The sequence below is a fragment of the Equus przewalskii genome, chromosome 21 (genome assembly GCF_037783145.1).
Source record: "Equus przewalskii isolate Varuska chromosome 21, EquPr2, whole genome shotgun sequence".
In the NCBI taxonomy this organism is placed as follows: domain Eukaryota; kingdom Metazoa; phylum Chordata; class Mammalia; order Perissodactyla; family Equidae; genus Equus; species Equus przewalskii.
This window is the reverse complement of record NC_091851.1, coordinates 44,443,598-44,707,569: the sequence shown is the minus strand read 5'-3', so window position 1 is coordinate 44,707,569 and position 263,972 is coordinate 44,443,598. Positions and strand designations below refer to the sequence as shown.

Below are 263,972 nucleotides of genomic sequence, written 5' to 3'. Positions count from 1 at the left end.
TTGCTTGTTTTGTGCCATTCTGCTGAATGCTTTCAATAACAACAGCGGCAGCTATAATAAATAATAGCTACTCTACATTAAATGTTTACTGTATAACAAGCACTGTGCTGAATCCTTCACTAATAGAGGCAACAAATATTTAGAAATACAATAAGCAGAAAAGTTGACCTTGTTCCTACCCTCTCGCTAGAGCCTATTGGAGAGAAAGCCTTTGAATAAATAACCACACAAATTATGTGATTAAAAATTCCTGGGAACCCAGGTCTCCTTGGCCTCAAAAGTGAACACTCTACATCAGTACTGCCATTTAAGTTTTATTTCAGTATATAATGTTTACCACATAAAATATGTGTTCTTAATAGTCTCCTATATATATGTATATAGATGAAACAGACACAGCAAATAGTTAAAATGTTAACTCTGCATGGCAGACATATGGGTATTCTTTGTACTATTCCCACTTTTCTGTACACTTAAATTTTTCATGATAAAAAAGTTTTTAAAAAAATAATCTTTGTCTTTTAACTAGAGCATTTGGTCCATTTATACTTATTATATTTACTGATAAACACTGTATCTGGATTTATTTCTATCATATTATTTTGTGCTTTCTATTTGTCATGCTTGTTTTTTCTTTTTCCTCTCATTTATTGCTTCTTTAGGGCTGATTTTTTTTCTCATTCCATTTTTCTTCCTCTTATACACTCTATTTCTGTTGTTTAAGTAATTACCCTAGAAATTTGACATGGGTGCTTATCTTATGAAAGGCCAATTTCTTAAATATCTTTACCTTGCTCTCTTAAAATATAAGTACTTTCAGATACTTTAATCACTCATCCTCTAAATTATATGCCTTAATTGTGGTCTATTTTAATTTTAATCTTTCCCTTTTTCACCCCATGAGTCATTACTAACTTGCTTTATATAGTTGATGTTAGTTTAGACTCAACCACGCATTTACCAATTTCTTTGCTCATCTTTGCTTCTTGCATCTCAGAACTTAGAACTAGGATCACTTTCCTTGTGCCCAAAGTACATCCTTTAAATTCTATTTCAGTGAGGGTTTGTTGGGGCAAAGTCTCTCCGTTTTTGTTCATCTGAAAATGACTTTATTTTGCCCTTCTTCCTAAAAGATAATTTGGCTGGTTTTCTGGAGTGACAGTTACCATCCACTGGATTCCAGCTCCCGTTGTTACTGTTGAGGTTTCTGATGACAATCTCTTCTTCATTCCTTCCAAGAAAATCTGTTTTTCCCCCTGTTCTGAGGTTCTGAAGTTTTACTTACCACAATGTATGTTTTTATTTATTATCTTAGTCCATTTAAGCCGCAATAACAAAATACTATAGGCTAGGTGGCTTAAATAACAACAAACATTTATTTCTCACAGTTCTGGAGGCTGGGAAGATGCCGTGGCTGTCAAGAGCCCACTTCCTGGTTCATGGTCAGTGTTCTCTTGCTCTCTGGGGTCTCTGTTTTTTGGTTGTTGTTTGTTTGTTTTTTATTTTTTTGGAGGAAGATTAGCCCTGAGCTAACATGTGCCACCAATACTCCTCTTTTTGCTGAGGAAGATTGGCCCTGAACCAACATCCATGCACATCTTCCTCTACTTTATATGTGGGACGCCTGCCATAGCATGGCATGGTAAGTGGTGCATAGGTCTGCACTCAGGATCCAAACTGGGAAACCCAGGGTCGCCAAAGCAGAATGTGCAAACTTAACCACTGTGCCACCGGGCTGGCCCTGGGGTCCCTGTTATAAGGCAATAACCCTATTCCTGAGGGCCACACTCTCATGACCTAATCACCTCCCAGAAGGGGACACAAACATTCAGTATACAGCATTCATCATGCTTGAATCCTCGGGTGTTTCTGAATTTGTTGATTGGTATTTTTCATCATTTTGGAAAATCCTTAGACGACATTTTAAAAAAAAGTTTTTAATTATAGTACAATACACATAACATATAATTTACTATCTTAATCATTTTAACTGAACAATTCAATGATATTGAATACATTCACCATGTTGTGCAATCTTCACCCCCATCCGTCTCCAGAACTCTTCATCTTGTAAAACTGGAACTCTGCACAGTAAATAAGAACTACCCCCCCGCCCCGGCCCCCAGGAACCACCATGCCACTTTCCATCTCTATGAATCTACTGCTCTAGGGACCTCATATAAGTAGAATCATACAGTATTTGTCCTTTTGTATCTGGCTTATTTCACCTAGCATAATGTCTTCAAGGTTCTTCCACATTGGAGCATTGTGACGATACCTCTTTTAAATATAACCTGAGCCTCATTCTCTCTCTCTTTTATTCTGGAAGTCTGACTAGTAGTTTATTCAATCAATGTTTTTCAAACTGTACATTGTTTCCCAAAAGTGACTTATAAAATCAATTTAGTAGGTTGTTACCAGCATTGAAAAAGAAAGTGAATAGAAAATATCAGTGTGAATTGTATTATTTCCTGAAGCTTTTGTTTCGGTTGTATTTATTAACATACCTATACATATACCTATGTAGTGAGTCGCAAGTGCATTTAGTACTCTGGGCTGTGGTAAAGGAAGAAAGAAACAGAGAGAGAGAGAAGTCTGTAAACACTGAGACTCTCGCACACCATTCTCCATGTCTCTTTACCTCTCTGTCACAGCTTAATCTCTCATGTCACTAATTCTCCCTTAAGCTGCTGATAAACCTGTTCCAGGAGTTTTTCATTTGTTATTTTTTTTAAGTCCGTACATTCTATTTTGTTCTTTTACATACCTGAGTGGTCACGTTGGCAGGCTTCTAACATTGGTTTCAGGCCCCTCCTCCCCCCAGGAAATGGAGCCATACTGGGGTTTTAGTGTTGGTCTTCACTGTTGTCACTTTAGATGATCAGCGGTGGCAGTGACCAGGTCTGTTTGACGAGGTTGGAAGTCTGTGTTCTTGGGGCCATGCAGAACTTCCACACCTGCCACCATAGCCACTTTGTAAATAAACCCAAGGAGCAAACAATGACAAAGCCGGAAATAAAGGCTGACACCCACAGAATGTGACACCTTGTCCACTTGATTATTAGAGTCACTGTGCATGGATGCCCTTGGGTGTGCATTTACATGGGACACCAATGTCTTCACACTGTGCCATCCTGAGAGGCAGCCACATACCTCCTCCCCACACCTCCTTCTCACCAATCTGGTTCTGCCACGTCTGTTCCTGGCCACCCACTGCCCACCAGTCAGCATACATCTGTGTTTCTGGCCAGCTCTCAGCCGGACAAAGTAGACATCCAGTAAACTGCTTGAGATTCCGCAAGTCCGTGGAGCCCATTTATGTCGTAATTCTGCAACCTGCCCAATCAAATTTGGGGTATGATTTTCAGCAAGGTCAAAAACCTATAGCTATGAGAAATACAGGATTATTTTAGGGCTCCACAGAATCTCTCTGGTTTTCTGACTGTGACTTAAGCTGAGAGTTTAAAGAGCGTATCATTTTCTTTCCATAATAGCTGTGGTGAACTCAGACCCAGCTATCCTACGCCACAGTCCTGTTGTCACTACCACATAACTGTAGCAGCCACTTGGCTCTCCGAGGCCCTTGCTTCTGTGGGCACTATATCACAATCACATAGGTGAGAGTGTGATTAGCAGTGATGTCACTACATGTTACTTGTAGATTACTTGTAACCCATGGTATATGCTAAACTGGCTCTCTGGGGCAAAAAGAACTCTGATTTGTAGTTTTGGCAGATTTCTGTAGTGCAAACACTTCTTCCATGACTGATTTGTAAGCTACCTTTGGGATGTCACTGAACACAGAGTTGAAAATAGAAGTGCGCCATCGTTGCTGGCGAGCTGGCATGAGCCCACTCCAGTACATCCTGCTTGTATTCCGTATCCCATCGCACTGCAATCAGGCCCGAGGGGGTGGCCCCATCAGTCTCAGGATCCCTTCTTTGAGCGTCTGCTTCTCGGGACCACTCTTGGTACCAAGTATCCTAATTAGTCAAGATCCAGCCAGGAAAGCAGAAATGACACCCGTTATTTTGACAAAGATAATTTAGCATAAGGAAATGGTTAATCAGGTAATGGAGAACTGTCAAAGCCAAAAGAGGAGGACAGTGAGACATCCCAAGGGTAGTGACTGCACGAGGCGGCTACGTTCCTGCGTGAGGAGAGGAGCAGAGGGCAGGTCTAGGGTCATTTGACCCCAAGAGCTCAGAGGACGGGCCGACTTCTGAGGAGAGACAGCTAACTGACCAGTCCTGGAGTCTCGGAGGGGATGCAATGAGGCTGCTTCTGGGAATAAATACCCCAAAAAAGTCAGAGACTGGAACAACTACTGCTGCCAGGTGAAGGGTTGCTGCTGAGGTGACACTGACAGAAACACAACGCAGACAGGAAGTCCCTTCTTACCCTCCCACCTTCAGGTCTTCCTCAAGTGCCTCCACTGAAGGAGCCTGACAGGAAAGCCAAAACCCGAGGAGAGACGAGTGTACAGAGCCCCAGCCCCAGGATCTCAGAGCGGCGTGCAGAGGGTTGGTTTAGAGCTGAGAGAAAACAGCTTCATAACTCCCACACCCTCTTCTGTTTCTTTAAACATCATAGACACACTTATTTTTATATCCTGTTCAATATCTGAAGTGTGTGTAGTTTTGATTCCGTCGTTTCTGTCGGCTCAGGGTGTCCAGTTTCCCTGTGTGTTTTACGCTCTTTCACCTTATTGATGGGAATTCTTTGAGGCCTGGTGTTGCAATTCCCCATCACCACACAGCTGATCCCTCCAAAACAGAGTGGCTGCAAAGATCAACAATCGTTCTATTAGTACACTAACGTGCCACGTAACGTTTCAGTCAATGACAGATCGCATATACGACGGTGGTCCCGCAAGATTAACACACGGAACCTCAGTGTAGGAGCCTGCACCGTCCAGGTTTGTGGAAGTGCATGCCGTGATGTTCACACAAGGATGAAATCGCCTGACGACGCATTTCTCAGAATGCATCCCCGTTGTTAAGTGACTATGACTGTGCTCAGCTAGGCGGTTCTCACTCACGGTCTCTCGTGTGGCCTCCCAAAGACAATGGCTGCAGCTGCACAGGGAATCCAGGGCCAATTACTAAGTTAGAGGTCACAGTTCCTGAGATTACCCTCACTTCCGACACCAACTGTGAGTTTGGGGGGCTCCTCAAACCACCCTCAGGCATGATAATTCGACAGCAGGACTCAGAACCCACTGACGGCTGTTAGACTCATGGTTATGGTTTATTACAGCGAAGGATACAGATTCAAATCAGCCGAGGGAAGAAGTGCACAACGCAGAGGGTTCCAAATGTGGAGCTTCCCTCGTCCTCTCCCTGTGGAGTCGGGACAAGTTACTCTCTGGCGTCGATGTGTGACAATATACATGGAGCATCACCAACCTGGGAAGTCCACCTGAGCTTCTGTGTCCATAGTTTTTATTAGGGTTCCACTATGTAGGCGTGATTGATCCACTGATTGCCCATGTGGTTGATTTCAGTCTTCAGATTCCACGCTATCACGTGACTCAAGCCTCCACCCTAGGTCACACTGTGGGTCTTTGTGGTGTGGCCAGCCCCCTCCCTCAGACTAAATGCGTATTGCCAGCCCCTGCCCTAAATCACGTTGTGAAGACTATCCAGTATGACTCAAGGTCCTCAGGCAAACAAAGACACTCTTATCAGGCATGACATTCCAAGGGCCCAGAGATTATCCTGCAGAAGCGGGGCCAAGGCCGGACCTCTCTTTGGGCAAATCCGTATTCTCCACTCACCAGGCTGGAATCATCAAAAGGCTCAGGTGCTCACATGGCTGGCGCCTGGCTGGGAGGACCCAACCAGCCGGAACACAGGGGCTCCATGGCCACTTCTCTCTGACTTCACAGGTTTGTCCGCATGCTCCCTCCAGACGGAGGCTTCAGATGGCGGGACTTTCCATATGGTAGCTCAGGGCTCGAAAGCCAGTGTCCTGAGAGAGAGAGAGACAGACAGCCAGAGAGTGAGTGAGCCAGCTGGAAGCTGCATTGCCTCTTCAAAACTAGTCTCAGAAGTCACACAGGGCCGCTTGTCCACTACACTGTATCCTTTGAGGCGGTCAAGAGGCCCGTCCAGGTTCACAGGGAGGGGACAGAGACTCTACCTCCTGATCGGGGAGGGGTGAGGTCCTAGAGGGACACGTGGGATAGGAAATATTGTTGCAGCAGTTTGTGGAATAGACAATATGTGACACCTGAGCGGAAGGGGGCTCCTCCAGAAGGGCTGCCTTAGCTTCTGCCAGGTAGGGGTTGGGAGTGGGCACTAGCCAAGGGAGCTACCAACCTTTGGAGAGGCTGCCCTGTGTTCATGATTCTTGGGGGAAATGGCCTTTTCCCTTCACTTTGGAGCTGGGGGAAGTATTTTCATTTCAATGGACATTGAAGGATCCTGCTAGACTCCCCGCCTTGGGTGGGCCCTGACCTTTATCTTCCATCCTATGAAACCCAAAAGACTAGGAAAGTCCAAGCACCGTTCACAGACTTCAGCAGTTTCCCGGGACAAAACCCAGCTCCAGGACTCAGCTTACCTCGAAGGGTTTTATCCTCCCTTTCTTTTTTGTCATCAGAACATTCAATGCTCTTAGAACATTTTATCCAGCATGTGCCTTGCTTCGTTTGGAAGGGTTGCTCAGAATATCGAATCCTCTCTCCTCCCAGAAAGAGGAGTCTCCTGAACAGTTTTCAGATTCAAATATTTTTATTGCACCCAGGTCTCAGATCTTAGTTTCTAATATCATTCCCAATAAACGGGACCCGGACTCCATGGAAAAATGGCTGCTTCTAATGCGGGAGCAGGAAATATATGAGATGAACCTGGAGCATCTTATAGTTTCAGAAAGTAAGTACGTGCTCAAAAGACAAAACCAGACGGCATGTCGAAGGGGACCTAGGAGCCAATGAAAGAGCTCCCAATGGCCAAAGCTGGGACAATTTGAGCAACAACAACAAATAACGTAGTATTGGATTGTAACCCAGAGTAGAAAATAAATATCCTTGGGTCTTCCTGTCATAAATAAATGATTGAATAAACAAATAGAGCAGAAAAGACAGAGAATTCCTAATAATTTATGTTACTATTCCTCCTTCAAGGAGTGGAACATAACTTGCTACCCCTTGAGTGAGGGCTACGCTTAGTGACTTCCATCCAAAGATGACAGAATGGAAAGTAGGAAAATAGTAACTTTATAAGGAGAGACTGCTACCTGACAAAGGGTACCATCGCTCACTGTGAGACAAAAGCCAATTGTCAAGAGGCGAGATGGTGGCAGAGAAAGGGCGTTTTATTACAGCTTGCTAGCAAGAGGGAAGATGGCCGACTAATGTCCGAAAGAGCCATCTTAAGGGGGCAGAGAATCTTGATGCAGTTATATGGGCCAGTGGGTTATGGGGGAGGGGGTTAGGAATGTTGACCCTCTGGTGTGACAGACTGGGAGTTGCCACAGCAGGTCTTTCAGTTGTCATTGATGATGGCTGTGAGCATAGACTCTCCGTCTGGGGGTCATCACATTCCTAAGGAACTCAAAAGAACAAAGTTAAGGGCTGACCCAGTGGCACAGCAGTTAAGTGCACACGTCCTGCTTCAGCCACCCATGGTTCACCGGTTCGGATCCCAGGTGCAGACATGGCACTACTTGGCAAGCCACGCTGTGGTAGGCGTCCCACATATGGGGTGGGGGAAGATGGGCATGGATGTTGGCTCAGGGCCAGTCTTCCTCAGCAAAAAGAGGAGGATTGGCAGCAGTTAGCTCAGGGCTAATCTTCCTTAAAAAAAAAAAAAAAAAAAAGAACAAAGTTATCATCTTATTGCAGCTGGGAGGTACATACACAAGCAGGGGTCATAAAATCCACAGAGCAGGTGGATCTCCTGGAGGGTGCAAATCCAGCTGGGGCAGTTAGTCAGAGGTCATTCAAAGTTACAATATAAGGGCCAGCCCCATGGCATAGTTAAGTTCGGCATGCTCTGCTTCAGTGACCTGGGTTCACGGGTTCAGATCCCAGGCATGAACCTACACCACTCGTCAGTCATGCTGTGGTGGCGACCCACATACAAAATAGAGGAAGATTGGCAACAGATGTTAGCTCAGGGCAAATCCTCCTCATCAAAAAAAAAAGAAAAAAAGTTACAATATGGTTTCTTTTCTACAATATGGCTCCCCTTATGTCAACCTTGTGGTGAGCAGGTATCAAGACCTGGCAAACAGGTGATCAGCTAAGTGATCCTTGATGAGCCATGTCGAGAGCATGGCCTTAGCATGGCATGTGAGAAGGGCACTTTGCTTCTGTGATCTTCTCCCAAAAGCCCACAATCCCAGTCTAATCACAAGAAAAAACATCAGGGGCTGGCCCCATGGGTGAGTGGTTACATTTGCATGCTCCACTTCAGCGTCCCAGTGTTTCACCGGTTCAGATCCTGAGCGTGGACATGGCACCGCTCATCAAGTCATGCCGAGGCAGCATCCCATATGCCACAACCAGAAGGACCCACAACTAGAATATACAACCATATACTGGGGGAATTTGGGGAGAAGAAGGAAAAATTTGAAAAATTTTTAAAAATTCAAAAGAAAAGTAAAAACATCAGAAAAACCCAAACTGAAGGCCATCCTACAGAATGCCTGAGCAGTCCTCCTCGAACTGTCAAGGTCATCAGGGATGAGCAGAGTCTGAGAGACCGCCACAGCCCAGAGGAGCCGAAGGAGGCGTGACGGCTAGATGTCGTGTGTGTCCTGGGCGGGGTCCTGGAGCAGGAGAAGGGCATCAGGGGAAAACCAAGGCCATCTGGATAAAATATGGACTTTATGTAACAATAGCATGGTGATCACATGCTTAGTGGTTCACTGGTTGTGACGAACGTACCAACTAATGTCAGAAGTTAACAAAATGGGGAATAGTGTGCCGGGTACACGGAGACTATTCACGACGTTTCTGTAACTCCAAAACTGCTCTAAAATTAAAGGTTTATTAACAGTATTTTTATCAGATTTTTTTTCTCTTTTGTCCTATTTTATTGTGAAGTTTATTTAAAATAAAACGGATATCTCTGGACTTCAGCTCCTACAAGTTCAGGGAGTTCCTAAAACTACCTCCAAGTTCAACCATTCAGTAGAAGGACTCACAGAACTCACTGGAAGCTTTTATACTCATGGTTATGTTTATCACAGGGAAAAGATACAGATTAAAATCAGCCAAGGAAAGAAGAGCATAGGGTCGTGTCTGGGAAAGTACCCAACGCAGAATTTCTGTTGTCCTCCCCCAGTAGAGTCACGATGTGTTACTCAGCTGGCATCAGTGTGTGACAATATGTGCAGAGTGTTGCACACCAGCCAGGGAAGCTCACCCGTCTTTGGTGTCCAGAGTTCTTATTGTGGCTCAGTCACATACTGCCCACATGGCCGGCATTTAATCTTCAGCCCCTCCCATGTTGTTGTGTTTTTTTTTATAGTAGTCACTCATTTTCTGTAAGCCAAAACAATCAGAAGAATAGCTGATTTCTTTACTTTTGGTTTATTAGATTTTTATTTTTTATTATTCTTATTTATTTTTTTATTGTAGTAACATTGGATTATAACATTATGTAACTTTCAGGTATACTTCATAATATATTTCGAAATTCTGTGTAGATTACATCATGTTCACCACCCAAAGACTAATTACAGTCCGTCACCACATGCCTGCGCCTGATCAGGCCTTTCACCCTCCTCCGCTCCCCCCTTCCCCTCTCATAACCACCAATCCAATCTCTGTTTCCGTGTGTTTGTTGTTGTTGATTTATCTTCTAGTATGCGTGAGATCACACGGTATTTGACTTTCTCTGTCTGTCTTATTTCACTTAGCATAATGCCCTCAAGGTCCCTCCATGTTGTCACCAGATTCCATCATTTCTTCTGGCTGAGTAGTATTCCATTATGTATATATACCACCTCTTCTTTATCCATTCGTCCCTTGATGGGCACCTGGGTTGCTTCCAAGTCTTGGCTGTTGTGAATATGGCTGCAGTGAACATAGGGGTGCGTGTACCTTTATGCGTTAGTGTTTCCAAGCTCTTTCTAGTGGATTTTCAATCTTCTATGTTGGTGTTCTCTGCAGTGCGAACTGTGACTGTTGCTCCCTGGCCCCCCGGCCCTTTGACAACCAGAATGTGCACTGCGGGCCATGGAGAGGAAATGCAGTGTCATCGGTGTCATCATCCCACCCCCTTTCCTGCTTTGGAAATGCCACCCCCGGCTGTCCAAATCCCACATCATTCAGGGCCTCACTTGCTCACTCGCTCGCTGGTCCTCTCTTTCACTCATTCGCTCCTCCGAGCAGCATTTCCTCAGAATCTACCGCACGAGCATCCTGCAGCGGCTGCATTTAGTCTTGGCTACAAAGCACCCCACTGTCTAGGGAGGGGAGTTGAAAAAAAGCACTAAATTAATTACAATCTGTGATAAATACTAAAATAGATGAGAAGGAAGTTATGAAGAGACAATGAACTTTACTCTGGAGGCTGGGAGAAAATTTAAAAGCTCAGAGGATATTAGAGAATAGTCTTGGAAAAAAGCAAGAAAGATTTTGCCAGGGGCCCTGCCCTGTGGCTGAGTGGTTAAGTTCATGCTCTCTGCTTCAGCAGCCTGGGGTTTCATCAGTTTGGATCCCGGGTGTGGACCTAGCACCGCCCCTCAGGCTGTGCTGAGGTGGTGTCCCACATAGCAGAGCCAGAAGGACCTACAACCAGAATATACAACCATGTACTGGCGGGCTTCGGGGAGAAGAAGAAAAAGAAAAAAAAAAATATTGCCAGACAGAAAAGAGAAGGCGGGTTCTCCAAATGGAGGAATAGCATGTGCAAAGGCCCCGGGGTACAAGGCCTGCCAGGGCCTGCTTGAGGAAAGGCAAGGAGTAGCAATAGTTTCTCACATTTATTTAGCCCCTGCTCTGTGTCAGACAGTATATTAGTATACGTATTAGTTTCCTATGGTGCTGTAACAAATCACCACAAAACCGTGGCTTAAAACAACACAAATTTATTATGTTACAGTTCTGGAGGTCAGAAGTCTGAAATTGGGTCTTATGAGACTAAAATCCATCTGCATGCCGTCTGGAGGCCCCTTGCCTTTTCTAGCTTCTGGAGGTTGGCCACATTGCTTGACTCATGGCCCCTTCCTCCGTCTTCAAAGCCAGTGGCACAGCATCTTCGGTCTTCTCCCTCTTGGCCCTCTGCTTCCATCACATTGAGTGCGTACCTGTGGGCCAGATACTGCACTAACGGCTTTGCTTGTATAACTTATTTAATCCTCACAGTGTCAAGAGGGGTAATTTACCCCCACTTTACAGAGGAGGAGACTGAGCCACCGAGGAGTGTCGACAGCAAGAGCCAGAGGAGGAGGGATTTTCTGTCATGCTACACAGTCGGGTCTTTATCCACGGATGTCCTTGGCTATTCCAATATTTTCATACTGAGGAGTAACATGACCAAATGCATAGGTTTTTTTTGTTTTTGAGGAAGATTAGCCCTGAGTTAACTACTGCCAATCCTCCTCTTTTTGCTGAGGAAGACTGGGCCCTGGGCTAACATCCGTGCCCATCTTCCCCTACTTTATACGTGGGATGCCTACCACAGCATGGCTTTTGCCAAGAGGTGCCATGTCCGCACCCGGGATCCGAACTGGTGAACATTGCATTTATTTTTCACAGTGATCCTCCAGAAGCTGGAGGACAGACTGACATCAACAACCCCAGCCACCACGGACCAAGCGCTGTGTGCCAGGCACTGTTCTAACTCGTACGTTCTCACAACAGCAAGGCAATAACAGTATTTTCTCTGGTTGACAGACAAGTAAACCGAGGCACAGGGCGGTTTAGAAACTTGCCCAAGAGGAGTGAGAAACTGGAGATGGAGGACGAGGGCTTGGGTGAAACAGACCACAGGGGCGGGGGAGGGCTTATTTCTCAGAATGGGGGCCCCGGTGAGGGAGTGGGGCACGGCCCAGAGAATCCTGGTGGTCCTGCCACCAGCCCTGTGAACTCGCTGTTCCCTCTCCTGCAAGGCCATTCCCATGGCCGCCTCTACGTTGTCACCATCATTCTTCTTCTTGAACACCTGCTGTGCGTCAGGCACTCTGCCAGGTGGTTGGGACACATGAGATGTGGACACGGGTGCAAATAACCCGTGGGTAGGGAGTCCTCTGAAGAAAACATGGCAGGGCGTGGGGATGGAGCATGAAAAGGTGACCGTGGGCAGGGTGGGTGTGAGCTGGACGGGACACTGGTCCTAGGGGGCTGCTCCGAAGTCTTCCCAAGGCCAATCCCAGCCCCCCATCAGCCACCCTTTTCCTTCCTAGTACTTTTGCCAATGTGGAATTCCTTATTTGTTTATATATCTGCGTCTGTTTCTGCCCCAGGAAGCGAGCTCTGTGAGTGATGCATCTCTGATTTAACACCCTACCTCCAGCACCTAGCAAGGGCTTGAAGACAGCAATCGACAGAGGAGCGAGTGAAGAAATGAATGGATGGATGAAGGAATGGACGAAGATCCAGTCACCGGGCCTTCGAGTTTCAGGACTAGCTTGTACACAGGATTTCTTAAAACCCACGTAGACCCAGCAACTCAGAACCAGCCTGGATGGGGAGTGGGGAGATGAGAGTCAGAGCTGCCCGACAGCTTTGCAAACAGGGGTGCAGCCGTGGGGCCTAACCCTTGTCCAGAGATGGGGGCCCTTCCAATCTCAGGCATGAGGACTTGGGAGGGCCACCTGCTAAGGTGAGGGTCTCAGCCATCGAGGCGGATGTTGGGAGGTCTGGGGGCGGGGGAAGAAGACCAACGCCGGCACCCTTCCTCCCCCAGAAGCAAGCTCTCCCCGCCGCCAGAACCCCCTTGGTTCTTCCCTCCTGACTGTGAGTGACCAGGAATGCATCCTTGGTCCCCATCTCTGTGCCTGGCATGAAAAGGTGTTCAGTAAGTGTTTGATGAATGAAGAAAATAATGTAATTAACTATTTGGGGTAGAGGTGGGGGGATAGAGTCTTTTCAATCCTTAGGACTTGTTCCCAGCCACCCAGAAGGCCACATTTGCATACACATAATTGATATTCTAATTATAAATCATTTGTATTGATTTATTAAGCAGATCCCCAAAGGATCTCTAGAAGATAATTAGATTCCACGCTCCTTAGGGGTAAGGGAGGCATATTTACCTCACTGTCCCCCACGGCGGCGCGAGGCAGGAGCGCTACATGATAAATGTTTGATGAGGCCGGGAGCGAGCATGGTCATATGGGGGGGGGGCGAGTTTGTAGGGACCCCACAGATTACTCCCAGTGTGTTGGGGGCTGCGGGCACTGGGGACGCATCTATCTGTGTGTTTGCGTGTCCGTGTGTATGTGAAATCTGCGAACCTCTCTTTTCCCTGATCCCTACTGATGTTCCACTGTGTGGCCTTCATTCATGGAGGGGGACGTGGCTGAGCGCTGGGGACCGAGGTACAAAAGGTGCGTAGACCCCTCTTTCTCTGTCCAACCAGGAGACAGAGTTTTCAGTGGCCCCACCAGGGAGTGGCTGGGGGCTGGGAGTGTCAGACTTCTCCCTGTCATCTCTGTCCGCCTCTCCCTCAGTCACCCCAAATAAATGACAATTTACACACACACACACACACACACACACACAACAAGCAACTGGAGAGGGAAGGCATCATCAGAAAACTTTGCTGTTTTCATTGATCTGATTAAAAACTGTGCTTGCTCTGCAAGCGCAGCTTGAGACCCCCCACCTCCACTGTCTTTCTGACCCATCAGCCACCCCCGGGAACAGAAACTGTGCAGCAGCCGCCGGGTGTCAGCGTCGGAAGAGGAGGAGGAGTCCCCTGGATGCATGACCTTCAGAGCACCAAGCAGAGGCCAGAGCAGTGCTGGCCTGCTGGCCGGGGGCTGGGAGCAACGAGGGAGGTAGGACAGGGAGGGAGGGCGAGAGGGGGAGGGAGGTGTGAAGGGTGGAGGCATTTCAAACTCTGGTTTCTGCATTTCTGTTTTCCTAGCCCCACTCCCAGGAATGCTTAGGGCCACGGATTCTCAGGTGACTGTCACGACTTTGCATTTCTATCTGGGGGAAAACAAAAACAAGCAATACCAATATGGAAAGCAAGTGCAGTGCTCTTGTGAAATCCAAATCGTTGCAGCAAGCCCCAACCTTTCAGGGTGGGAGAGCACCATCCTCTCTGGTGCAGCAGGAACCTGTCGCCTGGGTCACCTCCTCGGGCAAGTCACTGAACTGTTGTCAATGCCCTCCAGCCAAAGCCCCCAGGGACACACCTCGAAGAGAACAAGTTGGGGTTCTTACTGCAGCAAGGAGGGGGAGGAGAAGCTTGCATGTACCCCTGGGGGGGGAGTGACTTGGGGGAGGGCTTAGGAAGTGGGTTTGCTCTGGGTTAGATGCTGCCAGGACCCAGGTGGTTCTATCGCTGGGTGGGGAGATGGGGGAGAGCAGACTAGAGACAGCCTGCCGCCATCACTGGCAAAGCAGAGGCCTAACCAGGGCTCAGATTAGCTGGGAGAGGGGATGTTTGGTCAATTTTAGGGGTTCGGACAATGTTCTTGTTTTGTCCGGGTTCAGGATGATTACAGAGGCGCCCTGTTTTCGTCTTGACCCTTCGTGGTCACACAGTGGCCTTGGGTGATGTTGGTGTCCTGAGGAATTGTTTCGATGCAACAGGACAGAAAACACCAAGACCGCGGAGTGTCAGGCGGGCTCCTGGCGGCGAGGCGCTGCTTTTCTCCTCCTAACTGTCCATGACTCAGTTTCCTCCTCTGTCAGGTGGGGAATAAGGAAGGCTTCTACCTCTTAGATTTGGGGAGGAGTCAATGCATGAATGCGAGTGAAGTTCCTAGTGCCGTGTGCCTAGCACATGGTAAACCCTCAATAAAATACCAGCTCTTGTCCTGAGGGCGGCATTTCCAAGAGCTCTGCGGGTCTCTTGTGTCACTTCTGAGGCTGGTGTGGTGTGCAGCTTGGAAGCTGTTATGTCCCTGGAGATTTTAGTTACGGCAGGGCGAGTTCGTTTCTTTGGGTCCTCTGTGAAGGAAATGACTTCGTCACGTGGGTCCATGCCCCTCAGCCCAAATACAACACATCCAGACCCAACAATGCCTTAAAAACTGGCTCTTCATCATCAGTTTGTAACTCGGTAAGATCCCCTCTCCCCCAATCTTCAAATGTTATTAGATAAAAGCAAATGATTTTTAATTTGTAGCTATTAGGAAAAAGGACATGTAGTAATTTACTAAATACCTTGTTATTTCCTCCTATGGCAAAGGCATCACAAAAGAACCATCTCCTCCTGCCTTTCTCTCTCAGAAGATGAATTCCCTGATGGGGTCCTCATTTATTGGTGTTGTGACAAAACAAGGTGGGTGATAGAGTCTTCAAACCCTGTCCTGATTTTTCAGTTACTTGTTTTTCTGTATCTGACACATAGGGCTTTGCAGGGGCAGGAGTGTGGAGGGTTTTTTGGTGAGGAAAGTTGGCCTGAGCTATCATCTGTGCCAATCTTCCTCTATTTTGTATGTGGGACGCCACCACAGCATGGCTTGATGGGCAGTACCAGCTTAGCACCCAGGATCTGAACCCGTGAGCCTTGGGCTGCCAAAGCGGAGCGCAGGAACTTAACCACACCACCGGGCCGGCCCTGGAGTGTTTTAACACTTGGCAATATGAGTAAGAAATGAAGATGGATCAGCCTCCGATAGCTGGTACCTGGGAGGGGAGGGGTGACATTTGTCTCCTTGAGGTGTCGAGTGCCATCGGCACTATTTACAGGCATCTGCCTCTCAGCTCTCCTTGCCCATTCCCATCTTCTCTTTGGTCCTCGCTCTAAGCCTCGGACTTCTATTGAAACCCCTCTGATCCTGTCGTTCTCCTGCAGCTGGGGCTGTAAGGGATCTATTGTCTTTTTCTTTTTACTTTGCAACACAAATCATTTATCTTTTCTTCGTTTTGTGTTAGTGTGTGTACTCACAGGCATGTGGGGATGTATTTTTTTTAAATTACAGCATTATGAAAAATAAAGGCAAACTTTTATATTTTTTAGGCTGTACTATAGAAACCATAAAGAAGTCCCTAATGGACCCAGGGTGAAAAAGGTAGGCACCAAACGTGTGTGTGGTTTTCCAAGGCAGTCGGACACTAGGGCTAATAGTGGAATTTGTATGTTTATTCTCGGTGCGATTAATGATATTGATTTATATTGGCTGACTGCTTGCCATCATTAGCATTCACAGTAGGCCCATAAAGTCTGCATCATTATCATTTAGCAAATAAAATCACACAGCGACTCACAGGAGGGAGCCGAAGTTGAAGCACAGTCACTGAGGCAGCAAAACCCTTCTTCTGGCTGGCTTGGAGCTCTCTCTGAAAAATAAGCCCAAGTCACTCATCTCAGAGAACATCCCAAGTAAATGCAATTTTATGCCACTTCTGGACACGCTCTCTTCCAGATTTCTGGATCACTTAAACCTGCATGTCGTTTCAATCCAGCCAGTACCAAGGAGCCTTCCCGGTGGTGAGATTCTTCTTCTTTCCCTCAAGGTGGCTGTGTTTTTCCTTGGGGGGAGGGAGTAATTTGATATACACAATAATCATGTCCGTATTCCGAACTCTAAGAGGCTTCAAAACTTGCCTTCCTGTCAGCACCCACAAGGTCATTAACAGACCATTTATAAAACTGCCACTTGGCCACCCATGTTCCCATCTCCTATTACATTCAGAAGGAGGTTTGTTTTAGGAGAGGTAATTTAAGAGCAAGGAGAGAAAACCCACAGGATCCTACTTCTCTAAAATGGGGTTATCACATTGGAAATACGAAACATAAAAATAAATGCAAGCCAAACATTCTTGGTGGGATATTTCATGATTTGATGGCCAAAATATTAACTGGCTGATTGAGACCACAAATCGCCTTGTTGGTAGAGAGCTGCACGTCACAGCAAATTGCCAACGAGGTGATCTGCGGTCTCAATCAGTCAGTCATTAATATTTGGGCCATCAACTCATAAAGTAAAAACTGCTTATTTAAAAAAAAATAATGCGTTCTCATTTATATACAAAGATATGACCTCATCCCATAGCTGAAGCGGCTGATTAAAACTCTGATGTTGATGATGATAACACTGGTGTGGATTCTGTGTTCTAACACAGTATCGACCTCACATTTACACTCACAACCCTCTCATTTTCTTCTTAAAAATGCCCTTTCTCTAATGGAGTGGAGCCTTGGTAGCTTTCCCATTATATTTTCCATATATTTTCTTTAACAGAGGCCTGAAGGTAACATTCTACACTGAGTATTCATAAAGAGAATTTGCATCCTCTTATTGTCCTGTTTCTCACCCCTTAGTGCTATCTGCGGTTATGTCAACTTTATGTAAATTTCTTAAAAGGTGATCTCTGCATTCTTACATTGTTCCCTGGAAGATGCTGAAAGGTTGCGCTGAAAATAAAAAATCTAAGAGACCAGAGGTCTGATTAAAATCATAATTAAGGGCCGGCCTTGTGGTGTAGTGGTTGGGTTCACATGCTCCACTCTGGTGGCCAGGGGTTTGTGGGTTTGGTTCCCAGGCGTGGACCTACACCACTCATCAGCCATGCTGTGGCGGTGTCCCACATACAAAATAGAGGAAGGTTGGCACAGATGTTAGCTCAGGGCCAACCTTCCTCACCAAAAAAATTTAAAAAATTTTTTAACAAAATGATTCATTTTGCCAAGGAGTTAGCTGCAAAGTCTTTCTCCTTTGCTTCTCTCTTACAAGCTCTAGCACTGGTCCCTCAGAAAGGGTATAAAGGGAAGTGATAATTTAATACTCCTGGTAGGTAAATTCTAGAAGGCTGATGATGCTTGACTTCTCCACCAACACCGACATTTTCACTGCAAAATCATGTTTTTGGGCCAGTATTATTGTAAGCCAAACAAGTGAAAATTTTAAAAGGCTTTGCATTTTATTTTATAATTTACCATCTTAATGGAAATCTAGTTCTTAAGTTCTAATGGAAAAAAAATCTGTAAGAACATTAAGGTTGCTTAGACACCTGGGTCCATGATTTAGTTCTTATATGCTCTAAGGCAAGCTGCTGGTTGCTTGGGGAAAAATAAAGCAGAGTTGTTTTGTGTCTGCATTTGAAACATCTGTTTGTTGCGGGTGTGTGCTAATTTGTTTCTTCCTTTTTGGCACAGAGTCATTCTCTTTTTCTTGGCATCTATAAATGAGATTGCCTTCCACAACTGTACCGTTTTGACAGGTTACACACCGATATTCTTCTTCTTAACATATATTTATTTATACTCCCTCCCTCTTCTCCTAAGATTTAGGGCAGCTTGAAAAGATAAATATCAAACATGAAAATAAAATAAATGTGTAAAGTTCTACAACTTGCTCCAAATTTGGCTCTAAGCCTTTTACTGACCCAATTGAAGGGGTGTGCCTGTTTTAAAAAGGAAAAATAAGACCAATGCAACATCAGTATTATCCATTCAGCCAGTTTTCATTAAGGATCTGAGGACAGGATTAGGGTGCAGGAGTTTCTGATTGTTTTTATAAGAAAAAATCCACACATACATGCAGTAAAAACATTTCAAAAGTATAGAAGTACATATAAAAGATAAAGAGAAGACAAGGTGACAGTTCTATCACCCAAGCGTCTCTTGTCAGAGATAACTACTGCTAACAGCTCGGAGAACATATTTCCAGACTTTAAAAGCACACACACATATGTGTGTGTGCATAATTTACTTTTAGCTTACTTATTTTTTGTTGGGGTCACATTGGTTTATAACACTATATGAATTTCTGGTGTACATCATCATATTTCGACTGCATCAGGTTCATCACCAAAAGTCTAGTTGCTATCATTTGTTTTATATAAACGGAGTCGTGCTCTGCATACATATTGAAGCATTACCTTCTTTTTTCATTTAACTATATACTGGCACAGCTTTCCGTGTTAATTTGTGTGTGACGGTTTGATTCCTTTCTGCTGCTTTCCCAGGGAGTTACAAACCAGACGTGATGACCGTTCCCATACAGGTTCTCTGGCACCATCCCCGGGGTGCCGTCTTTAGATGTGGGGCACGCAAAGGGTTCTCCCAAGGGCTGGGCGAGCTTCACTCTGACCAGAGGGGTTTAGGAAGTGTTCCTCTCCCCGCTCTCGCCAGGGGGCCAAAGACCAGCTCACTGCCGTCTGTATGCGCGTTAGTGTAGCTGAGCCTCTTCTATTCGTTAATTTACTATCTGTATTTTCTTTTTTGTGCATTCTCTTTTCACATCATGGCTCCTTTTATTTCCCTTTTGGAGGGTTGTTCTTTTTGCTTTGTAGACACTCCTAGTAGACTAGGGATAGGAGCCTATTCTGTTAGATATGTAGCAAACATTCCCCCCGTTTTGGGTTCACCTTTCAACTCCGTTTCTGGCGTTCTCTGGTCTATCTTATCATGGAGCCAGATGGAGGACCTGGGAGTTGAGCCTGGGTTTGTGGCTTTCCACTACACCTGGCATCGTCCTCCATCCACTACCACTACACACCTGCCAGAATGGCTAAAACAGAGAAGAATTCATCAAGTGTTGGCAAGGATGCTGAGCAACTGGAACTTTCATACACTGCAGATGCCACTTTGGAAAACTATCTATTGAAGTCAAGATAAACCAACCAACCTACAATACTCATATCTCCTATGACCCAGTAATTCCACTCCCAGTTATACGTCCCATAGAAATCTGTATATGGGCACCAAAGAACGTTCGTTGTGGTACAATCCTAACAGCAAAAATCTGGAGACAGTCCACTGCCTATCAACATAGAATGGATAAACCATAGGTAGTTTATTCACGGAATGAAATACTACCGAGCAGCGAGAACGAATGTGAACACTCTATGCCACTTAGAACGAAGGAAGCCAGACCTAGTTCCATAGGGTATGAATGTAGAGTTCAAAACCAGGCAAAACTAATCTGTGATCTTAGAAAACAAGCTGGTGATCGGAGGGAGGCACGAGGCGGGGCCTCTGGGATGTGGATGCTGTCCTGTTTTTTGATCTGAGGGGTGGTTACATGGATATGTCTCCTTTGTGAAAATTTATTGAGGTGCACACAAGATCTATGGCATTTTCTGTACATGTTGTACTTCAAAAAAACGCAACCCTCCCCTCAAAAATCAAACTAATGACAAGTAGTTATTTTAACTGAATCAGATAAGGATTAAAGGGGAGAGGAGGCTTTTAAAAACAAATTATACGTGAGTGCTTACTCTGTTAGTGCTGTGCTGAATGACAGTTAGGGATCTCAGCAAAATAGCCACACGTGGTGGGATCTCTTATTATCTTCCCAGGTAACGGAACTCAGAGAGGTTAAGGATTTTTCTAGGGCCACGCAGCCTAGAAAGGGGCTAAGGTAAGAATCAAACCCAGGTCTGTCCGTCTCAAGCCCTCTCTGCTCTCTCTGGTTCCCTCATTTGAACACCTCGGTCCTCCCTGCAACACCACAGTATGTAGACAACTGTGCTCCTACCTAAAAGGGGTGTCAAAGAGAAGATGAGCGGGAGGCTGTGCCTCTGCAGGCAGGGAGTGGCGTGGAGGGGCTCCAGGGTTAGAGTTAACACCAGAGTGGCACAGCTGACATTTTTGATGAAATTCCCCAAATAATGGAAGATGGTGGAAAGCTCTTCTTCCCTGAACCATGGTGTCTTGCTCAAGGAGAAATGGCGCTCCCTCTTAAACGCTCTCTGGAGCCTTTGCAGGCCTCCAGCACTGTTCGGCATCTTAACCATGGGAGGACGCGGGGAGGGAGGAGATGGGTAAGATGAAGCTGCAGCGAGCTGGGAGGCTGGCTCAACAGATACAAGTATCTTGCTACTCACCAGACACTATAGCTATCAAAGTTCTGGAACTTTAGTTTTCAAAAATCACTTTGAAATGACTTCAGAATATTTGGTTAAGAAAAACGTGTGATAAATACTATCACAAAGAGAAACCATTTGAAAAGCAAATACATCTATTTGTAAACATAGCATTTTATTAACAAAATGTTTACACCTTTCTTACAATACAACAAATTTTGTAGTGATTTAGCATATTATACTCTATAAAAGCTTATTATAGAATATTCAAGCCAAAACAATATAGTTTCAAACTATGCCAAACCAAGCCCCATCTGTGAACTACCACCAGCATAAGCATGAAAAGACAAATCTGACAACAAAAATCAAAGGAGCGAGCTTTTCTTCTGTCAGCATCCACAAACAATAGACATCACGTGGTCTCTGTGCGGACTTAGGTCCAGCCCAAGGTTAAGACTGCAAAAATAACGTCTTCAAACGCCCACATAAGCTCGGCAAATCATCGTTACAATATTTCATCACAGGTAATCAAGCGACGCATCGTGCAGAGAAGCCACGGCTATAAATTTGGGCTGTTTACAGTGCTACAAAGCGGCCTAAACTGTAAGCAACTGAGTTTTGTTTTTTTTCATAATATATGCTATTATAAAAAGGCACAAATATCTCACTCCTTGCATCAGGTCTGGAAAAGGCATGACATTTTTAGGAGAAATAAGAATTGCTGGTACGATAGCTCAGCTATTTTTTTAAAACGTCTAGGCTCATCTCCATAGCTGCTTCTCTTCCTGACTTTAGACTTGGGTTTTTACAGACTTTAGCAAATGCTCTATTCAAACTAAGCAAAGTTCTGACACTTCAATGATCTCACTACCAATGGTAAAAACCATCTTATCATGCAACTCAAGCATGTTGCCACCGGAAGCTGGTGCTGCCACTCCCTCCCTGGAAATACTGGAGTTCTCCACCTCAAATTAGCCCTTGTGTTTTCTGACAGTGCTGGTTGCGTCTCGCCTCACTTGTCGGACGTGGTGGGTAAACCTTACTGCGGCCATGTAAGGCAGCATGGGAAGGGATGTCACATGCAATAATGAGGTGGCTGGTGCCAAGCGTCTTAAAGAGAGAGCCCATCACAAAAGGAGAAGAATAAGAGAGATAAGGCAAGAAGTCTGCTTCGATCACAGAGAAGGCAAGATGTCAATTCTTAAGAAGGTCAGAGGCATGACTGACAATTACGTGAGTGACTCATAAAGTGAAATGATGGAAGGACTGAGCTGGATGAGTGTAAAAAAAAAAATCTTTTCCAGGGCAATAAAGCTGTGTCTACACAACACAACAAATGGTTTAAAAATAGAGCCACTGATCAGTTGTTCTGACTAGCCAGCTGCCCGCTTATTTTCCCTGCATTAAATCCACCGGTCACTCTGACATCATGTGGGTGATCCGTAGTAAGAAGCTTCATAAACTATGTAACAATCTCATGTGAGAAGTAAGCCGAGGCACACAAATTCGAGCCCTGCTTTCAAAATTTTTCAGGGAGTAAAAGTGATTATTCAAATATAAATTTAATTAAAAAATAAATAAAGGACAAATGATACTAGGATTAAGCCCCAAAGTGATGTCATACAGAGCTGTGTGCTGACCATGTTCCAAAGCGGCCTGGGCCTGCTGCCTGCCCCACTCCAGCTGGGTGGCCAGCGGCTCTGGACTCACCCTGGGGAAGAAGGTATGCTCGGTTTTTCTACAATGTGACAAAAGATGTTGTCAGTGCTCCCTGAACAATTTCAGTTCTGAGTAAAGATTATCCGCCCTACACGTGAAATGCAATTTTAAACATGATTTCCTCTGAAGTACCGCATTAAACAATTTGCTTCTGGAAACACTAAAAAGTTCTTGAATCAAGAAGTGGCATCCAGGGGCTGGCCTGGTGGCACAGCAGTTAAGTTCACGCGCTCTGCTTCAGCGGCCCAGGGTTTGCTGCTCCAGATCCCGGGCAGGGACCTAGCACCAGTTATGAAGCCACGCTGTGGCGGGCGTCCCACGTATGAAGTGGAGGAAGATGGGTGTGGGTGTGAGCTCAGGGCCAGTCTTCCTCAGCAAAAAGAGGAGGACTGGCAGCGGCTGTTAGCTCAGGACTGAGCTTCCTCAAAAAGAAAAAAGCGGCATCAAAACCAGCATATGTTGTTTCTGTTGCATGATTAAGGAGCAGATTAAGGTCCACAGTTTAAAACTGTCAATTAAAGAAGGCTCTTTCAAAAAATCATTACTATCGTAGGATTTCCCATTAATTGGCTGAATTCTTGGTACTTGAATTCCTGTTCATGGAAAGCTACCCAGAATTTTGTTTGTTTCAACTATGAAGCATTTTGATGAGGCACTGGGCACCATACGGATCTGAAAATGAACTGGCAATAAACTGAAAATTCTTTTGTTAAATTTGTTAAGACTCTATGGTTTTAATTCCAGGATCTACTGATGACATATACTAATCTTACTATCTAAAATGTTAATGTAATAAAAAAAAAAGATGGAAAGATTAAGATTTTTCTTTTTATTAAATTTCTGAATCCTTTTGTTTTGAAAGCAAAAATATCCTAGCGTATCTATAACTGACTATACTCTAAAAGGAAAGAACACAGATATTAGTTATTTCTGATGGTACAGACCATCAAATTAAAGTTGATCTATGCTGCTGGAAGTCCTTCTAGATTTGAAAAGTAAATCATTTTCCTATATGCTAAGAGAATCTTGGACAAACTGAGAAATATGGAGATTCGTGCTTCTATTTATTCACTTTCTCCACTATGTCTAATGAAACTTCATCACAACAGGTCCCCCCCACTTTCACTCTCTCAGCTTGAAAAAGTGGAGGCTCCCAAAAAATGTAATAGCCTTCTAATATTTTTTAGACTTTCATTTGCACATAAAACAGGACAAATGCCCCAGAATTCCAGTAATGTTTCTTGCAAATGAGATAATCAAATTGCCTGGATTTCTATTACTGGAAGTCAAGACAAGTAACTCTGCTGTCAAGAGAAATCGGTAGAGGTTGTTTCTTTCAGTCCTAAATTCCACCCCCACGTCCCTTTTCTAAAACAATACAGCATAATGTTTATCTCCTGGATAGACTTGTTGCTTGGACTATTTTTTATCATAGTACCACAGGAGTTAAAATAAATCTCCTAAACATTACCTTGAATCAGTTAAAAATTTTTGATGGACCAAGCTAATTGAAGGCAGGTGTAGAGTAACAGCTTGACCCCCGCAGTACACTCCATTTCTTCCTTTAAAAGTATTAACTGTTAAGAGGTAGACCACGTATACAGAAGTCATGCTGCTAGTCCCTTTAAAACAATTTTAGACAATGAAGATGTTTTAGAGGTTCACACTCCCCAGTTTATGACTGCCATTTAACTTTCATGACATAGCTGGGACGAACACTTACAGCCTGGTGAGTTTAGAGCAGAGAGCCAGCCTGAGTTCATGGGCTGTCATGTCCCCCCAAATGTTCTAAAGCAGGTTCCTAGTCTAGATCAGAGTTAAGGGACTTCCAATAATTTCTCCTAGAAGGAAAGGATTCTGTCATTACTTATACAGGTTCTTGCAAAAGCAACTGAGTATGTCCGGGGATCATCTGTCATATAACACACTGTGAACCTCTATCTTATACACTAAGGGCCCATGAATCACGTTCTCAGTATGTTCTGAAAAAAAGGAGTGAAAAAATGCTTTTAAGAATTTTTATAACCTCTTTTGCAACTCACTCTCAGAAGACAAAAGATGCACACAGCAATGCATAAAGGCCTTTTCAAGCTCTGAGGCTATGCCAATGAATGCAGTGTAATCTGAATCAAACCTGCGCATTTTAACACAATGCCACAGAAGTATGGATGTTCTGGTTTGACACCTCCAGGCCAGCCATGAAAGAGCTATCTAAAGCACAGTCATTACTCTCTCCCAGAGTTTAATACAGAGGTCTTCCAGACCTATTTTCCTTCTTGACAACAGAAAAGAGATAAGTACAAGACTTAAAGAGGAGTTCTGAAATTAAATATGGTTTTCTTTTCCTTTTTATATATTTAAAAACAATGAAAATTGATAACGTCAAGAAGGACACCAGCCCCCCTTACAGGAGGAAGTCAAGCCTGTCATATAAAAGGCTTGATCCTTTCAGACACGGGGAGGCATCCAGGAAGCTCGTGTGTCACAGGAGCCAGGCACTCCAAACAAAATGGTCAACAGGCAACAAGGCAGTGCGCTACTTCAGAGGAAGGAAATCTTTCAGCTGCTGGAGGTTTCACTGGAGCCAGGAGGCCTTGCAGTAGGTGCTTCTCCCTAATCACTTTTCGGAGAGTTTCAAATGAAGGACACTTAATCATACTCTTACTTTATGCTCTTTTAATCACCAAATGATAGTTAATTAGTTATCATAGAATCAGAAAAACTCTTGTGTGAAAGGAGAGTTCTAGAGACCAATGGTTACCAGGATTGGACACCTGCAAAGAGCTTATTTCAATTACTCTGAGAGGAATCAATATACACTTGCAGCTAATTAATGATTTTTCTTTTCAGTCTCACAAGTTTTTAAAATGGCCCTGTGTCATAAGGGAACCAAAAGAAGATTTTTATAGATGGGCTATATCTCAATTCCTTTGAAATATAGCCTTTATCTCACAGTAAAAAATGACAATAAAGAATGTATGAAATACATATTAGATCATTGCTTAGGTTAACAATCCAAAGTATGTTCAAAATAAAATGCTGTTTCTGACTTTAATATTCATCTTTGCATTTCAGAAGCAAAAAAATAAATGAAAACATTTTTTCCCCTCTTTTCATAGAGTATGGATTATGGATCTGAGATAGATAGCAATTTGCTGTTGGTGTTAAGCATTAAAAAGATACTACATGAGAAACAGTTCCACGTCAATTTCTGAGACAGACTGATGAAAATGAGGGGATAAGAGGCCCCAGACACGCGTGAAGAACAGCGGTGTTGCACAAGCCATACGTTATTCATTCTCTCAATAAAACATATGGCCATAACCAAACAGAATCATTCTCTACATATGGGAAGGAGTACGGGAAATCTGGACAAGAAACCAACAGCACAGGGCTAAATACAGTGAATGTCATGAGAGGATCAGAGGCATCCAGAAGCCTCACCAATGAGAGGAGGCACGGAAGCACTCGGCCTTTCCCCGTGCACCCAGACACCATGAAGTCATCAACACTGACTGACAGGTTTGCTGGAAAAATGTGAAGGTCACAGGTTTGTATCATCTTTTGGTGAAACGATACAGAAAAGGCCACACTTGCACTGCCTCTTCGGTAATGAGTCAAGGAACTTTTGTTTTTATTTTGTTGTCCTGGAGATAGAGGCCCAGCAGTGGGAATGTCAGGGACACACCAGGGCAGTGGCCAGACACCCCCATCCATCTGGACATATATGAAACAAAGTTAAACTGCCTTCAAGTGTAAAGAGCCCAGCCCTTGGAACCAGGAGTTTTCTCTTACAGCTTGCTAATTTCACGCTGGGAAGGAAGCAAGATGCTAGGTGTGTTGAGAAGTCTATATGTATTTTAAACAAAACAGCATTAGAATTTTCACGAACTACATTCCTTCTATACGATTTCAATAAGAGCATAAGCAATTTCAAATACTTAAGATGTACACCAGGGAAAAGGGAATCGTTTTTTACCTAATCTGAGCTATAATTTTCCCATTAAAATCTATCCCTATTAAGTGGGGGGCACAAAGAAATAACAATTATTTTTAAAAGTTTCGACTGTTCAGTTTAAGGATAGCTCTGCAAACACAATTTAGTTTGAAATTCAAGCTGTTTCATTTCCTATTTAATCTTGTAAATTTCCTTCCCTTACAATAGTCAGGTTGGAAGGGTGCCAAATTAGACTAGGAACAAATTTTCACCAACTTCACTTCAGCGCTTTATTTTTAGATTATATTAAAAACCTCATTAGGCTCCCTGAGGGAAAAGAGTGTTAACCACTAACAGAGGCAGGGGAAAATAAAGGAAACGGAAAGATAAGCTAAATTGTTAACAAGGAAAGCTCTCTTAAAACAGTTGGTCTGAGGTCGCTATAAAAGCTAAAAGAAACTTATTACCAAGACCAGGTAAATGACTTGAGCTTGGAGCTTAATCTCTTACCCCAAAGCTAGCAAGGGCTAGTCAGGCTTGTCAAAGTGCGTAATCTTTATCATGATTTCCAGATGGGATGTGGAGGGTGCGGGGAGGGAAGGCAGAAGATCTCTGCAGACTGTAAGCTGCGCGCTCTGCGCTTCCCACAGCGTGAATGTGCTCCAGAGGCTCCTGGGCATCGGCCGAAAGCGACTGGGCGGATGGGAGGCTGGGTGCAAGATTAAATGGAGTGTTGAACAAAACACAGAATTTATTAATGTATTTACATAATTTATAATCTTTAAGCAATGGTCTCATAAATATAGACTACAACTTTACATATTCTAAGCAACAGATAATTGTTTTCCCCACCAAAATAGCTGGGTTAAATAAAAAATTGACAGCATTTACACCACTTTCTCTCTTCTTCCTCTTTTTTAAACCATTGCTAGTCAGTTTAAACATACACAATTCAATGTATTCCAGGCAGCTTCTCTACCACCACCATCTTGATCATGAGAGCTTACCTAAAAAGGTGCCAATAATGTGTTTGGTGACTCATATATGACAGGGTCAGAATGCAAACCTAAGGTGAGCTATGCAATTGTTATTGTTGTTAACTTACTGTATGTATCCTGGGCTAATATCATCAATGAAAAATACTTTAGAGATGGCGGGATGGAATAATTTCCATCAGTCCTAGAAATAACCCACTTTAGCTTCAAACAATAATTGCCATCCCTCCACTTAGCATATCCCACCACACTGTCAGTGATACAACTCCCTATAACAGTGGGAGTGGGCAACTACGGAAATGATAATCTCCATAAGATCTTTTTTCCCCCTAAACTCACAAAAGTGCTAATTTTCCCTTTACAAATGTTACATAAAATCTTGATTACAAAACTACTCAACAACTTAATCCTACCATCCATACAATTATATGTTCCTTTTCGGCAAGGTCAAAAGCCAATGATGTAGTCCCTTTGTACACCAGAGATTCTTTACACAAGAGAGGTCCACAGACTGAACTATTATTGCTGCGCTCTCCAAAGAGGAAACAACCGGTCAAGTTCCGTGAATCCTTTCTGCATGAAGAAGGCCCAAGACCGGCTAGGCGACCCGTGGCGGCAGGGTCCCCGCCCTCCTGTTAACGTTCAGGACCACCTACGTCATCATCCAGTCTGAGGGGCTGAGGCTCAGTCAGCAGCAGCTCCGTCTGGGCTCTGAAGGCTGTCTTCGGAGTTTGAAGCCCTTCCCGCCAGATGGTGGGTTGGCATCAGTGGACGGAATTCTTCGACCTAAACAAAAAGGAGACAAGGGAAGGAAATGAGCTTTAACTTTCCAAATCTGCTCATTCTCAGACACAACAATTTTGCAGATGCAATGTGATGGGTTTCATTAAAATAAAAAAGTTTGACAAACTTTTAATTTTGGAATAATTTTAGATTTACAGAAATGCTGCAAAGGTAACACAGAGTTGCTGTATACTCCTCACCCTGTTTCCCCTAACGCTGGCATCCTGTCTTACACGGGACATTTGTCAAAATGAAGAATTCAACGTTGGCACATCACTATTAACTGAACTCCAGACTTTTTTCAGATGCCATCAGTTTTTCCACTAATGCTCTATTTCTGTTCCAGGGTCCAGACAAGGATATTAATGTGGAATTTAGTAAAAATTTTTTAATTAAAAAAATTACGTTAAAAATACCATTTTGTTTTGAGTAGGTAATATTTGTATATGGTAAAAAAAAAAATTCAATCAGAACATGCCTATCCTTCCGTCTTACGGCAGAGGCCACCTTCCAGAGGCAGACGTGCACAGACATGCACAGTATACATACACCTCTACCTGTCCCCTTTCTAGACCCAGACAGGAGCACACCGTGTGCACTGCTCCCCATCTTGCTGTGTTTTCACTTGATTGATCCTGGGGATTATTCCATCACAGCATTCTTTTTAATAGCTCTATGATACTGCATTGTATGGATGTACCGTAATTTACTTAAGAACTCCCCTGTTGATGGATATTTAGTTTGTTTCCAATATTTTGATGTTAATAACAACAGTGCAAAAACTATCTTTGTGAACCTAAGAGTGCATATGTAGGATAAATGAAGAGGAATGCAAGAGCTGGGTCACGCTATTTTACTCCTGGGTATTTATCTGACACATACACTGTATTTCCAGTGTCTGTCTAGCACAAATGCAGGAAGGACGTGCAATTTAAATTTTGACAGATGCTGCCAAATTGCTCTCTGAAGAGGTTATGCCGCTTTATTCTCCTACCAACAATGCATAAAAATGAACAGGTTTCACTTTACTGCTCCGTGAAGCATAATGTCAATTTCGAGAGAAATCTTAAATCACCCATCCACCTATGTAGCTGATAACTCAGGGGTTGCTTCTTGTACAAAGGCTTTCCTGACGCTCTCCTACTTCCTAACTCTCTCCAACACTTCAGACACTGAAGTCAATCAGGAGCGAGAAGCCTGTTATTACATATTTGTTTACGCAACTCTCTCCTCGAATTAGACCCTAAGCTCTTTGAGGGAAGAGATCTGTTTCTTCATCGTTACGTTTCTAGCATCCAGGTAGTGCAGTACCTGGCACCGAGGTATTTTGAAAACGTGGGATGAAATGACACACGCATCTTTTGGCATTAACGAGGCCTAGATGCAATCCACCAACTCTCAGGTCCGTCGTTACCCAGCCTGGAGACTCCAGCATGTTGAGCAGCCTGCACATCTGGGTGGGTATACCACTCATGGTGTCTATATGACTAGAAATGTCCCCCAGTATGTCCTAACTACTCTTCAAATGCCTGTGGATACTATTGTGAATAAATGGCAAATTTATTTAGAAGCTTTATTGAAGCTTCCTGTCATAAGACGTTTCTCAATAAACCCATAGTGGACATACAGCTGGTATTACAGAGCCGTCTCTGAAATATTTTTAGAAGAAAGCAGAGGAGAACAACTTCATGACCTGAGAACAGGCAATGATTTCTTAAACGGAAGCCAAGAAGTGCTAAACATAAAGGAGAATAAGGATAAACGCATTATATTAAGATTAAAAACTCCAGTTCATCAAAACAGTTGATTGAAAACTGAAGGTCAAGCCACAAAGCAGATGATCTTTCCAATACACATAATCAACAATGGACTCATATCCAAAATAAACTATAAACATTAAGTAAAAGGCAGGTAACCCAACAGGAAAATAGGCAAAACTTCACAAAAGAGGATATCCAGATATTATATAAATGCAAATAAATATCCGGAAAGGAGCTCAACTTCATTAGCTGTCATAACTGCTGGTCACTACCTACTCACCAGAAAGGGAGAGTGACTGGAATCCTCACACACCACTGGGGAACATCAATTGGTATAACCACTCTGAAGACTGTCTGGCAGAAACTCTTACTGAACACGTGCATACCCAGTGACTCAGCAATTCTTCTCCTGGGTGTAAATATACCCAACAAAAATGTGCACATAGTGGACGTGAAGGGGAATGTTCAGGGAGGTACTACTTGTGAAAGTTCTAAATTGGAAACAACTAGCCAAATGCTTATCAACAGAATGGGTAACTACACTGTAGACATTCTCCTCACTGACATATGCACCCATGCACATGCGCGCACACACTACAGCAATGAGAAGGAATCAGGCAGTGATATGCATGAATCTAACAAATGCAATGTGGAGGGAGAGAAGCAAGACACAAAAGAGTAAACAGCATGTTTTAAAAAATACAAAGTATAAAAACAGGCAAAACGGATCTGAAGAGTTAGCAGTCAAGGTGGTTCTCTTGAGGGGAGGGGAAGGAACTGGAGTGGCACCAGGAAGGCTTCTGGGGTCCTGCTGGGTCTTGATCTGAGTGCCCATTATAGGAGTACACTCAGTTGTGAAAACTGTTTGAGCTTTATACTTATGATATGAGCACTTTTCTGTATGCATGTTACACTTCAGTGAAAAGTTAGCATGCCAGGGACTCGGCTAATGCAATTTTATAACACCCAGTAAACAGTAAACTCAATTTAAAACTCTCTAAATTTTTCTAATCTTTGCAAACATTTATTTTTTATTTTTCACAGTTAAAATGAATATGTACATGCTAGTTTTTATATAAAAATTTTCATTGTTGGTATAGGTTACTACCTTCCTGTTTTCAACACTGCTAAAGAACATTTAAAAAAACAGTGATAATTTTAGCACACTCATGACACCACACACTCAGATATTTTAGCTTGAACTGTGAAAAATTCCGACTGGCCTTATGTTGCCTTTCAGTTGCATCCGAGTAACTGCTATTTACAATCTAGGAAGACAATAAATATTACAGCTTTTTAATGTTGAAATGAAGGGGCTGCACTAGAGGCTGCAAACCAGCAGTCCACGGGCCACAGCTGGAGCAGGTAGGCTTGGCAGACCTGCATAGTACTCTGAAAATATTTGAATTAGTGGCCAAATCTAAACCAGGGAACATGTTACATAAAATTCAAATCTCTGGTTCTTTGAACAAACTAAAAACATCAAAAAAATATAAGTAGGGCCGGCCCCGTGGCCAAGTTCGCTCGCTGCTCTTCGGTGGCCCAGGATTTCGCTGGTTTGGGTCCTGGGCATGGACATGGCACCGCTCATCAAGCCATGCTGAGGTGGCATCCCACATGCCACAACTAGAAGGACGCACAACTAAAAATACACAACTATGTACCGGGGGGCTTTGGGCAGAAAAAGGAAAAATAAAATCTTAAAAAAAAAAAAAAAAATATATATATATATATATGTAAATAAAAACAAAAATAACCCCAGCAACTGGGTAACGAGGAATCTACATTCCAGAATGGCCCCAACTGCTGGAGCTATGCCTGCACTTGCCAGCTGTCAAGGTCACCAGGGCTTCCTGCAGCCCCCCAAGTCCCAGCCCTCGCCCCAGGCCTGCTCTACTGGTGGGCTGTCCCGGCCTGGCCCTAGTGGGCATTGAAGTTCATGCCCCGTCCTCTGCATGATGGCCAAGCACCCTTCCAGCTTCAGTAATCTCAGATTTTACCCAAAGGATGGATCTTAATGAATAAGGTCGCTGTCCCCTGTCGGCTTCCTCCTGTTTTCCATCTGGTAGTCTGACATGTCCAGTTAACCTGAACCCCAGGTCTCTGCAAGACCTCCTCCATCAGATCTCAGCTCCAACATCACATCCTCAGAGAGGCCTTCCCCGACCACCTGCGGACATTCCTTCACTTCATCCTGTATTATTTTCTTCCGATCACTGCTTGTCATTTGAAAGGATCTTATTTATTTTTGTGACCACTGTCTGCCTCCCACAGTAGAATGTGTGCTCTAGGAGAACAGGGGCTGCACCTGTCTTGTTCACTGCTGTCTCCCCTGAGCGTTGAACAGTTCTCGATAAATATTTTGAGGAATTTGAATGAAACGAATAAACATAGATACAATCAGTAGAGGATCCCAAAGGTATGCAGCGCCTCTCTTCCATCTAGTGTCATCCTATCAACACTTCTGGAAGGGAAGGGGGAGGGGTGGGGAAAACAGGTCTTAACTTTTATTCCCCTAGTATTAATTTCTGAGGGTTTTCTTAAAGTGGAATTACACATGCATTCCATTTCCCTTTATTTATTTTGTTCATTTTCAATGACTTTGGAAGACTAATTGAAACACATTTAAAGAGACAAAGAGGGAGAGACGACAGCTTCCAGGTCCTCCAGGCCCTGCGCATTATTTACTCAGTAGTGACATTCTTTCTAGAAGGGCTACAGTCATCAGGCAGCAGCTCTCCAGCAATTATAACACGATATGAAAACTGGCTGTTGCTCTTACATTCTCAAATCTCATTCCACTGAGAACAATACCAGAGTAGACTACACTATGTAAGAAGGGAATTTTACCCAGCAAGATAATTCTGTTCTAAGTTGCTCTGCACACAGGAAACCAATAGGGCACAGAAATACTCACTAATTTCTATAAAGAGTTCATTTATGTTTATCGCGTTTTTTGCGCTGGTCTCTACAAAAATTGCATGGATGGAGTCAGCGTAGTCCTTAGCATCTCTTTCCATGACTTCCCTGGAAGGCAACAATTGCAAATCAGAAATTCTACCCATCAAGAGCTTAACGTCATCCCCACCTGGTACCCAGTAATTTACCAGATTTCAGATGACAGAGAATGTCACAAATGGCTGGCGAAAGAGCCCTGACACATGGTCCTCTGAATTACACCCCTTCTATGGTTAAACCAAACCAAACCAAACCAAACCGAACTCGGCACCAGTAGCAAGGCAGTTAACGGAATGATCAGAGAGTGGCAGGGGTTTCTTTCCCCCTAAAAACAAAGCCCTTGCTTTGGGAATCACGGAAGCAGGCCAGAGAAATTGCTAATAAATATTCTTTCCTTAAAATATGCTTTCCCCATCCAAGTATCCTATGTCATGGGAGCTGGGGGCTACACTAATCTCAGATAATGTCAAGTATGATGCAACCAATCTTTAAATAAATTACACACCTGGCTATAGACACAATCTAATTAGCTCTAAATGTCTGAACTCTTAATTTAGTTTGAAACTTCAGGACTCCAACCAAACAACAAAAAGGACTTTTTTAATGTCAGAGATAAAATAAAAGCAAGATTCTTATATTGGATATTGCAATGAGCACATCATGAACACTGTAATCTCCTGCTCTAATAACTTACCTGACATCGACAAGATCACACTTATTTCCTGCAATGGCAACTACAATATTAGGTGGGCCATGCTGTCCAAGCTCTTTCACCCAATTCTTTAATGTTGAAAATGTCTCCTGCAACACAAAAGAAGAAAGCAACTGGAGAGCTAAGTAACCAAAAGAAAGTTTTGAAGAGTCTAAAGAAAATGGTATGTAAGTCTTACTTCTTTTGTGATATCATAAACAATTATAGCTGCAGCCGACCCTCGATAGTACATTGGTGCTAAGGCACGAAACTGTAGAGAAGAGGGAAAAAGAAACAAAATTGGGAAAACAGGTTAAATATGTTCTTTACTAGACTTTTAAGCCCATTATTGCTGCACAAAAGGTAATCTTTCTCTTAAGCCAAAGAAGTTGACATGATGCTTTAAAGCAAATGAACCCGTAATTACCAAAGGCGAAAACTTTTAATGTAACACTGCAATGTCTCTCAGAAGATAGTTTAGAATACAGTTTTATAGGAATTAAATATGGTGCTGTAAACAATTGTTTCAGCTAGAAAGGCTTTTTAATTGAACTCAATGTTATAATTCCCAAATTCATTTGTTCAACAGTCCTTTAAACTTTGGCTTCCCAAACTATCAGGGAGATAAAAATACAGCTGTAAACAGTTCTCCAGAGAAGTGGCTGCATTTGAGTGCTGTAAAGATAACCCTGTGATCTAAATGCTGATCGTGCCACACAAATGAGCACACATTCACATTCACTACTTAGATGAGTTTGTAACTCACTTTTTTGATATCTCCTGCACGTGGCAATTCCCAAATGCAGTACAGATGTCATTTCATTTACATGAATTCAACTCTGTATGCATGGCTCCTTCCCACCCATCACCTCCCCCACCCTGAAATACAACCAGGAGGGAAAAGGAAAGGGAGAGGAATAACAATTTAAATAGCAAGGCTGATTTAGTGGGCCACTTCTCTGGACGAGCGTGAGATGGAGAACACGAAGCTCCTGCAATCAGCTTCGGTTCCTGGGCATATAGATGTGCCAGTGTGAGCATCTCGCTCACTGAACGTGAGGCCAATGTTCAAAGACAAGAATTTTACCTATACTTGCTCTTTGTCTTACATCTTGACTTTCAAACCGGACCCCTACAGATGATGTCATACTATGGTATGCTCATCCTGCTCTGTTCTGGTGGCTTACCCCCAAACACAGGCAGGAACTGTCATCAGAGGTGAGCATGTAATGCACAGTACAATTCACATACAGAATTATAGATGCTGCAACTTCTTATCCAATGAGCTTAGCCTTTGGCTTTCAAACTTTCACGTTAATTTGAGTTTTACAAAAGAAAGTGAAATTATGACTAAACTCCATGAGAGAAGACAGCATGCCTGTTTAGTATACATTTTATTTCTGGGGCCTAGCTCCTGGCACACTGCAGGTAAGCAAGAATTGGTGACTAAATGAAGAAGAATTGTTTAAATATGGGGTGATGCCAAACTAAATCCCAGACTCAAATGTCCCTAATATAAAGTTTTACTAGTCTGTGAGAAAGATCCCAGCCTTTGGGGTAAAAGCCTGATAACTTTCAATAAAATATGTTAAGTTTTAGAGAGAAAAAAAACAAAAATAGAGGTTGTAGCAAGAAAGCGCTACAGAAAAGGAAACAACATTATTTGGTGGAAAAGACGCTGGACTGACTTCCAAGGTGGAAGGAACGGGAGTACAGAGATGGCACAAAGGTGATGGCATCAGCTTTCCTGTTAGATGCATCACACTGGCAACATCCTTTACAAGGTTGCTGGGTTTTTGTTTTTGCATTCAAATTTGTAAGGTACAAATCATATAGAGAAATGCAAAGATCTTAAGTTTAATAAAAGACATTAAATTTTGATAAAATGACAAATGTGTATGTATACATCCACATAAACACCATCCCACCAAGATACAAAACATTTCTATCAACACAGAAAGTTCCTTAATGCCTCTCTTATCATGCCCCTTCTTTATCCTTGATAGTAACCCTTGTCTTCAAGTCTACTTTGATATTGACTGCTATTGATATAAACACAAGGGTTTTCTTTTGCTTATGATTTGCACAGAATATCCTTTTCCACTCTCTTACTTTCAAGTTATCTGTTTTTATATTTAAGGTAATCCTCCTATAACCAGAACATAGTTTGATCCTGATTTTTGATCCAATCTGATAACCTCTACGTTTTAAGTGGAATGCTCAGTTCCTTTACATTTAATGTACTCACTGATACATTTGGTCTTACTGATATTAGGACTACCATTTTGCTATTTGTTTTATATCTGTTCCATTAAAAAAAATTCCTCTGATCCTTCCTTTTCTCCCTTCTTTTGCATTAACTAAATGTTTTTTAGTATTCAATTTTAATATTTTAATTTGTTCATTGGCTTTTTAGCTAGACCTTCTTGTTTTACTTTTTAAGTAGTTGCTCGTTACCACAATATTCATTTTTTCCTCACAGTCTACTTAAGAGTTGAAAATGAACCACCTCATGCAAAATATCACAACCTGTATGATCTAATTCTTTTTATCCCACTGTCCTTTGTGTTATTGTTGTCAAATATTTTAAATATACATACGCTATAAACCACACAATCCAGTGTGGTAATTTTTGCATTAAATAGCCAGCAGTCTTTTAAATAAGCTAAGAGAAAAAAAAAAGATTTTTAGATCTTTATGTTCACCATTTTCTGTGGTTGTTATTTCCTCCTATGGATCTGAGTTACCATGTAGTGTCATTTCCCTTCAGCCTGAACAGCTCTCTGGGACTGCTGCTGCTGAGTCCTCTCAGCTTTTGTTTTTCTAAAAATGTCATTACTAAATCAGCAAATCCAAAAGTCCCATGCACCCCTATGTTCATTGCAGCATTATTTACAATAGCCCAGACGTGGAAGCAACCTAAGTGCCCATCAACTGCTGACTGGATAAAGAAGATATAGTATATATATACAATGGAATACTACTCAGCCATAAAAAAGGATGAAATCGTCCCATTCACAACAACATGGATGGACCCTGAAGGTATCATGTTAAGTGAAATAAGCCAGATAGAGAAAGATGAAATCTGTATGACTCCACTCATAGGTGGAAGTTAAACACAGAGACAAAGAGAACTGATTGGTGGTTACCAGGGGAAAGGGGGGTCGGGGAGGGCACAAAGGGTGAAGTGGTGCACCTACAACATGACTAACAATAACGTACAACTGGTATTTCACAAGGTTGTAAACTATCATAATCTTAAAAAAAGTTAATAAAAAAGGTCATTACTTTGTCTTCATATTTGAAAGCTAAGTTTGGCAGACTGGCATTGTGTTGCTTTCAGCACTTTAAAGACACTGCTCCACTGTCTCCTGGCCTGCACTGCCTCCGTGAGAAGTTACCGTCATTCACATTGTTGTTCCCTGTAGAAGATGTGTCTATCATCTCTGCTGCTTTCAAGATTTTTCTTGTCAACTCTGGTTTTCAGCAGTTTGACTATGACGTACCTAGATGTGGCTTTCTTTGTACTTAGAGGTTTGCTAAAATTCTTGGATTTGTGAGTTGGTATGTTTTACCAAATCTGGGAAATTTTCAGCCGTTATTTCTCAAAATATCTTTTTTTCTGTCCCCCTCCCACCCCCTTTCACAACTTCTGGGTCTCCAGTTACACACGTTAGATTGTTTGAATTTGTCCTTATGATACTGAGACTGTGTTCACATTTTCTCACTCCTTCTCTGTTCTTCTGATTGGTTAATTTGTTTTGTTGTCCATCTAGTGGATTTTTCATTTTAGGTATTACAGTTTTCAGTTTTAGTGTTTCCATTTGATTCTTAGTTTCCATTCTGTGCGAGATTCCTCATCCATAGTTAAGTAGATAAGACTACTTTTCCTTTAAATCTTTGAACATTTTTAAATTATCTGGTTTCTGTTACCTTCTCTGAAAAGTGTTGAAATATTCGCTAATCATGCCGAGACTGGCTTTATGTGTGATTAGGGTGCGTCTATCTGGGTCTGCCTTTAGTACTAGGACATGGTCTCCACTTCTAAGGCATGGCCCTTCTGAAGTTTCAAGGGAAGCCTGTATTGACCAACCCCCTTTAACGCGGCAGGACTGGACTCCACTCCAAACTCCCCGTCCTGTGATGAGCAGCAGCTGTCTCTGCTCCATCCAGTCACTCCTCCAGCTGCTGCTTTCTGTTGGGTTCCTTAGTGTCTCCCCTGTGCCTTCACAACTGGAGGGTCAAGCAAAGACCTGAGGAGAATTTATAGCAGATTTTAGGGCTTCCCTCCTTGTTGGATCCATCTTTTCTGGGATTTGCCTCCTCTTTTTCCAGCTGCTGTAGCAGCCCTAAACTCTGGCCCCAAAACTGCCAGCTAAAAAGACGGGCTTTCTGTTTGAGTCCTAGCTACGCTGTGCCGCATGGACTGGGGAGTGCCCTCTGAGGAAAAGCTGTAAAAGTGTGAGTCTCAGCCAATGTCGTTCTCTTTTCAATCCCTGACTACATGTAGTTGCTTGGCAGTGCCTTCAGATAGTTGGTTTTTAATGTTTTATCCAGAGTTTATAGATAATGGTCATCTGTGGGAGGGTTAGTCTGCTACATGCCACTCTGCCATGACTGAAACTGAAACACTTTCCACGTTGTTTTGGTGTAAAGAAAGAAGGTGGCAGCTTAAAAAGAGACTTAAAGGACATCAGCACGTCTCTGTTCCAAACTTGGCTCTAGATCAGGGGTTGGCAAACTTTTTCTGGAAAGGGCCAGGCAATAAATATTTTAGGCTTTGCAGGTCATGTGGTCTCTGTTGCAACTACTCAACTCTGTTACTGAAGAGTGAAAGTAGCCACAGACAATAGGTAAACAAACAAGCATGGTTGTTTTCTTTTTTTTTTTTTTTCCCCTGCTTTATTTCCCCAACCCCCCCGTACAGTTGTATATCTTAGTTGCAGGTCCTTCTAGTTGTGGGATGTGGGATGCCGCCTCAACGTGGCCTGATCAGCGGTGCCATGTCCGCGCCCAGGATCCGAACCCTGGGCCGCCGCTGCGGAGCACGCGAACTTAACCACTTGGCTATGGAGCCGGCCCCAGCATGGTTGTTTTCCAATAAAACTTTATTTACAAAAACTAGCAGCAGGCTGGATTTGGCCCAGAGACCACAGTGTGACCCTAGTTCTAGATGATACCAAGCTACCATGCTTTTTCCTGATTTTAAACACGAGAACAATTCCTTACATGACTACTGTGATGATAAATGAGTCTGTGCCTTCTTGGTGCTCTGACCTCTGGAAACAGTTATCAGGAGAAACGACATTAAAATTCAGAGATATATATCTTTAAGGACTGGATGCACTGTTTATTAGACTTTGGTTAAGAAGCTTTCTTTTATGTAATCACAGACAGATGGCAAGTATTTGAAATGCTGCTGCTATGTTTACGGTCTATTTATGATAATGTCTCTGTAGGCCTATTTGTGCATGGTGCTGGGTCTGTCTCCATGCTACTGTAGGAGTTTCTTGTTAGTGAAGGATGATTGGTGGGAAAAGGTCACAAAGTGAATTCATTTAATATAACAAACAGGGACAAAAAGGTCTGACAAGGGCTCTACTGTGAGAAATTAAATTTAAAATTATGAAAACAAGTTTCATTTTATTTGATATTAGAAAAAATTTAGGTTTATTACTGCAACCAGGAGCTAGTTTCCTTAATGAACACTGAATCAAAGTTGATTGATAACTTGACTGTGATTCTGATAAAGCTATATGCTAGCACCGTATGATGGCTATCTTGCATTTCATGTTTGACTCTCCTAGTCCTATCATAAAAATAAAATTTTTACAAAAATATTTAAGGACTCCACCAGTTTTCCCTAGGCCTCTCAACGCTTTGAAACACAAATCATCTTCTGAAGCACTAATATCATCATCCTGATCAGTATTTTTCTCTTCATTTAATTTAACAAGATCCCTACCATCAATTGCTTTGCATGACATTTGCAAAGTTCTCCAAAATCACTTTTGTTGATTTAATGAAATCACTTTGCAATTAATTACAACTGGACCATCAAAAAGACAATCCATCTGTCAAAACTATATACAGCAACAGAGGAGAGGGTCAAATGGGGAGGACGTCTGAACGGTAAGTTCATCAAAAAGGGTTTTCATCTTATGACTTTTGGTGCCATAAAGAAACTCATTACTACAGAGAACTGAATAATAAATATGCAAATACCAGAAATTTGAAATTTGAAGCATGCAATACTCACAAGGTAAAAGTAGGTAGGGGATATGTCCTTCCTTATTTGCACCAAAGCAGGGCTGGCAATCCATTGACATAAATCTGCTGGCATCAATACTGTGTGCCAGGGGCTGAGAGCACAGACATGAAGACAGTCCCTGCCCCCAAGGAGCTCACAGTCTAACAGAAGATAGACAAGTAAGGAAATAGGTGATGATACCATGCATAAGGGCAATCAAAGACTGCTCAGGACACAAAGAAATACCCCAAAGAGTTCATTCACTGATTGGTCCAACCAATATCTGAGCATCAACTCTTTGTCAGTCACTGTGCTGGGCACTGGGAATACAGCAGTGAACAAGATACTGTGGTCCTAGCTCTCAAAGTTTACAGTCTGCAGGGAGACACTGTCATTAAAGGTAAATAGACAGAAATGTAATTACAACTTGTAAAAAGGATCCTGAGGAAAATGAGTAAGGGGCAGTGATGGAGAAAGAACCAGGGCCCTGCTTAGGCACAGGGGGGTTGGGGAAAATTCTGAGGGTGTAACACTGAACCTGAGACCAAAAGGTTGGTAAAGAGCTAGCTGGCCACGTTCCCAGTGGAGGGAAGAGAGAGCTCCACTACAAGAAACGATGTGTGTGAAGGTCTCATGGACGAAGACCCTGGAGTGTTCGAGGAAGCGAATGGAGGCCCCTGGGCTGGGACTCAGAGGAAAGAGGGAGGCTAGACCAGGAGGGCACGGAGGAAAGGAGGTAGGGCAGGTCACGCAGGGCTTCTTAGGTCATTGTTGAGAGTTTGGCTACTATGAGAGGAGCAGCAGGAAGTTACTGAAGGGGATTAAGCAGGAAGATAATAGGGTCTGATCTGTGTTCAAAAAATCCCTCTGGGTCCTATGAGGAGAAGTGACATAAGGGTGGCAGGGCTGGGAAGAGTGACAGCAGGGAGACCAGTTAAAAGGCTAAAGGAATACTGGGGTGAAGTTAAAGGTGTCTGCGAGCAGAGTGCTGGTAGTGGAGATGGAGAGAAGTGAACATATTTGAGAGATATTTAGAGGACAAAGCTGTGTCAGGACATGCTGATGGAGCCAATCTGGAGGACTGAGGGGGAGAGAGGAATCAAAGATAACCTCCAGATTTGGGTCTGAGCAACGTGGGCATACGGCCATGTGGTTACTTATCTGAGAATAGCAGGAATCATTAGGAAAGACCCCCATGAGGTGACATTAGAGGTGAGTTTTCTAGGCTGAAGGTGGGAAGGAGGGTATTCTAAGCAGAGGGAACAACAGTATACAGGTGCAAGGGTATGGAATTGCATGGCACGTTGGAGAACTGTAGGCAGTGTGATACTAGAGGATAAATTGGTGGCAGGAGGTGAAAATGGAGAGTCCGGCTGAGGTTGGCATACTGTCATGGCCTTGAAGGCCTTGCTTAGGACAAACTGGCAGGCAGAACAAGCTCAAAGATGTGTCTGGCATGATCTTCACAGTGTTTCAAACAATGTGTGATTAGCTGCCAGAGGTTTAGCTTTTCTTCAAGACTGTGATCTGGCGACCTTGGATGTGAGTGAGTGCTCACCAGTTGATCCTCTCCTCACTGTCTCCTCCAACACTGGGTTCTACTGAGCAGTTCTCTGACCCCTGCCTGCCTGCCTCACGCACATTCCCTGTACCAGCCCCTGGCTGGCTGACTGTGCTTCAGGGAGGGGTGAGGCAGATTTGCATCTCAGCGCAACCAGTCCTGGTGCAGAATCAATGAAAAGTGGGGAAACAAGAGCCAGGCAAACCAGCTAATTGCAAAACTTAACAGAATCCTGCTATTATGGTAGCAGTAAGGGAGAAGCATAGACTCTTGTGTTATTCTTTTTTTATATTCTAGTAAAAAGAAGATGTTATACATCACTGTGTATACCAGGACAGGCTCTGATTCAAAGCATAATGGAATCTGTATTACAGCATGATTCTTTATGATGAGGGTTTTTCTGTATCATCAAACATATGGGAGGGGGTAACTGAAACATGGGATGCAGTGAAAGGGTACAAACATTACTAGCATGAAGAGCCACACGAGTTCCTGGGTAACAGGACAGATGCCAGGGCTGTGTCTACAGAGATATTCAGGAAGACTCTGTGGGAAGCAACACTACTCAAGGATGGAGAGTGCTGGTTAGCAAAGGTCTAGTTGCCCTAAATGCTCCATTCTGGATGCACAGCACCAACAAAACAGAAGTGGGGACGGGAGGCTGAGCAGACGGATCTCAGATGAGTAACTGGACACAGGGCATGATAGCCAGTGTTAAAAAAAACAGGAGAAATCCAACAGAGCAAACTTAAGACATTAAATCTGTACAAATGGACGGTGTCTACGTCTAGGACAACAGTAATGGCTTGCTTTGTTTTCCTCCATTTGTCTGTGATGATTCTTGTCAGATTTTATACCACACACAGTATCTACGCTGTCTTAGATAAGACCGTGATGACAGACTATTTCTCCTGATTACTTCTGGTATACTTTTAAGAGCTTAAGATAGCACTGTGTATCCATCAGATGTTCTGTTTTGATACTACTGGTTGAAAACAAAATTAAACAGCAGCTGAATAATGGGGTGGCTGCCAGAGGCACCTTGACAGGGAAATCAGACTTGGGGCCCAGAGTGAAAATGAAGCAGCAGGCAAGCATCTGTCTCCTCCTTGCCTTCCCACCTCTGTCCAATTTGGGTGGGCTTCACCAAATCCCATTCTGCACAGTGAAGCCTTGGCCCAGGCTCTACTTCTCCTTCAGGCTCTTCCTTAAGCAGATAACCACCTCGGACAATTTGATCCACAGGCATTTATTAAGTACCTATTGCACGGCACTGTGTTAGCTCATCCATTTCACTTAAATCTCAAACTTTATATGCTGTAAAGTTCCCTCTTTAGCTTTTAAAAGGTGGCTATAAAAGAGATGTGCTTAACTCTCCCTTTCTACCACTAATTCTTTTATATCTTTGCTAGAGGATGAAGCCCCAAATTACACACAATGCTCTGAGCAGGATTTTATCAGGCCTGTTAGTCAGCATTTACTTTAAGACACTAAAAAGTATAAAAATGCCCTCAGTGCCCATTATCACTTTCTCCATCAGTGGACTTTGTGGCTCTAATTGAAAAGAAAAAGGCTGGCCTACGCAAATGGAAATAAAAATGTCTCTAGCACAAAAAGAAGTGAGTAACGTGAAATGACATGGACATCAACAGTTTAGTCAGAGCTTTAATTTGGGCCTCAGAAAAACATGTAGTAAATGAAAGAGTGACTTACTCGTTCTTGTCCAGCTGTATCCCAGATTAGGAATTTATGTAGCTCATTTTGGTACTGGACAGTCTTGGTCATAAAAGATGCCCTATAAAGAGAGACCTACATGATCAGAATACAATTATTTAAAGCACACTGCCAGCCCCAGTAGGAAACATCACTTAGACTTAATGCTCAAACTCTCGCTCCACACCGCATCCTAACTGTGCTCCTCTCTGGAGTATGCATGGGATGCTCAGATACTGGCTGCATATTCTGTGTCAAAAGAAAGCATTAGGCACATCTGCTCAACACAAAGAGGTAAGAGTTCTTTGGCTTGTGACTGCCTAAACTCCCTATCAAAAAAACCAAGAGATAATTTGGTAACCCAGACATTAGCCTCCCTTGTAAACACGGAAGATGTTATTTAAAAAGATGGTGTCATGGAAGAATTTTCTCAAAAAAACTGTGTGTCCAGGAAATGAGTGCACTAGTAAAACATATTAGGCCCTTCGGATTTGTCCTCCCTCCACCCTCAAACTATAGAAATAGCCGATTAAGAACTAATGCAACATTAGAGTTAATAAAATTAAGATGCCAAACAAGGAGCCGGGGAAGCAATGCCCCCAATGACCAACTCTGTGTTTCAGTAACAAAAGAGCCCCTCAGCTGACGTGATGGGTCACATCAGACCTCAGGGTCTGGCTCAGCCCTTGATGGGGAGTGGAATGATGGTACGCAGGTCATATTGCTCACTGTGAGGGACCACTCTGTCCAGGGGCCTTTGAAGACAGGGGTTCCTATTGCTTTGAGGGTCTCATACTTCTTGGAGACTCTCTGAGGAGCCACTTGGCCCAGAACACATGCCTAGACACTCTAGGGGCTCCTGGACACAGGTTCGGAAGTTGTACCCCTGGGCTGGGCCCAACTCCAATACTACCTTCTACTCTCCATCTCACCCAGAGAGCTCCCTCCTGGGAAGTCCTTTGTCTCCAAGTCTCCTCAACGCATCCGAGTCTGGCTTGCAGAACCCAGATGTTTGAAATATTTTTGAGATTCAAGTAATAGATACATAATCTTCAAGAAAGTGCAAGTTGAAATCAATAGAATGACTTTCAGAAGAATCAATGAGCGTTAGATAAGTATCAGAATCCCTAGTTTAACAAAACTTAAACTCTGATACAATGAATTCCTGGTAATAATTATATAAATTCATGGTTTAGCAAGCAGCCTCCAAACAGTGACTGTAATGAGGATGAGAAAGTGAGTTAGGAAGCAAGATCACAGTTCTTGGATAGGTGCTATTTACTGGATGCTTATTTACTGAAAATTTACCCCTTGGTATCTTTAGTAAAGCGCTTTATGCATAGAAGGTGCTGGATAAATGGTTATTGTATCATGAACCTTTGGCGACTCACTATGATTAAATTAGGATGTGCAACATAATTTCTCAGGTAGAAAAGATCTAAGCTTTCAAAAACTCTTGTTTATTGTGAAGATTAAATGATATGATGTATGTGAAAGTGCTTTGTAAATCGTAAAGTACTATACCTATTTACAAGGCATTATTATTATTATTATTTAAAGGCAGCTCCAGGAAATGTTTTAGTTTAGACTTTGCAATTAGTCCTAAAAGCTTGCAACTCAACTCTCCATCAATTATGGCTGTGGTGTTACATTTAGGAGTGGCACCAGGCATCCAATATAGGCCTATTAAGAAAGCCAATGCATCCAACACATCCATTTTGGCTGCTCAAAGAACAAGAGAAGAAATATGCTTCAAGTAGACAAAAAACTGAGAAAGGTATACCCAACAATTAAAAGGAAATGTTTCATTATAGGATCAGAATAAAGTTCAACCTACCTGGCAACCATTTCCCTTTTAATGAAAGCAGAGATTTGTTATTCAGACAGGATAAAGAAAGGCAAAATGGCAGCTATAATGTAATGCAAGTATCTGAAAGGATTAAACTCAATTTCCCGTCTCTGACCCCAGACCATCCTGCCAGCTCTTCCCATCATCACTCTCAACACACTTCCTTCCTATCTATCTCTACACTGAAGTCTTGCTGTACCCAAAGCTCTCTACTTGGGTCTGTTGGCTTCTTGTCCTTTTATTGCCAGCATCACTTGCCCACACTGGTAGTTCTTTAGGAATCTTGTCTCAACCACCCACAAAAGCCCCAAGCAGCCTCTCTACCTGCTTCTTCTACTTAGCGATGGGGTGGCTGTCGTGCTGGAGGAAAGTCACAAAGCCACATGAACCAGTGTGGAGACTAACCTATTTCAGCTGGGTCCAGCTCTTAGGCTTTTCATCCCACATAGCAATTATTCTACATTCTTATGCCTCCTTTCCAGCTCCCTACCACTTCCTGCTACCTTCCTTTTTGGGGCAACAGCTTGTTTCAACCTTCTCAGAGAAAACAGAGGTTATAAGCCCCACATCCCCCAACATGCTCTGCAATCAATCCTCCCAATTTGAGAATAAACAAATTTCCATTCACACCGCCTGCGAGTTCCACTTTTCTGACTTTGGCCAAGTCAGAGATGTCTTTTCTTTGATTCACCCATCACTGCTGCCCTGGATCATGATCCCAAAACTTCCTGCCTGGGCCACTGCAGTCATCAAATTGGTCTCCTCCTCCCAGTCTCAAATCCCTCCAATTGCTCCTGTTTCCTCCTTCACACTGACTGTTCCTTTTCCTTGAATGGTTTTCCCCTGGCTCTCCCATGGCTAGATGCTCCTCATTCTTTAGGTATTAGCTCAACTGCCAAAGAGCACAGAAACCTGTGCGGTCCACCCAAACCAGGCAGCTTCTTCCCCAACTTCACCCTGCAAAACACATATCATCCCATTTTGTCTGCAGGGTGCCTACTACAATGTCTGATAAGCTTACTTATTTTTTAAAATGTACCTGTTCAATGTCTAGCTCACCTATGAGAAATGTAAGCTCCACGAAGGTAGAGACCTTGCTGTACCTCTTCCTCTAAGAGGGGTGTCTTCTTTATCTCCCTCCTCCTTGCTACTCTAGAATTCTGAGAAAACATTGACCGTGTTGCCATAGCTATTTCGGTTTCCATCACTCCAACAGTTCCAGGCTGTCTTGGCCAACCACTTCCAGAAGCATAAAGTGAGAAGTGCTTCTGAAGTGCAGGTGGAGTTGAGATTAGAGGTGACCCTAGCTCTTTAACCACAGCCAGGTGTGTAGCCTCTAGGGTGTGAGGGAAGTGGTTCAACTAGTGCAGGGCTTGCTTGCCCAGGGAAGTCCTTTCTGCCGCTCCTGCTCGCCACCAGCTCTAACCCTCTGCTAACCAACAGGCAACAGACAAAATCTGGAAGTTGCAGCTAAGAATTACTGTGTCCCTCCATCACTGAGACTTCTGGAATTCTGCTAGGGAAGAAGTCATGGCACTTTGTGGACTCTTTGCTGCTGGCTCATGCATTCAATCAGGAGCTCTTTCCCTCCTCCAAGTCCCAGCTGGTGTGGCTATGGTGAGACGGTCACACCTCCCTCACCTCTCCTCCCCTGAGCCCCACAATACCTCTATTGCAACAGGCATCTCTGGTGATTTTTGAGAGTCTGCAATCTTGGCTTATCACACCTTTAAGAGTCATTTCCTCCTCTTCAGCATTTGGATTCTAGTCTATGTAGTGGTAATACCTGGATTCAGGGCCAGACACAGTAGGGGGTGTCACCCACTGTCTCTCCCAAGTCATCTCTACGCAGCTCTGGGCTAGCCCTGGGGCAGAAGGCCTCCCGTATGACTCCTTTGAATAAATCCCTTCCCACAGCTTCTCATTTTTATCTGTTGAGGACAGCACTTTTCTAAATCTGACTGACTGTAGTTTAACTACACAATCTAGATACTACTTCGTCATTTCCCACTTAACATGAAGATGGGGCTTATTCCTACCCTACCTTCACAACAATCCCAAACAGCAAGTTCTCAATCAGAACATTACTATCTTCCATCGAACCCAAGTTGGTCTGCAACTGTTGTTTGTCCTTTGTTACTTGCATCTAGTTTTGTAGAACTGTCTGGGTCTTCATTTTATGTTTAATCTACACTTGAACCTCAATCCCTGGAAGAAATTCATAAATTGGACCCAAATCTTTGAGTGGGACTACTACAGACTTTCCCTCCCTCAGTCACTTGAACTCCAGATCACTCCTTTAACGTTCAAGTTAAATGATGCGGAGGTTATGATAACTTCAATATCTTGCGTTTTGAAAAACAAGCAACGGCTTCCTGCCATTCAAATGATACATTTTTATTTTCCAGCCTGCCATTTACTTGTCTGATAACCTTATTTTTCACTACTAAACCATCTCTCTTCACTCTGCCTAGGCAGGTCTTATTACCTCTTTAATCTAAAATCCCTACCAGTATTATTTCTTAAAGCTAGAATGTCTTTCATATACTTCTCCACGTCTCATGACATTCCAAAAATATGACTTTCATGCACACCAAACAGTCATGATCTTTGCTCAGAGTATCTGTTCCCAATGAAAACCCTTGCTGCAAGGTGTTTTAAAAATTTGTTTTCTTTAATTACAGTAGACTTTTTTTTTAAGGAAGATCAGACCTGAGCTAACATCTGCTGCCAATTCTCCTCTTTTCGCTGAGGAAGACTGGCCCTGAGCTAACATCTGTGCCCATCTTCCTCTACTTTATATGTGGGGCGCCTGCCACAGCATGGCTTGATGAGTGGTGCCATGTCCGCACCTGGGATCTGAACCGGAGAACCCTGGGCCGCCAAAGTGGAACGTGCGCACTTAACCGCTGCGCCACTGGGCCGGCCCTACAGTAGCCTTCTTTAGCTCTCTCAGAACACAGGTATGCCCTGCCATCACATTCCAGTACCTCTCTTGACTGCAAGCCCTTTTCTTGAAAAGATAAATGGGATTGCTGTCATCCCCATATGGGTATGTGGTGCCCTTTAAGGATGAAGAACTTAGCACATTTTAAAATTAATGAAGGATCATAACTTCTAAACAACTTTAAATTTCATGCAAACAATGCCTGGATCTCTAGGTTACATATGCTGATAGAAACACCATTAACTACACTAAGATTGAGACATAAAAAGACCACAGGTACATGAAATCTAGTAGTTCCTCTAATGGACTTAGGAAGAGGTCTTCAGGGGAGTTTAAGAGGGTACGAGGAACTTGACAGGTGTTTAGTGAGAATTAGCTGACCATAAGAGCACGTCTGTCTTGTGTTATGAGTGGCTTCAAAAAGCCAGAAGTTTCTGAGCATCCATAAACGCAGTTACTTAGGTGGGTTCCAGAGTCATGCATGCATGTAACCCTTCTTTTAAGTCTACCATCTCTTAGGCTAAGGAGATCTACGGGTTAATGCACTCCTCTGCCTAGTGCTTCCTTCTAAGCAGTCACTACACATTTCAATCACAGGGATGCACAACAGACGGTTCCCTCCACAGGTCCATGGTCACCTGAGGTAAATCCTTTGGTACTTTCTACATTTTTGTCATTCTAAAAACTTTTTTTTTTGATGAAGATCAGCCCTGAGCTAACTACTGCCAATACTCCTCTTTTTGCTGAGGAAGACTGGTCCTGAGCTAACATCTGTGCCCATCTTCCTCCACTTTCTATGTGGGATGCCTACCACAGCATGGCTTGCCACACAGTGCCACGTCCGCACCCAGGATCTGAACCGGCGGACCACGGGCCACCAAAGTGGAACGTGCGCACTTAACCGCTGTGCCACTGGGCCAGCCCCTCATTCTAAAAACTTTTGGGAAATTATTTAAAATCAGGAAAACATTAAACACAAAGATAACTAAATTTAATAACAGAGTTTAGCCTCTCCTTTCCTAAGTTTGTCAAGAATAATTCACATAATATTAAACCTTTCACATTATAAACAATAAAGTCAACAGTAACAATGAAGAAACTAGCTGCCTTCACTAAGTGTTCATTATTGTCAGGTACTCTTCTCATACTTCTACACTTGTGATCCCATTTAGTCCCTACTGTGAGCCTCTGGGTTGGGTTCGATTCTTCATCACCATTTTGAAGAGAAAACATGGAGGGGACAGAGCTGGTGAGTGGTGCCTGGGCCCCAGAGCCTGTCCCTGGAACCATAGCACCGCAGTGCTGTCTTGTACTGGGTGGTCTACTCCCTCAAACACACGGCCTCCTACTGTACCTGCTGTACAGTAGGAACACCAGGCAGGCAAGATGAGTACAACCCCATCCCTGCCCCCAGGAGGCTCACGCCGGAGGACCCATTAGGTGAACAGATAATTACAAGCAGATATTCAAGGAGACACTGAAGGATGGACAGAGTTGTGGGAGTAGAGAGATAAAGCCACATTTAAGTACCCAGAAAAGTGATGATGCCAGGCATGGGAGGCAGAATAATGCCCCTCTCCCAACAGGATGTCCACATCCCAACCCTAGAACTGTAAATATGTTACCTTCCATGGCAAAAGGGACCTTGCAGACGTGATTAGGTTAAGAATCTTGTGATGGAGTGAGGATCCTGGATTCTCCAGCTGGGCCCAATGTAATAACAACGGTCCTTATAAAAGAGACCAGAAGGAGTCAGAGCTAGGGAAGAAGGTGATGTGAAGATGGAAGTGGAGAGCAGCATTAGGTGCCCTGAAGATGGATGAAAGGCCATAAGCCAAGGCAGCTACTGGAAGCTGAAAAAGAAGGAAATGAATTCTCCTCTCAGAGCTTCTGGAAAGAATCAGCTCTGCCAACACCCTGACTTTCAGCCAGTGAAATGGATTTCATATTTCTGACTTATTACTATAAAATAATAAGTTTGCGTTCCTGTAAGCCACTAAGCTTGCTGTGATTTGTTACAGCAACAATAGGAAACTAGTACACTAGGGAGGACTTCAGATAAGAGGTGAAGTTTGAGTTAAACCCAGAAGTTAGGTAGGGAGTTTGCCCAGCAGATGGGGATAGGACCCAAGGGGGTGGTCACTTCCATAAAGACAAACAGCAGGAACAAAAGCCTAGAATTGTGAGAAGAATCTCAGTGGCTCTGCAGGGTTAGACTCAGTGCAGTGAGGTAGTGAGAGAGGCTAGGTAACCACAGTAAAGGCTCTGGGCAGGCGGGGGACAGACAGCTGGTGAAGGCCAGCCAGCCGCAGTACTCTCAACACCCATGAGCGCCTACTCGGTGTGAGGCCGTTTCCTGTAAGTCAGCATCTCCCCAAAGGTTACGGCTCCACCATCACCATTTCGGCCATATCTGTGTTCCAGTTGTATTACTTACTACTGAAAATCGTAAAAATATCACTCTCCTATTTTTTTTTAACTTAGTCTACTATTATTAAGCAATAATAATAATATTGGTAAAATTAAAAACCCACAGGCTTCATGGCCTAGTTTTATTTTTTCCTAACAGACCATAAAATACTTAACATAAATTTAAAACGTTCATCTGTGTACCCTCTAGCCATCTCACACATGGTGTTTTGGGAAAGACAGCTAAAAGAGAAGGGGAGCCACTGAGGTGGAAAGGAAGGGATGATGTTATCAGACCTGCTTTAGAGGTGAATTCTGGAAGCAGACAACAGACCTTTGGGGTCCCTCTGCCAGAGACCAGGCTCTTACTAACAGATGGATAAATTAGAGGGATCTTGATTTTTAAGGACCTTACAGGGTGGAAGTGGGAATGAAGATGTAGAGAAACCTGGAGAGAACTAAGGACTGCGAGAGCAGAGACAAGACGGAGGGACTGGACGAAAGGGGAGACAAGGAAGGGAGGCAAGCTACGAGGCCCGGAAACAATCCTGGAGAAAGGTGAGGTGACGTGAAAAAGCCACAAGGTATCAACTGGCGTGAGGGAGAAACAGGCCTGAGAAGTCTGAGGGAGCTTCTGTCAGCTCAGGCAACTATGTGTGTGATGAGCTGTTTTAGTCACTTCCAAATTGTAATTGCATTCATTAATTTTTTGAATAGGTAATACACACTCATATGCTTCATTATCCAAAATAGGTATGGACTAAAATGCCTCCCTTCTATCCCTTTTCCCTAGCCATTCAATTCCCCTCCCTGGGAAATGATCTTGCTTGTTTCTTAGGTTTCCTTTCAGATCTACCTTAGGTTTATACAAACATGCGTGCACAGTCCCCTGCACCCTCCTCTATTTCTGTTTAGCGCAGATAGTAGCAGACACTACGCATCTTTGATTTTCTCACTCTACACTACATCTACAAGACCATCCGATGTAAGCATATCAAGCTGGCTTTTCCCCTTTATCATATTATACTGAGCGCCTGCACTATAAATAATACAATCCGACCATGTACTAAACAACAACACTGCAGTTACTAACCTTGTACAATTATTAACATTGTCGTTTGGAACTTACATGAGTTTCTCTGAAGGGTAAAGTCTTAGAAGTAGAATTGCTGGGCGAGGGTGGGAGACAGTAGCATTCTGGTTACAGCTAGGCTACCCAGCTTTATTACTTTTGCCTCCAACTGTGTATCAGGGGGCAAGTCAATTAACCTCTCTTTGCCTCAGTTCTCTCATCTGAAAATCAGGAATACGTCAGGGGGCCGGCCCTGTGGCCGAGTGGTTAAGTTCGTGTGCTCTGCTTCCACGGCCCGGGGTTTTGCTCGTTTGGATCCCAGGCATGGATGTGGCACCACTCATCAAGCCATGCTGAGGCGGCATCCCACATGCCACAACTAGAAGGACCCACAACTAAAAATATACAACTATGTACCGGGGGGCTTTGGGGAGAAAAAGGAAAAATAAAATCTTAAAAAAAAAAAAAAAGGAGTAACTTCAGTACTGATAACACAAGGCTTCAAAAAATTATACATATTTTGTTAAAGTATAACTAACGTGCAATACAGAGTGTAGGTTTTCAATTCAGTTAAGTTTTGACATTTTCATATTCTCACATAACTACTGCCCAAAACAAGATAAAGAACATTTCCATAACCCCAGAAAGTTCCTTCATGCTCACTTCCAGTTAATTCTTGTACCTATCTACAGGCAAACCATTTTTGACTTCTACTTCACAGATTAGTTTTGATTGTCCTTGGATTTCATATAAATGGAATCATAAAATATACATTCTATTTTTATATGTCTAGCTTCTTTCATTTAACAATATTTTTGAAATTAATCTATATTATTTGGTAGTTAATTATTTCTTATTGGCGTATGGTATTCTACTGTATGAATATATCATACTTTGCCCTATGTTGAGGGATATCTGGGTGGTTTCAAGTTTTGGGCTATTATTAATAAGGTATTTCTGCAAAAGTCTTTCTATAAACATATATTTTAATTTCTCTTGGATAAAGACGTAAGGGTGGATTGCTAAGTCACAGAGTTAGGTGTTTAACTTAATATGAAAACAGAAAAGAGTCCTCCAAAGTAGTCACACCACAAAGTAGTCACACACACTATACTACCATCAGAAATGTGTAAAGTTCTAGTTGCTCCACCAACATTCCGGTTGTTATTCTTCAATTTTAGCCTTAAGAACAAGGCATGGATGTCCACTCTTACCACCTCTATTCGACATTGTACTCGAGGGTCTAGCCAATACAATATGGCAAAAAAAAAAAAAAAAAAAAAAGGGAATAGATTGTAAAAAGTTTTGCCATCACAGAGATCTTATTTACAGACACCATGATAGTGTATGTAGAAATGTACAAGGCCCTATGGAGTCTATAAAATGTATAAATGCTAGAAATAAGAGAACTGACATTCAATGTAGTTATATATATGCCAGTTTTAAGCTTCCTATTTTGGATTTGTTTGCTGTTTCTCTGCTCTTCCTTTTTGCCTTCTTTTGGATAAAACACATCTTTTTTTTGTATTCTATTTCTTTCTCTTGCATTGAATTCTTTAGCTATATCTCTTTGTGTGTGTCTATTTTTTCAATGGTTTCTCTAGAGATTACAATGCAAATCTTCACATTTCGGTCTCCCTCCATGTAATATGATGCTTTTTCATGAAAAACTAAGATCTATGATGGTCAGATTCCAGGCGTCCCCTCCCACCCACTGTGCTCCTGCTGCCTTAGATTTAACTTCTTAAGTTACAAACACAATAATACAAGTGTTAATTTTGTTTGAAAAGCCAATAGTCTTTTTATAATTTCTTTTAGTATTTCTTATGGTATGGGTGTGCTGCAGGCAAGTTCTCTTAGCTTTTGTCTGAGAAAGTCTTTATTTCACCTTCATCTTTGAAGAAAATTTTTGCTGGAAGTAGAATTCTTGCTTGGCAGGTTTTTTTCCTGTTTTACTCTGCTGCCATGTCATATCAATGATAGCTCAGCACTTGATTGTCTTCCGGCCTCCAGTGTTTCTGCTAAGTCAGTGATAATCCTTACCACTGTCCTCCTGTATGTAACATGTTTTTAATACTCCCTCTGATTGCTTTTAAGATCTGCTCTTTGCCTTCGGTTTTCAGCAGTCTGACTACAGCACATCTAGGCTATGGTTTGTTTTGTATTTATCCTGAATGGAGTCTGGAGATATTCTTGGATCTGTGTAGTAAACACTTCCATCCATTTTGGAAACTTCTTGCCCTTTATCTCTTGCATTATTTCTTTTGTTTCATTCTTTTTCTCCTTTCTTTCCGGGATGCCAATTATGTGTATGTGAGTGTGGTATAATAAGAAATACATATTTGGTCTTTGTCCCTAGGTCCTGAGACAGAGCTCCTAAATCTTTTGAAACTTCCTCACTGATTGGACTGTCCTTCGTTCTAATGAGGTGACTCTTGGCGGGCCCCTAGACAATTCCAGGATGGGCAGAGGGCTGTCACCAGAAAGACCAAATCTTGATTAGATGGTTGGAACTTTCAGCCCTATCCTCCAACCTCTAGGGAGGGGTAGGGGTTGGAGCTAATCACCAATGGCCAATGATTCAATTAATCATGCCTAGCAATCAAACCTCCGTAAAAATCCTCTAACAAGGGGGTTTGAAGAGCTGCTGGGTGGTGGCATATCCCACCTCCACAGACAGAAGCTCCTGTGCTTGGGACCCTTTCAGCCCTATGTACCTCTTTATCTGGCTGCTCATTTGGATCTTTTATAATAAACCAGGAAATGTAAGTAAAGTGTGTTCCTGAGTTCTGTGAGCTGTTCTAGGAAATCAGTGAACCTGAAAGGCGGGAGGTGGTGGGAACCCTCAACTTTGTAGCCATGTCAAACACAAGTGTCAGTACTGTGGGTAATCAATACTTGTGATCGGCATCTGAGGTGTCAGCAGTCTTGTGGAGTCTGATATAACTCCGAGGAGTTAAGTGTCAAAACTGAATTGAATTGAAGGACACCCAGTAGCTGTCCAGAGAGTTGGAGAATTGGTTGTCAGTGCAGAAAAACACATCTATTTGGTGGAAGAGGTGTTATGAGTAAAAAACAGTTCACAGTGAGACTGTCTGATAGAGTCCTACAGATCTCAGATAGCTTTTTTGTTGTTAACTCTTTTCTTCCCATTCTGTTTCACACGGACCCAATTTTAAATACAAATTTTATTAAATGAGCTTAACAGCTAACTGGCCACAGCAAAGGAAGGATCAGTAAACCTGATCAAGAGTTGGAGGAATTCACTTTGCTTTCCAGTTCCCGCCTGGATCCCTGCACCTTGGCTGCTGTTGCCCTCTGTCCAGCAAAGGTAGGAATGCCCTCTGAGAGGTTTCTCTGAGCTCAGCTGCCCCACTTCAAGTCACCAGGGTTGACAGCCCCAACGTTCCCAGCTACGGCAGATTCTCCCTGTCCCTGTTTCTGTAGGGAACGAGAGCAGCCATGGATCACTTCTCTGAGCAGCCTGTCACTTTCTGAAGTTTAGTTCACTTCGGTTTCTTTGTGAGCTCAGATGTCTAATGGGATTTTAAAACCTTATCTTGCTTGTTTTAGTCTTTTGGATGAGAATCTTGTGACTTTACATCTGAATTGGAAAGCACACAGGGTTGTTTTGAGGACTGAGTTATTACATTTAAAGTATATGATATGCATATCATTATTATCACTATTTATACTTCATAGTGGTTGTACCAATTCATACTCAGTGGTGGACTTATTGACAAGGTAGGATGAGAGGGTGGAAAGAGGAGTTCCGTGGCAGATACGTGGAGTCCCAGGTGTCTCCAGATACACAGCAGTCCTTTGGAGTCACTGGAGGAAGGCAGCCCTCAAGGCTGTGAGTATGAATGAAATCACTTGCAAAGACAGAGGGCTGAGGAAGAAATCCTCACTGCTTTAACATTTTAGGGGTGGACAGTGAGGCCAAGAAACAGAAAAAGAAGAGCTGTCCCAAGAGGTAGGAAGGAGGAGAATAAGAACTGTATCCCAGGTAACAAGAGGCTTTACAGAAGAAAAAGAATATCAAGATAATGCCAGATACTTCTAGAGAGGACAACTACAACAAAAAGCAACTTGTGGATTATATTTAACCATTCACAAGTTGATGTTAAACTCTTCAACAGTGGTTTCAGTAGAATAATGGGGCAGAAACTGGTAAGAAGAGCATGTAAAGTAAATGAGAGATTGGTAGATAGAAACAATAAATGCATACAATTATAAAAATCTTATAAAGAACAATTTTTTTTTTTGCTAAGGAAGATTTGCCCTGAGCTAACATCTGATGCCAATCCTTCCTCTTTTTTCACTTGAGGAAGATTAGCCCTGAGCAAATATCTAGGCCAATCTTCCTCTATTTTGTATGTAGGTCGCCACCTCAGCATGGCTGGTGAGTGGGGTAGGTCTACACCCAGAATCTGAACCCACGAACCTGGGCCACTGAAGCAGAGCACGCTGAACTTGAGCACTACGCCATGGGGCTGGCCCCTAAAGAATAAATTTTTATTGAGTAGGTACTATGGGCTAGGCACTGGGGACACATCTGTGATCATTTTAGATAAGGATCTTTCTCTCATAGAACTTATACTGGAGTGGTGGGACAGACAACAAATAATTAAACAGATAAATGATTACAGATTTTAACACTTACTATGAAGATAAAACATTGTGTAGTGATAGTGATTGGAGGGGTAATTTAAGATAAGATGGTAGGGAAAACTTCTCAGATAAACCCTAAAAAAGGTGATAAGACCCAAACATGCAAATATCTGGAAGGAAGAGAACATTTCAAAAAGAGGAAACAGTAAATGCCAAGGCCCTGAGGTGGGAGAGAACATTAGGTGTTTGGAAAGGGCTGTGTGGCTGCAATGTAATGAGAGAGAAAGTGATAAAAAAATCATGGTGAGGATTTTGGTTATTCTCAGGGCAAGAGGAAGCCATTAAAGATGTTTAAACAAAAGTAACACAATCCAAGTTATACCCTCAAAACAAGACTGTTTGGACAGTAATGGATGGAACGAGTTGACTTTAGGAACTAGAACAAATAAGACTTGCAGATGGATTGAAAGTGAAGTGTGAAGAAGGAGGAGGATCCAAGAATGTCTCCTGGATTTGAAGTCTGATGGGACGAACGGTGAGAGGGAGGAAGGCAGGCGCCACCTTCCTGAAGGGCTAACAAATGAGCCCAGATCCAATGTCAGAACAGTTTCAGTTAGAGCAGTCATCTGTCTAGGATGAATGGAAGGAACCAGAGTAGAGCAAGGCATTGGATATAGAGGAGAAGGGCTCAATTTAGGGAGCCAGGTCTGACTATGAACAGGAATTGACGAAATCTAGAGTGGAAGAAGAAACAGCCTTGGACAGGAGGAGTAAGACATCTTTCCCGTCGTCCCCTCAAAAATACATACAAGGGCTAACTCACATGAGGTCCTGGGGAAGAAGGCCTTAAGCGATTCAGGCTAGGGAGGGGCCCAGGAAAACGTTTGTAAAATTGCACAGAATGGAGAATAACAGAGCACTATACCCGGTAGAAGGCTGGCAAAAAAGAGGACAAAGTCATTCTGTTCAGGGAGAGTTTCCAGAAGGAGGAAACAATGTGACTTACATCTTACAAGATGGAATGGAAACTAACAGGTGTATTCTGCTATAAGTACGCTCAGGCAGCTGGAATAATATATGAAAAGACAAGATGATGTAAAACTGCAGAAAGGTTGCGGAACCAAAAGCCATTACCCAGGTCCAGAGTCCCAGGTCTGGGGTGAAGGCAGCAGGAGGCGGTAGCATGGACTGCTGGGGTGGATGCAGACCTAAGCTAAAAAAGATAATTTGATTTTGTCCCATGAATGATAAAGAATCAGAGTGGTAGTGGGGATTGGATTTGTGTGCCTAGAGGAAAAGATACACAGCAGGAGTTGGCACACTTTTTCTGTAAAGGGCCACATAGTAAATATCTTCAGTTTTATGTACCATGGACTCTGTCATCTTTGCTGCTGTAGCATGAAAGCAGCCATAGACAATATGTAAATGAACTGGCATGATTGGATTCAGCTCCCGGTTGTAGGTTTGCTGACCTTGATCTAGAGCCTCAAATTATTTATAGAAGTTAATAAACACTATGTGGAATGCAATTAAAACAGGTTATGCAAATAAGGAGACAAGTCAATGTAACGAACAATGAAGATAAAAGACAGACAATGAAGACAAACACAGGTGATCCAGAGAATGGATTGGTTATTCGACATCTTTATTTTTAACTTTTATTATGAAATTTTTCACTTACATACAAAAGTAGAATCCATTACCTAACTCCAATAATCATCCACTTTCCACTGTGTTTTTGTCATTAGAAGTGGACTTTAAAATAACTATGCCTCATAAGTTTAAGAAAATAAAAAGCGAAACTAACAATTTCAGCAGAGAAAAAGGAAACTAAAACAAAATCAATTAGATATTCTAGAACTTTAGAACAATAATAACTGACATCAAGTACTTAATGGTTAGGTTTAAAATCAGATTAGAATTAGTTTAAAAAAAAAAATGATTAAAGAACTGGCCAGGAAAAAATACCTAGACTGAAGCATGGAGGACAAAAATGATGGAAAATAGAGAAAAGAGTGTAAAAGACACACACAAAAAGAAAAAATTTGAAACTGCAAGCAACAGTAGTCTGAGAATGTGAAGAGAGAAAATGGGGCAAAAGTATTATCAAAGAAATAATGATTGAGAATTTTCCAACTTGAAAGACATCAAACCATAAGTTCAAGAAATACTCTGAAGCTGAGCAGGATAAATACAGTGAAAACTCACCTAGGCACATTAAAGCCAAGACTGCCGAGACCCAAAGACGAAAAGGAAATCTTGAAGGCACTCAGGGGAAAGATGATCTATTGCTATCAGGAGAGCAACAAGACTGACACCTGACTTCAACAAAAAGACATGAAGCCAGGGGCCAGCCCAGTGGTGCAGCGGTTAAGTGTGCACGTTCTGCTTCGGCGGCCCAGGGTTCGCTGGTTCGGATCTTGGGTGCGGACATGGCACCACTTGGCACACACCATGCTGTGGTAGGCGTCCCACATATAAAGTAGAGGAAGATGGGCACAGATGTTAGCTCACGGCCAGCCTTCCTTAGCAAAAAGAGGAGGATTGGCAGCAGGTGTTAGTTCAGGGCTAATCTTCCTCAAGAAAAAAAAAAAGAGAGATGAAGCCATAAGATAATGGGATACATATTTTTCAAAGATCTGAAAGACAATACCTGAAAACCAAGAATTCTATATCCAGTGAAAACAGACCTCAAAAATGATTACGACCTGACAAAACAGCTAAAACTAAAAACAGCTGTCACTGAAGATGTGGAGCAAATGGACCTTTCATGTACTGCTAGAGGGAATGAAAAGGAGTATACAACACTTTGGAAAACAGTTTCTTATAAAGTTAAATATGACTTTAAACCTATTATGGTAGCCAGCATCCAAGATGGCCCTAAGTCCACTTCCACAGTGAACAGGGCTGACCCACGTAACCAAGAAGATATTATGGAAACAACAGGTGAGGTCATAAGGACATTGTAGCTTCCATCTTGGGCTCTCATGGATTACTTATTATAAGGAAGACAGCTTCCATGTTGTAAGGACACTCAAGCAGCCCTGTGGAGAGGTCCAAATGGCAAGAACCAGAATCACCCAGCTAAGTTGCTCCTGAATTCCTGACCCACAAAACCTATGCGGGATAATACATGTTTACTGCTGTTTTAAGCTGCCAAGTTGTAGAGTAATCTGTTACATAATGATAGATAACAAATACGCCTATTAACCAGAAATTCCACTCTCAGGTGTATAATCAAGAGTAACAGGTGCATATGTCCATAAAAAGAACTGAATCAAATATTCATGGCAGCTTTTTCATAATAGCTCAAAACCAGACTCCATTTAAATGCCAACAAGAGGAGATCGAACATCCAACAAACTGTGGTATATTCACACAATGGAATACTACCCAGCAATACAAAGGAACAAATTACTGATGTACACAAAAGCATGGATGAATCTCTAAAACAGTATTGTGAGCAAAAGAAGGCAGCATAAATGAGTCCATATAATATGACTTCATTTATATGAAGTTTAAAAACGTATTGGGGCTGGCCCCATGGCTGAACAGTTGAGTTCGCGGGCTCTGCTTCAGTGGCCCAAGGTTTCGCCAGTTCGGATCCTGGGTGTGGACAGGGCACTGCTCATACGGCCATGCTGAGGCGGCGTCCCACATGCCAAAACTAGAAAGACCCACAACTAAAAATACACAACTACGTACCAGAAGGCTTTGGGGAGAAAAAAGGAAAAAAAAAAATCTTAACCCCCCCCCCCCCCCCCCAAAAAACACAGGTATCTATTCTATGGTGACAGAAGTCAGAATGGTGATTAGGTTGGTGAGGTAGCTAGTGGTGGATATACTAGGAAGGGAGCTTTCCAGGGTAATGGAAAAGTTCTGTATCTTGACAGTACTTAAACAAGTATAGGGTAAAAATTCATTGAACTTTACATTTTATTATATGTAAATAAAAGCTCAGTTAAAAAAAAAAGATGGAATTACAATATTTTCAGATAGACAACCCAGCACCAGAAGAGTATGCTAAAGGAAATACAAAACAGTGTTCTTCAGAGTGAAGTCAATAATTGCAGATGGAAGGTCAGAAATGCAGGCAGGAATGTAAAGCAATGGAAAGTGTAGAGGAAATTGATAGGATTGTTGACTGTACAAAAATAATAAATGTCCTATGAGGTCTAAGCTATAGAATTAAAATACACTATAAGAACATAAAGGCAGCAATCAGAGAGACGGGATTTGAGATCCTTGCACTACTGGAATGTGGTAAAAGTAATTTAGATTAGACTTGAATAAATCAAGGATGCATAAGGTAATTTCTAGAGTAAACACTTAAAGAATAATAATAAAAGAATGTATAACTACTACGATAACAAAGGGGAAAACAGCATTAAAAAGAAAACAAAACACAACAAAATTCAATCCAAAAGAACATAGAACAGACAGGGTAAACAAAAGGCAAAGTGTAAAATTGTAGGTTTAAACATAAATACATCAGTAATTATATTAAAAGTAAAATAATTAAATACTCAAAGTTGGGGAGTTCTGAGTTCAGTAATGATGGTGGTACCCCATACTGGAATAAGCCTCACAAACCTGTCAAGCAGAAAACCAGTGCTGCTGGCTGGAGGACGAGGTTCGGGGCTACCAGTGTGGCTGGAAATACAGACTGAATGTCCTGGAAAGGATGGAGCTGCAGAGGAGGAACCTCAGATCTCTACACAAGCTCCTCTCAAATTCCCAGCGGACTCCTAAACCTCACACGCATCAGGGAAGACTCCAAGGACAGCAAAAACTGGAAGGCTGGAAAAGCCGAGCAGAGAGTTTACCTGCTCCCAGCTGCAGGAAACAAAGAGTTGGGAGTTTGAATCCTGCCAAGTTACAGGGGCTCAGTGAACACCTTGAGTGAAAACCCAGATAGGTCACACCTTAGAAAGAGACAATATCCCAAGAATAAGGATTTGCCATAAAGCTAAAGGCAACACTCCAATTGAACCATTCTAACAAAGTGTAAAAGCAAGCTTCCACCAGTTCAAGGATTAGTCCATAATTTAACTTTCCGCTACAACAAAACTCAGCACTCCTCAGCAGAAGATAAGAGAACCTAAAATCTCTGCAACCTGTCTTCTTCTGTGTCCAGTATGCAATAAAAACTTACTAAATATGTAAAGAAATGTGACCCAAGGTCAGGAGAAAAAAGAGTAAATAGCAACAGATCCTGAGCTGATCCAGATGTTGGCAGTAGCAGAGAGGTACTTTAAAAGTAGCTACTATAAACATAATCAGGATTTAAAGAAAAAGTCATATTGAGCAAACAGACGGGGAATCTAAGTATATAAAATATAAAGAAGAATCAAATGAAAATTCTAGAATTAAGGACAGTATCTGAAGTGAAAAAGTATAGTAGATGTGCTTAACAGACAGCAGAAGTATCAGCTGAACTGAAAGACAGATAAATAGAAATGACGCGATCCTAAGAATGAGAGAAAAAGATGGCAGAAAACTCCAGCCCTCAGTCACCTGTGAGACAATATCTAATGGTTTAACCTACTGTATATTATGTACCTAGCATATTACAGTAAATTGCTAAAAACAAAAGATAAAGAGCAGATCTTAAAAGCAGCCAGATAATAAAAAGATACTTTACATACAGGGCAGCAATGTTAAGGATGATGACCAGCCACTAAGCAGAAACCATGGAGGCCAGAATACAACAGAATAACATATTTAAAATGATGAAAGAAAGAAAAAATCGGTACGTGACATCCCCAGGACTTTTTTACAATTGCAAGTTTGTACCTTTTGACCACCTTCACCCACCATTTCGCCCATGTCACGTACAGCATGGTGACTATAGTTAATAATACCCTATTGTATATTAGAAAGTTGCTAAGAGAGTAAATCTTAAAAGTCCTCGTCACAAGAAAAGAAATTTTTGTAACTATGTGTGGTGATAGATGTTAACTAAACTTACTGGTGGTAATCATTTTGCAATATGTACAAATATCAAATCATTATATTGTACAAAAAAGAAAAAGAAAAAAAAAATCAACCCAGAAATCTATATCTAGCAAAAATAGCCTTCAAAAGTGAGGATGAAATACAGACATTTCCAGATAAACAAAAATTGAAGGAATCTGTCACCAGGAACCTTGAATACATGAAAAGTTAAAAAACTTCTTCGGGGTGATGGGAAATGACATCAGATGAAAATTCAATTCTACAGGAAGAAATGAGAGCAATGGAAGGCAAAGGAAACCATCAACAAAACGAAAGACAACCTAACAATTGGGAGAAGATATCTGCAAACTATATATCAGATAAGGGGTTAATATCCAAAATATACAGAGAACTCATACATCTCAACAACAAAAAAAACCAACAACCCAATTAAAAAATGGGCAAAAGATATGAACAGAGATTTCTCCAAAAAACATATACAGATGGCCAACAGGCACATGAAAAGATGTTCAACATCATTAGTTATCAGGCAGATGCAAATCAAAACTACAATGAGACATCACCTCACTCCGGTCAGAAGGGCTATAATTAACAAAAGAGGAAACAAGTGTTGGAGAAGATGCGGAGAGAAGGGAGGCCTCACACACTCCTGGTGGGAGTGCAAACTGGTGCAGCCACTATGGAAAGCAGTATGGAGATTCCTCAGAAAATTAAGAATAGATCTACCGTATGACCCAGCTATTCCACTGCTGGGTATTTATCCGAAGAACTTGAAAACACAAACGCATAAAGATACATGCATGTCTATGTTCACTGCAGGATTATTCACAATAGACAAGACTTGGAAGCAACCTAGGTGCCCATCAAGGGACGAATGGATAAAGAAGATGTGGTATATATACATAATGGAATACTACTCAGCCATAAGAAATGATGAAATCCGGCCATCTGTGACAATATGGATGGACCTTGAAGGTATTATGCTAAGTGAAATAAGTCAGAGGGAGAAAGTCAAATACCACATGATCTCACTCATAAGCAGAAGATAAAAACAACGTCAAACAAACACATAGCAACAGAGACTGGACTGGTCGTTACCAGAGGGGAAAGGGAGAGGGACAAGGGCAAAAGGGGGGATTAGGTACACGTGTGGTGATGGATTATAATTAGTTTTTGGGTGTGAACATGATGCAATCTACACAGAATTCAAAATATATTACGATGAACATGTGAACTTATATAATGTTATAATCCAATGTTACTGCAATAAAAAATAAAAATTAAAAAAAATTCAATTCTAGAGGAAGAAATGAAGAGCATTGGAAATGTAAAATAAAATTATTTTTGCTTTTTTCCCCTCTTGCCCTGAATAATTACTTAATCTCAAAGTCACTATTAGCTGGGCCAAGCAGGTAGGTGTACGTGGTGGAGAGGGGGGTGGCCCACAGTCAGGCATCAAAGGCTCACCAAAGTAAGGAGTCCCCATATGGGGAAAGTCAGGGGAAGAGGGTGTCAACATTACAATGTTATAATGTTTGACATCAAACAACTAGCTGTCTTTTAATGACATTAGGGGAAAAACGGAAATGGTCTTTTAATGTCTTTCTTGACAGTAAAACAACCATCATTTAAAAAAAACTTGAAAGTCTCTAATTTAGAGAAAAGCTACAAGTACAGAATTTACTTATCCTGAACCATTTGAGAGTAAGCTGCCTCATTACCTCTGAAAGTTAGTGGACATTTCCTATTAGCAAGAATACTCTCCTATATAAGCAGAATAAGATCATTAAAATTGTTACATTAACATCAACACATTGCTACCACCTATTCCTCAGAACTCATCTGAGTTTTGCCACTTGCCTATATAATAATATCCTTCCTGGTAAAACATTCAGTTCAAAATCGCATGCTGTATTTAGTTGTCATGACTCCAGTCTCCTTCACTCTGGATCAGCTTCTCAGCCTTTCCTTGACTTTTAGACTTCTGCAGATTACAAAATAAGTTGTTTTGTAAAATGTTTCTCAATTCAAGTTTGTCTGATGTTTACTCATGATTAGATACAGCAAGGATGATTAAACTTTTGAAATTCAATTGATCTAACTGTAGTGGTTTAAAAATACGTCACTTTTTTGTTTTTTAATACCCTCCCCTTCAAGAGTTTGAGATGGGTTTAGTAACTCCCTAATGAACAGAAGCCATGGCAGGTGACTCCCACAAACAGGTCATAAAAGGTATTGCAGATTTCTCCTTGCTCTCTTGGATCACTTGCCCTGGGCAAAGTTAGCTGCCTTGTTGTGAGGACACTCAAGCAGTTCTATGGAGAGGCTCACATGGCAAACATCTGAGGAACTGAGGCCTCTAGCCAGCAGCCATGTGAGTGAGCCATCGTGGAAGCAGATCCGTCACCCCCAGCCAAGCATCCATATGACTACAGCCCCGACTGACATCCTGACTGCAATACCATAAGCGATCCTGAGCCAGAACCATATCAGCTAAGCTGCTCAGATTCCTGATCCACAGAAAATGTAAGATAATAAATGTTTGTTGTTTCAAGCAGCCAAGTACTGGGATAATTTGTTACTTGGCAATATATAACCAAGACAGTTATCCACCACATTAGCAGAAAAAAGGAGAAAAACCACATTATCATCTAACTAGATGCAGAACGGTATTAAGACAAAATTCAAGACCCAGTCTTGATTAAAATTCTCAGCAAACCAGAAATAGAAGAAAACTTCCTCATCTTAATAATGGGCAACCTACAACTAAGATCATACTTAATAGTACAATGTTTAATCTTTTTCCACTAAGACTGGGAAAACGCAAGGATGGATATTGGTCACCACTTTTATTCAGTATGGTACTGGAGGTCCTAGCCAGTGCAGTAAGGTATGGAAAAAACTAAAAGGAAAGGAAGAAGTCAAGTTGTTTTTATTCTCAGACAACATAATCGAGTATGTAAAAAATCCAAAAGAATCTACAGGACAGCTACTAGAATAAATTTAACAGGATTAAGGTATATAAGGTCAATACAGTCATGTGTTGCATAATGAAGTTTCGGTCAAGGATGGACAGCATATATGACGATGGTTCCATAACATTTGTACCATGTAGCCCAGGTGGGTAGTAGGCTATACCATCTAGATTTGTCTAAGTGCACTCTATGATGTTTGCACAATGACAAAATCGACTCACCAGATGCATTTCTCAGAATATATCCTGTCATTAAGCAACCATTACTGTATACAAAAAAATCAATGGTATTTCTATATGCAGGTAACAAACAATTGAAAATAAAATGAAAAAATACAATTCCATTTACAAGAGTTTATAAAACGTTAATATTTAGGGAAAAAAAATACTTTTAAGACTCCCACACTGAAAACGACATATCAATGCAGATAGAAATTAAAGGAGACTCAAGTGAATGGAGAGAGACACCTGGCTCACGGTCAGAAGACTCAATATAATAATTTTTCACTAAGATGCCAAGGCTATTCAACAGGGAAAAAAAGTCTTTCAACAAATGATGCTGGACAACTGGATAATCACATGGGAAAAGAATGAACTTTACCTCTACCTCACACAACACAGAAAAACTAACTGGAGATGGATCAAAGAACTAAACGTAAACCTAAAAGCAGGAAGAAAACATAGAAGAGCATCTCGGAAACCTTACAGCAGGCACAGTATTTACAGAGAAGCAAAAAAGCATGAACTGGAAAAGACAAAACTGGTAACGTGGACTTTATTAAATTAAAACTCCTTTTCAATGGAAGACTTCATTAAGAAAATGAAAAGGCAAGCCATGGAATAGAAGAAAATACTCACAATAAATATATCTGACAAAAGAGCTGTATTTGCAATATATAAAGAATTTCTACACATCTGTAAGAAATAAGACAAACATTCCAAATAAAAATGGGCAAAAAAGACTTGAATAATGACTTCATAAAAGATAATGAATGACAAATAAGTGATTGCAAAGATGCTTAACATTATTAGTCATCTGGGAAATGCAGATTAAAAGCACAATGAGATATCATTTTATATCCACTAGAATTACTAAAGTAAAAAAGACAAAGATTGGTGAGGATGCAGAGCAACTGGCCTTCTAGACACTGCCGGTGGGAGGGTAAAACGATACGATCACTTTGGACAATTGGTAACTTATTAAATTATACACGTACCTACTCCATGAACTAGAAATTCTACTCCTAGTTACTCACCCAAAGGAAATGAAAACCTATGTCCACAAAAAGAGTTGTAAAAGAATATTCACAGCATCTAATTCATAACAGGCAAAAACTGGAAATGACCTGAATGTCCATAACCAAAAGAACAAACGGATAAACAAATTGTGATCCATTCATAAAATATTACTCACCAATTGAAAAGAAAAAGGGACATGCAACACAATGCTTGAATCTCCAAAACACTGTTTTATGGAGGGAGAAGAAATCAGACACCACAGAGTATGTTCTGTGTTGTTTCATTTATGTGAAATTCAAGAATAGACACATTAACCCACAGCTCGGGGGAGTGTGGCTCACGGAAGGAACTTTCTGAGGTAACGGAAATCTCAGGATTAAACTTTATTAGGGTGGTGGTTATATGGAGTTTACTTTATCAAAATCAAATCAATCTTCTTACAAGAGACTCACCTTAAATATAAAGATACACAAAGGTTAAAAGCAAAAAGATGAGACAAAGATGCACCAAGCAAATATTGACCAAAGGAAATAATGTTGTTATACTGATAACAGGCAAATTAGACTTCAAGGCAAAATGCATTCCCAGAGCTAAAGAGTACATTTCAGAATGTCAGAAGGTTTGTATTATCAGTAAGAAATAAAATCCTAAATTTGTAGGTACTTAATGTAGCTGCAAAACAGATACAGCAAAACTGACAACAAAAAGGATAAACAGACAAATATACAACCATAGTGGGAGATTTTAACCCATTTCTCTCAGTAACTGATGGATTCAGGTGGACAAAAAACCATTAATAACAAGAGAGATGAACAATATGATTATTAAACTTGACCTAATTTCATTCATAGAACACGGCACCTAATAGTTGCAAAGTATACAGTCTTTCCAAACACATATGAAACGTTTACCCAAATCGACATATGCTGGGCCACAGCAAACTGTACTAGATTTTAAAGGATTTAAATCATACAAAATACGTTCTCTCATTTCAATACAATTATGCCAGTAATCATCAACAAAAAGTTAACTAGAAAATTTCTCTATAATTGGAAATTCAGAAACACATTTAAATGACACTTGGACCAAAGATGAAATCATAACAGAAAAGGGAAAATATTTTGAAATGAATGATAATGAAATTGTGATATATAAAAACTTGTTGGATCCAGCAAAAGCCACGGATAAGGTTTTAAATATAAGAAATACAACTGAAAAGAAGGACTGAAAATCAATGATATAATCATCTATCTCAAGAAGTTAGAAAAACAACGCCACATTGAACAGGACAGAAACAATAAAGAAAGGAGCAGAAGTTAATGAAATAGAAAGTACACAAACCATAGAGTTGATTGAAGGCAAAATTAATGTCAGAAATGTAAAAAGGATATCGATAAAGGATCTTAACCTTTTTATGCCAATAAATTGGGAAAAGTACTTGAAAGAGTCAAAATTCTTAAAAAACAAACCAGACAAATCCACAACCTATCAAAACCAATATGAGAAGAAATAAAAAAATCTTAAAATGGATAATCTTACAACTATAAAAGAAACTGACTCCTTAAACTCTTACACAAGGACAAATTGAAGCCCCGATGGCATCACTGATGAATTTTATTAATCGTTTAAGGAAGAAATAAAAGCAATTTTATACAAACTCTTCCAGAGTTTCCCAACTTGTTTTATAAGGGAAGCAAAACTTCGACACCAAACCCAACAAGTTCATTATAAAATGAAGTATTACATGATAATCTTACTTATAAACATACACAAAAATCCTAAAAAAAAATAGCAAACTAAAGCCAGTGATATATAAAAAGAATAGTATATTACGGTCTAAGTGGATTTATTCCATGAAAATTCAACAACGTAATTTACCACATTAACAGCATAAAAGAGAATAATTATGTGATCAACCCAACAGATGTAGGAAAAAATCTTTTGATGAATCCTACACTTATTCACGTAAAAAAAAAAAATTCCCAGCAAATAATGAAAAGAAGGACACTGTAAGGTGGTAAGGGGTACGTACAAAAACACTACAGCAAATACACGCAACGGTACGATAGTGAAAGCTTCCTGCTAAGATGTGAGTGAGATAACAATACCCAGTACCACCATATCTATTCAATAATTGTACTGGAGATCTACTCAATTCAATAAAACAAGAAATAAAAAGTTTAAGGATTAAAAATAAAGATATTTCAAAGCAATACCATTTAGCACATTAACAGTACAAAACTATATTAAAACATCAAACCTCTTGGAATAAATCTAATGAAAGATGTGTAAGTCCACTACACAGAGCAGTAGAAAAAAATATTGAGAGAAAATAAAGAAGGCTAATAAATGGAAGAATAGTCTATGTTCACCTATTAGAAGATTCAATATCTTAAATATGTCATTCCTTTCCAAACCAATCTATAAATTCAATGGAACGCCAATCGAAAACCCACTGGGAACTAGTGTGTTAGGGTGTATGAAAACAGACACGATGATTTTTTTTTTATTGAGTTATTGATAGGTTAAAATCTTGTGAAATTTCAGTTGTACATTAACGTTTGTCAGTCATGTTGTAGGTGCACCACTTCACCCTTTGTGCCCACCCCCCACCCCACCTTTCCCCTGGTATCCACTAAACTGTTCTTAGTCCATAATTTTAAATTCCTTATATGAGTGGAGTCATACACAGATTATCCTTCTCTCGCTGGCTTATTTCATTTAACATAATTCTCTCAAGGTCCATCCATGTTATTGCAAATGGAATGATTTTGTTCTGTTTTGCAGCTGAGTAGTATTCCATTGTATATATGTACCACATCTTCTTTTTCCATTCATCTGTTGATGGGCACTTAGGTTGCTTCCACGTCTTGGCTGTTGCAAACAGTGCTGCAATAAACATTGGGGTGCATAGGACTTTTGGGATTGCTGACTTCAAGCTCTTTGGATAGATACCCAGTAGTGGGATGGCTGGATTGTATGGTAGTTCTATTTTTAATTTTTTGAGGAATCTCCATACTGTTTTCCATAGTGGCTGCACCAGTTTGCATTCCCACCAGCCGTGTATGAGGGTTCCTTTTTCTCCGCAACTTCTCCAACATTTGTTGCTATTAGTTTTAGATATTTTTGTCATTCTAATGGGTATAAGGTGATATCTTAGTGTAGTTTTGATTTGCATTTCCCTGATGATCAGCAATGATGAGCATCTTTTCATGTGCCTATTGGCCATCCGTATATCTTCTTTGGGGAAATGTCTGTTCATGTCTCCAGCCCATTTTTTGATTGGGTTGTTTGATGTTTTGTTGTTGAGTTGCGAGAGTTGTTTATATATTATGGATATTAAGCCTGCAGACATGATGAGTTTTAAGAATAACATAGAGGACTCACATCACTGGACATTAAGACATACAAAGATACATAAATTAAGAAACTGTGATATTGGCACAATGACCCAGAAAAAAAGACTAATAATCTTTTTAAAAGATCACCGACTATGACAAAAAAAAAAAAAAGTGCAGTGTGGATTTTATAAGATGCGGAAGTGAAACATATGATAATAACAGCACAAAGAACTAGAGAGGGGAAACAAAAGTATACTCTTGTAAGGTTCTTATGCCATACGTGAAATTGTATATTATTTGAAAGCAGATTGATAAAGTATATTGTAAATCCTAGTGCAACCACTAAAATAATAAGACAAAGAGGTAGAGCTAACTAGCCAACAGTGGAGATAAAACAGAATCATCAACATGGGGCAAATAGAAAAATATAGCAAGATGGTGGATTTATGCCAAACCATATGGATAGTTACAAAAAATAAAAATGGTCTAAACTAGTACTGTACAACAGAGCTTTCTACAATGAGAACTGAAAGGCATCTAGCACGACTGAGGAACTGAATTTTAAATTTTAACTTAAATTCAAACAGTACACGTGGCTACTGGCAACTCTACTGGGCAGCACAGGTCTAAACACTCCAACTAAAAGGCAGAGACCGTCAGATGAGATACAGAAGCAGGACCAATAATGCTGTCTACAAGAAACCCACTTTAAATATATAGATATAAACAGGTTAAATGTAAATGGATGGCAAAAGACATGCGAACACTAATCAACAGAGGGTTTGAAGAGATTGCAGTGACACGAGACAAAGGAGAATTTAGAATCAGGACTGTTACCAGGGGGAAAGAGGGACACTTCATGATGGTGAAGGGGTCAAGTTATCATGAAAAGTAACAATGCTACATGTAGATACCACTCAAAAACAAGAGTTTCAAAATACATGAAAAAAAACTGATTAAACTAAAAAGAGAAATAAATAAATCCTCAATTAGGGTTGGATTTCAACTACTCCTTTCACTGCAAATGAGAGGGGAGAAAATCAGTAAGGATACAGAAGACATGGACAGTGCTATGAACCATGCCCACTTATGTAACGTTTATGGAACACTCCACACAACAGGAGCAGAGCACATTCTTTTCTAGTATACATGGAACACGCACGAAAACCATATTCTAGGCTATAAAACAAACGTCAAATGTAAAATGTTTGAAATAATAGTACGTTCTCTGATCACAATGGATTTAAACTAGAAATCAATAATAAAAAATTTCTGGAAAATCCTTGAATAATTGGCAGTTAGGAAACATACTTCTAAACAACCCAACAGGTCAAACAAGTCATAAGGGAAATAAGAAATACTCTGAACTAAGTGAAAATGAAAACACAACATATTAAAATCTGTGGGATTCACTTAAACCAGTACTTAGAAGGGAAGTTTATAGTTCTAAATGTTCATATAAGAAAAAAAGGCCTTAAAAATCAACGTTCTAAACTTCCACTTTAAAAAATTAAAAAAAGAACAAATTAAGCCAAAATAAGCACAGGAAGGAAAATGAAAATAAAAGTAAAAATCAATGAAATAGAAAATAGATAAATATTAACGAAATCAAAACCTGATTCTTTGAAGAAGACCATTAAGATTGATAAACTCATAGCTGGAAAGATCCTAAAGACATTAAAAAGACGATAGAAGGATATTATGAACAACTTTATGCCAATAAATTAAAAAACACAGATACAATGAACAAATTCCTTGAAAGACAAACTATACAGCTCACTCAGGAAGAAATGAATAGGCCTGTATCTATTAAGGAATTTGAAACTGCACTTAAGATTTTTCTGACAAAGAAAATTCCTTGTTCAGATGGCTTCACTTGTGAATTATACCAAAACTTTAAGGAAGAAATAATACCAATTCACATAAACTCTTCCCAAAAAGTAGAAGAGGAGAAAACACTTCTCAACTTATTTTATTAGGCCCTGATACTAAAACCAGAGAAAGGTATTACAGGAAACTTCAGATTAATATCCTCATGAACACAGAGGCAAAAATCCTTACCAAAATTTTAGTAAATCGAATTCAATGAAGTTTAAAAAAAAGCATAATCAAGTAAAATTTATCCTAGGAATGCAACATTGATTTAATATCTTAATATCAGTTGTTGTAATTCACTATTTTAAGATTAAAAAAGAAAAAGCACAATAACAGTTTTAAAGATATTAAAAAACCACGTGACATAATTCAACACAATTCTTGACAAAAAAAAAAAAAAATTTCTCACTGATTTAGGGATAGATGAGAACATTCTCAACCTGAGTGGGCACTGATAAAAATCCAAGAGCCTAGCCATCAAACTTAAATGGTAGAAAGACTGAATGACCACCCCCCCACCCCCCGCCAAGATCAGGAATAAGGTGAAGATGCCTGCTCTTACCACTTTTCAACAAAGTACTGGAGGTCCTAGCTCACACAATAAGGCAAGCAAAAGAAATAAAAGGCATACAGATTGGAAAGAAAGAAGTAAAACCGTCTATTACAGATGACATATTTGTGCAGCTGAGATAATCCCAGGAATCTATAAAAAAGGGTGCCTGACCTAACTGAATTTAGCAGTCACAAGATACAAGGTCAATATATAAAAATGAATTTTATGTGTATATATTAGTAACAAACAATTGAAAATTGAAATAAAGAAATTCCACTGACAAATCATCAAAAACCAAGAAATACTTTGGGGAAAACTTAACAAAATATGTGCAAAGCCCGCACAATGTCAACTAAAAAACTTTGTTGATAGAAGTCAAAGACCTAAATTAGTGGAGAAATACCATGTTTATGGATAAGAAGACGCAATATTGTTAAGATGTAAGTTCTACCCCAAATAAATCAATAGATTTGATATATTCTCAATTAAAATTTCAGCTCGTTCTTTCCAGGAACTCGACATTGTGATTCTAAAATTTACACAAATTGCAAAGAACCTAGAGGAGCCAAACATTTGAAAAATAAGAATACAGTGGGATGACTTATACTACCTGATTTCAAGAATTTCTATACATATAAAGCAATCAAGACTGTGTATCGTACAGGCACAAGGATAGACAAAATAGATCAATGGAACCCACACATATATATCAGTCTATTTCTGACAAAGGTACTAAGGTAATTTAAATAAATGCAGAATTTAACATTAATAAATGTTGCTAGAATGACTGGATAAAACAAATGGGGAAAAAAAGATCTTAGACTCTTACCCGATACAGTAAACAAAAACCAGTAGAAATAGATCATAAACCAAAAATTAAAACATAAAGCTATAAAAATTCTAGAAGAAAACAAAGGTGAAAATCTTTGTGACCTTGGATGTATAGGACACAGAAAGCACAAAACATAAAAATAATTGATAAATTGGACTTGATCAAAATTAAACATCTTTGATCTTCAAAAGATAATGTAAGAAAATGAAAAGCTATAGACTGGGAGAAATAAGACAAACAACTCAATTAAACATGGGTAAAAGATTTGAATAGACACAAATAAGCAAATGAAAAGATTCGCAACATCATTAGTCATTAGGGAAATACAAACTAAAACTAGTGAGATACCACTCTGCTCGCAGTAGAACAGCTAAAATTAAAAAGAGTGACAACACAAAGCACTGGGAAGGATGTGAAGCAATGGCAACTTTCCTATATTGCTGGAGGGAACGTAAAACGGTACAATCATTTTGGAAAATAGTTTGACAGTTTCTTATAAAATTAAGCATGTACTTAGCAGATGACTGAGCAACTGCACTTCTAGATATATACCCAAAAGAAGATACACGTTCACACAAAGATGTGCACATAAATGTTTACAGCAGCTTTATCTGTAATAGCAAAACTTGGAAAAAAAAAAAAAACCCTCAAATGTTCATTGACTGGTGAAGGAATAAACAAAGTGTGGGATATCCCATACAACGGAATACTACTCAGTAACAAAAATGCATGAACTACCAGAACATGCAATAATACAGATGAATCTCAAAAAACATTATTCAGACACACAAAAGTACATAAATAGCAGGTGCATTTACATGAAACTCTAGAAAAGACAAATATAATCTACAGTGACAGAAAGCTTGTCAGCGGTTGCCTGGAGCTGGTGGTAGAGGTGGAGCTGAAAATAGAATGGGGCAAAAAGGAACCAACTGGAGTGATGGAAGTGTTCTGTATCTTGATCGTGGTGGGGCTCTCATAGATGTATAAATTTGTCAGAATTTATCAAAACATTCACTAAAAATAAAATGCTTTATTGCATGTAAATTATACTTCAGTAAAGTCAATTAAAAACACAGACCAGTGGAATATAAGAGAAAATCCATAAGTCCTATAAATATGGATGCTTAATTTATGACAATGCCATCACTGTATGTGCTCAGTTCAGGGGAGTGGGTTATGGGTCTTAAAGAAAAAGAGAGAGACCAAGACTACTGGACTTGCCTGTTGGAATTAACACAAAAACAAGAACAAAAGCCAAAAAACCCCACAACTTAATCTCTGCTTAACATGTCATCTAGAAATCAATTCCAGGTAAATTTTAGATCTAAATCTGAAAATTTAAACAAAATTTCTGTAAGATAACAGAATATTTTTATGACTTTGGTGAACTAGTTTCTTAATCAGGACATAAAAAGTACTAACCATAAAGGAAAAGATTGATTTAATGGACTATATTAAAAGTAACAACTGTTCATGAAAAGATCCTGTCAAGAGAGTAAAAAGGTCAGTCACAGAGTGAAAGTACCTGCAACACTCAGAACCAACAAATGACCCGTATCCAGAATTCTTACATATCGCCTTCAAATCAATAAGAATATAACTGTCAGTCTAAGAGAAAAATGAACAAGATTCTTTTTTTTTTTTTGAGGAAGATTAGCCCTGAGCTAACATCTGCTGCCAATCCTCCTCTTCTTGCTGAGGAAGACTGGCCCTAAGCTAACATCCATGCTCGTCTTCCTCTACTTTATATGTGGGACACCTACCACAGCATGGCTTGCCAAGCAGTGCTACGTCCACACCTGGGATCTGAACTGGTGAACTCCGGGCCGCCGAAGTGGAACATACGCACGTAACAGCTTCGCCACTGGGCCAGCCCCAAACAAGATTCTTAAATAGGCACTTTACAAAAGCTGATAACCAAATGGCCAATAAACATATGAAAAAGTGTTCAACAGCTTTAGTCATCTAAATAAATAGAATTTAAAACCAGAATGAGGTACTACTGTACACCCTCCAAAGCTAAAATTAAAGATTGATAATACCAAATGTAGTAGAGGATACGAAGCAACTCGAACTCCCATACACTGCTGGTGGGACGTAATTTGGTACAATATTTTGTAAGATATCTACTAGAGTTGAAGATACATATTTCCTCTGACCCAGGAATTCCACTGCCAGCTATATACATATATATTACATCCCAAAGAAATTTCATAGATATGGGCACAAAAGACATGTACAAGAATGTTCATGGCATAATTACTTGTTATAGCACCAAACTAGAAACGACCACAATGTCTAACAGTAGAATGGATAAACTGTGGTATATTCATCCAACCAGATACTTACTATACAGTGATGAAAACCATTATTACACGAAACAACACGGATGAATCTCACAATGTTTGAACAAAAGAAGCAGAGACAAAAGAATATATACTGTCTAATTCCATTTATATAAAGTCAAAAACACCCAGTGTTAAAAGTTTACTAAAAAATTACAATTGCTAAGAAATAACAAATGCTTACCATATGCCAAGTACCATTCTAAGTAATTTTTATGTTTTAACTCTGTTTTCAAAATTTAAAATTAGATGTGACTAATAAGCCAAATGTGCAACTTTAGTCACGAAGAGGTTAAATAATTTGCTCAAGGTCACAGAGCAACTAAGTGCTAGAACTGAGATGTGAAGGCAGCCAGCCTGGCTTGAAAGCCTGCCTTCTATATACTATATTGACTCTCAATGATACAGCTTTAATGGAAAGATGGAGGGAGAGCAAACGTGCAGAGGGAGGTAGGAGGAGGATGGTTAAATTCTCATCTTTCAAAAAAACAGTCAGTAGATAATGCCTAAAATTGGAAGTGGGGGGAGGGAAGAGGAGAGGAAGGATCGAGTATTATCAGTCTATGCATGTTATGAAAAAGTCTGGAGAAAGATTAGAAAAAACAGCGAAATCTCATCATAATTGTGGCTGCCGCCAGGGAACGCGTGAGGGTGACCCAGGGGACTGTTGTACTTAACCGCAAGCCCTGTTGTTACAGAAAAACCACATACACATTATTTTGATAAAATAATTTTAAGACATTTTTAAAAGATCAATAGCTACCATGTTGAAGCCCAGTGTCCCTGGCACTTAGCCTAGCGTTTTAAATGCAGTATCTCATGGAAGTCTCCTAACAACATGGAGTTAGTATCATCATTACCCTTATTTTGCTGATGAGGAAACAGATTCAGGGTTAACTAGCTGGCAAAGGACAGAGTCCAAGTCTGGACCACCATGAGGGAAGATGAAGTTCTAGAAGTCAAGAACAGCAACAGAGATGGAGGGATATTTAGGAGGTGGCCTGGACAGGAGCTAGTGACTCACGCTGGCTTCAGGGAGGGGAGGGGGATGAGAAGGGGGATTTGGGAAGGATGCCAAGGTTGCTGGCTTGAGTAAGCGAGGACACGTTGGTCCTTGTCTCTACCACAGAGTCCATGGAAAGGGGAGCAGAGGCCCAAGCCTCCAGTGGGGAGTTGACACTCAGTCCGGAATACGTAGAGTCCCCGGTGTCTGTGGGCCACGTGTGGGCACCGGCACCAGGGTCAACAGAATCTACAGGTCTGGAGCTTAAGAGAGAATTTAGGGTTAGTGGTGTGGGACTTAGTCACACGCAATCAGTGATACTCAACCAGTTTCCCATCCCAGCACACCTGAGGAACACAATATGCTCCCACTGGTGACTGCAGCTCACTACAGTGGTGATTTTAAAGGGGGCCATGTCTTCCCCAGTGTATGTGTATTGCGGGGAGAAGGGTCAGAGGCACATATAAGTCTGAAAAGAGCCTCAGCTTTGAAAATTCCTGTTATAGATGCAACCTGAAGCCATGACATGAGTAAGGTCATCAGGCAAGAGCAGACAAAACGACATCGGAGGGGTCTTGCAGGAACTGTACATACAAAGGGAGGATTAAGGGATGAGGATCCAGAGGAAACTGAAGGAAAGTGCTCATGGAGATAAGAAGATAAGGGGAGTATGGTGCAGGGAAGGCAGGAAATTGAGGCAGTTCGCATCTGAGAGCCTCAAGTTCTTCCACCTGGGCCATTTCCTTTATTTACATCCTTGCCTGGTCCCTGCCAGCACCGGAGTGTGCAACTTTTAGAAGGGCTAACAGTGTACTTGAGTCTTTTTTTTTTTTTTAAAGATTGGCACCTGAGCTAACAACTGTTGCCAATCTTCTTTTTTTCCCCTTGCTTTTTCTTCCGAAATCCCCTCAGAACATAGTTGTATATCTTAGTTGTGGGTCCTTCTAGTTGTGGCATGTGGGACGATGCCTCAACGTGGCCTAACGAGCGGTGCCATGTCCATGCCCAGCACCCAAACCAGCGAAACCCTGCGCTGCTGAAGCAGAGTGCGTGAACTTAACCACTCGGCCATGGGGCCGGCCCCTCTACTTTAGTCTTGACAGATAAACAGGAACTTACCAAGGGGACAAGAAAGAGAAAGGGCCCCGCAGGGGGAACAGCATGTGCAAAGCACGCAGGTGTGGAAAGGGTGTTACTTGGTGTATGTGTGTAGTGGGGAGAAGTGAGCAAGGCCAGTATGGAGGAAGCAGATGAGACACAAGGCTGGGTCCAGACTGGGAAAGGTCTCCTCTGTCATGGTCTCGAGCAAGGTAATCAGACTTGTCTTTAAAGAAGCTCAGACAACAGCAATGAGAATTGGCTGAAAGTGGGAGAGGAGAAGGTAGGGCAGTCAGCTGTGAAACTCACACAACAGTCTAGGGAAGGCAGGATGAGGGCTTCGAGCTGTGGGATGGGGAGGAGGGCCCCGGCGGCAGTGACTGGGCAGAAGTGACATGAATGAGGAGTTCAAGGGAGTGGGACAGGAGGGTGGAGAGGGGTGTGATGACAAATGGCATGTGATCACATACTACTACCAACCAACACTCACGGCACACTTTCTGTGCGTGTCCTGTGTGTCATCATATTCTCCCAACAACCCCAGGAGGCAGGTGACCCCCAACAGAGAGGCTCAGTCAACTGCCTGGAAGTTCTCCCAGTTGGCAAATGGTGGAGGCCCTGTTAAGACCACGCAAGATGGTTCCTCAGGGCCCATGCTCTTCCCCCTCATATGACACATTTGGGCCATTAGGGAAGACCACAAATATGGGAGGAGTAAGGGATTTAGGATCAGAGGAGGGATATTAACCGAGTTCTGCAGGGGATGAGGTCTAAATCACGGGTTGGAAATATGGGCCTGGCCCTAAGGAGAAAGGCCAGAGAAGCTGACTTGGAGGTTCTGTCACATAGGTGAAACTTAGGTGCGGGAGGGGGTGAGAGCACCACTGGGAAACATACAGAGCAGGACACAGCTTGGGGAAGACCAACACGTACAAAATCAGTAGGAGAAGGAGAGAACACTGAGGGAGCACGATCACAGCCGGAGGAAGAGAACTAGGGAACACAGAGCTCATTCCAAGATGTCTGTGGTAAGTGACGTGGGAGCTGCTCCTGAGCTCCAATGCCCAGTTCCTGCTGCCTCACCAGCCTCCTGGGCACCCCTCCAACATGCTCTGTGCCCCCAGTGCACAGTTCCTGCTGTCCCCCAAGCTACTCACCGCCCTCAACACCACCAATCAGTTAGATTCCTCTCTTCAAAAACGTTTCTCCTTCAACTTTTTATTGACTTATAATCCACTCATCTTTCAATATTTAAATGCCAGGGCTTCCAAGTGCTTTAGAGTTTCACTGTTTCCCTTAGTAATGACTCATTCCCTTGGGCCTAGGTCAGGCCCCTGTTACATGCTTTCACAGCATTTCTCCTTCGTAGTACCGAAAATGGTCAAATAAATAATTTCCAGTACATTAGTTACAGAATGTCTCTCCTCCTCCTTGGAGGTAAGATCCCTGAGGGACGGTGTTTATCTGGATTAGGGGTTGGCAAACCTTCTCTGAAAAGGGCCAAAGACTAAATATTTTTGGTTTTACGGGCCACAGGGTCTTAGTCACAACTATTCAACTCTGTCATTGTAGCCTGAAAGCAGTGAAGACAATATGTAAACAAATAGGTGTGACTGCATTTCAATAAAGCTTTATTTACAAAAACAAGAGGTGGGCCAAAGGGCCATAGTTTGCTGACCCCTGGTCTAAATCACCAGCACCCAGTCTAGCATCGGGAATGTAGTGGGGACTCAATGAATGAATAAAGAAAAAAAAATGCCATCGGTTTTGGCAAATAGATGGTACCACCAGTACCCAGGGAAAGTGGTTTTAGTGGCATGGTGGGAGGGGAATTGTGATGATGTGGGTTGAGGAGGGAGCAGCAGTTAAGAAAGTAGTAACTTCTCTTTTGAGAGCTCCACAAGTTGTGTAGCAGGCTTGGGGAATGGTACTGTCTTAGTGGAGCAGATAGATTAGGACCACGTTTGCAGGCTATGATATGAAGGCAGGGCTGGGAAAGAAAGGGGAGAACTGGTGAAGAGGGGGGGCTCCAGAGCTCAGATGTGTAGGTAGTTGGTCATGAAGGAGGAAGACACCTGCTGAAGTTGAGGAAAAAGAAACGGGGCAAGGGGGAAGGCAGGCAGGCAAGAGCCTTGCATTCCTATTTCCTGTGGAATGTGAGCCAAGACCACCCGGTGAAGAGAGAGGGATTAACCCAGCAGCTGTCAGACTGGAAGAGGTGGCCACCAGTGGACGCCTGGACAGGGCTGCAGGCCCCGCCACGACCGCCGGAGCTACACCCTTTATTCTTCTCTCTCCTTATCTGATAGAGCACTTCTACCCAAGGTGGCTTTTGGGTATTTCAGAGCTGTGTTTTCAGCTCTGGCTGGGTGTGAAGTGTGTCACTCACTGAGTCACCAGCACCACTTGCTATCACTTCCTGCCACTTCACTTTCCCAAGCGGGTAGAGACAGGCAGGCCCCGAGGAGGATGAGCTCACGCTTTAAACATGTGGACATACCTAGTTCTTTCTTGAAGGATACTGAAAGGCATTTTAATTTCAGAAAGTTAGTGGTGGTTTCATCTCCATGCCTTCAAACGTGTATGTGTATACTGGAAAATATTTCTCTATTAGGCAGAGTAGAATTTTTCCTTAAGTCAAAGAAACTATTTGATTGGAGGTTTGCAATAAAAACAGCAAGCAGTTAGTAGTTCTACAAACCTAACATAGTATTGAAACCTATAAAACACAGCTTCTCAAAGAAAGCATTAATATTATGATATTTAAACACTGAAAAAAGTTTTCTTACAGAGCTGAAAACCTATAGCAAGCCAATTTCACTTATCCAATGAACTAGACACTGAAAACATCTTACATCTCAACATTAATTTATTAATTCATTATTACTACTAGTGCAGTAACGTGTGAGAAGGGTTTGGATCTCACCCTTCTACTTTTCAGGAAGAACTAAAACCATCTAAATACCTTTTAATTGACATGCCTGAATGAACAGTATCAAGACCTGTTTTTCTCCTGCCTTATTTTAAGGCATAACTGCTGTTGACATTTATAGATAGAAGGTTCTATGTATATTCTAATAAGTAAAGCTTTAATTCACACTTTCATTGTGAAGTTTTCACTCCTCACAAGTCAAAAGATAATTCTTCTAAAACACACCAATCCTTGCTGTATTCTTTCAGGTCTTTCCAGAGATGATGGAAACCATTGTCTCTGAATTCACTACAGTGTAAAACGGAGATGCCTACCCCTGCAACACATTTTTTACTTGGAAGGACTCTCAACACACCTACAGATGCATATTCAATAAGCTTAATCTCTTACCCTATTGTCGGGTTGATGTTGGGATCGAAACTGTCTTCCACAAAGCGCCATACGATGCTCGATTTACCTACACCTGTATCCTGAAAGAGAATGACAGGGGCGAATTAGCAAAAGCTTACCTGCTTGCAGACACGGAAAACTACTTCGTGCCATAAATTCAGGATTTTAGAAAAAAATCACTCTAGATACTAGGCAAATTTTAGAAGTTACGGGACATGAAGGTTTTCATAAAAATTCAGTGGGAGTAACTAGAAGAACTCAAAATGTATTGTGGGAGAGGGGTTTTTTGCAGTTTTTAAGAGATCTTAGGGCCTTTTGAAAGACCCAAGTTTCCACTTAGTGTGAAAAGTGACAAACTCACTTGCTTCTTCACATGTATAAGTAAACTATGAACTCTTCAATTACTTTTAGTAATCCCTGAGCAATCCCAGCCACCCCCCCCCCCCAGACTTGGGAAGGGGGAAGACTAGTTCTTGGAAGCCTTTTCAGTCTTTAAGGCAGCAACTCAGGCACGAGAGCATCAACTTCAGAAAGCCTGCACTAAATGGGAAAGCGGCCCTGACACGACAGGAAGCTGGAGGTTCAAACTAGTCTTTGGAGCTTCCCGATTTGCACGAGCCCCCGCCCCACGCCCGAAAGTAACTCTGCAGGAAGTGTCAGGGGTATCCCACAAGTTCAAAAACGCCAAGCAGACGGGAAGGGCGGCTACTGCTGCTTCTAAAACCTAAGACCTGTCACCGGTTTCACTTTGGGAGACTTGGCTAACTCCTAACTAGCACCTTGGGAGGAAACTAAGAGCGGCTCTTAACCCGATGCAATGGAGGGGCGGGGAGGCCTCTTCACCCTTTGAGGGGCGGGAAGAGTCCTTGGGCTCCAGGGAGGGGTACGGGGGAGGATGCCTCCTGCCAGCAGGACCTTCAGGAGGGTGCGGCAAGGTGGGCAGGACGGCCCGGGGATGGAGGGAGGTCGTCCCGCACGGAGGCTGGGGGAAGGGGTGGAGGGGACGTGGGCACGCCCGGGTCCCCGGCCCACCCGGTCCCCGCGGCCCTCCCCGCCGGCCCGCCGCCACTCACCCCCAACAGACACACTTTGAGTTCCCTCAGAGCCATGGCCCGGGAGCCAGGGGCGCGGGCCCGCCGCCGCCCTAAGTTGAGGAGGGAGAGGCCGGGCCCAGCACGAGCATCCCCCGGCGCCGCCGCCGCACGGCCCAGCCCCGGCCGCGGGGCGCGCAGAGACAGCGGCTGCCCGTTCGCCGGCCCTCGGCCCGGCCCGTCCGCCGCCAGCCGCGCGGGAGCCCCCTCAGCAGCCGGGACAGGGCTGCGGCCTCGCGGGCGCCGCCGCCGCCGCCATCTTGGGACGCCGGCCGGTCACCTGACCTCCCCGCCCACCTCGGCAGCCACCTTCGCCGCGAGGGCGGGGCCCGGCTGGCGCCGCGAGGCGCTCGGGGACGCGCGGGGGGCGGGGCCATTGGCCGAGGGCCCGCCCCCCGCTCGCCGGCCCCGCCTCCAGGCCCATCCCAAGATGGCGGGTGAGTGGGGCTGGGCTCCGAGGCTCCCCTTGCCCCCGCCGGGACCGCCCCTCGAGGCCGGGGGCCTCCCGCCGGCCCCTGAGCCCGCCCGAGGCGGGCCCCTCGTAACTCCTTGTATGTCTCTTGGTTTTCAGAGATCCCCCTGTACTTTGTGGACTTGCAGGATGACTTAGACGATTGTAAGTAACAGTTGGGGCGGCCCCGCCCCTCCCTGGGAGCCTCCCACAGAATTCCGGGTGCATGGCACGAGAGGGGGGAGCTTCACGCGGGGCGCTGCGTGTGGGGACCTGGAGAGCGGGACCCCAACTGCCTTATCCACTTGTGGCGGTCCCTCCTCGCGGGGCGGGGCGGCCGAGGACGGGAGGGGAAGACTTCTGCTGTGGGGAAACTTCTGACTTCCTGTCACTTTCCTCCTCCTGCCCGGGTGCGGTGGGCGAGTCCCAAGTCCCAGCGATGCCGGCGGGCGGGGCGCGGCCGCCTGGGAGGGCTTCCACCCGGGGTCTCCACTCCCCGCCCCCCCGCCCCCCCCCCCCCCCCCCCCGGCTTTGCAATGTGCTGGGGAATGTGGGAGGTCCGGCCCTCCTTGTGGCCGGCCAAAGTGTTGCACTGACTTCGCAGGTGTCCTGGCCTCATCCCAAGGAGCCCACTGGCGCCCGCGCTTCTCTGCGGGGTCTCCTTCACTTGTCGCTTCCTGCCCTCTCCTTTCCTTTGGAATCACTTGAAGGACTGATGGCCGGGGGAGGTGTCCCCCTGCAAATGCAAGTTCGCATTTGTGGTGAATGAAGCGTTTCCTTTCCATTCATTCAACAGTTTCTTGAGCACCTCCTTGTTCCGTGCCAGGTCACGTGCAGAACCCCGGACCTACAAAGATGAACCAGAAACAGGGGCAGCTCTGTCCAGGGGGACAGAGGGCTTGCAAATAGAAAATTACCAAACCCCGGATGCTTGCTGGTGAAGGAGGCCCGTTACAGATCATCCAAATAGCTAACATTAATCAGGGTTGGCTATGCTCTTCCCTTCCCATCTACAAGTTTGCTAATAACAAGAGTTGGTGTATTTTGAAAACTTACCATAGGTCAGACACAGTTTTAAACCCTTTACACGTGTTCTCTCTTTTAGAGGGAGCAAGCTTATTAAATTAGAATGACACTTGAAGGGGAAATAAAGCCGATGGTTAGGAGGACAGGTTCTGGAGTCAGATGGCCAGAGTGAACTTCTGTGCCACTCTTTGCTGGTTGTGTGATCCTGGCCACGTCACTGTACCACTCTGAGCCTCAGTGGCCTCATCTGTAAAAAGGGCGTAATAGTGGTCCACTGCAAAAGGCTTTTGTGGAGGTTAAGTGAACGAAAGGTTTAGCTTGAAGCCTTGTACGTAAGAAACACTTGGTAAATATTAGCTGCTGTTATTGTTGTTATTAATGTGATCATTATTCATGTTTATTTAACACTGTTGAGCCAGGAACAGTGGAGGCCCCTGGATTTACAGAGCTGAATGTTTCAGCCAGTGGACATCCTTGAATGGAAGGAATATAGCATTTCTATTGATAAACAACAGTGAGCTGCTAATTAATCTCTTGTTCATAGATTTAATATTTGGCCTGGCTGGAAAAGCTGATTTCTGGCTGTTTCAGTTATCTAACAAACCACCCCAAAACGTAGTGGCTTAAACCAACAGCATTATATTATTGCTAACCATTCTGTAGGTTAACTGGGTGGTGCAGAAGCTTCATGTGTTCTCAGTTGAACTCTGGGGAGGTGAGAAGGTCCAAAAGGCTTCCCTGACACGGCTGTGGGCCACGTGTGCCCGCATGGTTGGCCAGGGCCTCAGTTCTTCTCCAAGTGCCGTTTCCACTTGGCTAGGTTGGGCTGCTCAAAGCTTGGTGGCTGCAAGGCATTTGGACCCCTTTCCTGGGGGCTGGCTTCCTTCAGTCTTTTTTGTACATATGTACAAAAAGGAATGAAGAGATTATATAGGCAAAAATAATTATGGTTTTACTTTGGCCCTGTTTCAACACATATTGGGTGTTTGAGACTTGTAATAAAGGCCTTAAATACTCTTTAGCAGACTACTGAAGACTTGCCCCAGTAAGGAAGGAAACCGCCATTACGGCTCTGAACATACCCACACCTTGGGTAGGGCAACTCGGGGAGCCTCCTGGGGCTTCCTGTTTGAGCAGGGGTCAGGGCCACGGGTTGCCGGGCCTTACAACTTTACAATGTAATTATCTAATAGCCATAATAGGAGGGCCTGTCCCCGCCACAATTTATGCTGCCCTGGGTCTCATGACACCTTACTGTGGTGGCTTTTGGGAGGCGTTATCAGGCCATGATTGACAGCAAGAACCGTGAGGTCCTGTGACCCACTTCTGCCATTAGGCCTGTCAACTTGAGCAGATCACTCAGTCACTCTCTTCAATTTCGTCGTCTGGAAAATGTCGTAAGAATAGGAAATGCTTTGTAGGACTGATTTGAGCATTAGATGAGATAGTACACATGAAGCATTTTAGCCCGGCACCTGGCATAATGAGTATTATAGTCAATGATTTTATTATTAGTATTGTTTTAGTCATCAACATTATTACTAAGCTTTCCTATAAGATTTTCTCATTCAGGACCAGCCCCGTAGCCAAGTGGTTAAGTTAGCGTGCTCTGCTTCGGCGGCCCAGGGTTTCACTGGTTCGGATCCTGGGCGCGGACATGGCACCGCTCATCAGGCCATGCTGAGGTGGTGTCCCACACAGCACAACCAGAGGCACAGCTAGAATATACAACTATGTACTGGGGGGCTTTGGGGAAAAGAAGAAGAAGAAGAAAAAAAAAGACTGGCAACAGTTGTTAGCTCAGGTGCCAATCTAAAAAAAAAAAAAGATTTTCTCATTCATTTTTTCATTAAGAGCTGCTACTCTGTGAGTTAGGTGGGATTATTCCTATTTTACAAATGATAAAACTGAGAATCAGAGGTTAAATAACTTATCCAGTGTGCACAGCTCAGAAATGATAGAACCGGCGGTCAAACTCTGCTCCTTCTGATTCTCGTTCTTTTGATTCCACCACACAGGTTGACTTCACAAATATTCTTAGCCTGATCATAGGAGCCTGGATGTGGGTTTGGGTGGTTCTTTGTTGTCTTCCTTGGGCATTTGTGATTAAATGATGTGAATGTGATAACTGTTCCATTTAGGCTATAAGTCACTTTGGGCAGGGACACAAGTCATCTTTTTTATAACCCAATGTCCTGCATGATGTAGATGTTCAATTAATTTTGTTACTAGTAACGATAATGGATTGTGAGGCTTGTCTGATTTACTTTGTGATTCTTCATTAAATTTGGCTAACTTCAAAAAGAAGCCACAATGAACGGATACCTTGTTTTTTTAAATCATTCAGAGTCTTTGGGCCGTCACAGCACAGAAAAGATTTAATTTTAGAGAATTAGCTTGCTGCAGCGATCTAAATTCCTTCTCTTGAGGGCAGAAAGTGTGTGGGATGGGCTGGCATCTTGGTCCTGGTGGTGGATTGTATGGAGAAAGTGGAGCTGTGTGAGTCGGTGCCTAAGGGGCTTAAAGGCCTGTGAATGTCTGGGTTTGCATATAGCATGTGGAGGCTAAAGGGGTGTTACTCTCAGTAAGGTTTGCTTGGCCAATTAGAATTTAAGTGTATGCTAGTGGTGGGTAAAAAAAAAGGGAGAGGAATCTATTGCAGATATAAAGAGACCTAAGAGACCTATCAGCAAAATACGATATGTGGTGAACAAACCAGCTATGAAAAGACATTATTGAGACAGTTGGGGAAAATTGAACTTGGACTGGATATTAGATTATATTAAGAATTACTATCAATTTTGTCAGACAGGGTAGTGCACTCAGTTTTTTTCAAAGAAGGGCCTTATCTGACTGAAACAAACAAGCATTTTTGGGTGAAGTGATTTGACGTGTAAGGTCTGCCTTCAAATACTGCGACAAACAATAAACAAACAAAAAGTTGGGAATAAGGATAAATGGGAAGAAGATGGCAGACTATGGATACTTGTTGAAGCTAGTTGCTGGGGACCTGGGGGTTTATGATACCATTCTTTCTATTTTTGCATATGTTGGGAAATTTCCATAATAAAAAGTTTAAAAAAATGAGATGAAAGTTTCATCTGTGATCAAACGGCTACACAAAGAGTTAAAAAACTGGATTTCAGTTTTGAAGTCGGCCGCAAAGTTATTGTAAGACGCGTTTAGCTTCAAAAGACAGACTCGTAGAATGTTAGTTTTTGGGGAACAGAGTATTTCTGTCGAATATTTAGTTTTTAAGAGCTATCTATGAAAGAAGTTGGGAGAGGGCATACTTTATTGATGAGAAAAGCTAGATGCCAACAAATGATATCTGGACCTCTGTTGAAAATAGAAGTAGCTAAGTGAGAGGAATATAGGTAGACTCTTCGAGTATTAATGCTGGCAGCAGCAGTGTATGTTCAAGCTTGAATAAAAGACATCCTCCAGAGCAAAAAGCATTCCATTTCACCTGCCCATTTTGCTCTAGGTTTGTAAAAATGTTATGCTCAAGACCACAACCAAGCTGTGTGCCCCTAAAGCAGAGAAAGTATATTAATTTGAGCCCAACACCAAACCATTGAACTTTTTCTCTGAACTGTAATATAAACTTGAATCAACGATTGTCAATTTTTTAAAAAAATAAAAACCTACCTGTTAAGTGAAATAGTTTCAACAGGTAGAGAAACTTGAGTACACTAACACTTGGGAAATAGAACAAAATCCAGGCATCAGACTATTCTCTAAATCAGAGGTGGACAAATTTTTTCTGTAAAGGATCAGACAGTAAATATTTTAGGCTTTGCGGGCCTGACGGTCTGCGGCAAGCACTCAAGTCTGCTGTTGTAGCCTGGAAGCAGCCTCAGACAGACATAAATGAATGGGCATGGCTGTTTCCTAATAAAACTTTGTTTACAAACACAGGCAGTGGGCTGGATTTGGCCCATGGGCTGTAGTTTGCCAACCCCTGTTCTAAATCAAACCTGATTTCATTCTGTTAGAACCTGTAAGTCTGTCAATTAGCAGAGCCGACCCGCTGGACTGTCTTTCCCACTAAGGTCAATTGGAAGAGCTGAGCTTTTTGTTAGCACAACCTCTGCTTGACAAGTTGCTCCAACTTTGAGTCTTATTTTTCCTGTTGGTGTGTTGAGGGTAAAAACATGTACGTGTTTCCTCCCAGCAGGATGAGCGTGGCAAGGAAGGAGAGCCAGAGCCGTGGGAGCAGAGTCAACTCTGCTCCCCTCTGACAGCCATAATGCATTTTACTTTTGCTGCTTTGTATTTTCCATTTCCTGTGAGACAAACAGATGAGCATCAGAGAGTCCCTGAAATTGTCTCTGTTTAGAAAGAGAGTTTTAGATGGCTTTCTACATCACAAATTAATATCTTTTAAATAGAAATTTTGCAACAAAACCTGGCTAGTGAAAGAGAAAGTGTTTTTGACCTTCAAAACAGCACTTAGTCTTAACCCTGATGGGAAAAAAAAAGAGTTGAGGGCAAGTGGTTGCTTTTCATGTTCGGAAAGTCATTTATCCATGCAGGAAGTGTTTCTCCAGCTCCTCCATGGTGCCAGCCTGTCGGGGGCACTGGGGATAGAGGGATGAATAAGCCTTGGGCTGCTTCCACCTAGAGAGGAGGTGCATGCCTAGAGATGGTGCAGAACGCAGCCTGTCTAGGCCTAGGGCAGAAGAGTGAATCCAGAGCTGGGCATTCAGAATGCCGAGTGACTGTCTGCCAGGGCTGGGAGGGCCTCCCCTCCTAGCCACCTGAGTTGGGTCAGGTCAAGGAAGGTGATGGGCATTCTAGGCAGAAGGACCTGTGTGTGCAAAGGTAGAGTGGTGGGGGGAAGGTCGGAAACTTGGGAAAAAGGGGTGTGTGGGAGGGGAGGAGTCGACCAAGACTGGGGAGGTAGGGTTGGGAGCCATCAGTGAAGAATCTTCCTTGACAGCCACAGGGTTTAGACTTAACACGAGAGGCAGTAGGGAATCTTTGGATATTTTGCTGGGATGTATGTCTTAGGAAGGCAACCCAGGCAGTAGTATAAAAACTAGCATTTATTTAGGACTAATAATGTGCCAATCTCTGTTGTGAGTGCTTCTAGTATTTTAACTTAACTATAAAAACTCTATGAGGCAGATATTTTAAACTCCATTTTATTGCCAAGCAAGGCTCATAAGGGGCATAGAAAGGCTAAGTAACTTGCCCAAAACAACACAGCTGGTGAGTGGCAGGGGTGGGATTCAAACCAGGGAGTCTGGCTGCAGAATTTATACTCTCACTATACTTTGGAGGACTTGGCATTCATTCATTCATGTATGTGACTAATATTTATTAAGGACCTGTTAAGTCCCAGGCATTGCACTAGACCTTATGGACACAGAGGTGAATCAAAGAAACCTGATTTCTGCTCTCATGGAGCTCTCAGTCCTGCGACTGAGACAGTGATTAAAAGCCAACATAAATGAGTGAGAGTGGTTCAGGTGTGGCAGGTGCGCTGCAGGATGATGACAGGTGAGTAGGATCAGAAGTGCCAGGGCAGGGCTGTTGCTTGGATGGAGGTACCACTTTACTTCAAGTGGCCAGACAAGGCTTCTCTGGAGCTCTGAGGAGTGCTCTCAAGTTAAGATTGGATAACATTCTCATGAAAAGCCAGAGAAAGCATCCCGGGCATAGTGAATAGCAAGGACAAAGGTGCCGAGGCAGGATGAGCTCATCATTGTCAAGGATTTGTGCGTCTGGAATGCAACGAGTGATGGACACAGGAGGGAGAGAAGTAGGTGGGGCCATATCATGCGTGGCCTTAAATCCATCACAGGATAAGGAGTTTGCCTTTCGTTCAAGGAAGCATGGGGAACCACTGGAGAATTTTAACCAGGGGAGTGACTAGTGCTGAGTTACGTTTTAAAGAAAGGACAGACTATGGAAAAACAAGCCAGAGATGGGAAAAACCAGTGTGTTCCAGGGATCCAGGCAAGGGCAGTGGGATCTCAGTGAAGGAGGTGGGCGTGAGAGCAAGTAATGGGTTGATGGATATTTCAGATAGTGAGGGAAGAGTCAATGCACAGACAGGTCCTGTGGGCAGCACCTCTGCTCCGGGCCACTCAGGCTGGGCTAGGCGCCCCTCCTTCGTGTTCCCTGAACCCTGTATCACCGTGTGGCAGCATTTAACACAGGCACGACTGGATGTTTGTTCTTGTCCATCAGACTGGGTCTTACCCATCTTTGGATCACTATGGTCTAGTGTAGCAAATGGCACGTAACAGACAAGCAGAAGTGTGTACTGAATGAGTGAATCAGGCAGTACACGAGGAGCATGCTTTGGGGGAAGGGGTGGGGGGCGGAGTTCATGTTTTCTATCTGAGACAGTTATTTTTGAGGCACTTAGAGGAGATCCTGGTGGCACAATCTAAGAGGCCACTGAAGAGCACCTTTGTAGGGTTCTGGAGCAGAGTTAGGACCGGAGATTAGATCTGAGAGTCATTAGTGGTGGATGGTAGCTGGAGCTGGGGGAGTGGATGAGAGCAGCAGGAGGGGAGTGTTGGAGGAAAAGAAGGTAAAGAATGGGAGCTCTGGGTAGCAGAAGGTTCTAGTAGTGAGTGCTAGAGAACAAACGTCACGGTAAGAAAACAGGGGACACTTGAAGCCAAGGTTTTGTTTGGGGTGATCATTCATGCCACTTGCCATGGAGGAGTTAGATAAAATGAGAACTGAAGACAGGCCATGGGCTTTGATAGTTAGGAGGTCTTTAGTGACCTCAGTGAGAACTTTTCCGATGCAGCCAAGGAGCATGAGCCAGACCAGAATTAGTTGGGAAGGCATTGGGAGTTGAGGCAGTGTCACCTGTAGTCTAGTAGCTCAGTGGTCATTTATTGAGTGACCATTGTATTCCAGGCACTGGCTGGCCATTGGGCACTTTGGGGAATGGTCAGTGCTCTTAGGAGCTTATAACCTAGCAGGGGAAAACACTCTTTCAAGAAGATGCAGCTAGAGGAGTTGGAGGGGTGGAGATCAGTTGCTTTTCTTCTTAAATAGAAGAACCTAGAACACATTCGCATTATTTGTGTCTACTCTGAAAACCTTAAAAAAAAAAGGAAAGCATTTTAATGGCCCCACAATTCCATTCCTGGTTGTATGCCCAACAAAACGTGAAAATATGTTCTCAAAAAGACATGGTCATAGTAGCACTATTTTTAATAGTTGAGAACTGGAACTCACCCAAATGTCCATCATGGGTGCAATGGATTATAAATTATGGTTATGTTTACACAGTGTAAAACTATGCAGCTGTAAGATGAATGATCTAGAACTCTACCCAATAATATGGATGAACTTCACAAACATAATGATGAGTGAAAGAAGCCAGACACAATAGGATACTTACTGCAGAATTCTATTTCTACAGAGTGAAAAAACAAGCGGAGCTAATCTAAGCCATTAGAAGGCAGGAGAGTGGTCACCTGTGGTAGGGTAGTAAGTGGAAGGGAACGTGAGGGGCTTTCGGAGATGCTGGTAAAATTCTCTTTCTCAAGCCAAGTGCTGGTTACATAAGCGTGTTCAGTTTGTGAAAATCCGTCAAGTGAAACACTTATTATTTGTACACTTTTGTGTATCAGTATTATACTTCAATTTTAAGAAAGTATTGATTTTTAAAATCAAAGCATGGGGAGAGCATAACCATGGACTGAGGGAAGGAGCCCATGAAAAAGGCAGAGATGGCAGATAGCAGAAAGAGAGAGAGAGGGTAGGACTGTGGGGCTGGACTGTCTCAGACAGGACTGGAACTCAGTGCATCTGTGGACGAGTTTGCTTCTTTCCAGAAAGAGGAAGGCGACCTTCCTAGCAGTTTGGCCAAGGTGGTCAGTAGAGAAGAGACTTTATGTTTGTCAACATTGCTTGATTGTTTCAAATATTTTGAACAGCAGGAAAATAGAGACCCATATGCACCTGCACTCACCCCAAAGGTTATTGGTTTTCTTTTGCCACCTTTTTTTCTTTTCAGATCTGCCTCAAGTCTGACTAGAGAAGTTGCTGCATGTTTAAGTACTGTTGTACCATTTATTAATACTGTGTAGACGCTAGCACCCCGACCTCCTCCAACTCTGTCCCCGGCCGGGTGAGTTGGCAGGAAAATTGAGATGTGTAAGATCAAAATGGAGCACACGAACTGCTTTGAGCTGCGGAGTTCTTTCCTATCAGGTAACCCGAGTAAATGTTTCCTGCTGACTGTCGGTGTAAAAGTCAGAGTCATAAATAATGACAGGTTTTGGAAGCTGTGATTAAAGCCACAAATCAAAGAGGAATTCCCATGTATGCATGGTGTAGAAAGGACGGCTGCTCATGAATTAAGTTGGTCTTTTCAGCCAGCCCATTGCGTAGTGCTAGTAATAACCATCGGTAGCCCTCAAAGATTTGCAGTATAAAACATTATGCATCGGACGGATTGCTCATACAAGAGCTAATAAATCAGCTTGGGTCTTATTAGAGAATGGCATTTATATAGAGAAAGTTTGCCTGTGCAACTTGGTGTTGAAATTTAGTTAAGTCAACAAGGATCTGTGGTGTACGGGGGTCAGTTTCCCCCCAGAAGCCAGTGAAGAATCAAGAGTGTTCTTCATCTTTCAAATCGGTCAGGTTTGTGTAGTCTAGCTATTAGAAATAGTCTCAATTTAGGAATCTGCATTAGTACTTATAAGCCTGTTAGCAAGAAGAATGAAACCACTTACGTAACATGTTAATGGATGGTTTACTCTAGTGCCCTCCTAAATCATTTAAGGCCTTACAGAGACTTAGTTATTGTTCATTGAAGAGTGGCTAATGAGAAGCTCTAGAAAATTACCAATTATATAAGTTAGACATTAATGCATTCTTCTGTTTTTTTAAAAGTACAAATTTTCCAAATAAAGCTAAGCTTTTTCTTGGCCACCGTCAACCAATCTTCCAACATTTTGAGACGGACATAGACTGGGCCACATCTATCATGTTCTCCCCACCACTGTCCCCTAGTGCAGTGTCAGAGGCAGAATATTGGATTGTATGTATAATTGGGCTGGCCCAGCGTGGCATAGCTCACATAGAGTTATAGTGACAGGATGACATGTTGAATGGAGAATCATAAATATTGGGAATGCCTGGAGAACGGATTCTTAATGAAAATGCTTGCCAGGAGAGACGTGCTATAACATTCTGTCTCCGTCTCTACCTCTGTTTATGTCTGGGCCAATAAAGGCATCTCATTGGGTATGTTTTATTGCATTTATTTTTTCTCACCTTTCCACTTAAAACCAGTTCTGGCGTGGCGGCTCAGTCAGGGCTTGGTGGCTTCATGTGAAATCTCTGGCTTCCCTGAACCACCGAAAGGCAGAGACGCTCCATGTGCTTTCCTCAGCTGTGCTCTTCCCTTCATCTGGAATGTTCTTTTTCCCTTTCCCAGATCCTCTCTCTCTTCCCATATGGAGAATTCCTACTTGATCTTCAAGGCTCAACTCAGATACCGCGTCTGTTCTAGGAAAGCATCTCCCGTCTCCTTCGTCCTCTTCCAGGCAGGGCTGGTTTCCTCCCTGGTTTGTTTCTAACAGCATCCTACAGCTCTTGCCTCTGGAGTATTGTGAGCTGTTAGTGTATGACGATCTCTGTTCCCTTGGGAGCTTTTGGAGTGCGGGGACCACGTCGTTCTCGTCTCTGAATCACCAGTACACTGTCGAATTTGAATTATGGTTTACTGTTTTCACCTGCAGCTCACCACAGTGGGAAGAGTGTGTTTGAGGTGGGTTTGCTATTAACATGTTTCTGTGTTTGTTCTGGATCTTTTGATCCTTTTCTTGATGCAACCTGACCTGTAAAATTTCTTTTCTTTCTCTCTTTTTATTAGATTATATCTACTGTACTTTGAACCTGTAAAGCACATTCACCTAATGTTATACTTAAAACATTAATTCGTACTCAGCCTATTTTAAGACAGATTGGTGTCTTGTGAAAAGAATTGACGCAGAGGCCAGTGCTCCAGGGTGTCTTGTGTGTTCTCGCTAGAGCTCCCTCATCCAGTTTATTTTATGCCCCAGCCGTTTTAAATGATGAGTATACTGACGGCGTTCATTATGTTTGGTAGATGACCCTTGAGCAACTAGTTAGCATAGAGGAGGGTCAGTCTTTTTTCCCCAGAGTTTTAGTTTCCAGGAATATTTTTCTGGCGGGACTTTTAATCAGGAAGAGTTTTGTTTGTTTTTTTTACTTAGTCACCTAGCATCAGGGTCAAAGGATAACAGATTTTGTTATTCTTTGCAAATGGATCAGGACCTCATTGAAGAGGAGCCAATTTCGTCTTTGGATGTGTGAGCTCAAGGCTCCTGCTTGAGAACCACCCTGGTTTTGGTTGGACAGTGGAGGTGAGCCTTCTGTCCCTTAGCTAGTTAGCTGGGTTTTTTAACTTGGATTGTCCTCCTGGAGAGCAGGTAGCAGCCACATCCACTGACTCTGATGCAACAGAGCCACAAGGATGTTGTCCGTACGGTTCAGGGAAATGCGGTGGCATATGGGTGTGCAGCACGGGGACAAGGTGCTGGACATCCGGGATGATGGGAGAGGCTACGCACCCCTGCGAGTCAGACTAGCGGTTCTCCAGGCCCTTCCTACGCTGTCTTTGTTAGCTTTAAATGATTCATCATTTTGGTAAAGGGTCAGTGATGTCTTGTGTAAACTTGCAGTGAACCTGATATGGGCAGAAACTTAGAAGGCAGCTGCTGCTCACAAGTTCATAGCATAGATGGCAGATGAAGTCAGTCATGGTCAATATTGTTTTTTTTTAATTTAGAAAAAAATTTTGGTCAATATTTTTTTTTAATTTTAAAAAAATTAAAAAAAAAATATTTTGAGCCAAGAAGGTTTGAAAGTATTATTAGAAACTATTTTCTGATGAAGGCTTTGCTTTTCTGCATTATGTTAAGCTTTCATGAATGGAGTAACTTTTTTTCACATGTAAGAAAATACAATGAAAAAATGTGGACAAGGAATTATATGCTACTTCATATTTCATTTCTCACTTGAATGCTTAATGTTCCTGATGTTTCCGGGTGACCTGGACTTGTTGGGCCTCAGGATAATCGACTGCTTGTGGTATCACCATGTAGACCTCAACTTCTTTTGCCTATGAACAGTTGCCAGACAACGTGCCCTGTTAGCAGTGGCTAGAAATGTAAATTCTAGAAAACTCTTTTGAGAACAGGAGTCATTTTATGTGCTACTGCCACTGTCAGGAGGCACAGCAAGCTAGCCTGGCAGATCTTTACCATTCATTCAACAACTTTGATTGAGTGCCTGCTGTGTGCCAGGCATATTACTGAGTCAAAGGTTTTTGCCCTGAGGGTGGGGGTGAGGGTGGGGGAGCAGACCAGCTGATACCCAGTGAACTGACGAAGTAAATGTTTTGTGTGTTAAAAGATGATAATTCTCTGGAAAAACAGAAAAGTAGATCAGGGTAAGGTGGGCTGTACGTGGGAGGTTTGCAATTTCAAAATAACCTGCTCAGGGAGGACCTCACTGAAAGGGTGAAGGAGCAGAGGTTTTTTTTTTTTTTTTTTTTTTTAAGATTTTATTTTTTCCTTTTTCTCCCCAAAGCCCCCCGGTACATAGTTGTGTATTCTTCGTTGTGGGTTCTTCTAGTTGTGGCATGTGGGACGCTGCCTCAGCGTGGTCTGATGAGCAGTGCCATGTCCGCGCCCAGGATTCGAACTAACGAAACACTGGGCCGCCTGCAGCGGAGCGCGCGAACTTAACCACTCGGCCACGGGGCCAGCCCCTAGGAGCAGAGGTTTTAAAGAGGAAAAGGATGTTATCAGAGAGGACATCTTGGGGAGGAGAGTTCTAGCAGAGGCAATTGCCGAGCAGTGCAGTGGCCCCTCGCCAAGGAGGTATTGGAGTGTGTGGGAAACAGCAAGGAGCTGTGTGGCTGGAGGAGAGGACAGTGAAGGGGAGAAGGAATAGTGGGAGATGAGGTGCCAGATAGTCCCTACTGACCCCAAATCCCTCACTTTATGGGACCATCCACTCACCAGGGGCTGCTCAGGTAACAGTACCTGGTATGTCTTTCTCTTTCTTTTTCTTCTTCTCCCCAAAGCCCCCCAGTACATAGTTGTATATTCTAGTTGTGGGTCCTTCTAGTTCTGCTATGTGGGACGCCACCTCAGCATGGCTTGATGAGCGGTGCCCTGTCCATGCCCAGGATCTGGACTGGCGAAACCCTGGGCTGCCGAAGCAGAGCGCGCGCACTTAACTACTCGGCCACAGGGCCGGCCCCTATGTCTTTCTGTTTCACAGTGGTTCTCATCTGGGGACATGTAGCAATGTTTGGAGATGTTTTTGCTTGTCGTAGCTTGAGGAGAGGGTGCTCCTGGCATCTAGTGAGTTGAGGCCGGGAGTGCTGCTGAACGTCCTATAATAATGCACTGCCTCCACAACAGAGGGTGAACGCATTAATAGTGCTGAGGGTGAGAAATCCTGCTCTCTTGTTATATAGTTCATCAGCTGTTGATTGATTTAGTTTGTCTTTGAAGACTTAATAAAAAAAACACATTAAAACATCATGGGAAGAGGTTATTAATCACAGTACCTGGTCAGAGTGCCTTCACAATTGACACTGAAGACAATGCTGGCTGGTCTCGCTGACTTTGTGGGAAGGGGGTCCAGATCTTGCTTGCATGTACATGTTAGTAAACTGGTGCTTCTGCGGAGTTGCTCAGGAAATCTGATACATCATTTACAGATAAAAAGTCAGAATCTCACTGATACTCGTTAATTTGGACTCAGGTAGTATTTTCTAATTGTGACTGGCTGGGGTGTTGATCCGCACAAGGGATAATGTTCATCCCTCCCTCTCTCTCTCTCTCTCTCTCTGAAAGATTTTCAGTACTTGGAATAGTAGGCAGTATTATTTGCATATGAATGTGATGTTATTAGTGGGAATATTTTCCTTGGATTACACCAATCCAGTATTTTTCAGACGTCAGTCATTTGTGTACTGCTTTTCCTGTTTTTGGCTTTATCTATATACCACCTGTATTTTCTTTATATCAAATAAGTTCTTTTATTTAAACACGTTTTGGAAAACTGGTACTAGTTGCTCAACATGAAACTTCACCAAAATATCATAAGACAAAAATAGAATAACATTATTAAATTCTAGATAGACACAGTTGCCTGCAAAAGATTCTGAGCTTGAGACCTGGCTGTTTTAAAAAGGAAGGTGAACTGGTTTTAGACAAGTGTCCGAGACATGCTAGGACCCAAAGGGAACTTTCTTTGGTTTAATCAGGGAATTGAGAAGTGGGTAACTTTCCCACTGTGTGATTTAGTGATGTTTCACGTACCTTCCACGTATCGCACTTGGGGATATGCTGTCCCAAGCTGTCGTACTCTGAGACTGGGTGACTGGCTGTGCATCTGCAGCCTGGCCGGCTAGGGTCAGAGCTGCAATCTGAGAGTGCGGGACCAAGCCGTGATGCAAAGGAGGCTGGCTGTCTTCGGCTCTTAGTGCAGAGCCAGAGCTCTCCCAGAGAGGCAACCGTTAGATGACCTGGTTCTTTGTGCTGTGGAGGACGAGAACTAATTCCATTCTTAAAATAATACTGAACAAAACCCCCTATGATTCAGATTTCTTACTGTTTCAGATGAACTTTACACGTCTTTCCTCTCTGCCCCTCCTTAAGTACTTAATATGAATTACCAAAATTTAATTCTACTATACTCATTATTAGGATGATTTAGTATTTTTTATTAACTCGTGCACTTTATATTGAATGTGAGGTTTCATTTATTTTATTTTAGCAGTTATATGATTTTTTTTCCTGAGGAAGATTCGTCTGAGCTAACATCCATTGCCAATCTTCCTCTTTTTGTCTGTGAGCCACCAACACAGCATGGCCACTGACAGACAAATGGTGTAGGTCCACACCCGGGAACCCAACCTGGGCTGCCGAAACAGAGCGTGCCAAACTTACCCACTAGGCCACTGGGGCTGGCCCTGTGTGATAATTTTTGACCTACTTTCTCTCTTCTGAAGGTAAGATCTCTCATTTTTGTGAACAGAAGTGAATTATTGTCTTGGTTACTTTCTAGCTCATCTTGTGGGTGTAGCTCCAGGTGGCTTTAGGCCAATTGCTACACCTCACATTTGTTTTTGTGGAAACTGGGTTTTCTCAGCTTCCTCTGGGGCTGCTAGACTCTCATGGATTGAATCCTGGCAAGCAAAGTCTGAGGAGACTGATTTCTGCAGGAACCAATATTTGTTAAATGTGTGCCACGTGTTATATGACAGGGTCCCAGGGTGTAAAGGGCCTACAAGTCCAGCTGTGGAGACAGAAACAGTCTACTTAGAGTTATTAATGCACCATTTTATGTAAAATGTTGAAAGCTGACAACTGTATAATTCCACTTATTACCTTCCTACTTTATGTTATAGTTTTGATTATATAGTATATCTGCATATGATATGAAGTTATAATTTTTGCTTTGTATTGCTTTAAGCATCGTATGTATTTTGAAGAAATTAAGAGGAAAAATAGTTTTTTAAAAAACTTACCCCCAAATTTACCATTTCCAATGTTCTTGATTCCTTTTGAAGATAGTTTCCAAATGGTATCATTCTTCTTCAGCCTGCACAACTTCTTTTAGCATTTCTTGTAGTCTATGTTGGCTGACTGTGTTTAAAAGGGTATGTTAAAAAATGAATGATTTTTCTTTGCTTTCTTTCTTTCTTTCTTTCTTTTTGTTTTTTGGTGAGGAAGATTGGCCCCGAGTTAACATCTGTTGCCAGTCTTCCTCTTTTTGCTTGAAGGAAGATTGTTGTTGAGCTAACATCTGTGCTCTTCCTCTATTTTTTTGTGTGTAGGACACTGCCACAGTGTGGCTTGATGAACAGCATGTAGGTCTGCACCTGGGATCCGAACCCGTGAATCCTGGGCTGCTGAAGGGGAGCGCACGACCCTAAACACTGCACCACCGGGCTTGCCCTGAATGGTCTTTTTTTTTTTCTCTAATTTGACATTGTCTTTATTTCATCTTCATTCTTGAAGGATATTTCTCTGGATTTCAAGTACTGGATTAACAGTTTTTTCTTTCAGTTCTTCAAAGATGTGATTCCATGGTCTTCTGCCTCCACTCTTTCTGATGAGGAATCAGAGATAATTTGCATCCTTATTCCTTGTATGTAATGTTTATTTTTCTTTGCTACTTTCAACATTATCATCTAGCTAAAATAGAGAATCTTTTTACTCATTATAGGCATATTTTTCTTTATATCCATAAACATTTTATAATAGTTGCTGTAAAATCCTTGTCTGTAATTCCAACATTTGGATCCTTTCAGGGTCAATCTGGATTTTTCTCTATTTTAGCTAGTTTTCATGTTTCTTTGTTTATTGAGTAGTTTTGGATTATAACCTGGATGTTGTGAATATTATGAGATGTAAAATCTCTGGATTCTGTTATATGCCTCTAAAGAGTGTTGACTTTTTTGTTGTGTTTTGTTTTATTTTAGTAGGCACTTAAATTGACTGATGTCAAACTGTTACGTCTGTGTCTCCTGTAGTGGATAGTAGCCCAAATCTTAGTTCAGTTCTCTTAACCTTAGCTATGCTCTGGAGTTGCCACAAAATGCATGGTTTAGGGGTCAAGCCAGCGTTTGGGCTGAGTTTCCTGCAGAGGCTTCCCCTCTCTGATGTTTTCCTTTCTGGGAATCCCCCCACCCCAACCTACACACACTTTCTAGTGGCTGTGGCTGCCTTGAACTCTACAGAGAGAAATACAAACAATATCAGTAATATAATGTGCTCACTAATTTGATAGTAATAGCAGCTGATACTTTCAAAATGCTTGTGTGTGTCAGATGCTGTATAACTATATCTGTCTGTCTGTCTTTCTATCTATCCAGTGTCATTTAATCTACACTACCACAGTCATCTAAGGTATGCATCCATTTTAGGGTGAGGAAACTGAGAATCAAAGAGGTGCGATATGTATCCAGAGTTACATACCTTAGAAGAGACAGAGTTGGATTTCAGAATCAGATACTTTGACTCAAGGCCTCACACGCTTATCAATTATATGTTATGCCTCTAACATCTTTTAAGTGAGAGATCTGGCATTTAGTCTTTAATTTTTCTGTTTTCTTTGCCGTTGATATTCTGCAGTGCATCTAAATATGGATTTGTTATTAATCATTCTGTTCAGGATTTGTACTTCTTGAAATTGAATAGTCATCTTTTTTTTCCATTCTGGAAAATTGTTAGTCATTATCTCTTTAAATATTGCCTCTGCCTATTTTCCATAATCGCTCCTTCTGAAATTCCTATTGGACTTATCTTAGCATTCCATTCTTCATGTGCCTTAATTGCTGTCGTGTATTTTTCAACTCTTTATTTCTCTGTGCAGTGTTCTGGGTCATTAGTCAGATCAATCTTCCAGCTCACTAACTCTCTCTTGAGCTGTATCTAAACTGCTATTTAAGTCAGCTACTGAATTCTTAATTAAATGGTCTCTATTTTTCATTTCTACTTGGTTCTTTTTCAAGTGTGACTATTCTTCTCACTCTCTTCTTTTGTCATTATGATATCTATTTTTTTAATTGTTCTCATTCTATGCATAATTATTTCATAGTCTGTTTCATATTTTTCTAATATTTCTAATCTTGGTGTGCAAATTCTCATTTGTTGTGTCTGCTACTCTTCCTCTTGATGGTTCGTAACCATGTATAGTTTGAAATTTTTATTGCCTGTTTACCTTCAGTAGGAGTACTTTACGAAGTTGCATGCTTTTTGGATTGTGAAAGTCTGTTTAGAACAGCTTCTTGTTTGCTTCCGCTGGGATGCCTGGGATTGGAAGAAACCTGGACAGTGATGCTCTCAGCAGTTCAGTGTGGGGCTCTACACTTTGCAGGTGGTGTAAATCTGGGCTCTACTCGTAGGTCATGTAGCCTTTGGCTTTGCTTCTTGAGTGTGACTACCCCTCCCCCCACTCCCATCCTAACCGTAGTCCACTTTCCACAACTGTGTTATATTGGGGTCGTGGTTTCAAATTCACTACCCATATCTTTTATCCCCATGTGGGTATCAGAAATCTAGTATCTTAGACCTATATCCGGGTCTTCAATGTTGACCGTAGGGGATGACCTTCTGCTAACTGCTCTCACTTTGACTTCTGTCTTCCTTTCTGGCATTGGGGATGTCCTTCCTGCCTTCCTATATTTTTAAATATTTTATCTAGATTTCTGTGGGGTTTTTTTTTTTTGATGGGAGAGAGTTCCTTTCTTGTCAACTCCACCGTAAGTTGTCGGAAAGAAATCCCAGTAACTGGGGTTTGGATGTAGTTGTCAAAAGCCCATGCTCCTCTGATAATCTACACTGAGTTCAGGTAATAAAATCAGGATGAAAAGGGGACTGATGTTAAAATAGAAATCAGAATCTCAGTTTATTTGTTATAACGAGATGAGTATTTACCTAGAAGGCTAAGCTGTCAAGGTCAGTAGCTTCCCACTGGATAAAGTCTAGGGTAAGAACTTGACAGTGCTTTTTCAGAACCGTTCAGGGGCAAATAGGACCATACTAACAAATATAAATAGCCTGGCAGTTTTAAGATATATTATTATATATGTTATATAATATTATTATATTATATAAATAATATATTCCTGCATACCTTTAAAATGAATTGGGGTTTACTTGAAGACCGCGCGACTTCCCATGGACTCGTAAGTACTCTACGTTCTCTAGATCTGAATCGGAATTCTCAAAGACATTGTTAAGATGACAAAGTCACTTCATAAATATGGAATTCGAGTAAAGGAAGTTAGATACTCTTAAGAGTTGTTTTTTTGTTTTTGTTTGGTTTTTTAGACTGGCACCTGAGCTAACAACTGTTGCCAATATTTTTGTTTTCTTTTTCTTTTTCTGCTTTTTCTCCCCACATCCCCCCAGTACACAGTTGTATATTTTAGTTGTGGGTCCTTCTAGTTGTGGCATGTGGGATGCTGCCTCAGCGTGGCCTGATGAGCGGCACCACGTCTGTGCCCAGGATGCGAACCAGCGAAACCCTGGGCCACTGAAACAGAGCATGCAAACTTAACCACTTGGCCACGGAGCCGGCCCCTTAGGAGTTGTTTTCATCACAGCAGTGCCGGCAACTTGCCAAGTAGATCCATTCTTGCTTTCATAAAACCAGCTTAGGAAGATAGAGGAATGGACAGTCTTCTACTCATCTTCCTTCTTTCTTTCCTCCCCTCCTCCCTCCCTTCTTTCCTTCGTTCCTTCCTCCCTCCTTCCCTTCCTTCCTCCCTTCCTTCCTCCGTTCGTTCCTCCCTTCCTCCCTTTCTTCCTTCCTCCCTTCCTCCCTTTCTTCCTTCCTCCCTTCCTCGCTTCCTTCCTTTCTCCCTTCCTTCCTTCCTCCCTTCCTCCTTTCTCCCTTCCACTCTTCCTTCCTTCCTTCCTCCCTTCCTCCCTTCCTTCTTCCCTGCCTCCTTTCCTTCCTCCCTTCCTCCCTTCCTCCCTTCCTCTCTTCCTCCCTTCCTCCCTTCCTCCCTCCCTCCCTCCCTTCCTCCCTTCCTTCCTTCCTCCCTTTCTTCCTTCCTTCCTTCCTCCCTTCCTTCCTCCCTTCCTTCCTTCCTTCCTTCCTCCCTTCCTTCCTTCCTCCCTTTCTTCCTTCCTTCCTCCCTTCCTTCTTTCCTCCCTTCCTCCCTTCCTTCCTTGCTTTCTCCCTTCTTCCCCTCTTCCCTTTCTTCTCTCTTCCTTTCCTTCCTTTCTCCCTTCTTCCTGTCTTCCTTTTTTTAAGTCACCTTTACTGAAGTACAATTTACATTTAATAATATTCACTGAAGTTTAATTTCTTTTTTTGGAAGTTTAATTTCTTAAAATGAATCATAACAAGTACATAGTGTTGAGTGACCACAATTGCACAATCGCAGTCAGGACAGAAAACATTTCCAGCACCCCAAAAGTCATGTCATGTGCATTGGCCATCACACCTTTCCCCACCCCTGATCCCAGGCAACTGCTGGTCTGCTATATATTACTATATTTTTGTCTTTTCTAGAATTTCATATTGGCAGAATTATGCAGTATGAAATCATTTGTGTCTAGCCTCTTTCATTTGGTGTAATGCTTTTGAGATGCATCTATGTTATTGCATATTAGTAGTTTATTCCTTTTTATTTTATTTATTTATTTATTTATTTGAGGAAGATTAACCCTGAGCTAACATCCGCTGCGAATCCTCCTCTTTTTGCTGAGGAAGATTGACCCTGAGCTAACATCTGTGCCCATCTTCCTCTACGTCATATGTGGGATGCCTGCCACAGCATGGCTTGATAAGTGGTGCATAGGTCCACACCCAGAATCCAAACCGGTGAACCGCAGGCTGCGCGAACTTAACTGCTGTACCACCGGGCCAGCCCTGATTCCTTTTTATTTTTGAGAAGTAGTCTATTGTATGGAAATACAACAATTTGTTTATGCACTTAGCAGTTGATAGATACTTTGGTTATTTCCAGTTTTTGGCTATTATGCATACAGGTGCTGTGAAAACACAAATACGAGTCTTAGTGTAAACATATGTTTTCGTTTCTCTTGAGCAAATACCTAGGATTGGTGGGTCAGATGGTAAATGTGTTTTTATTTTTTTTAAGTAACTCCCAAACCATTTTAGTAGCAGTACCATTTTGCATTTCCACCAGCAATGTGTGAGAGATCTAGTTGCCCCATATCCTTGCCAACATAACATAGTCAGTTTTAAAAAAAAATTTAGCCTGCCTAGTGGGCGGTAGTGTTATCTCATTGTGGTTTTAATTGACATTTCCCTGGTTACTAATGATTACTAATGATATTGAATACTTTTCTTCTGCTTAGCTGTGATTTGTATCTCTTCTTTGGTGATGTGTCTATTCAAAGTATTTTCCCTATTTTAAAAATCAAGCTCTAAGAATTCTTTACATATTCTGGATATAATATATATGTTTTATGAATATTAGATAAAATAAAAAATAGTCTATTAATGGGCTTGGCCAGTGGCATAGTGGTTAAGTTTGCGCATTCTGCTTCAGTGGCCCAGGGTTTGCTGATAGGGATCCTGGGCATGGACTTAGGCACCACTTATCAAGCCATGCTGTGGCAGGCCCCACATAGAAAGTAGAGGAAGATGGGCACAGATGTTAGCTCAGGGCCAGTCTTCCTCAGCAAAATGAGGAGGATTGGCAGCGGATGTTAGTTCTGGGCTAATCTTCCTCAAAGAAAAAAAAAAGTCTATTTTTTAGAGCAGTTTTAAGTTCACGGCAAAATTGAGCAGAAGGTACAGAAATTTCCCATATACCCATTGCTTCGACACATGTGTAGCCTCCCCCGTTATCAACGTCCCCCAGTATAGTTCTATTTAAAAAATGCTTTAAAAAGTTTCTCTCATTATAGGATTTGGACATATTCTGTTAAATTTATCCCCAAGAATGTCATATTTTTTATGCTGTCATCAATGTTATTTTTATAGTTTCAATATCTAATTGTGTATTGCTAGTATACAACTTCTTTCTTTTTCGTGAGGAAGATAGGCCCTGAGCTAACATCTGTGCCAATCTTCCTCTATTTTGTATGTGACAAGTGGTGTGTAGGTCCATGCCTGAGATCTGAACCTGCCAACCCTGGGCCACCGAAGCAGAGCACATGAACTTAGCCACTATGCTACCGGGCCGGCACCTACAACGTCTTTTTGTATATTTACTTACATCCTGCAATCTTGCAAAACTCACCTGTGAGTGCTGGTGTCTTCTTTGTAATTTCATTCGGGTCTTCTGCACGGACAATCGTGTTTGTGGATAAAGACACTTTCGCTTTCCTGTCTAAGCCGTGTGTCTTTTACTTTGCTCTCTTGCCGTACTGCTGCTTTGCTTCTGGATGCACTGTAAATCGATAATGCGTTGTCCTTATTTCTGCTTTAGTAGTAGGTATTTTTTAAAGAGATATTGTAAAATGAGAAAGAAATGCTTGTTTATATTTGCCCACATATTTGCCATTCCTGACCCTCTTCTTTTGAGTAGCTTCAGATTTCCATCTGGTATTGCTTTCCTTCTGTTTGAGAAGCTTCCTTTAACATTTCTCATAGTTCGTGTTTACGGGCAATGCATCCTTTCAGCTTTTGTTTGTTTGAAAAAGTCTGTATTTCTCCTTAAATTTTGAAAGATATTTCTCTGAGTAACAAATTCTTGGTTAATGTTTCTTTTCTTCCTTTCAGTGCTCTAAAGATATCGTTCCATCTTCTTCATTGAATGGTTTTTGACATGAAGTCTACTGCTGGACTTTCTTTGTTTTTTAATGTAATGTTTCTTTTTTTCCTCTGACTGCTTTCCTTATACTGATTTTGAGTGATTGATTGTGATGCCCCTTAGTGTGATATTTCATTATGTATATTCTGCTTGGGGTTTGTAGAGTTTCTTGAATCTGGCGGCTTATAATTTTATCAAATTAAAAAAATTTTCAGGGGCCAGCCCTGTGGCTGAGTGGTTAAGTTCACGTGCTCCACTTTGGTGGCCCAGGGTTTCATCGGTTCGAATCCTGGGCGAGGACATGGCACCGCTCATCAGGCCATGCTGAGGTGGCATCCCACATGCCACAACTAGAGGGATGCACAACTGAAAAAATATACAAATATGTACCGGGGGGCTTTGGGGAGAAAAAGGAAAAAAAGTAAAATCTTTAAAAAAAATTTTTTTTTCAGCCGTTATTTTTCTAAAATTTTCTGTTTTCTTCATCTCTTCTTCTTTTTCTTTCTTTCTTTTTTTTTTTTTGTGAGAAAGATTGGCCCTGAACTAACATCTGTTGCCATTCTTCCTCTTTTTGCTTAAGGAAGATTGTCACTGAGCTAACATCTGTGCCAGTCTTCTCTGTTATGTGGAATTCTGTTATGTGTATTCACAGTGTGGCCTGCTAGGTCCACGCCCAGGATCCAAACCTGCGAACCCTGGGCCACCAAAGTGGAGTGCGTGAACTTAACTACTGTGCTACTGGGCCAGCCCCAACTCCATCTCTACTTTGCTTCTGGGACTCCAATTACACATATGTTATGGTGCGTAATATTGTCTGCAGGTAACTGATGCTTTGTTCTTTTATTTTTTCCGCTTTTTTCTCTCTGTGCTTCCTTTTGGATAGTTTCTATTATTATATCTTCGAGTTCTCTGATTTTTTTTCAATTGTCTAATCTGTTAATTTCTTTCAGTTTATCTTTTGATTCATTTATTGTGTTTTTCATCTCTTGAATTTACATTTGGGTCTTTTTTTATATTTCTAGTTCTCTCACCATCATTGTTTTCCTGGAATATATGGAGCATTCTTCTAATTGCTGTTTAAAGATCATTTTCTCTTAATTCCATCACCTCTGGCATTTTGGGAACTTCTTATGTTTAATCATTTTACCTGGTTATGCTCATACTATTTGCTTCCCTTCATTCTTGATAATATTTGGGTGCCAGACATTAAGAATTTTGGGTTGTCAGTTGTTAGATTTTACTGTATAAATCGTATAAATCCAGCAGTGTTGGATTTTGTTAGGACGTCCTTCGATTGGGCTGGACTCCGTTGCGGCTGGATTTCAAGCCCTGCTTGGGCGGGGCTGGGAAGGTTTTCGTTGAGACTGATTTAACCCTCCTACTAAGGCAGCGCCTGCATTGCGGTCTCTCTCCGCTGCTGGTGGGAACAGGCAGCTCCTCACTGCGTGTGAGCCGGAATGATCTCTGCCAGCTCCTCCCAGCCTCTGCAGATTTCTCGCACGTGTGCAAACTCAGCTGCAGCTTCCAGGGGGATCTTCTGACCTTTGTGGCTCCCTCTCCTGCAAAGTCGCCCCTTTGGCCTCCTCACGCTTCCTTTTCTGGGGCTGGAAGCCCTCCGGGTGGTCAGCAGCCGCCATCTCAGGGTTCTCCTTGTCTGTGTCCCTTCTCTGAGGGATCCTAGTCCTGTGCGGCCTATTGTCTAGTCCCTGAAAACTGCTGTTTCATTATTTTTTTCTGGTGTTCTAGTTGTGTAAACCATGAGGGTCTTTTATCTTCTTGGCGGGAAGTAGAAGTCTCTTTCAGCTTCCTTCACTTGCCTCGGAGACCATGGCCTTTCCCTTTGCCTTCGCTGTTCCTTCGGCCTTTGTCTTAGTTGATTTTTCTGTGCATCCCTTGAAAGAACACTGGGCTGGAATGGAGAACGTTTGGGTTGTAAGAAACCCAGGTCTGCCACTGGCTTTGGGGGCACGTCTGTTTACTATTTATCTATAAAATGAGGGAGTTTATCAAGGCATGTTCTAAGGTTCTTTCTTGCTTCTTTATGATTCTGTATTATAACATCCATTTTTTCCAATATTTGTTTGCATTCATTTAAGTATATTTTGGTGGTATTGTTCCTTCATTTCACTACTTTTTATTGAGCATCTGCTACTTACCAGGTGCTGTCCTGGGTGCTGCAGTTATAGCCCTTTCGTGGAGCTGGCAGAGCGGCTGAGAGACAGACACGAGCAGTCTCAAAACCCGCTGCCAGCACCTTTGTGGGGAGTGTTAGGGCAGGAGAGCCACAGCTCCAGGAGAGGCCGTAACCAGAGACTGGCCTTCTCCCAAGGGTCAGGGGAGGGCTCTTTGGACACTGAGAACCAAGCTGGGACAGGGGCAGGGGTAGGGGTTTAAGAAGTGGGAGTGTCCCAGGCCGTGGGAACAGCATGTGCAAAACCATTGAGACGAGGACTTGGGCTCATTTGAAGAACTAAGGGACCTCTGTGCCTGACGCCCAGATTGGGGGTGGGAAGGGATTCTTTGAAAATTAAATTTAGGTTTCCTCTCGGGCACTGTAGCATAGTGCCAGTCTAGAGTCTGACTGTTGGAATTCACATTCTGACTCTGCCATTCACTAGCTGTGTGACCTTTGGTAACTTTCTTAACCTGTCTAAGCTTCAGTTCCCTTAACAGAAACAGGGGAATGATATGGTTGTTGCCAGGATTTGAGGAGCTGCGCTGTACAGAGCGCTCTGAGCAGGGTTCCCGGCTTGTAGGAAGTAACCGATAAGGATTAGTGATTATCCAATGTTTTCTGGCTATGGCTTTTATTTCCTTGTATGTAGTTAGTGTTGTTTTAAATAGTTAGTGTAGTGGAGTCATTAATATTCTCCAATAACAATTATGCTTTTGTGGAACTAATTGCTAAGTTCCTTAGTTCTCTGATAAGCAGAGTATTTTGAAGAGTGCCTGCGTATTTTCAATTACTTTAAAACTGCAGTTCTTAACCTGTGAAGTACACGGAAGGGTCTCAGAGGATCTTTTGAAACCCCTGATCCTGTATGAAAAGTTTTGAGCGTGTATGTCTGTGGACATCAACAGGTTCCAAAGCTATCTGTGACCCCACAAGTTTAGAAACCACTGCTTTAGACAGTGTCAAAAGTCCACTCCAGACTGGGTCCATGGCGCTCTAAACATCTGTGGGGTGGAGGCTGCAGGTTCCCCCTGGGCCCTGAAATGCACTGAGAATGGCTTCTACAAAGGGCCTGTGTTTGGGGCCTTGGCTGTGACCCAACGTGGACCCATTCATCCCTGGCAGGGATCCTGCAGAGAAATGACATATTTGATTGTGTCACATATTTTTCCTACAAATGTATAATTCTTTATTAAAATTCTGAGTAACTGTTAGACAGTGTAAATTTTTAATAAGCTCTAATTACTAGCTTAAAAGAATTAGTTGAGAAAAAATGTGGTTAGAGCTTCAAAGAAAAGTAAGCACTTAGACACAAACTTGTCATGTCTTATTTAAAGTTCTAATCAATTAGTGCCTAAATTAACCTGACTGTCTGCCAGGTAGGAACCCTCTGCTTTTTTGCACCAGTGCTTCTCGCCCAGCTATTTCAGTGCAAGGGATAGTAGGGAGGCATTTGCAGCCCTGAAGTGTAGGTGCGTAAAGGATGGTGGCCAGGGTCAAGCTTGGCCAGACCACAAGGGCCCAAGTCCTGCAGGTCCTGACAAGCATGAACTCATTTGTTCGAACATCCTCACAGGGTAGGGTGGTTTTATACCCACCCTACATGTGAGAACATGGAAGTGTAGACAGGTTAAGTCACTTACTCTGGTCACACAGCTAGTAAGTAGTAACTGGGGGATTCATCCCATTCCAGGGATATTTGGCTCCAGGACCCATGAGTTCAGTCACCGCAATACTTTAGAGGGAGGGGGCTGCCTGCCCTCAGTTTGGGATGCAGAGAAGAGCAGACTTAAGGAGGAAGAGTTACTTTGACAGCGGACTCACTTTTGGCCAGTGTGAGTTGGAGGAACCTGTTGGACATCCATGTGGAGGGGTCGGTTGGGTGTTGCCAGGCCAGGGCTGTGGGTTGATAGGAATTGATGTCATAGAGTGGATAAAGCTGTAGATGAGTACATTTAGGACAAGACAAGATATGGGGAGGACTTTCTGTCAGATTCTCGCTTATAGGGTGAAACTTACGTGTTTTTCTTTTGACCATTTTAAACCTGTTTGCGTAAAGCTCCATGGCCATTTTTCATAAGGATGAGCTTCTTTGATCCCTTGTTTCTGAGTTCCCTGATAGGGGAGGGCTTCCTATACATGGTGGTTAAGGTGGCTTATGCATCAGAAGCACCAAAAAAAGGGCATTTAGCTTTTCTTTATGACTCTGGTCTTATCACTCTTGTCTTGGATTGTAAACCAATAGATGAATTGTCAAATTTGCAATAGTCAGAGGCTTCAGTTCGAAAGGGCTGGGAAAGAAGAAAACATGCTATAAGACCATGTCTTTGCCCAAGTGTGACTTGTCACAGTTGATGGACACTTATGAGTGTGGTTCTTCCCCTCTTCCCCTTTAGATGGATTTGAAGACTACGGTCCACATTGTGACAGCATGAGGGTAACAGCCTTCTTGGACATTCCAGGCCAGGATAACCTGCCTCCACTCACTCTCCTGGAAAAGTATGCTTTCAGTGATAACATCTTCAACCGGTAAGCTCAACCAGCCCTTTGCACATTTATAGCCCTCTGTTCTGTCTGGTTTAAGCTGACACTGGCGGCCACTTCTCTGTGACAGCTTTGAGGGGACCCATGGATGGGGTGGAATGTGGGCTATCTCCAGGATGCTGGGATTCTGTCTGAATGGCACCATTTTGTTAGGCTTTTCCATTATTCTTGTTACTGCTTTATGGACCACCTGGTGGCCAGGAAGGAAATGGTGATGAAATTTAATGGTGTTGAATTAGGATCAGGGTGAACTGGGTTTCTTTCATATATACGGTACTCAGAAAAGTAAAATGCGTCATGTAATTGAGAAGCATCCGTTGGAGCATTGCTCGCCTGTTTTGCTTTTTGCCTGCACCATGCTTTGGGCCTTTTGGGCCGCTTGTCCTGCCATGTTCTGTCACTCCTTATGGTGCTGGCAGGATTCTACCCCAGGTTCACACTATGCCTCTTACTTTCAGCAGATGACCTTGACTATTGTTTCATGAAGAAAGCAGAAACTAAGGCATCTCTTTCGATTTATGATCCACCTAAACCTGAATCTGAAAGCATTCTTCGGTCCTGTCTCAGAGGGGGAGATGTCTCTCTTCTTGTCTCCCTTCCTCCGTCAGACATGCACTCTGTCTTCTGTATCTTCCTTCTCGCCCCTTAGACACACCCTTTCCTGCCTCTTAGAAACCCTCACCTGTCTCTCATTCTGAACAGTCCTCTGGACTTCTCTACCTGCGGCCTTCCCTGGTATCTTCCCGTAAGTACATTGTTCTTCTGTGAAGACTAGATGATACTCACTGAGTCTCTTTCCTTACTTTCCATTTACTCCTACTTAAAAAAAATTATATTCTGTGCTTTTGCATCTGTTCAATCATAGAAGGATTCACAGCAATTGCTACTGAGTGAGGCCAGTTATTATCCCAATTTTACAGATGGGGAAATGACAGTATTCGGAGCAGTCTTATGATGAGCGGTTCTTAATTTAAATGTAGCTCACGAGTTAGCAACTTTTTCTTTTATGATTAGTCCTTTTCATGTCATGTATAAGAAACGTTTGCCTCCCCCAAGGCTGCCAAGCTATTTTCTTATATTGTCTTCTTGAAGTTTTATTGTTTTACCTTTCATGTTTGGATCTATGATGCATCTGGAATTGCTTTTTTTGTTTGTGTGTGACGTGAGGTAGAAGTCAGGTTTCATTTCCGTCCATATGATACCCAACTGACCCAGTGCCATTGATTGAAAATACTCTTTTTTACCTGTGCTCTGCATTGCCACCTTCGTCTTAAATCGAGTGTCCATTTCTGAACTTTGTAGTCTGCTCCACTGGTCTGTTTATCTGTCGTTGCACCAAGACCGCGCTATCTTCATTGCTGCGGCGTTGTCATCCCAGTCTTGGTATCAGGTAGGATAAGTGCTCCCACTCTGCTCTTCAAGATTGTCCTGGCCGTTCTTGGCCCTTTGCGTTTCCAAATGCGTTTGAGCGCCAGTTCGTCAATTTGTAGAAAAAAAAACCTGCTGGGATTTTCATAAGAATTGCATTGTATCTGTAAGTCAATTTGTAAAGAATTAACATCTTTACAATATTTGGTTTTCTAATCCTTCCATTTTTTAAGATTTTCTTAAATTTTCTGTGTGTGTCTATATACTAAGTTCACTCATTAATTTTAATAACTTTCCTGTGGATTTGTTGGGTTTTCTACATACTACGATGATGTTGTCTGTGAAAAATGATAGCTTTATTTCTTCCTTTCCTATCTTGTTGTATATTTTTAGTAGCTACCTAAACATTTTGCCACATGTATCATTCTGTCGTTTTATGTTTTTCCGCGGAACCACCCGAGAATAAGTTGTAGACGTCATGTTGCTTTTCCTAAACGCGGTAGTCGCTCCTTCTCCACAGTGTGGCTTTGCATGGGTTCAGGCATCCACTGGAGGTCTTGGAACGTATCTCCCAAGGATAAGGGGTGCATTTTTCTAAGAAGGATGTTCACCATTCACTTATGTAATCAAGTACAGTTATCAAAATCAGGGGATTTAACGTTGATATAGTGCTGTTGTCTAAGATATAGAGTTTAATCAAATTTTTGCCAGTTATCCTAATAGTGTCTTTTTTATTGGTGTTTTTGTTTGTTTTTTGGGTCTAGAATCCAATCCAGCATCATATATTGCGTTTAATTTTGGTGTTTCTTTAGTCTCCTTTAATCCCTAACAGTTCTCAGCCTTTCTTTGCCTCTCATGATATTGTTGACATTTTTGAAGAGTACAGATCATTTACTTTAGAGAATAAACTTACCAACGGTTTTTAAAAATCATCAGTGAGGTCTGAATTTTATATAATGCTTCTTTTACATCTATCGAGATTATCAATGGTTTCTCTACTTAAATTTCTCTTTTTTTCACTTTTCTTTAAAACTTCTTTTATTGTGAAATATAACACATACAGATAATTGAATAAAACATGCATGTAAAGTCTAAGGAATTTTTATGAAGCACATGCCCATGTAGCCATTGCTCAAGTCATCCCAGAAGTCTGTCCTCCCCACCATTCCTCATCACCACTTCCTCCCTACCAAGACGTACCCACCAGCCTGATTTTTATGTTAATCACATCTTTGATTTTCTTTCTAGTTTTAACATCTCAGTATCTACCTCCAAATAATGTGATTTATTTTCGTTGTTTCTGAACTTGAAATATATGAAGTCATATAGGGTGTGTTGCTATGTGGTTTTGCATACAGTTTTGAGTTTGTTCCTTTTCTAACAGTATTCTGTTGTTTGAATATACTGACATTTATCTATTTGCTGTTAGAGTAGTCAGGTGCTCTGGGTATTGTGAACAATTTTGCCGTGAACGATGTTGTGTATGTACCTTGGTCTGCGTTTCCGTAGGGCGTCTATCTGGGGAGGATTGCTGTGTGACGGGGTGTGCTGTCCTCTGCTTTTGTGACCACTGCCAGTTTTCCAGAGCAGTTGCATCCGTTTGCACTCTGTCTTTGCCCTGCTTTTTATTTCCCAGTTGGTCTTGTCAGATTTTAAAGTTTTAGCCAATCTGCTACTGTGGTAGTAGTGCTATTGCATTGTGATCTTAATTTACATCTTCCTTATTTATGAGTTTGAACACCTTTTCGTGTGTTTGTTGAACATCCGTATTTCTTTTTTGTGAAGTGCCTGTTTAAGTCTTTCGTTGGAGGGTAGGGGAAAGAGAGATTAACTGTTTTTTTCTTACTGATTTCTAGAAATTCTTTGTATATTCTTGATTTCAAACCTTTGTCAATTAAGTATGGTAAATTCTTTCATACTGTGGCTTGTGTTTTAGCGTTCCTTTTGGTGTTCTTTTGGTGACCAGAGCTATTTTCATGTGGTTAAATTCATCAACATTTTCCTTTATTCTTAGTGCATTTTGAAGTTTCTTTAAAGTGTCTTCCTTTACCCCAAGATCATAAACGTGTTCTTTTGTATTATTTTAATATTATTTAAATATATTTAATATTTAAATTTATTAAAAATTTAAAATATATTAAATATAATAAATCTAATATAAATTAAATATAATAAATATAAATTAAATAATTTAAGTATTTATCAAATACTTATATTAAATATGTTTAAAGTATATTATTTAAAATATATATTTAGTTTTTTTGTCTTTTACATTTAGATCTGTAATCTATCTAAAATTAGTTTTTATTCATTGTGTGAAAGGAAGGGTCCAGCTTCATTTTCCAAATTGCCATAATAGTACTTATCAAAAATGCATTGTTTCCTCAGTGCTGTGGGGTGCCACCTTTGTTATAATCCAGTATCTGTTTATGATAGTCTTTATCTGGACTGTCTCCCTCTCAGCCAATACCACACTGTCTTAATTGCTATAGATTTGTAGTAAGCCTTTTTTTTTTGGCAGGGTGAGGAAGGTTTACCTTGAGCTAACACTTGTGCCAATCTTCCTCCATTTTCTAGTATGTGGGCTGGCAGCACAGCATGGCTGCTAACAGGGCAGTATAGGTCCGCGCCTGGGAACTGAACCCTGGCTGCCAAAGCAGAACGCACTGAACTTAACCACTAGGCCACTGGGGCTGGCCCTGTAGTAAGTCTTGATATTTGATCAAGTAAGACTTCTTATCTTGTTTTTCTTCTTTGATGTGACTTGTTATTCTTGGTCCTTTGCATTTCCATGTAAATTTCAAAATCAGCTCATCAGATTCTAATAAAGCAAAACACCTATTAAGATTTAGATTGGGTTAATCTATAGGTCAATTTGGAGAAAATTGTCCTCTTAACAATATTTAGAGTTCCAATCCATAAACGTGGTGTATGTATCTTTCCATTTATTTAGGTTTTCTTTAATGTCCCAATAAAATGTGATCATTCTCTCTGTAGAAGTTTTGTGCTTTTTGGCTGGTATATGTTAAAGGAAATCTAAGACATCATATCATTTTATCCAGTTAAAGACTTAAATCTAACTAGAGTATCATTATCACGCTCAACAAAATTAACAATAATGCATGCCTTCTGGTCTACCAGACTATGTCCCCTTTTCCCTGACTTCCCATCTACCAGTCTATGACCACCTTTCCCTTTCTCCGGTTTACCAGTCTATGGCCACTTTTCTCTGACTTCCAGTCTACCACTCTATGTTCACTTTTCCATGACGTTCAAAATGCCTTTTTATGGTTGATTTGTTTGAATCATGATCCAAATAAGGTCCCACATTTCATTAGGTAGATGTGTCTTTTTTGTTTACAGCTTTTTTCCTTTTGATCTTAAATCTCTTTTAATCTCTAGTTGAAGCTCCCTCTCATATTCCGTGTACATCATTTATTTGTTGAATGGGTCATTAGTCTTGTAGAATTTTCCACATTTGGATTTGTTGGTCGTTATTCTCATGGTGTAATTTAACACGTTCCTTTGTTCTCTGTAATTTCTGTAAACTGAAAGTTACACTTGGAGACTTGATTAGATTCTGCTTCAATTTTATTTTTAAACAATACTTCATATGTTGTTTTGTGTAATTCTTATTACAGAACATCAGGAAACAATATCTGGTGTCCTACTTTTAGAGATGTTAATATTGAGCTGTGAGCGCAGGTGTTCGATTCTTTCATTATAAAATTCCTCACCAGCATTTCTTCTAATGATTTTAATAGTCACAAATAATCACTGCTTAGATCTGTTATTTCATTATGTGTTTGAAAATGGTAATTTTCTTTTTATTGTCTGTGAAATCTGTAGTATGGCCCCATTTTCCATCCTGTTATTGGTTATTGTTGCCTTTTCTTTTTTTTCTTAGATAATTCTTTACAGAGAATTATACATTTTATTAGCTATTGCAAGGAAGCAAATTTTGGCTTTGATATTCTCTATTGTATATTTATTTTCTAGTTCAATAATTTTTGCTCTATTTGGTATTATTTTCTTCCTTGGAGTTTTTTGGTGGGGGGGAATTTAATTGCTGTTCTGTTTCTTACTTCTTGAGAGAGTTGCTCAACTCTTTATTTTTTTGGTCTTTCTTTTATAACATTTGCGTTTTACATTGTAAGATTACTATTAAGTACTATATTAAGTACTTTTAATTTTATTTAAGTACTTTTACTTTTAAGTATATTTAAGTACTTGAGTATTATGTTAGCTGCATCTTCAAGTTCTGGTATGTAATATTTTCATTACTTTTCAGTGTAAAGTATTTTTAATGTCCATAATGATTTCTCCTTTGACCAATGAGTTATTTAGAAGTGTGTTGTTTAATTTCCAAATATTTGAGGATTTTCCGGGTATCTTTCTGTTATCTGATTCTTAGTTTAAGTCTTTCTTGGTCAGAGAATGTACTTTGTATTATTTTTCTTTTTTTAAATTTGCCGAGATTTGTTTTATGGCTCAGAATGTGTTCTAACTTAGTTAATGTTCCATGTGTACTTGAAAAGAATGTGCATCCCAGTATTTTTGGGTAAAGTAGCTTATAAATGTCAATCAGGACAAGTTGATCGAAAACGTTGTTCAGGACTTCTGTTTGTTTTTTTTTTTTTTTTTGAGGAAGATTAGCCCTGAGTTAACACCTGTCCCCAATCCTCCTCTTTTTGCTGAGGAAGACTGGCCCTGAGCTAACATCTGTGCCCATCTTCCTCTACTTTACACGTGGGACGCCTACCACAGCATGGTGTGCCAAGCAGTGCCATGTCCGCACCCAGGATCTGAACCAGTGAACCCCGGGCCGCTGAAGCAGAATGTGCAAACTTAACCACTGCGCCACTGGGCCAGACCCATGGACTTCTATATTCTTATTTGTTTTCTGTCTATTTGTTCTGTCAATTACTGAGAGAGGAATGTTAGAATCTGCCACTCTAATTATAGATTTATCTATTTTTCTTTTAGTTCTAACAGTTTTTATTTTGTGTATTTTGAAGCTCTGTTCTTGAGTGCGTACACATTTAGTATTGTTCTCTTCTCTTGAATAAATCTGTCTCTTCAGGTCTGACCCCATGGCCGAGTGGGTAAGTTCGCTGGCTCTGCTTCGGCAGCCCAGGGTTTCACCAGTTTGGATCCTGGGCACGGACATGGCTCAGCTCATCAGGCCACGTTGAGGCAACGTCCCACGTGCCACAAGTAGAAGGACCCACAACTAAGAAAATACACAGCTATGTACCAGGGGGCTTTGGGGAGAAAAAGGAAAAATAAAATCTTTAAAAAAAAAAATCTGTCTCTTTATCACTGTGTAATGTCCCTCTTTATTGCTAAGTAATATTCCTTTTCCTGAAGCTTACTGTCTGATATTAATATATGCACTCCAGCTTTCTTTCGATTAGTGTTTGTGTAGTATATTTCTGTCCATACTTTTATTTTTCACCTATGTATGTCTTAGATTTAAAGTGTGATTATCGTAGAAGGCCATAGTTGCTTTTTTATCTAGTTTAACAGTCTTTGCCTTTTAATATGAATGTTTAGATCATTAAATTTGATGTTATTGTTGATATGGTTTGGTTTAAATCTACCATCTTGCTATTTGTTTTCTGTTTATCTCAACTCTTCTTGCTACTTTTCTCTTTTCAAGAAAAGTTAAATTTTTTTTTGTAATTCCAATCATCTCCACAGGGTGAGACTCTTAGAGCAGTGCTTCCGCTCCCCTCCCCTGTCTATTGTGCTCTTTTCCTACATTTCACATCTACACACCTCATAAACCCTGCAATACCTTGTTGCTAGATTGCTTTAGATAGTCAACTATCTTTTAAATAAAAGAAAGAAAGAAAATAACAATATTTTTTATGTTTGCACGTAAATTTTTTTTAACTGTTTTATGCTTTTCCTTTCTTTTTGTAAAATGCCCATTTCCATCACGTATCCTTTTGTCTCAAGAACTTCCTTCAACAATTCTTGTTAGGGGGCCGGCCCTGTGGCCAAGTGGTTAAATTCGCGTGCTCCACTTTGGCGGCCCGAGGTTTCGCTGGTTTGGATCCTGGGCACTGCTCGTCAGGCCACGTTGAGGTGGCCTCCCACATGCCACAACTAGAAGGACCCACAAGTAGAATGTACAACTATGTACTGGGGGGATTTGGGGAGAAAAAGCAGAAAAAAAAAAAAGATTGGCAACAGTTGTTATCTCAGGTGCCAATCTTTAAAAACAAAAAACAAAAAATCCAATTCTTGTTAGTACAAGACTGCTGTCAATGAGTTCTCACAGATTTTGTTTGTCTGAAAAGAGTCTTTATTTCACAATCATTTTTTTTCTTTAATTAATAGACTTTATTTTTGTGAGCAATTTTAGGTTTACAGAATCATTGAGCAGAAAGTACAGAATTCCCGTATTCCTTAACTGTCCAAGCATATCTGACTCTTCCAGACCTGTAGCATATTAATCCTGCTTATTTTAAAGTCCTTTCTGATTGTTCCGACATCTGGGTCCAATGTCTTCACCTCTCCTCGTCTCTGCCTGGCCCCTGCTCATCTTCCCTGCTTACTCCTCCGTGTTCTTCTTCTCTGTCTTAAGAATGCCATCGCTGTTTGTCATCATGGATTTCTTGCCTACTTTTCTTGCTTCAACTGTGAGATCCTTCAGGACAGGGCCTGCAGCTTGCTCATCTTCAAGCTTCGTGCCCTGAGTCTAGAGCTAGTTGGGCTAAACTCATGATTGTAACTACACGAGTCGGTGAGGGAAAGAAGAGACAAAGGCAGGAAGGGTTAATTCCACAGTTATATTTTCAGGGAAGATTGCCATGTAAAATTGAGCCATACTCTTTCTTTATATTTTAAAAAATTCACAAAAATAATACCTGCTCTTTGAGTCATTTAGCAATTTCAGGAATTAAATAGTGAGAATTTCTCTCTCCACCACTACAATCTTAGGTCATGACTGTGAACAGTTCAGAGTATATCCTTCCAGACTTTTCCCTAAATGCGTATGTTATATACCAGTGTGTTTATGTGTACATGTGGTGCACATATTTTCATAAACATAATTTGGTGAGAAAGGGGCTCATACTATATGTAAAATTCTTTACCTTGTTTTTTCATTTAATGTATCGTGGGCACCTTTCCAACTCAGTGCATTATCTACAGGTACCTTTAAAAATGGTTGTATGGTATGCCCGTGCATAGATACATCATAATTTATTCAAGCTTCCCTCTTTTGATAGACATTTTGATTGCAATTCTTTGCCTATCAATGGCTGGCACGTAGAGGGCTTACTGTGTGCCAGGTACCGTGCTATGAGCTTCCCGTGCGTGAGCTCGTTTAATCTTCACAACACTCTTCTCAGGCATGCAGGCTTTTTCTCTCTTCTTTCATTTCATTAGTAGAGCTGATGGTGAGAAGTATTGAGGGTGGTGCTTCTGGACTCTGCTCTCACTGTGGCCTCTTCGGTCATCCCACCGTAAAGCAGCCAGGTTTGCCAAAGCATCAGTTCATTTGGATCTTCAGCGCTCTCCTGCTCTGTATTCACTGTGGTGGGCTTGTCCCTGCTTCAGGGCCCTCTCTTACGCTGTCCTTCACTTTCCTTAAGAGGGCAGCCCCCTTGTGACCACTTGAGGCTGGATGCAGATCTGTCTCTTTGTTCTATGGCCCTAGAAGCAGATTGGGGATCTTAGTTGCTTGATTTCCCTGGGGAGGCTGACATGAATGTGGTCCAGTGAAATGTAATCAGGGACTTTATAGTGTCTGTTTCGACTTCCCTAAGCCTTCTGGCTGCCAGATCTCGACCTTTCATCCCAGGAATAGTGTAAGTCTCTCCAAGGACAGGCTTGAGTTGACGGATTCCTTCCTGTAGGATGCTGAGCCAAAAGACTACCTCTTTAAACTCTGCATTTCTAGTCTTCTTGGCCTGAAAATCAAGGTGGGTTTTGACTTCAGCTGATTCTCCTGATGTGTGGCCAAAAGTGGTACGTGTTGTTCCTGGATTATCAGGTACTCAGAGCAGCAGGCAGAGGCAGGCAGGGGTTCCTTTCTGCTGGTTCAAAGAACCTTTCGGAAGTGCTTGCCGCTCTTCTCCCACGCCCAGGCCTCCAGGCCACATAGGCCACTGCTCCTCACACTGACTTTGCCCCTCATCACTGTCTTTGTTTAACACAGCTTTAGTGAGGCGTGTTTGTCATGCAATAAAATTCACCCACTTAAAGCGTCCAGTGAGACGAGTCTGGGTGAATGTACACAGCCATGCAGCCATCACCATTACCAAGTTGAACGTTCCCATCACCCCCTCATTTCCCTGTTGGCCGCTTTGCAGTCTGTGCTTCCCTCCCTCACGCTGCTGGCCCAGGCAGCCACCAGTTTGTGATGCTAAAGTTCTGCTCTTTTGGAAAATTTCATGTAAGTGAAATCATGCGGTTTGTGGTCTTTTCTGTCTGGCTTCTTTGACTTAGCAAACTGCATTTGAAATTTATCCCTGTTGTTACCAGTAGTTTCTTCCTTTTTGTTGCTGAGTAATATTTCATTGTATAGATATTCTGTGTTTTGTGTATGCATTCCCCAGTTGACAGACGTGGGCATTTTTCCATTTTATGGCTATTATGAGTAAGGCTACTATGAACATTTGTGTGGAAGCCTTTGTGTGAACATAGTTTAGAAGCCCTTGTGTGGATATATGTTTTCATTTAATTTGGTTAAATATCTAAGAGGGAATTGCTGGGGTCGAATGATAAGTGTATATTTAACTTTGTGAGAGACTGCCAAATTGTTTTCCAAATCACCTGTGCTATTTTGCTTTCCTACCGATAACGTCTGTGGGTTCCTGTTGCTCCGTGTCTTTGCCAGCACTAGGTATTGTTATTATAATTTTAGTTTTTCTGGTGGGTTTAGCATTACTTCATTCTGGCTTTTTTGTTTTTTTGGTCTTTGTGTTTTGTCTTGTCTTTAAACTTTATTTTGAAATAATCTTAGATTTACGGAAGAGTTTTAAAGATAGTAGAGTTCCCTTCCACCTTTTGCCCAGTGTCCTCTAAGGTGGTAGTTCTCCAATGGAGGTGATTTCCCCCAGTGGACATTTGGCAATGTCTGGAGACGTTTTTGGTTGTCACATCATGGAGGGGTAGGAGCCGGGGGGACGTTACTGACACGCAGTGGGTAGAGGCTATTCGAGATTGAAATGGCCATCAGTGCCTCTTTGAGCCTTTTCCTTCTGCATTTATTGGTCACTTAATTCTCTCCCACTGTCATGAGACCTCTCTTCCAAATCTATCTAGGCCTGAAGAATCAGTCAGAAAAGGTGAAAAAACTTTTCCCTGTCCCAAGTGGACAGTTTCGACTTCCAGGGACCACCAGACTGGAGGATATGGGCCCTCTTCCTGTAGGATGTTGACACATCGGAATGACCATCTTTGGATGTTCCTTGCCAGTCTCTCCTCCCTCTGGACAGAAGTTGTTGACTTTCCTTTGATCATTGGTTGTGTTACCTGCTCTTAGCATGACGCCAGGAATCAGTGCACTGGCAGGCAGTGGTGCCCTGTAACCGTGTGGGTCATTTCTGTCTCCACAGTCAGATTATTGCCAGAGGGCTGCTTGATATCTTCCGGGACTTCAGTAACAATGAAGACGACTTCTTAACAGTAATGGAGATTGTGGTCAGATTGTCAGAAGATGCAGGTTTGTACAAGGATTGTATGCTTTTATTTTTTACTTCTGCATTTCCAAGAAGTTGTGTATCAACAATGGTAGCTGATTAGAAAAAACTTGTTTATTAATCAGTAAATTTTAAGCACTATACAACCATGAATGGATTTTGTCATGAAGAATGGGCATCTTATTTGGCATCGAATATCCTTATTTTTAGAAATTAGAGTGACTAATGGCTATGAATGCTATTTGCCTTGGGAATTAGGCCTCTTGTATTTCATGAGTTTTGCCAGACTATTGGTTGCTAAGAAATACCAAATCAAAAGAGGTCCTTTGGATTAGAACAATCCCAGTCATTAGTTTCCCTCACCTATGATCTTTGTAGGCTAGTCTTGATTTTTCTTTCTCTTTCTACCTCTCCATGACTGCTATCCTGGAAGAAAAGCAGACTGCCCTATGGTGGACTCTAAGATATTGTCGCTCCCTATCCACTCCCCCCACACGGTGAAGATGAGTAAGATGAGTGAGCAGTGGGGTTGCCAGTACTGACAGCTGCTCTCCACACCCCCAACTCTGCACTTATAATGACTAGTGAACAGCTTCAGAAAGTTTTGGGAATCTTAGGTTTGCTTTAGATTTTGATCATTTTAACTGAAAATAGAAAAATAAGCCTTCTGTATAGCTCCCATATTAGTTTAAAATATTCATATGAATATGACGCAACGCTTTTAAAGAGCCCCAAGTGGATGTTTTGAATCCTTAAATGGATTCTCTTGGTAAATGAGTCACCATTTACCGTGCTGAAGCAATTATATATTTGTGTTAAATTTAATGTGGTATATTGGAGCTCGAGCTGCTCTTTTGTTTAATGCTTTGCCTTAGAAATAATTGGGATGCGTGGATTGTGGGGGAGTGCATTTATGAAAGAATTATTTATAATGTATACATTCTGGCTGGAATTTAAATAAGCACAACCCACAGGTCTGGCGTATATGCCATTAGTTGTAATGGCTTTTGGATGCTGGCCCAGCATGCAGACTTCTTGCTCCCTCCTCGATTTATATATGGCTTGTTATAATAGAGTTGTCATTCTCTCTTCTTTTTATGTTTTTATATTGCGTTATGGCTTATTAGCTTTTTAAGCCTGTCTGTAGCATAAATACTCTAAATGGGAAATGATTTTTAAACTGCATTTGTCTAATTTCCTTGATGAAGTATTTTAGTAAGAAAGGCAGAAACTATCAGTATATACTATATAAGATGCTTGGCTTATTCTTATATAATTCTCTTTTTTTATTTTTTATTGCTGCAGAGCCCACAGTGCGGACTGAGCTGATGGAACAGATTCCTCCTATTGCCATTTTTTTACAAGAAAACAGATCAAATTTTCCACTGATGTTCTCTGAATATCTCATACCTATTGTAGTGAGGTACCTCACAGATCCAAACAATCAGGTATGGAAAAGTGCAACCTTGCGATCTCTGGAGCAAGTTCTCTTCAGTCTTATTTCAGCTGATATTCACCATTCAGAAAGCAGCATCCTAGAGTTAAGTGATTCAAGAACAAAAGGTCTATTTGTGCCAGTCCCTCTAGTCATGTGGCAAGATAGACAGCACTCATTCTTATTATCATGGGATATTTCTTTTTTTTTTTTAAGCTTTTGTTATGGAAAATTTCAAACACACGTAACAGTGGAGAGAATATTAAAATGAATGCCCACGTACTCTTCACCCAGCTTCAACTATCATTAACATTTGACCATTTTTTTCTCCTTTATCTTACCCAGATAAATCCAGCCCAGATAAAAGCATTTCCCAGACACCATATCATTTCAACTGTAAATCCTTTAATGTCGCTCTATAAGAAATATAGACGCTTGAAAAAAAAGTAACGATAACACCATTATCACAGGTATAAAAATTATCAATAGTTCCTTAATATCGTCTAGTATCTAGTCATTGTTTAAATTTTCTCATAAATCTGTTTTTTTGCAGATAGTCTGTTTATATCAGAATATACACAAGGTCCACGCATTGCGTTTGGTTGATGTGTCTTTTAAGTCTCATGTAATTTATAACAGTTCCCCCTTCCCTGTAATTTAGGTCATTAGTCCTATCGGATTTCCCACATTTGGGATCTGGCTGATTACATCCTCTGTGTGTTGTTTGAGGTGTTTCTCTATTCCCAGTATTTCCTGCAATTGGTGTTTAAGTCTAGAGGCTCGGGCAGACTCAGATTTTTGTATAGTGTAGTGAGAATACTTTTTAGGTGCTGCTATGTTTTCCTGCTGCATCAAATCAGGGAGCACAAAGGCAGTGTCATCACTGAATTCAGGTTTTGTCAGCCTTATCTGTTCATTGCAGAGTTCCCCATCAACCTATGGGCAGCCATTGGCCATCGTTGCCTAGATCCAGGATTTCATTAGAGGATGTAAAAATATGATCCTCTAATTCCATCATTCCTCCTTAATTTAATAGCTGGACTTCTCCTATAAAGAACTTCCCCCTCAGCTATTTGGTAACCCTGGAAAACCTGTTTGCCTAGGGAAGATAGGATAAAAGCTTTATTTTTTCCCTTTATTTTCCAATTTCTAGAATAATTGGTTGGTGTCCTAATAATCTACAAAGGTTACCAATTAGGTTTTTAAAATTTCTTTGAGTATGATTATGAACTCCTGGATTTTAACAAGTTAGGTAGGTTTTAATCCATTGTAGTCATCATTCTTTTTGATGATCAAATTGTCCTACCTTTGACCAGTGGAGACCCTTCAAGTTGTCTCCTGAATCTTCTTGATCTAACCCAGTAGACTCTGACACCTCACCTCTGCCTGGAATCAGCTATTTCTCCAAGGAACCCTGGTTCCTTTACAAGGGAAATGATAATAAGAAACCAGAATCTGAGGCCTGGGGTGCTCGTTGCTACAGGATTGGTCATTGCCTCTAGTGGCAGAGCAATTTATTTTCTTAAAAAAGTAAAAATACTTCATGAGTGTATATTGATATTTCCAACTCAAATTTAGGATTATAGGGCTTTTTACTTGTTTGATTTTATATTTGTATCTTTTTTTTTAACACAGTACAAATCTTGCTTCTTAAGGGCATTAATGTATGTATATGTGTGTATCCAAAATAAAAATACCAGTAATATTACTAACAATATGATAGGATTACTGAATATAGTTTAAGATTTCTTTGTGTTTCTTTTGTTTTTAGGCTATCTCCCACTAGAGATGTACCGTCCTATTATTATTACTGTGTTCTAAAGTCACTTGCATTAACCCTTCTCTCTGTGGTTAAGCTGCCAAGTTGATACACAGGCTCATTTGTTCCATTTATTTTTTATATTTAGGAATTGCTTCAGTTTTTACATTTTTATTTAATTTAAATGGAATTATTCAAAATGTTTTTTACATGATTCCAAAGTCAAAACTATAAAACAAAGTACATTCAGAGAAGTCTGACTTCCTTCCCTATCCCCCCAACCTATTCTCTCCTTCCCCTATAGCTAACCATTTTTATTAGGTTTTAGTTTATTCTTACCTCTAAAAAATACACACAGGCAAATAACTGTAAGAGGATAGGCATATATCCATGTATTCTGCACTGCCTTGTCCCTTTCTCAGGTGCAAGATGACACACCGTACCTGAGGCTCTGCCCCCTGCCTTGCCCACTGGCTAGGCTGCCCTGGAGATCAGTCCATAGCAGTCTAGGGAAAGCTTCCTCATTCCTTTTCCTGGCAGTGTAGTACTCCACTGGGGAGAAGTATCAGAGTTTACTGATAGACATTTCTGACAGACAAAGGAGTTATTTCTACTGTTTTGTCACTTAAAAATTTTTGCAACAAGTAGCCTTGCATCATTTTTATCTGTGTCAATTTATTTTGGGGATGGATTTCCACAAAGGCTAGAAGTATTTGTAATTTTTAGTTATATGCCAAGTTTTCATTATTGTTATTTTCAAGAAATTCTACTGTTTTGCCTTGTATTTCTCCTTTGATCCAAGCATTTTTAAAAGAGCACTCACTTTTAATCGTTAAACAGTGTGATAAAATTAAATGTAATTTTCAAATAAGGAAAGAAGTTATCCTGTTTCTACTTTGCTAACATCAGTATTTTTATTATTTTTGCATTTTCTTCTCCAGGTGCTTACATTTTTTTCCACATGGGTCTAATCATAATGTGATGTAATTTTTTCTGTTCATTCATTTATTCAGTTTCTGAGTGCCCATTATGAGCCAAGCACAGTGCATCTTGCTGGGGATAAAGAGATGAGAAGGACAGATTTTCTGCCCCAGAGAGCTCATCTACATGTCGTAGACATTGTACATCTTCTTAATCTTCATAGTTTCAATTTTTTTGAATGCTGAGGTTTCTTTCGGTGTTTTGTACTATGGATGCAGTGAGCATCATAAAGCATGCGGTTATATTCTTCTATAGGCTTTTCTTTTCCCTTTGGATACATTCTTGAAAATGAAGTTATACTGGGTCAGGGGAGTTGACATTTCCCTGACCTTTGTCATATATCATTGCCATATATTCGATTCCAGAAGGGTAGAGGCAAGAACTGTGGTTTTGACCCCAGGCTCTAGCCTGCTGCCTGACACTCAGCCTGTGTTTGCTCAAGAGTTGTGTCAATGGCCAAGAGCAGGACTTCCCTGCTGTCAGCCCGTGCTGCAGATGCACTTCAACAGCCATCCCCGCTGCTCCCCGCTCCTGCTGTCACTCCTCCTCCCCTGGGGTCTCCAGAACTGTCTTAGCTCTGAAATCCCAAAGATAACCTTCCCCTCTGTCACCACAACTTGCCATCCTTCCTTCTGTCCCACCACCCTGAGCCTTCCTGCCCTGGAGGACTCTGGTTCCCTGCCTCCCATTGTCCTCCTGCCTTTACTTCCTGTTCTCCCTCAGCTGCTGCCTTTATCATCCCACCATTTCAGGCCCGTCCCCACCCTGCATTTTTTATCCTTTTGACAGTGCTTCCACCACACTGGCTCTACCTGCCCATCCCCAGCCCACGGGCTCCTCCATCCCAGGTTGCTGAGCTTGGTGCGGGGAGTCCCATCATGCATTGATTGGTGCCGTTGCAAATTTATGGATTCCAATCACAGCAGGACTTGCAGCGCTGCTTGGCAATCCTTTTACTCGTCCCTCGTCAGCTGCTTTTCACATTATCCTTGGCAGCTCTTTGAGACCTTTGCCACTTTGATCAAGCCTCTTCACCTCACCCTGTCTCGCACCAAGCAGGTGACCTTGCCTTTTACTTCACAGAGAAAATGGAGGCCTTCAGTCTTCATCCGCTCTTCCAATGAATGGAACCACCATCTCCTTTGTTCAGTTCCCCGGAGCCACAACCTGGGAACCATCAAAATCCTTCCTTCTTTCACCTCCTGCATCCAGTTAGACCACGCCATGTCTCTTTTGTTTCTATAATAAAAACGTAACCCCTTGAGTACACCCCCTTCGCCAATCCTGTCGTCTTTAAACACAGAAATATGATGAAGTCATATCTTACTGAACGTTCTTTGGACTCTTTAATGCCATGAGACAAATCCCAGACTCCTGGTTGGGCTACCTGTCCCCATCCCGCCATTGACACTACAGGCATCAGCCCAGTTCCTGTCATTCTGCTGATGCTGACCTCCTTGCTCCTTCTGAATGCCCCTTCTCTCTTAGTCCTGTCAGTCTCTACCTCACTTTAACAGATGCCAACCCTTCCAGATATCCACACTCTTGGGTGCTGGGAGTGCCTGAAGGTCCCCAGTGAGTTAGGATTCTTAATTCGATAAAGATGCAGATTTTTTTGCATGTAGGAATGGGTATTCCAGGTCCTACTCAGCATCTGCATCTCAGGACAGCTTGTCTTTCTCTATTCGTCATCAGGTACTTTTCATGGCCATTGAACATGCAGTGACTTGTGAGGTATGCAATTCACAAAATCGGGCATGGTATCAATATTATTACTGTGACTACTACTACTGCTAACAGCTGCCATTTCTTGAGCTCACTGTGTGACATGCCATGCTCCAGGATTGGCATGGATTATTTTATTTACTCTCGACCACCTTGTGAAGGATGGGTATGCTTGTTAATTCATCCTTGTTTCAGAGGTGAGGAACCCGAGGTGCAGAGAAGTATAGGCATGTGTGTTGGGAGCTGCTGAGCTGGAGAAGGAGCGCAGGGTGTCAGGTCCCATTTCATGAGGTTCATCTGTTGTATGCTTTGGGATTGCCCAGGCTCTACTGGATATTGTACCCAATAGTTTCTCTCCTATTCTGGGCTCTGAGCCCCTGACTGTAGGAACTAGATCTTATTTTATTTATCTTTGTGACCTAGCACATGGTCTGGTACCTGGTATATTTTTAGTAAAGATTTGTAGAACTAAATTGGCTGTAAACTCTCCATTTGGTAATGTAGCCACATTTCTTCAGTGGTCCTAAGCTACTTGCCTTCTGTCTCAAGGGAATGGATGTCTCACTGCCTTAAGTCTGAGGTCTTCATTTCCTTCTTTGGTCCTGTCTCCTTACGTTTTTGCTTATTTTTCCAGTGTCTCTCATTGGCTTTTCTCTTTCAATTACAATCATGCCTAAGTCTCCTCTTTCTGTTCCCTGGCCTTGACCCTGAGTTCCCCACCACTCCTTTCCCTGAGGCCAAGCTTCTTGCAGGAGGAGAGGACTCTGTGCAGCCTCAGCCCCTACATGGGCTCCCTTTCAGGTGTAAGCCCCTGGTGCCCTGCAGCCGATGCCCCCCACAGCCAGGTGACGGTATCTGGCCCCGGACTTAACTAATCTCAGTGTGAAATCCAATGTTTTTGTTTTTTCAAAGATAATTTCAGTTTTTAAACTATCCTGAGATATTTTAATCACACAAGAGGTTTGTGTAGTAAAGACCCGTGTATCTACTGCTTATATTCAGCAAATGTTTGCGTGGTGCAGTTTTGCTTCGAGCTTTTTTGTTTTTATTTCTGGGTTATGCGTATGGTTGAAACTGCTCTGTGCCCCTTCTCGCCACCCTCTTCTCCCTTCGTCCCCTTCGTCAGAAACTGCCATCCTGCACTTGGTGTGTCGCTGCCCATCCAGGGTTTATAGTCACACCACTTACGTGAGTGGCCCTGAAGAAGAGAGTGTCTTGTTTTGGGTACTTTAAAGCCTTAGAGAAATGGTGTCAGACTGTACTCTCCATTCTGCCGCTTGCTTTTATTCCTCCGTTTTTAAGATCTGTCCACATTGATGCAGAGAGCTCTTGGTCACTCATTTTAACTGTTTATGGTATTGCATTTATATTTTTCCCACAATTTATTTATCTATCCGGTGTCTTCTCTTCTTTTTACTCCTTTGCTTGATCCATTTGCACCATGTCACTGTTAACTACTTTTAGCTTTTCGAAGAAACCCTTCTTGGATGCCCACTAGGGTAATGTTGCCTTACCCTGGCAATAGAGATGAAAAGGTGACCAGGACATGTTCTCTGTTTCTCCTGGAGCTCATCATCAGGCAGATCTGGACTGGGATTGTCTGAACCTTCCTTCCCTTGGCTTCTAATAATACGACCTCAGTAACAATAACAGTCAGCATTTACTTGGGGCTTACTGTGCCCCTGACAGTGTTCTAAGACCTTTACGTAGATTAGGTCGTTTCATCCCTGCAGCCACCCTGTGAGATGGGTCCTCCTAGTGTCCACTTTACAGATGAAGAAATGGAGGCTCAGAGAGGCTAAGTCCCTTGTCCAAAGTGGCCCAGCTAGTAATTGCAGAATGCCGATGAGGGCGCAGTGTTCCAACCACTGCAGTCTCACGTGTTGCGTGCTTACGTGTCCTCTCAGCCGCTTCCCTTCCTTCATGCCTGCGTCTTCCCTGGTCTCTGTCACTAGCCCTGGTCCTTGCCTGCCCTTCAGGGTGTTTTCTGGTCTTTTTCTCATGGTGCCAGGATCCCCTCAATGGTCTCATCTGCTTCCATGGGCCTAGGGGCATCCACGTGCATGGGAACACCAGACTACTGGCCTTCACCTGGGTCTCTGGAGTCTGTGAGTTGCTGACCTCTATCTTCGCAGCCCAGGAGTGGCTCTCCCTGGAGATCTACCGTGTCGCATGGAGCTCAGACTCTCCAGCGCCTGCACCTCTCCCTACCCTCACTCTTGGTTCTCCTTCCATTTTCTCCATCTGGTTAATGGTGGCCTGAGGCCAAGACCCCAGAGTCAACTTTGATTTTCTATAATCGTCTTCAGTGACACACTCAACTCTCTTCCGCAGTGTCTTTCAAACCTGCCCCTCTGCTTTCTTTCTTTTTTTTTTTTTTTTGTGGGGAAGATTAGCCCTGAGCTAATATCTGCTGCCAATCCTCCTCTTTTTGCTGAGGAAGACTGGCCCTGAGCTAACATCCATGCCCATCTTCCTCTGCTGTATATGTGGGATGCCTGTCACAGCATGGCTTGCCACGTAGTGCCATGTCCACAGCCGGGATCTGAACTGGTGAACCCTGGGCTGCCAAAGTGGAACGTGTGAACTTAACCTCTACGCCACCGGCCCCCTGCCCCTCTGCTTCCTGTCCTCTACCCCCCAAATCCATGCTTGGGTCAAAGCTGGAAGCTTCTCTGCCTGGGAGCCCCTCACCTGCTCTCTCAGCTTTCAGAACCATTTGAGGTTTCTAAACTGTCACCCTCAGTGAATCCATGTCTGATCTTGTCACTCTGCTTTGCAACCCTGGGGGCTCCCCAGTGCACCGGAGGTCTTGGTGGTGCACTGAAAACCTTTCCTACTCCGACCTCGGCTGGCCCTCCAGCCTCCCGCCCCACCACTCCGCCATGCTGCCGTCCGTTCTTCTCACACGTCTCCAGGCTTCACCTCTCTGTATCTCTGAGCATGCTGGTGTATGAGCATCGCTTGGTGTATTAGTGTCCTGGGGCTGCCATAACAAAGTACCACTCACTGGGTGGCTTAAAATGACAGAAATTTATTCTCTCACAGTTCTGGAGGCCAGAAGTTGAAAATCAAGGGGTTGTCTGGATTGCGCTCACTCTGGAGTCCCCAGGCTAGAATCCCTTCCTGGCCTCTTTCAGCTACTGGTGGCTCCCGGCTTCCTTGGCTTGTGGCTGCATCACTCCAGTTTCTGCCTCTTTCTTCACATGACCTCCTCCTCTTCTGTCTTCTCCTCTTGCCGTTCTCTTATGAGGACACTTGTGATTGTATTTAGGGCCCACCCTGATAATCCTGAATGCTTCCAAGATCCTTAACTTAATCACGTCTGCAAAGACTGTTTTTCCAGAGAAGGCCACATGCTGAGATTCCAAGGATTTGACATGGACCTAACTTTTGGGGGCCACCCTTCTGCCACTCTTGGCAGGTTTCTGACTGCCTTCGACATCTGGCTCCACGTCTGCTCAAGGCTTCCCCTCCCTGCTTGGAGCGTCCCCCCCAGCGCTGCTGCCTTCTGGCATTCTCGGCCATCCTGGGATTGGGTCAGGTAGTGAGGTGGCTGGTGGGTCTGGCTCTTCTGGTCTGTGCTCCTCTCGTGTTCTCTGCTCCTGGCATGTGTCAGACACTCAGTGAGTGACAGCTCAGAGTTGTTGGGGGCTTTTGCTGCTTGTAGTTGGGCAGCAAGTCCTGTCCCCTGTGCCAGGGCAGCGCCTTTTCTCTCTTCGCCCCCTCCACTGGGATTGTTGGAATAGCTCCTTTGCTGACTTTTCTGCCCTCAGTCTTTCATCACCTCCAGTTTGCTTGGAACACTACTACTGGAATAATCTTTCTAAAATACTGTTTTCATCCTGTTAGCTGTTCGGAATCTTTAATGTGGGGTTGCCTTCGTGGCTTCAGTCTCCCGGGCTAGCCGTCTTTGATCACCTGCTATCCGCTAATCATCTGCGACTCTATCTACACACTTCTGGGTCCCATTGCGATTTTCTTGCCTTACCGTGATGAGCTGCATATTTCATTACTTGCTCTATAAATTGGAATTTCCTGTGCTTTCATTTCCCCAAAGATGGTCTCTCTCCAGCTTCTGAGGATCCCTCTGAGCTCTAGTGCTTGCTCACCCCATGCAGACTGCGAAGAACAAACAGGTCCTCAACCTTCCTCTTCTGTGGACTCAGGAGTCTTTGTTTTCTGTGTCCCACCTTGTGGGGATTCTTCTCTGGGCCCCTGCCCTGCTGCCTTCTATTGCAGCATCCATAATTCATGCCCGGGTGTGGTGTGCTGGGGTTTTACAAAGCAGCTGGAGGATGGCACTGTGTTTTCCAATCCCTGTGCCTGTGGAGGGAAGATGCGCTCTGTGTTGTCCATATGTGGCCAGGTCCTGAGGGTGCACGGAAGGACAAAGGACAAATTAGGTATGGGACCCACCCTCAAGGTTCACTCTTGGCAGTGGGGAAGACAGATGGCAATGTGTAATCATACAGAAAAAAAAAGATGTGTGTGTGTGTATGTGTAGAAACCTGGAATGGGAGTTGTGCAGGAAGAGTGCAGGGCACTGTTAGCATGCAGCTGGGGGACCTGATCTGACTGGGCTCAGGGCAAAGGGATGCTTGGCCTGAGAGCAGAGGAATGGTAAGAGTCAGTCAGGCAGAGGAAGCGGCATGTTCTAAGGCCTCAGGAAGGAAGTGCGACCAGAGGGCCCGAGACCTGTGTGGTTCACGTGCGCCGCAGGGCTGGGGAGGCAGGGCCAGCTTAGCGCTCTGCTGGAGGAGTTTGCTCTTGATCCTGACAGCACCTTGCTTCTGTATTTCACCTTTTGCCGTTTTTCCTCTTCTAGGTTAGAAAATCAAGTCAGGAAGTGCTCTTGATTCTTTTGGAACAAGATCTCATTTTCCAGCATGATATTGAAAACAAAGTGTGTCCAATCCTGCTGGCGCTCTCTGCCCCGGACAGTGATGATGAATATAAAGCAGAGGCTGTGAACGTGAGTCTTTCCGGCAATGACAGCCGCGCACCTTGGGGGACTGCCCCATAGCTTGGCGTGTGAGTGACTTGAAGTATCACATGCGCTCGATGTTGGCCAGCACTGTTCCCATAAGCAAGGTGGCTGGTGACTTGACCTCGGTCAGAGAAAGTTCATGGTTCAGATCTGAGCGTGTTTGGAAGTGATTCTCCTTATGTCCCCAATTGTCTCATGAAGGCAGAGCTTGGGAAATTGGAGTGATTCGGGTAGAGTTGTGGCAGCTGGGTTAGACTTCTGCTGGGCAAGATGCTGAGATTTATAGGTAAATCCTTGAACCTACTTGAATCATGGACCTTGTTTCCCAAAGTAAGGAACCCAGGCTGGTATGGAAGATGATTTTAGGTGGTGCTTGGACAATTAAAAAAAATTTAGTAGACACGTGTGTCTATTTTATAGATTAGGACGAGTCTAAAGCAGGTATGTCGGCAAATATGAAAGCATCACTCTGACGAACGTAGACATGGGCAAAATGTTTACAGCAGTGTGGGAAATACTGTGTGGAGGTATTTGTTCTCATGTCAGTTAAGGTATACAATTAAAGGAATAGTATAAAACCTAAATTTCTTCTACTTTTAATAGTCAATTTTGCAACGTCCTTGGGTTTGTAAGGTTCTGTCCTTGTTGTGCAATGATCGTACAATCAAGGACTTTCTACTTGCTTCTGGGACCCTTGTTCACAAACTGGCAGTTGATGAGCCAGTGCTGGCTTTCACGTGTCGCCCTTAGACCAGGACTCCCCAGCTTGTCCTAAGGCCTTCTCTGTGGCTCAGGGGGAGGCTGCCCAGGGCCCCCTTGTTTGCTGGTGCGGCTGCCGCCTCCACCTACCTGTGCAGGTGATGCTGCGCAGCACAGCCCTTTCCATTTGTGTCCAGAAGTAGGAGTCCAGGAGTATTCTACCATTTCAGGATAAATCGTGCATAAAGATTTAAAAAATCATAAGCCTTAATTATGAGTACAGTAAGATATAGAAGATAGTTGTTTTCTTGGTTGGAAAAAAATGATGGTAGAGAAAGGAATTTTCTTTTTCAAAGTGCAGAAACATACACCACAGAGCTAAAAGATTGTATTACAGCATCAGAACATTTGGCAATTATTCTTCATTTATGTAAAAGCTTTCTTCAACTATGAGTTAAAGGTCTGGCTTTTTAAACTAATTTAATTTTTGCATATTCCATATGTTTATAAGATGAATCAGGCTGAAGAATAATTGATTATTAAAATTCAAATTCTCCAGGGTTCTTTTATAAATTTCAAATTTCTCTGTAAGAAATTAAATTTATTTTGCAAAATGAACCTGGATAATATCATTTAGCTGGGGTATTTGGCAGCTGAGCAGTGAACTTTGCCAACTAGATCTTTTTTTTGTTTGAAAGTTGGGCAGGCGAGTTTCCAAGGTTACAGCTGACAACCAAATATCTTATCACTAAAGACTGATAATCCTATGACAAATAATGCTCAAGTCATTTTTGCATGATTTTTATTTTGTTTCCTTTCCAACCACTCCATTCTTGTCAGCAATATTCTTCTTCTTCTCCTTTTTTTTTGGTGAAAATATTTGGAAAATATAACAAGCCTTCAAAAAGCTCTCTCCACAAATCACTTGCAGAACAAATTAGTTCACATCGATTGTGTTTTTCATTCAAAGTGAGTTGCTGATGTAATTACTTGAGTGTATAAGCTTTCAAATGTGGCTGCAGAGAAGCAAAGTGGTCTTGAACCCTCCCCAGGCCAAGGCACACCTGTGTGTCGGGGTATTTCTGGAGGAGCTCCCCTTCTCTGCCTGTGGACCCCTGATGGAAGCAGGATTGGGAGCCTTGTCTGGCCCGTGCGTGGTTTGGTCAGATTCAGAAGATGCTCTGTCTTCTTTCCTTGGAGCCTGCAGGCCAAGGGGTCTTGGAAGGGACTCACTCCTTGGGCATCCAGAGTTGCAGAGCACAGAGGGTGCTGTTTTCTTTTTAGCTAGGAAATGACAATATGGGTAGAGAGTGGATTTCATTCTTCAAGGAAAAGACGGCCACATTTGTGATTTGCTGAGCTCCCCAAGGAGGGCAGGGTCTCATTTAGCTGGTCTGTGAGTGACACACCAAACACTGCAGGCATCGACGTGTACTTGTGAGGAGGTCGTAGGTGAGAAAAGAAGCAAATTGTGCTGCTCCAATGCCCTTGTGTTTTGGGGCTGTCTTTGCAGCCATATGGTGTGAATATTGCTACATCTGTATGTACATAAACACACACACTCTCAGAACAGTGCCGTTTTGTTTTGAAGGAATTGCTTCTCTCTCTGAGGAAACTGCCCGCCTCCATAGACAAAATGTGCATCTATTCATTAGACTTTTCATTCTCACTGGAAGTTACAATCATTTGATTCTGATGCTAGCAAGCCCGGCGCATACATGATTAGGAAAATCAAAGATAGCCAACTAGATATGTCCTGGGCATTTTAAAATTGAGTTATGCAGTACCAATTACATGTTGGTTTCCTCCATCCTGGTTTCTCACATACATATGCATTTTGTTTTGTGAAGTCTTTCTAGATATGCCAGGCAACAGGAGTGTCTTCTTCCTTCCTGCGTCAGAAGGCTTAGTTCATATCTGTCTCTATCATTTAGCGATTGAATTGTGAACTTGGTTTGTTTGTTTATTTCTCCTTCAAAATGGTGAGCTTCTTAAACACAGCTGTCATTCTGCTACGGCACCCAGCACAGTGCCAGGCCCAGAGTCAGTACTGAATAAATGCTGGTTGTTGAATGAATGGATCGGTAAAAACTGGAAGTGCTGTATCCTGTAATTATATCTAGACAGCATAAACAGGCCACTGGAGACCAATTATAATTCCTCTTGCTTGCAGGAAGGCCATTAGCATTCTGAGATTATAACTAATTGTCAGAAGCCTATTTTTCTCTCCCAACACGTTTTCACATTAAGGCTTCCTCATTTTTTGTCGTCATTCCTCTTTTTAAGCTCATTTTTATTTGTGCATTTATTTAAAAAGAATGTTGTGGTTATGTGCTATAAAGAATAGTGGGCTCCAAGCAACTAAGTGAAGATCGTCATTCCATACAAGTGGTTCCCAGGGCCACAGGAATATCATTTCTTGTCACTTGGTGTGCTGACTTTTAATGAATCTGAATTTGTCTTATATGGCTGGTAATAAGGTCATGTGGGTGTGGCAGATGGACAGGGGTGGATGGAGATACCGGGCACTAATCTTTAGTTGCCTGTTGCCCTGGATACGGAGGCCTTGTGTCCTCATTTATTGTGGCTGTCACAGTACACAGCTCTGCCCAGCATCAGATCAGAAATATGTGTCCTCTAAGTTTGGAAGACTTTTCCTCATTCGTGTTGTGGGGATCATTTCCCCTTCCCCTACTCTGGTTGGTTTTCTTTGCCCTCTTGTCAGCTGTGTGCAGATTCCAAATGCAATGGAGGGTGCACTGCTAACCCTGGACCTTTTTCTGCTGTAAAAGGGCAGTGCTGAGTAGTGGGAAGAGCAGCCTGCAGAGACAGGAAAGCCCTCCCTCCCTCCCTTCTTTCCCTCCTTTTCTTTTTCCTTTTTGGGGGGGAGTGGGAGAGTTCTTTAAAAATTTGGGGGAGGTGATTTTTAATTTGTTTTTAATTTCAAACTTGTAGAAAAGTTGCAGGAATGAACTGATACCTGTATCCAGATTCTCCAGTAGCTTATATTTAGCTCCATGTGTTTTATCATATTTTCCCTCTTTCTACACACGTGTGCACGTGCGCACAGACACACACACACACACAGATATATACATACACATATGTATATATATTTTTCTGAGCCATTTGAGAGTAAATTGGAGACATTGTGCCCCTTTACTCCTATATACTTCAGTGTTTATTTCGTAAAAACAAGGAATTCTCTTTTAAACAACCTTAGTACATTGGTCAAAATCAGGAAATGTAACTGATACAGTGCTAATATCTTATCTGAAGTTCCTGTTCAGATGTTGTCATTTGTCCAGGATCACACATTGCACTGAATCATCATCTCTCTCTGCCTCCTTTAGTCTGGAACAGGCCTTGAATCTTTCCTCGAATTTTGCGACGTTACCACGTTGAAAGAGGAGAGGGCAGTTCTTTGTGTTAGTCTGATGTTCTCTCATGATTAGATCAGGCTCTGCGTTTTCGGCAGGATATCACAGAAGTAATGTATTCTTATGTTTCACAGTAGGAGGCCCAAGGCTTCAGCTTCTCCTGATCTTGGTGCTATTAACTCATGACTTAGTAGATAGGGTCGGTGTCTGCTGAGTTTCTGGGTACTGCTTTTCCCCTCAGGAAGTATTAAGGGGAGTTACTTTGAAACTATGTAAGGATGCTTTTTGTTGAATTTTCACCCACTCGTATTGGTGTCCATTGATGATTCTAGTTGACATTCTACTGTGAAGAGTGTTCTCTTCATTATTTGCTAACATTTGGTTGGTAATTTTCACATCTGTATTCAAGAAGACTATTGTAGGCAGTTTTTTTTTTCCCTATTATGTTTTTGTCAGGTTTTAGAATCTGGGTTATTCTGGCCTCAAAAAATGAGTTGGGAAGTACTCTCTGCTATTTTCTGAAAGATTTTGTTTAAGACTGTTGTTATTTTTCCCTTAAACATTTGTTAGAATTCACCAGTAAGACCGCTGGTCCTAGAGTTTTCTTTGTGAGATGGTTTTTGATAACCGATTCAATTCAGATATGGGGCTACTCAGATTTGTTATTTCATCTGTGTCATTGAATAAGTTGTGTATTTTAGGGAATTTATTAATTTCATCTAAGTTGTTAAATGTATTAGGATAAGTTTGTTTAAATATTATTTTTTTTTGGTGAGGAAGAGTATCCCCGAGCTAGCATCTGCTGCCAACCCTCTTCTTTTTACTTGGGGAAGATTGACTCTGAGCTAACATCTGTGCCAGTCTTCCTTTATTTTGTATGTGGGACACCACCACAGTGTGGCTTGATGAACAGTGTGTCAGTCCATGCCTGGGATCCAAACCCATGAACCCGGGGCTGCTCATGTGGAGTGCATCAACTTAACCACTTTGCCACCAGGCCGGCCCCAACAATATTGTTTTATCCGTTTAATTCCTGTGAGATCTGTAGTGTTATCCCCTGTCATTTATGATATTGGTAACTTGTGTTTTCTCTTTTTGGTCTTTCTTAATCAGTCTTGCTATCTTTTTAGTCTCTTGTCAGTTTTATTAATATTTCCAAAGAACCAATTTTTGGCTTTGTCAGTTTCTTTATTGCTTGTTTTCTTTTTCATCAATTGCTACGCTTTATTATTCCCTTAATTCTTCAACTTGCTTGTATTTTTCTGGCTTCTAAAGGAGGAAACAATATTTTTAAGGCTACTTTCTTTTCCATTTTGAGCATTTAAAGCCACACATTTAATGTATATATCTTTCTGATGTATTGACCCTTTTATTAAGAAATGACTTTGTCTCTGATAGTAATATGTGGTTGATAGTCTACTGTGATGTTACTGTTACCACTCCAGCATTCCTGTCCTTTTTGTTTGTCATAGTAGATTTGTTTATATCCTTTCACTGTCAACCTCATGTCTTTACATTTAAAGTGTTCTTGCTTTCATTAGCATAGAGTTGGGTTTTGCTTTTATATCCAGTCTGACAGTTTCTGCCTTTTAATTGGAATGTTAGTCCATTTATGTTTAATGTAATTATTGATTATATTTGGATTTAATGCTGCTATTTTGTTACTTTTTTTCCATTTGTCTCATCTGTTTTTGTTCCTCTGTTAGTTCTTTCCTGCCTTCCTTTGGGCTAATTGCTTTTTAATTTTTCTATCGAGGATTTTCAGAAAATATAGCACCTTGCAACAGTGTAGTTCCACGCTCTCCCTCTCCTCCTTTGTGCTTGTTGTGTTGTGTTTTTGTATGTGCTGTGACATAACACATTACATTATGAACCTGGAAATATGCTGTTATAATTTTTGATTTAAACAATGATATCTTTTGAAGAAACCAAGAGAAGAGAAAAAAGTATATAGCCTTTTATACCCACATTTTTGCCCTTTTTGGTGCTCTTCCTTCTTTTCCTGGATCTGAGTTTCCATCTAGTATCATTTTCCTTCAGCCTAAAAAACTTCCTTCAGTACTTTTTTTTAATTTGGTTGGCTGATAATGAAATCTCTGTTTTGATCTGAAAATGTGTTTATTTTGCCTTCATTTTTGAATGATGGTTTTGCTGACTGTAGCACTGTGGCTTGACGGGTTTCTTTTTGTTTTTCTTGCAGCCCTTTAAGGGTTTCACCCTGTTGTCTTCTGGAGAAGTCAGCTGTCTTGCAGATGTACTCCTGTGTATAAAGTATCCTTTTTCTCTGGCTGCTGTCGAGGCTCTCCTCTTTGTCTTTGCACAATGAATGCTTATCCCACTTTGTGTTCATTGAAGTCCTTGGATTTGTGTGTTGCTGCCCTTCACCTAATTTGGGAAATTTTTGGCTATTGTTCTTTCAAGTGCTTTTTTCTGTGCCATTCTCTCTTTCTCCTTTCAGTCTGGTACTTAGATTACACAAAGTTAAACACTTAATATTGTCCTGCAGATCTTTGAGGGTTTTTTAAAGTAATTTTTCTCTCTGATGTTCAGATTTGATCATTTTTATTGATCTATCTTTAAGTTCAGTGACTTTTTGTCACCTCCAGTTTGCTGTTAAGCCTGTCCATTAAACTTTTTATTTCAGTTATTATGCTTTTCATCTCTATAATATTTTGGCCTTTTTAATTTTCTGCATCTCTGTGATATAGAGATTTCCTATATGTCCTTCTTTATGCATAAATTTTCCTTCTAATCCTTGAATAGATGTATAACAGCTCCTTTAAAGTCCTTGTCTGGTGGTTATGACATTCAGATCATTTTGGTGTTGATTTCCATTGACTGCTTTTTTTCTTTATTGTGGGTCACATTTTCCTGTCAACACATAGGTAGTTATTTTTAATTGAACACCAGACATTGTAAATAATACACTGCCAGTGTTTTGCTTCTCTAAAGTGATTTTTTTGTGTGTAGCAGGCAGTTATCTTGTCTGATCTCCAACTCCCAGCTGTCTCCTTTGTGGTGAGCAGCAGCTAACATCTCTGCTCAGGTGGTTTAGTTTCTGGCTGCTGCTTTTCTGCTGGATCTCCTGAGATCTCCCCCACCCATGTGTAGTTTAGCAGTCAGCCAAATATCTCAGCAAATTGTATACACAGATTTTGGACTTTACTTGCAAATCTCTCCACTTGCTGTTCATCTTCTAAGGATAGCCTCCTCTCCAGTTTCTGCCTTTTGGTTGCTCTCCAGTGCTCTCAAATGGTTGTTTTTTTAAAGATCCTGTAATTGTTATCTGTAAGAGAGTAAGTCTAATGAAGCTGCTGCTTTATTACCAGAAGTCTTGGTTCTTTTCTATAGTTTCCATTTTTTTGATGAGATCTCCTATCTGTTCATTTGTTATGACCCTATTTTCCTTTTAGTCCTTGAGCATATTTGTAATACCTGTGTTAAAGTCCTTTTAAAGTCTGCTGATTCTAACGTCTGGATCTTCTGTGGATTTATTTCTCCTGACTGATATTTTTCTTGAATATGGGTAACGTTTTCCTATTTCTTCTCATGTCTATGAATTTTTAAATTATTTATTGTATCTTCTTGGTGAAACATTGTAGAAACTCTGGATCCTGTTATTTTCCTCTGAAGACTGTTGACTTTGTTTTAGCCACCAGTTCAGATTCTTTTTCCCCTGCAGTAGTCAATAGCTGAAACCACTCAGTTTTTTCCCTTCAAGCTATTACTTTTCTCTGTGAATCTTACCATTTCCCCCATGCATGTATGGTTCCAAGATCAGCCAAGGATTAGAGTAGGGTTTAATCACAGATTTGGGGGCTCTGCCTTCTTTAGCTCCCTCCTTCCTTCTTAGGATTTCTGCCCTCACTTTCCAACTGCTCTTGCAAGCTCAGTCTCTCTTCTCTGACTTCTCAAGCTAGTAAAACTGTAGCTTTTCCGTGAGGTCCAGCTACCCTGCCTAGCCATGCAGAATGTGGGAGTGCCCCTGGGCAAAAAGCAGCAGCAGTGTACCCACTGAGGTTCCCTTCTCTCGAGGATCTGCTCTCCTTTCATTTCCACCAGCTTTGGTCGCTCTCCAGTGCCTACAAGTCATTTTTTATACCTTGTCCATCTATTACTGTATGTCCCTTTGCACCACCACTTGGTTTTGGTCGCATTACTTAACCTCTTTGAGCATTAGTTTCTTCTTCTGGAAAAATGAGGACAAATAATACCCATGCCCATAGGGTTTGGGGAAGGTAAAATGAGTTAATATGCATAAATTGTTCATTTATGTGTTGGGCACATAGTGGGGACCTGGCACATGGCAACTCTTGAGCTACAGACAAACCCTTATCTGAGTAAAACCTGAGAAATATTTGGCCTTCTATTGATGAGATAACTTGACAAAACTCAGAATAAGGTGTTCTCTATTTTTACTTCTTGGGAATGTTGGCAATATTTTGAATATTAGCTTTTGGAATCCAGTTAGCGATAGGTGCGATACATGCTTTGGTATTTCAAGTGACTCTAATTTTCTGGTTATTTGTAGATAATCTGCAGACTGGCTTCAGTGCTGAGCAAGAGCACAGTTGAACGCCTGCTGCTTCCTCGATTCTGTGAATTGTGTGGTGATGGGAAACTCTTTCAAGTTCGGAAGGTGGGAACATATAGTTTCAAAACGTGAAAAGTTAAAAAAGTGAAAAAACTCAAAATTGGTTCCTTTAAAGTTTCTGGACTTCCTCAGTAGACACAGTCTGGAAGAAAAATGAGGCCGGCATAATCTGTGTAAGGAAAACACCAGCAGAGTGTTGCCAGCTTTCCTGCAATTAGGGCGTGTGTGGGGACCTGGAGGTGAGGTTCTGTGCAAGTGAACCTGGTGCGCTCAGGCGCTGGAGGAGGAGCTACAGCCCTGCTGGCTGGTTGTTAGATGCTGTTGCTCAGCCGTGCAGGTCTTTCATTATCTGGGGTGATTTGCTCCAGAACCCTCTTATCTTTGCTATAACTTCCAGCTTCAACCCCGCCTTCCCCCTTCCCTTTTAGTTGCTTATCACTTGGTTGTCAAATTCTTCCTTTTGAAGGCCATTATCACCCCTTCCTGAACAGCCCCCTCTTCCTCCTGTAACTGGCCGTCTTCCTTTTCGTCTCTCCTTATGACGCATTGGCGAGAAGATAGGTCTCATTTGCCATGCAGAGAATATTAAGGGTCTCTTTTGCTCTATTGCTAACAAATGCATTATGTATTGAGATCAATTAGGAGCCAGAAAGACCTAGAGTTTGGTAGTCTATTGTAAATCTTCTGTTTCCAGTGCATCAGAGGCACCTGGGTGGTGCCGTGTGGGCGCAGGGCTCGGTGAGTGCTTGTTAGCTGCCTGACTAGAGGAGTAATTGCTCTCGAAGTTCCTGCTTGTTAGTTTCGCAATTCGTTAAGACAAAAAGAAAGCTGAGAATAATGGGTATGCCTTTTGCCTTTTTAAGGTATGTGCTGCAAATTTTGGTGATATTTGTCACGCCGTTGGACAAGAAGCCACTGAGAAATTTTTGGTATGTGTAGTTTTGCCAATTGTAATCGCTGATGTACTTCTTAGGGCGCTTTTAAAATCAGTTCTAAAGTTTTGTATTTATGAGTCTGTTACTTTGGAATGGCAGCTCAGTTTTGCATTCATCAATTTCAAAGTTCTTGACTTCTGAAGCTAATGTTTCTCCTAAGCTTTAGGCACTGGTCTGTGGGACGGAGCAGAAGCAGCCCCAGTGCTCTTTCCTCTGGACGTCTGCTGTTGCTTCCTCACTGGTCACTTCCTCCAGTCTCTTCTCACTGTCTAGGCCACTTTCTCCCTTCTTGACTTATTGGCCTTTCAGGCACCTTCACAAGTACCTCCCTGCCTCGCCACTTCCAGTCTCCTTCCTCAGACCACACACGGCCTGGCCTGGGCGGGTCTCCCCTTGGCTGTGCATCTGAATCATGGGTAGGAGGGAGGGCCCGAGGGTCTGTATTTTTGATGAATTCCCTTGAGATTCTGAGGCACAGCTAGGTGGCCAGGTGACTTTTCAGCTCCCTTGAGGCTTTCTGCTCCTTCACCTCTTCACGCCTCTGCTCATTGCTGCCCCTCTCCTTCCAGGCTCCTGACTACCTGGTGGACCCTGCTGACACTTCACACCCAGCTTGCATGTGCATAGGCCTCTGTCCAGGTCTTTCCTTGTCTAGACTCACCTCCCCACTGTGTCAGAAAGAATTAATTTCTCCCTTCTCAGCATTCCCACATCATTTGTTCAGAGTGCTTGTTTGTCCTTCCCACACCTCATTATAGTTTTGCTGACAGGGGACCTTTACCCTATCGTGTTCATCCTTGTTTCTCCAGTGCCTGCCCCAGACCTGGCACATAGAGAACTATGCTGAATACGCACTTGCCACTTTTATCTGACAGGATATGCTAGCTGTATGGTTGGAAGTATAGTCTTTGAACTGATTTTGAAATTGAAGTTCAAAAGCTTGTTTAATTTTATTTAAAGTATAAGCCATGTCAACAGAGTTCGAACCAAAAAGTATTTTTAGTGGGCTGTCGCTTTGAATATACAGGGAGCGACACCATCCGCGTAACGTGTCTGCATGAGGAACAGCTGAGACCAGCATGTTAACCTTTCTGTAGGCGGGTATTTTCCTTGATCATATACTCCCATTCGTGGAGCTTTTCGGCTGATTATTTTACATTAGGATATTACAAACAAAGCATTATCTTTAAAGGATAAATTTTAAAAGAGGATGTAATCATGACCTTCATACAGATATAAAATGAACTTGTGTCAAAGATTTTATAGTTCTCTCATGTATTAATGAGGGAACCAGTAAGATGTGACAGCTGGTTTAACGGAGAGCTCACAGTACGACACGCTTGTGGTCTGCCCGAGGCCTGCTGAAGGGAGCCTGCAGGTGAATTCACAGCAGCTCCGTGTCCAGGCTCATAGTCGTGTGCCGCTGGACACAGTGTGCATTTCTGTGCACAGGCATTACTTACTTTACTATTAGTTTTTAACAGTTCGACTCCTATCGCTAAAATAGCCTAGTCAGAGGCCCTGTAGGTCCACAGCCTCATCAGCGTTTTCTTACTCTTGAGAGGAAGGAAAGGGGAGCGAGTATTTTGGGGCATCTGCTGAGCGGCAGTCGCCTTCCCGACACCATGAAGCACATGGTTATCCACACTGTGTTGGTGATTTTAATCTTGTCTAAAAAGAATAAAAGAAAATACTTTAAATTTAAAAAGTTACCTTTTTGGTATCTGTGATACCTGGGTGGGTGAGCTAATTGGGATATCCACTAAGTTTCAAAGTGATTCACAGTTTTTCTTCACAATTCACATTACGAATATCAGTCATTCTGCCTTTTGGGGGGTTTTCTCTATTATCTTGTTAAATTTAACCAAGTCGCTTACTAGCATTAAGAGTTAAAAGAAATGTTTCTTTATTCTACTTATCATAATTTCTGTTTGTTTCAAATGGTTGCTTTTATACTAGTTTATGTTTCCCTTTTCTTTCTCATCAATTTATGGATATGCCTTAACTACGTCATAAAACAGGTGCTGCCCTCCCTCGGGGAAACCACATTTGAGTAACATTTGTGTTTGCTTTGGTAGATCCCCAAGTTTTTTGAGCTCTGTTCAGATAATGTTTGGGGCATGCGGAAAGCCTGTGCCGAGTGCTTCATGGCAGTGTCCTACAGCACATCTCCCGAGCTCCGCAGAACCAAGCTCTCGCCTCTCTTCATCAGACTCATCAGTGACCCCTGTCGGTGGGTAAGTGCGGGCAGCTCGCAGCGCTGGCCTGCAGCCGCAGCAAGCTTTCTGGCCTTGTCTTGGCTTCTGGACTTGTGACTGTGTATTTTGTCTTTTCAGAAACTGGTCAGCATATTTAGACCCACTGGGGATTAGGGCACCTAAAATCTCAAAAGCTGCTTTGGTGCAAATTAAGAAAGTAGGGGGCCTGCCCTGTGGCCGAGTGGTTAAGTTCATGTGCTCTACTTCGGTGGCCCAGGGTTTTGTCAGTCCGGATCCTGGGCGCAGACCTAGCACTGCTCATCAAGCCATGTTGAGGTGGCGTCCCACAGAGCAAAGCCAGAAGAACCTACAACTAGAGTATACAGCTATGTACTGGGGGGCTTTGGGGAGAAGAAGAAGAAGAAGAAGAAAAGAAGATTGGCAACAGATGTTAGCTCAGGGCCAATCTTTAAAAAAAAGAAAATGGCACACACCTTAACATTTGTAGTGACTATCACAGAAATGAGAGTTGAGAATGGAAAAACTGTAAGTGTGAATTGTTCCCTTTTCTGTTACTCTCATAAACGTGCCTGTAATGATTAACAGGGTCTGTTCAGATGCTTTATAAAGTCTGGAATTATTTGATGTGGAATTAATATTCTGGAAGAATAAAAACTACATGATGATGCTAAATTTTTCCTCATTTTCTGTTGAAAAATCGTTTCTTTGGAATTTAGGGAATGCCTTAGAAAGCAATAAATCTGCTTAGACATAATTTGGTGAACAGTGAATTGTCTGTGATGAGCCGTCTGTTCAGCCTGGGATCAGCCCTGGCTGAGGTCACACTCACTGGGCTGTTCTCTCTGGTTTCAGGTGCGCCAGGCTGCCTTCCAGTCCCTGGGCCCCTTCATTTCTACTTTTGCAAACCCCTCCAGAGCCGGCCTTTATATTCGAGAAGACGGCACCCTGAGCATCCGACCGCTGGCTCAGGGTTTGGACTCCACTTTCACCTCGGGGTCGTCCAGTGCAGACAGTGGCGGTAGCACTTCCTCAGCCTGGTGAGCTCCGACCAGGACAATTACCAGGATCCCTGCGTCACCTCAAGCGTCCACCTGAAATTCTAGCAATTATCTTGTCTACAGTTTAGTAACAGTGACCTTCTGGGCAAGATGGAATATTAGAGCTTTAATTATGTAAAGAAGGAAAAAGTAATTGCAATAGTGATGTTGAAACATGACTACTAGGTTATAAATAATGAAGCTACTGTGTCTCCTAAATTTAGATAAAATATTCATTGAGAGTAGAGATTAAATAAGCCTATAAAGAAAATTTTCTCTTACTTTTTGATTAATGAAATTCTTTGGATAATTTACAGGGAAAATGTGAAGTCTCCCAAATGTAGTTTTGTGCCATAGGATATTACACGCACATTAAAGGTGATATTCCTGACCCACCATTAGTAGGCTGTTTTTCTAGTAAATTCTAGTGATTGATCTTGGATTTTTTTCATATCTTTCCTCTGAGGATGATGGGTTCATACTAACTAGACCATCCGAGGTAGTTTATAAGCGTCTGCCCATTGTTAGTATTATACAGGAGCGTGAGAGTGGGTAATTTACATAAATCCTTTCGAAGATTGGTGCGTCCTCCTCTCCATCCTTCTCCATTCAAATTCATTGAGTTCCTGCTATATGTCAGGCCTGTGTGCAGCATCTTCCTTATCAAGACTTTCCAAGTGGTTTTCAAATAGCTGGCACTTAGCGACTTCGACACCTTTTATTTTCTGATGCCTGCCCCCTGGTGGAGGTACTAACCAGCAGTAAGTGCAGGAAATCTTGCTCCTGAAGGTGTGTCAGCAGAAGCCAGGGTCAGTTCACCACTTGAATGGAGGGATTGGTTGAACTTTTGTTTGGCATTTTCAATGCACATAATGCTCCCAGTGGGGTAAAGGGGCTGACTGGACCTCTTATTCTCTTGTGAAGTTGTCGTCTTCTGGCACTGGGAGACACAGGAGGTCAGGTGGCCAGGTAGAGAGGAAGACTGGCTTGCGAAGGTGTGGATCTCATGTTTTCCTCTTACTTCCAGTCTGTTATCACGCAGTGCTAAAAGTTTGCTTTCCTCAATTTAACCTAGTTCCACAAAGCCGGTGCAGCCACAGCCGGATCTGCCCGTGGAAGGCACATCAGCAGAGACTAGCAATCTCTCACATGCCAACAGCTTTTCTAATGGCCTGATGGAAAACCCAATGGAAGACTCTGTCTTGGCTGGAGCTGAGTTGACCAGGCTTTCCCCAGAGGCCAGTGCCTTCTCGAAGCTCCCTGTTATTAACGACCTCCCCATCCACAGCCACGCTGGGCTGAGTTCCTGGGCCTGCCCAAAGAGTCCTGAGGATGTATTCAATAATTTCCTTTATTGGCGAACTCCTCTTCCTGACATCAGCAAGGACTTAGAGCTGCTTCTGAGTGAGGCTGGGCCACAGGAAGAAGGCTGCAGCGGACCTGAGACTGTGCATAACAGTTGTGTGGCCAGGAACGAGATTCAAAAAGTCCTTGATAGTTTGCAGGAGCATATGATGAATGATCCAGATGTTCAAGGTAAATGCTGTCCACTGAAATTTAAGAGAAAACGGGCTATTTCTGGGCTGTGTGTCGCACGGGCCTGTGTATTGCTGCATATGTGCCTGTGCTTATCTTTGTTTACTGTGTGCACACACTGAGAAGGGAGACTCGTTCAGTCTCCCCACAGCTAGAACATCAGGGATCTCTCTATGGAGGTTCCTGCAAGGGTTTGACTCCTTGTTTTGCTATCGTGCAAGCCTGAAGTCAGTGCCAATATCAAAGCAGATCGTTCTCGGGCACATCTGTAGCGGTGGCAATTTTATGAGCTCCTTGGACACTGTACATCATGTCCCGTGTTATATGCCCTCTCTAGTTATGAACAGCTAAGGATGGTGCTCCTTTTGGAGCCTATTAGCTCAATCCTTAGCTAAACTTTAAGGTTTTTGTCTTTGTATGGCAAGGAAAAGTACAACTTCTTCTTTGGGGTATTTTTCATTTTATGACTAGTGCTCCCACTGAGTGTCTGATCTGGGAGCCGGGCCTTGCAATCCATATCCATTATCACGCCTCTTCTTTTTCTAAACAGTGCTATATTTGTATTCTTCCTTGAGTTGGGGAAATTGGAAAAAACAACACTTGCTGCTGTTGCCGGGCAAAGATTAGTGAAGGTTTCAGGAAAGGAAATATGAAAATCCAGTTAGCCCTGTGATTATTCTTTGTCTTTAAATTTATAAAGGAAATTAAGTCCATGTTTGCTGAAGGAATGAGCACATGTAACATCTCGCTTCTAATAGCTATAGACAAAGGTCTGCTTTTGGAAAACACGTTTCTAAAGCTGCATTGATCTCAAGGCTGGGACCAGGGCTGTGTGCTGGGGCAGCAACGACCGGCACCTGAGGCCCTGGTGCTCTGATGGCAAGGGTGATATAAACAACCACCTGCTGAAGGGTGTGGCAAGGGCTGGGACAGGAGTGGGCATGCTGTGATGTGGAAGCACAGGGCAGGAAGCCGGTCATTCCTGGGGACAGAGGAAATGTCTGGGAGAAGACCTTGCAGAACAGGTGATATTTGACATGAGCTTTAAAGGGTGGCTGGGAGTCCACCATCTGGAGAAGTGAAGGGATGGGTTTCAGAGGGTTCTTTCAGTTCCCTGAAATCATTGTTTGTAAAACCTTGCATGTATGTGCATACTTAATTTCTTTGTAAGAAAGGACCCGCAGCTTTCATCAGAGCTCAGAGGGATCCGTGCTCCCAAAAGATTCAGAAATAAACGACCCATTGGGTATTTTGAACTGACTGGCTGGAAATGTCACTTGGGCCATTGGGATGGGCCTGGTGTGCTGCACTGAGGAGGTGAGACCTTGCCTTGGGCAGAGTGGGGAGCCAGCTATAAGCTCTAAACATTTTAATGAATCTTGGAGTCTATTGAGTTTAACTAGTAGAAAACAGGATGGAAGAAGTGTGTGTGTGTGTGTGTGTGTGTGTAGGTTGGGGATGTGGAAATAGCAGTTTTTTTTTACAGAAAGGTATGTGAAATATGTCATCATTCTTTTAGGAGGGTCTCAGACAGTCATGCTCTGGACTGAACAAATGAGTAGCCCTTGGGGCTTGGTAAGCGAGATCTTTACTCATCTGCTTCTACGTAGATGGATTGGTATCTGTGCACGCGTGCGTGCGTGTGTGTGGTAAAGAAGGCAGCCATCATACTTTATAAATAGGGGAGCAGGACCTCCCTCACCAAGTTGGTGGACCTCCCAGACATCAGCATTCAGTAACATTGTGTTGTCTTCCTGTGAAAGATGACGGAGTCAAACTCTGATTTCCCTAATTGAGGCTTTTTGAGTTCGGATTTGATGCTCTGTGCACGGCTGGCGTTTAGTTGGAATAGTTCAAGTTAATGGCCATAAATCTCCCCAGCTCACTGAGAGCTGGTTCTGGGCCTCTGGAGCACAGCTGCCGCAGGGACGGGTGTGTGAAAGGTGGGCACTGGGCAGCGCACCCACACGTAGACGGTCTTGTTGGGCACACTCCTCTGAAGTAATCCCTGCCAACCAAATAAAGTGATTAAAATTCTTGAAACTTGTCTTCCTGCAGCTCAAGTTCAGGTATTATCAGCTGCACTGAGAGCCGCACAGCTTGACTCTGTGAATGAGCCTGAGCGCAAGCCGACGGAAGGTCTAAATGGAGTGTCCCTTTCTGATCCCAGCCCTGCCTCTGACAATCAGATGGCTCTGTCAGCTTCATCATCGCAGAATGAGCTCTCCGTGGCCAGGATATTACAAAGCACAGTAAGTATTAGCCCTCTCTCTCAGCCACTGAGGATGTGACAGAAATCACAAAGCTGCATTTTCTTTTATTAATATATCCTGGCAGAGATGATAAATGGCAAATTTAATTTTATTCTTAAGGTCATGTTTTGGATAACTAGACAACCAATCAATCAGGTGATTGATAACCCTGATTCTCCTCCATAAAAACAAGGGTGGGGAAACCAAGGACCTCCCCTCTGCTCCAGAGACACAGGAGCTGCTTCTTTAACCGTGTGATGAAATGCTCTGCGCCACTGCTAGCCATCGTATACATCTTTTCATGATGGCGGAAGGTGAATTCCTGCAGCTCCCGGAATTGAAAGTTGGCAGAGGCCTCAGAGACTGCTCGTCACGTCAGCCCTCGTCCCTTAGGTGCTCTTTTAGCACGTGGTTGCTCAGGTGGTGGTGCCGGCATGCTGTTCCTCACAGGAGAGACTTTGAAAAGCCAGCAGCCCACCAGCTTTTCTCCTGTAGTCTGGAACCAGCCCCCGTGAGACTGGGGCTCTGCCTCGGGGGTGAGGCGGAATCCTGTGGGTTGTTTCTTACTTTGAGTCTCTCCAGAAGCTTTCTAGCTTGCTGTGGCTGGAGGCTCTGATGCCTTCCTCATTCCTACTAAACTTGCACTTGGACCGCTTGGGCTGGGGCCCTCCCCAGGCAGGGGTGAGACTGGAGAATTGAAGTTCGGGACAGGTCCGTGGTCATGAAGTCATGGGCGTGTTGGCACCTTCTCATTTTCATGCACCACGATGGATAATCTCTGTAAACTTGTGGTTTCCAGGGTCAGAATGCCAATTGTTTCTTCATTCACATATTTTACACTTTGATTTTAGCAATTAAACTAACTTATCACCTCCCTTACCCCCAGGCCTGCTCCAATAAAACAAAACAAGAGACAGAACTAAAAAGCCTGAATACAAAATGTTTAAGAGTTTGTGAAGGTTACCTCTTATTAGTAAGAAATGAGGTGATATCCTATTTTGTTGGTTTGTTTAGAAAACTAGGCAAGAAAATTTGTGTTGTTACCCTTGTTAACTGGAGTGCGAAAATCACTTGTGTTCACTAGAAAGGTGTGGCCACATTTTCCTTGGTGGGAGATGTGATATTATTCGAGCTTCTTTGTCATAAACAGAAGTGAAAAGAAAAAAAAAAGAACAGATTCCTCCGAGTTGGCTCTTTTAAGTGAAGGATGTTAAAGAGCTTGTGTGGCAGGCCTCTGGCTGACGGTAGGATACTGCAGCTCTCGAATCTGCAGCCTGACTCTTGATTCCAGTGGGGTCAGTCAGGCTGCTTCCAGTTGCAAATGAAGGAAAAAGACAAAAAAGGATCAAAAGCTTAAACAGTGAAGACTGTTCTCTCAAACAAGACGGCAGGAGGTGGAGCTGAGGCCGGGGGCTGGTCACCCAGCTCCTTCTGTGCCTCCACTCTCTCACCGTAGTGTGCCAGTGCAGTCCTGAAATGGGGGCCAGTTTCTTCCCACTTGTCTGTCTTGACTGCCAGGTGGTTTCTGGGGCCGTGACCTCACGATACCTTGTGGGTTGCCTTGACTTGTGGTGGTTTAGTTAAACCTTAACTTGGATCCTGGAGTCAGTGCTGTACGTAACAGTTGCACTGAAGACTTTGGAATAAAATTAATTCCTGAAAGAAGAATAATGATTTATTACTTATTAATATATGTGAATTTGTTAAGTTGGAGAAATTGAGGTCTTAGGTTATCATACCAAAATATGTCTGTTTTATCATGTCCTCTGTTAAACTAAGCACTACATTTCAGTGAAAACCTCGGGAACTGAAGGTTCTGGTAGCGTGCCTCAGAGCAAACGAAGTGTCTATTGGTGTATTAATGACTTTCCTGGATCATATATTGAGCTGATTTGTCAGAATCCATTAAGCTGGGAGACAGTGTGACATTTCAAGTGCACGTGGGGAATCCTTGTTGTGGGTAAAGGAGAAGGTCGGGTCCATCTCAGTGAGTGCGAATCAGTGATCAGAGACTGATGTGTCACAGTGAATGTTGTTGCTCATTTTAATTGTTCCCCTAACAGAAAGGTTCATCAGCAAACATTAGAAGTGTTTGTACCTCTGAAAATCGACAGCGGTTTTCTGAGTAAAGACTCCTTTATCAGCCACGTCTTTTCACTCAGATTCAGTGGGCCTTCCTCTCCTTCTCCACCCTCTGTCTGACGCCCAGCGCTGCTACAATCTCCAGTTCCCAAGAAATGCTGGAAGTGCTTGCTTCCCCATTTCTGATGAACCTCCCCCTGCCTTCTGGAGTGTTCTATGCCTTAACCATGTGGATATTACTTAAGGGCATTGGTTAACCCCACTGGGGACTCTGGGGCTTCAAGAATGGTAAATGCAGACTCAGGTTGTTGGTACTCACCAACGTTCGCCTGTCTTTTCTAAGTGCCTCAAGCAGTCTTAAAATGTGTAAAATCTATTTGCCTTGGCAATTAAAAGGACTGACCTATACAATATCTTAGATGACTATGCAAATGTATTTTTTATCATCTGGGGAGAGAGCCTCCACTTCAAGGGGCACTCTGCTCTCGGTTTGCATCAGGCATTTCTAGCATTGAAGGAGGAGTCTTTGAAGGGGGAACGGTGGGACAGCTTCCTCCTTTTGGGTAAGTTGGTAACATGTCTGATCAACCCTGCAGGAGCCAGGCGAACCCTCTGAGGGAACCCGTGACCGTTCGGAGCCTGGACAGAGGCATGAGCCCACCCCACTGGAGAAGAATAAATCTAAATTCCAGGTTTGTTCCTTGAAAAGAAAAGCAACTCAAAACTTTACCTTTTCTGGCAGTTACATTTAAGAATGGCCACGAGAACCAGATACTTTTCTTCCGTTAATAAGAATGACGTGTCTTAGTTCATGGTCTTTGTTGGTAATCTTTCCTTTCTAACCTAAAAAAAGTAACTTCTAAGGTAGTGTTTAAAGTCTTCTGAACAGTCTAGAATAGGATTTTAATAAAGCAAGTCAAATATGAGAAAAAATTGACATCTATATACATTAATATTTAGTGTCTGTTTATACAAGTCATTTAGCTTTTTTTTGTCTGAAAAGTTTTTGACATCTTCTTTTTGAACCATGTTTTGCTTTGTTCTGTCTTGTGGATTTGCTTCTTGTGCTATGTCAGTTCTCTTAAATGTTTTTAATTGTTGTGTCCCATTGCCCTTACAGGGACAAAGGTAAGGGGATGGAGTCTTATCCATCAGCTGGAAAAAGGAGTAATGATCCCAGTGTAGGGCCTGGGCCCGAGGTGTTGGGGGCAGTTAGAAGAGAAGAGAAGAGAGTTCCTCCTCTCCAGCCGTGTGCACCAGCCTGACCAAGCCCTGATGTGTAGGCTGCTCTCTACCGTAGCAAATGTTGGGGCCTTTAGAAAAGACGAGCGAGGGCATTGCCTCCACTTCAGTGCAAGTTGAAACTGACTCCTTGCAGAAGAAGCAGCTCGCCAATCCAGAGCCGTTGCCTTTAGGAAGGCCTCCTCTTCCTCTCAAATCTCTGCTTTGCTGTTTTCACCTCCTAATTCCAAATTCCTTGTTTCTGATGAGTATTCTGCAATCGTGCAAGCATGATGGTTTCCTTTCTCTCCCATTTCCCAGGATATAATCCCTCAGCCCCTGCTAGATCAGTACGTGTCGATGACCGACCCAGCTCGAGCACAGACTGTTGACACTGACATAGCCAAGCACTGTGCCTACAGTCTCCCGGGAGTGGCGCTCACCCTGGGCAGGCAAAATTGGCACTGCCTGAAAGATACGTATGAAACACTGGCTTCCGACGTGCAGGTAAAGCACCCTTTTCAGAGGCACGCACGGATATAGCATGGGTCGTCTAGGAGGGGAGGGGAGGCTGCAGCAAGGCTCACTGACCTGTATTTTATGTGGCTGCAAGGCATATTTACTGGTCTCTGAAGAAATAAAGCTTTAAGTGGCCAGCACCTGGCAGTATCAGTTTTGCTCTAGAAATGCCACTTGCGCTGTTGATAACATTGAATTATGCCTGTGTTTTGTGCTGTGTGTGTCTGCTGTGCACCAGTGGAAGGTACGTCGCACCCTGGCCTTCTCTATTCATGAGCTGGCTGTGATTCTTGGGGATCAATTAACGGCCGCTGACTTGGTGCCCATCTTCAATGGCTTTTTAAAGGACCTGGATGAAGTACGAATAGGAGTTCTTAAACACCTGTATGATTTTCTAAAGGTAGGAAGAACAATTAAAAAGAAAAAACAAACCTCCCCTCTTCAAAGCAATTTTTTTAAATCCTGAATATGTAAAGTATCACTGGAAAAAAATGCAGGTGTCTAGGGTTCCTTATTGAAACATGCCGTCCAAAATCTTAAAGTGAATGTTCTTTCAGTGATGGGTAAATATTTTTATATCTTTCCTCCTAATCTTCCTGTCCCTTTGAGTTCTGATTCTATGGAGGATGGTAGATGTATAGCCTCGCCCGCTCTGTGAGCAAGAAGGAGCCCTGGCCCCCGGGCAGTGCATGCTGTGCCCAGGGTCACCCAGGGGAAGAGCCAGCTGAGGTCCCATCTCAGTTCTGCATGAAGGGCTTTTTCTGCAAGATGTTGCTGCTTCTCTTCTTGCCTTTTTTCTTTTTTCCCTAAAGGAATGATGGGTATAAAAACAGGAATTTAAAAATGACCTAGAGAAACTAATTGCTCACATCCACACGACCAAGAGCTGCCCTTGGTGGACTTTGGTGCCTGATGACCATTTGCGAGTCTTGTCTCGTGGTACAGGCGCACACAAGCAGTGCCGACCCCCTGGAAGCAGCAGTGGCTTTATCTTCTGAACACACACATATGCGGGGTTTTTAGGCAGGAAATTATGAGAGAAGAAAGAGCTAGGGGGCATTTGGAAATACACAGGCCCATGCACTAACCGGGAGGAAAGGTGGGAAGCATTTGGGGGTACATTTGACGTCTGTAGCAGCAGCCTTGACTCAGAGCCGCGCTGGGGGATGGAACAGGGGCCTTAGGGAATGCAGTTCTCGCCCATGACAAATGTGTAATCTGAAGTAAGTAACAGTATATTTGAGGTCATTTGGAGGGATTATATATTTTTATTTATATATACATTTTTAAAAAATAGTTGCTTCATGAAGACAAGAGGAGAGAATATCTTTATCAGCTTCAAGAATTTATAGTGACCGATAACAGCAGAAACTGGAGGTTTCGATATGAACTAGCAGAGTAAGTAAAATCTGTTTGGGGGTATGAGGAGGCAAATTAGATGGAATAATTCTTAATTTTCCTACCTTATAATTGATTTCTAAACAAGCAGTAATAATAGTGTTCTTCTGGATAAAGAGATTATGCTTTTATTAAGGGATAAACTGAATCCCAAGGCTCTGAGTTTCAAATACCACAGTCTCCCGGGAGACATCCATTTTCAGAGAAGACAGGACTAGAGTCACTTTGGAATTAGAAGTGTTCTGCTGTTCTATAAGGCAATTTATTCGAACCAAATAAAAGATGAATCACCGCTCTTCAATATTTTCCTATTAATCGGAGCAGTTTTTGCCGAAGCTTTCTTGAACATTCTGAGCATAGCCCTCTCTGGAGGGCACAGCGTGGTTTATGCACTTCAGCTTCTAAAGAAAATTATGCTACAGTGCGAGATATGAAAAGGTCTAACCCAGATGAGACGATGATTCAATAGAAACGTCCCCCCAGGTGGCTCGTGTCTGTACATCATTTTGTGTGTGAAGGAGCATTTGATTCCATCTTGTGCCGGGGAAGGGAGGTGACAGGTTTTAGTGATTCCAAAGAGGGCAAGCGTCACCTTAAATAGTCCTGCCGAGGCGCACGGTGTGCTCTCCGCAGTGCCGAGCGGATGTTTGTGGTGGTGGTGGTTTGCGTTTTAGTTTTCACCTTGTCAAGATTTATTTCCGTATCTTTAGTTTTCATTTTTCTTCCCCTCAACTAGAAATCTCTCAGATAATTGTCTTCCCTGTGGAAATCCATCAAGCTTTTGCAGCTATTCGGGATATGATTTGGCCGATGCCAGGGGCAAACTAAAAGATTTTCTCTTTGCTGTGATCTTTAATCATTATGCTTAATTTGAGAGATTGAGGCTTTAGTCATTATGCCATGTTCCCAGCGAATATCCTGAGAACAGAAAAACAGACCCACGTTTTCCATGAAAGCATCGCGCCCTCTAGCGGCAGTGTGCAGGAACTCGGCGAGGTGGACTGGCTTCCCGGCGGGGATGGGGCCGGGGGGATGGGGCGGGGACGGAATGGGGAGGGGGGTGGGGCGGGGACGGAATGGGGAGGGGGCCGGAGACCAGAACAGGGAGGGGGATGGGGCGGGGACAGGTCGGGCCGGGCGGCGGAGGATAGGGGGACGGAGCTGGGGCCAGGCGGGCTGGCATCGCCCGACAGCGTTATCTCCGAGTGCTGGCTATCTTCCATCTCTGCTGTGGTTATTGAAGCCAAAGCCCCTGATATGAATTCTGTGCTCCTGTGCCCATGATATTGGTATCATTTTTCTGAAAACAGTGCATTTTGATATGAAAGTATTCACCGGCACTTCTGGCTCCTGGTTCTAACTTCCTTCCAATCTCTTTTTCATTTCCTTTCGTTGCCAGTGTGGAAATAATGCCATTTATTTTCATCCCCTTCTCCCCATCCCCATTTAGAAAATAGTGAAAGCTTTGGTGGTCGGTTTTGCCAACGGCCACCTTATGAATTTTCCCCCTGGAGTGAGGAGCTGATGCTCTGGTTCTCCCCACGCGGAGCTCGCTGGCTGGTGAGAGGCTCGTGCCCTGCGCGTGAGCCGCCGGCAGAAGCCGAAAGTTTCCCGTGCAGCTTCAGGAGCGCCGCGGGGGCCGTGAAGCCGCGGGGGCAGTGAAGCCTCATTTGAGTCTGCCCTTGATCTCTCGATCTTTGGGAACTTCAGTGTTCTGGCTATTTTTGTGTTATCTGATTTTTAAAGTTTTATGTGCTTTCGAACTGATAACCTAAAATTGAAATAGATAATCCTTATTCATAAATATCTCAGCCTCTGTTTTACAAAGTTTAATTTATTCCCTTTTTGTTTGATTTGTTTGTGTGTATGAGATGAAGAATGGAGGATTTTTTTTCACTTTTCTTTGCGTGGCCGTTTCACCCAGCTTTCTGCTTTTGGCATTTCACTGACGAAAGCTTTGCTGCATTGCGTTGATATCCCAGGCTGGCTGTTTATATCTGTAAGATGAAAGTAAAGAGAAACTAATAAGATGGTTTTTGCCCCCAAAAAACAATTTCTTTTTTTTAAATTTCAGACAGCTGATACTGATTTTGGAACTCTATAATCCCAACGACGTTCATGATTATTTAATGCATATTGCCTTAAAGTTGTGTGCAGATAAAGTCTCTGAAGTTCGCTGGATCTCCTTCAAACTAGTAAGGAATCAGGGCGTTCTCTGTGATTTTTGGAAATAGGAATATTTATGTTTCTTCCATTTTTAACTCCTTCATTTTTTCTGGGCTTAATTTGTCAGTTTACCTATGAAACCAGCTTTTAAGTTAGGAACTGTATTATAATTTTATCAATATGTAAAATAGCTTTTTTGTTAATCAGTATGCTTCAGTGATAGAAATTGTGGGTAAATCATTTTATATATGAAACCCTGTAAACAGTGGCTTAGGGTTTCTTTTAAGCACAGATTGGGTTTACTCTACAGCATGGTTTCGTAGAGAGGTAGTTCGTGAGCACAAACTGGCAGAGAGAAGCTGATCGTGTTTCGTGTGGGCTTACACCAGCTGAATGCAGAGGAAAAAAGTTCATTTGAAAATATTGATTTACTAAGGGACTCTGCTGGTGTTAAAATGTTATTAAAATGACATGTTCTGAAAGGGAGTGATTTAGTTACTCTGTGAGGGGACTCTTCTAACATTTGGAATCTGAAGATTAGTCATGTATTTCTCTGATGCCAGACCCTTTTCAATTTCGTTACGCAGGGTTTTGTGTGTGCGTGTGTTGCCGCAAACTTAAACATCTTTTCTCCTCTGTGTTCTAATGATTACTGTAAGAAAAATTACTTTCTCCTCTGCTTATAAATTCATTTTAAAAGTGGAAGGGTGCACAAAAATGTCTAGTTTCCGTGTAGAGCAATATTGGGAATTCAAACAGATGCACCATTTTAAATGTGCTCTTCTGATGTTTTTCACAGGTTGTGGCAATTCTGCAGAAGTTCTATTCAAACAGAGAAAACGTCTTGGGGTTAAATTTCATCCAGGAACTCGTCGTAAGATTCCGGCACTGTTCTAAGTGGGTCGGAAGGCAAGCTTTCGCTTTCATTTGTCAGGTTAGCACCGCCTGGGGGGTCTGCCCTCTGTTGGTCGGGTGCACCAGCCTGGAATGCCAGCCCGTGACTTGGGGATCAGTCGACTGGACCCCTCATCTCACAGGAGATTGTGACAACTCAGTCAGGCAAAGTGACTCGCCCACAGTTACCCGACCCGTACACATGTTCGTTCTAGGGATACTGATTGAGTGCCTGCTGTGTGCCAGGCCGACTCTAGATGCTGGGGACAGAGAGTGGACACGCTTCTGCTCTCCCAGCACCTTCCACCTGGCGAGGCGAGGGCCAGGCCCAGAGCCCTGCTCCTGTCCCGTCCAGCCCAGGGCTGTGCTCCTCACTACCCCTCCCCTTAGCCAGCTGCCTTGGAGAGAAGGGGGACTGAAGAGCAGAGCAGGAGGTTAGGGCGGAGACTGCTCCCCTCTTTCAGGGCAAGTTCACGTCAGCCTGCCCAGCTCCTCATGTTGCCCTCTCTACCTCGCGTCATGGAGATGAGGGTGCAGTTGATGTTTGGCCGGGGGTAGGCATGATGGCTGCCATTTCTCGAATGCCTCTGTGTGCCAGGCATCTCATCACCCATCTAATCCTCAATAATAAGATCTGCCGTGCATTGAGCATGGTACACCTGTATACTTTTAGATCAGTTTTTTTAGATGAAGCAATTGAAGCCCAGAGAGGTTAAGTAACTTGTTCAAGATCACACAGGAAATGTAAAACCATGATTTTTTTCTGTTAAAGTGTTATTTCAAAAGTTTTAACTTTTCCTCCTGCACATTTTCAAGCACATACAAAGGTAGAGGGACTAGTATAATGAATCTCCATGAACCCATCACTCAGCTTTCTCAGTAGTACAGTAAAGGTGTGGCTGGATTCCACTTGACCCCAGGCCCCAAACCCTTTTCTCTCCCTCATAACCACCCCCACTGAAGGACTCACCAGGGCCCTCTGTTGGGCTGGAGAGGCACCACAGGGGTACTCTGGCCATCCACTTTGAGAAGTGCAGTGGGTGGCAGAGAAAGTGCCAAATTCACAAACTACGGGCCTGCCACCTTGTAAGGAAGAAGTCAATGCTCGGACCATTTTGTGGAGAAAGGATAAATGAGATAGTCTTGCTTTTATTTTTTAATTCTTTATCTGAGGGCTAGAAAATCCATGATGAAACAAAAGGAAGAGCCTCCAACTAATTTTACTCAAGAAAAATCAGTTTTCCTTTTTGCTTTCACTAATTGTTAAAGATTTAGGAGACTCACAATAACACAAACAAAAGGGAAGGTGCTCAGCCAAGAGTCCTGCCTAAGGGTCACAGGGATTATCATTCCAGCGCAGCTCGAGGGAGAGATGAGACGCTGGAAGGCAGGGGGCGACGTGAGTCCACACCGCTGCTGTGAAGCCAGTCTGCTGCTCCCTCGGGCGGCGGGCAGAGTGCTCCCCCGTGCTGCGGCTCGCCTTCCGCGAGTGGGGCAGCAGTCGGCCGCCTCCTGATGGTCCTGAGGCTGAGCCACCAGCGCACTGCCTGCACCTGGGCGCTACCAGCTGCTGTTGGTGCCTTGTAGTGGGAAGGTCGACAGGCTTTAGGGTCCTCACCCCTGGCTTGGAATCTGCGCCCTGCCGCTGCTTGTTGGTCATGAGGCCAGTGGGTGTCCCCGCCCCACTGGACAGAGTCCTTATTTCTGATTCGCATGGGCGGCTGGGAGAGTGTCATGCGAGTGCGCGTGGGGCTCGGGGAGCAGAGAGGCAGTGTGCGATGCAGGTGGTTAGCACTGCGGCAGTGTTACCAGGTGACCACAGGCGGCTGGCGCGACACCGGACTCCAGGAGCTGGCCCTCCCTTCCATGCGCGGTCCCTGCCCTCAGAGCTGAGTTCTGGTGAGGGTTCTTAACCCTTCCTGGTGGTGCCACGTTTGACTCTCTGCAGAAGTGGCCTGCCATGCTTCTCCGCTGTGCAGATGAGGAAACGGCAGCTGAGAAAGGTGATGCCACTTACCCAAGGCCATGGAGCTAGTGAGGGACCGAGTGAGGGTTTGAACCCAGACCTGGCTGACTCAAAAGCCTTTGCTTTCTCCACCAAATAGCATACTCCTTGTAACCAGTGCTTGGTGAGCAATTAGAAAACGTTAATTGTGTTTCTAACCAAATTTAGCAGTTGAGATTTTAAAATTCAGACACACACACACCGCCCCCTCAGACCAACAGATCCCGAAATTACTTCTTTGGAACTACTGAAGTGTCCATTTTCAGAAGAAGCATGCTGATCGCTCCCTGTTGAAAACACCACTTCTTCGGCTGTGCCTTTCCTCCTCCAGGGGGTGGTGAGTGAGGGGTGCGTCCCCGTGGAGCAGTTTGTGGAACACTTGCTCCCCAGCCTGTTGAGCCTCGCCTCGGATCCTGTTCCAAACGTCAGGGTGCTGCTGGCCAAAGCGCTGAGGCAGACACTGCTGGAGAAGGGTGAGAGGACCGTCTTCTGACCTGACCCACTGTAACCCTCACCGGGCAGCACCGGGCTTTCTCTTTAGGAAATCGTGGCAAAGCGTATGATAGCTTACTTCAGATTTATCACACAAATCGATACTTTCAAACATATTTATAAAATGACTAAGGAAATAAGGGTCGTTCTGTTTTTACATTTAATAAATGTATGCTAAAATGGAAACTATTACATAATCTTCTAGAAATGAGGGAAACTTTTGTAAATTTTGAGTTATGACATAGAGATTATGAAAGTTAGCAAATTTAAGCCTTAACTACATTTAGGTTTTAATGGTATTATTTTGTAATCAGTAAGAAAAATTTATAGCCCAACCTAGTCAGTTATTTTACACCTGAATGGGGCTCAATGCAAGATCGTATCCCTGAGCGGCTCGTGTCTACACTACACACCCGGCCCTGCCTATGCCTATCTTGCCACTTCCCTCCCATCCCCCGGCCCCCCCCCCCCCCCGCCCCACCAGCAACCTGCTCCCCCTCCTGTGTTCCACACATTGCCAATTCTTTTGTATGGGAGGGAAGAAAAGATAATATTAAAAGTTCTTTAGTTATAATTTTTAAAATATGCATACCTATTCTTGGGAGTCCATCTTTAAAATTTAGAAGTACTCTTTGATTAAAGCAATTTTATCATTTTCAAGGGCTTACATACATGCTTATTCTGTGACAAATGATTTATTGTCCTGAGATGTGGTTGGAAAAAACCAAAAGCTAGCGTATGTTTTAGAACACAGTTCATGGCACATGTGATTCAAACTCATGTTTTCTCTCTTTAGCGTATTTTAGAAATGCTGGAAACCCTCATCTTGAAGTTGTTGAAGAGACTGTCTTAGCTTTGCAGTCAGACCGGGACCAAGATGTTTCCTTTTTTGCCACCCTGGAACCACAGCGGCGGAATCTTATGGACATCACTGTGCTGGAAAAGCAGCACTGAGCACTCTGCAAGCACTTACGGCCTGGCCGGTTCATGCTTGGCACACACTGCTTACTGTGCCTGGAAGGGGAACTGACTGAGTGACGCCTGCCGTGGGAGGAAGGAGTTCTGGAACTTTATACCAAGCGCTTGAACGCCCCCTTCCCACCTGCGGTGACAGGACTGCACCTGGGATGGGCTCTGGTTATGACCCCCTACCTACCTGATCAGGAAGTCTGCGAAAAGGTGGAAGAACCAGGTGGCTCACTGGTTGGGGGGCCTCCATAGCGAAAGACGGCCTGCGAGCTGTTTGTCTCTCTGTTACAGGCTGTCATTTAAAGCCACCTCCCCCAGAAATAAAGTCGTTTATAGCAGCTTTCACTCTTTAATAGACTTGCATATTTGGCTTCCCTTATGCTTTCTGATAAAATATAGTTTATGGTCTTATATTTTATTTTTAACTGAAATACTGTACATATATAAATAACTCTTGACAGGAAGGAAATATATTAATGTAATATTAGCCTCCTATCAGTGAACAGGACAAATACATCATTTAAATTTATGCCCCACTTTTGAGTTGCTGCAAATATAGCCCAATTTGTTTACTTTTGAAAAATGTGATAAAGAAGTCTACTACTGAATGATTTATAGCAAGCTTTCTAATATTATACTTTTGTTACAAACTGTACTTGGAACTTTTCCTAGGGCACTCATCCCTCCCCTGGTTGCTCCAATTGTATCCATAAAGATGTGGCCTTTGATAGAGGCAGACAGCAGGGAGCGTCTGCATTCTTATGCGGATATGTTACTATGCGGTTAAGAACTCGAGAGGAGCACTGGTCATTGAAATGCTTGCATATTGGCTTTATACCTAAAGCTTTAGAATCTCAACAAACAATTAGAAACCATAGTTTTGATCAGTCCATATACTTGCCCGAAAATACCAGTGATTTGGGGGGTTAAATTATGATACTCTTCAACTTAAGTGCAGAGAATTTAGATTTCATGCTTTTAAAATTTAGACTAAGAGAAAGAAATTCTAGGATTTAAACAGGTTTTTCATTAATTAATAATTCAAGGTTCCAGAAACATTTGCTTAGATTCTGCGTACATGTATACACATGTTATTCTCGTTTCTGTTTTTATCTCCTCAAAGGCAAAGGGAAGGAAGGAGCAGCCCATCTGGGGCCCAAGAGCCAGCTGCAGAGGGCGCGCCGCTCCTTCCATTCTCCCCTTGGATCTTTGCCTCATCTGTCTTTTCTATCTTTCTTCCTTTTTTTAGAAAACTAAATTTCTGGAGCTATATATTGAATTTCCTGGTATATAGGATGTTCTCCCCCTCCTTCAAATTCCACTGAGCTGATTCTTTAAAAAGAAAGGAAGGAATCTATACGTGCCAAAGAAAATAAGGCACACGTGGGAGAATTTCACATTGTAACCCAGGGTCTCCTTTTGGCAACTCTGGCAAAGAGTGAGTTAATAGGTTGGAAGCTACTTATTAAGAAAAACCCAACCCCTCTTGTGTCCCAGACCTGCCTGAAGTGCGAAGACGGAGATAGTGTTTTGCTTCAGGGTCAAAGAATTTTTAATTTTTTTATTGCTTAGAGATTGAGATTGTCCTGTTATTCACATCTGTTCATCCCACAGCAAGGAGAATTATTCACCTGCAATCTTGTATTCTGTGCAGAGCTTAATTTTCCATTAGGAAGAAAAGATCAGCTTCAGTTGGTGGTGTGATGTGTGGAATCTGCATGCTGAACCACACGTGCTCGTGGAGATTGTAGAGACTCTGTGGGAAATAGAATCTAACCTTTAAAATTTCAGTTTATGTGTTAAAAATTTTCTATAATTTCATACGAATGCCTTTCCAATGCAAAGATTTTTTATGACTGTAATTTCTCTGCAAGAAGTATGTTTAAAGCTCACATTTTATGCTTTTCTTTGTGACAACGGTGATTTTTTGAGGTTGCTCTGGTCCCTTGCCACCCTCTCCTACGCCCCCTCCCTTCAGCTCTGTGTAGTTGTCGCTGTGGGTGGTGGTGTTGAGAGTTTGTGACTTGACACGTCGGCTTCCTATTTTACTTGACCCCTGAGCCTCCCCTCCTGGGAATTAATGGAAAAGCGCAAGATGGTGTCTCACATAGAGCTCCTCAAAAGGTATCTTAACACGGAAACTTCTCAGTCTCTGCCAAGTGGACATTTCCCCCTTGTGAAGTGTTTTTTATCAGCATCTTTCTTTCTCCAAGAATTAGCATTTTCAGAAAAGCTTTGCAGGGGTCCACGGAGCCTCTGTCTCCCACTGCCGCAGTGGCCAACTCTGGGGTTTCTGCCCCATCAAGTCAGGCCCAGATCTGCTGAAAGGAGTCGTATTTCGGCAATGTTGGTTTTTTCGTTCATGCGAGAAATACGATTTTTAAGCGTGACTGACTAAAGACTGCACTGTAGGCCTCTCGAGACGATGCACGCGGTGATGATATAGAGCGTTATTCACGCATCACTCCTCCAGGTGGTTGGCCCCGGATTATTCGAAGATTGTATTTAAACGGATGTGGAGAAGAGGTCGCAATTTCCCAGCAGCGGCCAGAAGCCGCCCCGTTTCGTTTTCCGGGCTCCGGGAATTGGCATTGAGAGCAGCTTAGCGCTGCGAGGAGCTGGGGACGTGGCCGCAGCTGGGCCTGCGGGGGCGCGCGGCCCCTCGGCGACGCCTCTGGATCGGTCTCAATAAACCTCTCGATCGTTTTAGGAAGCGCCTGTGCCCTTTGCCCTCATTTAAGACCGTCCCCCAGGGGGGCTGCGCCTCCCGTAGCCGCGCGGCCCGTCGGCCCCAGCGGGGGCTCGGCCGTCGCCGGGGGCGCGGGGCGGGGGCGGTGGTGACGCGCGGCCGGCGCGGGGCCGGGAGGATGCGGCGGGCGGCGGCGGACGCGGCGGGCGGCGGCGGAGCGCGGGCGGCGGGGTCGGCGGGGGGCGCCCCTCGCCGCGACCCCGCTGCAGGCCGGCGAGGCAGGCGGGCGGCGAGCTCGGCGGGCCCGCAGCCCCTCCCCGCGCAGCCCTCGGGCCGCCCCCGCGGCGGGAGCCGTGGCGGGGACCCGCAGGCCGTGAGCCTGGCGCTCGACTTGACCCCAGACGTCTTCACCATGAGGGTGCTGCTGGAGGAGACCGGGGAGGTGTTCCGAGTGACCAACTGCCGCAGCGACATGACCGTGCGGGAGCTCAAAGAGGAGCTGGACCTGATGGTCGGCATCCCTTTCAACCTCCAGCGGCTCCAGTACCTGGACCAAGGTGGCCCCTGCCCGATCCCTTCCCTCGACTCGTGTCCTCTCTCGACCCTGGGCACCCAGTCTCCTTCTGAGCCTGCAGTCCCCAAAGGGAAGCCTACCTACATGAGGACCCCCAGATGTCAAAACAAACCCCAACCCCCTGGAAACCCCAGACGGAAAAGCAAAACCTGGCCAGCTAGGGACTTCCCAAGCCCAGACAAACGGGATTCACATTAGACCTCAAATCTCAAGGCAAACCCTGTCCACAGGAAGACCCTAACCCTCAAACAAACTCTGCCTGTGTCAGGGCTACAATCCCAAAGCAAGGTGTCTGCTCAGACCTGAGCAAATCCTGTCCACGTCAGGACCTCAAACCCCAAAGCAGACACTGTCACAGCAGGAGCAGGACCCCTCGGGCCCAGACCCTCAAGCTCCCAAGTCCCAAAGCCAACAGTGTCCACACAGGACCACAAGCCTGAGGCAAAGCCTATCTATCTTCAGCGGGACCCCGCAACCCGGGGCAAACTTGCTCGCATCTAGACCCCAAACTCCAACACACTTCCCAGTGCTGGACTTGTGGACACCAGAACCCCCAATCCTCCAGCCAACCGTGTCCACATAAGGATGCCAAAGCCCCAAACAAACTCAGCCCACCTCAGGACCCCAAAATCCAGAACAAACCTGCCCAAGACTGAACCCCAAGTCTCTAAGGTAACCATGACTACCTCTGAACCCTGAATCCTCCAGCAGCTATGTCCACGCAGGGGCGCTAAAGCCTGAAACGAACTCTGCCCACCCAGGACCCTATATCTCTATACAAACCATGCCCACAATTGAACCTCAAATAAAGTCCCAAGCCACCACTGCCCACGACAGAAACCTGAATCCCAGAGCAGACTCTGCCCAGATCATGAGCCTGAATCCCAGAACAGACGCGCCCCATTCTGAGCCCCCAGTCTCTAACCACTTGTGCATCTGAACCCCAATCCATCAGCCATTTCTGTCTATGTAAGGATGCCAGAGCCCAAAGTGAACTCTTCCCACATCTGGACCCCAAAATTCAAAGCCCACATCTGAAAGCCAGTTGCCAAGTTCACCATGATTATACCAGAACCCCAGTCCCAAGCAAAGTGTCCTCAGAAGGGCTCCAAAGCATGAGACAAACTCTGTCCACAATAGGACCCCAAAACTCAAGTCCAATCTACCCATATCTGAACCCCAATCTCCATGGCAACCATGTCTACATCAGCTCTCCAAGGTTTAAGGCAACCATGTCTGTGAAAGGAAGCCAAAGTTTAAAACAAGCCTTGCCTACATGAGGATCCCAAAATTCAAAGCAAACTCTGCTTGTATTTGAAACCCAGATCCTTTAGCCAACCTAATACACCCCAGAACCCCAAATTCTGGACCAAACCCTGCCTATGTCAGGACCCCAAATCTCAGGACAGAGCCTGTCGCCATTAAGACCCCCAAATCCCAGGGCAGACCTGTCCGATTCCTTACTCCCTGTTGCCACGCTACCCAGAACTATGTCAGAACCCCAAATCCCAAAACAAGTCCTGCCCATGCAAGGACTCCACATCCTAGAACAGACCCTTTCCATACCAGGACCCCCAAATGGAAAGCAAACCTTGCCTTCATCAGAACCCCACTTCCAGAGCGAACTCTGCCCTCGGCAGGACCTCACATCCCAAAGCAAACGCTGTCCACATTTGAACCCCGAATACTGGCACTAACCCAGTCTGTATCAGAACCCAGAATCTCAAGCTGTGTCCTTGTCCACGTCAGGAGCTCAAAGTGAGCCCAGCTGGAATTAGAACCCAGCACTGAAAGCTCCCTGTGGCTAAATCAGGACCTGAAGTCCCCCTCCCCAGACAAAGCCGACATGGGAGGCACCGGGGGAGGGCGAGGACCCCAGAGCCCAGTCTCTGCTTCCATCAGTCTCCTTCCCCCAGCCTGAGGACCTGCTGTCCCTGTCCCGCTTCCTGCAATAGTTAGGATACGAGAACAGGATCAAAGACCCCGGCTCCATCATCTCCCCACCTGGGTGAAATCAGTGCAAAAACACTTTAAGAAAAGGAAGATAGGAGAACTCTCTGGGCTGCTGCACAGAGAACGTGAAGAGCGATCTTGCAGAGACCATGCAGTCGTACTTCAGGGGCCGGGCACGATGGAGGCAGAGCGAGCGCGGAGAGCAGCCTGTCTCCACCCGCTCTGCTCTCCCAGGCGCTGCCCTTCCGGGGCTCAGTTTCCTGATCTGGAAAGCAGAGCCTTTGAGCTCTAGAATGCTCAATGCCATTCCCCCTATAGGCAGAAATGGCTCGGGAAACTCAAAATGTCTATGGAGGGCCAAAATACCGTCCTTTGCTCTCTTGCAAATAGGTTAAGCATGTTTCATGACGTATTTATTTTGCTATGAAAGTATCTGGAAGATGCTTTGGGGCATTTTTGAGGCTTTATTTGGAAAGAAATGTATCTCGAACTCAGTCTGTTTTAACGTGCTAAAAACGAGGAGAGCTATTGAGGGACTTAGTAAGGGCTCCAGGACAAGTAATTCAGAAATTACGTATCCTGAGCTACCAATGTCTGGCACACAAAAACCTTCTGCTAATTTATTTTTGCTGATGAGCTATGCTCAGCAATAAATTCAAGAAAGCTAAGAGGGAATGAAAGAGATGGAGTGACTGAACACTGATGTCACAATCCCATCGCTCAGCGGCACTTAGAGACTGTGGAAGCTTGACCTCGCCTGTGTTTGCACTCCTTACTGTTGGCAGCTCACGAGAAAGAGAAGGTGCTCCTAGGTTGTTAGAAGACGTTGGGGCTTCTGCCTATAAATAATCCGCTGACGTTTCCTTCTCCACCTCAAAGGTTGCCCGGGAGGATCAAATGAGATAATGTGTGTGAAAACCTTGAGAGACGCAGATCCAAGAGGGCTGAGCGAATTCATGGATGAGGGGCGCCCTTACACGTCTGTTGTCGACTCTAATAATTTATTTCGCTGGTGATAATTAGTATTTGTCTGAGCCGAAGGCAGTTGCTGCCTGCCTGTGCAAAGAGAATGGGCTCTGGGTTCTGGGTGGGCTGTTCAGCACGTGTGAATCGCGCTCCGTCTGTCTCAGGGAGACGCAGCTTTACTCAATTTTTTCAAAGTTGTTAGGAAGTCGAGTTGTTTTACTTAGACTAATTACTGATTATCCTCTGTGTGAGAGCCACAAATAAGACCCTAATTAACAGATTTGCTAGTCTCTCTTCCTTGTTTACACCATCCAGAGTTTCTGGTAAGCAAAGGGTGTCAACAGAGCTGAGAGTGACAGGCGCGTGGCGCCGGAGGGAAGGCAGGTCTGGTGGGAGTCTCGGCTTTGCCACTTACCTGCCTGGCGAGCCCCGCTCTGCTCGTCAGCAATTGGAGACAACAAACCTAGCTTGTCATGAGGATTAAAGAATGTAGGTGCTTAGTACAGGCACTTAGGAATCACTTGATCATGAAACCGAGAAACTCACGAATTCCACTCAGAATAAATGATAATCCAACTGAGGCAGAGTGGAGACTTTACATCCGGGGCACTGCTTGTGGAGAAGGCAGGTCATTCTGTTACTCTTAAGCAAGATGGTAGGTGGCCATGTAAGAAAATGTGTGTGTCTTCAAAAAGGTAAGCTAAATACAACTCCACTTTTTTAAGATGTTCTAGAATCCTCTTCTAATTCTCATGGTCTTCCCCAAAGAGTCTGAATTCACGAGGTGTGAGTAGATCCACCCCCTACTCTTTCATACGAGCAAAGGGCTGTTGTGGGTGCTGACAAGGACAAAGGAGTTCTGACATCCCAAATCCAAATTATGGCGAATGTCAGCATTATGATTCTTAGGCTACTGTAGGTTCCCAACTAGGGCAATATGGTCCCCCAGGGGCATCTGGGAACATGTGGAGACATTTTTGATGGTCACAAGGAGGTGAGTGTGCTACTGGCATCTGGTGGGTAGAGACCAGGGATGCTGCTAAACACCCTGCAGTGCACAGGGCCGAGACAGCCCCCACAACAGAGAGTGCTCCAGTCCAAAATGGCACTAGGGCCGAGACTGGGAAACGCTGCCATAGACTGTAATTTGAAAGATCCAACAGATTTTTATCGTTGTTAGCTCTTTAGCCAACCAATGACAATGTTAACCAGCATTAGTATTTGAGTTGAACGTCTACGACTTGCATAACTACGTTGTGCTGTGTCTGTGAGATATAGTTACTTCAAGTTTAAGCAATTCTATTTGCAGAGTTTGCCTCATAAAATGATTTTACTGACTCATGTGGTTTTTTTTTTTGCAATAGGACAAGTTATAATTACAAAATTTTATAAATTATTGCCTTTTTTGTTTGTTTGTTTGGCTTCTATTTGAGCTGAGCCAAATTAACTTTCTAAAAAGCATTAACGACCACAAACAGACTCACCCAGAGTCACCAAATGAGATTAGTGCTCAAGGTTCTAACATTATCTTTGTGGTACCCAAGGTCAGGGAATCTCTTAACTTAACCAATGGATGGTTTATCTTTAATATCCAATTTTTTTCTTTAAAGAAAAAATTGTTCCCCGTAGGAGTTTTGATGGATGACGCGACGCTGAAGTTCCATGATGTGGTTCCTGGTGGAATTATTTCATTATGTGTCTGGCATTATGATGGATGGACCGAGCTGGTCATGGCGGCTGTGGAAGGGGATCCCAGTAAGGTGTTTTCATGCTTCTTTAAATGGATATTACATTTCATGAAGCAACTGTAAATTGTGTGTGCGTGGGGAAAATCACTTTGTCTCGAATGTGGATATTTGAGTAAAAGTTTCAGAATAGGGAAGAAAGGTGACAAGGACTGGTGTCATAATGCTCCAGTATCGGTGCGGTGTTTCCATTCGGGTCTGTGATTTCACTGGGCTCACTTATCTGTTATTTATAACTCAATCGCCCCCCTCGGAAGGAACCCGGGCAGTGTATTTTCTATTCACGTATACATTTGGTAAAGTTGAAAACCTGATTTAACAGTGAGGGAAGAACTCCAGATGACTTGGAAACGCTCGGCCCAGAGCATTTGATGGCACAAAACTGCTAATGGGGGTCTGTCCCCACCCCGAGGAGGGAGAGATCATGCCCTGCTCAGATACGCAGCAGGTGCCTACTGTTCTCTGGGCCCTGTGCTTCGCTCTCAGCTGGGCTCTGGGGTGGGCGGTGGGGGAAGGAGGAGGAAATCAGGATGTGTACCCCACAGGGAAGATGAATCACTCAGACACAGGGGGCAAGTGTGTGTTCTTTCTAGAAAACAAATTTGGATGAAAAGCTATGAGCTTGTGGAGAAGAGGAGACGGTTTACTTTCAGCTGGGAAAGGAGTCTGGGAAGGCCAGGTGCAGGAGGGGTGTGGGATCAGGCCTGGGAAGGGGGCGTGGGCTCTGGGGAGGTAGGACCAGGACTGTAGGAACTGCCCTGCTTGCTGGGAGCGTGTGAACACCTTAGAAGGAAGGGCGGGGCCCTTCGCAGCTGTTTGCGCACCCCTCCAGCTCCTTCCCTGCGTTTCTCCCCCCAGCCTTCCCTTCCCCCACTCTGCCACCAACGATTGGGTCTGTGCCTGGGTTTTCTGGCTCTTCCTCTGGACGTGGGGTCATTCCCTCCTGTGTTGAGTCAGCGTTGCCATCACCCCTATCTCCCCGACACCCCACACCGAATGCCCAGCATGTGGACAGAGCGCCTCCTGTTGGAGCCCGTAGTCTTCCTCCCTTCCTCGTCCTCAGCACCTCAGTTCACCACGAGATGATTGTATGATGGGGCCATTATTCATCCACAAGTTCAGAGTATTCCAAAAGGGAACAGAGACAATGGGCCCGCAAATAGACCGGAAGACCAGAATTCATCAAGTGTCCAGAGAAATCTGCTCCCCTCCGGGGAAGCCATTTCATGTTGGCTGGTGTCTTCCTTAATGGCCTCAACCGCCTCTCTCTGGACACCCAGAAAAGCTATTGTCTCTCTCTAAAACATCGGCAGGAAGAATTTCCTGCCTCCCGAGCCTGCCTGGTGGTAAATTCGTATTTCCTGGATATGTATAGAGACTTAAACAATGTCCTCCCCTGGGCGTTTTCCAACTTCTTGGTAAGGTTTGCCCCTCTCTGTCCCCATCACAAGCCCTCACTTGGCATTTGAGCAAACCTAAGCCCTAAGTGTCCAGTCACCCCCCCCGCCCCAGGCGGGTGCATCTGCTTCTGAAATAACTCAGACCCACGGCGCGTAACTCTGTTATCTTGCCCAGCTCTCTTGCCTTGGCCTTGCTGAAGATTCTTTCTACCAAACTGCAAATTCACGGCGTTTCAACGACAAGCAGTGGAAGAAATGGACATCTCAGAGGGCGTTCGTGGCCTTGTATATTACCTCACACAGAGGTCACTTGGATGCTGTGCAGTACCTTCTAGAACACGGTAATTCTGATAGACAGCTGAGTATGTTCGAGAGTTGGGGTCCCTGGCAGAGAGGGCGGACAGGTGGTTTGTGCTCTGGTCCTTTCAGCAATGGTTTTCCGGACCCAAGCCTTGTCAACTACCCATCATGGGCCCCGTCAGGCCACTCCATCCCTGTCTGAGGTGTCCTAGGATGCGCTAATCAGAGGCTGTGTGCCCTCTCTTGGCCAGTCTCCCGATTCTTTTTCTTGTGGGGAGATGGAACTTTGAGGACACCAAGGCGCAGGAGCAGCCAGAAAAGGGCTTCCTGGCATGCTATGTCCACCCAGACACGCTGCTGTGCCCTTTCTGCCCCCCTGAAGTTGGGTTTCTGCAGTGGTCCGAGGCGTCTGGCCCCAGCCGGCCTTGTGCTCTTGGCGGTCTGCAGGCTGGCCCGCCTCCTTTCCCCAAGACTGAGTCATTTCCCGCACAGGAGACGCTCCCCCAAACCATCTTTCATCTCTCCTGCAGCAAAGGGCAGGTGGCTCCCCCTCTCTGTTGACAGAAAGAGAGGCTGTCGCCTGCGTTGTCTGCGAATAAAGGGGCTTTGCATGCGATTCCATGGGCGTGCACTTGATCTTCCCTGGACGCAGGATATTTTTGGGAAAAGAGGCCCACTGATTGAGGTATAGATCATTCAAGAACAATAGACAATGGTTGCAGACAGCCCGGGCCACCGGCTTCCTTGGGAAAAGGAAGACCGTGTGACGTGGTATTTGATCAATGGTTTGAGGCTCGGAAGGGGGCCTCATCCGAGGGTCTCCCGTATCAACCTGTCTCCGAATTAGACCCTTTTCTTTCCTGCCCGCGGCCTGACCCCAGCCTCTCTCTGCTCAGGCTTTGCTTTGTCCCGGCTTCCACCGACTGAGGTGGGAAACACCGCAAATGTTGGGGTAGCTTGTGGGCCGCGTGTTGGGGACGGGGGAGGTCCCTCGCCTGTGGCCTCCTCCTGCCTCCACTACTTTCTGCACTTTGCCTGTTGCAAGATGAAATACAGGCTTTCACAGCCAGCAGTCCTTTAAGCTCATAAAAAGTCATTTTCACTCTGATGGAACTGTGATGTATTTGAAAGCACCAGTTAAAAAATTACAGCCAGCTTTGCAAACTTTTCTGTCCTCTACAGACAGCCGCTGTGGAGAGGCGCCGTGGCTGAGGCTGGGCGTTATGAGAACCTATTTAAAACTTTACCTCACCGACCAGCCATAGCTCATAAAAGCTGGCAACCGAAATGTCAGCTGCTTGTAATTGAATTGCCTTGTTTTCTGTGTCATGATATTTGTTACCCAGAATTTGATTCAATTCAACAAGTCCATATTGGACACCTGTCATTAGCCCATCCATCTGCGGGAGGCAGTGAGGAATTCAATCGAAGCGAAATCTGTCCATGAGTCAGGCCGCCCGTCGTCTGTCATTTCCCGAGTGTCTGTCTTCCCCAGGCATCGCACTACGTGCTGGGGATGAAAACAAGAGCGATCAAAACAAGCATGTTTTCTGCCCTCATGGTGTTTATGAAGGGAAGTCAGCAAATTATTACAAATAATTAATTCCACGGTCAGTCGTGCATAGCATGTTCTGAAGACGCAGAATGTCTGCTAAGCATATACGGGGGGGGGGGAGAGGGGGAAGTTGTGGGGAGAGGGTGCTGAGGAAGGTTTTCCTGAGAAAGTGGATGAAACCTAAAGAAGGATTGAGTTAGCCCAGAAAAAATAAAGGCTGAGAGTGTTGTTAGGCAAAGGAACAGCATGTGCAACGGGCCTGGGGCAGGCTGAGGGAGCAGGGCATATTTAAGGGATAAAGATGGAAGCCTGGTCTGACTGGAGCATGGCAGGAGGGGAGACAGAGCATTGGGGGGTAATGTTGGAGTGATAAGGGGGGAGGTGGGGTGAGATAAGGCAGTAAAGACCTAGAACACCAACCCAAGGGCAATGGATGTCAGCAAGGGGATTTGAGCTGGAAAATGATATGGGCATTTGGGAAAGGTCACTGGCCGCCATGAGAGGAGAAGACTGGACGGCAGGCAGTGCTGGATGCTGGGGGAATGTGCCACTGCCCCCTCCCTCACCCTTGGGGCTGTGGTGGGGAGCAGTCATTAGCTCTCCCAAGTGTTCCTTCCACAGCCTCAGCCCCTCTCGTGCATCTCTCCTTGAACGTGTTTCTGAAGGTGCGGCTCATTGCCGGGAGGGTGGTCCTCCCTCAGCCAACTCTCTTATTTTACAGGAGCCAACTGTCTCAGCAAATCCCCCGTAGGCAGGACACCCCTACACGTGGCTGCAGCCATGGGCCGGTCTGACTGTATTGACGTCCTGCTCAACTATGGGGCCCACATCAACGACAAAGATGCCAAGGGGGAGACCCCCATGACCATCGCCCGCCGCCTGAACCGTGTGCACAGCGAGCGACGGATGTTCCTCTGCTACTGGAAGACAAAGTCAGGGACCACGGACACGATGGACATGATCATGAACAAGGTTTTCCCGAGAGTCAAGGCTGGATTTGGCTCCAAGAAGAACAAAACTTAGCTACCCCGGGAAAGTTTGCACGTCAAAGCAGACGTGGGTAACTTTACAGAGTGCCAGTCCACGGTGGCCCTCGGTGAGCGGGAAGGCAGGAAAACATGGCAATTAATCTGAGTCCAATACTGAATTATCTGTCCTGTTTGCAAATGATTTGGTGAAGGTGTTGATGGAAGTCGGTGAGTTTGTGTTCATTTCGTGATCCATTACGGACCTAACAGGCTGGGATGCCAGCCTTTAATTTTAAGCTATTTGTACATTGTATCCAATAATGCTGCTTGGGGTGATGAACCAATTACCTTCTCTCCCGTCTGGAGACTGTCTAATGCATCGGCGTAATAGGAGTAATAGCAGTAATGAGAACAGTGCTGCTGTTATCGTACAAAACAAGTGCTGGAAAGGTTGGGAGGTCGTGTGCCGTGTGGGCTGTGAATTCGGTTTGTAAATCTCATGGAAGTAAATGCTCCCACGGCTAGTAATGTTCCAGAAGTTTTCCTGAGCCACCTTTGGGAGGGTCTTCTGCTTGAGTCGGCCTGGGGGGGGTGGGGGAAGAAGTGAAGCAGGTGAGGAGCAAGGGAGAGCTTGAGTTGCCAAACACATTCTCCAAAGGGGGCCCTATGACTCGTGTCGCAAGGTGAGTGGGCACTGGATTTGGAGGCGACAGTGTAGAACATGATGATGAGCCCGTAGAGGACAGAATCAGAGCTGGCGCCGGCCCTGCCTTGGCTGCATCTCCAAGGGTCTGAGCAGCCTTCTCCCACCAGCTGCTGCCTCCTTTCCTCCTACAACCGAGGTAGCTCCGTCATCCTCTCGAAGGGGCAGTATCTGTGCTTAATTCTAGGCTCTCTACCTCACAAAAGCTATAGACCTCCAGGAGCCTGGCCTGCCATGTGGGTGAGTGAGCTGGGAGAGACGAGAGGGAAAGGTGAGGACTGGGGCAAAGTGACATGCACACCCCTGTCTGAAGAGGGCGCCACAACTCAGGTCTAGCAGAAATGTGAACCAAAGGCTGCTAGATCTTTCCAGAACTTTCCAGAGTTGGAAATCTGGCTTTTTGATATGATAAGTCAGGATTTTTAAGTGTTGGCTTGAATTTTTTTGAGATGGTGATATGGTACTAAAGGAGTAGAAGATTTGAGACGCACCTATGGGGCTTCCTACCATTGTCAAACTCTTCTCTCATGTCACCGAGGAATGTGGTAGAAACAACATGAGACTCACAGGAACACTCCATGGCCCTGAAGCCACAGGATGGGAACAGCCATGGGTCTTGCTGGGTGACGTGTAGCATCCGCCCTCCCAACCCACAGCCACGTATGCCTCTCTAAAGCCATGTCCTGGCACAACTTCCAGAATCGGTCTGTGTGGCGACAGTCTCTCGATCTTTGATGTCCTGAAACTTGTGATGGAAAATGGCACCGTATCCTGGTTGCCCTTCTTTCCGACTTACATCCCAATAGCTGGATTCGGCTTTTAAATTAATTGGCTGCATTTCCTGCTGTCATAGCAAGTAAGATCTGTGTTGATGGTGTGGCTTTACACTCAGTAGACGTGGCTGTACCCAGCTTGGCAATCTGTTTGACAGATAATAGGAAAAAGATACAGCTCAGCATCAACCATGTCAAAACCGAGATCTCGTTTTTGGCAGACGTTCTCCACAGTCAACAGGCAGATGCGAAATAAGCCCGTCCGATGGGTCAGTTCATTCAGCTAATGAGGCGTGTTGCGGGGGACGTGGGCACCCTTTTAACTGTAGGCGTGACTTTGCTGAAAGTCACGAGTTCCTGGGGGCTTTGCTCTGTGTCTTTGTCATTAGGAAAGCTGTCCATCTGACACTTGTCGCCAAACTTTGGCGGCAAGCCCTCTGTCTTCACGTGCACCCAATTCATCAAACACGTGGTCAGAAAGCCCCTGCCCTCCATGGCGACATTTTGCTCAGCCCATGGCAGGGTCCTCTGATCACTCCTGTGGGTCCTGGGGGCTCTTCATCTGGGACAACCTTAACATCCTATCTGTTGTATTCGAACAAGCCCGCATCACCTATTCGATAAAATCTGGCCATAGCCGTGGAAGGGTTGATTTGAAATTGGTCACAATTATGGAACATTTTGTAGCTATTTCATTAAACGTTTATTTTGAAGGTTTTTTTCCCAGTCATGCTTTGGAGCCAACAGAAGAAAGTTCTTTTTGACGGGTCGATCTCAAACCTTTTTGGAGGACCCTGAAATCCTTTTAGGACCAAGGCACTGAGGATGGTCTTTGGTGGTGAACCCGCTGTGGTCTGTGGTCACCCACGTGGGCCTCACCTCTCCGTGGAGAGGGATGGGCTTCCTCTTGGAAAAGGACTGTGGCAGTCTTCTGGGCATAGTATCCAGCTCCCTTCTTATCTCGTATATCCCGTGAGGCTGGACTCGGTCACCAGAGCGGGAGAGCTGCGGGGCGGTGTAGAGAAGCAGGGTTTGGGGTCAGTATAGACCCCAGATGGCATCTTGCTGACTCTGCCCTGTGGCCTTGGACGAGGTCCCTACTGCTTGAGCCAAGAGTCTTCTGTAGAGGAGGATGGAGGGTGGTCCTGGTGCCTGGTCCCTAAGATTGTTGGGAGAGCCTGGGAGATGGGAAGCGCTCAATGTATGTCACTCTTACCATGTGAGAGCTGGGCTGGAAAATCTTGCTGAAGTCATGGGCTAAGTTATTGATGTTTGAGAGAGAGGGAAGGTCGGAGACCCACTTGGTGCTTTTCTTGGGCTCTCTTAGGTTCTAATCGCCAGAAAACTCATGACCTAACCCTTTGAGCTCAGTGCCCCCATGAAAATGCCATTGAGTGTCCTTGAATTTCTCGGTGGCCAGATGAAGGATTCCTCAGCATCTCCTGCCATCAGGGACATTGCTCACCAGTGCACCTTATGTCAGCCTGAAAAACAGGCCCTTGGAGCTGGGGACCCCTTCTGGAGAGATGGACAGCTCACTACAAGCAGATGATGGCAGCTGTGTCAGCCACCAGTTTGCTATTCGCTCTGGCTGCAGGATGCTCAGAGCCAAGGTTAGCGCCTACCTGGAGCGAGTACCCGACCCCCTCCCCTTGCCTTTTCTCTTCTCCTGAATGAGTTATAATGAGTCACTCTGTTTTGTTACATATGTTTAATTTTAAGTTGCCTCAAATCCTTTCTGGAAGTCAGTGCAGTATAAATTAGAAAGAGGTAATACAAATTGTGGGGTTCAGAGGGCGACTTGAACATCTTGCCAGGACTGGCTCTGCTGACCCAGCCTCCTGGCCATCCAGCCTCCGGTCCCCTGTCCTGCCCACACAGTCTCAGGGGCAGCTAAACAAAGATGCGAGCTTCATTCTACATCCAGCCTATTGGCCTGGTCTCCAGCATCCTCTGGAACCTGCATGTGGGCATCTTGCTGCCCCTCTGGACCTCTGGCCACCCCCTGGGTCTCACAGGTCCACCCGGGTCTTCGGTACCGTGCCTTCTCTTTGCAAAGACTAAGAGGTTTCAGCTTCGAGCCTGGGCTCTTGCCACCTCCGTCCATCTTAGACCTGATCTCCCTCACCTGAAGCATGTCCACCAACCAGAGTTTCCCAGAGAGGTGGAAGGGCATCTCACTGGTGGCACCTCAGGGGGCTTTAGGTGGCCCCTCACCTTGCATTAAGTGACCCTGAAAATACGGTGAGAAAATCATTCCCTTCTTAAATTTCTCCTGATCCTTTTCAGTCCAACAGGGAGAAAGTCTGCGTTGGATGCTATGTCTGACTCCTCCCCGACCCTCGTTAATCTCCCTTTTAAAAACACCCTAATGGGGCGGCTTCTGCAGGCAACAGTACTATGCTAGGATTTCACATTGCCTTGTTTTCAGTATATTTATGGGCTGGGATTCTATTCCTGTCTCCACTCCTAACTAGGTGTGACCTTGGGGCAAGTTGTCATCTCCCAAGGACCTCAGCTCCTTTGCCCCCGTCATCTTCCATCCTAACCTGGTGATGTTGGTGAAACGAGATGACCAATGTGAGTTGTGTGCCCAGGACCAGGAGCCCTGTCAGTGTGGCCCTCTGGTGCCGGGGGAAGGGCCTGGGAGTGAGGTGTAGCCGAGCCGGTTTAGAATTTTCCTCTGCCACCGGCTGTGTGGCGTTGAGCCAAGCAATTGCATCTCTCGGAGCCTCAGTTTCTTTGTCTGTAACATTCGGGTAATAAAACCTGTTCCTGTCATCACTGGAGGGATTAAATGCCTGGCACAGAACAGACACTTGAAAAATAGTAGCCATTATTATTATTATTCCTACTCCACTTAATTTGCTTAAAATGTTTACTCATCGGGAATCAATACACTCCCCGTTTCCAGATAGCCTCATAAATTTCAGCAAACCTCGTACAATAGGAGTCTCCATCCAGAACTCATAATTCCCGAAGTGGGCGATAAATAATTCCCCTGAAACTTGCTGATTTTGGTATTAAATACAGGGCTTCCTCAACAACTCCCAGAAAAGTCGTTCTGAACCTGAAACTCCAGGGCCAGTTCTGCGGGAGAGGAAAAAAACTCTGTGAGGAGAGAGGAAAATTCCAGTCGCTCGGCTCTGCCTCCGCAGTGCCGCACTGACTACGCAAGCATCCAGCAGAGGGCACAGAAACCCATTAACATTTAGAAAAACGCCGGTGTTTGTGCTCATCGGAAATGTCAGAGATGCTGCAGTCTGCGTCACACCGAACACTCGAGATCGGGGCTCAGTGACAGGGGCTCGCAGACAGACTTCTCTGCCTGAACTCCTGAAATTGTCTGCAAAATGTGCGTGTCTGCTCACACACGTTTTCTCAGGAGAACATTCTTAGCTCTTATTAGATCCTGAGGGGGTCTGTGGACCCCCTGCCCAAAGGTTCCCAAACCTGGACACACAAGGAGACCAGCCACACGAGTTATCACCAGTCATCAAAGCAAAGCACACATGTTGGCACCTGCTACCCATTTGGCTGGTGTGCACTGTCAATGTGCACTTTGGAAAATGATAAATACTGATAACACCTGGCTCTGTGGGGTGGTGTGTGTGTTTGTGTGGACATGGGTACCTGGGCTGTGGCTCTCTCTCACACTGCAGCAAGGAGCTCGCAGATTCCTATAGCCTGGTAATACTAGGATCCGACAATATGTATGTGTTCAAAATGCCCAGCTACTCCACTTTTTTTTTTTTTTGAGAAAGATTAGCCCTGAGCTAACATCTGTGCCCATCTTCCTCTACTTTATACGTGGGAAGCCTGCCACAGCATGGCTTAATAAGCGGTGTGTATGTAGGTCAGCACTTGGGGTCCGAACCGGCTAACCCTGGGCTGCTGAAGTAAAGCACGTGAACTTAACTGCTGCGCCACCAGGCTGGCCCCCCCCCCCTTATGCCAATCTATCCTACAGAGATGAAACCCCAGCCCAGAATGAGACATGCGCGAATGTTCATGACAGCCGTTTATGGCGGCAGGTGCCTGGAAACTCCGCATGTGCACCACTGGGGGTGATGGTGGAACACTTCACAGCTGGAAAAAAACGACTTGATTTGTATGTGCAGGCCAAGGGACGGCCACCAGGAGTGTCTGCGACGTGTCATTAAGTGAAAAACACCAAGTTACCTAGACAATGTGGATGAGCTCAGTGAGATGCAATTTTAAAAAGGAGGCACATCCAGTAAATGTGCATATAAGTTTATTTGAGCAAAAAGAATCATGTCAAAGATCTTCAGACTCAGCAGGGCCTGCTTCAGGGCGGTCAGGTTGCTGACATCTCTCAACGGTCACACCCAGCGTGTCTTGTCTTCTTTTTTTTTCTTGTAGTAAAATACACATGAAATTCACCATTAATAACATTTAGTGCACTCGCAATGTTGTGCAACCGTCACCACTACCTAGTTCCAGAACATTTCCATCATCCTAGAAAGAAACTCTGGACCCATTAACACTCCCACCCAGCGCCCGCATTCCCCCAGCCCTGGCCAGCCACAGTGGGCTTTCTGTGTCTACAGATTTGCCCATTCTGGATATTTCGTATGAATCGATCACACAATATGTGGCCTTTTGTATTTGGTTTCTTAGCATAAGGTTTTCAGGGTTCATCCACGTTGTAGCGTGTGTCAGTACCGCATTCCTTTTCATGGCCGAATAATATTCCACCATTTATCCTTCCTCAGCTGAAGGACATTTGGGTTGTTTCCACCTCTGTCTATGGTGAATAATGCTGCTGTGGACACGGTGTATAAGGATTTGTTCAAGGACCTGTTTTCAGTTCTTTTGGTTATATGCCTAGGAGGGGAATTGCTGGGTCATAAGGTAATTCTAGGTTTAACAGCATGTCTTACATTTGTAATTAAAATATATATATATATATATATATATATATAAACAGAAAAGAAGGAAAGAGAACGCCCACTGGACTCTCCAGAGTTTGAGAATTATAACCATCCTTTATTGAGCATTTATCCCGGGCCAGACAGTTTGCAACATCTCAGGTAGTCCTTTCATTGATCCTGGGAGTCAGAGGTTTTCAGCCTTCAGCAGGCATCGGTCCCGGGGGGCGGGGTCCTCGGTAAGTCACAGATTGCTGGGCTTCACCTCTTAGAGCTCTTGGATTCAGGAGGTTTGGGGCAGAGTCCGAGATTCGGCATTTCTAACGAATTCCAGGGGATGCTAGTGCTGAGCGGCACTGAGCAAGTTCTAGTTCATGCCTATTTTTCAAGGAAGCTGTGGCTCAGGGAAGGTCAGCAACTTGCCCAGGGTCACAGAGCACGTAAGTGGAAGAGCGAGGACGCCTGACTCTGAGCCATGGTTTTAACGAGCATCTGAGACTATTAAGCTTGCTGGAGCGCAGACCGTGCCCCTTCTCCAGGAGCGAATCAGCCTGCCTGGGAGGACTTCCTGGCAGCGTGGGCTCGGTCAGGTCTTGAAGAACCCCTTTCCCGGCGTATAAAACGCAGAAAGTGCCCTCCTTCTCAGCGCAGCGTGGAGGTGCTCACCCGGGGCCTGGCCGGACGGGTCGCAGGGCTGGGCACCAGCGCGCAGTGCAGAAGGCCGGCGGCAGGAGCAGGTGAGCAACCCCACCGACACCTCCTCCTCCGCTCGCGTCAGCCCCAGCGCCGCCAGGACGGGCCCAGGGGTCCTGGGCTTTTCCTCCCGCTCAGTCTCGGGTTCGAGAGCCGGCTCCCCGGGCCTCCCAGGGGCGGGCCGGCGGCTCCCGCCAGGTGGCGCTGCCGTGCGGGCCGACTCGGGTGCGGGCGCGGCGGCCGCCAGGGGGCGCAGCGAGACCGCGCATCCCGCGCTCGGGGCTCCGGCTCGAGCGCATCCCGCGCCCCCGGCCGGCACGTGGATGCCGTGCCTTCTCGCTTTTCTCCTCGTCCTTGGGAGCGTCAGACCCCAAGGATTTCCCACTCGATTCTTTTATGCTGTTTCGATCTTCGTATGGTATATAGACTATTTAAAAAAAAAAAAACTCCTAACTTTACGTGCGTAGTATTTTCATATAAACTTGATAGGGTAAGAATTTAGAAAGAAATCCGGTCCTCCAATTCAAAACTTCTTCCTCCAGGGGCTCACGAGTTTTGGTTTTAGAGTCCAGGATAAGAGTTAGCCAGCTTTAGAGATAAATGGCTGTTTTTAAACTCCCTAAAGGGAGGAGAAGTCTAGCACCTTCCTTCCAATTCTAAGGAGCATTTTAACTGATGTTTCTCTCCCCCAGGAGGGGCTGCACCACGGGATGCAAGAGCTGTGCTAATTTAGGTATTTTGAAGCTCGGGGTCCTCAACGTTATCTTTCCCAAGCAAGCGAAGTGTAAGCCCCAGCAGGCAGGGAAGGACTGAGATTTAAAATGAGCACACATCAGAATTACTATTTTTACCAATTTACACCTTCATTCATGATTTATCTCCACCTTTCAGTGACCTGCAGGCAGTTTCATACCTGGTTCATCTCACATGTGCTTTAGGAATTATATTTAAATATTGAAAGAATGGATCAGATCTGGTTTTGCCAGTGCTGTAAAAGTATCTCATTTGCTTCTTGTAAGGACCCTGCGGGGTGTCATTATTCCTGCCCCGAGGCCTGGGGAGGCAAAGCCACCTCCTGTGAAGAGAAGTGAATCGGTACCTGCAGCTTGGCGCACTGGACTCGGGAAGACGCACCAGTGAGGGCAGGCGTCCACGCGCTACCCGCCGTGCGTGCAACACAGTGATGAGCGCTCACGTGCTGGAAAGCTCCCCTAGGATCTGGGCTGCCCTAACTGGGGGCCCTGGAGGATGCTGTCACTGCTGCCCCACTCTTGCCCTGCACGCCCACCCTGTCGGATTCCCCTCCCTGCCTTGGGCAGTCTCCAGATCCTTTGGCCATTTACTGCTACTAACCAACAATCTTAAAAAATCCAGGCTGGTCCAAATGGAAATGGCAGTCACTCTTCCGTTGCAGCCCCTTTCCCCAGGCAGGGCTGACCCCGGCTCGCAGGTGGCCGTGGGGCTGTGGCACCTTTGCCCTCTGTCCCCGCTCCTCTCCACTTGCCCAGCTGTTTCTGGTGTCTCTGGGGTGGGCCCCGGACACAGGGGGACATGGCGGGGATGCATGTGGCTCTCTCCTGGCTGCCAAAGGCCCTCGGCTGGGGGGCACCGGCACTTAGGGGGCCTTTGTTCTCTCCTCTTGGGACCACTTGGGTCCATGTGGTCCTCTTCCCTGGTGATTCCCTGCTGGTCCCCGAGACCTGCCCTCCTCCCTCGACTGCTCACCCCTTGGCCTTGCACGGGCAGGCAGTGTTCTTGGGCAGGGTGGCCAGACCACACCTGCCTCCTTACCTGCCTTCTGTGTGCCCACTGGCCCCTGGGAAAGCCGTCCTTGTCCTTGTCCGGCGGGATTCTTGAAGTTTGGGCTGCTCCCAAGGACCTGCCCTGGAAACAGTCCCTGGGGCGGGAGGTTGGGCTTCTTTCGGGCACCCTCAGTCCCTGTGAAGGGGTCTCGATGCTCTTCTCTTGGCTTCGGTGGGGGGTGGGGGGGGGTGAGGAAATGCCCAGGCTTCCCTCGGGATCACAGCTCCTTCCAAGGAAATCTTCACTTTTTATACTGAGTTTCTAACCTTCTAGAAAACGGTGGCTGCTATTTTTGGGGGGAGCGTGGGTCTCAGAAGTGGCTTTGACTCTGTCTTAGCAAGTAGGGTGTTACCTGAGCTGTAAGGGCCTCTCTCTGGAAGACGGCGGAACCTGGGGAGGTTCAGAACCTTCCAGAAACCATTGACATGAGAGCATAGTTACCAACGAGGGCAAGAGGAGTAAGAGACAGACAGAAAGGCTGCTGGGGGCCGGGGCGGGCAGTGCCTCCGGGCTTCCGCGGTAGCCAGCGTCTTGATTTTTTGTGGCTGCAACAATTCTGCAAATGTGATGGCTCTCACATTCCTGGAGACCAGAAGTCTGAAATCAAGGCCTCCACAGGGCTACACTCCTTCCGAAGGCTCAGGGTGCCAAGGGAGGCTGTTGTCTTAAAGACGGGAGGAGCTGGCTGGGTGGAGTAGTGGTTAAGTTCAAGCACTCTGCTTTGGCAGCTCAGGATCTGCAGGTTTGGATCCCGGGCGTGGACCTACACACTGTTCATCAAGCCATGCTGTGGTGGCGTCCCACATACAAAATAGAGGAAGATGGGCACAGATGTTAGCTCAGGGCCAATCTTCCTCACCAAAAAAAAAAAAAAAAAAAAAGGAAAAAAGGGAAAAAAGATAGGTGTAAGTAGCGCCAGTTTATGTGTAAATGGGAAGGATCTGGCAGAGCAGAAGAAATTATGCAGTAGGGAGATGGGCCAGCTCTATGGAAAGGCCTTTGGAGGGAAGGGAGGGTCCTCTGAGAGGCCCATCGATGCAGGGGCTGCCTTGATGGGTGTGTTCACGGCCCTCTTCCATAGGTTAAAGGATCCACGGGTCCTGTTCCCTTCCACTTCCCAGGCCCAAATCCCCAACTCTGGTGAAACATTTCCTACATTGAAACTTTTAAAAACTTTTATTATGGCGAAGTTTAAGCAGGTAGAAACAGTAGCGTAGAACCAGCAGAACCGGGCGTTGCTGACTTTTGCTTTACTTGCTTCCTCTGTAGAGAGTAACGACACTTCCCCCCTAAATGCTGTGGTCTGCATCTTCTCGGGATGAGGGCATTCTCCTGCTAAATGCGGTGCCGTCATCACACCCCAACAAATGAACAATAATTCCCAGATAGCATCTGTGTTATTTTCCTATGGCCACTGTCACAAACGGCCATAGATTTAGTGACTTGGAACAACACAGATTTATTACCTTACAGTTCGGGAGGTCAGAAGCCTGAAACGGGTCTCAGAGGCTAAAATCACGGTGTCAGCAGGGCTGGTTCCTGCTGGAGGCTCTGGGGAGAATGTATTTCCTTGTCTTTTTCCGGCTGCTGGAGGCACTGCATTCCTTGGCTCACGGCTGCCTTTCCTGACCCTCAAAGCCAGGAAGGTCACGTCTCTCTGACCTGCTTCTGTTGACACATCTCCTCCTTCTCTCGGCCTCTCCTGCTGCCCTCTCAGCAGGACCCTTGTGGGTAGGCTGAACCAGGACAATCTCCCACCTCAGGGCCCCTCTCCACACCTGCAAAGTCACTTCTGCATGGACGGGAACGTACTCACGGGTCCTGGGGATGAGGGTGCGGACGGCTTTGGGGGCCATTTCCAGCCGAGCAGAGCGTCTAAGAGGCAATCTGAATTCCAGTCCCCCAGTTGTCCCCAGATATCTGTTAGAGCAGCTGTTTCACGTTGGGTTCCTTCATTGAGTCGTTGCATTTTGTCGTTGTGTCTCGAGTCTCTTCGAACCTCCAGCAGTGACCACCCTGCCCACTACTTCCACGGCGCTGACCTACAGAGGCCAGCCCAGGCGTCCCGTGGAAGACCTGCTGTACTGTTTTCCCAAATCAGCTGCACCATTTCACCTTCCTGCCAGCAGCGTCTGAAGGTTCCGATTCTCCTCTCTGCGTCCTTTTTACTGGAGCCAGCCTGGGGGCTGCGAGGTCGCTCTCATTGTGGTTTTCACTCCATCCCCCGGTCCCCAAGTTGAAGCTCCCCGACTGAGTCAGTCGTTTCCTGGGGGCTGTAAAGCGGTGCTTGTCCAATTCTGTCATTCCTTCGACATTTCATTAGCTTGCATTCTGCTGTAAAAAAAGAGCTTTCCTCCATCCTCTGAAGCTATTTGGTTTTCCTGAAAGACAGTTCTAACTGAAGGGGCAGGGAAATGCTTACTGCTTGGTCTTCATGGATGCTGGATATTTGTATGTTCAACGTGTTCCAACCAATTACAGTTGGTATTATTATTGTTCTTGATGTTCAGATCATCTCAAATTTGGCCACTGGGTGTGACACAGTTCGTAAAAAATAGGGTTATTAAGGTGTCATTTACATAATCCTAAATTAAAACTGTTCTAAGCGTACAATTCAATGATTTTTAGTAAATTTACAGACTTGTACAATCATGACCACAATCCAATTCAAGAACATGGGATTCACATTTTAAAAAGGTGATTTTGTGCTTTTTCAGTCAACTTTAATTCCAAGGTAGAGAACGTACCAGAAGCCCCCGGTGAGGTGGCGTTTACCCTTCAGCCAGCCCTCGGGCCTGTCGACAAACCGCTGTGATTCTGCCACTGCATTCTAGGTCTTTCCTTAGCATCTTCTAGAACCCTGCTACTCAAAGTGTAGTCGCTGGACTGGCAGCCTCTGGCTTCCCCTGGGGGTTTATTAGAAATGTGAATCTCTGTGCCCACTGCAGACCTGCTGGTCAGAAAGCCGCTCTAAGAAGATCCCAGGGGATTGGCCTGTGCATCAAACTGCGGGAGGTCATTGCCTTCACACAAATGCAGCGTGGCTCTAGGGAACCCCAGCACGGGGCTCGGAGGATGTCTGGTCCGAGTGCTCCGGCTGGCTGAGACAGAGGAGGAACTTTATTTTTGAGTTCTGTTCTGGGGCATGAGTGGCCTGCCGGGGCACCAGGGCTCAGCAGCTGGCCTCCACTGAGACATGTGGTCTTGCCTGACCCTCAGACTCTGGTCCAGGCAGATGACTGCTAATCCTTCTTCGTGATGTCTGCAGGGTCCTGCCTGGTCCTACTGTCTCTTGGCCACTTTGCTTCTATTCTCAGGGACAGTGGGCTCATTGAGTGGCTCCCCCACCATTTGGAGCAACTTGGGGGCCCAGGAAGCTGCAAGACCCCAGCTGCTACCCCCATGACGTCCCGGGGCTACCTCTACCGGGGCCCCAGTGCCCGTCTGCTACTCCTTCTCGCCACAGCAGCTCTGGAGGCTGACACACCTCCTCTCTGCCTAGATCCTCTGGGCAGCCATATCCTTGGGGGGTCTTGTCCCCTTATGAGGGGCTCTTCCTGGAAAGAGGGCCCTCTCCCCCCCATCTACTCCTTAGGGGAGAAACTCACCCTTCTCAGGGATGGACAAGGTGGGAGGGCAAGTTTTCTGGGAAGCTTTCCTCTTCATCAGAGCTGCTTCCAGCTCTGCTCTCCTTGAGTTCTCTTCCCTTCTGTAAGGACAAGACTTTTGAAACCCAAACGCCAAGAACTGACTCTGGTTTTCTTTTGCTTCCTGGAGCATCCTTCCTTCTCGGAGGCAGTGGCACCAAATGCTTGGTTCCCACACTAGGGGAAGGGTCATGAGGGAAAAAGAAGAAGGGAAAATATTACTTTGATGCACATTTAATTTTGACTCAGAGCCTCATCCTTTTGGGCTGGTGGTAAGTTGAGCTTTGGTTAGTCTTATGGACTCTGCCTCTCTGGGGAGTGGGACTGTAGTCATTGATCAGATTCTAGTGGTCCCAGGACACTTGATCCTCATGTGGCTTGATGGCACAAGATGTCTGTGCTTATTTTGGGGTCGCCAGAGTCTTTGGCAAGGCCAAGAACCCTAGTATCTGGAGTTCCTCCCCCAAGGCAATGATTGACTGGGGTAGAGTAACAGCTGCCCCCTTCCTAAATTTGCCCCAGTCCCTACCACTTTCTATCGCCTCTTCTACCCAGCCCTCCCACCCATTAACACTGCTCAGGCCCCTGAAGGCATTTAATACTGGATGAATTAGTTCAGACTTTTAAAAAGTTTTCTCCCTACCTAAAGCCATTTCCAAGACAGCTTAAAGAGAGGGGGAAGTGAAAAACACAGAGACGCCAAATAATTTAATATTATACTAACTACTGCTGTCATGACCTGCTGGTGATTTATTTTGAGAAAGGCTATAGATTGAGCAGGGCCCCTGCCGGCCCTGCTCCAGGAAGTTTAGAATTAGAACGAGAGGATGTGATTCTATTGAACATTTGCCAGAGCAAGTTCAAGAGGGAAGAACTTGACCTCTTCTGTTCGGTTTCAGACCCCATGACCCTCCTTTTGGACGGAAAAAATCTTTCTGGCATCTTTTTCTATTTCTATTTTTTTAAGCAAAAGTTTGCTAAATCCTTGGGAACAAGAAACCCCAACATCCTGTTTTTATATGTTCAGAGTGAAAGATAAGGATTAATTTAGACCCTGATCCTAGTGCAATAAGACACAATTCATAGAGTGCACGCACGTCTTCCCTTCCTAGAGCCTGTTTCTGCCAGATTAACGCAAAGCTTTCGTAGTTTGTGAAACTTTTCTTTCCCAGGGGGTCCTGAGGTCAGGGCCAGCCCAGGGCAGCCCAGGGGCAAGGACCGCAGGCCCCTTTGGAGAGGGAGAGGGTGCCTGGGGCATCCAGAGGGCCTGGCAGACCTCGGCTTGGTCATTCTGATGCTGAGGCTGGTTTGCCCTGCAGGGAGGCAGAGCCATCAATTTGGGGGGTGGGAGGCCCCGCGGTGCAGGAGTGAATCTCAAGCCACCGGAGGAGCATCTGTATGCATAAATCAGATGCCTCTGTGGGCGAAATCCCAGCCAGTATTGATTGAATTGAGCCCTGGTAGTAAATTGGGCAGATAAATCAGCTGGGAATTAAAGCAGGCATAGGGTGCACTGTTATAGAAAACATTTAAGTTTAATGCATGGACCAGGAGCGGAGCATAATTTCACAACGGCGCCAGTTTGCTGATGATGTGAAATAGCGAGGTGGCAGCCCCTCGAGGAGCCACCCAGATGCATTCTGCATGGCCCGGCAGTGCGGATGGGCTGACGAGCAGCCTGTGCAGTTCATTGCTGAGCTGCGCTGGGTGATGACGTTGCGGCCTGAAACTCACCAGCTCCTCTGGCCAAAAATCGTGCGGAATACTGATCAGCTGGTGCCAGGCCCTGGATGCGCCCCTCACCCTCCACTGCTGCCGCAGCTCCGTCCTGCCCGTCTCAGAGTGGAGCCCCATTCACTCTCCTCTCTCACCCCTACGTCCAGCCCCCCCTCCAAGGCCTGGGGTGAATCTTCCCACCCCTCCCACCACTGAGTCTCACCCAGCTCTGCAGTGTCCCTCTCCTGTCTCTCTGCTGCCTCCAGTATGATCTTTCAAAACAAAGTTGTGGTGACATCTCTCCTCTGTTTCAAACTTTCAATGGCTCCCCATTGCTCTTCAGATAAAGGCAAAACTCCTGACTGAAGGCTTCAGGGCTCCCCGGGCCCCACTGACTTCTTGTGGCTCTCATTCTGGGCCACGTTCCTTTCCTCTGGGTTTCAGGCATGAGGACTTCTTTTATTTCCTTCCTACATTAGGCCCTTTGCACATGCTGTTCCCTCTGCTTGGGATGCCTTTCCTGCCTCTCCTTGTCTGGCTAACCCCACTCACCCTCCCATTCTGCAGCATCCTCGTTGCTTTCCCCGGCTGCTCCTCACAGTGACCTGGCGCATTCCTTGGTGCGCACCCTACTCCTCCGTATCAAAGTTGTAAGGAATTTGTGGTGTCGTCATTGTTCTGCGTCTGCTTCATTCGTTGAGGGGAGCTTGTGAGCGAAGGGCAAAGTCTCACTAGTTCAGTGCTGTCTTCAGGGCTGGTGTCTGAAAGCAGAACCTCAAACACATGATGGTAAATGAAGGGAGCCGGCACGAAAGGCCACAGATGGTAGGATTCCGTTGGTATGAAGTGACCAGCATAGGAAAATCCACAGAGACGGGGGAGAGATCAGTGTCGCTTAGGCCTGGAGGAATGGAAAGTGACCTCTAAGGGGCATGGGGTTTCTTTTTGGGGTGATGGGAATGCTCTAAAATGAGATTGTGGTGATCATGCATAATTCTGTAAAAATTCTAAAAACCATTGAATTGTATACTTTAAATGGCTGATCTGTTTATGGTATATGCATTATATCTCAATAAAACTGTATTTTTTAAGGCATTCAGCAGATATTTAACAAATGAAAGGTTGTGGAGTTCAAGAGAAAGGGAAATTCTCCTCTGCAGAAAAGCAGTCAAAATGATCTGACTAAATATGCCAGTGTGCCCGTGGGTGGAATAAGTGACACAGAAGAGGTCCCTGGCTGGCTGTGTCCTCAAAGATCTGCTGGCCCAAGGGGGGAGAGAAAAAGCTGGCTGGGCAGAGCCGGCTGGGGGATGGGATGGGCGCAGTGGGGTGGGCAGCTCGTGGGTGGGACGAGGAGGGCGAAGTTGGTGAGTTCAGTCTGGACATGCTGAGTTTCAGGCCAGGGGGACATTTGGGTGGCAGCCCCCAGGTTGGGGCTGGACATCTGGGTCTGGGCCTCTGGGGCACATGGGTGTAGGTTGCACGGGGAACGCTGGAGAGCGAGAAAGACGAGGGCCCAGGAGGGAATGGAGGAAGCTCTTTGCAGAGCTGCTGGGGGGACCTGGTCCCTGGAGAGCTGACAGCCTGCTCTTCCGTTCTCCTTGCCCCGCTGTCTTGGCCACCCCGAGCTCCTGGACCCTCGGGGTCAGAGCTGGTGCAGGGGTGGGACAGAGCAGGGCCAAGGCCTTTTCCGGTGGCTGGGGGCTTTGTGCACCCCGTACAAGGGTTAGATTTGCTCTGCTGGATGAGTACTCTCTGCCCTGGAGGGCATCGAATGCTGCTCCTGCACGGGCCACGCTCAAGGCATTTTTGGTGTCCCCCCCTCCCAACCTGACGCCTTTCTAGGTCCCACTTTTTCTTCTGCAAATAGGAATCATGAATGCTGCTGATGGAACCTGCGCTTGCCACCTCTCACCAACCTGTGGGTATAAATGGGGTCACACTGATAGTCAAGATGTCACCAGATTAGCCCTTGTCACCTGGGGCCCCAGGAAATCCCCTGTCCCTCTCCACTCCAGGGATTTCTGGGGCACTGGTCGATCTGTTGGCTGTCACTGCCCTCTGCTGGTGTCTCTGGGCACTGCCACAGCGGCCACCATCTCTAGGCTGCAGGCGAGGGGAAAACAGGACCCGACCCCCCTATAAACCTGTCGGGGTCCCCCTGCCGTGCTGACAGGGCCCAGCATCTCACAGAGTCTGGAGGGAGGCCTCCACTTCTGATGCGAGTCTGTGGCGAGCCTGTCCTCCTCCTCTCTGATTCGGATGGGACGTTCCTTTCTCAGGATTAATCACAGGGACTTCTAGCTGTCGTGCGCCGCTCCTCGCTCTGTGCCAGGCGCTGTGCTAAACCTGCACGTCCAGGACCCCATGCAGCACTCGAGACGCCCTCTTAGGGTGGCTTCCTCTTCTCTTTCCACAGGAAGACCCCGGACGGCACAGGGGGACCTTTAAGCCACAACAGGGAGTGTGCAGGAGCCTGCAGGCCGGGCAGGCTCCGCGTGCCCGGGAGGTGCTCCGTGGCCTCGGCGAGGACAGTGGGATCCCTGCAGCCGTGTTCGGGCTCGTGCCCTGGCTTCTGCGGTGGGGAAAGTGTGTGTCTGCACAGGAGGCAGCAGAGGGTCTTCTCAAGACACAAGAGGGACCATGTTCCTTTTCCTCCAGGGCAGCATCCGTGCAGACTTCAGAACTCGAAAAAGAAAATCCTACAAAACAAAAGCCGGGACTTTAGGAGCCGCTGTCAAATCTCCTGGGTCATTTCTGGGGGACGAGGCCCCTGAGCTCCCGGTCGAGGGTGGGCCCTTCCCCACATGCCCCCGAGGGCCCTGATTCTCCTTGGTGGCACTAATTGCCCCGTTAGTGGACAGCTCTCTGGGCCACCCTTTGTCTAACCGCTCTGCCTCCGCTCACCTCTTCTCCCCGTGGGTCGGGGACTGTGTCTTTCTTGTCTGAGTGAGGGAGTGAACGAATGAATGACGGAAATTCTCCGTGTTACTCAGGACATTTCTGGGTGTAACTGACAGAAAATCAACTCAAACTGGCTTTAGCCCAAATCGGCCATGTTGGCTCAGAAGCAGAAAGGTTCAGGGTTACCACCGGGTTTCGGGGCTCCAAGGAGTCAGATGATGTCACTAGGTTGCTCTCCTCGCACGTCTTCACTAATCTCTGCTTTTCCCAGCATGCTTGTGTCACTCTCTTTTCTTGCACTTGGGTCCCTCCATGTATCAGGGGACAATGGTGGCAGGAAGCGCCAGCTTATGTGGTCTTCAAAGTTTAGGAAAGAGAAGCTCTCTCTCCTAGCGTCCAGCCGGTCTCAGGAAAGGCCCTGATCAGTCACATGCCCCGTGGAATGGAGTCTTCTAATTGGCCAGCCTGGTTCATGGCCCACCCGGTACATGTGCTGGGGATGGGGTACCAGGACTGTCACATGATTGTGCCTACACGGGACCACTGGAGAGTGGGAAGTGGTTTCCTGAAGGAGAGATTGTGGAGCAGAAAGAATATATTTTTTCTATTCATTAAATTCTTTTGTAATTAAAAAAGGCAACATCTCTTTATTTTCCTGGATTGACCTAGTTTGGAAGTCCAACTTGGTTGTGTGGCTTTTTCTCTAACTTTGAGAATTTTCACAACTCCTGTGATAGATGGAACTTAAACCAAAACAAAATTAAAGTAAAAAAGTAGAATTTGACAGTAATTTTCTGGCTGCTGCATTTTAGCTGTTAGCTGTCCATCCCCTAAATGAGTACAGAACGTTGAGTCAAAATACGGCCCCCAAATGGGCTCTCTCTGCCATTACGGTCTGAAAATCAGGTTCCTGGGACACATTACCCCAAATATCACTGAGGGCAGGAAATGGACAAGATCCACTCCTCTGCGGGCCGGGCAGTGGAAATGTGTGGCTGGTCATTAAAAGCCCGAGTCCAGCATATTTTTTTTCCATTAACACGACTGAAATTGTGCTGAAAGCCAAGCTGTCATCTCTGGGAGGCGGGGGCGGGGGGGGGGGGTGGCAGGTGGGAGTCTGGGGTGACGTGTGAGTTTAGCACCTAAAGTGGGAAGTTTCTGAGAGTCGGATGGGCCTTGGCCTGGCTGCCTGTGGCCACCTGTGATTCCAACTGGAGGGTCTTGGCCGACTCCTCTGGCCTCGACGATGCCCATGGCCCTTTCAACGTCCCTGTCATCCGTGGATCTCTGGGGTCCTGGAAACTTCCTTCTCTCCGTGTTTGTCTAGGGTGGTCTGAAAGGATGGTCTCAGGTTGAATGCGCCTCCTCTGTGTCCTGACTCCTCTCCCTCCAAGCTCGGTGACTCTCCTCCCAACGGAGAAAGAGACACCAGGATTTCACTTACTACAAATACCATACACGCCCGAATATATGGGCACCCGACACAGGAGGAGCTTCTCCCCACTTTCCAATAAGATTTAAAAGCGAGAAGACCATATCCACAGAGATGTAGATGAAATCGTCAAATGCCTACTGATAATGCTTATGTAACTAGTAGCACGCATGTATTTAAAATCACATAACACACAAGGAATTCCTCTGGAAACACGGCAAAGTCCCTCTTTCACATTCACGAATCAGTTCTGTGTCAACTCTTTGCTTGGGTACGTCCTCCTGCGTCCTTGTCATCACCAGGCCTTTTGAGGGTCCAGCATTTTGCAGAGCTCAGCATCTCCACTCCCACCTGAGTTGCAGGAGACTGGGCTCTTTTCGAGTGCCCTCCATGAGGCTGCCACTCGGCGTTTTGCTGTAAGGCCCGTTTGCATGGTGTTGGGACGGTTTTCTCCTCCTGTCCTGCAGGTGTAAGCCGGTGACGCTCACGGTGCAAGCACTAACTGTGTTGCATTTGAAAGGGATCTTAACAGGCTCGTTATGTTAGTTTTCTATTGCCATGTAACAAATTAGCACAAAATGAGCCGCTTAAAACAAGCGCATTTGTTATCTCAGAGTCCGTAGGTCAGAGGTCTGGGCTCAGCCTCGCTGGCTTCTCTTCTCAGATCTCACAAGGCTGAGAAGGTGTCTGCTGGGCTGTGATCTCACCTGGATCCGCCTCCAAGCTCCCTCAGCTTGTTGACAGAAGCGTCTCCTCGTGGCTGTGGGATTCAGGACAGCTTGCTTCTACGAGGTGAGCAGGAGAGGGAAGGAAAGAGGAGAGAGACAGACAGACAGACTCTCACCTCAAAGCCTTTTTTTAAAGGCTCACTGGATTGGGCCCACAAAGGATAGTCTCCCTTTTGAGTAACTTAAAGCCAACTGATTAGGGACCTTAATTACGCCTGCAGTGGGTTTCTTTCTTTTCTCTTGTTGATAACATCAGGATAAGCCTCCCAAAGTGGCATTTATTGAGACCTCCCCTTTCCCTTTCCTAAAATATGTCTTTTTTTTCCTTTGCTGAGGAAGATTAGCTCTGAGCTAACATCTGTGCCAATCTTCCTCCACTTTATATGTGGGTTGCTGCCACAGCGTGGTCGATAAGTGGTGTAGGTCCGTATAGGGATCCAAACCCGAGAACCTGGGCTGCCGAAGCAGAGTGCACCGAGCTTAACGACTACACCACGGGCCGGCTGCAATATGTCTTTCTAAAACACAACTTTGTTGTTAAAAATAAAATATTTGCAAGGCCACCTGATGATATGAGAAATGTAGTAAAGGGCTCCAGTTCCCAGCAGTTCCCTGTTTGCTGAGCGACTCAGGCTTGGTAGGGGATCCTCCTCAAAGCAAGGGAGGGTGGCTCAGGGAGCACAGGAAGGTGGGCTTGTCTGCAAAATGGGAGACTGACTTCTCCTCCCAGCTGGACGCTTACTCAGCCCTGGTCCCTCGTGGAGGCGAGAGTGCTGGTGAGAAAGGCCCTGGTGCCATCAGCGCCCTCACCCCTCCAAGCTCCACATTCCTGAGAGCACGGGGGACAGAGCCTGCTCGTCCTGCAGGCCGCAGAGCTGGGTCACGGAAAGTCACCAAAACTGGGGGTTTCACTCACAAGATCCCTGCAGGGTGGGGCCCAGAGGCGTCTGTTAGGGTGATACGGCAAGACGCCTCCAGCTGGAGTCAGACAAAGGATGCGGAGCTGACCACCAGGGGAGAGGGCTGCTCCTGCTTCCCCTCCTGGCCCAGCACCAGACAGGTGAGCGCGTGCAAGAGAGAGGGAGCTGGACCCGGCATCCACTACCCGCAGCCCCCAGCCAGGTTGGGAGCAGAGCTCCAGACGGCACATCCATTCACTGACTCCACAAATTCTTGAGTGCTTACCATGTGTGGGGCACTGTTTAAATAAGACAGCCGTTAGAACCGAATGGAACAAAGTTTTATTTCTTAATTTATGGTTTAATCAATTTAATTTAATTTAAGTAATTGCTATACTTAGAGCCAAATATTTCCACAAAGGTTGTTAGGGGAAAAAACCCACAGTTTCCATCGTTCTTGCCTGACCAGGGAGATCCCTTCCATTGCTTTTACCTGTTGGTCTCGGGAATTTTCGTGTTTGCACCTAATCACAGGCTTGGTTTGATCCTCTGAGTCCTGCAGTTTTAGGAATGACCGATGGATTTCCTGCTATGCAAGAGCGTTTCCCCCTTTCTATCCACCCCCCAACAAGCTCGCTTCTCATCCCACTTCCCCTCGCATTATAGATCAATAATCAGTGTTTCCAGTATTATTACTTTGTTTCCAATATTATTTACTTTTATGGTATATGTTATAATAACTACCATTTTTCTTGGCTTAGTTTTTTTTTATGTACTGACTAATTCAACTCCAGCTTTTCACCACTTGCCCAAATCTCCTCTCTATCCAAATATATCCATTATTCAACAGATTTTGTCTTCATGAAGAAGTTCCGGGACTTTCGGAACCGGCTGCCTTCTGTGTCTGCCGCCCGGTCGTCCTCCTGGCATCTCCCTTCGCCTCCCTCCTGGGATCTGCCCCGCCTCAGAGAGGGGCTCGATGGCAGGACTCCCCTCAGAGGAGGCGAGCGAGGGAGGCAGCGGGTCTCGAGGCTGGGCCTACTGGTCACCGTCCTCTGCCTCCTCCATCAGACACTCCAGAGCCCCCTTTGGCTGGCACGTCTGCGGGTCTAGGCGGCTCGCCAGGTGGGATGACCGGCCGTCATCCTGGAGGGGTCTGAGATCCTGGGATCATGTCCTCGTCAGGGCCGGCTGCTGTCCTTGCCCAGTGACAGCGACAGCTGGGCTGCTCCGTGGACCCTGAGCACCAGACATGTCCCTCCGGCCAGCACGCATGGACCGGCACCCACCTCCTTTATGAGGGGGGTCATGACCTCTGTGCTGGTGGGGGACGCGGTCAGGACATCTGCTCATGCAGGCTGTGTGTGCCCTCTGGCCTTGCACGGGCCCCATTCTGGGGGCGCCTCTTGTCTCCCACAACGGGAGTGGCTGCACCCACCTGACGTTACAGCTCGGTGGTCTGGCTGCGGGGCCGGCATGAGGGTGAAGCCATCGGGATCCTCCAACAAGGCCTGGAGCCGAGATGAGCCGTCCCAGCTGAGCCCTGCCCAGAGGCCTGACTCAGTTTTAAGGTGGCTTGTCACACAGCACTAAACACCTGGGAATCTCTTGCTTCAAGGGGCACAGGGGTTGGGGGGCAAGTGGGGGATTCTTGTGCCAAACCAAGTAAGTCAGAAAAGTCCAGACTGTGACCAGGGCAATGACAGAAACAATGGGGCAATGTGACAGAGTGGCAGGAGTGGGGGCGGCAGTGGAAGCTACTTAGCTACGCTGGTCGGGGGGCAGGGGCTTCCTGGAGGAAGGGACATTAACTCTCCCAACAGAGGCTAACATTCACGGAGAGCTTACCGTGTGCCTGGCCTGACCCCACTGAATCCTCCCTCAGGACAACCTGGGAGGAAGGGGTTGATGTTATCCCTGCTTTACAGATGGGGAAACCTGGCTCAGAGAACTGGAGCGACTTGCCCCGGCTCACACAGCAGCTGAGGGCAGAGCGGGAATATGAACCCAGGAGGTCCAGCTTACTCACAGTCTGGGGAGCGGACTGGACGGGCTTAGAGAGGGCAGCAGATGAGAAGACCAGGACCATGGACACCAGGCTGAGGGGACCTGGGCAGAGCTGCCTTCTAGGTTGCTCAGAGGGCCCATCATGAAAGCCCCAGAAAGTCAGGGAGAGGAGGTGCCTCTGGCCTGCATTGGGGGGGACAGACACCTAGAGAGAGGGTTTGTTTTACCCACATGCCTGGCCCTGTGGGCCCTTAGGAGGCGCAAGGGGTCTCCTGGAGCTCATGGCGAGAGAAGGAGCTGTTGGTGCTGCTAGAAGGTGTGTCCAGGTGCATAGGTGAGCAAGACCAGGTGTACAGGTGAGCAAGACCGGCCTGATCCCCAACACCCAGGTCCTCAGCCCTGAGATCTCTCCCAGTGATGGGCGGATGGATCAGTCCCTCATCAGTCAGCTAGCCGATCGATTTCCGATCAGTTCAATAAGCAAATTTGCTTTGGACATTCACTGGCTGGGAGCCAGGGGCACAACAGTGAGCAAAGCTGGGGGAGGGCCTTGTGAGGGGCCCCATAGGTAAGTGCATAATCGCCAGCTGCAGTGAGGGCGTTCTGAGAGCAGGAGATGGGCACCTGCCAGAGGGGGTCAGGGAAAGCCTCCCCGAGGGGCTGAGCTGAGCTGGAGTTTGGGGATGGGGGTGGGGACGGACGGGGAAGATGCCCCAATGCCTCAGAGCAGCAGAGACAGCTTGGACCTTCCTGGGTGTCTCAAGGTGGTCCACGCTCTCTCCGAGCTTCAGTTTCCCCACTGAGGAGATGGGCTAAAGGCTCTTGAAGATGGCAGAGTGTGCTGCTGGCCTTTTAGAATCTCGTCATGACTGCCCTGAACTCAGAACGGTGTACTGGCCCAGAGGACGGCAGTCATTCCGTTGAAAATGCTTGTACCAGGTCTTGGCTCAGGAGCATGCGGCCCGTTTTGTGAGCTGTAATTCTCCAGGGTGCTTGTCTCTGTCAGGGCTCAACCAGAGAACAAACCGGCTGGAGGTAAATGTCAGGGGAAGGAAGTGGCTTAGGCGACGGTGGGGCTGGCTCAGGAGGTCCAGAACCCATGGGACAGACATTGGGAAGGGCTGGAACTCTTGCCACTGGCCGAGGCTGCTGCCCACAGGCTGAATTTCTTCTTCATTGAGGAGCCTGAGCCCTACTCGTGAGGCCTCTCAGCTGGCTGGACCAGGCCCACCCAGACCGTCCGGGACAGTCTCCCTTATGGAAAGTCGCCTGATTAGGGACTGTAATCACATCTACAAAGCACCTTACTGCAGCACCTAAGGCACTATTTGATGAATAATTGGGGACTGGGGCCCAGCCAAGCTGACACATCAAACTGTCTACCTTTTGCAGCCTTCCTTTGAAAATATACCCTCAAAACCCGGGAAATTGGAGGTGGTGGGAAAAAAATATAAATACATGTATCTTTACATATGTATGTGTATGTATAGAGACACACATATTAATCTGATATGTGAGTACGTGTAGATATATGTCTGTGTATGTGTAACATATAGGTATCAAGTCTCTGCTGAGCCAGAGCGCCCGTCGACTCTTCTCTTTGGAAATCAGCTCTGCAGAAATGATTGGGAGATAATTTGTATGCTCCCCTAAGTGACAAGAGTTTTCCCATGTAATTAGCAATAATGATAAATAAAAGTAAAACGTGGGTTTATATATGGCCAATTATACCTAATAAAGCTGTAATTCCATCTGAGGGATCATAAACCACTGAGCGTGTACGGGGAGTCCCATGAGGTTGGCTCCTGTCACCAGAAACCACAGGAAATGACAGCTGACCTGATGGAAAGGGGACCCATCTCTTGTCTGAATGACGTGGTGGTGCAGGGGCAGGGGCGGCCTCAGCAAGCGGGACGTGGTTCTTTCTGCCTACGGGCTGCACGCTCACACTGTTTCAGACCATCGCCAGGTTCTGAACTGTGCCTGTGAAAACGATTAGGGCTGTCACTAGACTTTTACAAAGATGCTGGCTCAAGGCTGACTGCTTCACCCGCATTCTTAGCTCATTTAGCCCTCCCAACAACCTGTGTGGTAGAAAGTGTGATCCTCTCTATGGAGCAGAGGAAGAAACCGAAGGTCAGAAAGGTTAAGTAATTTACCCCAGTGGCACAGATGGTAGGAAGCCATGTTGGGACTCAACCAGGTCTGCCTGCAGAGCCCATGGAGGGAGCCACAGGGCAGCAGGAGGCAGGTGGTGGGGGGAGGGCCACAGCAGCGTGGGGGACTAGGGTGGGACAAGCTGGGTACTCCCCTCCGTGCAAAATTTAAGGGGAGGCCAGAAACACTCAGTAATCAAGACAAATGATACTTTAATGCATCTTTAAAAAATCAAGATTAATGCAAAATATCCATGATGAGCAAAATATCAAAGCTTTAAAGACAGACAAATAAGTAACAGGGCTGTGTCGAGCCATATTAGAGCCTGAGGCAAAGAGAAAAAAAATCAGTAATATGGATGCTAATCTTCATTTAAAATTTTGTTCATCACGGATATGTTTGCAGTGATTTTGAATTTTTAAAATATTATTCATCTTTAACACTTTTTCAAGCGTCCCTTAAATTTTGCACCCCATTTCACCCCACTCCCGGCCTTCGGGGAAGAGCTCCCAGCGGCCAGTTAACATGAAAGGAATGGGTGTTGGCATTTCCAGGGGCCACCGGCGGGTCAGTTCTGACCCGGGCGCCACCCCCGCCTCTCCGGGCCTGGTCCTTTCTGGTTTGGGGCGGTCCTTTGCCAGGAGACCCTCCATCAGCGCTCCCCAGCCCGTCAGCCCTGCGGCTCTTCTTTAAGGCGCGCGGTGGTCCTTGCCAGGCCCCGGCGCTGGGCAGGAGGGGGGCTTCACCCACGCGATGCGGGAGCACTGAGAGACCCCGGCTCCGCGCCGCCCCCTGCGCTCCCGGCCGGGCGCGGACGTCCCCGTGGGCCGCGCCTCTGCGCCTGCAGCTCCGCGTCTGCCCAGCAGGGGGCGGTGTGGGCACGCGCGTTCCCAGCCTGCGACCTGGGGGCGTTTTTTCCTCCCACTCTTGCGGCTTTTCCTTCTTCTTGCCAGCAGCCCTGACCAAGCGACAGGTGACAAGGCTGCTCTTTAACCCCTTGCTGACAGCTCCTGCTCCCGGGGAAGGGAGGAGGAGAGGGAGGAGCCTCTGAGTTCTGTTTTGGTGAGCAGCAATTTTTCCTTGGATTTGAACTGAAAAAAGCTCACACCTTCACACATACAAAATATGTACGATTGTTGCGTGTGTGCCGACCCTTTACCCGCCTTCCCGCACTGACGGTGCGCAGCAGCCCTAAGAGGCGGTCGCTACTGTAAGCCCCACCTTGTAGAGGACTCACCCGGCTGGGGAGGGGCGGGGGCGGGGGTGGGGAGGGGGGCGAGTGACGGGGACCTGATTCTGTGCGGTTTCCACCGGCCTCTGACGGTTTGCACTGCTGAGAACTGTCACCAGGAGCAGGGTCTGCAGGTGACACGCCCCCCCCCCCCCCCCCCCCCGCCCCGGTTTCTTGCAGTGAGAGACAAGGGAATCCCGCCGTTTGTGACAAGGATGGGCGAGCTCCTCGAGGGCCGGGAGCGTGGGCCGTCTGTGCCGCCGCCTCCAAGCGCCGATCGAGCCCTGGACAGCGTGTCCTGGCCAGTTGTTCTCTGCACTCGCCGTTCCAGTCCAGGCCCCGGGGCCCGGGAGCTGATGCCTCCCCAGAGCAGCCCCCAGCCAGCGACGGTGCGAGTGGGGGACAAACGCCCACTCCCTGCCCTGCAGGGGAGATGGCCCGAGGGTGTGTGGCCCTTCACCCCTGGTTCCCAGCGGGGCTTGAGCCTCAGGGCCCAGGTGGTGGCCGGCCTGGCAACACCTCCTCTGTCCCGGCATCACCCCCGCCACACAACGCTTATGGATGCTGTTTACTGAGCACTTCCTGTGTGCCAGGCCCTGCGTAAAGGGCTTCGAGGGGCTTGCTGTCCTGGAGCCTTAGAGTGGCCCCAGATTATGGATGAGGAAGGGAGCCAAGGTCACAGGGCTGCTGGGACCCAGACCCGGGTCTGATGGCCTTAGCTAGTCGAGTGAATGGGAGAGTGAAGCAATGGGAGGGGACGGTCTCCAGGCCTGAGGGGGGGAGCAAACGACCGGCCTGGATTCCTGCTGGCACAGGCCCTTTGGAGGGCTCTGGGGAATGTGATGGCGTGGGTGATGGGCGCCTTTGGGGGAAGTGGGGGTGGGGAATGGGGACATCACAGGCTCCTGGACTCACACCTGGAGAGGGGGGACCCCGCCCCGCTCTGGGCCCACTCTTGGGGCGGGATCTTAGGTTCATCTTTCTGCATTTTCTGTTTTACTCTTTTCTACCATAGACAAGTGTGCATTACTTTTCATAATTTGAAAATAAAATCATAAAAAATCAAGACTTTCAGATAAACGTACATTTAGACATGAATTAACTATAAAATGTAGCAAAGCGAGCTCTCAGCGGGCTGCCTGGTCACGGTGGTTTCTGGGATGAAGACAAGCAGCTGGCCGGGTGGCTGAACCTGGTTGATAGAGTCTGTGCACCGACCCTCCGGAGGGCAGGGCGCGCTGCCCCCTCGGAGGAGTCCTGCCTCGGAGACACAATATTACTAAAACTTATGTCGTGACAACATGTGCCTCTTAATCTCCAAAGTAATCCTGTGAGGTAAGTATTACTGTTTTCATTATTCCCATTTTTCAGGAAAATTGGGGCCCAGAGAGATTAAGTAAATTGCTGAAGGTCACACAGCACAAAAGGGGTGGAGAGGATTCTAGTCTCAGAATTTGTCCCAAGGGCCACCTCTTGACCCGTAGGGGATGCCGGCCTTCCTGTCTCCCTGACACCCCCTCCACTGGGACGCCAGCAAGGTCTGTGTAAAAAGCAGACCTTTCTAGAGCTGGTGGAGCTCCACTTTAGACAAATCGGAACATTCGAGGTCCACAGAGAGAGTGTAGTGTCCTCCAAAGAATGAGGTCAGGGTCGGCAGACCTGGGTGTGTGAGGCCCTGCGTCCACTCCTGCCTCTGAAACCTCAGAGGGGGAAACTGAGGCACAGAGATGCTAAGACCCTGCCCAGAGCCAGCCATCAAGGAGGCAGCCGTCCTGCATTCACTGGGCGTGGACTTTGTGCGCACCGCTGGTCCCACAGATGGGCGCACCGGGGCCCGGGGGTGCACAGTGGGAGGTGCAGAGTGGGAGCCGGCGTGGGTGGGGGCAGTGAGGAGGCGCAAGCCCCTGCCTCTCTGGCCTCCCCTGTAGGGTCCCCACCCACCACCGGCCAGCTCCTTTCTGCTCATCCCGCCTGGACCTCCCCTCCCTGGCCCCCGCCCCAGTCCCTCTGTCCTGGCCAAATTCTCAGCTTAACAGTGACTTCTCAGGGGTCCTTCCCAGACCCCCCCACTGTAGATTGGGGCCCCCTTTCACCTCTCCCAGCGCCCTCTGCCCCGGAGCGCTGGTCACGGTTTGCCTTCTCCCTCTGGTCTGTGGCTGTCGGACTGAGGTCTTCGGGAGACCGTCAGCTCCGAGGGGCGGGACCCTCAGCCTCACCCAGCACACGGCCGGCACGTGGCAGGTGCACAGCCCAGTGCGGGACGAGTGAAGAGAGAGGAGCAAAGGCATGAAGGGATGCAGGCATGCTCCAGCCGAGACGCTGCAGGGCGGCTGGAAGGGGGCACGGGGTTGTCAGCTGTGGCGGCTGCGGTTCTTTTTTCTCACTGAAGAGGAACGTGTGATGATCGTGGAAGGAATGCTTGGCTGTCACTCCCCAGCGAAGCGGCTGATCTCTTGTATTTTGACTGTCCCATCCCACATCTGGGAGAAGAACTTTCCTCCCTCTAGGGGGTGGGGGCCATGACACCTTGTCTGCCCTGGTGATCCTGGGTGCTCTCCGTCCCTCTGAAGCAAGCAGGGGATCCAGCCTCCCAGCCCTGGGCCGGCACTTTGCACCGGTGGCCGATGTTGAGGCTGCAGACTGCCTGAGAGAGCAGCTCAGGCGCAGAGGGAGGAAGCACCAGGGCTGAGATGGGGAGGGGTCCGCATCGCTGCGCTTTCTCCAGTGGTCTCCTTCTGGCTCCTCCAGGTGCAGGAAAAGAGCCGTGTAGGCAAGCCTGTGGTGTCTGACCCCAAGCAGCAGGGGAGGGTTCTGGGCTCTCAGTGTCCCCCACAGGTGAGGACAGAGGTGTGAGCATCTCCCGCTGCCCTCTCCCGAGGCGGGAAGGAGGGGATGACAGAAGTCCAGAGGGTGATGGTCTTGGCAGGTGGGGCCCTGGCTGGTGCCGTCCTACCTCTGCTGGGCTCCGTGAGACAGACATGGGGGAGGAGGGGGAGGTGGAGAAGGACAATGGACAGCAGGGCCTGCTGGGCGGGCGACAGTGACGGCTGGGTTTTCTGTGGGTGTCTGGCTGCTGACCTTTCAGAGGAATGGGTTCAGAAGTGACTGCTAGTTGTCAAGGCCCAGTTCAGAGATGTCTTCAGCACTAAATGTCAGGCCCCCACTGTGGCCGGGAGGCGGGAAGTGCGTCCTGAAGGATGCAGGCTGGCTGAGCCCGATAGACACCTGAGCCCTCGGGATACACGCATACGACCTCCTGGGGTGTTAGGTGTTAATTTGTGACTTGTTCTTGTGTTTTAGCTTTCTCCCCTTCCCAGAAGATAGCAGGACTTTATGTTCCGGTCCTTCTTCAGGCTTTGGTAGCAGGGAGTAGAGAGCAGAGTTTGCTGAAGGACGACCCAGGCTTGGAGGGAGCGTGGCTGAGGTGGTAGGCGCTGGCCAGAAGGTAGGATCTCTGCCCGTGTGGATTGGACCCTGGATGCTGAGGCCTCCTCGTCTCCAAAAGACCTCTCTGCCCCATCTCTTGGCCACTGCCCTCAAAGGACCCCGAGGGTCTGTATATCGGGCCAGGGGCCAGGGCCAAATCGTCAGGGTTGGAAGCACCCCATCCCGTTTGCTGGCGTGTCCCTCTATCCTCTCTGTGCCTCAGTGTCCTCGTCTGAAGACTGGGGACAGGCAGAAGACCCTGTAATCTGCAGCGGGATGATTTCAACACACAGAGCAGTTGATCCATGCCTTGAACAGCCGGTGCTCACACAGTACCCAGGAAGCACTCAATAAATGCTTGCTGTTCATGTAAGTTGTGACTGACCAGTGTGGACTGTGGGTCTGGTGGCCCCCCGAGAGTGTGGCTCTGGGCCAGCCCTGGGGCCTTTGAGGAGCAGTGGGGCGGATGGCTGGTCCCGCCACCGCGTGGGATGGGGGCCTGAGGCACTTCTTGGGGGTTTGAGAGGCGAGTGGAATGTGAGTGTCTAAGGTCAGCGAGATTCAGGCTCACTGTCCCGTCTCATGGGAGGCTGGCCGGGCCAGGGTGGGGGGTCGCCAAGGTAAACCTCCCACAGAGGGAGCCCAGCCTGCATGTCACCTCGGCACCCTTTGAGGTGAGCTAGGTGACCCATGTTTTGTAGGTGAGGAAGCTGACACTCAGGGCCACCATGGGGAGCCGCCCCATGCTCATGACCAATGAGCCGCAGATCAGGGACCGGAACCTGGTCTGTTTCCTGAGCTTGAGGACCCTCGACATCGGACTCAGCTGCCCTTAAGGGGCACTGACTTCCCAGGGGTCCCGGGCTCTGGTCTCCAGCGATGGGACTGGCTCTGCCCAGTGTCCAGCTCCTGCGGCTTCTGGCCTCTGAGCTCAGTGGCTGAGCCCTTGGTGGGGACGTGTCCCCTGCCTCCTCTCTCCCTAGAAGCTGCTCCGTGTCCTCAGGAGCTGGAGGATGGTTTTGCCACCTGGTGCCCGCGAGGCGGTGCCCAGGTGCTGGGAAGGGCGGGTGGGGCCTGGCGCTCATACTGGGTCGGGTGCTTACTCTGCCTCTCCCGGGAGGCCTTACTCTTTTCTCCTGGGGCAGAGACCTGGGGAAACCTGCAGGTACCAAGCCTCGCTCTGGTTCTCAACATCCTCCCGCAGGGCAGAATCCCTGGGACAGTGGCTTTCCCTGGGGAAGCCTGGCTGTTCCAGGGTCATCTCTTGGAGAGGGGACCTGGTCGCCATCATGGTGATGTGTCCTGAGTGCTGACCGCCCTGTGCTGAGCCTGTTCCTGGCCTTGCTCACAAAGTTACTACACTGCCTTTAGCAAGGGTGCTGTACTGGTGGCCCGCTGGTGCTGGTGGCCAGCAGGGGGATGTGGCTTTACAGGCGTCCAGGTGGGAGGCTGCGGGCTTTGAACCAGAGACCTGGGTGGCGGCTGACTATTGAGCTCTGCTGGCCATCAGCTGCCACTCTTGCAGCCCTGGGGAACCACAGGTGACTTGTGAGGACTTCCTCTGTGCAGGTTGGGAACCAAGCCCTGTTGAGTCCGTTCTGTACCCAGGTGGGTGCTCTGGGTGCTGTCCCCTCATAGCCCCTGCCCCACTGAGTCCTCATGCCTCCAGCAGGCTGGAGCGCTCACCTCGGCTGGACTTCTGCTTTCCCCGGACTGAGGACCTCGAGGAACCTCAGGAGCTTGCTTAGCCTCAAGCTGGCCCAGGGCAGTGAGGGAGTGAACACCCCTGGGCCTCCCTCGGTGGGGTGGGGCTGGTCGTCAGGTGCCCAGCATCCTGGTCCTCCTGGCTCCAGTCTCAGGTGGGCTCCTGCAGTTCCTTAGTGGGTCCCCAGAGGGAATCAGTGCAGGTGCCCCTCCTCTCAACACACCCTCCTCTGTCCCCTCTCCCTGATCCTTTCCTCAAGGGCACTTCCCTGGACCCCCTGCTCCCAAGGGCTCAGTGACGGCTCTGCTTCTGTGGGCCCTGGGTTAAACAGGTTCCTGAGGTGCCCTTCTCGGGGGCAAGGCCTGCAGTGCTCAGGCAGGCACGTGCCTCCTTGACCATGGCCCGGGGACAGCTCCGAGCTTTTCCAGAATTGTCAACGTGAAGACAGGTTTTGAGCCAACATGTGCACACTGTATCGCTGACCCCCACCACAGCCTCAGGCTGGGTACCACCGACCCTTCATCTCACACGTGGGGCATGTCCATGTCACCCCAAATGGTGGACAGAATAAGTGACCAAACTGGGACGCTCTGTCTGGGACAAGTGCTCAGCTGGACAATGAGGGTCAACTGGGACCATCCTTGGTGCGGGGTGGCTGGAGGGACGGGGCCCCCAGGCAGCACTCGATGTGTGTGCCTGCTGTGTGTGTAAATACGGGCAGGGGTCACTCTCTCCCAGCACTCCCGGAAGGTGACAGATGACACACTGATGACTCAGGAGGCAGCTCACCCCTGGGCCTCACTCACTTGGCCAAGGGGGGCTGAGCCAGGATTTGAACCCGTGCAACCTGGTTCCACGGCTGGTTGCCCATTGCACACCACGGCTGCTTCTGGGGAGCTGTTCCTTTCCTGGGAGTGCAGCCTCTCCCCTCCCACTGGAAGTTCGAAGAAAGAAAGAAAAGAAAGAAAACAACCAGATGCCCCCCCCTCCCCCAACCTCCCTCCGCTCCCGCTTCCTCTGTCTCCCTCTCTCTCTCCTCCTGTTCTTTCTATGTCTCCCTCCCTCTTTTTGTCTCTTGCTCTCTCCCTGCCCTCTTTTGCTGTCTCTGTTTCTCCCTCTCTTGGTCTCTCCCTGCCTCTCCTCCCCTTTCCCCAACCCCGGGGCGGGTGCTGGAGGTGGGGGCTGCACATGTGCTTTGTGCCCACTCTGGGGACTCGACCTCTCTGGATTAAGGGGAAGGGACACGGGTAATCAGTTTATGGAATCCCAGGCCTGCTGTTTGCCGCAGATGCTGACAAGCTCCTTGAAAACAGGGCCCTCTCAGCGGATGCTACAGGACCCGTTCCAAGGGCCGGGTGCGCTGGGCCTGGCTGGGCTTGGCTGGGGTGTTCTGGAAGGCCATTCTGGGCATGGTCTCTGACCTTTTGCAGCCTTTCTTGGGCTCCCTCCTTGGTGTCTGTGAGCTCATGGAGAGGAGGAGGGCAGAGGCAGCTTCTCCAAGGACTCATTAGCAGACCGGCGCCCTCCTCGGATTCTTTCCGGAAACTTAGAGGCGTGTTTACCCTCACAATTCTGTGACTTTTTCCTGCTTCTGAGCCTGAGCACAGTTTTGGTCTGGGTCACATTCCCGTCCTCTGATCTGCTTCCCATGCTCTCCATGTCCACAGGGCACCTGTGGCTTTGGCCCTCTGCTCCCTGTGCTGGGCTGGGCCGAGGTGACGGAACTGCATGCACGCCCTGCACGCCCTGCTTTAGATCCTGTCCCCAGAGGGGTCCTGAGCCGGAGGAGGCTATTTCTGTTTGCACAAAAAAGAAGCTGCAGAAAAAAGTAAGCATTTGGGACCCACCTCCTGTGCGTCCTTAAATGGAGCCTGAACAACATCCAGGGGGTGGGATTTTGGACCCACAAACCCACCCACCGGGCGGCTTGCAGCCTGAAGCCAAGGCCTAGCCCGGCATTGCAGAGGTCAGCAGGAAATGACACGTGTCCGATGGGTTTATGCATTTATTATTTATTTTTAAACTTTTCTATTTTTTTCCCTAAAGATTGGCACTTGAGCTAACATCTGTTGCCAATCTTTTTTTGCTTCTTCTTCTCCCCAAAGCCCCCCAGCACATAGCTGTATATTCTAGTTGTGAATTCCTCTGGTTCTGCTATGTGGGACGCCACCTCAGCATGGCCTGACAAGCGGTGCCATGTACCCGCCCAGGATCCGAACTAGCGAAACCCTGGACTGCCGAAGCAGAGCGCACAAACTTAACCACTCGGCCACAGGGCCGGCCCCTAAACTTTTCTAAAACTGAAGTCTACGTAATACAGAAAGTGCACACATCCTAAGTGTTCCTCTCGAAGCATTTTCACACACTGATGTCACCGCGTCACCATCATCCAGGTTAAGACCCAGCACATGGCCAGCTGCCCCCAGGTCCCCCCCGTCTCTCAGCACCATGGGTTTTGTTGGTTTTGCGCTTTGTGTAAATGGAATCCTACAGCATGTTCTCTTTTGTGTCTGGCTTCCTTGGCCTGGCATTCCATGGGTTTATTTTTATCTCTCATCCCACCAGAGCAGCTTTCCTGAGGCGGGGAAAGATTCCAAGAAGCAGGTCCATCGGGCGATGGTGGCCCAGAGAAGTGATGACCACGTGGCCACCGTGGGTGACCGGGAGCCACTGTGGCACACTGCTGGCTTGAGGGCTTGTGGCTCTCCGTCGTGTGTCATTTGACCTCTCCAGTGGGCAATGTGTATTTTAATAAATTCATCAAAAGTTGGAAAACTATATAAAAGAATGATTTCATGCACAGCACTCAGAATCAACAACTTAAAGAACTTCCAGTCATTTTTTTTATTGAGGTGAAATTCACATTTCATAGAAAAAACCCATTTTAAAGTGTACAGTTCAGTGTTGCTTTTTAGTACATTCACCATGTTGTACAACGATCACCTTTATCTAGTTACGAAACATTTCCATCACCCCAAAAGGAAGCCCTGGACCCATGAGCGGTCACTCCCCATACCCCTCCCTCCCTCCAGCCCCCGGTAACCACTAATCCACCTTCTGTCTCTACAGAATGATCTATTCTGGATATTTCCTATAAAGGGGACCATATAAAAGGTAACCTTCTGTGTCCGGCTTCTTTCACGTAGCCTAGTGTTTTCGAGGTTCGTCCATGTTGTAGCATGTGTCAGGACTTCATTCCTTTTTATGGCTTCTAGTCATTTTTGCTCCAAGTCTTTTTTTTTTTTTTTTTAATGAAACATTACTGATAAGGTGCAAGAGTCCTCTCCTCCCTAGGGGCACTTCTGAACCCGGGTCCCTAACCCTCGTCCTGAAATTTGTCCTTCACAGTGTTTTGTAAAACTGGGAGTTGATTGACAACCCGGGACCTGTAGTTGCAGCTTCTTTTGGCCAATCAGAAGGCGCAGTTTCCCTGGGCCCCGCCCCGCGGCAGCCATTGGCTTCAGCGGCAGGGCACCACCCAGGTGGGCGTGAGCTCTGCGGTGGGTCGGCCGCGCCCGCACCTGCCCGGCTTCCCTCTCCCGCTGCTTCCTTCCCAGCCTCTGAGTCTGTCTGTACCCCTGAAAGATGCGCAGTCCAGGGGTTCCCAGACCCCTGCGTGGCAGGTCTCTGACCAGGTTTCCTCTCTGCAGATAAACAAAGAAAATGGGGGTCTGATTTAAGGATGGGCTTCTATTCTGAGAGACTCTCTTCTCTACTTTCTCAGTGTTGAGTTGTTCTTTTATGAGATAATTGTGATAGTAAATGGTGTAGTCCAGGGGTAGGCAGACCTTTTACGTGAAGGGCCAGCGAGTAGTTTCCGCTTTGCAGGACGTACGGTCTCTGTTGCTCTGCTCTGCCCTGTAGCAGGAAAGCAGCAATTTCAACATGCAAATGAATGACGGTGGCTGTGCCAATAAAACTTTATTGACAAGAATAAAATATACAACCTCATTTAATAAATGGTGGTAGTGGTTGTATATTTTAAATATCCTTTACTTGCAAAAATAAAAATTTAGCAGTTGTAGAAGTTGCTAGTCCTTGTGGCAGATACTTAATGTGAATGAAAATTTCTTGCCCCCTTGAAGTTGGGCGTGGTTGGATGACTTGCTTTGGGCAAGGAGATGTGAACAGAAGTGACACGTGTCACCTTCAGACGGAAGCATTTCCAGGCCATTGTGCACGGACAACAACAACATCGTCGTGGACCACGCCATCTACCACCACCATTGCGTCCACCAAAGGTGTGCATCACGGTGTCACATGCCTGTTCTTCCACGGAGATGATGGTGATGGCAGATGGTGAAGTAGAGAGTTTCATTGACCCATTTGCGAAGGATGGTTGGGGTCGAGGGTGGGGTGGAGGAGAAGCCGTGTCACCCAGCTGCAGTGATGCTGTGGTCATTGACTGATGTGTGAACACAGGGGAGGGGCAGAGGTTTATTTGGGTGGGGAAGCGACTGCTGGAATCAGTTTAATTCTGACATGTCAAGCTTGAGATGCCTTTTTAGACATCCAAATGGAGATGCCAGAAAAGGGGTTGGAAATATGGGTTCATTTTAGAAATCGTAAACTGGGGCTGCTGGCATATTTGGTTTAACTTGCATAGTATTTAACAGTAATGTAAACATAAAAAATTTAAAAATATTTTAAAAACACTAAAAAATTGGGGGTATTTTGCATTTATAAAATTCAAGTTGTTCAGCCTCCTTCTGAGTAATTGGAAGATCTGGCCCCTCTGGGCCCCCAATTCCCCAGGGCGGTGGTCTGCCGGAGCTGAGGGGCCACTGGCCCTTACAGTGGGACACAACTCTGCGGTTTGCATGTAGAGTCTCTGTCACTCCCTACAGGATCCTTGGTCCCGAATTTGCCTATCAGTTGCCATTAATTGTTTTGCTCAGGATGCTGCTGTCCAAGTAGCAGAGAGGAAGCCTAACTCTTTCTCCACATCCACGTCTCAGTCAAATCTGGGAGAGAAAAGATGCTGCAAGAGAGTCGTGTTTCAAAGAAATTAGGATGGCCGACGCTTTTTCTTACCCTCGGAGCATTTTCTTGCTATGTCAGCCCGCAGATCAATTTGAGCTGCCACCTGGTGAGGCAGCCTATACACCTGCAATTGGGATGGGCCCTGGCACCGTCTTGATAGCTTCCTTGGCTTTCGTTGGTCCAAGTGTTTGAATATGTCCTATATTTCAGTATAATTATTTTATAAAAATGAGTGGGAAATAGGAAATTGCTGGAACCAGGATGAGCAGTGAAAGACTTCCACGTTAATGCCATTGCAACCAAGATGGGTGTTGTATCAGTTACAGTTCTCCAGTGAAACAGAACCAATTATTTATTTATTGTGAGGAACTGGCTCACATGATTATGGAGGCTGAGAAGTGTCACAATCTGCCGTCCGCAAGCTGAAGACCCAGGAGAGCTGGTGATGTAATTCCAGCCCGAGTCGGGAGGCCTGAGAACCAGGGGAGATGATGCTGTAAATCCTGGTCCAAGCGTGGGCAACACGAGATGAAACGTGCCAGCTCAAGCAGCCAGGAAGCAGGAAGAAAAAGGGGCGAGTTCCTCCTTCCTCCACTTCCTGTTTTCTTTGCCCTCAGTGGATTGGATGATGCTCATCCACACGGGGGAGGACCATCTGCTTTCCTGAGTCCCCCCATTCAAACGCTCATCTCATCCAGAAAGACCATCACAGACACGCCCAGGAACAGTGTCTAATCTGGGCACCCTGGTGGCCTGGTCAAGTTGACGTATAAAATTTGCCATCACAAGTGTCATTAGACAACATGGTACATCCCTGGCCCAAGACGGTGCTCACAGGAGCTAAATTTGATGGTTTTCTGTTCAGTCTTGAAAAAAAAAAAAAAAAACCCACACTAAAAAGCAGGTTCGAATCTGAACCATGGCACCAAGCAGCACATCTAAAGACAGAGGATGGTTAGGGACCTTGTAAAAACGCTTTCACTTTCTGAGAAGAGAAACTTCCTGGTGGAAAGTGGCTGCTGGGATTTTGAACACTGAACTTTCACACATGTTTTTAGGAGAGTCTCACATTTGAAAATCAGAGGTGCCTGTAATTTTATTATAGATTATATCGGACTATGAATGTCTCAAGGGCTGTGCAGCTCTGATTCCGTCACCAGCAGTGTCTTCCTTCTTTCAAAATACTAAGCACCTATTTTGTGCTGGGTCTTGTTCTATACACTGTGTGTATAATGGTGAGAAAAGCCAGATGTGACTCCTGTCTTGCCAGGAGCACCAGGCTATTAGGGGAGTAAGATATTAGTAGGAATATTCCACGAGTACCTGTAGACTTGCTGGGAGTGGTGTGTATCGCCTGACGGCACGGCGGGTGGGGCAGGGTGGGGCCTGCTGCTCTCAGGCAGGGCTACCAGCTAAAGGCTGAAGATGAGTCGGAGTTTAATGGTGAGAAGGGGAAGGGAGCATTGTTGGGTCTGGGATTTGATTCGACTTTTCTCGTAAGCTAAGAAGTTAGCGTGTTACTGATCCATGGATGCTGGGAGAAGACACGAGACTCCTGGATCAGAGACGAGGGACTTCATTACTCCTCGCACAGTAAGCGCATGAACGTCAGCATGCGGGTCCCCCAGGGGAGACGTGGTGGGTTTGAGTGACAGTCAAGGAACACTGAGCCTGGGGACCAGCCGTTTGACAGCAACAGTAAGTGGGCTTGCAGACCTGTATTTCAGTCCAATTGTCCCTCAGCGTTGCTGGCTACAACACAGCCCTGAGAAAGGGCCTGTGTAAAGAGCACCAGGGACTTGCATTCTTGGCACATCCGGTGTATTAGCTTTTAGCTTTTTATCACTGCTTAGTAAGCCGTCACAATTTAGGGATTTGAACGAACACCATTAAAAGAACACCACAGCTCTGTAGGTCAGAAATCCTGATGGGCTGCTGTTTTCTGCTTAGGGTCTCAGAAGGCCAAGATCAAGGTGTCAGCCAGCCTGAGCTCTTACCCGGAGGCTCTGCGGGGAGAGTTCTCTCCTAGGCTGATTCAAGTCTTTGGCAGAATACAGTTCTGGAAGACTGGGGTCCACATTTTCTTTCTGGTTGTTGGCCAGGAAGCATTTTCAGCTTCTGGAGGCTGCTCTTCCTTCTCCTCTTTTAAGGGTTCCTGTGATTCTGATGGGCCCACCTGGACAAACCAGATAATCTTCCATCTGAAGATCAAAGACGCCGTGGAACATAATGTAATCGCAGGTTCTGGGGCCAAGGGTGGGAATCCTGGGAGCAGGGAGGGGATTTCCAGAATCCTCACACAGGTGTGCTCTGGGCAGAGCAAACAGCTGGCACGTGGCGGGCTCTCAGCAAGCCTGTGGGACATTCCAAAGGTGGTTTGTGGCATCTCTGAAGTTGCCCAGAGCGGAGTTCGAGAGCTGCCTTTCCTGCTGCAGGGCCTGAGGCAGCTCACCTCCCCTGCCTAGCTGCCCTTCTCCGCTGTCGCAGGGCTCAGGGCAAGACTGGGTTTGCAGGGCCGCTCTGAAGACAACATGGACTGAGCACGATGTCTGCTAAGTGGCCAGCCGGTCGACCTGCAGAGACAGGATGGACCTCACCCAAAACTGAGTCCGAGGCAGAGACTGATGGTGCCACACACCAAGAGGGCAGGAACGAACTTATTTACTTACATGGCGAGGATTCCTGGAGAGAGGGGGCAGGCTTCCCCAGCTGGTCGCAAAATGGCTTGAGAATGCTGGGAAAGGTGACTGGTTGGGGTTTTGATGGTAGTCCGGGGAGTGAGGTGGAGGTGAGGGTTCCCACGCATGGTTTGAACTTCCCATTGGTGCCAAAGGAGCGGGCACCAAGGCTTTCTTCCCAGCGTGCCCGGATGTGGGCAGAAGGGGAGGAGTGTCAGCAGTCAGACATCACAAAGTGGGGTCAGACTATTACACTGGCAGCAGAGGCCCAATAAAGGCAATGAGCATTAGCCATTGTTTTAGCCCCTTCCCCGCCCCACTGTGGCTGTCCAGCCTCCCTTTTCCCATAAGCGGCATCAGCCCGGCTCAACCCCCTTCTGCAGGCCGGCCTGCGCCCCGCCCTCTGCCTCTGGGACTGACTCTGCTCCATGGCGCTGTGCCCGCCACACGCATGAGTGGCCTTCACCCAGTGCACCCGGATCAGCGTTCCGTGTGCACCCTCGTGGGAATGTTATAGTCACACATCGAGAAGCAAGAGAGAGGTGCCCGCACAGTAAACCACTCAGACATACCCACGCACAGACACACAGGCAGCAGCGGCTCCCCCTTGTGCGTAATTTCTCCGGGGGAGCAGCGGCTCTCTCCCGGCTCATCCAGGAGTCATGGTTTGCTTCTTATCTAATCGGAATCACCACCCAGTCAGGCAGAACGCCGCTTATTAACCCCACAGCCATCCCCTGAAACTAAAGCCGGTTGGGCCACCTCCCAGCCGCGCTGTTACACACAGCAAGTGTGAATGCCACAGGTATTCTGGGCTCCACTGCAAAGTCTGAATGAATGGCCCAAGAAAGATACTAAGGTTTATTTTTTCATGGGAGTATGAGGGGAGTTTAATTTGTTTGTGGATATTTGAAGGAGTACCCAGCTTTCTTTGGGCCCTAGCCACAGCCAGCTCTTAAACACAGTAGGTGCTGAATAAATTCCTTACACTTAATGGAAAAGCCTGAGGACAGCCTACCTTTATGGAGGCAGAATCATTTTCATTGACAACAATGAGAGAGAAAAAAGTAGCACCAGCCACCCGGCTCAATCCCTTGGCCAGGCCAGACTCTTAACAGATACTTTGTTGCCAGCGTCTCGTTTTGTCTTCCCCCTGCTTCTGGAGAATCTGTTTCTTGACTGCCAGGGATGGAGCTAATGTTTTTTCTGGTGTCTGTCCTCCATCAAACCCTTTGCATCCTAATCCCCATTAACCGTCTTACCACCCCTGTGAGACTGAGTTTTGTGTCCTCATCTCTCAGCTGAAGAAGCAGGTGTCTGAGAGGCCCAGCCCCTGCCCAAGGCCACAGCATCTGAAAGGGCAGCACCCGAACTGCACCGCAGGCCAGCCTGGTCCCGAGCCGGCTCCTCCCTCCGCCCTGCCCCGGCTGCCTCACCATTCCCCTGACTCAACGAAGGGTCTAGCCAGCCCTTGGTGGACAGCCAAGGACAGTTTTTAAATGGCAATTTGGGGTTAAAGAGATTGTGAATTATTTTTCTGGCTTTGTCCCCCAAACTTAAACTAACAAGTGTCACCTGGAATGGTGATCCAGCTTTTGCAATTTTAAGGAAGAGTGTTGCGTGAAGACTGTTTCAGGGTATTTCCCAGGAAAAGGGCTCTGCTCCTTTTGGTGAAGTCAGTGCGGCTCGGGGGAATGTCCCCGAATTCTGGAACTTTTCAGAACATGTGGGGAATTCTCTGAGCTCTCCTGAAAATGATGGTGATCAGGTGGGTTTGCGATTTAGAAATAGCCTGGATTTGTTATCTGTTGCTGCGTAATAAATTACCCCAGAACTCAGTGGCTTAAAACACCATTTGTGATCTCACAGCTCCTGTGGGCCACGAATCCAGGGCCAGCTTGCCGGGTCCTTGGGGCCAGCGTCTCTCACAGGCCGTGGCCACCTCAAGGCTCCACTGGGAAGGACTGGCTTCCTGGCTGGTTCAGAGATTGCTGACGGGATTCAGTTCCTTGTGGCTGTTGGATTAAGACCTCACTCAGGCCCTCAGGAGCTGTTGGACGTGGTTTCCCTGAGTTCCTCGTCATGGGGGCATCGCCACAGAGCATCCCATGATGCGGCAGTGGGCTCCATCAGAGAGTGAGCAGGAGAGGGAGAGAGAGCGAGAGTGACAGCAGGAGAAGGGGAGAGCAGGAGGAGAGGAGAAAGCGTGAGATGGACGTCACAGTCTCGTAACCTAATCTGGGAAGTGGCCTCCTGTCACTCTTGCCACATTCTCTTCATCAGAAGAGAGTCACCAAGTCCTGCCCACACTCCAGGGGACAAGACTACACAAGGCCATGACTCCCATGGAGCAGGAGTCACGGAGGTCGTTTCAGAGGCGCCAGCCACAAAGGACAGCGAATTGGAGCTGTCTGGGAATTACTACAAAATGTGAGCTCCCGAAAACTTCACTTTCAGCTCAGGTTCTGTGGTGGCCAGTTGTTCCCTTTGTTTTTACCACGTGGAGTCCCTTCCCTACTTTGGGTGACCAGCTCCAGACTTCTTCCTGAGAAACACCTTCTTCTTCCCCCTCCACTGTGTGTTCTGAGCGTGTCCTCTGGGTGGGGCCCACTCCATCTCAGGGGTGGAGCCCAGGCCTAAGCCAATCAGTGCACTTCCTTTCTTAGGCCACACTGATTGGTTCAGGGATGGGACTGTTACCCAGTCAGAGTCAATGAGGCACAGCAACACTTTTGCTGGGAATCCTGGGGAATACTCTCTTCTTCCTGCTCTACTTGATACTGAGAACGGGGTGGTCAGGAGCTACTGCAGCCTTTTTGTGACTGTGAGGAGTGAGCCCATCTGAGAATGAAGTTATGGTGGATATTATGGTGACCCTCTCTACTGCCTTTTCACTGCTCCCCTACTGAGTAGGCATGGTGTGGTGTGGGCAGGGGTTGGCCTGGCTGGCCTGAGGAAGAAAATCCAGTGACTGGTTCAGGAATGGGGACACGATCCATTTCTGGCCAATGGGACTCCAAAGAGGTTTTCCAGAGAAGGGAGGGAAGCTGCTTCCTCTTTCTGCTGCCAGAGGTAAACAAGAAAGTGTGGGGGCCCTGACTGTGGATGGCATCTATCCTACAGCCATGAGGGGAACTAGCCTCAGGTGGAAGCTGACACGGGGAGTGGTAGAGCCAAGAGAGGGAAGAAAAAACACCTAGATCTTTGATGACATTGTTATGTTACTAGATTAACCCTGGTGCTCAGCCTACTTTGGGTCTCCTCTTTGTGATCTAAGAAAGTGTGTTACCGTTTTAACCATGTAGAGGGATGTTACTTATACTTGAAAGCAGCCAGATAGACCAACCTGAGGAAATTGGAGCCTATGGATCCTGGGTCCTGGTGATAGTGTTTGAATCCCTGATCAAGCTGTACCTGAAGCCAGGCCTGTCCTTGAACTTCCTGGTTACAAGAGTCCATATGTTCCTTTTGTACTTTGGCTAGCTGGGGTTGGGTTTCCTGAGAGTCCTGATACAAGTTCAAAACTAAAGGCAGATCCAAAAGAATCAGCCCTTTGATATTTTCTGTGGTGACAACATGCTATGCCCAAAATCTCTTATCCATTCCAAACTCTAAAACGCTCCAAAATCCAGAAATATTCTTGTTAGTTTGACACCAAAGCTCATTTGGGGGCAAAACTTGAACCAAATTGAGGAGAGGCTCCTAAGAGTCTTAGTTCCACTTAGTGTGAATGCGCATAAGTTTTGCTACAAAAATATTAATGGATTTAATTTTGTGGGGCTGCCCAGACCTTGCCAGAGGGTTGGGCAATATACATTGTGTGCACCATCTAAAATCGACAAGCTCTGCACTCCCAGACACATCTGGTTCCAGGCTTTGGACACTCAAAGTCCAGCGTCCCCTGGGTGTGTTTGTACATGTAAGGGCAAGACTAGTGTTTTCCAATAGTTTTATTTCACTCAACCCTGTCGTTTTCTTGTAACTCAAGCATAAGAGTTTCTAATTCGTCTTGGGCTGCGGCGTGCTTGTGGCAGAATCCTTTGCGAGTCCCCGACCCAATTACATTTTGCATCATTTCAGGGGCGGCTCGTTTAGACCGAGCCCGTCTGGAGGGTCATTGCTGTGATGTGTTTCGGCATCGTGTACACAGGTTCCCCAGCCTCGTCTCGACCTTGGAAATGTTGTGGTATTTTACAGTGTGTGGTGACATTTACGAGCCCATTTGGACATCCGCAAAGAGGGTGATTTCCATGGATTAAATGTCAAGTTTGAAGCCGTGCAGGGTAATTGAATCCTCCAGCATTGTCCACTTCGGTTCTCATCGGAGGCCATTGACTGGACGTTCGGGCTCTGTTATGAGCCCACAAGTGCGGCCCCAGCTGCTTAGGTCAGACCAAGGCCAGGAGGACGGGTGGGAGTGGGGAGGACCACAGCAGTGTAATTTGATACCTGCAGAAATGTTGGCTCCTTTTAATTTTTTAAAATAAAACACATGTGGTTAGTTGGTGAATAAATTATCAGAGGCAGGAAAAAACCCACCGAGGTTTCTGAGAGTTTGGTTCGTTTATAAAACCTAACCATCCTGTGTATGGACAGGAGCGAAAGGGTAAAAGGGAATCCGTACTGTAATGTTTAAAGGAGAAGCATTTTTAAGCGGCGCTCAACGTCTGCACAGAAGCTGGGAGTAGCTTCCCTGAAACTCAGGGGCAGCAGAAGCGTCAGTTTCCGAGAGATGTGAACACGTTTGTGTTCCCACGGCCCAAAGGATGTGTGTCTTCAGACTTTGATCTGAGTCTCTCTCTTTTTTTAAGGAAATCTTAAGACTTATAGTCACCACACTGTACATTACATGCCCAGAACTTATTTATCTTATAACTGGACATTTGCACCTTTTGACCCCTTTCCCCATTTCCTCCACCCCACCCCCGGCTCTGACAACCACCCATCTGTTCTGCTTCTGTGAGTTGGATGATTTTAGATTCCACATATAAGTGAGATCATACAGTATTTATCTTTCTCTCTCTGGCTTATTTCATTTAGCGTAATGCCCTCAAGGTCCACCCAGTTGTCAAAAATGGCAGGATTTCTTTCTTTTTTATGGCTGAGTAACATTTCTTTGTCCATTCGTCCATTGATGAACACTTAGGTTGCTTCTGTATCTTGGATGTTGTAAATAGTGCTACAATGAACATGCGAGAGCAGATGTCTCTTTGGGTCGGAGATTTTGTTTCCTTCGGCTGTGTATGCAGGAGTGGATTTGCTGGATCATATGGTGGTTCTACTTTTTATTTTTTGAGGGCCCCCCGTTACTGTTTTCCATAGTGGCTGCACCAATTTACATTCCTGCACAAAGGTTGATCTGAGTCTCCTGAGCTTCTCTTCTCCCAGGGGACTGCAGTCGAGCAGATCTAACGTGGGGACGGCCGTGCTCTTTTCCTCCACCAGTACCTAGTGGACGGGAGCGGCAGGACAGCCTCAAAACATTTACACCGCGGACTTCCGGTCTTTCTGACCGTTCAGCTGTTCACCTCCAGCCTGGTCATTTCCGTTGGCGGTATCTGCTGACCAGTCTCCCTAAAGTCAGCCTGCTGGTCAGCGTTACTCAGAAGAGTCAAACTGGACATGCTGAGTTCCTGTCCAGGCTTGAGGTCAAGACAGGTCAAGGGAGCCGATCTTTTTCGCTAGACTTTGTCGTTGCCAGACTGCTGAGGGCACGCAGATGATGGAAGACGGCCCTTGGATTCACTGTAGGATCAGGAATTAGAACAAAAAGCAACACCTGACATCGGAAGAGGCCCCAGACCACATGCGTGGCCATCAGACGAAAATGCGGTCCTGGTGGGCTTAGACTAAGCCTGAGGCACACAATCGCTCTTCCTGGCCGCTCTGCTCAACCGTGGTGGCGGCATCTGATCGCAATAAGGGACATGGGTTTCTTTGAGGGCAGATGCCTCGCCTGCAGCGAAGACCGAGATGCCAAAACATTAGGACTTAAAAGAGGCGGGCTTGGCCAGCATCCAGTTGTTTAGTCTACATCAGGCCAAACGTCTGGGTGGTTGGAAACATCTTTGGAGTTGAATGGGCCACATGACCTGTTCTCATGTTGACACAGCGCGGGTCAGGACCAATGAAAGACACGTGCTCAGGGGAGGCTGTTTTCTGAGTGGGGAGGAGAGGAGGCGGCAAATGTCTTCCATACCGTCCTAGTCTCCCGGCCGCTGTACCGAAGGACGGCAAACCAGGCAGCTGAAAGCAACAGAGGTTCACTCCCTCAGCGTCCCGGGGTCTGGAAGCGCCAAGTCAAGGTGTCAGCAGGCCAGGCTCCCCCTGCGGCCTGCAGGCAGGGTCCCTCCTCGCCGGCCTCTCCCTGGCTCCTGCTGGTTTGCTGGCAGTCCTTGGCATTCCTGGGCTTGTAGACACATCACTCTGATTCCTGCCTCCGTGTCACGCGGCCTTCTCCCCGTGTGTCAGCATCTTCACGTGGCCGTCTCCTCCCTGTGTCTCCCTCTCCTCATGTTGGATTAAGGGCCCACCCTACTCCAGCAGGACCTCATCTTAATTTAACGAATTACACCCGCAGTGACCTATTACTAAATCAGGTCACATTCATAGGTACTGGAGGTTAGGACCCCAACCTATCTTTTTTGGGGGACACAGTTTAACCCATAATACCTTGCTCCTCTTTTTTCTCAGAACCTAGAGAGCTGTGATAATTTTCCTTTAAATTTGTGGTAGGTGGGATGTCAGCCATGATGACTGTGGGATTTCTTGGTGGCGTGGCCCACGTGGCCCACGTGGCAGGCGATGAGTGTGGGCACCAAGCTCACAGGGAAAGACAAGGCTTCTTAAAGGGCTATTTCTCTTGTGTCCTGGCTCTTTCAGGCTGGGAAGCCTGTGAGAACCTGTGTTTCCCACTCTGGTTTGGACAGGGGACAGGGAACCAATGAGGTGGCTGAGAGGAGGTTTTGCTACATGGCTCTGTTCTCAGTGCCTGAGTAGCTGGCTCTGAGGGTGTCCGCAGCCAGCCCTATGGAGCAAGAAGACTGGCCACTGAAACCACGTGACTTTCAAGAGAACGGCGTCCCTGAACACGAGGAGGTCTTCTGCCAGGGGCTTCTAGGATTTAGAGACTTTGAGCCCAGAACTTGAAGGGGCTGGCCCAGATTCACTAGGAATTCTGTGCCCCCAGGATTTGCTGCCCCCAAAGTCATGGAGTCCCTTTAGAGGTGTGCTGGAGGATGCCAGTGTTCAGGGTCAGGGGAAGTTCCAGATGCGAGATTCTTGGATTGGTGAAGCACACCCACCCACACCTGGATAGGAGGGTGAGTAGGAAAGGTTGGGCGGGTGGGCCTTGTAAGTGGATCCCACCAGACAGAAGTCCCCTCAGGCCTCAGTCAGCAAACCCAGGAAGGAACCCGTCCCCAAACAGTGACGATTGGCCAACCCAAGGGAGGAAGGAAGGCGTCTCCGTGGAGGGCAGATAACTGAGCACGGCCCCTCCCGCTCTGCCCACTCCAGGTCTGAAGATGGCACCGGTTCTCTGCGGCCCGGAAGCGTAACCCACCCAGCTTCCGCAGGCCTCCTGCAGCCCCTCCGCTCTCCTCCTCTAGGGGTCTAGCTGGAGGGACCTGCGGGCACACTGGCTTCTCCTTCTGGTGCTTTGACCGGCTGGACACCCCACTCCCCACTCCCCATTTGTAGGACCTGGGCAAAGACTCAGGGCTAGGCAGGGACCAGAAATAAAATGTTAGCCAAAGGGTTAATGTTGAATGTCCGCGGGGGAAGGACGATTACCTGGTTGGCCAGCTTGGCTGCCGTCTGTGCTGCGAAGGGGTCCGGGGCAGGCAGGCAAGGAGGGTTTCTATAGAGCGCGTGGGAGACCCAGCCTCTCCTGGAAATCCACACTCAGTGGCACATCTTGGGTTCATTTCTGCCTTTAAAACTGTTGACCTGTTGCAAATATCCCGGGAAAGGAGACTCAAAGGATCCTCAAGGAGCTTTATTCCTCCTTGAAAGCAGGCCCAGGGAGATCCTGGGTACAGAAACACCAACATCTCATTATCAAGGGGGATGGTGAGAGGTGGGGCTGAAAGCGACATGGCGGGGTCCTAGACAAATATTTTAAAAATAAAATGACTTTTTTTTTTTTTTTTTAAAAAAGCTATACCTAGAAGTTCCCAAGGTATCAAAAAAAAAAAAAATTCAGAGAATCTATTTTGCCTAATTCATTGCATTAGCTAAGAATGTGTGTTATGAGAATATTCCAGAAGGGAGACATTGACTAATTGAAAATGTCTAGGGGCTATTTTGTCTTCTTTGCAACATCCCATGAGCAAATGTGGAGGGCAGCTATGTCCTCAGGGGGACGCTGGGACTTCTTCCTTTCCGGGGCATGGGCACCAGGTGCCTGGCGGTCCCCCTCACGGCCCAGGGCTGGAGTCTCTGTCTGGACTCAGTGTATGCCTTGCTTAGGCCAGCTCAGCTCCTTGGCGTATGCCCCTTTGCAGCTTCTGATCTCATAGTCGTGCTCCAGACACTTGTTCAGGCCCGGCACCCCGGATCTCCAGCCGATGAAGCCCTGGGTCGTCTTCGGGACTGGGGGTGATGGAAGGACCTGGAATGGAAATGCAGGGGGTTTAGTCACCTGGGGCCACAGCGACGTGAGGCGTGTCCAGGGAGGCATCAGGATCGGCCCATGAGGCCTGGTGTGGAAAAGACAGAAGGAAAAGCGTCCCTGTGAACGGGCCCTGGAAGTAAGCGCCTTGCCGTCAGTGGCACTCTGAGACTTGCGTCTTCCCTGGGGATGACTGCCACACACGCTGCCTTGTCTTGCAACCTCAGCACACTGAATTCACGACCGCCAGTGAAATCCCTTTTATTTGGTAAAAGAGCAAAAAGGGGGGAAAAAACCCTGAGGTGCAGAAATATCAAATACCACCGTTCACACTGCCCTTCATAAAACACACGACGATGCTGTGAGACGGTGCCCTGCGGCTGCAAATCTTCCAGTTTTGATTAGCAGGCTGGATGATACTTGTGTGTGCACACATATACCCAAACTGTAGGGACCACGGGAATGAAAAACAAATTTAATTAAAAACCAAAAAGAGGGGCCGGCCCTGTGGTCAAGTGGTTAGCTTCGCGCACTCTGCTTCAGAGGCCCAGGGTCTCGCCAGTTTGGATCCTGGGTGCAGACATGGCACCGCTCATCAGGCCATGCTGAGGTGGCGTCCCACACAGCACAACCAGAGGCACTCACAATTAGCATATACAACCACGTGCTGGGGGGCTTTGGGGGGAAGAGGAGAAGGAGAAGAAAGAAGATTGGCAACAGTTGCCAGCTCAGGTGCCAATCTTTAAAAAAAAAAAAAAGAAAATGAGATCCTATCTGAAACAAAAAAACACAACTTCATTAGTCAATTCCTTGGACAGATTGAAATTTTTGGAAAATGACGGCAAATATTTAGGCAGGTTTTCCCCTCCATTTGAAATACTCTTCTATTCTGCTCTTCCAGGGTGATTTGAACCCAGACAACAGTGAGGAATATTTGTCCTCCCAGAACAACTGAGATAAAGAGCTTTAATGCGCTCCGGGTTATGAGTTCACTCAGCTACAGGGATGTTTGAGCGAGGCGGTGGCAGGAGGGGACGGGCAGGGCCGGCCGGCTGCCACTGGTGGATGCAGCCCCTTAACATCTGTTCTCGATGAAATATTACAATTAATCTCCTGAGAAGCCACATGCAGGGAGGGTCATCAATGAACCCCCGAAGGCCAGGTCTCCTGCGGCCGGCAATCCTGCGGAATTGCTCAGAGGGCGGCATTTCCCCACGAGGCTGCTCCAGGAGGGTTCCGGGCACACACAGACCAGCTTTCAAGTCTCTCCAACTTGTAAGAGAAATGCAATCGGAAACCACCCTGGGATGCCACGTTTCACCCACCCAATTGGCAAAGAGATGAAAATGCCACTGTTAACAAGGGCCTTGTGGGAGAGCAGGGCGGTTCATTCGCTGTGAAGGGCAGTATTGCAATTATCCGTAAGAAAGGAAAAGGCAAACGCCCTTTGACCTGAAATCGGCCCCAGGCACTTATCCTAAGACATCCTGATCCCTGCACACGGACCTCCCGGTGTTAGTGCGGGGGACTCACGGCAGCAAAGGACGGACGTGGCCGGTCTGCATGCCCACCGGCAGGGCCTCCTTCAGCTGCCGCCCGTCCGCACCACGGAATGCTGGGCGGCAGTTTAAAAGAACAAGGCGGGCCTGTATGTTTTTGGATGGAACAACTTTGAAGATAAACTGCTAATAGAAAAAAGATGCATAAAAATACGTAAAATATGGTACAGTTTGTGTAATAACAAAAAAGCCTAGAGACCCACATACACGCATGCATATGCATATTCTATCTGTGGAAGGGTCCACGAGAGACTGGTGACAAGGGCTCCTGGGAGGCAGGGGAGGGAAGGAGGCTCTGCATAGCATGCCTTTGGGTTATGGGATACCTGTTAAAAATAAATGCTTTTTTTTTTTTTGAGGAAGATTAGCCCTGAGCTAACATCTGCCGCCAATCCTCCTCTTTTTGCTGAGGAAGACTGGCACTGAGCTAACATCCGTGCCTATCTTCCTCTACTTTATATGTGGGATGCCTACCACAGCATGGCTTGCCAAGCGGTGCCATGTCCACACCCGGGATCCGAACCGGTGAACCCTGGGCCGCTGAAGCGGAAAGTGCGCACTTAACTGCTACGCCACCAGGCTGGCCCCAATAAATGCATTTTTAAAGGCTCTGTGCACCCAGAGAGGGGATGGAGGAGAGTCAAGGATAAGATTTAAGAGCAGGGCTCTGACGTCAGACACGCCTGCTGTGTGACTGTGGGAAAGGCACTCAGCCTTCGTCAGCTTCAGTTTCCCCATCTGCAAGATGGGTTTGATGAAAATAATATCTACCTTCTAGGGTCATTGTGGAAATAAGATGCGATTACCATCTAAAGCACTCAGCAACCAAGAGAGAATAATAAAATCTAACAATTATTGGGTGCTATGTAAAAGCAGAGAAAAACTTCTGGACGGAGCTCCTCCAAATGTGAACCATGGGTAGGAGAATCTATGGATCTTTTAATTACTTTATTATTAATATTTTGCTGTATTTCTAAAAAAATTTTCACAGTGAATCATATTGCTTTATAATTGGGGGGAGAAACAACATAAGTCAGCAGAGTGCATTCATTCATTCATTCATTCATTCATTTGGCTGACAGATGCGTACCCACGGAGCTCTCACCGCATGGCAGCCACGCCATCAGACCCTGAGGGCAAGTCAGGAAAAGAAAATCCACACAGCCTGACACCCCACCCTGGCCGCCTTTGTGCTTTCTTCAGGATGCAGGGCTGTTTCTCCATAGCTGGACAGAGGGCAGAACCAGGGAGCAAAACAGGCCCATGAGACGAGGCCCAGAGGTGCACAGAACGCAGCAAATTCTAAAGGCATCTGACCCACGTCTGCGGCTGACTTGTCTCAGGTAGGAACTCCATCAAATCCTCTCTGCTGGGATTGCCCCCGTCACTCACTCAGCAACCAGAGTGACATTTCCGAAAGGTACTTGACATGCCACAGCTCTGCTTCCCATTGTAGATTGGGTTCAAATCCCAGCTCCTTCCTCTGGCCTCCGAGGTCCAGTAGGATCTGGCCGTGCCCACTTCTCCATCCACATCCCTTCCCTTCCCGCCCCAGCTCACTAAGCGCCAGCCATGTCACATCCCTCGGGGTTCCTGAAACATACCAACCTCTGTTCTGCCACAGGGCTTTTGCACATGCTGTTCCCTGGGCCTGAAATGCCTTTCCCAGGCCTGGCTCCTTGTCATCCTTCAGTCCTCAGCTCAGTGGGCACCCCCTTATCCTCTGCTATCCTCCAACACGCCACCTGCCTGCTTCCTCCAGGGCACCCAGCAGAGTATGTAATGATTTTGTTGATTTTCTTGTTTCACGTTTGTCCCTCCCCCGACCTCACCCGGAAGTAAGGGCTGGAGTCTTGTTTTCCAGCTCATCGCTGTTTGCCAACCAAGCACCTGGCACCTACTGATAGATAACAGTCATTAGCAGTCTCTAAAAGTGCCAAGTAATGTTCCAGGTCCCTCTCAGGCACCACCCCGCTGCACCCTGACACCACTCCCAGAAGTAGGTGCTTTCCTTAACTCCAAGGGGGGGAAATGGAGACACAGAGAAGTCAAGCCACTTGCTCAAGACCACACAGGAGGTGAGCGGCTGTGCAGTCTGACTGCCGAGCCCGGCTCTACCTGCCCTGCTCTGCTGCCCACTCCCTTCAATGTTGGCTGAGAACGAGTGGATCCGGCCCTCCTGTTCTTGGCTTCCCTCTGCTTCTGCAGAGCCAGGCGCGGCGGCTCTCGCCTGCGCCTGCGTGGGGACGAGTAGCCCGCTCTGTCTCCCACGCGTGGGCTTGGGGAGGGCGTGGAAACTGGGCTCCCCACGTGCGGGGTCCTGCTGCGCTCTTACCTGTGGCGGCTGGCACTCTGGGCCTGCAGTGAACACAGCGTCCGGCGGGGCTTATGTCTTACTTAGGAAAACAAGTATGTAAAACGGCTTTGCGAACCTTGATGTATTTCTCCACTGGGGTCACTGGCCGGATGCAGAACCGCTGGGGAAGCTCGATTTTGGGCTGTGGGGTGGGGTCTGCTTCTTCACCCTTGATCAGCTGAAACACAGGCCCCAGAGACAGGAAACCACGGGCTGAGACGGGTGGAAGTGTCCTCTGCATCGTGCCCCCAGAACACTGCATTTTACAGCTGACAAAAGGGGGGGCTCGTGAACACTGGGGAGCTTGTCGCAGTCACACAGCTAGAAAGGGGTCGAGCGGGACTCGCACGCGGGCCAGCTCAGCCCCAAGTGCAATGGCCTGCTCGTGGCAGCCCGCTAACTTATATTCCCGAGTAGTAATCTGAGAAAACTTTACAGGTTACGGACTCAAATTTGACAATGCCAACAAGGCTCCAGGACCAACCTTTAAAATATTAGAGGAGACTTCCTAGCCCTCCTTTTAATTTTTAAAGCAATTTTGAACTCTTCAAAGACCCAAATTACATATAGAGAATATTAACATAGACTCTTTTTATGCATATTATATTAATAAAGACCCACTTTATGCATAAAATTTCAAATTGTATAACTCTCCACGTATTAAGAAAACTCATTAAGCATGGCATAATTTCAAAGCTAGTGGGGTGTGGTTTCTGCTGCCTTGAGTCATGAACGTTTTGAATGAGGTGGGTCTTAGTCGGGTCCGTACCCCTTCAAAGAAATGGGCTTCCTCGTGTCGTGTCCCAGAGATAGTCTGAAAAGCTGCAACCTGGCACCCACCACCCCACGAAGCCCGCACAAGCGTTTGGTGCGTCTCTATGATGTTTCGTAAATCTGAACCACTATTCTAGACTCAGGAGATTTCATGTAAACATGTGGACTTCCGGACTCTCTTGAACGATCGGCATATGCAGCTGGTCTCTGGGTGGCAGCATCAGCAGGGTGATGGCGGCTGCCCCCGGAAGGGGCTAGAGGTCTCCTTGTTGGCATCTCCACCCTCCCTGTTAATAATGCCTGGCCCTTGTCCCTTTCTGTTACCTGTGTGCTGTAGGAAATACCAGGCTATTTTCCTAAGGATCCCTCATGGCTTCACTCCTCCTCATTCCCTCTGAACCTCACAGTCACTCACCGAGGCAGCCGAGGACTGTCACCCCATTTTACAGATGGGGAGTCCGAGGCCAAGTGGCCCTGGAACTAGACAGACCAGCTTCTCCCCATGGCGCCTCCTTACTAGCGGTGTGACTTTGCGCTTCTTCGAGCTTAATTTCCTAATGTGTAAAATGGGTGTAAGACAGCGCCCCTGGCACAGGGCTCGTTGTGCGGGTTCAGATCAAGCACCCGGAGCGTGCCCAGCCCGTAGTCAGCACCCCCTAAATGCGTGAGTGGAAGGACCTGTGAGGCGTCAGAGTTCACAGGCTTCACACACCACACGCTCTTTAATTTTATTCTTGCAAATTATACACTTCATAACCGTTTACTCTTGGAAATAATTGATTCTATAACCTCCGGGCTCATAAAATTTATATTTACCTCCTCCAGGGGGGTTGTTAAAAATCCCCATTTCTGGGCCCAGTTTTGCCGTGCTTCAGTTTCAGCTTTCAGGCGGTATTTCCTGAAACAGAAAGCTCCTGAGTGGGGGCCGACATTTGACAATGGTGAAAGCAGCGGAGCCTCAAAGGCCCACCGGGGAGAATTTTGCATTGGTCAGTGCGCCCTGCCTGAGTGACGCGTCTGTGCCAGGGAGGGGCCGGTCCCTGCCCCAGGACCTTGCATGCCGCGAGGGAGATGTGCAGCTAAAGCACCAGTGATGCTGGCTGCACGGCGCCCGGGAGCGATGGACCGGGGTGGACTCTGCCCGGGGGGATGTGCAGGTGCGGGACTCCTTGTTTTGGGGGCCCTGTGAGCCGCAGGAACGGCCCTGTGTTAAACCATGACGGACGTGCGTATTAAGTACCCTTGTTCTCGGGGCAAAGGCCAGGGCAGAGGGAGGGGGCCCCTGGGACACAGAACTTGAGGGGGCCCGTTCCCAGTGCAGAGCCAGCAGCTGCACCACCTGGAGGCAGAGCCCTCCCAGCTACTGCACCCCAGGGGCCTCGCTTGCCTGGCCTAAGCCCAGCCCTGTTTCTGCTCCACATTAAATATAATTTATATGTGACCACCTCTGAGCTGAGCTGAGCTGCAGCTGAAGAGCTGGTGTATCACATTTTGCAAAAATCTAATTAAATGTTTATTCATTTTGATTTTCAAGTTTCTTTTTCTATTTTGAAATCAGTATCTGCACCCCCTACCCTCCTGTGTCTCAGCAGTTTCGGAGGCTCTGGCCAAGCTCTTTGCCCTGGGCACTGAGTATCTGAAACTGAGTCTATTTCCAGTGGAGATGTAACATGAGCCAAAAATATGAGCCACATCTGGTATTTTAAATTTTTTGGTAGCCACACTGAAAAAAAAAAGTAAAAATCAACAGGTGAACTTAATTTTTTTTTTTTTGGTGAGGAAGATTGTCCCTGAGCTAATGTCTGTACCAATCTTCCTCTATTTTGTATGTGGGACAATGCCACAGCATGGCTTGATGAGCGGTGTGTCGGTCTGTGCTCAGGATCTGAACCCAAGAACACTGGGCTGCCAAAGCAGAGCCTGAAAACTTAACCACTATGCCACTGGGCCAGCCCCAGGTGAACTTAATTTTAATATCACTTTTTTTTTTGATATGAAATCTTTGAAATCTGGTATTTTACATTTATAGTTCATCCCGACTTGGAACAGTTACATTTCAGGTGCTCAGCACCCACTTTGGACATTGACTAGAACAGTCTACGGCTTCACTGGCTCTGTTCACGTAGGAAGGGCCATCTCATTTGGGTCTTAAAGGATGAGTAGGAGTTTGTCTGGTGGAGAAGGGAGACAAGGGCATTCCAGGCAGAGGGAACAGATCCTGCTATGGTGATGTTTCCTATTGGGTTTGCTTGGAGAAAGATAAAAATTTTTTAAAACATTAATAGTTGTGTATTTTATGCCAAATAATACTGGCTTTCCATTTTCAAGAGTGATATAACGTTTTCTGTAAAAATAAATCTATTAAGTGAAACACCAGTTTAAAGAAAAATAGGAAGTGACTATTACAAGTTTTAGAAGGAGGTGGCAACAGTCCCGGAGATGAGGAATAAGAAAACGGAGGCTTCAGAGCTGAGCAGTCATGGTTTGCTGTTACTAAAATTCGCTAACTTGCATCTAAATTAGCAACTTCTCACATTGATTAAAACTTCAAAGAGATGGGATAATACTTATCAGTCAGATACAATGCCAAATAAGATATCCTTACAAATGTCTGCTGAACCCAAATCTTTTAGAAAATGAATCTAGTCTTTAAATTAAAATTTCTTATTGTTAAAAAAAAACATGAAAAGCAAGAGAGGGTGTAAAGTGTACGTGTCTCTCATTCAAATGGAACAAATATTGAGATTTCTGTCTACTTTTTAAAAAAGTTCGGTAAATCTTAAAAATGAGAACGAACACACGAGTCGGCTCTCAACAAGCAAAGCTTTGCAGGTGGTCGTAAAGCCAGATGCAAAATCTTCCAGGCCTTCGCGGCGTGCCTAGGAGAAGAGCGAGAAAGAAAAGCCGCCTTGTCGCTCCCGCTCCCTAACATCCACCCCTTTCCTCAGTTTCCCTGACCACCTCCAGCGCACGCTCCTCGCCCCCAGCGGTCGGCCACCTCCAAGACTCGGTGGGGAAACTGAGGCCGCCAGGTGAGCACACTTCATGTGGGAACAGCCCAGCCCGCGGGTTACCGGATCCGGGCGTTACCAGATCTCGTCCTGGGCCACGAGGTTCATGCGCTCGGCCGCGGCCGTGCTGAGCGGTTTCTGCGCCATGGGGCTCGTCTCCGTGTCGCTGCGCCCCGCGCGCACCCGCCCTGGGCTCAGCGTCTCGCGTCGCCCGGGAGACCGGTTGCCAAGCAACGCGGGACGCAGAGGCGGAGGCGGCGCGGCGCCTGGAGAGGGTGGGGCGGCTGGGCTGCCCGGGCGTCGGAGTCCTTGCCCACCTCCCTGCGCTCCTGCCTGGCCCCCGCTGCAGCAGCCGTCCTCTGCGGAAGACAGTGGGGAGACCTCAACACCTAACCCCCCCGCCCCGTTTAACATTTAGACCCGTAATGCAGGTACACACACCGACAGGGGTACCAATCCTCAGTGCACCAAGCTTGATGGAGCCGGTCACAGAGACCTCGTGCCTGTAACCACCGCCCGGGTTAGGAAATAGGTCACTCCAGCCCGCCCCGCCTGTCGACTTCTCTCGGCGGGGATTTTTCCCACTGTTTCAGCTTCGTGTGAGTGGGACCATCCAGGTGTCCTTCGTGCGCGGCTTCCTTGCCCAGTGTTGTTTGAAGGGTTCGTGCATATAGATACAAGGAGCCATAGTGTGTTCGTTTCCGTTCTCTAGTGTTCCATTCTGCAGACGGCATCGGGGCTGAGGTTTGGGCCACCACGGAAGTGCTGCCGTGAATATTACGGCACATGGCTTACGCAGAGCATCCACACGCATTTCTGTCGGCATCCACTCTTTGTAACAATCCCCAAATGAAATCCACAGGTAATATCGCCTTCAGACCCCACACCCTGCACTGTCTCTTTCATGCCCATCGACTCCAATCCCTCATTATTGGGATGATCATTTGGCATTTGGTGTTTGTTGACTGACTCATTGACCTCCTAAGGATTCCACCATACCGTGTTGTCATGGGCCTGGGACTGAAGGATGGGTCTAAGAGACAATAGTAAGTGGGTCTACTGCACAGGCCAGGGGAGCGTTTCTCTGCTTGAGCAGCCATGGGGGACACAGGAGTCCAGAGCCTCATGGACTAGAAGCATGGAGGCGGCACCCTGCCGCTGGTGTAACGTCGTCTCTTAGATAATTACCGCGGCCACTCTGAGAAGCGGGTGTCCGCTGTCCTCGCGGCGGCTCTCCCTCCCTCCCCGTCCCTGTCTTCCTGCGTCAGCAACAGGCCCCTGCTTTCATGGGCGGTTGGAGGACGTGTTTTCCTCTCATAAGGACGTTCCCCACACCTGAGGTGCGTGAGGCTTTTCTCGGCTGTTGGAAGCGCGGGGTGGAGGCCCAAGGTCGGGGCGGTCCCACTGCCCACTCAGCCGAAACAGCGAGGGGGCGGGAATGGGGCTGAATGGGTTAAGCAGCGCCGTGCTGAGCAGGCCTGGGGCGTCCAGGGGATGGGATTTCCTCCCTGGCCTTTCCTCTGGGGTGGCCGTTCCTCTGACAAGAGGGAGGAGGTCCTGGAGAGAACTGAATAGGGTGGCTAGGAAGAGAGGCTGCAACGTCCGCTTCTCCCCTGGGACCTCCTAAGACGATTCTGTTAAAAAGATTAATTAAGAGTAAATTCGTTGCTGAATGTCTGTGAATGCCCGACCCCCGAGGGTTTATTCATCTGCAGTGTTTGTGGGGCTCCGCCTGTGTGCCTGAGGGCCCGGGAGGGAACAAGACGACAGAGTCCTTGTCCTCCCGGGGCTGACGTGTCTGGAGGGAAGACAGCCGATGAAGGCGGGACATGGAGGCACTTACGATGGGGCCAGGAGAGACGCGTGCAGCGAAGGAAGGGAACCCAGGGAAGGAGGCCAGAGGCCACAGAGGTCAGGTGGGGGCACGGAACGGGCTGTTTCAGCCGGTGGTCGGAAGGCTTCTCTGAGCAGGGACATCTGAGCACAGGTCTGGGGAGGGCGGGACCCGTTTGAAGGGACTGGAAGAGTTTTCCAGGCAGGGGAGAAGCGCAGGGCAATGGTCCTGAGACACGCAGCCTGGTGTGTCTGAAGAGCACCCAGGAGGCCAGGGCAGCTGGAGAGTTCCCTGGAGAGTGGGGCTGGGTGCAGAAATGGAAAAGCAAACACAATGCCTTCCAGGAGTGCCACTGACTAGGGACTCGGAGATGAATGCAATGGGAGGATAGTGCACCTGGTATATGAAGTGACAGTAGGATGAATGCAGTTCAGAGTGAGCCCTGGATGTGGCAGAAGTGTGCAGAGGAGGTGATGAGTGAGTTGGGTTTTGAAGGTTGAATAAGAGTTTGCAGTCCAGCCTGTTCTTCTCAGAAATATCTGTGTGGGGAATCCTGGGGGATGAGTCCGGGACTAGAAATGGGGTGTCTATTGTGTTTAAGTGCACAGGCTTTGGGGTCCATAAGGGCTTAAATCTTGGCTCTGCCGTGACGGTCTCAGAGACTTTGGGCAAGTGGGTTGACTCTCTGAGCCCCGGTTTCCTCATCTGTGGAACGAGCTCCTGGCGATCCTGGGAGGCTGTGAGGAGCACATGAGAAGGGCTGGGCTCTCACGGATAACGGATAATGTCACCGAGGAATAGCGCCTTGTCTCGAGCAGGGCCCTCCGCCTGGGTCACGAAGCTTTGGGAACAGCGTGGGGAGATGGAAGGGAGCTGAGTGGGGCTGGGGTTTGCTCTCTGACCACGTCGGTTTTGAGGAAGAGGCTGTGGACAGCCGCTGACTGGGCTGAGAGGTGAGAGCTGCGCTCGCTGGGGCGCTCCCGGGCCACCCTGAGGCGCCACTGTTCGCCGGGCCCTGGCTGGTGCCTCCCGCCACTCTCTCTACACGGGGGGAGGTTCACTTGTGACTGTTTTGCAGAAGGGAAAAGTGGCTCAAACGACAGGTGGAGGAGAAAGGACTTGAACCAGACCGCAAAGCCCTCTGTCTTACCGTGAACTCTGGGCTTCCAGGGCCCCTCTTTCTCCCCAGGGCTGGGAGCCTCAGTGGGGGTAGGATGGGGCATCCATATTCCTGGTCTTCCTCGCTCTCCCGACTGGTGAGGATGCCCTTTTCTCTCTGGGTGATTTCCAAGTGGCTGCAGCTTGGCTGTGCTGTCAACTCTAAGCAGCAAATGATACTTGAGGAAGAAGCTCGGTGCCGGCTTTTCCTAGGTCGTGTCTCCATTCCAGGTAGTCTCCCGGCACAGCGGAGCCTGTGAAGACGCATCAGGACCCACTGTGCTTCCAGGTGGCTGCAGCTGATAGGGGCCCGAGGTCACATAGAGACCTCAAGATGCCAGTGCCCCAGCCCTCCCTGAAGACCCCTTCCTGACCGATGGGCACAGGACTCGCTTCAACCAGCCGTGAACAGAGCCGGACCCACTGTCCCATCAGCGTGTGGGTATCAGCCCCTAATTAGCATAACCACCTGAGCCCTCAGCTGGAGGGCTGCCAGGTTCAGCAAATAGAAACACAGGATGTCCAGTTAGATTCGAATGTCCTGGAGCATCCTTCTACGACACTACACTCAGACTAAGAAGTCTTTTGTCATCTATCTATTAATTGAGCTGGGCATCCTGTATCCTTTCTGACCACCCACCCTCAGTGAATTTCTTCACTTGTGTACATACCGTGCTCAGCAAATTAGTACATTCACACATATGGAATCTTGTTTTAGTTTTTACTTCTGGTGGTCTGTTTTCTCTTTGTTTCATCTATATCTTTCTCCTTCTCTCCTTATTCTGGGGGTTGAAACCTCCTCCCTATAATATATATATATATATTTTTTTTGAGGAAGATTAGCCCTGAGCTAACATCTGCCACCAATCCTCCTCTTTTTGCTGAGAAAGACTGGCACTGAGCTCACATCCGTGCCCATCTTCCTCTACTTTATATGTGGGACGCCTACCACAGCATGGCTTGATGAGTGGTGCCATGTCCGCACCCGGGATCCCAACCTGTGAACCCCGGGCCGCCGAAGCGGAACTTGCGCACTCAACCACTGTGCCACCGGGCAGGCCCCTCCCTATAATAGTTAAAATAAGAAATTCAGGGACCTCTGACACACACACTTTCTTCCCCTAATACTTATTTTATTTTTTGAAGAAATGTTATTTGTCGTAGATTTCAAACAGGAAGAGCCGAGGGAGAAAAGGACCACCATCCTTGCCGATCATACATGGGAACCGAAGGGAATATTTACAGCTTGCAGAAGCTTTGCCATGTTCCCGCATATTAATATTTTTGGCCCTCTCTCAGCATTCTGGGACAGTTTATTTTTTATTCTTAATTTTTTTTCATCTTGCTGTTGCTTTATAAAACATTTCGACAACTGGAGCCAACTGCTTCCTTTTAGTTTTTAAGCTTAAACAGTTTTTTTTAATTTTATGATTTTTTTTCTTTTTTGAACCAAAGAACGCTCTGTGCAGCGAGCGGCCCCTGCCAGCCGGCTGCCTTTTCGCAGCACGGTGGTTATTACCTCGACTGTGTGCAAAGGCGTGAAGGCTCGAGCTGCAAGCGCCAATTGGCAGGAAAGCATTGATGGTTTAACCGAGCCTCAGCTTGAGGAACTCACGGGTTCCAGTCTTCCACACCCATTGCGCTCTCTTTAGTCACAGCAACAGAACTCTTCTCTCACTTACAAATAGTCTGCACGCCACACACCTACAGTAACAATTAACATTCTCCAGGTCTTGTTGAAGAGAGAAGCCGAGCGCCTCCACCGCACCCCGGGAGCCTCCCTCGGGAGCCGGTGCTCCTTCGGCCTGGTGATCGAGGATGGCTCCTGCTGCGCCCGCAGCCGGCCCAGCGTGTTTCCTCCTGCTCCTCCTCTCTCCCCTTCCTCTCCAGCTTCTCTTGCGCCAGCTCGGAGGAAGGTCTGACCCCTGATGAAAAGAAAAGTCAGTTGGAATGCAAGAGAGCAGAACCAACTTTGCCTTCCAAGTGTGGCTGAGGCTCACCAGTCTTGGTAATTCAAGGTGCTGGGTGCCCAGGATCCCACTTCCGGTGGCTGTTAGAATCGAAAGCAGAGGGGCCCGCGGCTTTTCACTCTGTGCTCCTGCAGTGAGGGCTCCGTGCTCGAGGAGGAGCCTGGTTAGAAATGCAGATGCTCTGAGAACGGAGGTGTCCCCTCTGAAGGGCTTGGACATAGCTTTTAGTCACAAACATTGAACTTGAATGGGAACTCAAGTGCAGTAATTATCAATTATTCCACAGACAGTTTATTTAGCTGTACTGGCCATGCGAAGGGCCTTTGCTGCTCGAGGAGGACCGGCTGCCCCGGGTTCTGTGGACGGAGGGTCAGACTGAGGGTTTTGAAGGGCAACTGGATAACTGGGTAGGAAGGGAGGAGGAAGCTGATTTCCGCATCCTTTATGTAAGATGACAACATCCACTCATTCACTCACCAGGTGGCACCAGGCAGACTCCTCCCGTCTGCCATCTGCTGAGGCCTAAGGCAGGATGATTTAGAACGGCCGTTCATTCATTCAACCAACAAACATTCATGAGTCTTGTCTCTGTGCTGGGCCGTGGGCTGGGCTCTGGGACCCAGCAGAGACAAGACTGGCCTAGTTTCAGCCTCAGGAAGCTTCCAGTCCAGTAAATAAGTAAACCAGGAGATTTTCAGACAGGGACAAGTCTATATAAACATAGAGAGGCTGGTGTGGGGTCAGGGGGTCCCCTTAACAGGGTGGTCAGGGAAGGTAGCATCTGAGCAGGGACCTGAGCCATGCGAGCAGGCGGTCCCTGGCGACAGCGCAGGAGAAGGCCCCATGGGGGCTGGGCCCAGCAGGCCTTGCAGGTCACGGTGGGGGGTGCGGACTTTGTTCCAAGTTCGGTGGGAGGGCCTTAGCATGTTTCAGTAGCTCTGTCCAGTCCAACACGTAGACTTCCGGCTTTGGGCACAGCATGGGACCCCTGCATCCCCACTGCCCCTTGGACAAGGTTCTCTGATATTCTCATCAGGTTTGGCCAGGGGCGTCAAGGAGTTCGGGGCTGAGATTGCATGAGAGACAGGAGGAAGACCGTGCTCCCGAGATCTTTCGCGGACCATCCCCTTCCGTGCTTGGTTCTGGGGTACCAGCTGTTTCACTGCCGCAACCCCAGCCAGCCTGGCAATCCCCAGACGCCATTCTCCTGGCTGTGGTGATTGGTCTGGCAAGAGGACATGTGACTCAAGCAGGGCCAATCAGAGTCCTTCTCGGGGATTTTACAGACAGACGCCAGGCTGAGATGACAAAAGCTCCTTTTCAGTCCCTGGACTGGGACAAGGAAAGCTTAGAGCTGTCTGTGGCCAAGGCCCCTCTCTTCCTGCCCCTGCAGCTGCTGCTCCCCCTACTGAATGGAAGAAGTCTGGTGCTGTAGGAAAAACTGAGGGCGGTGTGCAGAGTGGAGAGGGGAGGGGAGGGAAGGAGAGAGAGAGAGAGGAGGAGGGAAAGGAGGAGAAGGAGAGGAGAGGGGAGGAGAGGAGAGGAGAGGAGAGATCCAGCGATGATTTGAATGTCTGCAGCCCCTGAGGCCAGCTCCAGCCCTGAAACCAACAAGTCCCGTTTCAGTTTTGTTTATGATGGGTTTCTGTCACTTACAACAAAACAGATTGCAGACTGTTTCGCTCTGGACCCTCATCTAACTTTCCTTCCCTGGAGAAGGTCGTGTGCCCAGCGGAGGATCTTAAGATCCTTCTGTTCAAATGGGCTTTGTCTTAACTTGCTTGATCCTGGTCCCCTGCGGCCCCGGCTGTTTCTTGGCACTGGGTCCGGTTTAGCCGCAGCTCATTGGTTCACTCTGCGAGCATTTGCTGAGTGGCTGCTCTGTGCCGGGCCGTGTGAGACCCCAGGGAGGCGGGTGGATCAGGCACAGTCCACAGCCCCCACTGTAGCCTGGGGAGAGTCACTGCTGCAGGGGTAGGGAAGCGGCACAGAGGAGCTGCAGGGGTGGCTCAGGGGACCAGAACTGCGATCCTAGAGCTCTGGGCCACCCTCAGGGCTCCCCATGGCTCCAGTTGGCCCCTGGAGCCGCTCTGTGGCTATTGCTTTATAGAGCTTCATTTTCCCTTCCTGCTGCATATGCCACTTGGCTGTCACTCTGATGATGATGATGATGATGATGATGAATGATCGCTGAAGTTTATTAAGCACTTACTATAATAAGTATTTCCCAAGTGTCACTGCATTTCAACCTCACAACAGCCCCATGAGGTAGGAATGATGATCATTCTTATTTTGCAGAGGCAGACACAGAATCAGAGAAGTTAAGCCACTTGTCTGTGGTCACACAGCTATGAAGATAGAAATCCAAGATCTAGATACGCTTAGTCATCGATGTGGCAAACTAAGGGAGAAAGCTCACCTGGAATAGCCATTTAGGCCTCTTCGATGGAAAATAGTCAAGAATCTGTCATTTGCCATGTTACAATTTAAACAATTCCTAATGACTATAAAGGAAGTGAATAGCATTGCTCTTTTCTGTCCACCCCCACCAGGCTTGAGTAACAGGCCCTCTAGATGAGTATCTCTTGGGTATTTGTGAAGGACCTACTATGTGCTGAACTCCTGGTGAGAGTGGTCTAAGGCCTAGGTCTCATTCCCCCTCCAGATCCAGGCCCTGGTCCGTGCCTAGCACACAGTAGGCCCTCGGCAGATACTTGTTCAGTTGAGTGAAGTCTGTTCCAGCTATTCTGTTGCTGGAAGCCTCACCTAGGACATGAAATGGCAACCTGAGGGGCTAAGAAACGTGGTCCCCACCTCCGTGTCAGGAGGAGGCCCTTTCCTGTCGAGGACGAGGAGATGGGACCCGCTGGGACCTGCGTATTTGATCTAACAGGCAAGCTGACTTTGTGGCTGGATCTCTTCCAGCATCCTTCACGCAGGCGTCTGGGGAGACGTCTCTTTGAGGCTCCTATTGTTCATTTTCAGATAACTTCATATAAAATGGATTTTAAATGAAAGCTTGGGGCTCTATGAAATCCAGAAGGCGAAGGTGGGAATATCCGTTATTTCAGAGATTCGCTAGCGCTGTGATTTTTGAGGCTCTCTGGACCGGCTGGGTCTTTCAAGCTAGTTGATAGGAATAGGGTTGCAATGGCTCCCAGCTCCTGACTGTCTGCTCATCAAAGAGGCTTGAAAGGGAGCGTGCGGCTGGGAACTGGGGACAGTATCTGGCATGCAGCTGAGGGGGCCGCTCTCCGCAGCCGGCCTCACTGTCCTTCGTTGCTTTTTCTGTGCCTGGGGGAAGAGAGAGGGAGCAGAGAGCCAAGGCTGAGCTCCTGAGATCTGTGCGATGCCCGAAGCTGCGCATTATGGAGGGAGCTCCTGGGTCTAAGACAGAGGAGACTTCTAGACCCGCCGGGAAGCTGCTGGTCCTCCCGGGTGAGAGGGAGCTTGGAGCCTTCAGGAAGAAAGGGCAGCCCACTGCTGGGGGCCCCTGCAGCCCTGCTGACAAGTATAAGACCCTGGAAAGTCCTGTTGTCAGCTCAGCCTTTGTCCTGGCTGGGGAGCCTCTGCTCTGGGGAAGGGCACATGGCGTCTTACTTTGTGTAGGGTGCTCTGGCCTGGAGAATGGACTGCGAAGCCGACTGGAGGCCAGGGGACCAGTTGGGTGGTTGTTAGTGATACCTAGACAAGTGGTGACAGGACCTTGGCCCAGAGAAGTGGCATTTTGGGTGGGGAGAAAAACTTAGATATGGTGGGATATGGGAGAAATTAGGAGGATGTATTAGTCTGGACTCTTACTTGAAAGTGTTAGATATTCAGCGCACATCAGCTTGAATGAAAAAGAGGAATTGTTTAGCTCCTGTATATGAAGAGTTCAGAGGCTTCAGGTAAGGCTGTATCCAGGAGTTCGAGTGGTGCCATCAGGACCTGGTCTCCTCCACCCTTTGGCCCTGCATGGCTCCCTGCTGGCTTGTCTCAGGCAGATTCTCTCTGGCAGTGGCCATCAGCAGCTCCAGGCTCCAGGTTGGATGGAGGGTCCCTCTTTCCTTGTTGTTCCTGCACAAGTTCAGGATTCTCTCTGGCTGGACAAACACGAGTGCCCATCTCTGACAGGACCACCATGGCCAGCAGACAGAAGGGCTGATCCATGAGCTGGGGTCATGCATCCACTGTGACACCTATTGGGCAGGGAGACGTGTTGGTTCCTGAGAGATGGTCAAGGTGTAAGCAGGTAAACCCGGCAAATATCCACTGTGCAGGTCATCAGCCCAGTGGCTGTGGGGGAGGAAATGGACATTACAGGGGACTCCGAGCATGATGCTGAGGTGTGACTAGGGCTGGGGCTCGGTACCACAAACTGAGCCAGCACACATGGGGGTGGAGGGGTGAGGAAGGCAGCAATGACATTTGCAGCAAATTGAACCAAAATGACCTGTGCCCAACTTAGGGGTTCCTGATTACAGATTGGTGACAATCCGGCCTTCATCTGCTTATAGCTCAGCTGTCATTTCCACTTTATCTTTTACTTAAGATCTTGTCACACTGCTGTGTGTTTGCTGCTCCTCGTTCAGGGAAAAAGGAAAGTCCTGCGCAATTTTGGTTTTTATCTCCTGGGACGATCAGCTTCTCACATGGTTGGCGACAAGATGGCTTCTACAGGAAAACAAGTTTTGGGGGTCCGATACAGAAAACGTTTTGCTGGTGAGTCCGTGGTGCGTTGTGCTATGTGGTTAAATCGTTAGGCTCCCTCCCCACCCAGCTGGGGGGTGCTCCAACCCACCTCTGGCCCTTTGCTGGGTCTTCTGCCCAAAATGCGTCTTCCCACTCACATGCTTCTCACCCTTCAAGACTGACCTGGAGCCCTTCGGGGTCACAGGGTCTCCCATTTGTCCTTGAGGTCCCCCCGCTTGGGGCTGAGGCACGAAGGATGAGCAGGGGTGAGTGGTGGGGACCAGAAGAATGGGGTCCTGGCAGAAGGAACCACTGCCCCAATCCATGGGGTGGGAACTAGCTTGTCTGTGGCGCCTCGACAGCGTTGTCCTTCCATCTCGCCTGATCAGCCACCTCCGGGTCCCTGCACGTTGTCTCGGCCCTTCATCGCTCCCACCTGGCGGCCAGAGTGTGCTTGATGGTCACAGACTGGGCGGGTTGCCTCCCTGCGCTGAGCCCCCAGGGGCCCTGCCTTGTTCCCATGAGTGACGCTGAGGTGGGGTGAGGGCCGGGCCGCCGAGCGAGGCTCCTGGGGTTCGACTCCCCTCCTCCTACTTGCCAGCTATGCAAAGCTGAGAAGGCTCTTTCCTCATCTATGAAATGGGGATCATAACACCCACCCCGACAGTTGTCATGAGGAGAAATGCGTTGACACCATAAGTGAAAGGTGTTTGCACGAAGCCCGGAGCGTGATGGCACAATGAAGGTGTTTGCCCTTAGGGTCAAGTAGGGGCTTCTCATGGTAGCAGCCGTCCCGCCTGGGCTCCATTTACCTTGACCCTCACCTCCAACCTCTCTCACCCATTCCTCACAATCTGCTCCTGTCACACTGGACTGGTTTCCATGGAGCCAATTTCTGCCTCAGTGCCTTTGCACCTGATATTCCCTATGCCTGAAACGCACTTTCCCTTACTCTTCCCTTAGAGAGCAGCTCTGTTGTCGCTTCCTCCGTGAAGGCTTCCATGCCCCTCCTCCTTTCCCTTACAGCGTGTTCTCATAGCGAGTTTTCACAGGTGAGTTTTGCTCAACGCTGAACTCTCAGCATCTGGTACAGAGATGGCTCCTGGTTGGCACTCAATGGACAAAGGAGACAATGATGAGAATGTGTGTTCTTAGGACACACTCATGCCAGCTGCTCCAGAGACCAGCTGGTTGGTCAGTGTGCTGAGTGTAGGGGACGGATTTGCAGAAATCAGGACAAGGCAGGAGCGAACCCAGGAGTCTTCGCGCCTCTGTCTTCCTCCCTCCTCTGGGCTTCTGTGCTCCCAGCTGGGAGTGCTGTGGCCTGAGGGAGGGTGACACCCTCGCTGGGCCTTCCCACACCCCCACTGAGCCGCGCCCAGCTCACCGTGCACGCTAAGGCGGAAGTACGAAGTCCGACTTGAGTTCTTGGCTCCTGTGGGCTTAAGTCAAATATAATTTCAAAGTGGTTTTTTTTTTTTGGTGGGTATATTTTATACAGAGCATCTTTCAAATCAGAGAGAAAGAACATTTTTTCCCCTTCTTCCCATGAAAGGCAGGGGGTCTAAGACATTTAATAGCTTTCATATTCCTCGCTCCAAATATATTATTTCAGCACAATGGTTTCTTTGCGGGAGAATTGCTTAAATGATTCAAAATGGATTTAAAAATATATTTCAAGTTTTAATTTTATGCACAGAACATTAATGAGCAGAGTGCCTCAGAGACTGCCTGTCAGTTTAACATATTCACAATATTCTCAACACAGATGTTATTCCATCTAAATCCTTTTAGAGGGGAGAAACCAGTAATTTTTTTCTTGGAGGATGTCAGAAAATATATTATTTTTGAAATTGTATTTTGATCCCAAAATTCTGCGGCAAATACCATTGTTCGGGTCTGGGTTTATCAAGTCACTTGGACACCAAACTTTTAAAAAGTCAATAAGGGAGAAGCAGCCCAGGACCTTGCTTCGTGTCGTGTCACTCGTGTTCTCTCACAAGAACTCTGAGACAAGAAATGGGAGGCGAAATAGTGGAGACTTTACCGAGCTGTGCATTTGAAGGGTTCGACATTTTTAAGCAACAAGGCGTTGCACATATCTTGGGTTCAATGCAAGAACGTTTAGAAAGAGTGGCTCTCATTTTTTTGTCTCGTCTGTTCGAAGATGCTGGCTGCCAGCATCAAAGCTGCTGAATCTCCTTCGCTTCTCAGACGATGATTCATGCTCAGTCGTTTCCGTGTATATACGTGCGAGCGTTGAGTTCATTTGTTCATAAATATACATACGTAAGGCAGATGCACATTCGAAGAGGAATATTTCCCTCCAGGGTGGTGCCAGCAGTGTTTTGTCCGACTCTGGCACCCAGCAGTGGTGTGGGTGTGGAGGGAACAGCGACAAGTGCTCTGAGCTATGTGAACGTGGGTGGAAGACTTGAGCTCTCTGAGAGGCTTATCTGTGAAATGGGTCAACGATGGGAGCAGCTGGGTGGGGGAAGGACTCAGACGCACATGGGGAGAGCCCCGTGAACTGCACCCCCTATTTTCATCATGTCACGGACATTTTCCTCACTCTGTCCTTTCTGAGGGCTATTGCCCATGGGCAGTCCTGCACACAGTAGGACCCTGAGAGCCAGTGCGAGCTCCATCTCAGGTTGCCTGCAGCCAGGGCTGGTTCTCGTTCACGCCAGCACCATTTCCATGGGGTTCCAGCAAGAGCATCCGCCCCTGGCCAGAAATGTGGTTGTGACATGCTCGCCTCACAATCACCCTCCTGCAGTGTGCTTGCTTATCTGAGGGACCTTGTCCAGAGGGTCTTCTGGAGTTCAGGACTCCATCCTCCCATCCCCTGGCCTGTCCGGTGCAGGAGGCTCAGGGAGCCTCTCAGTGGACGAGGGCCCAGTGCCTGATGTATTCTCAGCCACTTTCTGTCTAGGATTCTGGAACATCTTAGTTCTTGGGATATAAGAAAGAGATGTTGAAAGACCCCTCTCCATTTTTTTTTTTTTTTGCTGAAGAAGATTCACCCTAACATCTGTTATCAATCTTCCTCTTTTTTTCCTAAAGAAGAGTCATCCTAAGTTAACATCCGTGCCAATCCTCCTCTATTTCTTATGTGGGTCATTGCCACAGTATGGCTGCTGACGAGTGGTGTGGGTCCACATCCAGGAACTGAACCCAAGATGCTAAAGCAGAGCGTGCCGAACTTAACCACTAGGCCATGGGACCGACCCTGCTTCCACTTTTTAACAGTAAAAGAAACCTCATTTTGAAGATTATTAAAGTAATGCATGCTCACATAAATATATGATCTTAGAGTTGCTGTGGAGGAATAAATGATCCCAGAATAGCTAGGGAAATGTGAGAAACAAGGACAGTGATGGGGTTACGATACTACAGGCACAATCTGGGGGCTGGGGAGACCTTCCTAAGCAAAATGGAAACTCAGAAGCGATAAATAATGATTTTTTTGACTCTATAAGTTCTGCAGGCCAAGGATACCACAAAGACAACACACAGGACCAATCTGGAAAAAAGATTTATACCCGAGATGTCAGACAAAGGGTTAATTTCCCTGCAACACAAAAATTCAAATAATTCAGATGTGTTTAAAGTAAAAAGTGACTGTTTTACCTTCCTCCCAGGCTCTGTCCCTAAAGGGACTCGCTTTTAATAGTTGGTGAATTTCCTTCTGGACGCACTTTCTTCCCCAACAAGCTGCAAAAGGAATTTATTTCAGTTTTCTCTTGAGCTGCAGTGATGGGCAAGCAGGTGAAGCAAGCTGGATTATATTTTTATTGATTGCACTTTCCCAAACTTGTCATTTTCATCCAACCTATCATATCTCTGCTATTATTTATCTAAGCTTTTCTTTTAAACGTACACACTTTTAAAAACATACATTTAGTTAAAAAGGAAACTTTAAATCATTACCGTGAATGGAAAACCAGTAGTGTTTGCCGTACGTAGAAGGAGGTCATAAAAGCCATAAAAGCCGACGTTATTAAATTCCACTTGGATGTTGTAGCTGCCTGCCTGCTCTCTTTATTAAAAAGGGTGGTGGCAGCCTTAGGGACGTTAAAAATTGGCCAGCCCCCAGAAGAGACTCTCCTTGGCCGAGCCTGCAGGATTACAGAGGAATAACTTTGTCAGTGTGCGTGACTACTTTGTGCTTTGTGACGCTACCTGCACCTCCCAAATCACCCTGTGACCTCCCCTCGGGGTTTGTGCCCCCTAGGACCTGCTAGTTAGACGGCACTGGAGGGAAGGAGAAGGCCACGCTCCTGAAGCCAGCACCGTTTGCAGTTCAGTCTTCAGGCTTCCAAATACCACAATTTTTCTTTAAAATGAACATGTCCTCAGAGGAGGACTCAAATGGATGGAAAACTTGCGTAATCCCCCCAGCATGTTTTTCAAAACTCCCAACGTGGGTTTTCATGACTTGAACTTGTCATCATAGTATTTTGAGATGAGATGCACTGAAATATTTAAAGAAATTTGGTTGTAGCCAAGGACAACTGAATACCTTTGATTTTTTTTTTTTTTTTTTAACATAAGGGAAGGAGTAATAATTTGGTACCGTTTCCAGAGAGGTTGCCAGTCACAGCTGGGAAAGATACTGTTTGTTTCTGGCAAGTCAGAAAAGAACAGAGAATCTGATCTTGAGATTTCTTTTTTTTCTTCTTTTTCATCTCAGTGCTTTTCTTCCTGACACGGAAAGGTTTGTCTTTTTGACAGGCTGATGGAGAGAGCGGCGCATCTGTGACCCGAGGAGAGACTGGAAAATCTGTGTCGTCACAGCGAGCTCAGATTTTGCAGCTTCAGTGTGAATTTTAGAAGCGATCTTGCTAAAATATGCCTCTCTGAGTGGGTCCTGTGACCAGCTCGGGGCCGGGCGCTGGGGACACAGGGAGCAGTCTGTGAACCGAAGGAACATTTGAGCCCACCGCTGACCATGGAGGGGAACAGATTCAATGCCAAACAGGGTCTGTCAATAAGCAGCTCTTACCCTTGGTCTTAGAGCTGTGCTCCGAGGCACCGACTTCCGAAGAACCCCAGAGAGAAGGCAACAGTTCCAAGTCCTGTACTTTGCCCCCTGTGATGACATTTCTGTGTCTCACTATTTGTAACGTTTGTGTTCCCAGTTGCTGTCCACAAACACGGGGCTCGCCTCCTACCCCTCGTATCCAGCTCACCGCCCGGCACACAAATGGCAGAACTGAGGAGACAGGAAACGAAGGTCCATATCCTGAGATGGAAATAGGTACACCAGGTGCGTGAGTCCCCGGGGTCGGCGCCATCACTGCAGGTGGACGCGCCAGGCTCTCCCCTGCTCTGCGAGGAGGGCTCAGCGTCTGCCAGTCTCCCAGCAGTGACAACAAGCGCCTGGATTCCGTAATTCAATTGAGGCGAAGAACGGGGAGAAACGAGGCGGCTGCAGTTTATGGCAAGGAATCAAAGAGGATGAAAATAAGAGAAGAATTCACGAGAGGAAGAAAACTGCAAAACTGTAGACCCACCAGAGCGAGGTTCTCATCCTCTCACACAAGCTCCCCCGGCCCATCCCGGAGAGGCCAAGCTCAAAGCCATCACCAAAGTGATTACTCACCATCCGCTGGATGGATCGCTCGGGCCTGGGGAGGAGGAGGAAAAGGAGGGAAGTCAATTGACAAACGCTAGGGTCCACTCCTCCCTCACTCCGCTCCACGAGCCCAGAGGGGTTTAATTTCCCGGTCTGATGCTGTGGAGGGAGAAAGTTTGAAAAGCCTTCAAAAATGTTTAGAAACTTCCCTAAGCCTGAATTTTTGAAATTGTTTTTTTATTTTCATAAAATGTGGTGTTTATAGTTTGTCTGTGCTTCTCATTCTTCCTGCTTCCTGGGGCCTTTGCACAGGGCCCCGCTTGAACTCAGCTTCATCTTTACTTAGCAGCAGAGTGACCCTGGGTGCAATCGCTCCTTGTTCCGCGCCCCGTGGGCTCGGCTGTAGGAGGGGGATGGGGGAACCCGGCTCTCGTGTTCTTGCAGGGCTGGGGAGGGAAGTTTGCGAAGCCCCTCCTCAGAGCCTGGGGCATGCCCTGCCTTAGCTGGGGTCGCTGCAGCCTGTAACTTCGGGAGACTAATTACAAAACTGACCTCTAGAAAGGAAGTTGTTGAGGGGGGAATCCAGAGGAGACACAACCAAAACAGAAATGGGAAAATACTTGTTGGTTTTCTCTTGTAATGAATAACACTAATAGGTCACATTTGTACTCTGTGTTGGGTTACAAAGTGCTAAAACTCATTATCTTGGGCGTGTGTGCGTGTGTGGGCGTGTGTGTGCGGTCATTCCCACTTTATACACCAGGGAACCCAGGCTCAGAAAGGTTAAGTCACTTTCCTGAGGCCTCACAGCTAGGCAGTGAAAGTGTACCCTGGACCTGCTTTCCTGCCTCTTACTCCTGCAGACCCCCCAGGCTGCTCATTACAAGGGTAGTTGTCCAATTTCCTGAAGCTGGGAGCTCAGAGAGAGGAACCCAAGAGTTTGAGGGCCCCAGAGTTTGTGGCTATAGATTAATACTTGGTGCACAAGGCTTTAGGCAGACGGTTTACAAATCCAGGGAGCATTTATGGGTGACCTACAGAGGGAGAGGACAAAGGCCCTAGTGCCTGCCCGTGGAGCTCTGTGTGGCTGCGGGGAGGGGAAGGGTGTGGTCACAGAGGCAGGAGGGAGCCAGGGGAGGTGGTGATAGGTGAGCCATTGTGAGAGTGCAGCCAGGTGGTCAGTGCTGGTGGGAAGCCGAGAAGGGCGGACCCTCTGCAGCGGAGGCGCAGGGAGAGCACGCGTGCTGGGGAGGGGGTCAGCGCAGGCAGGGCCGGAGGAGGCACGGCGTCTCCGCGTGGGCTGCAGTCTCTCCACTCCTCTTGGCTCGTGTTGAGGTTCCATGGCAACCTTCTGAGTCTGCACACGATTCCCCGTGAGAGCAGCAGAAAAACTTAAGGAACTCCGGCTCCTCGAGATCCTTATTAACAGCTCAAAAGCCGCAACTCGAGTTTGAGAGGGCTTGAAGGGAAGAGCTGCGTTTCTAAACGCCCTTGCACTTTCCCTGAATCTCCATCGATGCTGTGAGGGTGGAGGCACTGGGGTAGCTCTGACCCCATATATGGGAAACAAGCTCCCTGTCAGCCAAACACATTGACAACAGCGAGGTTGGAGCTGGGAGAGGAGCAATTTGACAACAGGGTTAACGGAGTGGAATGTTTTTTGGTTGGAATCCGTGACTTTTTGTTCCCGCCAATTGAATGGAAAACAAAAATTTTGAGCAGGCTCCAATACCCGGCTCCATGCAACTGCTCCATCCATGCATCGGGATGCTCCAGACTGGAGCCACTGCGCTGTGACATGGAGTGGAGTTTGGGGGCACCCACTTGCTTCAGCGTTCCAGTTTTTAAAAACAAGAATGGATTTCATGGCAGTGAATCCGGGCTGGCTTTTCTGGCAATTATTGTTGTACTTCCGGGATGGCCTGGCATTGGATCCAGTTTGGGCAGGTCTCCTCACTGACGGCACGGAAGTCACGTGCGCCTGCCGAGGAGGCGGGCACGTGTGAGGGACGGGGCTCACTGAGGGGGAGGGTGCACACACAGGAGGGCGCGCACGCTGAAGTGCGTGAAGGCTGACGGCACGGATGCGGATGTGCAGCCAGGTGGGGTGCACATGCTGAAATGGGGTGAGCATGAGGAGAGGGACACTCTGGGTGTGTCCTGTGTGAATGTGCCAAAGCAGAGTGAACCCCCTGGAGCAGGTAGACACCGTGAAGGACTCGGGACTGGCTGCCCTCAGTTAAACCAGCCGATGCTAGTTCCCACTCCAATGGTCCCTGGGGTCCTGTGGTCACCCCCAGGAGGGACACTCCTGGATGGTCATTTCCGTGAGGTGGGAGGATGGGCGCTGCTCATCCTACTGGGCTTGAGGTTGTCGAGAAGGCTTTCCCCAGATGCCCTGCCTAAAATATCCCAGCTGGATGGGACACCTCTCTCCCTTCCTGCTTCCCTTCTTCCCTCCTAGCACTTTGTGTACCCAAGGTATGGAGTGGCATAAGCAAAATCTGACTAAAGGGTGGACCTCTTTGAGATGGCAGCTGTATCTTGCTTATCAGCTTACAACCCTGTGTGTAGGGCCTTTTCCACTCATCTGTTCACCCATTCATTCATCCATCATTCGTCCACCCATCCGTCCACCCATCCATCCGACAAACAGAAACAAGCACCTGCCATGCCAGGCACTGGGCTTGGTACTGGGAATAAAACAACAGAAATGGTTCGCGCTGGAACGCCAGTGCCTGGTATCCAGTAGGCACTCAGTAATGTTTGTTGAATAAATGTGTGACAAAATAAATGATATGAAGCTTAGAAAGCATGTCCATGTCCTCATGAAGAACTGGTAAAAGGAGGGCTTTACAATTTGGGGGACAGTCGCGCGTCCAGCTCACATGAACAGCCCGAGGCGGCCCCCCCTTGGTGGACGCGACGGGGAGGAGGCCGCTGCACCTCCGGAGCTGTGACCAAGTTCTGCGAGACAACAGAGCCCGCGAGGAGGCGCTTCCTGCCCCGCCTGCCCAGCTGCCGGCGCGTGGCTGAGCCTGTGGGGTTTAGGATGACGAACTCCACTCTGACTGTGCTGGTGACAGAATGGAGGTAGAGACTTCGGGAAAGCACACGTGAGGGCCGGGAGTGGGCAGATTGCCGTGGGTGGGCGAGACAAAGGAGAGGTCTGTGCGTGGGGGTGTCGTTTGAGGAAATGAATAACATCCTTGGCGGGGAGGAAGAAGGAGGGTGAGGCGGTCTCTGCCTGTGGGCAGAGCGGCCCTCGTTTTCACCTGTGGTGAGCCCAATTCCATTGTCTTTGGAGCCAGGAAAGAGCTGGAATGTTTCCCCAATGAATGTGTTTTTGCTACATGCATGCATGGTTTGAGGGTGTGCGTGTACATGTCCCTGACTCTGTGTGTGTGTGTGCACGTGCATAAGTGATGGAGTGTGGCAGTACACATGCAGTTAAACGTGTGTGTGTGTGAACACAATGTCTTTGGACGTGTGCATGGAGTTCTGAGCGTGCGATGTATGTCTGTGTCACAATGACCGTGTGCAATGCATCTCGAGCAGTAACGTGGGGCAGCGTCTGAAAGCCTGAGTGCCAGACAGACCAGGGTTCAAACCTGGCTCTAACGCTTACCAGCTGTAGGTCTCGGCTTACGATGAAACCACTCTTTGCCTTAGCTTCCCCATCTCTAAAGTGGGGCTGATAGTAGCACCAACTTTGTTGAGTTGCTGCCAGGATGAAATGAGACACTCTGTGTCAAGACCTTAGAGCGGTGCCTGGCACGTAGAATAGCAGATGTCTTTGGTGCCCTGACTCATAACCTCTTGCTTCCCCTATAATTTCAAGTGTGTCTGCTGCGAGTTCCAGGAAAGCTTTGACTCGCCTCACCATCATGGCATCTCGCCTTCAGGTGTGCCACGTAGCTTTAATTACTGCCCCTGCCCCGAGATTCTTTGATGCTGCAAACCCCTGGTGGGACCCTGCTCATCAGGCACACACATTCAGCCTCAGAGTACAGGGGAGTTAATACCCTGGGGGAAACCCTCAAGCAATGGGAAGTGAGAGCTGACGGTTAAGTAATTCTCCAGTAGATCCTGTGTCAGCAGCTCTGAGAGGCGTCCTCTTTCCGCTCTTTAAAGATGTCGTTCCACTGCCTTCTGGCCTCCATTGTTTCCAAATGAGATGTCAGGTGTAACTCTTGTCCTTGGTTGTCTATACATAAAGTATCTTTTTTCTCTGGCTGCTTTCTAAATTTTCTCTTTGTATTTAGTTTTAAGCAGTTTAACCATGATGTGGCCAAGTGAACTTTTCTTTGTATTCATCTTTTTTTGGAGTTTTCAGAACTTCTTGAATCTGTAAGTCTATGTTTTCCATCAGATTTGGGAAGGTTTTAGCCATGATTTATTCAGATACGTTTTCTGTTCCAGTCTTTCTCTCTTCTCCTTCAGGGACACCTGATGTACGTATGTTAGACTGTGTGAGTCTGTGCCACAGATCTTGAGGCACTGTTCGTTTTCTTCAGTTCTCTTCCACTCTGTTCTGCACATTAGATCATTTCTGTTGATCTGTATCAAGTTCACCAACTCTTCTGTCATGTTCAACATGGTATTAAGTACCCTAGGGAATTTTAAATTTCAGTTATTACAATTTTCAGTTCTAGAATTTTCGTTTTGTTCTTCTTGATAATTTTCATTTTGCTGTTGAGAGTCCCTATTTTGGCAGTTATTAAGAACATATTTTCCTTTAATTATTTTTATAAAATCTGCTTTAAAGTCTTCATCTGCTAAGTCCAACATTTGGACCATCTTGATTCTGTTTCTATTGGCTGATTATTTTTTACTTTTTACTATGGATTACATTTTCCTCTTTTTTTGTAGGTCTAGTGGTTTTTGATTGAATCACAGAGATATGAAAACTATATTGTAGAGACTCTGGATTCTGCTATCTTCCTCTGGAGAGTGTTCATCCTTGTTTTTTCAGTCAGTTCAATTACTGGCTGATCTCGAAGTTTTTTGTAGGCTTGATTTTGCTACTCTGTAAAAAGGATAAGGTGTTTTGTGAGCTTCTCTTAATGAGACTTAACCTCCAACACTGCAGACCCCCTGTAGTCCTAATGAGCTTGACTAGGTCTTTGTTAAGGAAGCTCTGGAGAAGGCCCTACTCTATGGTGTGGGTCCCACTCCTGAGAATAATGTGATGTCTCAGCTGGATGACAGGCATGTTAATGAGGTCTTAATAATATCTGTGCACTCTGGAAGGGCAAGAGCTGCAACATCTCTGGTATTGTTCAACTTCGAATATGCCTATACTCTCATCCACATAGCAGCCTCTAATTGGTAGACCTCAGATAGTCCACAGCCTTTGCTCAGTTAAGGAGAGGCTCCCCATATGGACTTCTGGGCCCATTTGTCTGCACAGCTTCCATATTTACGATGTCCCAGTCCACAGGTAGCAGCTGTTCCAGTTGCCTTTACCTCTGCTTTCTGCCCCCTCAGCTCAGGGGGACCACCATACCCTACAGAGGTTCCTCCTGCATCATGGCTGAGAAACGTCACTAGTTACACGCTAGGCATTGCTTGAGCTCACTTCACGGGTTTTCCTTTTCTTAGAGGCTGTAACCCTGGGCTGCCTATTGCCCACTGCCTGGAAATTGTTGCCTCGTATATCTTGTCCAATTTTATATTGTTTATGGGGGGAAGACTGGTGCAACACCAGTTTGTCTGTCACGGCCAGAAGTAGACGCTGAGAGGCATTTTATATGCTCCTCAGAAGTGATACTGAACCCACTTAGCCTCTGGGAGGCCTTCATTGTGGTGTTTTCTCTTTCCTTTTCTTCTGTTCCCACACGCATGCTCCCTGGGATTGCCTTCCAAATGTGTAACTGTGCACAGCTCCTTCTCCCAGGCTCTGGTTTTTGGGGGAACCAAACGAAGACACAGAGCAAATGTCATATAGATGTAGCTCTTGTTACAAGAGCAGCATATCTGTGATGGCACGCAGAACGTGTGTCTGCAGTCTCTCTGTGTGTGTTGTGTCTGAGTGTGTCCCCCAGCAGTACATGTGCACTTTGTCTTCCCTGCGTGTCTGTGTGTGTGTTTGTCTCTCTGTGTGAACGCACAATGCGCACTTGAATGTCCAGGCTGGAAAGACACTGCAGACAACAGACATCCTGAGAGGCCGTGATTTTCACGAAGTCCAATTTTTCTTCTCTTATTACCTCTGTTTTTGGTGTCATATCCAAAAAGTTATCGCCAGATCCAATATCGTGAGGGTTTGTCCTATGTTTTCTTCTAACAGTTTTATTGTTTTGGACCTTACATTAAGATTTTTGATCCATTTTGAGTTAATTTTTGTATATGGTGTTAGTTAAGCATCCAAATTCATTCTTTTGCATGTGGACGTCCAGTTTTCCCAGCACCATTTGTTGAAAAGACTCTTCTTTCCCCACTGGATGTTCTTGGCACACTTATCAAAAACCGTTTGACCATATTTGTGAGAGCTCATTTCTGGGCTCTCTATTCTATTCCATTGGTCGGTCTGTGTCTATGCCAGAACCACGTTGTTTTGATTACTGTAGCTTTGTAGTAAGTTTTGAAATCAAGAAATATGCATCCTCCAGCTTTGTTTTTCCTTTTTAAGACTGCTGTGGCTATTTGAGGTTCCTTGAGATTCTATATGAATTTTAGGATGGGTTTTCTATTTCTGTAAAAAATGTCATTGGGATTTTGATAGGATTTCATTGAATCTGTAGATTGCTTTGGGTAGTACCGATAACTTGACAATGTGGTCTTCCAGTACATCAACATGGGATGTTTCATTTATTTATGTCTCAAATTTCTTTCAGCAATATTTTCTAGTCTTCGTTGTACAATTCTTTTACCCCTTTGATTAAGTCCTAACTATTTTATTCTTTTTGATGCTATCGTAAATGGAATTATTTTCATAATTTCTTTTGGGCTGTTCATTGTTAGTGTAAAGAAATGCAACTGAGTTTTGTGTGTTGGCTTTATATCTTGTTACTTTGCTGAATTCATTTATTAGTTCTAACAGTTTTTGCGTGGAATCTTTGGTGTTTTCTACATATAAAATCATCTGATCTGTGAACAGAGGTAAGTTTACTTCTTCCTTTCCAACTTGGATGCATTTTCTTTCTTTTTCTTGCCCAACTGTTCTGGATAGAACTTCTAGTGCTATTTGGATAGAAGTGGTGAAAGCGGGCATCCTTGTCTAGTTCCTGGTCTTAGAGGAGAAGCTTTTAGTCTTTTGCTAGTGAGTATGAGGTCTTTTCTGACATTTCCCCTGGGCATGCATGGTCACTTTCTAATTTTCCACATGTATACAGCCTTTTTTGAATGTCCTAGTCTTTAATGTCTGGCTCCCCAAAGTGGAAAAAGACTAAAATGATGGGTAGGAAAAAAAGTGTCCTGGTCCTTTAAATCCCTGGAAGTCACTTCTCTTGGAGAGAAAGGGACTTACAACAGCTGGGGGAAGCTCAGCAAAATGGCTGCCTGTCTCTGTCTGCACCTCTGGGATCAGAAGCAGCGATCGGAGCACAGATCCCTGATATTTGGAGCACAGGGTCCTTTTTGCCCACTCTGGCTTCTGCAAGCTGTGTGCAAGCTGCTCCAGGAACACGTGCATGGCCACCTGCCGTTGGGCTGGGGTGGGGCACGGGTAGCTGCTTCTGGACCAAGAGCTGAAATGGACCTAAATTAACCAAAATTTGCTGTCCAAGCCTTCCCTTGGAAGTTGCAAGCTTTCCACGGACCCCTGAGTTCCAAAATAGTTACATCAGACAGATTCCGCCAGTGCAGTTGCTGTCTGGGTGGGGAGACAGTTTCCGACTGCTTCCTACTCTGCCATTTTTCCCAGAATCCTCTGCATGACCCCTTTACTTTTATCCTGTCAGAGTCTTTGTAGTTAAATTGTGTTTCTATTGTACAACATACGTTGGGTCTTGTTTTTATCCATTCTAACAGTCTTTGTTTTTTTTTTTTTTTTTTAAAAAGATTTTATTTTTTCCTTTTTCTCCCCAAAGCCCCCCGGTACATAGTTGTATATTCTTTGTTGTGGGTCCTTCTAGTTGTGGCATGTGGGACGCTGCCTCAGCGTGGTTTGATGAGCAGTGTCATGTCCGCGCCCAGGATTCGAACCAACGAAACACTGGGCCGCCTGCAGCGGAGTGCGCGAACTTAACCGCTCAGCCACGGGGCCAGCCCCCAGTCTTTGTTTTTTAATTGGTGTAATTAGACCATTCACATTAAATTAATTATTGATATAATTTGATTAATATCAACCACGTTTGTAACGGCTAGCTAGTGATTGCCAGAGGCTTCTTTTCCTGCCTTCTCTGGTCTTAATTGACCATTTTATGTAATTCCATTTAATCTCTTCTCTTAGTGAATCAATTATACTTCTTTTTAAAGCATTTTTAGCAGTTGCCCTAGAGTTCACAATATAAATTTTAACTATAGTGATGCACGACATGACGATGTTTCAGTCAACGATGGACCGCATATATGACAGTGGTCCCACGAGATTAGTACCATACAGCCTAGGTGTGCAGTAGGCTGCCCCATCTAGGTTTGTGTAAGTGCCTTCTGTGATGCTCACACAACAAAGAAGGCATCTCACGATGCATTTCTCTGAACAGATCCCTGTCGTTAAGCACCGTATCACTGTGTGGAAGTCCACCTTCAGTAGTTCCGTAAAGCTTCGTGTGTAATGCAGATACTTCATAGCACAGTCCTCTCCATCCCTCCCTCCCAGCCCCTGTGACATTGCTGCCGTTCATTTCCCTTCTCCAGGTGCTGTAATCACCCAATACAATGTTACTATTTGCTGTGTACTAAATTGTGCACCCCTGCTTCCATTTCATATGTTGAAGCCCTAACACCCCGTGAGATTGTATTTGGAGACAGAGCCTATAAGGAGGGAATTAAGGTTAAATGAAGTCGTGAGGGTGGGACCCTGATCCTACAGGATTAGTGTGCTTATAAGAAGAGACATCGGAGAGCTCGTTTGCTCTCTCTCCACGAGCACACACCAAGAAAAGGTTGTGTGAAGACAAAATGGTTGTCTGCGAGCCAGGAAGAGGGTCCTCACCTGAAACCGAATCTGTCGGAACCTTGATCTTGGACTTCCAGCCTCCAGAACTGAGAGAAAATAAATGTTTGTTGTTTACACCCCCTTCCCCCACTCTGTGGTGTTTTGTTATAGCAGCCTGAGCAAATTAAGAAACTATTGTTACTTTAAACAGTTATCTTTTAGATTAAATATGAATAAGAAAAGTAAAAGATTTTATTTTATTTTTACTTATTTTGCTGAGGAAGATTCACCCTGAGCTAACATCTGTGCCAATCTTCCTCTATTTTGTGTGTGGGCCACTGTCACAGCACAGCCACTGATAGATGAGTGGTGTAGGCCTGAGTCCGGGAATCGAACCTGGGCCTCTGAAATGGACTGTGCTGAACTTAACCACTAGGCCACCAGGGCTGGCCCTAAAAGATTTTATTTTTGTTTATGCCTTCTCTGATGCTTTTTCTTTTTTAAAAAAAATATCTATGCAAATTTCTGACCTCTATCACTCCCCTTCTGCCTGAAGATCTTTTAACATTTCTCACAGAACGTGTTCACTGACAACACCATCCTTTGGTTTTTGTTTGATGAGAAAGTCTTTATTTCTCTTTCAGTTTTGCAGGATAATTTGTGTGGATATAGAATTCTAAGTTGGCCCTTTTTTTTGTTTTCATTCAACATTTTAAATATTTCACTCTACTCTTGTTGCTTGTGTGGTTTCTGATGAGAAGTTTACTGTAATTGTTATCCTTGTTCCTTTAGAGGTGAGGTTTTTCTGCCCCTTCTGGTTTCATTCTTCATCTTTGGTTTTCTGCAGTTTGAGTATGATCCACCCAACTGTAGCTTTTTGGTATCCTCTGAGCTTCCTGGGTCTGTAGTTTGATATCTGTCATTAATTTTGGAAAGTTCTCAGCCATTATCTCTTCAAATATTGTTCTTCATTCTCTTTCTTCTTCCTCTGGCATCTTAATTACATGTATCTTACATCTTTTGGAAATTTCCCACACTTCCTGGGTGTTCTGTTCTGTTTTTATCATCATTTTTTCTCTTGGCTTTTCAGCTTAGGAAGTTTCTACTGATGAATCCTCAAGCTCACTAATTCTTTCCTTGGCCATGTCCAGCCTGCTGATGACCCATCGAAGGCATTCTTCCTTTCTGTTAGATTATTTTTGATCTCTGGCATTTCCTTTTGGTTATTTCTTAGTATTTTTATTTCTCTGGCTTCATTCTCCATCATAATGCATGTTGTCTACTTTTTCCTTTAGAGTTCTTAATATATTAATCATAGTTATTTTAAATCCTCTGCCTGATGATTTCAACATCTGTGTCATATGTGAGCCTGGTTCTGATGCTTGCTGTCTCTTCAGACTGTGTTTTTTTGTTGTTATTGTTTCCTTTTGAGTTGCCTTGTAATTTTTTGCTAAAAGCCAGATGTGTTCTATCAAGTCCTGGATATTGAGGTCAACAGGCCTTTACTGTGAAGATTTATGTTATTCTGGCTTAGAGTTGGGCTACGTGTAATGTTTGCTGTAGCCGTAGGTGCCAGAGGCTTCAAATTCTTCTAGTGTCCTTGTTTTTAAATTCCCTCTTGACTTTGAACTTCCCTAGATCCGCCTCCTCAGAGACAGCCTGTGTCTTGGAGCTCGATGCACTGTTATACAGGAGCCTGTTGGTGTGGTGGTAGGATGTGGGGGTGGGGAGGGTTCTGTGATCTTCAGGTTAAACCTCCATTCTTTTAATGGGCCCATGAGAGTGGCCTGTGACCTTCACAAGTGTTTCTCACCCATACCTCCACCCTTAAGTGAGACAGGAAGGCCAGAGGGGGTTGAAGGGAGAGGAATGGCCTCCCCCCAGCTGGGATAAGGCTGGCAGTCTTTCCCCGGAGAGCAGACCTTTGTATGGAGAAGGCCCTGAGTGTACCTCACAAGGATTACTCTTTCCCTCCAGGAGGGGATCTCTCTTGGGTCTTCACAGTGAGAAGCGTGTGCACTTCCCGGAGATAAAGCCCATGAGATTGTGGGCTCCTTCTGAGACTGCACCCCCAGGAGGTCCTCACTCTTGGCTACTTCATGCTCGGCCTTTAGCAACTCATGAAAATTACCAGTTAACTGTTCCCACTAGTTATGGCTCCAGCAGCTTCTGCGTCAGGTGGGCACGGCTCACCTGTGACTCTGGATTCATCAGTCTTTCTGGAGTTCAGAGTGGCACTTTATCTTGAAAACTCAGTCTCTGATTGGTCTAAGGAAAGTCATTGATTTTCAGTTTGTTCAGCTTCTTTGTTGTTGTAAGGATGGGAGAGACGACGTCCAAGCACTGTTTACATGTCGGAGCTGAAACTAGAAGTCTACGGTATTTTTCATATCATGGAACACTTTTTCTCTTTTGGTATGTTTTGTTTTGCTAGACCACCAAGACAATGTTTGGAAGGAGGGAGCCAACAAATGTCACTCACCAGCAGAACATCTGATCCTCTGCAGTGGCGTTGCCATATATTTCACTTGTCATGACAACCCTATGCCAAAGGGATTGACACCCCAATTTACAGGAGAGAACTTGGTGAGGCTAGCCACCCGTTCAAAGTTACATGGCTCGCAGGTGGCAAAGCTAGGTTTCAAACACGGCTCCAGTGACAGAGTCCTTCCCACGAATCCAAGCCGCAGGGCCCTCTCGGCCTTGTCTTTGGTTGAGACGTAACTGAGCTAATGAAAATGTCTGTCTTTGCAGTTGTTTCTCACATCCATCCTAGTGGGTCAGGCCTTGGGAGTTTTCAACACCAACTGTGAGCCTGGGCCAAGACTTCCAAAGACAATGCTTTTATTCCCTTGAATGAGAGTCAGCAAACTTCCTGTAAGGGGAATTTAGTAAATATTTGCAGCTTTACGGGTCACGTGTCTCTCTTGCAATTTACTCAGCTCTGCCGTTCTAGCACAAAGCATAGACATTACATAAATGAGTGGGCGTGGCTGTTTCAACAGAACTTTATCTGTGGACACTGAAATTTGAATTTCATTTAATTTCCACACATCACAAAATAACACTCCTCTTTTGGTTCTTCTCTGTCTGTTAAAAATGTAAAATCTGTTATTTAGCTCAACAGGCGTACAAAAGCAGGGGGCCAGCAGGATGAGGCCCACGAGCGGCAGTTTGCCCTAAGTCTCACAACCGTCTGTACCAGGGTTAGGATGAGGGTAACACAGCTAATAAAACAGTCTCAGAGAAATGATAATGATGATAATAATAGGTATTTATGAGACAGGCACGGTGCTAAGTCCTTTATATGTGTCATCTCCCTCAATTCTCTCCGCAGCTCTCAGAAGGAACTATCGTTATCATGCCCATTTAACAGACGAGAAACTTGAAGCTCAGAGTGTCACATACTCACCAAGGGACAGAGCGGAAATTCAGGCCATCTGAGTGGCTCCCATCGCTTCTGCTTTAGGGGAAGATGAGGATGGGTTGGAACATAACTGGTAATGAAACCTGAAACCTGGGAGAGATTCTCTATCACTTATTAAAAGGATGGAAATAAAGGCTTTTCTCTGGACTCAAAAGCTGGGACACTCCTATTTTTCAGATTTCGTGGACTCATTCTCTCTTTTCCTGGTGATTCAAGGATCGTGTGTGAATTGTACCTCTCACCCTCCCCAAGACAGTCTGTCTTCTCTGAATGACCATCCTGGAGCCTGCCACGTTGGATGTCAGCCCTAGACGTGTGTTAGCGTGAGAGGCAAATTGCAGAGCTTCTGGACGTTGTTGGGAGCTTTGGCATAATGTGTCTTATTACTGTGAAATGATGGTTAAGCAACCAGAGTGAGTGAACGTGTAGTTTAACATATAATATACTTTAATGAAAGCCTGGATCTGGCCCCTTAGCCCGTGTAACAGCTTCCTGCCTTTGTACCAGGCGCTTTGCACATTAAAGTAATTGCAAAAACTTATGAGGACGCCAGGAAAGTTTACTCTTCCTCTTTATGGAGAAAACAAATGTGTTTTTCTGCAGACTCTGCCAAGCCTCAGTTTTAATGATTTAGCAGATGGAGCCGGCACATGTGAGCCTGCCGGGCGCAGCTGTCCGCTTTTTCCAGTCTGAGGGGTTTGTGACTGCACCCATAGCACTGACATCGGCAAAACAGCGTCCTTCCCGCAGCTCCACTCTGCTAACCCACAATGTCACTTAAGGTGGGGTGGGGGACCTGTCGGGAGACCAGGGCGAAAGCAACTCCAAAGGGTTCGCAGTTGGAAAATCTGACTGTTTTCTTTCACTGTTTGACTCTCATTAGGACTGAAATCCCCTTGGTGTGACCTGCTCCTGCTGGAGCGGGTGCCCAGGACGGTGCGTGAGCGGGGTGGGAGGGTTAAGGCATAGCTGTTGCACTTCTCCAACGTCACTGATGTCGTGCCCACCACGTGCTCCATCGAGTAAACCGTTGGTGTGCAAGGGCAGCAAGAGAAAGGATGGGATTCGCTTTTGAAGATTTATGTGGCTGTGAGCGTGTAACCTACTTAGGCTGAATGTTCAACTGTTCTTCCCATTAATTGCTTTTTGTTTTGAATTCAACCAGAATTCAAAACTTGGGTGCATTCTTTGATTGACCGTCTTCAGTATGAATAGTTTAGGGAAAAGGGATACAAGCATTTAAACAAGTTTGGTACCTGGGTTTATGAACACTACACTATGCAAAGTGGTATTGCTTTCCTCTTACTGCTGTAACAACTTAGTACGAACCCAGCAGTTTAAAACACCAGCTGTTTATTGTAGCTCTGGAGGTCAGAATCAAGGTGTCTGCATGGCTGCGTTCCTCCTGCAGGCTGTAGGGGAGCATCTGTTCCCTTGCCTTTTCCAGCTTCTAGAGGCACCCGTATTCCTTGGCTTGTGGTCCCTTCCTTCACCTTTAAAGCCAGGAGCGTAGCGTCTTCCAGTGCCTCTCTCTGACTCTCCTGCCTCCCTCTTTTTATTAGAAGACCTTTGTGATTGCATTGGGTTTACCTAGATAATCCAAAATAATCCAGGATGGTCTGCCCATCTCAAGACTCGTAACTTAGGCACATTTCAAAGTCTCTTTTGCCATAGAAAGTGGCATATTCACGGGGTTCATGGGCTAGGATGTGGATATCTTTGCGAGGCCATTATTCTGTCCACCACAGAAGAGTTTTGCATTAAATCTCCCTTCTCTGATGGGGTAAGGACATTCCTAGGAATAAAGCCTCCTGGGAATACTTGGAATCATGAAACTAAATTATGTGGTTCAGGCTTTCCTGGTGGCAAGTAACAGAAACTCCCTTGACTAGCTTAAACAAAAGAGGGGAGTTGTTTTCTTGAGATCTGAAGGCCAGGAAGAAGAGTCAGACACTGTGAAGGCTCAGAACCGGAACCAGAAAGAACCCACGGGTCAGGAAAGCCTCTCTCTCTCTGGAACCCATGACTCCTGTCCCTGCCGTACCCTCATGCTCCTCTTTCCTGCTGACCAGTTGTAACAGTCAGGTTGGGCCGCCCGAACAAAGGACTGCAGACTGGGAGCCGTAAACCAGAGCAATGAATTTTCTCACAGTTCTGGAGGCTTGCAGACGGCTGCCTGCTCCCTGTGTCTTCACGTCATCTTTCCTCTGTGAGTGTCTGTGTCATCACCTCTTCTTGTGAGGACATCAGCCATATTGGATCAAGGCCCACCTAGCAACCGCATTTTAGCTTAATTACCTCTGTAAAGACCCTGTCTCCAACACAGCCAGGTTCCGAGGCACTGGGGGTTAGAATTTCAAAATGCGAATTTTAGGGAGGGGAGACACCACTCAGCCCCTACCATCAACTTTCTCCTCTCCTCTGAGCACCTGACCACCCCATGGCTCCTGCTCTTACTTATCTGCAAGCAGCCGGTGGAGACCATTTAGGCCCCTGAGCACGGAATCCACACTCCTCGAGGAGGAAACCGGGGGGGGGGTCTACCTGGGGTAGGGCAGCCACCCGCATGCCTGGTGCCGCTGGCCACAAAGGTAATGCTCATAGTGTGTCAGTCAGGGTGGGCCAAATGCCGTGACAAACAACCCTGAAATCTCAGTGGCTTCACATGCTCAAATCTTGTCCTTCTTCATGGCCCAGTGCCGGGGGTGGGGGGTGGCAGGGAGGCCGCTCCGCACAGTTGCTCGGGGACCCGGCTCTCACAGCAATTCTGGTCCACGCCTTGGAGGCTGCAGAGGCTCGGTCGGAAGGCACAGCTTTGCTCAGCTTGGGTTCCACAAGGTGAAGGTCAGGAGGTCAGGAGAAGTGATGTTTGACCTTGAGTCGGAGTGGCACAGTCCTCATTGCTGGCCACGGTTATTTCTCAAAGGGTCTGTTTCCTCTTCAAGCTAATGAGCTCCCAAGTGCCTCGCCAAGTGTCTCCTGGTTAGGGTGACCAGCTGTTCTGCTTCTCCTGGGCCTGAGGGGCTCCATGGGATGTGGCACTTTCAGTTTTAAAACTGGGTGAGTCCCAGGCAAGTCAGGGTGAGTTGGTCACCCTACTGTTTGTTCAATAACTGAGATCACGCTGATCCGCCACCCTGGAATTAGTGAGAAGCACAGGGAAGCCCACACACAACCACCGCCAGCTACCCTGATGGCAAATGTCTGTTTTCTTAATCTCGGTGATCAAGCTCTTTCGTTTAACATCTGGCCTCAGGGCAGAATCCAGTCTGAGGCTCTCTGGGCCAGGCACCTGCACGGGGCTTTCTAGAAAATGTGAATAGGTCTCATTGTCGTGAGATGAGAATTTAAAATATGGCTATCTAACTTTTATTGAAAAATCAAAAGATATGACAGTGCAGGGCTGTATTTCCATGCGGCAGCAGTGGTGGGGAGCCGTGGGGAGGGCCCCAGGTGAGATGGGGCCTGTCTTCGCGTTCCTCACGTTTGTCATCACTCTCTCTTTTCTCTCACATCCAGCCCACTGACCATGACATCACCAGCCTGGCTGCTCAGGCAATTGAGTTTGCAATAGAGGGTGCTCTGTTTCTTTTCTTTAACCCAATCAATCAGTCTCGAAGAAGAAACCTCAGTCTGGATTTCTTCTCATGAGACAGCACTCTCTTTGGGGTAGCCGTAGACTTCACCCCCATCCCAGTGGCTAGGATCTGTTTTGCTTTCCTGGGGAGAAGGGGGACAGGGCAGCTGGCTGGGCAGAAGTTTAGAAACCATTTTCCCCAGCGGTTTTGAGTTGATCGCACCCTGCCTGCCTTCCCGCATCGTCGCCTTCCCATTGAGGTGCCCAGACCTGCGGCTGCCGGGGCCTCGGGGTTTCAGGGAGCCCACAGCAGAGTCATTCACCTGCCATTTTTCGGAGCCACGGGGCCTCCACTGCCTTTTGGGCTTGTCGTATGGAGTCAGAAGTTTCTACTTACCAGCCGAAAAGGAGGCTGAAGGGCTTGACGCCGGCTTTGAAATGGGTCCCTGGGGTTTGGATTGTGTCCTGTCTCCTGGTGTGTCTGCTTTTCTCTCTGAATCAAAAGAAAAGGAAGAAAGGACAGACTGTGGTAAAAAATATTGGAGAAATTCTAAGCAATGCTGTCCTCCTTTATCTCTAAAGGATGTTCGCTGAGCCCCTCTGAGACTGCAAGAGCCACTGCATCCGTTCCTGGCTCCAGGGACCCTTACAAAATTCGAGGACAGTGATGGCCAAGGGAGCTTGGTGACGTGGGGGCGGGAAGACGCGACCAGGGTCTCATTCAGAAGGGCCAAAAGCGGTTTTCTTGAAATATGGATTCCCTGGCCAAACGTTTGCAGGGTGTCTCCCATGGGGCTGGCCCGTGTGGGGCCTGGGGTTACACTGGTGTCCTCTTCCAGGCAGACCGTGTCAGTCAGGGTTTTCCAGAGAAACTGAACCAATAGGGAACACACATGTATATATGTAAAGAGATTTATCCTGAGAAACTGGCTCAAGCTGTTATGGAGGCTGAGCGGTCCCGCGATCTGCCGTTTGCAAGCTGGAGACCCGGGAAAGCCGGCGGCCTCCTTTGAAGGCCTGGGAGCCCGAGAGCCGCTGGGGAGGACTCCGGGCTGCGTCTGAAGCCTGAGAACCGGGAGCTCCGAGGGCAGGGAAGACCTACGTCCCTGCCCGGACAGGCAGAGCGACTCCCTCCTTCCTCTGCTCTTTGTTCCATCCAAGCCCTCAACAAATGGGGTGCGGCCCACCCACACTGGGGGTGGGGGGGGGGCGATGTGCTTCACTCAGTCTACGGATTCAGATGCTAATCTCGTCCAGAAACATCCTCACGGACACGCCCAGAATCGTGTTTGACCAAACGTCTGGACACCCTGTGGCCTGTCAGGTGGACACATAAGATTAACCGCCACAGGTGGGGAGGGCTGAGTCCTCATCTGAATCCCAGAAGCCCAGGAATCTAGTCCCAGAAGGAGAATGGCTATGGGACGAGCAGAAGCAGGTGTCCTTGACCCTGTGAGAGGGTTTTGAGGAGCGAGGGAACCATTCAATCTGCACTTGAGGGAGGTCGAGTCTGTGGTTCCAGCCGCTTCAGGTCAGCAGGGCTGCCCCTTCCATGGCTGAGGCCCTGGAGAGCAGGTGCGCCAGCTCATTCCTGACTCTACGAGGCGCTCAAACATTCCTTATTTTTTGGTGGCGGTGATGGGGAGTGAACAGACGGGTCTCTGCTCCTCCCTCTGTGGCTCTGCGTCACCCCTTCACCCTTCTCCCTGCTCCCCGACTTTTAGCATCAGATAATGTTGCAACTCTTCCCATGGCTGTGTAGCAACGACTGCTTGATGACCATCACCATAATTTATCTCCAGACAGATTCACGGTAAAGAAGAGAAAGCCACACAGCTGATCGCTGCTGCCTGTGGAACATGATTTATCTCTACACATTTGTTCCTTTGTTTCTTGCAGCCTGTGGGCAGGGTTTATCGTCAGCAATTATAACGGAGTGGGGGTGGGGAGATTCTTGGACCCCGGTTGGGACATGTGGTATTGAGTGGTGCCATAAGTGGGATCAACTGGTCAAAGGATGGAGCTACTGAAGGCATTTTGCTAGGCTGTGACCATGCATAGAGGTTCTTGAGCCAAATAGCGTCCAGTCCTGCCTCTCTCCCACCTGTGGTCAACCCACTCTGCCCACCGTTGCTTTGTGCTGAGCAGGCAGAGGGCTTCGGGAGCTGGGAGCATGCCTGGGCTGGATGGAGTGGCCTTTGGATGTGTCAAATCCAGCGTCTCCGGAAGTGTGAGCCGACTGTTGCCTACGGCACACATGTGTGGCCCCAAACAACAGAAAGCCCCAATCGGAGAACCTCCTGCCCTTTGCATTCTTTTCAATCCCTCTGACGACCTCTCGGCTCAACGCTGGGCTGTTTTCAACACCTCTCTGATGTTTGCTCATCTCCCTCTTCAGCAAAGACAGAGTAGGACTCAGGCTCAGAAACCTCAGCGAGGACATGCAACTGGAGGTGGACCACATTTAGAAGATTCTGTTACATTTATGTTTATGGGTAGTTTTTATTGATGGAAAAGGATGCTTGTTTTTCTTTTAGGATAGCAATTTAAAATTTACTTTTAAATATATTTAGGACACAAAAGCGAGAGTTGATTTAAAAGAAAAGATCAAGTTTGGGGTGGGGGCTGCGGGGGAGGCGCTGTGCAACCTCCCCTTTGGTTCCCCTTCGGTGGCAATGCCTGCAGTGTGTTGCCCTTTATGTGCCGAGGACCTGCCTCTTCACAGTGGGTCAGGCCAGCGGCGCGGCCTCACGGGGAGCTGGTGAGGATGCAGAATCCTGGGCCTGCCCACCTGGTGGAATGAGATTCTGCACCTTCACAGGAACCACAGGCGGTTCGTGAGCAGGTTAAAGTTGGAGGCGTCTTGGTCTAACACGTCAGAGAGGTAACTCCCATTTCCTGCGAGACTCCTTACCGTTAGGGGCCTCACTCCTCAAGATCTAGAGCCCGAGTGTGTTGTTCAGCATAGGTAGATACTTAGTAAAAGTTGTTGACTGTCACCACACCCCTCTCTGTCCTCGGACGCCAACAGTGGAGGGAATGCTGATGGCTCTGCAGCCAGAAGCAATGAATGAATGAATGAATGAATGAACTGACATAAAGTTCTTACCAGCACCCACCATTCCCCAAACAAGACGCTAAGCTGTGAGGATGCAGAGATGATTAAAACAAAGAGTCTGCCCTCAGGGAGGTCATTGTCTCCTAGAGGAAACTGAGGCACGAACGTGTCATCGTGATACAGCAGGGTGAGGGAGGCAGGCACACTGTACACAGGGACTCCTGGGAGCAAAGGAATAGGCATATCGGCTAGTCCAGGCAAGGGAAGTTAGGGAGGGCTTCCTGGAGAAGGAGACCCTTCTTGCTGAGTTTAAAAAGATGAGCAAAATTTGGGTAAAGAAGAGAAGAAGGGAATTCCAGGTAATGGGGATGGCAGAAGGAGAGGCAAGGCGTTGGGAACAACATAGTCCAGGGACGGCAGGCAGGGCCAGATCGTGGAAGGTTCCAGAGGCCGTGCTACGGAAGCTGAGATTTTTATGGGGTCTTTGAAGGGTTTTAAGCAGGGGGATAAAAGAGGTCAACATGGCCATATGTTTCAGCTCGAGGTGGAAAATGAGGGCAGGGGTATGTGGAGTGAGGCTGACCTACGCAGGCACTACTGCTGTGGTCCAGGTGAGAGGGGAAAGAGGCGGGAAGCAGGGCACATGTGGGGTGGGGACAGTGCTGAGAAATCCCCTCTTCCCCTGGGTTCTAGACCCCAGGAATGCCCCTTCCCTCTGCTTCAGCAGAGATGTATCCAGTTCTTTGCTCAGCCTGCAGCCAACTCCAAACTTCATGGGCACCTCCTTGCAGCAGCCAACTTGAGTTGAGTTTTTCTTGATGTGGAACATTTGTGGGAAACAATTCCCTCCCTGCCTTGAACTCATGCCTTCCTATTGTGATTGCAGGTTCAAAATCGTCCACCGCTGTGAAGTTTGTAGTAGGAGGTGTCTTAGGTTGAGTTCCCCACCCAGACGCAGACTCTGAGCGTACACAGTTTATCTGGACGATGAAACTCCATGGGGCATAAGGAGACGGGAAAGGGAAGGAAGCCAAGCATTAGCAAGCCATCCATTGCTGTGGGCGCCTGGAGCTTAGTGCTGCTGGGGAACTCTGGGACGCAACGTATGTAACTGAATTGACCCAGCTGGTGGTCCTTCCAACTCCTACCAGCTCATGCGCCCACTGTGCTCAGCGCTCCCCAACTCTGCGTCCAGTGATGTCCCATTTGGCAGCTTGAAATTAGCCACGGTAGGAGTATTTACACGTGGAAATCGGCAAACACTGCAACCAGGACTCCCCTTCCCCGAGATGTCCTGTTGTTAATCATTTCCCAGCACACCCCCGGCGGGCAGAGCAGGCCCTGGCTGCCCGAGAAGCTTGGGGATGTGGACTGACACAGTAAGGCTGAGAGGATATGGGCGGCAGTGGTTTCAGAATCATCACTCCATCATCCCAGTCATTTCCTCGGGTACCTTTGCGGACTTGACAATGAAGTGAACGAGTTAGGCAGATGGCCATTCTAATTATAATTTGCAATTTAGTTGCCAAGGATCTCTATGTCTTCGACAAGTCCCTTCCTGTGGGGAGAGCTGCCTAGTGTGTTGGAAAGGACTGAGGATTTGCCTCAGAAAGCCTGGATTGGAAAAGTGGAAACAACTTTGATAGCCAACAATAGGGGATTGGCTAAATAAACGATTAGACAACCTCACAAAGAAACACTATATGAACCAAGGAAGCAGAGGGAGTAACAAGTCAGGAAGCAGTGTGTGCAATAGGATGCAATTTTGGTAAGAAAGGTAATCTGGACGGATGCGACGCCAGAATGCAACGCTGGTTGCGAGCGGCTAATTTTAGTGTGATGATGATGATGACGAACGCGTGGCATTAAATGATGCGTCTGTTCTTCAAGGACTGGATCTGTCTTAGCTCCAGTATTTTCTAGGCGGTTGATTTTAGATAAATCAACTTCGTGAGCCTCAGTTTCCTCACCTGTAAGATAAGGATAAAAATAGGACCTGACTCATAGGTTCAAGTGAGGCAAAGGAAACAAAAGGGCTTTCTAAAATATAAGACGTGTGCAAATGTCCCTTATGATTATTAATTTATCCTGGGGACAATGATCCAGTTTCTGCTGTGACAAAGGAGGACATGGAGGCCCAGAGAAAAAGATCCGTTGAAAAAGACTTCTGGGCACCAGCAGAGCAGTGCCAAAACCCCAGCCTTTGGCCACAGCAGTGTGGACGCCAGCCCCCCAGTATTTATAGAGGAAGGAATAGGGGGTGAATGTCCTGAGATGAGTACTCCCCGAGCCTGTTTCCCTGTCTTTTCTGAGACTGTTTTGAAATGACAACTAGAGATGCAGTGACGTTACTGGGAACACGGGTCCCCCCTTCCTCTCTGATGCGTCCCTGGAGGGGCTTCTGCTAACAGCACCCCTGGGGCAGACACAGCCGTGATCCCACGGAAGAGCTGGAACTTTCTCTGCTGATGCCCAAATCTGTGGAATGTGTCTTTCTTCCAGGGATTCATGAGCCAGAAGCAAGTGACTGTAGGACGAGGTAGGGGAGGGGAGAAAAGGGCTGCCTTCCAAGACCCGGTGCCCCGCAGCGCCATAGCTGGCCTCGGATGCAAGGGCTGCAAAGGGCGCTCGGAACGCCTACAGACCGCCTCCAGAAGGAAGGGCGAGCCAAGCTGCTGTTCTCCTTTCCTGTGAAATTCACCCGGACCTGGCGCTCTAATGGTCTCCAGGAGGTTCACTCAAACAAAGAGAAGATGAAAATTCCTGGAAGAAGAAGAGAAGTTGGAAAGAAATGGAAAGGTAGGCTCCCACAAGTCAGGTCTTTCTGTGAAGACTTCAGGCTGGTGCTCCTTTCCCGTGGCTGCGGCTGGCTCTGAGGGTCAGAGATGCCGGGACAACGATGACAACGACAAGGATGAAGACAACAACGGCAACAGCAGCAACAACAGCAAAGCCCTCTGATGGCCTCCCGTGGACCTGCCCGGGGCCAGCGCTCAGTGCTCCCTGTCTCATCAGCGTAACAAGGCCGTGAGGAGAGCCCAGTTAATGCCCAGCTCAGGGACAGGAGCTGGAGGCTGAGAGAAGTGTGGCAACTTCCCCAGCTCACCGGGCTCCCACCAGGTAGAGCTGAGGTTGGAGGTCAGGCTCTGCTCCACCATTCTGCTGCTAAGATCCTCATTCTTGGGAAAAAGCCAGTTCTGTGTAAGATTATCCTCTAAAAGCTAAGAGAAGG

The 263,972-nt window shown here is 46.0% G+C and overlaps 4 protein-coding genes and 2 long non-coding RNA genes across 22 annotated transcripts; 3 read left to right on the top strand and 3 right to left on the bottom strand.

Moving 5' to 3' along the window:
- Nucleotides 1-13,706: 13,706 nt before the first annotated feature.
- On the bottom strand, nucleotides 13,707-16,469 carry LOC139078115 (uncharacterized). The gene is made up of 2 exons (XR_011530879.1): nucleotides 16,349-16,469; nucleotides 13,707-15,085 (listed from the first exon to the last, which is right to left on the bottom strand). It is a non-coding gene; the product is annotated as an uncharacterized lncRNA (long non-coding RNA).
- Nucleotides 16,470-21,047: 4,578 nt separating this feature from the next.
- RAB22A (RAB22A, member RAS oncogene family) lies at nucleotides 21,048-81,907 on the bottom strand. Of its 2 annotated transcripts, XM_070588572.1 has the most exons (8): nucleotides 81,768-81,907; nucleotides 80,695-80,774; nucleotides 43,261-43,342; nucleotides 39,996-40,147; nucleotides 33,936-34,007; nucleotides 33,740-33,846; nucleotides 33,005-33,114; nucleotides 21,048-28,330 (listed from the first exon to the last, which is right to left on the bottom strand). In XM_070588572.1, exons 4-8 carry the CDS (start codon nucleotides 40,077-40,079, stop codon nucleotides 28,233-28,235), a joined length of 471 nt encoding a protein of 156 aa, XP_070444673.1. In that variant the 5' UTR covers nucleotides 40,080-40,147; nucleotides 43,261-43,342; nucleotides 80,695-80,774; nucleotides 81,768-81,907; the 3' UTR covers nucleotides 21,048-28,232. The 2 variants fall into 2 exon arrangements, with proteins under 2 accessions (XP_070444673.1, XP_070444672.1); XM_070588571.1 differs by lacking the exon at nucleotides 39,996-40,147 and having other exon boundaries at nucleotides 81,768-81,901.
- LOC103547043 (serine/threonine-protein phosphatase 4 regulatory subunit 1-like) lies at nucleotides 81,770-159,930 on the top strand. 14 transcript variants are annotated; one of them, XM_070588565.1, is made up of 22 exons: nucleotides 82,175-82,222; nucleotides 82,357-82,401; nucleotides 91,259-91,455; nucleotides 105,198-105,345; nucleotides 109,115-109,247; nucleotides 120,206-120,312; nucleotides 121,595-121,737; nucleotides 131,018-131,164; nucleotides 139,790-139,897; nucleotides 140,716-140,781; nucleotides 142,866-143,024; nucleotides 143,859-144,043; nucleotides 145,119-145,579; nucleotides 147,638-147,831; nucleotides 150,510-150,605; nucleotides 151,456-151,641; nucleotides 151,892-152,053; nucleotides 152,951-153,051; nucleotides 155,126-155,246; nucleotides 156,017-156,151; nucleotides 158,448-158,589; nucleotides 159,405-159,930. In XM_070588565.1, exons 5-22 carry the CDS (start codon nucleotides 109,150-109,152, stop codon nucleotides 159,560-159,562), a joined length of 2,769 nt encoding a protein of 922 aa, XP_070444666.1. In that variant the 5' UTR covers nucleotides 82,175-82,222; nucleotides 82,357-82,401; nucleotides 91,259-91,455; nucleotides 105,198-105,345; nucleotides 109,115-109,149; the 3' UTR covers nucleotides 159,563-159,930. The 14 variants fall into 14 exon arrangements, 11 of the variants coding, with proteins under 11 accessions (XP_070444660.1, XP_070444661.1, XP_070444664.1 ...); XR_011530878.1 differs by lacking the exon at nucleotides 105,198-105,345 and having other exon boundaries at nucleotides 82,148-82,222; nucleotides 158,383-158,589; XM_070588563.1 differs by lacking the exon at nucleotides 105,198-105,345 and having other exon boundaries at nucleotides 82,148-82,222.
- A 1,742-nt stretch (nucleotides 159,931-161,672) lies between these two features.
- Nucleotides 161,673-172,255, top strand: ANKRD60 (ankyrin repeat domain 60). Its single transcript, XM_008514046.2, has 5 exons — nucleotides 161,673-161,701; nucleotides 162,288-162,823; nucleotides 167,389-167,519; nucleotides 169,080-169,245; nucleotides 171,481-172,255. The coding sequence occupies exons 1-5, from the start codon at nucleotides 161,673-161,675 to the stop codon at nucleotides 171,780-171,782; spliced, it is 1,164 nt and encodes a 387-aa protein (XP_008512268.2). The 3' UTR covers nucleotides 171,783-172,255.
- A 45,835-nt stretch (nucleotides 172,256-218,090) lies between these two features.
- On the bottom strand, nucleotides 218,091-226,652 carry CIMIP1 (ciliary microtubule inner protein 1). Of its 2 annotated transcripts, none has more exons than XM_008514029.2 (4): nucleotides 226,498-226,652; nucleotides 224,224-224,305; nucleotides 222,710-222,811; nucleotides 218,091-218,718 (listed from the first exon to the last, which is right to left on the bottom strand). In XM_008514029.2, the coding sequence occupies exons 1-4, from the start codon at nucleotides 226,563-226,565 to the stop codon at nucleotides 218,557-218,559; spliced, it is 414 nt and encodes a 137-aa protein (XP_008512251.1). In that variant the 5' UTR covers nucleotides 226,566-226,652; the 3' UTR covers nucleotides 218,091-218,556. The 2 variants fall into 2 exon arrangements, with proteins under 2 accessions (XP_008512251.1, XP_070445734.1); XM_070589633.1 differs by having other exon boundaries at nucleotides 226,369-226,597.
- On the top strand, nucleotides 226,647-254,259 carry LOC139078308 (uncharacterized). Of its 2 annotated transcripts, none has more exons than XR_011531240.1 (7): nucleotides 226,647-227,017; nucleotides 227,131-227,280; nucleotides 229,642-229,848; nucleotides 231,141-231,418; nucleotides 235,497-235,614; nucleotides 235,915-236,084; nucleotides 254,016-254,259. It is a non-coding gene; the product is annotated as an uncharacterized lncRNA (long non-coding RNA). The 2 variants fall into 2 exon arrangements; XR_011531241.1 differs by lacking the exon at nucleotides 254,016-254,259 and adding an exon at nucleotides 240,792-241,902.
- The last annotated feature ends 9,713 nt before the right edge of the window (nucleotides 254,260-263,972 follow it).

Bases quoted from the DNA above. Each gene is read 5' to 3' on its own strand.
- LOC103547043 (XM_070588559.1), top strand. From the start codon at position 81,802: ATGGCCCGGGAGCCAGGGGCGCGGGCCCGCCGCCGCCCTAAGTTGAGG. The intron at 82,223-82,356 runs GTGAGTGGGGCT...CTTGGTTTTCAG, and splicing joins GGCCCATCCCAAGATGGCGG to AGATCCCCCTGTACTTTGTG. The intron at 82,402-109,114 runs GTAAGTAACAGT...CTTCCCCTTTAG, and splicing joins GCAGGATGACTTAGACGATT to ATGGATTTGAAGACTACGGT.
- RAB22A (XM_070588571.1), bottom strand. From the start codon at position 81,803: ATGGCTCTGAGGGAACTCAAAGTGTGTCTGTTGGGG. The intron at 34,008-43,260 runs GTAAGTCACTCT...TCTTCTCTACAG, and splicing joins ATACAGCTGGACAAGAACGA to TTTCGTGCCTTAGCACCAAT. The intron at 33,115-33,739 runs GTAAGTTATTAG...GTTGCCTTCCAG, and splicing joins TGTGATCTTGTCGATGTCAG to GGAAGTCATGGAAAGAGATG.
- ANKRD60 (XM_008514046.2), top strand. From the start codon at position 161,673: ATGGTGTCTCACATAGAGCTCCTCAAAAG. The intron at 161,702-162,287 runs GTATCTTAACAC...CGATCGTTTTAG, and splicing joins CACATAGAGCTCCTCAAAAG to GAAGCGCCTGTGCCCTTTGC. The intron at 162,824-167,388 runs GTGGCCCCTGCC...TGTTCCCCGTAG, and splicing joins GCTCCAGTACCTGGACCAAG to GAGTTTTGATGGATGACGCG.
- CIMIP1 (XM_070589633.1), bottom strand. From the start codon at position 226,454: ATGAAGTGTGCTCACCTGGCGGCCTCAGTTTCCCCACCGAGTCTTGGA. The intron at 224,306-226,368 runs GTGGTCAGGGAA...TTTCTGTTTCAG, and splicing joins GCGAGGAGCGTGCGCTGGAG to GAAATACCGCCTGAAAGCTG. The intron at 218,719-222,709 runs GTTCGCAAAGCC...TTTCCATTCCAG, and splicing joins CAGTGGAGAAATACATCAAG to GTCCTTCCATCACCCCCAGT.